This window comes from Mus musculus, chromosome 7, assembly GCF_000001635.26.
Source record: "Mus musculus strain C57BL/6J chromosome 7, GRCm38.p6 C57BL/6J".
NCBI classification, from domain to species: Eukaryota; Metazoa; Chordata; class Mammalia; order Rodentia; family Muridae; genus Mus; species Mus musculus.
Window position 1 is genome coordinate 138,183,237 of NC_000073.6, and position 288,358 is coordinate 138,471,594.

The 288,358-nt window shown below is 45.8% G+C and overlaps 1 protein-coding gene and 1 long non-coding RNA gene across 2 annotated transcripts; one reads left to right on the plus strand and one right to left on the minus strand.

Annotated features, from left to right (window-relative positions):
• Positions 1 to 25,735: 25,735 nt before the first annotated feature.
• Positions 25,736 to 214,494, minus strand: Tcerg1l (transcription elongation regulator 1-like). Its single transcript, NM_183289.3, has 12 exons — positions 214,085 to 214,494; positions 211,791 to 211,937; positions 210,881 to 211,061; positions 178,442 to 178,642; positions 96,766 to 96,860; positions 93,350 to 93,438; positions 76,562 to 76,716; positions 65,136 to 65,205; positions 46,604 to 46,739; positions 34,777 to 34,866; positions 30,097 to 30,215; positions 25,736 to 26,611 (listed from the first exon to the last, which is right to left on the minus strand). The coding sequence occupies exons 1-12, from the start codon at positions 214,415 to 214,417 to the stop codon at positions 26,455 to 26,457; spliced, it is 1,773 nt and encodes a 590-aa protein (NP_899112.2). The 5' UTR covers positions 214,418 to 214,494; the 3' UTR covers positions 25,736 to 26,454.
• On the plus strand, positions 41,331 to 59,073 carry Gm51503. The gene is made up of 3 exons (XR_003946894.1): positions 41,331 to 41,628; positions 42,144 to 42,374; positions 58,856 to 59,073. It is a non-coding gene; the product is annotated as a predicted gene, 51503 (long non-coding RNA).
• Positions 214,495 to 288,358: the final 73,864 nt, after the last annotated feature.

Sequence of the window (288,358 nt, forward strand, 5' to 3'; positions counted from 1 at the left end):
CCTTCCCCAACCATGCTATAAAGCTGGCTTGACCTTGTGCATAGAGACACAGCCACTGTGGGTTCACGTAACCGCCCTGTCACATCTGCAAAACACCACTTCACAGCAATCTCCCTCTAACTCTGCCCTACAGTCTTTCTGACTCCTCGTTAAAGATAATCTCTGAGCCTCAATGGGCAAAAGCTTGATATAGATGTGCTACATAAGACTGAGCACTCCTTAGACTCCTATCCTCTACACTTGGACCAGTTCTGGGTCTCTGTATTAGTCATCGTCTCCTTCAAAAAGAAGCATCTCTGATGAAAGCTAAGAGCTGCGTTCAACTATTGGTGCAAAGATAAGCACCAGAAGAAGTTTGATGCTCTGTATATTTAACAGAATAAAGGTAGTAAGTTCTCCCCTCCACCTTATGCTCTACCCAACCATGGGCTCTTAGCCCTAGGGAACAGTAGCAGGCATGAAATCCATCTTGTGGAGCAGGCCCCAAATTTAATAAAAAAGCAGTTGGTTATCTCAAAATATCTATGCCTCTCTCTTGTACCATTGGTCATCTCTTGCCAGGCCAGTTGTTGCTGTAGTTCATGAGGCTCACAGCTGGGTAAGATTAATGGTGACTTTTCTTCCATGGTAGCATGAGTGAACCAGTAGGGATGAAGCTTGCAGAGCAGTGGCACTTTGATTTCTTCATGACATATGATCAATTATATGGTATCAGGAGCAATAGGATCTTACTGTCATACTCTGAAGAAAACTCAAGAGCAATAGTCTATATTAGTTATATTTTAATTAATTAATTAATGTGGATCTAAGGGGCCTGACAACTCAAAGAAAGGTAACCCACACCAGGCTAAAGTATATGGCATCTGAAGAGACTCTATCCCCTAGTATATCCCCCTTTAAACAAATGAGTATGTTCCAATAAGGCATTTTCAAGCATTATTTAGGGTTGGTTAGCACTGTGGCTTCTCACGTGGGATCGTACAGTCAAATGTGTGTTGTCAAGTTTGGCAGTAATAGTGAAAGGGTTCTGAACATGTAATGATCAACAGTTAATTGAGAATCAAATCAGGTCTTGTTCATCTGTGCTATATCACACATCCTCAGGGCAGCTTTGGCTCCACTGACCACACAACATGTGTACTGCACACCGTGCATGCTGTCACAGCACACAGCACCAAGAAGAACTGGCAGAAACATTCTGGCTCGGATTCAGGGCTATTCCCTGTTATAAGCTGCGGTGTTTTCCTTTCCAGTACATAAAATAAAACAAAACAAAAGTTTTTTGCTCTTTAAAAAATGTGATTGTTTAATTATGAAAAATAAGACAGATTTTTTTCTATTCTCATTCCTCAGCATGTATCAAATTAGCTTATCTTTAGATTGCATTGTGTTAGATTTCTTTTAAAAAATACTGTTTGAGGCACTGACTGGAATTTATGAGAAATCACTAAATGAATTCTGGCTTGGGATTAGGACAGAATTTCCAGCAGTTTCTGAAATGGCCCTAGACATATTTCTACCATTTGTACTGCATATTTATGAGAAGCAGGGTTCTCAGTACTGACAATTATAAAATCAAAATATTGATCATCTCTGAAGAACACCGAAGAAGCTCTGCTTCCTGCACCAGATGTCCAGCCAGGACTGAATTTTTATGTCAAAATAAGCAAGCACATCATCTCATTAAAATACAAGTTTGATTTCCTCCTTAATAAACGGTAAAAGTGTATAGAAACAAAGGTGGTTTTAAAATAAATTTTGTTATGATTGATAATCAGCGAATGTTTAATTTTTATACCTGAAGTCCCATAAAAATTCCTCAGGTGTGAAGGATCTGTGATAGGGAAAGTTTTTAAAACACTGCCTCAGGGAAGCATGGCCATCCATTGATGCTGAGAAGCTGCCATGTGGGTGAAGCTGTTCCTAGGACCTCAGAAGACAATTGTCTCAGGGTTACTGTTGTGATGAAGTCCCATACCCAAGAGCAAGGCATGGAGGAACGGCTTTATTACACATACTCTTCACATCATCTTTGAAGGAAGTCAGGGCAGGAGCTCAAGCAGGGCAGGAACCTGGAGGCAGGAGCTGATGCAGAGGCCATGGAAGAGTGTTGCTTTTTGGCTTACTCCTCATGACTTGCTCAACCTGCTTTCTGATAGAACCCAGAACCACCAGCCCAGGGATGGCCCCATCCACAATGGGCTGGGCCCTCCCCCATCAATTTCTAATTAAGAAAATAATTTACAGGCTACAAGCTTGGTGACAGTCTGACCTATGGAGGCAATTTCTCAATTGAAGTTCCTTCCTCTTAAACCCAAACAGCACAAAAATGATTAAGGAAAAGATGAGGAGCCACTGAAGATCTAAACTTCAAGATGTTTTTAACTTTTACTGATGGATTTCCTAAAAGGATTTTTCATCAAAGAACACATTTATATCTTCTACATAGTATATACTTATTTTAGGGAATGACAACGCAGTTGCTGCTATTCTTTTTTTTTTTAATATTTTTATTAGGTATTTTCCTCATTTACATTTCCAATGCTATCCCAAAAGTCCCCCATACCTTCCCCCCCCCCCCACTGCCCTACCCACCCACTCCCACTTTTTGGCCCTGGCATTCCCCTGTACTGAGGCATATAAAGTTTGCAAGTCCAATGGGCCTCTCTTTCCAGTGATGGCCGACTAGGCCATCTTTTGATACATATGCAGCTAGAGTCAAGAGCTCAGGGGTACTGGTTAGTTCATAATGTTGTTCCACCTATAGGGTTGCAGATCCCTTTAGCTCCTTGGGTACTTTCTCTAGCTCCTCCATTGGGAGCCCTGTGATCCATCCATTAGCTGACTGTGAGCATCCACTTCTGTGTTTGCTAGGCCTCAGCATAGTCTCACAAGAGAGAGCTCTATCTGGGTCCTTTCAGCAAAATCTTGCTAGTGTGTGCAATGGTGTCAGCGTTTGGAAGCTAATTATGGATATGGCAGTCTCTAGATGGTCCATCCTTTCGTCACAGCTCCAAACATTGTCTCTGTAACTCCTTCCATGGGTGTTTTGTTCCCAGTTCTAAGAAGGGGCAAAGTGTCTACACTTTGGTCTTCGTTCTTCTTGAGTTTCATGCGTTTAGCAAATTGTATCATATATCTTGGGTATCCTAAGTTTCTGGGCTAATATCCACTTATCAGTGAGTACATATTGTGTGAGTTCCTTTGTGATTGGGTTACCTCACTCAGGATGATGCCCGCCAGGTCTATCCATTTGCCTAGGAATCTCATAAATTCATTTTTTTTAAAAGCCGAGTAGTACTCCATTGTGTAGATATACCACATTTTCTGCATCCATTCCTCTGTTGAGGGGCATCTGGGTTCTTTCCAGCTTCTGGCTATTATAAATAAGGCTGCTATGAACATAGTGGAGCATGTTTCTTTCTTACCAGTTGGAACATCTTCTGGATATATGCCCAGGAGAGGTATTGTGGAATCCTCTGGTATTACTATGTCCAATTTTCTGAAGAACCGCCAGACTGATTTCCAGAGTGGTTACAAGCTTGCAATCCCACCAACAATGGAGGAGTGTTCCTCTTTCTCCACATCCTCGCCAGCATCTGCTGTCCCCTGAATTTTTGATCTTAGCCATTCTGACTGGTGTGAGGTAGAATCTTAGGGTTGTTTTGATTTGCATTTCCCTGATGATTAAGGATGTTGAACATTTTCTCAGGTGCTTCTCTGCCATTTGGTATTCCTCAGGTGAGAATTCAGCTATGAGCCCCATTTTTAATGGGGTTATTTGATTTTCTGGAGCCCACCTTCTTGAGTTCTTTATATATATTGGATATTAGTCCCCTATCTGATTTAGGATAGGTAAAGATCCTTTCCCAATCTGTAGTTTCTGCTATTCTTAAAAGGGATCCCAGTGTTGGGTTTGGAGTGTGTTCCCTGCTCAGGCTTTAAGTGGCTCAGAGCCTATGCCATTGTCCCTCCCAACACACTTCCCCAGAGTACACTGTATGTCTATTTGAAAATGATCACATATATTTTTAAAGGAGAGCTTTAAATATGAGGCCAGTGCCTCTTGATTGTGAGGGCTGAGGGTGAACAGGCAGTGCAGATCCCCAAATCATGGGCATTCAGAGGTTAGGCATAAGAACTTGGCTCCATGGGAAGACAGAAGTCTCAGTTTCCATGTGTCAGTGACATCACCAGCTTACCAACTAGTCACAGTGCATTTAAAGTGTCTGGGGGATGAGCTTCAGGATTCCCCGTTCAGAAGCTCACCCTGATGTCATGCCTGTACTGCCCACCCACTCAGGGATGGGAATCCCACGTGGCCAGGCCTTGCCTGGAATAGCCCTTGTCTCAGCCCCACCTACAATGTGCAGAGAACTTAGACAATGCAGAGCTGAGACATAGGGACAAGACAGCAGAAAAGTAAGCATTCCCAAAGAAAGGAGGAAAGTCAGACTGTAGGGAACCACAAAGCTCCTGCCCACAATGAACCTCGGTCACCAGGTGACCTTCCTTTCTTTTATGGAGTCTGTCTGACTCCCGCCTCCCACAAGACCCTGTTTATTTACAAACTCGTGGTATGCCTCAGGTCCATTTCAAGGGGAGGAAGGAGGAAAGAGGGAAGAGAAAACATTGATGAAGAAAAGAAGGTAAGCAAGTGAGAAGGGAGAGAGGGAAGGAAGAAGGAAGAAGGAAGATAAAGAGGGCAGTAGGGAGGGAAGACAGAAGAAATGAAGGAAGGAATACCAGTGGTGCAGATGGGGAAGAATGGGAAGAGAGAGAAGAAGGGATGGAGGGGGGGATGAAGGGAAGAAAGGATAGTGGTTGAAGGCCATAGTGCAGATCTAAGGTAAGATACATGGGCATGTTCATCTGTGTGTTCACACACACACACACACACACACACACACACACAAAGTTGAGACCACATTGTCATCACTGAGAAAAGTGTCACCTGTAGCTACTGATACTCACAGATGAAACTAGCTGCAGTAGAGACCATGCATCCCCATGAGCCTGCTCATTGGTTCAAACAGGCTCTGAGGTTTCCTCAGGCTCTGAAGTATCCTGCCTCCCAGACATACAGTGTAGATCACAAAGCCCATGACTGATCCTGGCACCCTTATTCTTGGTTTCTTCCCCATACTAAACCAGAGTAGAGGGCTCCATGAACCCAGAGTAGAGTCAGTCCATGAGCATCTGGTACAGAGGAAGGGTTCAGAAGTAAGGGCAGGTCCCTGGGTGTCACTTTCCCACCTTCCAGCAAGCTAGCTTCTTCTGGCTTTACCAGAGCCTGTCCTTTTCATAGGGATCCAGCTAGCATAATGATAAGACCTGAGGCTTCTAGGTGCTGGCACACAGGGCCTTCCCATGATAAGAGCCCTTCATGAGGTGAAGATCCACTGTCCTTTGAGGGCTTCCTCTTTCATCAAATAGAGAGTGGAATTGAAATGTTTGTGTAGAAGCTAGTGGAGGCTGGGCCTTAGGCAGGTGTGATCCACACAATAATGTCAGCATTTGAGAACAGCTCACGAGTCAACTTGCACTTATCTTATTCAGCCCTTCGTCTTCAAGCAATCTCATTGGTTTTCCTTCCCGTTGCTATTAGTTTTGGAAGTCATACACACTCATGTGAAAGTATAAAGATGAGACATCTTTTAAAGACCACAGTGCCGTAACCCAGGGGTAAGCACTGTGAAATCCATCTGCATTTTCTTCTAGTCTATGCACATATATTTACATAATTGAGATTATACTGCATGTGCAATTTTATATCCTGACTTTTTTTTCACTTAATACTGCATTGTAAAACTTTCTACAAGTCATTGACAATTTTAGAGAAGCATTTTAATAGCTATGTAATTATCTCAGATGGGATACAACACAATTTAATTATTCCCCTATTGTTGGACATAAGACTTTTTTTTCATTTCTTGTTCCATTACTGTGGATAATATTGTTATGAATATCTTCGCAAATAGAATTCTTTGATTGTCAATATGACTATTTCTTAAGATAGATAAAAACAAAAGACATTTTAATCAAATTATGAAATTCACAAGCATATGAGCCAATTAATAGTTCTTCAGTAGCAGGAACACGCTTGCTTCATTGTTCCTTGATGGAATATTCCTAGTACTTTTTAGAAATCTTTCTAATTAATAAAACTGGTATCTTACTTTGCTGCATACCTTCCTTAAATATCAGCAAATTTGAGTTCTTTAATACTAAGTTACGAATAAAACCCTGAAAAATCATGGCTTTCTCTTTCTGTTCAAAAAACCCAAATACTCTTAATTTATCATTGTTTTCTGCAGTTTTTTTTACCCTTCTGAACCACTTTCATTTATGCTCAATAATATGTTTCTTTAAACCTAAGTTGGCTCTAGTATCTGGGGCCCCAGTTTCACCAGTCAGTTAAAAGCTTTGGAAATTGTTAAACATCTATTTAGTTTCATCTAGACTAGAATATGCCTGTTGTTGTTTTTGTTGTTGCTGCTGTTACTCGGCTTACAATTTGAATAAACACACAACAGGCAATGAACTCCTCCCGTCAAGTCAATCACCAATAGCCTGGGTTCCTTGGTTGTTTTACCTTCTAGCTTCTCTGCTTTTTTGAATAGCCTCACGAAATGTCTGGCTAGATTTAATAGTGTGATGTGAGGACCCCTAAGCTCCCCCCTTTTCTAGTTATCCAGTGTCCTCGCTGGCTGTTTTGACTTCTCCTGGTCCCCTGGTAGAGCAGGGAGGCCCTGTGCAGAGTGTGGTTATTTCTTTTCTGCTCCACTGATCTCCCTCTTCTTTCAGCAGCATTATAGGGCTCTGGGTATTATAGGATTATAACATCTTAAGGCTTTCTTCATACTGCCTCAGCTGTTCTGACCTGTTCATTATTCAAATGCTTCTGTATTCTCCAAGTGTCCTCGCTCTAGCTTGAGCAATCTGCTTGGAGACCCCAAGAACAAAATGAGCATCGCTCCTCCACCCTACCTCTTTGATGCAATTGCTACTTTGCAGCGGACTTAACAACCACAGGCAAGTGGAATACAAGCCACAGATGGACTTTCAAGACTGTCCAGGCTAAACTTTAAATCATACACAATACGAGTTAAACGTCCATTGTTAACTGTACCACTGTCTTCCTGCTCAAGGGTCCACTATATCAGAACAGTTCTCACCATTGTGGATCTTCTCTGCTCCCCATTTCCTCTGTCTCCACCACCCACCTTGTGCCTTCTGGGGCTATAGGTAGTAGACACACCTCCGAGGGAAAGTCTCTCCGTTCATAGAACCAAATTTGAAAACCAGAACTTGCAGGACAGGGTCCAGTTAGATGCCAGAACTGTGTGTGCCAGGAACAACCTTTTCTCCTTGAACCACTCTGTAAACAAGTCAAAAGAACTCATAAGAACAGTATCTTTCTTCACCCAGGCTGTACATCTATGTACCAGCAGAAGTAGCTAGCTTGTTATTCCTGATATCAGAAAGCAACAGAGTAAATGGAGTGTGAGCTGAAAACAAGTTTGGCACAGAAAGAAAGAAAGAAAGAAAGAAAGAAAGAAAGAAAGAAAGAAAGAAAGAAAGAAAGAAAGAGAGAGAGAGAGAAGGAGGGAGGGAGGGAGGGGGAGAGAGAGAGAGAGAGAGGGAGAGAGAGAGAGAGAAAGAAAGAAAGAAAGAAAGAAAGAAAGAAAGAAAGAAAGAAAGAAAGAAAGAAAGAAGGAAGGAAGTAGTTGTTTTAAAAAATAAAGAATTACAAGGTAGGTGTGTACAGAATCAGGACAATTGTGAATGCTGTCTGGTAAGGCAAATGCAAAATTTTTGCAATATGCTGATTGACTGGACAAAAATCCGAAGTTACAAATCTTTTCTGAATGAGCTGGGTTACTCCTATTTGAGGGATGTAGAAGACCAGAGTATTGGCTGTTACATGGACGTCATTGAGAGTTGTCTCTTGATGTGCCCAAGAAGGTGTTTCCCGTGGGCATGTGGGGTCAGCTGAGTGTGAACACCTGGCCTGAACAGAGGTGGCATCATCCAATTGTCTGGGGCTTCAGATAAAAATATAAACAAAGGATGCTCCCACACTTGAAAGCATGTTGCTGGACTCGCCACTGCTGCCACCACCCTAATCATTAGAGCCAGCTTTTTTGGCCGGTAGAGCATGAGACTCTTAATCTCAGGGTTGTGGGTTCAAGGCCCACGTTGGGTGCCAGGTATTGCCTGTGCCCTGGACTACTCACTGCCTGATCCTACCTGCCCTTGGGGGATGGAGGTGAGGTGGCTCAGAGTCAATGACACAGACTCAAGCATATGAGAAACACTGCAGCAAGCTCATCTGAGCATTGCCAAAAGCTCCACCCTCCACCCATGCCCCACTAATCCCAAAAAAGCACCTCTTCTAAACAGCAGTTCCTGATTGGCTGGCATTTTCTGCACCAACAATCCTTGGTCTCTCAGGCAGTCCTCAATTAGGTCCTGCTGCAGAAGATGTTTTTGCAGCTGTGAGGCCCCAGCATTTACATAGAGGAGGTCCACCATTCCTGTTACAGGGATGCTTCAGTGCATGGATCTGGTGGTTAGCTTTAGACTGGGGCTGCATCATCAATCCCTTCTTCTGAGGCTTTCAAACTCCTGAACTCAGCAGGTACTGGTTTTCCAAGCTATCTAGCATGTACATAGCCATGGTAGCCCTGCCCAGCCTCAAATCCAGTAGCCCCCTATTTTTATTTATTATAATAATTATTATAAAATACACATACAAAGTTATGCATGCACTACTCTGAGTCTACTTCTCTGGAAAACCTCACTCACGCCATTCTGGATACTGAGTTGAGTTCATGGATCGGCCTTCAGCAGGCCTATGTGTATTCCACATTCAGTCTCTCGGCTTCCCTCAGGAGGCCTTTTCTGTTATCACTTTATCTTCTTTCACCACCACGCACACGAGGAACTAATCATGAGAGACCACCAAGTGCTGTTGTTCTCTGAGAGGCCTAGGGTGCTCCTACAAGAAGCCACAGTAAAGGCATAGTTGATTTGTGTATTGTCATCTTGAAGTTAAAAGGATAGAAATCCCTGGCTGGTGGAAATGCACGAAAATAGATGCTTATTTGCAAAGATAATAGTCAGGAGACTGCACAGCATGTACAGCTTTAGTTCTGTACAAGAAAGGAAAGCCCAAAGCTGACCAGTGAAAACTCCCAGCAATGCACTTTGCTGGGAGTTTTAAATGTAAGCAAACCTTGGAAGGCCCAGAAACAAGGGTTTGATTCCCCACCTTAGGATGTAAAGACAAACCAGAGGAGGCCTTTGAACTTCATCAAGCTGGAACCATGGACTGTAACTCAGCTTGTAAACTCTGGAATCCTGCAGTTGATCTTTCCCTAAAAAATGCTCTGGGGGTGAATATAGAACAGCGTTCCTCCTGTAATAGAGCTTAGCTGTGCACAAATGCTAGAGTCACTACTGTGACTGTACATGTGAAAGGCCGTGTCACCAGCAGACAAATTAGGCTCTGAGGAAGCCACGTCACTATAAACTCTCACTAGGATATGGTAACAGTCAGGTAGTGTACTGTCTGGGTTTGTGTGTCATCTTGACACAAGCTGGAATTATTAGAGAAAAGAGCCTCCCTTGAGAAAATGCCTCCATGAGATCCAGCTGTAAGGCATTTCCTCAATTAGTGATCAAGGGTGAGAGGACCCATTGTGGGTAGTGCCATCCCTGGGTTGGTAGCCCTGGGTTCTTTAAGACAGTAAGCTGAGCAAGCCAGTAAGTAACATCCCTCCATGGCCTCTGCATCAGCTCCTACTTCCTAACTTGCTAGAGTTCCAGTCCTGATTTCCTTTGGTGATGAACAGCAATGTGGAAGTGTAAGATGAATAAACCCTTTCCTTCCCAACTTGCTTCTTGGTCATGATGTTTTGTGCAGGAATAGAAACCCTGACTAAGACAGATGGAGTGCTAGCCTCAAAGAAGAAAATATATCTCACCCCAGGAACTGGTGGTCAAAATCAGTAATGCACCGGACATAGAAACACTTCTCAGTTCCAAGCAGGCCTCTGGGTTGTTGGGGAAACAGGCGTGGCAAGACCACCCACGTCACTGCGGCTAGGAATCAGTCACAGAAGTCAGAGAAGAAAAGTAATAGAAGGTGGGAAGGGAAAAGGTAGGTTATTTCTCTATCGCTGGTGAAATGAGCCAGTTTAAATCAAATTATATTCTATTAAAGGCAGGTTTATTTGGAAGCTGCTCTGGGGTGATCGAGTTCACTGGCCCCAAGGACCAAGGCCAGGGAAGTCTACATGGGGAAAGAAGTGGGGAGTAGAGGAGAGAGAGAAAAAGAGGGAAGGGGGCATGTACAGAGAGAGAAGAGAAGGAAAAGAGGTAGAGACCATTAATGTCTAGATTATATGTCAGAGAAGGGCAGCCCAGCCCATGGGCTAGAAAGTTCAGGGTTGGGGGCAGGGAATGGCTAGGTAAGGACTGAGGGATGCTGAGAGAACCTGAAAGCCAGGTCTGCTTTGGGATGTAAACAATGCACCTGAGTCTCTTGTCCAGGTGGAAATCAAACACCTTTGGCTGCAGAAGGTAAGAGCATCCTGGAAAAGCCAGAGGAAGGCAAAGGGAAAATGAATGTTGCACCAAAGCTGCCTGTGTTGGGTGCTTTTCTGCTGCTGGGATAAGACACATGGCCAGAGATAACTATATCAGGAAGGGTTCTGGGAGTCTGTTCCAGTGTGGAGGCGTGACAACAAGAAGCAGCAGGGACATGGGGACTGAACCTTGAGAGTCCACATCTTCAAATGCAAGCATGAGGCAGAGAGAACAGGAAGTGGGTAGCCTTATAAACCGGTAAAGTCTGCCTGCAATGGCGTACTTCTCATAGCAGGGCTCTACCTCCTGAAAGTTCCACAGCCTTCCCCCCAACAGCATCACCAGCTAGAGATCTCTAAGTCTTCAGTCTTCAAATGTGGGAGCTTGTGAAGGATATTTTTAGTCACACACACACCCCCAACCCCGCCATGAGTAAGTTTTTAAGAGCAAAACAAGGGAACCAGGACGAGAACCAGGTGTAAGATGAGAATGATAATGTGTGTCCACAGCCATCCTGCCCTGAATGTATCCAAAGCTAAGCAGGGTCTGGTCTGGTTGATCTTAGTACTTGATGGAAGAGGATAATGGACCGTCTTTCTATGTGCTCAATTACAAGCAAAGCCTGACATGGCAGATAGGAAGACACCATCTAAATGGCAATTCAGAAGAAAAATATAGACAAGAAAATTAAAGTACTTGAGGAAAACCTGTACTTCTGTTCGGATTGCTTATTTTGTTTTGTTTCCACAGTGATGGGGATGAATTCAGGGTCTAGATTAATCTCAGGGCCTCACACACACTAGGCAAGTGCTGTACCCAGCAAATACCCCTTAAAAATGTGGTGTTCACCAGAATAGAGTCAGATCCCCAACTCCTGAAGTGTTTTATTTAAAACTATACATTAGGTTAACGTGTAAGTTTCATGCAGTATCAACAAAAATGCTAATAAGTTGTTTTCTGAAATCAAATAGGTATTTTCTAAATTTTATATTAAAAACGGAAAATAGCTTTAAAATGTAAAGATGGAACGATGAAGAGAGACTTACTAGATATTAATCGTATCTGGTAAAATATTAAAAATATGATAAAGCCTCTGATTAAAACAGTGTATTGTTGGAACATAATTCAGCAAAACAATGGAAGATATGGAATTCCATATATAAACCTAAGCACAGGTAGAACCAGAGCATACTTCTTAGCCAATGCCTCTCGGGACTCAGAGGGAAACAGGAAGCTTTTGGGGTACCTGAAAAGCTCTAGGCTCCCTGAAACTTGTAGCCACAGCTCACTGTGTTCACAGATCAGAGTTAAAGTGGATCTGAGACCTAAGTGTAAATAGAGGACATGTGCAAACATCAGGAAAAGGAACAGTGGGTTTCTCTAAAACCTGGATATGGCAAGAGAAGATGGTGGATAGGTTCCTCCAACTTACATTCATGTTGTGACCATTTTGATGTCCTTGATGGGAAACCTCATGGAAAGTTACTCAATTCTAATCTAGAAACATGAAGACAAGACCTCTCAGCTAACTTGGCTCCCGCTATATTGCCTGCCTGTGCAAATATCCTCCTCCAGCTAACTCTAATCTTAGTGTCTGTGAAACTGCTTACTATGGAAAACCTCCCCCTGTAGCAACTGGTCAAGGTACCAGGATGTGGTTTTTGCCTTTAAAAAATCTCCTATTCTAGACACTCAGTACTACAATTGAGTCATGAATACCTGAGTGTAGTCCCAGCCAGCTGGAATAAAGACTTTCAGTGGGCTCTAGACTGTATCTGAGTGGTCTTCTAAGGTGGGATTCCCATAACAACAGGGAGCAAGTGTCTGGTTGAGATGCAGGCTAAATAGCAATAAAATAAAAGGTAGGTAGATCAGGGGTGGGACAACCTACTTCTTTAGTTGTGTGGTAGAATTCACTGAGACTATGTAGGTGTGTACATGTGTGCCTGTGTGTGTGTGTGTGTGTGTGTGTGTGTGTGTGTGTGTGTGTGTGTGTTGGGTGGTGTACCTATGTGGATGTATTAGTACATGAACCCATGTGTGTATGTGCAGAAGTTGTGTGGGTTTTGTTTGTGTTTGTTTGTTTTTTGTATTGTGGTCTGCCTTATTGCCTCGAGACAGATTCTCTCACTAAATTGGATGTTTGTGGTTTAGACTGGTCTGGCTTGCCAGCGAGCTCTCATGATCTGCTCTCACCTTGCAATGCTGGGTTTACAAACTCATGAGGCCATGCTATGTTTTCATAACTAGTCCTGAAGGTTTATTTTAATCTCAGGTCCTCACGTTTGTAGAACAAGCACTCAGACCCATCAAGGCATTTACCCAGTGCCATCTTTTGTGGTTTTCTGAATCAGTTTTGTGAAAAGGAAGTAAATATTTACTTTGAAAGACAGAGCCCTCCTCCCACCCCAAAGAGGATCCAGTTCAGGACTGAGCCGCACCCACAGTTCATTAGGAGGACACATTTGGAGGTCAACACAGCTTCCACATGAAGACAGCACTCCAGTCACTTTCAGTCCTGGCTCCACCATCAGAGTCCTTCCTGTCCTGACTGTGGCTGGTTCTCAAATCCTGTTAGAGGTCCTTCAGAACTTCCCCAACCTGAAACACACTTCCTGGAAATGTTGCCATGCTGCTCAGACCACCAAATACTGTTCACACCGCTGAGTACTGCTCACACCACAAATAACACTCACACTACAGAGTAATGCTCACACCGCTGAGTACTGCTCACACCACAAATAACACTCACACTACAGAATAATGCTCACACTGCTGAATACTGCTCACACCACAAATAACGTTCATACTACAGAATACCGCTCACACCACCAAATACTGCTCACACCACTGCACAGTCTCATGGTTCTGTTTATAGAACAGCCCCCAAGATGTTTTTGGTTTATGTGCTCATTTTTAAAAATGCTTTTTATAGTAGAATAAGATAAATATTTCAAAAAGATATTGCATAATTCAAGTTTCTGAGACCTTAATTATCAAACACCTGCATTTTCCAGAGTGGGAAAAATTAGAAAGAGTGTTGGGATAACTGAAAATGTGCCTTCTTTCACACTGGGAAACAGCTGTTATTTGTGAGGCAAACCTGGACTCAGCTCTGGGTAGACCACATGTGACAAACTTGCTCCATCCATGTCAACATGTAAACACTCATACTTCTTACTTGCCTCTTCATCAGTGTTCAGTGTGTTAACTCACGTCATTCACACACATAACCCTTCCCTGTGGCGCCTTTAGAACAGGAGAGTTCAAAGCACACTGACATAGGCACAGGTTTGCACTGAGGCAAGATCCTATATCCCAGATACACATCCACACACTTGCCTCTCTGGACCTCCCGGTGTCCTGCATTGCCCAGCTCCACATGTCCATACATTTCTGGCTAACACTGTCTAGATTACTAAAAAAGGCAGAGCAAAGCCCTGGATTGGGTCTCTACAGGCAGGACCAGATGAGTAGGGTCATCTAGAGATGGAATCAAGGCTATCTGACCAGGTCAGGCTGTGGTGACTCCCACAAGTGAGTGCTGAAATGGCAGCCGATGTCACAAATCTTCTATAGAAGTTCTGGAATGACACTTTAAACCTAGAGCTGTCTACAGAGGACCTACTAGGTTATCATTGTCAAAGCAAAACATGGCTTAGTAGTGACATATTCTAAACTCCCAGACCTGATGGATAGACTTTGCTCAGGTTGCCCTAACTGATGCTACCTTCAAAATAGAACCAAGTATGTCAAAGAAAAGGAATGGGCCAGGGACTAGCAGACCATCATGTCTCCTCCAGTTCCAGGATACTCTTTTTGCTCCAAACCTCATGCATGGTTCAAGATACCTTAAGGAATTCACCTTGCGCCCAGCCTCCTTATGCAACATGTAGCCAAGCAGAACTTTAAATCTTTAGGACGCTTTCCTGTAAATCTGCCTTTAGACGCATATTAAAAACACAAGCATTCCTAGAGGTGAACATGTAGCTAAGAGGCTGATGTTTTTTTTCTGAAGATATTTTCATTATTTGATAAAGATTTAAATGGATTTTAACTACCTCCCTAGATAGTCCCTTTTAAATGTTTTAATTTTAAGGCCTTGCTGGCTTAATACATTATATTGTGCATAATCAGGTTATATATTCTCCATCCTATCTCAGCCTGAAAAATAAGAAGATAGGATTATAGTAATACCTCTGCAGGGGCGATTAAGCTCAGCAATCACAGAGCAGAGCTGAGATCAACCCAAGTCCCAGCAAGGTCTGGTGGATGTTAATTCCCTTGCCTGTCCATACCAGCTCCTTAGCCTTACCTAGCTCATCGCTGGTTCCATAACCAAGGAAGCTGGGGCAGTGACTCCTTCCCTGGGTGCAGATAGCAAGGATGACCTAAGAGGATACTCCTCCGCATCATGTCAGTAGCATTCAATGGGACTAGAGCACATTATGGTCCAGGGGCTTCATATCTGAACCCTCTACCCTGTGGCCTCTATCACATGAGAATGTCTATCTAGTAGGGGAAGAAACCCGAATTGCCAGTGTTTCAAGAGCTTGCCCACCTAACCCTGCACTCTCTGGCCCATAGAAAGATGCACATAGAAAGCCCTTGCAAGATGCTTCTTCTGAGCCTCAAAGGAGCTCGCAAAAAAAAAAAAAATGTTCGTAGGTACTGTGGGTACTGGGAAGCTGATGTCTGTGGGTGGGTGCCTCTTTGCATAGCCAAGAAACGCTCTCTAATTGCTTTTATCTCTTACCAGATGCCCCAGGACAGTGAAGCTGTGCAGGACACCCAAGTCTTCAAGCCATCCTTCCCATGCTCTAGGTCCAGCCTGAGAGCTCACTGCCTCTCTGACTCAATTATAAAGTGGGGCTGTCATTTGATGCTTCTATATCTATGTGAGGGTTGTGTGAGAGACTTTCTTGATACTGTGGGCAGAGGGGTCACCTGAAATGGACAGAGATGTTCTGCAGTTACACAGCTTCCATTGACCCACAGCTTTCTTCTGCAATTAGACATCTAGTTGGGGTAGTCCATGCCCACTTCTCTTTCCTTCTCTGGGAGTTCTCCAAGGGTATGGCAAGACACGTTGCTATCTGCAGTTGGAGTTAAGGTGGGGACATGGAGTTCAAATAACCAAGGAGCCCCACCAAGGACCAGCACTCTTCAGATGTCAGCCCTAGATTTGCTGTCCTGACTTTCCAAGTAGTTGTAAGATTTCAGCCTGGCCAAGAAGCAGAGACTAAATGAATCAGCAAAAGAAACAATTTACTGCTGAGGCTGGTGAGCAAGGGCAGAACTTCATTTGCTTCCATGGGCTTGGTGGAAGCATGCAGAGGAGAGAGGCTGGGGTTTATACAAGCCATTTCTACTCTAAAATACAGGGTAGGCTGCAGGGAGGGGGCAGACTGCAGGAACTATTTATTATGTGTAGGATGGTAATAAATATTTCTTTTATATCCTAAATAAAAATCTAAAAATTCAGAGTGTTTTGTGGGCCTCTTTTATGTCTTCCCATTATGGTCCTGGGCCTGTGATTTAGCTGAAATTTAGTGTAGTGAAAATGTGCTGCCAAGAGTTCTCCCTGACCCCAGGGAAGAGCTGTTTGGGACAACTGTTCCTTCACAGTCCACAGAGCCTGTCCTGAGAGGAGTCCCACCCAAGCAGGTAACAACTGGATGCTATGGCGAGGAGTTGTGACTGGGAGTCCAGCCAGAAGGTGGATCACACAGTGTGCTTGCTTCTCAGCTGGGTGATGAATTATCAAGACCCTTGCTTTTAAGCATAGGTCTGCTAATGGATAAGAAGAGACCTTCTCTTTGCAAGTGCCTTTGAATCAAGAAAGCATTTCAATGCTGTTAGTCCAAGAGAGGGGGTGGTGGTGGTGGTGGTGAGACGGAAGGGGAGGAGGGGTGCAGAGCCCTGACTTTGTTATTAGATGTGAGCATTGGAGAGGCAGAGGACGTCAGAGCGGCAGTAAAAGTGATTCATTCCACAGCACACTTTGCCAGAGGTGATTTATTGTAAAGAACATATGGGACGCCCACATTTTGCGACTTCATGGCAGAATTAGAGGACTAAAATGGAGAGATTCGTCTCCAGTGGACGTGGAGATGAATCAGGGGAAATCCCCACTGGAGTCCACACTGCCTCCGTCAGAATGCTCCAAGGAGCAATCTGTCCTCTCACGGGAGTGATCATCCCATTTGTTCTCATTTCCTTGACTTCTATACACTCCAGGAGACAGGATCCCACCAACGGATGATCACGGGGGCGGGGCCACTTCCCCTGGGAGCTCTGCACCAAAGGGAGGTTAAGGATCTGGGTTGCGGTGCATGAAGGCACAAAGATGTGGGTGCTACAATTTACACACACACACACACACACACACACACACACACACACACACACACACACAATCACCTACTATATTCCAGTTTTAGCTTTAAAGGAGAAAACTTCATCCTCCCAGCACACTGCTGGTTTGTTTAGGACATTGTCATCTTCAGAAACAGCCATCAAGCCTTGGAGGGTCAGAATCACACCTGAGGCTGTACAGTGCAGAAGGGCACCCGTAAGGATTTGGCAGCAGAAATCTTCTAGAATGAATGAAACATTGCACCCTAAATGTCTTCTCCTCTGAGAGGTACACTTCCACCTGCCCCTAACTCCATCTCCATCTCGCACAGTCTTGGTGTTGTGGGAGTGGAATAGAGTCAGGAGGACCCTGCAGAAGTACCTGTGGTCTCCTGTCTCAGGACAAAGAATTAGACCGGGAAGATGTGGTTAGAAATGGAGAGCATTCTTGAGAGCAGGAGTGGGCTAATGAGCTGAGGGAAATGATTTTAAAATGCTGAGCCATTTACACAGTACCACTCTCCCATGTTTGTATGCCACAAACTTTTCTCAAACACTCTCTGCTTTAAGAAACCCAGGTGTTGAAGGGCTTCCAGTCTTTCTCTGTCCGCAGGCTCCTTTAAATGTTGATCTTGATGCTTCTTGTTCCCCCTATTCTCTTGCCACACTGATTTATTAGGGTGACTGGGAAGCAGGTAGACAGATGGGTCTCAGTAAAGGCAGAGAGGGACAGGATGTAGCAGCAGGTGGGAAGGGCAGTGTAGGGTGGCCTCTGGACCTGTGTCTAATGAGCTTCTGGAACCTGGGGCGCGCGCGCGTGTGCACACACACACACACACACACACACACACACACACACACGTAATGTGGTCTGGACTACATTAGGCATCTGCAGTGGAGAGAAGGCATGGGCTTATGTAGTGGCTGTGCTAAGGTATGGCTAATGATGAGCCGCCTCGTGTCTGAAGCCCCAACAGTGATAAGTGTCCTTGTGTATAATACACTGGGTCTGAAGTGCTGCCCATGAGGCTGCTGAGCTCAAGGACAAACCAGAGCCTTGGTTGCCAACTCTCTGGGCCGAAGGCTGGGGAAGCTCAGGGAAGAGGGTATTCAAACTGAGGGGAAGGGATTTGTGCATAAGGTGAACTATTGAACAAGCAAGGCCAGGGTGAAGTCTCTTCTTAATCTAGAAGCTTCCCCAAGTTTCCTCTAGCCTGTCAGGCCTACAGAGTACCTGCAGGTGGGTATCTCCCATCAGGCCCTTCTGAGAGTGTACGTGTCTGGTACCTACCCCCTGCCACGGGAGGAACGAGCATGAAGCTCTGTTATAGTCAAGGTCTAGAAGTCTAGGGAATTGAGAATGTGGGTCTGGTCCTGGGAGAGAAGACGAAGCAGGTGCAAAGACGTTTGCCATGCACTAGAAAACATCTGGCCATAGAGGACAGTCTATTTTCCTTCCCATTCCAGCTATGCTAAAAGTATAAAAGCAGCCAATGGCAAGGTTCCCTCTCCCAAAGTCATCTGGTAACCTGTCTCCAGATGGGCTAGTTTCTGCCAGGTGGCCTGCCAAACCCTATAATTAAGATCTCCCCACAAAGTGGGTCACCTCAGTATTTGGGGACTTTATGAGGACTGCAGGGATCCCCAAGGCAGAGTCCTTCAGAGACTCTCAGGCAGAGTGGGGCAGTCACAGGGCTAGCAAACCCTTATCAATTCTAGCTTACCTATGGGAGCCATGGGAGCCATGGGAGCCATGGGAGCTGTATGAGCATACATCTGCTGACACAAAGCTTCTGGTGGGTGGCTCTAGGTGGTGGTGGGAAAGACATTAGGCTGAAGGAAGGTATTTAGAATATGCATAGTGAGAACTGGTGGCCATGGGATGTACAAAGAAGGAATCTTGTCCCCCAAGACAAAAGCGGGCAGTAAGGGCTAATCCGTACTCATGAGATCTTGCCATTCTTGAGACTGCTTAGTTTTCCTAAGTCATGCCGAAGCCTATAAAAACTGCAAAATGTGACATCTCTGTTGTTGATGCCTAATATGCTAGTGTAAAAAAAATTGGCAGCCTTTCTAACTCTCCCAAGCATCCTTCAGATCCTAGAGAGCAGGAGAAGATTCCCAGCGTTGCAGTTGGCCTTCAAAGGGTAGAGCTGGGAGAGTCAGGATGAAGTGTGGTGGGTGCGGCATGGCAGTGGGTCTGAGCAGGTGGCTTGAGGGTTCGGCAGAAGGCAGATGAAGCTATTATTTGGCTGCTTACTCACAAGAGCATTCCGTTTCCGCACAATCTCTGTTTGTGGGTTATCCCATCAGCGCCCAGAGCAAATTGTCTGCTCGAGGCTCTGACGGCAATGAGTTGGCAAAGTCATTTGATTACAAACTTTTATGTGTGGAGGACCGAAGCCTCTGGAGCAGGACAGCAGCTGTTTTCATTTGTGGTTTGCAAACCGAGGTCAGAGGAGGGTGAGAGCGTTGGATGAGGTGACCAAGATGGAAGTAATTCATCATTTGAGGAAAGTGTCACCAGCATTGCAAACCCACATGCAGCCTGAATAGGCTGTCTCAGAAAACAAGCGCCTAGATGCCAGATAAACAGCGGAGTTATTACCCCACAAACATCTCCCTTCCTGCACCTCCAACGCTTGTCAGAGCAGGAATGGACTTATGTGCCTGCTTCTGGCTGGTGTTTCATGCTGCTAGAGGATCCCCTTGTTCATACTGTGAGTAAATCACAGTCCCACAGGTAGTCATGTTTCCATGCCAGTGGGGGTGGACGAGACATGTGCAAATATCAGCAGAGTGAATCCACTGCTATCTAAATGGTTAAAGGGGCCAGGGGGTATGTCTGACCTCAGCTGCTGTCCATGACTACAGTACAACTACAGAATGTGTCCTCCATTCTATTCTGTCTTGCCTGAGAGACTCTGGGCATCATCATCACCTCATCTCCTTTAGGACCAGAGGGCTGTATAGTCATCGTTAACTCTCTAGCTTTGAGAAACTTCTTCTTCAGAAAGGAAGTTGGAAGGGAGGGGGAAGAAAGGAGAAAGGAAAGAAAACAGAGATAGATGAAGAGAAGAAAGGAGGGAGGAAGGGAGGGATGATGGGAAGAAGAAATAGGGGCAAAGAGGAAGGGAAGAAGAAAGACACAGTTGTGCATCAAGACTAAGAGGGGTGAGCTTATAGGGAGAAGAGTTCCAAGAACCAGGAGCAGCAGGGAACCAGCACGCCTATCACACTGGGACCAGGAATAAGGCCTTCAGCTGAGTCCCTGGCAGGACTCCAGTGCAGGTATGGATGAGGTGGTCAGAGGTCTTCCAGGGGCTCACCTCTGCAGGGCAGTGGGAAAAGTCTCCCTGGAGCTGTTCCTCTCTGCACCCTGGAGGAAGATTAGTACTACAAATGACTGACACATCAGGCAAGATAACATTCAATGCTCACTGTTATCCCAGAAGCCACACAAGATACTGATGGAGAGACAGAGGCTCAGACAAACAGAATCCCTAACCTGGGCTTACTCATCAGGCATCAGAAACCACTGGTTCCTTGCTAGAACTTTTATTCTGTCTGCAATGTGAGTCACCACTCAAGCCAGTTAACATAGAAATTGGCACACTGCAGCCACTTGGACAATCCAATGTTCCTGCCCTCATAAGACAATCCTAAGGGAGGACTGGCCTGGGTAAAGGCTATGCTCTCAGCTCTCTGGGTCTTTGTACTCCCTGCCTTTCTCCTTATTTGTGGTCCTGGGATGCTGAGTCTTTGTCCTTATGTTTGTACATCCTAAGTGTTCCTCAGCTCCTATATTCCATCCAGGAAAGCCCTGAGACTCTTGTCACATAACACAACCCTCTGTGTCACACATACCCACCTCAGCTGTTGGTCTCTCTATGACACTCATTACAAATTGATAGTGACATTTGCTTTGGTCTGAATTTCTGCTTCTCCCAAGTTCATATGTAAATCCACCCCTCATGATGATGGGGTAGAAGGCTCTACCATGGGAAGGTAGAGCCCTCTGAAGTGAGTTGATGCCCTGTTCAAAGAACCCCAGAGGGCTCCGAGGTCCCTCCAGCCACAGGAGATTGCAGCAAGAGGCTGTGGTGGCTAATCTCCATTACCAGTTTGACTAGATTTTAAGTCACCATTGAAACACATCCATGGGTGTGTCTACTAGGATGTTTCCAGAAACATTTAAACTCTATTGAGAATCTCACTCTGCCTGTGGCACTCTGCCTAGGCGGGGGTCCTATACTAAACAAATAGAGAGTGTATTGGGTTCCAGTGTTCACCTTGCTCTGCTTCCTCACTGCAGACTGCAGATATAATGTGAGGACCAGCTCCCCACCCCTGCCACAATGTCTTCCCTTCCACGATAACTGTAACTTCAAATGGTGCACCCAAGCAAGCCCTTTCTTTCTGAAGGTGTTTCTGTCAGGTATTTATTTGATCACAACATTGAGAAAAGCAGCCAATGATGGCTTTCACCACCCCTGCATCTGTATGCTCTACCACAGCTTCATGCTCCTGGGACTGACCTTCCAGATAGCCTTTGAGTTGTATGAAACTCATGAGATCTTTGCCCTGGTGCCTGGTCCAATTGCTGCAGAGAATACAAAAGGGTTTAAGTGGAGGTTCACAGGAAACAAAGGATGGCCAGAAGGAGTCCTCAGAAACTCAAGGGCCTTAGAGACTCTGTTCCCTCAGAGACAAAGGTCAGGAAGGTGGTAGCTTGAAGAGCAATAGTCAAATAGCTTTGTGAGCATATGGTGTATGTGGGGCTCTGGTTTCCAATCCTTAGAGTCTCGTGAAGGGAACTCATTTAAGGTCTGTGGACAGAACTGATTAAGTCATGAGGACAAGAGCACCAAGTATGACACCAGCTTGAGAGTCATTTGCCAGTCAACTGTTGATTGGCACATTGGTCATTTTTGGACCCAGAGTCACATCATTTGAAGCAGGAGTAGCCAGCCACAGTGATGCCAGTCGATATTCTGGGGACATAGCAGCTTACAGTAACTGTAGCTTTTGTTCATCTCTGGGCCTGATCTGGATGGGCCGAGGTCTGCTCCCTGGGTGTCATCTGCCCCTCTCACAGGCTGGTGAGCTGAGTCATCTGAAGGTTCACTTCCTTCCTCATCTACTGAGGTTGCTTATCTGGAACATAACCCATAGTCTTCCCCTAGCAGAGGCTTCCTCTTAACAGATAGTTCTTCAAGAAGACCAAGAGAGGTGTCCTCAAGCCAAGATGACCTGGCTAGTGGGACCACTCACAAATTCTATAGATGGAAGATGTCAAGACCACACCCTGGGTCAAGAGGGTGAGTAACAGGGGACATACCCGACCCTGTGCCTACATATGCTAACCTGGGTGAGAGAAAGGAAGCTGCTTAGTTCTCTCCTTTGAGAAGCCCCATGGTGTGGGAAAGACTGCAGCCTCTTGTCTTACCTGTATCTCCAGAGCTCTCAGCTTACTCTATGACCACAAGGTCATGTTTTACAGGGCAAGTTTTCAATATTGTGTCTCAGAACACGGAGCCAGCAGGTGAGGTGGCTCAACAGGTGACAGCTATTATCATCAATCCTGAGAACCTCGGTTAATTCTCCAGGACCCACGTGATAGAAGGGAAGACTGGAAGTTTCCCTTGACAGCCACACAAGCACCAGATTAAATGGTAAATAAATGACCCACAGATCAACCAATAATTGGCTGGCAAGTGCTCTGCACACAGCTGTCATGCTCCATGCTCCTGTCTCTTGCCTCACTCAGTCCTCAGTGGTGGGTTCCACGCCATACTCACCTCATAGGACTCAAAGACTTGGGAGGCAGAGTCCCAGCAGAGAAGGACTGTATCATATGACACAAACCTGCAAAATTTCAGCAAGCTATTTGTCTCAAATTCAGCTCTCCTAAGGAGTTTGGACACTCTCATTCTTTGGCCCACAACATGGCTATTGTCCACACCTAGCACGGTGTCACTGGGACTGCCTGCCCCAGCTGAGCATCTGCAGAGGGGGTCACTGGGGCAGCCTAGCAAGGCACCAGTTTATTTTCCTGTGATATTTTGTGAATTATCTGGAGTCTCTGACCCAGGTCCTGCTTTACTGCATGGTGAGGAAAAAATAGAAACAAAGCAAAGCTTAAAGGTTTTAAAATAACACAAATGAACAATTTCTTGTCTCAAGGCATTCGAATGAAAGAACAACAGATGCTGATCGAGGCCAGAGCTCTTGGTGGACCAGGCTTAAGGAATATGCCATTACTGCCCACGCAGAGGCTACTGGGACAACAGTCCACCCTAGTTAGTCTACCCTAGCTATATCTGCTAATGGTTCCTAAGCTCCCCTTCTGACCACTGCTACCCAAAGTCAAGGAGTTTCAAGGCCTCTCTTCCTGGGTGGTCACATAAGACATTCGGAATGAGCAGAGTCAGGGGTTGGGTTTCCTAAGAGGCATCTGCACTAGACAGGAAGTTCTAGTGTGGACAGGGAAGGAATAACTTTCACCACCAACTGTTGAGTAGGGATACAAAAAGGGGAGTGTGGGTAGGGAACTCAGCAGCCTGGGCCAGAGCAGTGAGATTAGGAGTGAATGCAGAATCCTTGGGAATGCTTTGGGGGTTGAGGAGGGTGGTCAAAGGCACCCCTATGGAGATCGGGATGGCAGCTATACCACTGACCACAGCTACTTTCTGAAGTTGCATCAGCAGCTGCGGCAGGAAGACTGCCTGGCCTTCCAATGCACTTGTCCTTTGGGAGAATTTGATGTCAGCTGGTGGACTGACTCAGGCAGGGGATGCATTATTTATGATTATTTATTATTTAACACAGGGCGGTGACTACGGAGTTCACCCTTTGTCACGTTACTGGCATTTAGAATTATAGAGACAATGGCAGAACATAAAGGAAGTGGCAAGAGGAGTCTCTGCCACAGTGCGTTGCCTTTTGGGAATGCCTTAAAGATTGCAAAAAGTAAGCCACACCTGCAGCCCTCGAAAGGAGGAAGAAGATTCACTGACATGCACATTCCCGTGGATTTGTAGCGCACCCTTCTCTCCTTGGGCTCATATCTGATTACCGCTGAACTCGTCTGCATCATATACATGCCCAATGATCCACAGATGGGCATGAATATAGAGAAGCTGTTTCTGAGTTTCTTAGAATCATAGTCATGTTTATGTGCACAAAAAATATTAGCTCCCACATATGTAGACGAAGGCCCTAGCTACTTTCTTTACAGGTTGGGGGTGCCTATGAGTTACTACCCCTGGACTGTGTACCTCAGTGAGGCTGGGAACACATGGCGCTCTCCACATCCTGTTGACAGCAATTCAGATGTAGCTGTGTAGTGCCAATCTGTGTGTATGACTGACATACAGACACCCACTCTACTGTCTATGACAATAGCAGTGCTGGTACCAGTGGTGACGGCACAGGTCAGGCCTGACAGCGTGCAGATGGTCCTTAAACAAGCATCATTGAGAAGGCTCAATGGAGCAGTGATTACAGCAGAAACAGAACCAGAGCTAAAGTTGGGGATGGCAGAGTCCTCAGTAGATGAAGTACTGAAGGGACAGAAATAGTAGCCTTCACCTTGTAGGCTCCCGCTATGTGGCAGTTGCTCAGAGTGCTTTAACCTAGAGCCCCCAGGATGACCAAGGAGTGAGATACAACCAACACCAACTCTCTCTTTTCCTCCCATGTCCATTCTGTTTCCACTGTTGCTAGACCTGGAGGCGTCTAGGAGTGAAGGGGCCCAAAGCTTGTACTTTTCCTGCTGTCAGTAGATGACAAGGAGTCCAACTGTAACAGAGGTGTGGGTGTAGAGAGAGTGACCCACATTAGAGGGGCAAGTCCAGAACTGGGAGTGAGTGAACTAATGGTTCCAGAGGTGCTCAGACCCATCCCTATCCCCACTCTTTCCACTTGACAGGGCATACTTACTTACATTACACTATGCCGGGTGGGTAAGAGACATTTAAGAACTCCATTCAGGCTGCAGGTATGGTATTCTGTGTTCAAGTTACCAATCTCACTGGGCAAATGAGTTCTCCGTGGCATTTATGTGGAAATGAGAACTGCTTTTATCCAAATGCAAAGGCCCTGGAGGATCCACCCTCCAAGCACCACCCCCCGCACCCCCCACTAAAGCCTCCAGTATTTCTCTAGCCCCTGTCCCAAAGGCTCAGAAGACAGCATCTCCTAGTGGCAGCAACACCCCCACCTGATACCTTGCCAAGGCAGATTGGAATAGAGTTTTCCCAATGAGACAGAGACACATGAGTGGTTCTCCTAGGCTCTGGGGTGAAATTCCACCAAGTTTTTTTTACCAGCATGCCCATACTTAACTTATCTGCCTCTCACCAAGTCAGGTTGTACCACAGCCATGGTCTAAGGCCTCTGTTCAGATAGGGAATAGCTGTTCTAACCAGATCTGTCATTAGTTTCTGGACCTAGACCTCATAACCTCAGACACCTGTGGCATTACAATTCTTTCTCTAAAACCTCCTGTTAAAGTCACAGGGTGGTCTCCAGGTACGACTGTTCGCTGGCACATTGACTTGGCACCAGTCCCTCCAAAGCCTTACTGGAAAGCTTATCATCTCCGAGGTCGGGGCCAGTTAGGCTATAGATCCGCTGCTATAGGGAGTCAGAGTCTGGTCCAGTACCCTGACATGGCATGGCATGCACTTACCTCCATCTGCCATCTTTTGAAACTGGAAGTCTTTATTTGATTCATTTTTGCTGTCTAAGACAGTGAGGCATGCCTCAGTCAGAAAACATGCTGGTTTAAAATATTTATTGGTTAAAAAAAATGTAAAATTTTTATACAAAGATGATGAGAAAAATCTCATGCAAACTCTGGGCACACAATAAAAATAACTCAAATAGTAATATGATGATTTTGTACAAAATAATTCTTCTTAAGAAGGACCTCTGACAGCCAGCATGGCTCCCTTCTCCTGGTGGGGATACACCTTCAGAGAAGCCAGTCACTCTTAGTCACCTGCAAGTGATCACGATTCACAAGGGTGTCAAATGTCCGGTTGTCACTGTGATGAATAATGGAACCCATTTCTACTACTCAGGAAACAAGGGGCCTTGATCTAGGAACACCACGGGAGGCCTGCACAAAAGGGGGGTGATTCACAAAACTCTAGAAGTTCTAGACAGTCCTGTGGAGTGGAGGCAACACCTCGAGACGATTATCCGCATTTCCTGCTGCTGCTTTGCCACAGACCTGCAGTGGGTTTGTAATTTGTGTATATTACAAGTAATTTGCATAATTAAAACACTTAAAGACTCGACATCTCATGGCAATTAGAAATGCATCAAACGGGGAACAATGTACAAAAGAGGGAGCTTCAATATGAAACAGTAATTCTCTGAGAACACCTGCACCCCTGGCTGCCTGGAATGGGCAGAGCAGCCGGCCACTGCCACCTAAGTTCCTCCAAGCGCACACTCAGCTGCCTGCTGTCATACCGTGTTTGCACGGACTCATCTCATCTTCCGGAGCCTTAGTCTGTTTTCCTTGTCCCGTTTTTTTAGGATAAGTATGAACTGGTTGAAAAAGTGCTCCTGATCCTTTCGCTTCTGAACAAGACGAAACCTCTGATCACGGCCGTGTTTCTCTGCAAACTCTTTAAATGTGGTCCTGAAAGATAAGGACAGTTATTTCTGTGACTTCTTCCCAGAGAATGAGTCCTGTTTTACTTCAGCATGACAAGCAAGCTCCCAGGGACAGAACCTCTACAGGCCAATGGGCTTTGAGGGCCTGGGTTCTGCAGGGCTGCAACCTGACTCCACTTACATATCTCTGGTCTCCGGAGGAGGCCTATCTCTGATGCTGCTGTTGCCACCAAAGCATCTGTTCTCACTGAGCCTCCTCCTGCTACAGGGCTCCACATGTACTGGAGCTGTGCAGCAAAGAAAGCCTTCCCTCTTTTCTTCCCCTAGTTGGTACCCACTCTTTCTTGGGAACCCTTGGCTGTTTTGGGAATCTAGTGTTCTCTAGAGACCCAGAGAGTTCTGAGGCAGTCTTTTGGGTCCCTTAACATGGAATTTAATTAGACCCTCCTGAACTGGGTAAAGACACCACTGTCAGCTTGGCTCTTTACTCTCTGATGACATTGAGAGTCTAATCATGGCTGGCAGGTAGGGAGTTCTTGGTTCTCCCTGCAGAAAACCTCCTGTTGCCAAACCAGGGATCTTCTGGAGGAAACCATAGAGCCCTCCACTACCTGATTGTGGAGACAGTCCTATCAATCCTAGGAGCTTAAGGGGTCATAATAGTGCCAGGTCTTTGGAGCAGTGTCAGAACCTTTAGAAGCAGTGGTCCCAACCTGCCCAGATCCCACACAGAGCTTCCAGGAATGTCAGCTATGGAGTGGCCAAGAGCCCAGGATCTGGCACTAGCCAATCAGCCTTCCTCCCAGACACAGCTTTGCTATGCTTGTCACCTAGAGTCCCCATTGTGGAGGATGGTTGGCTCTGAGACTCAGTGTGCATAGGAAATCACTCTTTGCTCAGGAAACCCTTGCCGTTCTTGCTCATTATCTTTATAAAGAAGTTTACATTTCCTCCACACAGCCAATTACCGTGTTAAATTATTGCAGCTTACAGCCTTTTATGGACAAAAGACAAGCATAGAGAGACATGGTTGTTAAAAGGGTGGCCCTAGGATTTGGTTCCCCATCGTCCCCTTTCTTTCTGCATCCAGCTGCCAGCTGCTTGCTCTGCCTACAGGGGCATTTCCTTGATGGGTCCTCTGAAAGGAACGCTTCTTCCTCAGGTTTCCCTTGTCTTCACTTCTGTCCCTCCTCCTCCATCTCCCCAGCCCTGCTTCTTCCTCTGGTTGTTGCAGCTACAGCTAGCATTGCACTTCTGTTAAGGCCTCTTCAAGGTTGACAGGCAAGGAAAAGGAGGAAAAATGACAGCCCAGTGTGCCTCAGCCACGTAGAGGGGTGGATCTGGCTTTCTGCTGGCTCCAGGGAGCACAAGAAGTCACTGAAGTGACAGGCATTCACCTGTGGCCATGCCCTGATGAACAAAGATGGCACCAGCATTCACTGTGCATCCCTAGGTGACCACATCCAAGCAGAGAGGTATGTGCACTAGGCTATGAGACTGGTCCATGGATACTGTTCTCATGAGGGACCTGAGACAGATCACCAGGGGCAGCTTGAACAATAACCAAGAGTACTAGAGACTGGAGTAGCTACTGCTGAAAACACCCTAAGGAGCCTGAGCTAACTCCATCTTACCCCAAGATTGAGCTGTCTACATATTGGGAGGGCAAGGTGATAGTGAGGGAGGAGAGAAGAAACTTCTAAGGGCAGATCTGTCTACATTGAAGATTATAAACAGCTTTGTAATTATGAAAGTAATACATGCCAAGGATGTTTTTATAATATTTTAATATGTTCCACTGAAGTAAGCATTTTAGTGTCTGCGTGTTTCCTGTAAGTCACATTGTATCCCTTAAACATGCAGTAACATTTACCTACAGCATAGGTGAAGAGGAAATCTAATATTAAATAGGGATGTGTTTAAGCCTATTTGATTTCTCTCATTCATGGTCTGTGGTGTGTGTGTGGTGGGGATGTATGTGTGATGTGTGTATATAATAGAGTATATGTGTAAGGAAGAATAGGTGATGGTATGTATGGTGTGTGTATATGTTTGTTGTGGGATTTGTGAATATGTAATGTGTATGTGGTGGGGTGTGTGTGATAGATCTATGTATGTGTGGTAGATTGTGTGGGTGGTATATGTAATATGGAGGGTGCATGATGGAATGAGATGTGTGTATATATGTGTGTTGTGGGGTTATGGTATGTGTGTCTGTGTTATATGTGTGTGTGTGTGTTGAGATGTATATGTGATGCATATATAATGGGGTTTATGGTATGTGTGTGTAATGAGAAATAAGTGATATATATATATGTTTGTTGAGGGCTGTATGAGTATGTGATGTATGTGGTGGTGGTGGTGTGTGTATGTGTGTGTGCGTGCATGCATGTGTGCTGTGGGGTATGGTGTGTGTATATGATGAGGGATGTGTTTGACATGTGGTGTGTATATAATTTGTGTAATGGGTGTATATTTGTGAGTTCTATGTGAGGTTTTTCTTCAGCTTGCTCAGTTCAATCTATATCCCCCTCTGTCTTCATGACATACTGTGGGACTTCAGGCTTGTCACTAGCATCTTATCAATAAGTGGCAAGGGTGCCCTATGCTTGTCAAGGAGTAAGGGCCATATGGCAGGGCCATGTGCTGTCTCTTCTGTCACTTACTGAGGTCAGTATGATTGCTTCCATTCAGATGAGATCATAAAAACACAAGGATATCCAGCACCTTATCCCTGGGCCAGGCCACGCCAGAACTTAATGTTCCAGAACCAGCTCCTAACTCCTCACTTCATCCCTGTCTCCCCCTCATGACCACGCCTGGGTAGATGAGGAGGTCAGAACTGGGCCCAGTACTCAAGGCTCTTTGACTGGAAGCCACTTTTTCAGATGACCAGACACCCGTTTTCTTCTTCCTTAGCATTTCCTGAGGTCCAAGCTGCACACACTTGTTCTAATTCAGAAAGTCCTGCAGACAGGAAGAGTGATTTGTGGCGTGTCATGCAGCCAGTATTAGCTGGGCACTACAGAAACCCAAGTCTTCACAGAAAGGACCGACTAATATACACTCTGAGTATAATACTGCTAGCTATCATTTAAAATAAAAATATTTAGGCTGGAGAGTTGTCACCACAGTTAAGAGTGCTTACTAACCAAGCATAAGGACTTGTGTTTGGTCCTAGGTAGTAAACCAGATGTGGTCCTGCTCACTCCTATAATCTGCCCCTGAGAAGACAGAGGCAGGAGGATCATTAGATTGCAGAGTCAGGCTTCTGCTGACCTGTTGAACTTTGTAGCAGAAACACAATCACTATGGTGGATTTACTTAGTCTATCAAACTGCATGACGGACTGAGAAGTACCGGGTTCCCAAAGGGTCTCCGTTGATAACGGGTCTTTCCCGTAAATATTTCAATGTCTTTGAAATGTTGTTATATATACATGAAGTAAGCTCTGCAAAAATGACACATTTCTGGACCCAGAAAACACCTGACATATGTCTCCCTTCATACCTGGGCGATACTTTAGATTCTTCTAGAAGTTTCTTGAATTCTTCTTTGGCTAGCAGCAATTTACTTTTCCTTTCCTTGTATTCTTCTTTGATTCTTGTCTTGACAAACTGCTCGAATATCTTAAAACAAATGCACGGAAGAAAAATCATCATGAAACTGAATATTAGAAATTAAATCTTGTTGGCCAAAGACAGCACAGAAGCCCAGCATCTGAGGAAGGTGGTTCTTTGTCATAGCTACAGGATCTGTAAGCAAAGCTCCCCTGCCCACAAAACCAAGACCTCTCAGTAACACAGCCTTGGACGGCCCAGCGTGCTCCCTCCACATGGGTGGCACTTCCAGAACAATCCTCAATCAGCCTAGCTCAGGGTCTTGAAGTGGATTTGGAAAGCTCTGTTGTGCTCTGGAAGCTGGGAGCCCCTTTGTCTGCACTCCCCCCACCCCCGAACCCCTGCAGCTTGAACTCTGAATGATGTTTGCAGGACACATGACCTACCTGCACTCACATCATTGTTAAAGTGGCTTAATCTGCTAAACTGACATCTATGGTTCTGCAATCAGCCTCTGAATCTCTAAAAATGGCATGAACTTGGAGATATAAAGAACTCTGGCATCTCTGAGTCCCGCACTCTAGTTTCCAGGAAGCCTCATGTCTACATGTGGGACCCAGGGACATGAAGAAGGTTCGGGATGCATGAGGGGCCTCTCTCAAGGATGTCAAGTGGTATCTAGATGGTACCAGCGATCAGGGTAGAGATTACAAAGGAGGAAACCTGACCCAAAGTGTATTTTGAATAACCAAATAGTAAACCCTGTTCCAAGTCTAGGGCATGAAAATATTGTCTGGTGTGCATTGAGTATCCAGCACTCCAGAACAGGCTGTTTTCTCTTGGAAACCAGGTACCGCACAGGACTATGGAACCTCTCTCTGCTCCTTCCCATAGAATGCTCTCTCTCATTGCTGTTGCTTGTTTGTTTCCCTTGTTTCAGACAGGGTGTCATGCATTCTAGGCTGACTTTGAACATGATGCCATGAGCTTCTGATCCTCCTGCCTCCACCTCCTGAGTGTGAGGATTGCAAGTGTATGCCACTGTGTCTGGCTTATGCAGTGCTAGGGATGTCATCCAATTCATGTTTTCTGGGCAAGCAATCTGTCAACTGAGTTACATGCACAGCCTCAATGCTCTCCCTTTGTCAGAGGGAGGAAGGCTACTCATTGCTCTACCATTAGAAAACTTGTGCCTTGCAGACCATAAAGTCAAGGAAGAAGGACAAAGCTGATGCTATCCAAGCATCCAGAACACTAAAAAAATAAACAGAAGATCATTTAAATATTTATGTAAGCATAAACAAAACCATCAATAAAAACCCACATGCTATTTCACCGATATAGACCATAACGGCTCTGTATCAATCCACACAGATCTGAGAGGTATTGACTGGTCCCCAGCAGCCCTGCCAGAGAATGTGGGGGAAGGGGAAGTGATGGCTCATTCAAAACGACCATTGTCTCTATCCAGTGCTATCTTACTGTTTCATAACTTTCTGCTTTGTTTCTGATCTTTGAAGAGGGGGAAACAAGTGTCGTAATATGTTGTCCTTGGTGGCCTGGAACTCTTGGTCCCCTTGCTTCAGCTTCCTGATGCCCTTGTCTCTGATCTATTCTTTAATAGTGAACCTCTTACAGGATGTTATGCAGGAACGAGTACTTGCCTCCAGAGGCCTCTGCAGCGCTAACGTGAAATATTCACGAGTACAACTTAAATTTTGACCGTGTGCACACACATTTAAGTAAGAATATGATTGGGTTATTTTACCTTCAAGGCAAATAGCGAAGTGTGCTCTCCAGCCGTCCTCTAATTTAAACAGAGAGAAGAAGCAAATGCAGGGCTGTTAGCCAAATAAAGGCGAGTGGTTCCATCATCAGCTAAGTTTTGCTCTATTAATTTTAAATGTGGGCAGGAAGGCTGGCTGGCTTTGGGGTCAGAGCGTATGAGAAATGCCCGTCTACCTCCCTGCCTAGGACCGTTTATCCACCTAATCAAATGGTTCCTCTTTCTCTCTCCTTTTCCTGCACTGCTTTATGTAAGCTGTCATAACTCAACGTAGCAGGTATATTTCCCCTCTAACAAATTACACCAGTTTTACCCAAATTGGAGCACGACTTTTTAAAAGAGAGCACTGGCCGTTATCTCGTTTTCTGTGGACTCTGGTGTAATAAAATGAAACACTTCTCGTTACCATAGAAACTGGACTGATTAGCGCTCTCCGGGCCTGGCTCTCTGTTTAGGTTCACTCCATCTCCTTTGCAGCCTGGATAACTTCACACCAGGAGCCTTAGCTTTCCCCTGTGAAAAGGCTGCCGTGGGAGGGCTCTGCAGATTCTATCAGATGCTTGCTCTCCACTCCATTTGTAATCTGGACTGTGCTTTCTGAAAGAGGCCCCAGGCACTGTTCCTTCTCTCATGCTGTTGCCGTGCCACTGGTCATACAACCGCAGCAGGGACGAGCATTGGACCAGGATGTTCTCTGGAGGGCCTGGTTCATGAAGACCACGAGGCTGGCTCCCTTTCCATGGCAGCACGTTAAGATAGAACTGACATCTCCCTTGGTGATTTCACAGGGACATCTGAAATTTTTTGCCTAACAGTGAACTCTTGGTGTAAGATGTTTTAAGATGTAGAAGAATATGCCTAGGCAAGTGTTGACTACCCAACCAAGGACAATCACAACAGTCCTCTCAGGCTGGCATCTGCTCCCTCTAACCAGGGTCGCTGGCAGCCCAGTCTCTCCAGTTTCCTGGACTGATCTGATATAGTAGGTTCTGCCCTTAGACACCAGGAAGTGGACGATGGTTAGTAATGTCCAGCCCATGAACCAGCTCCTTCCTACCTGGGTCCTTGCTCTCCTCGACCTGTTAAGAGCTGTAACTTAAGCATCAAACTGAAGTTGTTGGAAGACCTTGTACTAAACATGGCTTTCCTTTTAGCTTCTTCTGAAATGATGCTAGTCTCTAAACCGTAACAGTGGCATGCAGAAAACAACTGGTCACATACCACAGAGAAAGCGAAAACACCTCCCAAGCAAAAATGACTATTTGCTAAAGTACAGCCTATTTATATATAGGATGGCTTAACACACTAACTGTTTCTAATGACTTCACACACAAGGCGAGCCTGCCTTAGGAGCTCACAGCCTCTTATGCTGTAGATGAGCTCTCTTTCCTACAAAGAACAATTGAACTTTTCGCTTTTTAATAATGCAACAAAATGGTGAAATCGTATCAATTATTAAAATCTACAGTTTTCTTTAGGTATAGAAGAATGCACATGGAGCCCAAACTCAGCTCACTGCCGTGTGGGCTTAGTGTCCTCACAGAAGCTCCATGAAAAGAATCCGTTTCACGTTTATGAAAGACAAAGTTGGAGATTCTAGGTGGCTTAGTTCAAGATACTCCTTGGCTCTCCAGCCCCATACCCAGCCTGACAGAGGAAGAGATTTTACTTAAGGAGTAGGAGAGATAAAGTGTCCCTAGCTGGCTGAGACCGCTTGGGGGCTGCAGGCCAGGTCACAGAGGTGTAGGAAGCCCTGCATTAGGCTGGTCTTAGCAGACTTTCAGCTGCCATTTAAAAATTAATAGCTAACAGATCTCTTTCTATTCTTTAGGTAGGTTATCTGTTATGGCACTTTACAGATTTATAGAAAATGTCGAAGAATATTGCGGAAAGGTCTCATATCCATTTCCACGTGTCTTTTTTAAATGTATTTTATTTATTTACATTCCAAATGTTGCCTCCCTCCTGGTCCCCCCTCCCAGAGTTCGTTACCCCGTCCCTCATCCCTGTCTCAGTGTCTGCTTATAGCCAGCGACAGAGTCAATCTAAAACTGCGCTCTCTTATGACTTCTCCTGATATCGGTGAGATTCCGCGGCTCACACATCAGTAGGTTCCTGGACATCCCTGGAGACAACCCCTCCTCTCTGCTAACTCTGAAGCTCCTCCCATCTTTGCAGTTACTTCCTGGCTGAGCATACATGAGGTCAGGGGCAGGGGAGTGACAGGGCCACAAGAAGAGTCTGGACAGCTCAGTAATCACAAGTATAGCACTCTGACCTTAAAACTCCTCCTGCCTGCATTGTGCTCCACAGCCCCAGCTAAGGGGTAGTGTCCTCAGCCTCTCCCAGGCTACCTCCAGCATACCCTCCTGCCTCCCTGTCATCCCTCTGTCTACATAACCTGGAAAGGCAGAGCTGGCTCTGTGAACTTCTTCACAAATAAGCCTGAGCAGATCCCTGGCAAGCCATTCCTCTGGAGAGCCGGGTAGAAGCCACTCCAGCCCAGCCCTGACCTTGTCTGGCACCTGTTTTCTAGAACAGTATCATTTACTTCCTTTAACTCTGATCTCTGGCCACTCCTGGCTTTCCTATGACATCATAGCACTTTAGGTGGAGTGCTGTGTTCAACACACTGAGTGCAGCATTTCGAATGGGGTTGATGCTCCAAGCTTTGCAATTTGATCTTAGAGCCCTTCCCTGCAGGGGTCACAACCAGACAGCAGGACAGAACAGGTCCAGGCATGAGACTCTCCTGTACCTCCAAGCTCTCAGACTGGCAGCAGACCAAACTGGCAGCCTTTCAGCTCTGTCTCTAGTTGCCGTCTTACCTGCCTCCAGCATTACCTGTTTTCGTTCCTCAGAGTTTAGCAGGAGATATCGTGGGTCAAACACAATTTTATGCAATTCTTTCTCCCAAGTAGAAAACGCTGACACCTGGAGAAAGATATTCAATAGAGCTGCTGTTAGCATCCGATTCTGAGGCTGGAGTGCGCTGAAATGATCAACAGGGCGTTTTGGGTTTGGGTTTTGTCTTTTTAAGGCAGCATTAAGGTACAGTGGATTCAGGGAGGTGCCTTGTATAAGTATGTGGGATACATCAAACACACCATGAAAGTTAATATGAAAAATATGAGGAAATTCAATTTCCAGATGTACGGTACTACTACTTCTTCTGTCATCTTCCAGAGCCCTCACACAATCCATGCTGCCTGCAGGATGGGAAGGAGGCATTTCAACATTGTATTTTGAATGCTGAGTAGATTCTTCTAGATGTTCTCAGAGCCCTGCAGGCCAGGCCACAGAGGTGTAGGAAGCCCTGCAATAGGCTGGTTTTAGCAGACTTTCAGCTGATATTTTAAAATTAATAGCTAACAGTCTTCTTTCTATTCTTTAGGTAGGTTATGTGTTATGGCACTTTATAGATTTATAGAAAATGTTGAAGAATATTGCAGAAAGGTCTCATACCCTCTTCCATGTGTCTTTTTAAAAATTAATTATTTTATTTATTTACATTTGAAATGTTGCCTCTCTCCTGGTCCCTTCCACACTTCCAGAGTTCTTCACTCTATCCTTTTTGCCTCTTAAGAGGGTGTTCCTTCCCCATACCCCCACATCTCCCCAACTGTCTTTTATCATTGAAATCCAATATCAGTGAGCTTTGTGTGGTACCATAAAAAATTACCCCACTATTTTGAATGAAACCCCCTGATTATTTGGATTTTTTAATTGCTTAATTACTTTATTTCTTTATATCCCAAATATTGCCCCCTCCCACTACCCCCTCAAAGAGTTCTTCCCCCATCTTCACTCCCCTTTACCTCTGAGAGGGTAGCCTTCTAGATATTTCCCCCCACCCCCCCACATCAAGTCTCTGCAGGATTAGTCATATCCTATCCCACTGAGGCCAGACAAGGAATGTGCCTGGGCCTCAGACCAGCCTGTGTATTCTCTTTGGTAAGTGGCTCAGCCTTTGGAGGCCCCAGGAGTCCAGGTTAGTCTATGCTGTTGGTCTTCCCATGGGGTTGCTATCACCTTTAGTTCGTTTAATCCTTCCCTTAATTCTTTCATAGGGGTCTCAGACCTCCATGCAGTGCTTGGCTGTGAGTATCTGCATCTGTCTCAGGCAGCTGCTGAGTAGAGCCTGTCCAGCCATGCTAGGCTCCTGCCATGCATGTCCTTTTGGGTCTAAGTTATCTCACTCAGGATGATATTTTCTAGTCCCATCCATCTATCTCAATTTTTTTTCTGATCTAGAATTTCATGGTACATGGAGTCTCATGTGTGCTCAGGTCCCTCTACACTGGGTCATTTTCTCAGATTCTCCTTGTTTCTGATTACCTTGGTCCTTGGCAGATGTGTTGCTCTGGCTTTTTATAGAACTCCTTCAGCCTGGAGGATGACCACAGAGCCAACATGCCACTTCAGTACATCATATCCTGAGTGTACACCATCCTTGTGGTTCACTAATGATGGGGACTCAGGGCCCAGGCTGAGGTGCATGCCCATTGTTCCTTGGATAGGTAGGTCATTTCTATATACTTTGCACACTACATTTTGGCAGGAGCCGTGTGTACCTCCCATATAGGAGGTCATATTCTGCCTCTATGGGTGATTTGGAATCCTTCTGGTAGAATATCCTTCCATCTCTCACAGTCACTTCTTTATTTTGCCCTTTTTTATAGCTGTGAGGACACATCAATGTACACTCATCTCCTCAGTAAGTATCCTGCACTACTTCATTTTTGTTGTTGCCCAGCTATCTCAAATCCAGTTCTCTAGAGGTCTGTGGTTGGGCTCCAGTCTCTACATCTCTGCTGAGTTCATATCCTGCCTTGAAGGCACTACCTCACTTGCTGGCTTTTCCAGGGCTCCAGGTTCCTCTGTACACTGTGGGCCTTAGCCCTCCAATCAGCTGACTTTTCAGAAGCCCTGGTTTTCTTAATGAGAGGACAGAAATAGAAGCCAACACCTCGTCGTCTGCACATCACCACTGTGAAGCTCTTGCCTCCAGATTCTCAGCTGATAAACAAGGGAACGTTTAAGTCATTTAAAAATAATTTGTTCATTTAAAAACATTGACTTAATATCGACTCTGCCTTGGCCCCATGCTGTGTGCTAAGAATGGAGAGAGAATAAATCAAGACCCTGGTATGAAAAAGTCCCCGATCTTGTGTAACACAGGTGATGGGAACTAAGAGGTTCTCAAGGACCATTCTGATATAAGGATACTTACCCAGGCTTAGGGAGGGACTTAGAAGGATGCTCTAGGATGGGCTGTGCATTGTGGTAAAGGTTAACATTTATGAGCTCTAGAGAAGGCAGGGATTAAAGGGACTGTTCAGGCCTGGGGTGAAAGAGCTCAGGAGAGGCTGGGAAGAAGTAGACACACAGGTTCATGCAGGCAACTCTGACATGGTTAGAGCCAGGATGTTATCCTGAGAGCAAAGATCAGATCTGATACATATTTGGAAAAGTCATTGGGATATAAAAGGGGATGGAACCTTGGGCAGGAAAGGAGGGAATCTAACCAAGTTAACAAAACAAAATTCACTCATGTTTCAATTCAGGTCTCATGTTTGAGCACGTGTTCCACAGTTCATGGAGCTTGTTTGGGGTGCTGTGGAAGCTTCCAGAGATACTGCCTAGTTGGAGGAAGTAGGTGACCAGGGGAATCCTTTAAATGGCATATACAACCTGCTTCCTGCTTTGTTTACAGCTCCATAGTAATATGAATGGCTATAGAATCCTGTCACTGTGGACTCAGCTGCTCTGTCATGGACTCCCCACTGGAATGGACTAAAGCGCTCTGAAGCCATAAGCCAGGGTAAACTGTTCTCCTGTAAGGACTGTGATCACATCGACATAAAGGTTGCTAATCCACACTCTTAAGATATTCCTGGGTGAGGACCTGCGTCAACCAACACAAGTGTGATGTACATCATACCAGAGAGGTTTTCTTAATAACTAATTCTATCTTTAATAATCAGAAGTCTTGTTGTATATCCCACAAACTCTTTCACGGGTGAGGTGGTCTATATCACATTTTTGGTGCCACACGGAGCAGAGGTTCTCTAGGAGAGTGGCTCCCATAGGTGTATCTAGAGCAGTGATAGACAGAGCTATGGCCAGACTCACCCAGCTGAGCCAGACAGGCACATTCTACTGTGTCGAGCACCTGTGAAGGGTCCTTCAGAGAGGTCAGAGGGTGGCTATCAAGTAGGTCCCACCCCCAACTGTGACAGACTGGGTAGATTTTGGAAGATATAAGGGGTGTAAGAAGGGGGTATAAAAGCACATGTATACAGCTTCTCAGAGGAGCTTGTCAACCATTAAGGAGGCAACAAAGTCACTCATATCCTGGCTACAATTTACAGTGATAAACAAACCCAGTCATCTCACCCATGTCCATGACGGGTCCCATGTGCAGGGCCACGCTGGCATGCTGCCCACTCTGTGGGTCCAGAGACCCATGCCACTCACTGCTGCTTTTCCTGACAGTGTCACCACCCTCTGTCACCTGATGCTTTTTTTGATTATCTAGCATTTTATTTGATTTGATCTCAGATGATTGAATTCTTCCGTAATGTTCAGGCTACCTCCTGCACTCTTTCCCCTGCATCTGTCTGTGACAAGTGTTCTCAGTCCTCTCTGTAGCCACACTCTGTGACGACTATCACATGTCCTAACCTCCATAGGACAAGAGCATGTCCATCTGCTATCTAGGTGACCTGCCGTTGCCCATGTCAGTGGGACCGTCTCAGTGCTTCTACCCCAGCCCCCATTCTTTACTTAATCCAATGTTCAGGGTCATTTGCCATCATCAGAATCCTGAGAGTGTAGACAGTGTTCTTCAAGAACCAGTTAGTGGTTCCTTTTCTACTTTTAGCATCTCTTCCTAGAGTTGCCAGTTGGGTTCCCTGCACTTCATCTCTGCTGACTGAGTTCTACGCTATCTCATCACTTCCATATTGGGGGAAACTGGGGTTGTTTGTCCTGAACCCAGGCTCTGAGAGGGAGCCACAAGGCTAGAAGTGACTGGAGAGGGACTGTGTATCCTGACAAATACATATTGAAGCCTGTATTGAGGAGTAATCTCCCAGGCAATGGCTGGCTAGTGTGAGGGTTCTGAGGCTGCAGAGCCCATGTAGTACTGTGTCTTGAGAAGCTAGCATTGAATAGGATGTAGGTATAGGAAAATCCCCCATGCAGTAGAAACATGTGGCCTATTTGGAGCTCCAGGAACTTGGATTTTCATATTATTGATATCTCCATGAGTCAACATGTGAAAATAACCCTATAGACAAATCCAGAAATATTTCGCAGATGGAGTGGCAAGCCAGCAGCCTTGGCTTGCAGCGTGTGGTGATGGTCACCTGCTGTGTCTGGGTGAAAAATGTCATCTCCAAGTAGTTCCCCATCCCCATCATCATTGGCACCACCCACAGCCTAAACCTTTATCAGTAGCTCTCCATATGAACGTCAAGTTCATCTCTTCAGCTGGGTACCCAGCAACCTCCTGGTCTGATCCTACACCCCTACACCCCTTCTCAGTTCTAATGTGGCTGCTCTCTAGACAGCCTGGCTGTGACCTGCTTCTTCTGTGAGCCCCATGTACCCCTGAGCATCATCTATAGAGGACAAGTTCCCTTCATAGTATGCCAAATCGTGGTGGCTGCCTAGCTCCCCATTCTGTAGATGTTTAGGGAAGCCCCATCAGACCTTGAGGGCAGTGATGGGGGAGCTGTGCATGGAAAAGGACTGCCATCTGGGAGGGGTGCATTTACCCCACCGCCAGAATAAATTCCACTTCAGTCCCAGCACTGACCAAGCCTCTCCAGAAACTGAGGAAATCAGATTTTGTGCCTCTCCTGGGGATGATTCGGCTCTGAGACAAATGGCTTTCATTTAAACAAAATGATCAGGCATGTTCAAAGACGGCCAAAAGTGCAAGGACATGGGTTCTGTCAGGCACTGACAGGCCCTGGCCATCTGGGGTTATTATTGTGGGTCAGACCTGAGCAGGCGTGTGGGAGTGACCAAAGCTGTTATTAGCCACCCTGTCATAGCAAGCTGAATATTCCCTTCATCCTCCTAGCTAAAAGGCCTTGTAGTTTCTGATCCTTGAATCACATAGAATCTGGGGATCCCAGATGCTCTTAGGGGAAGGGGGAGAGGAAGTGCTGGTACTCAGGTGGAGGCTGTATGGTAAAGAGGCTGGATGTTGGCAGGGTGCAGAATCCAGGCACTAATAGTCACGATGCCTCCACTGGGGTGCTGTCATTCATTTCTGCAGTGCTGATCTACAGCATCTATCCACGTAATCACACTGGCCCTCTGGCATACTCAGGCTTCAAGCCTGTGATCTTTGATATCACTGACTGCAACTGACAGCTGGCCTGGCAGTCAGGAGCTGGGGTCTCCTCATATAGTTGATTGCCATCTCCGACACAAACCCAGTTACTTCTGACACTAATGTTCTTCTCCAAATTTGATTACCAAGCACTGTATTGTCTCTCTTGATTCCCTGGTATATTGAAATGACTGCCTTAAACCTGGACTTCTACTTAGCCAATTAGAAATGACTTCTCCTTCATTAGCTACGAAGTGCCCTTGGAGGAAGTGATCTGACTCTAGGACCCTCAACTCCTGACAGCACCATGGACCTCCAAAACAAGGCCAGCCTGGGTCATAGTCTCCAGAAGAGTCCATCCCTTCCTTCAGCTCCATGAACACAGGTAAAGACAGATGTTCAATGCCCCTTCCTAGACTCTAATGCAGTGAATAAAGTTTCTTTTCAATGTAATAATATGGTCAAAATTATTCTGTGTTGGTTAAAACACACAGGAAAAACAGACAGGTATGTAGAGTGGCTGGTTGCTATAGCTGCTGAGAGACCCTTGGATCTATTGGTCATGGGTGAGTCCCTCAACCCTCCAAGTCTTTTCTCAGCGCATGTAAGCACACTACCCTCCCAACCTTTCCCTTCCATCCCCTCTCGGCTCTCATGCAAGGATACAGAGTCCTTCCTCCCTAAGTACAGAGGCCAGAAAGACCCTGAGGTAAAACAGAGACCACTGGAAACTTGGCCATGCTCGAGAAGGGCTCACAGACATGTCTACCATTAGCTCTGTTGGAATTTGAATGTGAAGTGTTCCCACACGTTTCATGTGTATGTGGTCATCAGCTGATGGTGCTGTTTTGGAACACTGTGAAGCTTTTAGGAGGTAGAGCCTTGCTGGGGGAAGTGAGTCACAGGAGATGGGGTGTGACATTTTATAGCCCAGCCCTACTTCCTGTCTACTCTTTGCTTCATGATTGAGAAGGTGGTGCAATCAGAGGCCTCAAGCTCCTCCTGCCTCTTTACTTCCCCATCGTGATAGACTCTATCCTCAAACCCTTTGCCCAAATAGCCTTTTCCTTCTTTCTTGAGTTGCCTTATTCAGGTATTTTGTTACAGCAATGAGGAAGACAATGAATATAAGTTGTAAAGATTCCAATTCCACAGGAAAAGGCTTCAGTTTGGAGGAGCATTCGTTGCCTTCCTGGGCCTTCTCAATGTCCCTTTCCTGTGGCCTGTCACCTTAACATTCTGCAGGCTCTGTAGGGACAGAATCTTGTTTCTTTTGAATGATGCTTTTTTTTACTGGACTCTCCGAGCATGTTTGAAGGACTGCTGTGTATGGCCCTATGTCCCTGGTAAGTATATGTGGTTGTAGATGGCACAAAAGAATCAGGCCTAGTATGGGAAGGCCACCTTCTGCTGAAGGTGAAGTTATGGTCTCTGTTTGAGGTCTCTTAAGCACAGTGCTTGCCCAAGGGCTTGCCACAGACTATGTATCCAAGAAGGGAGTGCAGAATGCACAGCTGAGTCAGTAACCTGTGGTCCTCAGAGCATTGGAGACTCCTAGAGTTTTCACAAGACTCCTCCCTTAACTTCAGGGAAGTGTGTTTTTTTTTTTCCTTGGGTGGGAGTGGGCCTCAGGGAGTATAAACAGGGGTGGACCTGAGCCCAGATAAGTCCAGATGAACTATAGGTAAATGTGGAAGTAAAGGTTGGGCCACAAGACAGAGCTGCCACCAGTAAGGATGTGCAGTCCTCACACTGGAGCATACCACTCTGAGCCCCGCCTCTGATGCTTGCTGTCTTGCCAAATAATAGCTTTGGCAATTATTTGTATTTTTATTAATAAAATTATACCCGTTTATTTCAGACCCAGCTGACTTCGTTCGATCTGAGGATTATTTTCACATTAGGGAAATGATCTGGAAACATCTGGAAACCAGAACAGGTGACCATGGTTCCCCATGGGTTACAGCTTTATCCAATTGCTTCTAGAAAGAAGGCCCTGGCACACCTGAGGCTCTGTGTGGTCAAATCCAGAGAGAGGAATGAGAGCACAGAGGCCAAGAGAAATGAATGGACCAAAGGATTTTAAACAACAGTGAGTGGCAAATATTTAACCTTCTTGCTATTCAGTGCTGGTCGAGTGTGCTGGCAAAATGAACTCTTGGGAGTTCTCAGACATTGCTAGTGGGAGACTAGACTGAATTAAAATAGCCTCTTCAAAAATGATGTTGTAACAGAAGTCAAATGTTTATATTCAGAAGGAAATAAATCATGGACACATGCACGGGCATACGTTTGCACACATACATTTATATATGTGTAGATAAAATGTATATTATTTAAAGAGCAAAGTTGGAAAATACACCACACGAATTGAAACCCAGGCTTTCTAAATTGACCATAAATAGTATTCCATAAAATAGTCCATTATTTACCAAGAATATTTTCCAGGTTTAGGTAGGTAGCTCAATGCTTAGTTTTATGAAGTTCTCCTCTCTCTTTCTCTCTCTCTCCCTCTCTCTCTCTCTCTCTCTCTCACACACACACACACACACACACACACACATACGCACACACTCAGAGAGGGAGAGATAGAGAGAGAGATTTCATAAAAGTTCATACTAATTTAATTGTGAGCTACTTACAAGAACAGATAGTATGTACATACATTTGTAAACATTGAATCATATGGGATTGACTAAGAAGAAATTGGTTCAAGTGTGTCCAATTGTAACTCAGTATCAGATATACTATAAAAGTCTTCACTCTTGATTTTTTTAAAAAGTCTCTTTAAATCTTATTTTATATTTTTGAGGTTCTGGGCATAGAAACCCAGGGCCATGCACATACTATACGCATGTCCCATCACCTAAAAATCATTTCTAGGGAAAAAAAGTCTGAAATTAAGTATATTCCACTGGTGAATAATCCCCTTTTAGGGAAAGATTTATGTTGGCTTTCTGATCTTAGTACAGTTATGCAAAATTGGTTAATTTACTAAAAACAGTTTGGTATGTTCACCTCTTATTTTGCGTGGTAAGCATGGGTTATACCATTTATTTTACTAGCAAAAGGTTCCATGCTCACGATACTCAAGACCCGCCCCAAGAACATGGAGTAGGAGAGCTTCCCCCTAAAAGTCAAGGGCCATTGCATAGCACATGCACCTGCCCTTAGAATCACTTACGCACGGCGTCTTCTCCTGTGACCATGATAATAACCCCCTCCTTTCAGCACCATCCTAGCCCATGGCCTGCTGAATCTCTCCAGGGATGATAGGCATATGCTGTGTGTCTTAGAAAGGACACACAGACATGCAACAGGCTGAGGGCTGATGCCAATATGCAGACACTTGGGGTGGGTAGCATGTGCCCTCTGTCTTTAAACTGAAGGACTAACTATGGAGCCTCTGTCTGCTCCACACTGTCCACAGCGGCTTCAGAAGGACTCCATAGCGATCCTGCCTGTTGGTGATCAATAGCCACTATATGATGAGCGTGCCTATTAATCAATCTTTTCTGTATTTCAACATAATTGTGAACTCAAATTCCAGGGCCTCTCCTGGAGCTGGCTGTGTTGTCAGCCAGTGTCTGTGACATTCACTTCTTCAGAAAGGCTGATTCTGGGAGTACCCAGAGGCAGCTCTGAGCCCCTACTTTTGTTTAGGTCCAGCACTCTGAAAAGGACATCTCTCTTCAGCCCAGGCACTGAGCACCAAGATTGCTATAGAAAGAGACACTCCCAACACCCTCCTCCCATGGACTCAGCTAAACAGGCAGGAGAAAACCAGCAACCTGCTACTCAATTAAATAGAGCTTTAAAAAAAAGTCCCCTTGTGATTTGTGCTTGTACAAGAACTAAATAAATAAAACAGAAACCTTTATTGAGCCATCTCCTGCCGGCTACGAAAGCCCATAACTAGAGCCCCTCCCCAGCCCATAATCCCCTGGGAAAACCCAAGACCTGTCTTTTGAAAGTATTAGAAATCCTCCATGCCTGGCTTCATCATTCCACAAGCACACAGGTTTCTGAACTAAGTACTCAGCAAATGCAATATAAAAATCTTGTTAATCACTCAGTCCATAAAGCGTGACCTTTCTACGGCTCATTCTTTAAGCAGCTAGAAGTCTCCTGGGCTCAGCTATCAAATTCTCATGAGCACGAGTGACTTATGAAATTGGCTGGCATATTTTATAAAGTCTGAGTATTGTGGGTGGTAGCCTTACTTTATGACGGGGCAGTAAACTTAGATTGGCCTGTTCTGCTCGAGAACTGAAGGGGTTCGTGGGCCTTTTTGGAGTCAGTGCAGCACCAAGACACCGATTCTCACGCATCTATTGTTCTTGCTGATTTTCATACGAGCTTCTCAAAGTCAGACACTGTGCTGAATCGCCCACCCTGGTGAGCTAAGCATGCACTGAAATATCATTAGTAAAGTCTCTCCTGCAAAGCTCTTTGGAAGCCTTGAGGGTCCTGTGATCTTACCCCAACTAGCCCTTGCCCAGGAAGGCAATGCCAGCCCTACTGCTATCCCTGCAAGTTGTTGGGAGACTGCATTTAAGAACTTGGACTCCATGGTTTCCAAAATTAAAAGTTGAAGTTTAGACAAAAGGATCGAGTGACATTTCCCCTTGTATTTCTCAAAAGTTCATGACCAGAGAGATGGCTTAAGGGTTCTTGCTATGGTGCCGCAAGACCTGAGTCCAATTCCCAGGGTCCACAAGGTAGAAAGAGAGAACAGACATTATCAAGTTGTCCTATAACTTCAACGTGTGTCCTGTGTCCCGTGTGTGTGTGTGCATGCACACACACACTCACTAAATAAATAAATAAATAAATAAATAAATAAATTTTAAAAATAGTTCATGGTACCATGCTGATCCCGCTGGCTCAGACCCTGTAGAAATGATCAGATAGAGTCTTCATGGCTGGAAGCTGTTCAGAGTAGTGGGTGGGAGGTTGAGAGAGTTCAATAGCATGAGAGTATCTCAAGGTATCTTGGAGGTCACAGAGCTAAACTCAGGCACTCGGCCCTGGGGGAGATGGATGCATGGTTTATTCTCCTAATGGTTCCTACACTATTCTGGGTCTGTTCTGTGGGGCAAGAGTGCAGTTTCTGGAAAACCAACAACAGCCCTTTCAGGGAACAAATATTTCCTCACACAATCCATGGGCTCCTCTGACGCTTGCAGGAGTCAGTTGCATGCACATGAGTAAGATGCCAGTGACAGCTTAAACAGCCTCCACAGGACACCCAGGAAATCCCAGGGAAACGGGGTCCAGTGTATCTGTTGTGCCCTGGGGTCTGTCATGGCAAAAGCAGCTGTACCATGACAGGGACGGGAGCCCACATGGAGTGTCCCAGGGCAGACTGAGGAGGATGCTTGAGTGAAGGAAACGGCTGAAGTCTTGCACAATCAAGTTACCACTGGGCTCCGCTGTTAAGGCTAGACATGAGTGAGTGACCTGAACCCATTCATACCCTGTCACCTTTGGCCCTTCCGGTTTTTGAAGCCAAAAACTGAGGTTTAATTTCACATGACAGGTACATAAAGAGGTACACATGTTCCTGTTCACAATGCCAAAAGAAAACTACCTGATGGGTAGGTGGGGGTGAATACACTGTTCTGCTAGCGTCCTGAGGAGCCGTCCCTGCCTCTGGTCCTCCTTTCTTTGGCCGGCACCCAGTGTCCAGCTGAGCCCCGCCTGCTGTGGGAGTGATGGTCCAGCCTTTGCCCTCTCCCCACATTCCTCCTTTGTGCCCTCTCTGTATCTGCTGCAGAGAAGGCAAAGGTGTCTCCAGGAGACAACCTGGCAGGGAGAAGCATGCCACTGCAGAGTTTAGGAATTTGCTTTGGATTCACAAGGCCATTACCATAGTCATTACAATTACCCTCACACAGACTTCATTACTGCCTTCTGTGTTCAGCTGCACTCGGTGAAGAAATCCAACTGGGCTACAATATTGTATTGGCTCATTTTGTGCCCGAAAGCCAATGTAAGAAATAAAAGTCCTTGTAAGGGGGTTCACATGCAGTTCCTTCCACTCAAAATGAGATTCAGAAATCGCTTTACTTAAAAACTGTCTAATTAATTCAGAGGTGTGAGATTCCCTGTGGGGTTAAGATACCCATAGGGAGTCATCCATGAGATTTGAGCCCTGAAACCTAGCCTGGGGATGGCAGGAATCTTTCACACACTGGCTACTACCTCTATGTCATCCCAGCAGCCCATGCCTTGTAAACCAGGCCTTCCCAAACTCCCTCCCCCTCCCAGAGCCCTGCTCTTCCCCACTATCCCCTCATGATCGTTCTGTGTTCTTACCCCTCTCTCTAGCAGCATGTCTCGGAAATGGGTCACACGCTCTTCCAGGGGCAGGAGAATCTGTGGGGGTGGTGTCTGCGGTCCCTTGTCCACTTGATGGGTGTCTTCTGGTCCAGGGCCCTCGCAGCTTTCAGTCCTTCAGGGGCACAAACCACAGAGTTATACCGTGCCCAAGGAGATCCAAATGGTTCCCATAGAAACCTTAAATCCTCCTGAGAGAACTCTTCATGGAACAAAGAACCTCGAGTCAGATCTGGTGGCTCAAGTCTACAGTCTCAGCTCACGAGAGGCTGAGGTAGCAGGATTGCCATGAGGGTGAGGCCTAAACTACAGAGTGAGCCATTGTCTCAAACAAACAAAACAAGGAGAGAGAGAGAGAGAGAGAGAGAGAGAGAGAGAGAGAGAGAGAGAGAGAGAGAGAGAGATATGAAGAAAGACTTGCCTTAAAAGGCAACTGGCTTTGCTGTGTTGTGAGAGGAGACTGAGACTGAAGGCCTGGCCCACAGCTCCAAGTCCCAAGAAGGTGAAGGCAGGGGCAGACTCACAGACCTGTCTCTGAAATGCCTGGAGGACAGGTGGACGATCGAAAAGGGAGGTCCACTCTTTTGAAGTACCACTTTGGGTGTGCTTGTCAAGGCAGCAGGGCCCCAGATAGGTCTTTTCATAGCACGCGCCTTATTCTAGAAACCCCTGGGTTCCTTTTCATAGGCTCATAGGGCTAGTGTCTACATTGGAAGAAAATATTTGACCAAAGTTGGTACTATAATTCCACACAGTGGCTTCTCCTCCCAGATAAGCTACAGTGACACCCTCATCATGTAGGATGCAGTTGGCTCGTGCCCTGTTCTGCAATCCTGACTTCAGCCTTACCCTGACCACCCTGGTTCCTCTTAGGGTCCATTCCCCAGCTCAAGTTCCATATCTGTCTCTAGTCAGGTCCATGGCAGTGGTTGTTCAAAATGACTAGCGGAGTTGTTTTGTTGCTGGGACAGCCCCAACACCAGGCACCCCTCTCAGCAGCACACTTGTCCTTGCTGCTCCCAGGTCAAGCTGGCCAGTGATGGTAAGTTGAGGTCACATAGACAACACTGAAGACAGACTGCCCACACCATCAGAAGTACACATGTGGTAGACACATGGAGCTACGCTTTATGGAGCTAAGTTTGTTGTTGCATCTAGCATGTGCAGAGAGCATTCAGTACTCTGTGCCTAACAAGGGTCTTGGCTCATAGGGCTGCAGTGTAGATTATTCCAAACTAGTGGAAAATTTGTGAAGGGACAACAAGGGGTGCTGAACGTATGAGGGGTTTTATTTATAGATCAGCTGTTTCAGGGAAATGTACAGTCTTTGCTGCTTCTATGACGGCACGGCAAAGATATAATTAGGATTTCTTTGTAGTAAGTTTTCATTAGCCCAAAATAGAAGTGTGGAAACAAGGCTTATATTGTTGTACCTTGAGCACATCATGATCTTCTGCTATTGCTTATCCTACAAAATATTTTGTTCAGAGCTACTGGATGCCTTCCAGAGTATGGGGCTCTCGGTTTGCCTGGATTGGTCAGAGGCAAATACCAAGACCTGAGCGTATGTCTGTGTTCACGCTTTGGAATGGGCTTTGTACCTCTAATAAAAGGTAAGGCTGACTGCTTTCTGTGGATGATAATGCTTGCTCATTCTGAGTTTTGCCCAGAAAGAAAGTCACCCGAGCACACAACTTGGTACCTAGCATGGCATGTTGTTCTGGTGTCAGGTAAATGGCTGGACAGAAATTGCACTTGTTCCATATTTTGCTTTGAAAAATGTCCTAGCTCAACCCCTCTCAAACTGTGGACTTAAGAGGGGCTGGTTTTGTTCAACCTTTCACCCACAGAGATGTTTCCCTAACTCCAGGTACCAGCAACCCATAGTCTCCCAACTCCAAGGAAGAAAATACTACTCCCTCCTGTTTCCTCTTAGGCAGAAAGATACTGAGGTGACCATCTCTATCCCTGCAGGCTCTGTGTACCCATGGCTGTTTCTCAGCCCAGCACTCTGGGTACATCAAGATTACCCACAACCTTTCAGATGCCTCCTTCACCCAGGTTCTCCCTGTGGGGCCATCCAAAGGCTAAACTAGTTGCCTAGGCAACCAAATGGCAACACCCAAACTGCTGTCTGTTATAGTCTGGGAGGGCTCAGTTCACTCTGTAAGCCTGAGTCACTAGCCCATCTCATCAATGTCCTCTGTCATACAACCTACATGGAAAAATGTATAGACTAGAGATAGAGAGTCAGTCAGGCAAAGCCATGGGGCCTATTCTCAAATGTGGGGTGACCCATCTCATGAGCTCCTGGAGGGTAAAGGTCACTCCCTCATTGTTAACTAAACCTGCCACCTCCTCACATCCATGTGTTCTCAATGTGACCTGAACTGCATCATATACAGAGAATTTGGGGCAAGCCAGGTGGCTCACTCACCCAAGCCATGTACTCTGGTGAGCCTGGATTGAGGAGAGGTGCATACACGCAAGCCACAGTGGGAGTCACAGCTGAAGTTCCAGTGTAGTATGACCTAGTATAGGTGTTCTTGGACTGGGCCTCTGGATGACATCCCAACTACCCTATTATACCAGCAGCTTTTTGGGAATGAAACCTTAGGATTGAACTTGCGAGAAATGATGGTTGCCTTGAGCCACTGCAACGGTGAGGTCACCGCCTTGTGTAGAGAGAGCTGCTCTCTGGGAAAATGCTAACTCTAGTGGAGAGTTCCATGGATGTGATAGGCTCAGGGGAAAGCACCGATATGAACATGTCATGTTCAGTGTGCCCTGCATCTCACAGTGAGGCTGCCTCATGAACACCCCTGGCCAAGCTGTAGAAATCTCTGGGTCTTCTTATTTTCAGTGAGATATGAAGTTCTAGCAAGATGATCTTGGCATTTCTACAGTATGACTCTGTGATGCAGTGGGGTCCTGTTAACTCCATCCCATAGAGACAGTAAACATCAGGGCAGCCACTGTCTTGGCAGCACTGTCAAGCAGACACTAGCTCTTCTCTTTACAAGGTGATAACCCTTGGCTGCAGTAGCCTGAGACAACAACAGTTTCTCTCCTCTCTTGCCCCACCCTGGATAATGGCCACCCAAAGGTCTCATGTTTCTGCAAAGTTGTTGGAATGACACAGGGTTGGGAATGTCAGCCAGAGGCCCACCCCAGGCACATTTCACTACATCCTGCTACTAGAGGGCTTCAGCTCTGACCCCTCACTATGTGTATACATGTATGTCATTTTTGGTGAGTCCTGTAATGTTTTGGAAAATTAGTAAACCTAAGGGATGGTCAAGGAGCTGCCACATGTGTGGACAGATGTGGATATGTGAGCAGATAGCCTCATCACATTGCTGTTGATATGTGAACAGACAGTGGGTCAAGCAGGCCCTTCCATGGGTGGTTACAGTTAGATGAAGTCAAGTAATGGTGTAAGCAGCTGGCTTTATTATGAAGATTCCTGGAGTAGCAAGTGTACTCTGTGTCCCCTCGTGCTGCCCTGTGACATCACAGAATTCAGAGTTTCCACAGTTTGTCAAAAGTCAGTCTAATCAGGAATCAGGTCTTAAACCTGATTGTGACCAAAATTAATCTCCAATTCCTTACAAGTGGCCTAGTTTCTGATACTCAGTTATAGCAACAGATGTGGATAATGACATCTAAGGCCACTTGCAATTGGTGTCTGCTGTAGGAGCCACCATGCTGGGACAGATTGTTTGATCTGGGGGCTTGAGCTATCTTATGAAAGTTGATATGGATATTGGACAAATGTGTAAAACACCCAGGTGTGGGTCAGAAAGGTGTGACCACAATTAGGCCCAGTGACCCCTGTTCTACAATGCAGGACTTTGGGAGGCTTGTCACAGCCTTTCCAGTCCACCTGTGTGTGGCAGGATCTAGACACCACAGAGTCCTCTGACTCCCGCATAGCCATCATGAGGCTAGACCGGAATTACTAACTGAAAGGCTACATCCAATAGCACATGAGTCCTAGTTTTCACAGTCTCCTGGGTCTGCAGTGAATCCTGCTCCCAGCACCAAGCTAATGGTCCTCCCCACTAAGGCACTTTTTCTATGGACAGGACACAGAAGAGCAAGCTCCTTATGAGAAACTGGTGTACTTCGAGACACTAAACATTAAAGAAGTTAAACAGTAAAGAAACCTAGAGTGGGGGAGGGGTCTGGGGCTGCTGCCAGAACAAATGCTGCAAAGAGGAGTCCCGTGGGTACCCAGAAGAACATTTCAGACCCAAGAGAATGGCATGTAAGAATGTTCCAAAGGGTACAAGAGATACCTGGGTGGGAGGGCTCATAAGAGGGCAGGGCTAAGGTTAACAGGAATCACTTCTCTACAGCCTCCTTGGTCAACCAGAAGGAATTTGACTTTTCATTCTCATAGATATGAGGATCCCAAGGAAATAGGCTGCTGTAAGCTTCCCTAGTCCTGAAAGCCTTCTTTGCTTGGTCTGGTTAGCCTTGACGCATGGCGTCCAGGGAAAGGCCTCAGTAATAGCTCTGGAAACCTTAGTTGATCTGCCCTGGGACACAAACATATTTACTGTCCAGATTTTGCAGAACTTGGGCCCACCTATGTCTCTTCAAATGAATTTCAGATATGATTTTCTAGATATAAAATAATTCCTGAATGGCTCTTTCCTTGGTGGATATTTAAAACCATTCACCACCCCGAGTGGTGACGGATCCATCAACACAAGGATGTGCAATCTGATCAGGAGGTGTGGACAAACAGGAATCCCACTAGAAGCCCTCCTGCAAGGTGAATGGCATGGTTCTGCTACTATAGCCAGACCCAGACACTTGGTTTTCTCTGTCATGTGGACACTAGGTCGATGTGAATTTGCCTGGGATGCCTTCCCCTCCTCCCAGTGTTTGTGCTCTGTTTATGCTTTGATTGGATGTATTTAAGGGCTTACTGTTGGATGCTGAGCTGTAAAAGGCCACCTAGGATGTACTAACATCATATTTGTTACCCTTCCTCTTTCTCAACACAGCAGTAGAACACAGCAAGGCCGGTCTTCACTGGGTGAGACACTAGGGCTTTTTGAGATTAGCACAGCTCCTTTCTGTGGTCAGCTTGAGAGAATCTGGGCTGGAAATCAGCATTCCAGTGACTTGGGGTATGGCGTACAGGGCAGACATTTCCAGACATCACCACCACCACTTTATGCCACCAGAAGTGAGCACCCAGGCTCTCTGGTCATTGGTACTGAGTTCACTTTTAGCTGTGCTGGTTTCAGCTTCTCCTGATGTGTCTCTGCTCAACTGTAGGATCCCCAGTGTTTCTCAGTTTCCCTGGTGTCTTCTAGCTTCTATCATTACAGGGTCAGTGTGCCCTTCATTCTAGGCCTCATGGCCCATGTCTGTAACTCTCATGTGTGTCTTCTGCGCATAACCTTGAGCCAGGAGCCACAAGCCTCTCTTGTCCGCATCACTCACAAACTTCTCCATACAGTCCATGTACTCTGCTCCTGCTTCCCTTGAACATCTTTGTCACATGCTCTTTCTTCTCAGATGTCATCCTGTCCATCCAGCTCTAACTCAGCTTTTGCATGTCACCTGGCTGTCTCTATGATACATGGGACCTGTCTTGAGAAGCTGAACTCTTTTGTCCCAGTAATGAAGTCTCTCTGCAAGATGGTGACACATCTTGTTTTTCTTAAAAAGCCATTTCCACATCTATAGTCTACAACTGCAGACAGAACACAGTCCCTGGGTGCCAGTGGGCAGTGAAGGTATTGTTGTATCTCATTAGTGACAGTTAGTGAGTAAATTCTTGTGGGATTTGACTTTGTGATTGCAACTTCCTTGAAGACACTGAATGAAGCACAATTCCAGGTCCACTTCTTAAAGAGTACATTTTGGTGTCTTCAGCTTTCCTTCCCGTGACATCTATAAGTCCCAGTCCTCACTACTCAACCCTATCCCAGCTTTTGTCTTAGCACTGTAGACTGGTGAATGAAGAAGCTGGGCAGTGTGCAATGACTGTTGCAGTGTGTAAGTCTTCTGAATGTGTGGCCATGGGGTTCTACTGTCACCAATGAGAGTAATCAAAGGAGTTTATGAGATGAAATTATCTTTGCAAATGTACCCTAGTTCTGAGTTTTCACTGTTGCATATAAGGCAGGAACCAAGAGAGAAGCATCAGGGCTCAAGGCTGGAAATCCCAGTGTGGTCCACGAGAGATCTCTGCCAAGATGCACATTTAATTCTCCATTCCTACTGTCTTTATGCCCCCACTAGCAATAACACAGGACTCACCTTGTGGGGTGAGAGGAAGAATATTGGGCACTAATTAGTAGTTTGCTCTCTGCCATCTCACACACCTTACACCCCGCCCTAAAATGTAGTAAGATCTCAGGCAAGTCTCCCCCTGAACTCTGTTTCTTCATTGTGTTCATCTTATTTATAAAGCTTTAATACTGATAGTATCTGCCACTTGAGATTTTGGAAAATTAAATAAAACAAAAATGTCTGGTGTTTATTTACAACTCTCTGTATAACACCCTCTTTAAATTAATATCATATAGTTAAATGGTTTAGTCCAGTGGGTAGTCTGTGAATGGTGTTGATCTGGAATTTGATAACAATGGTGATGCTGGTAATGATGATGGTGATGCTTCTGGTAATTTGGCAATGGTGGTAATGGTGATGATAATGGTAATGATAATGGTAACTATGGTGATGCTGTTAGTAATGGTTGCAATGATGTTGAAATTAATGGTGGCATGATGTTGATGGTGGTGACAATGATGGAGATGATGGTGACAACAATGGTGATGATGATCACAGTGATGGTGAGAGGATGACAATGATGATGATACTGACAATGATGTTGATGATGGTAACAACGATGTTGATGATGGTGATGATATTGATAATGGTGATAATGATGGTGATGATGGTGACCATGATGATGGAGATGGTGATAATGACAATGATAGGAATGATGAACAGGGATAATGGTGAATGAGGATAAGCCCCAGTCCTCACTGTTCCACTCTATCCATAGGCATATATAAATATAATCACAATAGTGATTATGATGGGGGCACTGGTGATAATTCTTTGCCCTCATTAGCTATGATGGCTTCTGGCTATCCACATTAGCTCTTCCTCAAATGAGTTCCAGCCTCTGTCCTTCTGGGAACACATCCCCTTTTATTTGACTTAATAAATGGGGAGAATTATTCTGTCTTCCAGCAAAGATACCTGGGAATTTATCATCAAAATATCATCAGCCTGTAACTCCGGTGTTAGACACAATATAAAATTCTGCAGGAATCAAAGTTTCCGTGAATCTTTTTGCCTTATGGGGCCTCAGACATCGTATCGTGTGCAGCGTAACAAATGATCTTCAGATGTAGCGCACTTTGAGCGATCTCTGTGTCAGGCATTTAGCCTCCACACTGCGCTGTGCAGGGGAAGGCTTCTGGCAGCTGTAAAGCAGGTCTGCGCATCAATCTGTGGCTCTGGGGCTCTGGAAAAGACCAGAGCAAGGGAACCTCAGTTCCGCCCAACTACGCATATCGCACCGTTCAGGTAGGGACTCAAAGCCGATGCCTCTTTCGGGTGGATCATGGCCATAGGCAAAATTTACACTTGTGGGGCCCGGGCACAGTTATAATCTGGAAAAGTGCCAAGGGACTGAGCAGAGCCACTCCTCCTATGCTGTTATATAAAGGAAATTCTGCCTAGCATAGACACAAACTCCTGGGTAAGAGGAACTCAAGGTGCTCCTGGAGAAGCAGAAATGGGGCCAATCCAGGGCCTTAACTTCTCTGATTGCTGGTCTTGCTTGATTGACAACCACACATCCCCATCCCCCTTTGCTGTGTTCTTTTGAGCCCTCCTGATGGTCCCTAATGAAGAACTGTCCCCTGATGCTTTACAAAGAAGGTTCTCAGTGTTCCCCAAACCCTGTATCTACTGTGCCTCAGGCTAGGCAGGCTTCCCATGGCTGGGCAGCTGTCCTGTGTGTCACGGTGGTCACATCTCTTCCTGCATCTGCTGACTTGTGGTTATGAATGTCAGTATGCATCAGGTGTCACACTAGACAAGAGGACAGAATGAAGAATGATGGGAGCATGAGGTCAGGACACAGCTGTGCTGGGTCTGCAACACACTGGAGGCCCCGTAGGCAAGGACATTTGTCATTCAGAGGCCACGAACTATCTGCTGAAAAGTGTTTTGCTTACAATTCTCTGCGTTTCAAGCCCTCTAAGTTGAGATAAGGCATTCAAATTGCTTTGGACAGTGGCTGATCTGCAAATGGTACTGATTTGATTGATGGCAGTGGTGACCTCTTCTGACTTTCGGTGGAATCCTTGAGAACCTGCAGCTCTAACTCCTGGCACTACCAGAAGCAAGACATCTTTATAGCTGACCAAACAGCAGGCACTGGCTGGTACACCTACTTCTTGAGTGGCTCTGCCAGGTCCTGTGCCCCTCCTGTCCTTCTCTTGTGCTTGCATTAGCTTAATCTGGAAGATTTTCCCAGTGTTTCTCAACTGTGACCCTACAGCATCTTATTGGGAACACATGAAGGTGGGTTTGGGCAGCTGACATCTATTGCAGCCTAAACAAAACACAGCACAGACTCCCTAGGCAAGCCTGCTTGGGAGCTTATATGCACCTCCAAGGAAGTTTTCAATCAATCAGGTCTTGACCAGGGGAAACCAGTAGGTGCTTGGAGCATTACTGATAGTGACTGATCAACCACTCACAGAGCATGTAACAATAAAAAAAAAACTCTGCTTCCCTGACTCTGTCTACTGCCTCCAGGAAGCATAATAGTGATGATGACGATGGTGATGATGATGATCACGATGGTGGTGGTGGTATTGGTAGTGATGATTGTGGTTATTTTGTTGTATACCTTTTGGGGACTATTGGAGAAAAGAAGCAGACTGTGGGCACATGCATCTCAAAATACAAGGATCATAGGAAATCTAAGTTAAAATGGAAAGAAACCTCCACGAATGGCAGAGACCACTTTTTAAAACCTTATATCCATAGCCAAAAGCAGACAGAGTTGCAAGGAAAACAAAAATCCATCAAAAAGACATCTTGACACACTGAGTTGTGACTGGGTACCACCTGGTCATACCCCCCAGGTCTTCAGTATCAGCAGTTGTCTGAGAAAAAGGCAGATGGAGCCTCCACACCCTAAGGCTCTGAGCACCATCCAGTCCAAAGCCCATAGTGAGCCAAGTCCCAAGTTTAGAGATGGCCTGGCTTACCCTAAGAAGCTCTTCAAATTGTAGCTGATGTAACAGGGCTTCCAGTGTCTAAACTGCAGGAATGTCCATGGGATATTTGGGGAGCTGGAGTAGCAGGGCTGTGACACCCCTTTTCCAGGTAAAACATCTGCTGAAGAGAGATTAGGACACACAGAAGCACAGGGGGGCAGCAAAGGGAGACGTGGGGAAGAGAGCGCAGAGCCAGGACACAGGACCTCACTGTGCCTTACTCAGGAGAGGTGCTGGGCTGAGGTCAGGTGCACAACCCCCACCTTACCCCATCACAACACAGCTTCAACATGGGCAGCCAAATGGAAGCCACTCACACCCAGGACACCAATGAGAATACAGACAAAATAGTGTAAGGAAGCAAGGATGGCATAGCCAGGAGTCCAGGGAAGCACAACTACAAAGAATGAGCTGAAAATTTTAGAAAGAGTGTAATAGACGCTACTTAATAGTAGCACAAGAAAGAACAGGACACACGAGGGAGGAGGCACCTGGAAAAATATAGATCTGGAAAGGGGATCTAAGAAAACCCAAGAAATGTTTAAAACTAGAAGGGAAACAGAACAGAAAAACACGGTAGTCAGAACGCAAGGTGATGGTGTCTTAACAGAAAGAGAAGTTGAGGGGCCGGTGAGATAACCTGTGAGTGGGTAAAGATGGCTTGGCTGCCCAATGGCACATGCCTGAGTTCAATCCCTGATGAACGAAGATAAAGGCGAAGAGAGAGAACCTTCCACAAAGTTGTCCTCTGACTTCCTCATCTCTGTCTCTGTCGGTCCATCTCTCTCTGTATCTCTTCTTCCCTCTCTCTTTCCCTTTGTCTCTCTGTCTCTGTCTCTTTCTCACACACAGGGGTGGGGCAGGGGGACCATGTACACGCATATACACCATAGTAATAAACAAATAGATATTTTTGAAATAGTTAAATTCAAAAAGGGAAAGGACCAGGATACAGAGAAACTGGCATAGTGAAGGGTAAAGAAGACCCAAAGAGAAGGCTGGGAGTCTCCAACAAGTGAACAGTGTTGCAACAGAACACAAAGAAATACAGGTAAGAAAGGATCCAGATTAAAAAAAAAAACAAAGAACAAAAACCCAACACCTCCATATTTGGGTAGTGTAACCTGCAACAAAGAACAATAATGCTATGGAGCTTCTCTTTCCATCATTTTAAACACATCACCATGTTAAACCCAGGAGGTCAAACAAGCAGATCAGCTGTAGAGGACACCAGGGGTCACACAGGCTGCTTTGGAAACTAACATTGAGGGGAGGCACCAAGCACTTAGCATCTACAATCACTTGAGGAGAGAGTCTCAATAAAGGGTTCTCTTTATTGATTTGGCCTGTGGGCATATACAGGGATGGTCTTAATTCATTTAATCGATGTGGGGAGACCCAGCCCCAGGAGGGTGGCATTTTACCTTGGCAGAGGATCCTACCACTATGTGATGGAAAAGCGTAGCTGGGAACAGTGAGCAAGCAAGAGGGCATATAGACATTCATTCTTTCTCTGCTCTTGACTTCCCAATAATTGTGGACTGATACCTCGAACTGTAAGCCAAAGTAAGTCCTTCCTTCCTTCAGAGGTTTGTGGTTAGGATAGTTCATCACAGCAACAGAAAGTAGGCCAGTGGGTAAAGTCACTTGCCACACAAGCCTGACGATTTGAGCTTGATCCCCGAAACCCATATAAAGGAGAGAACCCACTCAACAGACATGCCTTTGACCTCCACATATATATCATACCATGCATGTATCTCCCCACATCCATCACAAACTCATACAATAATCAATAAAAGCAAAACAATATTAAGAGCAATAGTCAAACTATTACGTGCAGAATTCAGACACCAGTGTTTGACAGTCTGGGCAAAAAGTATGAACAAATCAGATCCCCACTGCATCCCAGAATGGCATGGCCAGGTGTGGCCAGCTGCTGGTGAAAGGATCTCTTCAGCATCACCAGGTGATATTCCTGCCCACCATAAACCAAACTGAAGTTGGGTCTTTGTGATTCCAGGTACACAGTCTACACAGTACCTTGCTTTATAAAGAAATTGTAATGTGACAATGAAGTGACAGATGGAGAGTTGGATGGCATGAGTCCATAGGTTAAAAGAAACTTATGCAAGATATCAACCGTATGCTGGATCTGAACTTGGTTGAGACCCTTGTTCAAAACATGAGCTTGCAAGAGAAAAAAATACAAATCAAGGAAACCTGAACCCTCTGGGACTGGAGACCACGCACTAATGTCAGAAGATTATTAATTAATGCTTACATTAAGCCATTATCCTAAATTATTTACAAATGAAATTTACACAGTATTTGTGGAGGTCATGAATTAAAGATTCCCCCATACCCAGACATGCCTACAGGCCAACTGAATGTACACAGTTCACCACTGAGACTCTTCCTTGGATGATTGGAGGTTGTGAGAGCAAGAAAATTGCACTGTGAGGGTTAGGTGTATTTTCTTTACTATGTTGAACTCTTCTGTAATTAAAGTTAAGATAGTCACGGCTTTGAAATTGGAAGTAGTCATTTGCCTTCCTCACTGTGGGATCTGATCCAGCAGTGTTAGCAGGAGAGTCGCTTGGTTTCTCTTTCCCATCATCTCCAGGGCTGTGTGCTCTGCTAGAATGGCTCTGCCTAACCGGTGTGTTACAAATGCACCTCACACTGCCCTCTCCTTGGTGCTATCCTGACTTTGAGCAAGGCCCTCGAACAGCTTGCCTCTTCAGGAGCACATACTGGCTCTCTTGCCCTGCTGGCTGGTGATCACCTAGAGTTCTCATTGCACCTCTTCCTTAAACAGAGTGGTCTCTCACATGGCAAGCACAGTGCCCTTCACGGAAGATGAGAAGAGAGGGCCTGCATAGCTATAGTGCCTTTGAAGGGTTTGCACTGGGCTGAGCTGTTGATAATCTGTTTTACTTTTTTTTTCTTTAAGGTGGATATCCTTGCCCACTGGACAGTACCCTTCTGTATTCCTGTGGTGATGTATGTAGAACTCAATAACCTGGCAGACCATAATCACACAATAAACATTGACTAGTTAGTTGAAGTCTGCAAGAAGATTACTGAATGAAGGGACTTTGGAAAGGAACCACACCCCAGCCCTCCCGTGAGCACTGGCCATCGAACTTTGTCGTATTCCATTTCACATACCTCACAAACTTCCTGCTCACTTAAGAAACTGTCTAGCAATTTTTAAAAAAAGTTGTAGCAATTTCAAAAAGCCTAACTGTCCTTTGGGTCTGTGGGCTGCTGGTCTTGATGGAGGAAGTTGCTAAACAACGGAAATTTTCCCTCTCCATGTAGGCAGCTAAACTGGGCCTTGGAGCCTGATAATTGGTGGGAGGGAAGGAGTTCTACGGGTGGGGAGTGCTTTGGATCACAGACAGAAGGAAGAATGCAAAAGACAGGATCAGAGTAGAGTTGGAAATTGCTCTGCTGAAGTAGGGGATACATAGTACCCCAGAACTAGAAACACAGTACAACACAACCCTGAGACCCCAGACCATGGACTGTTCTCTATGCTTCTGCCTATGCACCCTAAACACTAGGTGGTGATGGTTATTTGTTCAGCACATGACAAATGAGGAGGACTGGATTCGTGTCATCTGGAGATGTCCCTTCACCTATTCACTTTGCCTGCCTTCCTGAGTTGTGGTGAGTTCTACAGACCATAGTGGGACTGAGACTGTGGTCATCTGGCAGCATTATCTCAGAATTTTGCATCCTGCTAGCAAGATGGGGATGCAATCAGATCAGAACCAGACTGGGACCCAGTATATAAGTTACTGCACATAGATTGACAAACCAGTCAGATAGAACCTTGGGGGTGGCAAAGAAGTGGTTTCCTTTCTTTATGTAAGAGTGGCTTGCTGGTGTTCCACAGCCTTGGGGAAGGGTCTACATGTGCATAGGGTTATGCTGCAGAGTCCAGGAAGGCCCAGAGTCCTCTAACAACCACCTGAAGAGAAGAACAGAGACCCTCGGAGGAGATTCTATAATGGGCTATCCTCTTCATGAGATGGAAGATCAGAAGTAACGTGATTTTATCTCCACGTTCTTTGCCAGCCTGGATCATCCTGAGGATGCCTGTCAGCTCCCTGCCCAGGCAGGATGGAGATCATGGGGACAACAAAGGTCAAGTGCTCACTACACAGTGGGTAGAGTGAGATGGATGGCAGCTAAGCAGGGAACAGATAGGAACCAATAAAGAACAAGGAGAGGCCAAGCACTCTGGACCTCATTCTACACTGGCTTCATCCCATCCGGATTTCAGACTCCTCATAGTTTAAGTGAAAAGCTTGATAGAAAATGAAAACTTCACCTGACCCCACCCACAAGATAATAACCCTACATCCAGTCATGGCACCAAAGGCTGTAACACAGCGGTCTCCTGGCTAATGCCCCTCTCCATCTACAGAACACATAAATCTCTTTATCACTTCCAGAAAGCAAATAAATTCAGGGGACTGTTCATGTTGTAGCTTTAAAAAGACAAATTGAAATCCATGACAAACGCCTGCTTCTGCACTCAGTCTTCTCATAGGCAGATGTCAATGAAGGGTCCTGCGTGGACCACCTAGTGACATGGCACAGGACCAACACCATTTGTAAAGCCACAGATTTCTAGGTTGAGTCAATTGTCCACTTAAAAGAATGGATTAAGTGAAAGAGACTGCTTAAAACATAAGTGGAGGTGAATAATTTGTTCATCATTACACATGCCGAAGACTACAAAGGATCTCACATTTTCTCTTCTCCCACAAGGTCTCCAGGGAATTAGGCAGATCTCTAGGGCTGGCACAGAGAGGCATCGAATTCTATTGTCATCCAGGAGAACCTTAAGAGATGTTATTTCAGAGCACCATCTTACAGCATTTTCAAACAGTTCCCACACTCAACAGTTGATATTCAGAATGGCCCCCATAGGCTCGTATGTCAGTTGGTGGAACTGTTTGGGAAGGATTAGGGGGTATGGTTGTGCTGAAGGAGGTGGATCACTAGGGGATTTGATTATTTATTACCATGACTTCTCTCTGCCTTCTACTTGTAGATCAAGATGTGAGTTTTCAGCTCTTCCTGCCACCATGCTTTTGCTCAGCATCGTGGCCTCTAATCATCAGGAACTGTATAAACACTTTCTATTATAAGTTACTGTGGTCACGGTGTTTTGTCACAGCATTTAGAAAATTAACTAAGAGACTGAGGTAGGACGAAGGGCTCAGCGTACACTGTGAGGACAGAGGCTCTGTATGCTGGCCTCCTTCTTACTGATAGGGAGACGCCCATTCTCTGATTGTGCAGAAAGCACCTCCCAAGAACTCCAGACAACACTCTCCAGGGATGGACTTAGCTTGAGGATTGTCCAGGGACTGGGAGCTTCAAAACCTCCCATCTTGGCCTGGCTGGCCCAGGATTGAAAGTTACCATTAAATTCTTGTGTTTGTCTTTTGGATGATGACATTCGTTTGTTTTGAATGGACTCCCCTTGCCCTAGGGTCATGTCCGGAATAAAAACCTACAAGAGGATGAATCATAGTCATACATTTCCTGGAAGAGAATCTCATGATCTTTGTAGGACCCATCTCTTCCTAAGTGGTCTGAAATTACTTTACACTCTAATTCTATCTGGGAAATCTTGGTCTCCGGGAGTCAATCAATAGTGGCAGATTTGGAGAAAGCAACAAGATACCGGTAGGCCACTTCTTACTCATTCTAGCATCTTAGGTCTTCAGATAGAGTTGTCCATGACATCAAAAGGTACCTATATTAGTCATTTTCCTTACAGCTGTGACAAAACACCCAACAAAATCAGGGGACGGAAGACTTGATCTTGACTCATAGCTTTGGGGCACGGTCCATCATGGCAGGGGACGCTTGATGGCAGAGGATGAGGCGCTCCTCACATCGTGTCTATAGTCGGGAGGTGAGCAGAGGTGAATGCTGGAGCTCCCTTGGCTTCCTCCATTCTAATCAGATCTGGGATCTCAGCCAGTGGGATGCTGCTGTCCATGTTCAGGGTGGATCTTACCCCTACAGTTAAACATTTCCGGACATGCCCTTGTGGATACATGCAAAGGTGCGTCTCCTAGGTAATTCTAAATCCTGCAAAGTTGATCATCAAGATTCACCACCAAAACACTCTACTTGATCTGACACTTTTATGGCAGGAGACAGTCAGCTTTGTACATCCAAAGCCACTAACTGCACCCCAAAATGTTAGAGGCAACATGACCTGTCATTTAGTCAACCTAGTGGAAGAAATCTATACCAGTGTGATGGAAATATCAAAACTATATCAAAGCCACAGTGCTAATGGTAACTAAAGGACAAAGTTCATCTATTCAGTGGGGACTGCTATTCCTGCCTGACAAAACCTGGCTTCTCAGGATGGGGTAAGCTGCCATTTATGCCAATGACAACTTCCCTATAATGTTTCATGGTTACTTCCATTTTGATTTCTAAACTAGATGACATCTTTTTGCTGAGTTCCCTCAAGTGATTCCATTTGAATTTGAAGTCAAGTCTCAACTCCCTAAAATAGATAGCACTCTCAAAGCAGGTCCAAACGGTAAAAAGACCCACTCCTCAGAAGGTAGGAAGTGGCAGGGCTGCCAAGCACCATACGTGAAGAGGACACACAGCAGTAAGTCAATTTTCTGGTCCTGGGGAAGATGGATGAGTTTGCATCAGGAACACATTCTACTAAATAGTAAATAACAAGCTTTCGGAAATGGCACTCACCAGGTAGTTTAAAATACTTTTGTGTTTTGAAAGCTTGTCATTGTGACATATTTCTCCTCCAAGGGAATTTTAGGAGAAGTATCATTTGCGCCTACATTATCGGCACAATCAATTTAATTCCATCTGTGTTTGAATGCCCCAAGTGGGTATCAGCTGTGCCAGAGCTCATCAAAAATGCAGGGGTGGAGAAGAATCTAGAATCACCACCATCATCATTTAGCCCCTGTTTCTATATATCATGACACATTGGGCCAGCAGTTACCCCTTGCAAGAGGGTTTTCAGTGCTCTTGAAAGTAGAAAAAAATGTTATTTATACTAAAGGGGCAGGTCAAGATTATATTCTGTAATATCAAATGCATATAGTGCCAAGATCTCTGAGGTGCCACTTGTAAAATGCAGTGGGGCATGAAGTGTCATGGGCACTGCAGAAAACTGTGTAGTAAGAAACTGCACCACGGTGGGGCTGCAGACACAACAGGGCTGCCTTCTACAAGGCACAGGCAGACAAACGAACCAGATCCTCTTTCAACACACACGGCAGGCCCACCCTCTGCACATACAGGGGAAGACTCAACTTCTGTGAACACAGGGTGGGTGGCCTACCCTCTGCACATCAAGGAACGCTTGCCTTTGCTTGTACAGAGCAAACCCACCTTCTGCAAACACAGGAGAGACCCAGCCTCTTTCTATACACCAGCTCAGAAATGAATGGTTTCCAGAGCTTCCTAGAATATGCTAGGTTCTCAGTCTGGCTGCTTCATGGCTACAGAACATTTTCCTGCCTGAGTTTGTTAGGCAGACACAGTCTCACCAAGGCAGCCCTGGTGAGGACCTGGTGGGCCTGAAGGCTCACCAGCATGTGACAGGCACCAGCCCCTCCCCTAGCTGCAGTGGATAGACATGTGCACAACTGCAGACATTGGAGCAGCTCCACAGGAAACATCTGTGCTTGCTTCAAAGTCAGTCTTTCATTCTGGAAGTCATTCAGATGATTAAAACCAGAATTAATGTGTTGATGTTATTTAAATGCCAACTGCTCAGAATCCGAGGCCAGTCCATGTCCCCTGCACCACGGGGAGCTTGTCTTGTGTTTCAAATGTAGGGTATGGGTACACAGACCAGCTGGAACAGCTTGGCTGACAACCATGGTGTGAGCATAGTAGCCCAAAAGCTGCCCTTCCTCCCAATTCCTAGAAGTCTTGAACCATCAAAGGCCCTGCATAAAAATCTCCTGTGGCCAAGTGGGTATTCTTGGACCCTCCTACAAAGTACAAGTGGCCTTTTAAGGGCAAGAGTTGAGGCAGTCAGAAAACAGAGGACTCCAAGATTTGGATGACAGGTTTGGTCCCAGGGTCACACAGAGACCTATCTCTGCTTCATGGAAGCTCACCCTTCACACATCCAGCGCCACCCCAGACTGGGATACAGCATGTAGAAGCCCAGGGATGAGAAAAACAGTGTTCGGACTTTTACCTGCATAATGGTTTTGTTTGCTTAAAATTTAGTGCATACTTCTGTAAAGCCCTGTGGGTTTCCTCTTGGTTCTGAACTCCCCTTGTTCTCCCTCCGATCTAACTGGTGCGTTCATTAGAAAGAGGAATCCACTCTAAGTTTCAGCTCTCTGGGAATGCTGGCCCAGCATCTATTTCCCACACCATTCCTTTGTTTACTGAAATATCTCAGGATGAAGGAGCAAAGAAGTGAAAATGGAAGCAAGATCTTATCCTTTGTTATGCCAAATGTCTGCGTCTTCTAAGGACAATTTTTGAGGAGGAAATGTTGCCAACATGCCTGACCAACACCTTTAACTTTTTGGTCCATAGCCTTCGAAGTACTGCTTGGCACTCCAGACTCAACCCCACTGTTCTCAGTCCACAAAGGTGCCTATCGCTCCATCCTTCCTCCCATCTGTCCTGTTCTGAGGACTCAAGATGCCTATATTGTTTAGAGTAGCCCCCTATATAAGATGTTAGGTATACAGAAGACAAACCAGTGGCCTTGTGAGAGACCATTAGAAGAGAAAGGACAAGTTTTCATCCCACCCTTGCAGCCAGGCAATGACAAGCAAACTTGATAGATTCCTCCGTGTCACTAAGTGTCATATGCGATTCTGCAGACAGGTCCAGAGTTTTACTTGCAGAGGAACGAACTTCTTAGACACGGGTTGAATTGGTTGCAAGCAAGACCCAGAGATGCAATGTCCAGCCAGAACTGCCTGCCTTGATTTAGTATCTTACAAAGCACAGGTCTGCCCTGAGCAGTGGGCCACATGGCCACTTCCACATGGCTCTGGAAGCTGAGCATGTGACCCTGAACTTCAGCAGAACAGGTGCCAAGAGATAATGAAGCTATATGCTTCCCAGTTAAACTATTTTTTTTTTTGCTCAGATTCAATGCAGTCAAAGTACTTTCTCTTCACAGCACCAAAGCATCAAGGGAAGACACAGTGGGAGAGAACAGTGCCACCTACCTGTTCCTCTTGGTTTTCACACTTTGGTCCTCACTGCCATCATCTGAGCTGGAACCATCACTGCTTTCAGCTGAAAGAAACATCACATTAACACAGCTGAAGGGTCAGCCTCGGTGCTCTGGAAGGCAGCAGGCAGCTGAGGCGCTCAAGCCAGCCCATCTGAAAACTGACTGGATTTCTCTTAGACACCTACATTCGTTGCATGAATTTGCTTTATTTGATGCATATTCCTCTCTAATGAGATGCACATTAGAAAAGATACCTGACTGTTGACGTCACAGAGGCCAGCCCCAGCCCCTGTGCCTCCAGACATCACCATCCCTTCAGATGGGCCTAATGAGTAAATAAGAGAAAAACCAACCACTGTTCCACCCTCAGGATCAGCCCTCCCCAAGCTGTACGAGCACCACCTGCCTCTCTGCCAGCTGGCTGCTGAAGTGCTAGCCTCTCCATATCGGTCTCCTGGTACCCAGAGCCTCCCTCCATCCATTGCAATTGTCACAGGCCCGTGCAGCATACCATATGATCTTCACTACAGACTGGGCCTCTGTTTCCAAAGCCTAAGTGTTTGGGCGCTGCATTACTGTTTACAAGCTGCATGGTACAGCCCTGGAAATACTGCATGACATGGCAGAATGGCAAACATGTATCGGTGCCCTAGGATTTCCTGTATCAAGAGCGCAAGAATGAGGGAGGGATGGTTCCAGAGCCTTGCCATTTCTGACCCATGGCACAGATTGGAACTTCAGTATAACAAGAAGTGGCCTAGATTGTTTCCTGCTTCTGTGTCTATACTCTCAAATCCACCATCTTTGTAAGCCAGTCATAATGTTGACAGCAGGGGTGGGCGGAAGTGGTGGAGTTGGCTTGGTAGATTTTGCCTCCAGGTTCCTACTCCTCTACCTGGATCTTATCCTCCCCTTTGCTGTATATTGCCGTGTCCTTCCTAGAAGGCCTAGTGTCCCTGCTCTTAACAAGTGTGAAAACCACAGGATAGTAATTTCAGTGTATGTTGTGCTCTCTCTCCCCACCGCCCCCTCTCTGCGTGTGTGTGTGTGTGTGTGTGTGTGGTAGAATTTTATGTAGTCAAGTCTGTCTTTGAACTCCTGATCTTCCTTCTTCCATTTCCCTATATTTTATTTTAAAATACTACACTTACCATTGGGTGCTGACCTGGAAACCTCATCTGTACTAGGATTAGGGTCCATAGTGCTGAGTTTGCTATGCATACGAGGGGGAAAGGTGATCAGTTTGTGAACCCTTGCATATGCAGTAATAAATAACGTGGCAACATAAGCCCATTGGTGCAATAATGTCACGTCATGGAAGCAATCAGCCACTTTCAGAAAGGATTTAAGACTCACTCCACAAGACAGGATTTGTTCTTGGCACCATTAATGGGGCCCAGAACCCTGGGTTACTTAGGTCCTAGGACTTAGGGGAAAACTAATTGGTATTATTCTCCCATTATTGTTATTCCCATAGAATAATGCATCTCTCCACCTTCACAGAGAAGCTTCCTTTTACAGTAAATGGCAATTAACACAGAGACCCACACTGGTCAAAATGCAAAGAATAACATTGCAGATCATTGAGCCTTAAATGGGACAGAATATTAAATACCCAAAGCCCTGCAATCATCATAGAAAGGTGCAGTGTGTGGAAAGGTTGTAAAGCCCAGAGGTGGTGGATCTCTACATGAAACTGTAGAAAATTCTAAAGAAAATGTGCCAATTGCTCATAAGGACTAACAGAGGGTGTGACGATATCCACAAGACCTGTACCAGATCAAGCCAGACAGAAAGCTATCATAGAGTGGGGAGGTCAGAAAGCCCTGCCCCCAGCTGAAGAACTATTGGCAACATTGTAAATAAACTGAATGCCACTAAATGTACATTTTAAAGTGGCTACCTGGTAAGCTGCATGCTACATATATTTTTTTCAGGATTAAAAAAAATCATCATCAAATTGTTTTATGGAAAAGATCAGAGCTCAAGAAAAATAGTGGAAAACATTATAGTCAAACACATTAATCCCTCAATTTACAGGAGTCCCTATAATTCAACGAGAAAGACACACGTGAATGTATTCCCAGAAACACAAAACAAATGGCCGACAGACCCCTGAGAATCACTCAAAATTAAAGAAATGCCAACTGAAATAAAGAATGGCTTACATTAAGTTCTGGTGATGTACAAGGCTGGCACAGAATACATCAGTGCGAGTATGCATTGATTGATCCCTTCAGAGGAAGATTTCACAATATTAGAAATTCAAGATGTATGTATATGATGATATACATTCCAATAATATGAAATTACACAATAGATGTTCTCGTGAAAATGTGGATATATAAACAAACACACATTAAGTTATAGAATTCATGAAATGACACTCATCAGCCAGCATAAAATCCCCTGTATCTCTGAAACAATGCTCTTTTGTGGGAGTGCAGGGGTCACTCTGGCAATTTCAGCATGCATCAGGAATAATCTGTGGTTGAAACTTACTAGGGAATCATAGAGTTCAATAGTGAGATCCTGGGTGTGATTTGCACCTGAGTTACAGGCAGTCACAACCTATAGAGGCAGAGGTGGTCACTCCTCCCTGTCATGCCAAGCAAGGTATGTCTATGAGAATAACAGTGGCACAGATGTTATAGGAACAACTAACTACTTTCTGGTTGAATTTAAGGTCTCCACAGGAGGGAACCCATGTTTGGTACTATCATCCAGGAAGAAATGCCTGAGACTTCAGCAAATACAAACCTCAGAGGGGAGGCTTCTGCTATTGTTATGCTAAATAGACGTGATCTGTCCGTTAAATTCTTCCAAACATTTTGCTTATGCATGCAGATTCTGCTGTTTCCAGCTTAGAGTCAAATGGGGCCTTATTTTGACAGTGGGCAGCAGTTATTGCAGAGGTTTCATTTTCTCTCTCTCTCTCTCTCTCTCTCTCTCTGTGTGTGTGTGTGCGCGCGCGCACACGTGTGTGTGTGTGTGTGTGTGTGTGTGTGTGTGTGTGTGTCTGTGTCTGTGTCTGTGTCTGTGTCTCTGCCTCTGTCTCTCTTTCTGTGTGTGTGTGTGTGTGTGTGTGTGTGTGTGTGTGTGTGTAATCCCTCTCCAAGGCTTCAGGGATATCAAGGAACATGATAAAAGACGGTGTAGAAAAAATTAAAGAGTTAGAAGGGAGTAGTTTCCTACACACTGGCCACTCCCACCACTATCATGAAGCAGAGTAGCTGTGAGCATGCTCATGAGCCAGCCTCAGTCTATTCAAATTCTCCTGTGGAGGGAAAGCCTTATAAGGCTCATGGGACCCTCAGCAGACCTTTATAAGATCTTCATGGGGTCATTCCTTTATGAGATCAAATAAGAGATAAACAATTAACTGGAGTAGGACTTTCATCAGTGTACCTGCCCTTAAGTGGCCCAGAGGACTGGCTGCTGGTCTGGTTGCCTTTTGAGTTAACCATGTAAGTTAACCAACCACAGTAAATGCATTGCCTCACAAGCTGGCTTGGACAGTCTTCTTTTGTCTGACGGCACCTTATCTGATACAAGTACATTTTCTTTATGGCTCTCCAGGAAAAGTCAGGGTTCTTTAGTAACAGAGGCCATCATGGAATTAGATGACTACCAGCAGAGTGGAAAACTAGCTTTCAGCATAGACAAAGCCACGGAGGACACAGTCATACTAAGTCCACTGCACAGCAGCTCCATCTGCACGTCCTCTGCAGGTCCAGTCAGACACCCACAGGTACTGGCACTGTCTTCTCCGTACTCCTAGGGCACATTTGAATTATGGGCTCAACGCAATGGCAAAGAAGCTCATGCTAAGAAAGAGCATGGGCTGAGTGGGGACTGAGACTGAAGCCTGCTCACCCAGGAGACGGATTCTACGGAATGCTTTGTTTGGTTGACCTACGTTCCCTGCTGGAACTTGTGGAGGAAACTCAGCATTCTTGAAAGATCTTTGAAGACACAGCTCCAAGATCATTGCCAAAGGTTTCAGTAAGTGTGTGCTATCCCTATATCCTATATCACCACACTGAACCTTCTAGGCTTCCTCTTCTTAGCCCAGAAATGGGTGGCTGGTCTTGCAAATTGGTCCGCTCCTCTTACTTCAGGGCCTACAACATACCATATGCTTGTACCCCATTGGTGAGGTCAATGCCATCAGCTTTATCTTAGGGTAGACCAAAGCCCCTGACCTGGATCTTCATTATGCTCGGATTCTACAGCCTTAGAAGACACACAGCTTCCTGATTGGCCTGTTCTCAGTATTTGAGGCAGTACCAAGTGTCAAACCTGGGCTTGATTAGCTCCAACTTTTAAAAACTTAATGGTTTAGAGAAGAACTAAGTTCCCGTCTTCCCTCCTTCTCTCTTATGCTAAGTGAGAAATGGGTAGAAGTTTGGCTTTGGGAAAGCATGCTAATGAGGGTTGTACAGTTCCATATAATGGGCAGGGGCTGAAGGGAACAACAGAAGGTCACACAGCTTCCTTCTTGTATTGAGGAAGAGGGCTAACACTGGCTTACCCCTCAGCTGCACATTAGCCTTTCCTGATGGATGGAGGCCAAATGCAGCTGTGACGAAAGTGCTATGACAGCATCCTAAGGCCACCCACTCTGGGGTCAGGTCCTCCTGACTTGACTTGTTCCTTTCATAGCTAGTGACTCCTATCAAGCTCTACCTACATTCTTCTGTCCTCTGTCACCTGCTAAAGTCCATGTGGGACTCCCCCAAGAGACCATGGCTTTCTCCCCATGCTTAGGTGGTGTCATGTAGATTGACCAATATAGCCATTGGAACTGACCTTAGAAAACAAGGTCCTGTTGCCTTTGTTGTAAAACTATCGGGCAGAGGCCTGGATGATTGGAAGGTACACCAGGCTCAGCTCATGTGTAAGCATCAGGCCCTCAGACACAGCTAAGCATAACGTCTCCCACATCTACCCGATTCTTCTTGGGCTAATGAAACACATCCTTGTTATTTGGGGAGGGTTCCAGCATGTGCCTTTCAGTGGCCACCTGGTCCCTTTGTGATGTGGAGTCCCAGTACACACTGTCTTGGCCACACAATGCCTAGGAAGTAGCCCCTTCACCAGCTGCAGCTGTGTTTACCCTCAGGATGATTTTTATCCTACTTAGTGAAATGCATGTCACTGTGAATCCACATTTGTCCTGAATATAAATGACTAAAATATTTGCACAGCAATTGAAGCTGAGTGAGCTCTTGCTTGTCTTTATTACCAGGTAGGGAACAAGATATTGTTAGCCAAGGCTACCTGTACCCGAATTCTCTCTCCTGTGCGGCCCGATCAGGTAGCTTTTCTTCAGCCTCAGGTCAGACCCACCAGCTTTTAAGTCCTAATCCCATATCCGTTAGACCTGTGAACTGAGTAAGATCCCCTGCTCTGTGGTCCCTTCCTCTGAAAAGTAGGTACAGAGATCATGGAAGCAGAGATGTAGCCAACCTCTCAGCGATGTCGCCAACCTCATCTGAAGACTGGGAAACACTTAGGATCGCTCAGAGAGGAGACTCCCAGTTTCCTTGCAGTTCACCTAGTGATGGGGGATTGTTCTGTAGCAACCATGTGGCCCTGGATAATGAAAAGTGCCGAAAGAAGAAGGGAGGGGGGATGTTGAAAGACTGGAGATGCCTCCCATGTGCTTTGAAGATGGAGGAAGACACAATGTACAAGGAAGTCAGAGGGCCACCGAAGTTGGAAAAGAGGAGGACTGAGCCTTGGAAAGGACATGCCTTGTCAGCACCCGGGATACTCACATTGGACTTCTGCTCTACTTAAACCCGGTATTTTGTTCTGTTATAAGATAGCTTTTGGTAGCTTGTTACATTGACAACAGCAACTCGTGCTCAAAACCTGTGGCACCACCCTGCAGGGCTGTTTGATTTTCCAGAAACAGATAAGGGAGCCCCTTGATGCATGTATCTCTCTAGCCTCTGCCAAGAGGATGCCTGCTGCCTCTGTCCCATCCGCAGGCCTCATGTTCTCTTCTGCCATTGAGGGGAGAGAGAACAGCAGGAGAGAGGGTTGAGCGACCACTGCCTGGCTCTTCCATCCTTTTCTCTACCTCACGAAGGGCTCAGTGGCCAGGTTTTTAATGCATTTTGATATTGAATGCTGCATTGTACTAGACCTCCCAGTGGAAAGGACCTCCCAGTGCAGGACCAGAATGCATTCTGTGGACAGAGCAGGTGGGCTGCCAGTCCATTAGCCAGATGGCAAAGAGGTTCCTACCACTCCCAGGAAGAGTAGACACTGCCGCTGCTGATTATCACAGAAAGGATTGCACCTCTGCTAGGCTTGATGGGCAGTCTGATGGAGACACGATAGTGAGTGCCTCTGATGGGAGGACTTTACCCTAGAATGTAGCAATGGGTTCTAGTGAAGCCTGTGCTTCTCATTTCACAGTTACTTCAACAGCAAAACTACAGAGCCATAAAACATCTGGATGCATTACAAGGTAATTAGCGGGTAATTTAGATCTTCTCCTGAATCCCTCTGCAAGGCCAGGTGAATGAAAAGGTGGATTCCCTTCTTTAAAAAAAAAAAAAAAATTAAATATTTTCTTTATTTACATTTCAAATGTTATCTCCTTTCCTGCTTTCCCCTCCGAAGACCCCCTACCCTCCTCCCCCCTCCACCTGCTCACCAACCCACCCACTTCTGCTTCCTGGCCCTGGCATTCCCCTATACTGGTGCATAGAGCCTTCATAGGACCAAGGGCCTCTCTTTCCACTGATGGCTGACTAGGCCATCCTCTGCCACATGTGCAGCTGGAGCCATGGGTGGATTCCCTTCTTACATGCTGAATGACAAAGGATAAGAACTTGGGCCATGCCCAGTAAACTGATGCTGAAATCTCCCACTCCCTTGGTTTATATCATGAGTACTCACCATGCGCGCGCACACACACACACACACACACACACTCATGCGTTTATACACATACTCATATACACATGTACATTCATATACATACACACTTGTACAGACATAAATATGTACATTCACATACACAGCCACATATACACACACATATATACACATATTACGCACATATACATACATGCATATATACTTAGACACACATATTGACATAATCACACATAAACATACCTCTCATATGCACACAGAAACAACAGATATACATATGCATACTCATATATACACAAAGCACACACATGCTTACATATATGCATATCATACACACACATACACTCACATACATACATGAATACTTATATAAACATGTACACTCATATATTCATATACACTTCAACACTCATATATACTCTCATATAATCATACCATATACATATACTCACATAAACATAATACACATTCACACACACTTTCCATATATACAAATACATATATGAATATTCAAATGCACATACTATATATTAACACACATATACATTCACACACATAAACATGTACGCTCATATACACACATGTATATTTATGCACATTTATATACTCATACATATAAACACATGCAGGCTCATGTACATTTATACACACTCATATACACTCACAAACATGCACACTTAAACATATACATTCCTCTCATATATACATATTCTCCTTTTCTCCTTTGTCTCTTACACACTCATACTTACACACATAAACATTTCCATACTCACATGCCAAACTCAAACTCTATAATATACACATATTCTTACATCCACATGTACTAACATCTATGTGTTCTCCTCTCTCTCTCTCTCTCTCTCTCTCTCTCTCTCTCTCTCTCCTCTCCCTCTCTCTCTCTCACACACACACACACACACACACACACACCCAGCATGATGCTGGTCAATGTGCCAGACATCGTATGCAGTCCATCCATTCATTTCATTTGCCTCTTGGAAAGAGTGTGGAGCAACAGACCAACTGGAGCACTAGATTGTTCTGTTTAGAATAGAAAGAAGCAATGTATCAATACATTTGAATACTGACTGGGTCACAACCGAAGATAATATAAAATAAAATTTGCTGCTGAACACCACCGCCCTGGAGCCTGTTATACTAGCAAGGTCACATCATCTGTGAACCACAGAGAACCAGCAGCCAGCGAAGATACCACAGTGCTGCTGTGGGCTGGAGACCATTAGCTCTCCTCTCTTGTCATTAATTAATCCTCCAGAATTAATCCTACCTGCTTGTCAGATCTCACAGAGTTAGAGGTCCTTAACTATTTGTCTACTAGAAACTGAAAATGGAAGCCATTTTCATGCCCATAAGAAATCTGTGAAAAGTTGGGCTGGTGAGATGGCTCATGGTTAAGAGCACTGACTGCTCTTCCAAAGGTCCTGAGTTCAAATCCGAGCAACCACATGGTAACTCACAACCATCCGTAATAAGATCTGATGCCCTCTTCTGGTGTGTCTTATATATAATAATAAATAAATCTTTGGGCCAGAGTGAGCAGAGGTCCTGAGTTAAATTCCCAGCAACCACATGAAGGCTCACAACTATCTGTACAGTCGTATACATAAAATAAGTAGATCTTTTTTTTTTTAAAGAAATCTGTGGAAAGTCATGTTTGGTTCTATCCCAGGTCTCTGGGATTTCCAGCCACTGGGTCCTGGCCCTCCAGCAGTGTCAGTGGTGGGTTCCCTCTCATGGCATGGTCTTGGGGTGGTCCAATCATTGGGTGGCCACTCCCATAATTCTGTGCTACCTTTACCCACATCTTGTAGGCAATGCAAACTGCATGGTGAAGGTTATGTGGATAGCTTGGTGTCCTAATCCCTCCACTGGAAGTCTATCAGACACAACTGGCAAAAAGAAAAAAAAAAAAAAACAGGCAATGAAATGATTCCTAATGATATTCTGCTGTACTCGTGGACTGGTGCCTTGCCCAGCTGTCACCAGAGAGGTTTCCTCTAGCAACTTGTAGAAACAGAGACCCAGAGCCAAACATTAGACAGAGCTCAGGGAATCCATTGAAAGAGGGGGTAGGGGAAGGACTGTAAGAGCCAGAGGGGTCAAGGACACCACAAGAAACCCCACAGAATAAACTAACGTGGGTTCATAGGGATTCACAGAGACTTAAACAAAAACCAGAGAGCCTTATCTAGGCCCTCTGCAGATATATTACAGTTGTGTAGCTTGGTCTTCTTGTGGAACTCCTAACAGTGAGAGCAGGAGCTGTCTCTGACTCTTTTGCCTGCTTTTGGGACCCTTTTCCTCCTACTAGGTTGGCTCTCCAGCCTTAGTGCAAGGGGAGGAGCCTCTTCTTACTGCAAAGTGATATGCCATGTTTGGTTAATATCCATAGGAGGACTGCCCTTTCTGAAGAGGAATGGAGGAGAAGTGGCTGGGAGAGGGCAGAAGAGCAGTTCTGGAGGGACTGTGAGGAAAAGAGGGAGTGGAAACTATGGTCAGAATGTAAAATCAAAACAAACAAACAAACAAACAAACAAAAACAAAACAAAAAGAATTATGCGAAAAAAAAAATGCCCACTGCCTGTGATTGACTCTTAAATGTAAGAATGACCTTGTGGGTTCATGCTTTAAAACTGTCTCAGAGGTATACTGTCCCTAGATTGTGGTCTCATGCTAAGTTATTCTGGGGCACATCTGTGAGACAAGAGACTCAACTCTGCATTTGCACCTAGGACGTGTAATTCCTGTTGGAGTGAAACACAGCATCACTGATAGACATGACCTGGGTGACTCAGGTTCCTTTCCTCTGCCCATGGCCCCCCGCCACAGATGACCCTGTAGAGGCTTTGGAGACCCATCCCTGACTCTTCAGATCTGGCCCAATTTGGTCCACACCAACTTTGATCAATTTTCAATAACTTCATTTCCTTCTCTTCCCTGCCAATCCTTTGGGGGAAACGAGGAAAGCACATGTAAGATTCTGGAAGAGCATCTTTTAAAAGGTGCAAAGAGCACTGTCACCATCCAGGGTAAGTGAAGTCACTGCCAGGGTACTCGGTGACAACTGCTTCTCGAAGGATTTGAAATCCTGCTGCTCTTTCTGACCCATACACCTTCTCTCGTCTAAGAGCTAGAAGCAACTGATCTGCGGGGTTTATAAAGCCTCGTTGGAGATGAAAATGTTCCCTCTAGTTCAAACATTGCTTCATCAAAAAGGAAAAGCACTCACGAGCCCAGTCTCATCATCCCTGCACACAGAAACACTTTAACAGGTTCTTTTTTTTTTTCCCAGTAAAATATACACCTAGGACATCTTTATTTTCCCAACATCAGCTGGAAAAACTCTCCAGAAAATGGTCTGCTTAAGTGAAGTAGACATGCTACATTTGTTGTTTCTCATTTATTCAAGACGAACTCTGGCTTCCATGTCCCTTAGTACTGTGAAGAGAGTAAAAGGGCTTGAATGGGCAGCCTTCTAAATGGCTCTGATTTAACCATTAGTGGGAGCTGATGGCATCTTGTTCAGCTCTTGATAATGTGAAATCAAAACTCACTACAAGCCCTATAAAATACCTCCTGAGACAGAACAACAATTTCCTTAAAACGAGTCATGATTCCATGCCCAGCATTCCGGCTTTCTTCAGAGTGTATAATGACTCTTGGCATGGAGATGAGACCTAGTGTGGATTCTAATTCCATCCAGTTTTGGACAACTGAGGCAGGGGAAGTGGAAATCCAAAACCTTTGAGGCTACATTATAATTTCAAGGACTGCCCAGGCAACGTAATGAGACCCTGTATACAAATAACAAGCAAAAAGAGGTCTGGGCTACAGCTCAGCGGTCAGTACGTTTGTTTAGCATGTGTAAGACATGTTCAATCCCTAGCATACCTCTGGAATGATGCTATTTTAATCCATGGTCTTTCATATATCACTCATAAAACATGTATCTGCTTTCTTGAAAAGGAGCCTCTCAGAAGGTGCTGGGTGCCTACTCTTGGTGAGATAGGATTACAAGGCTGGTCAGAAACAGCTGCTTCCTTGCCTAACAGCCCCTCTATAGGACAGAAGGCTGCTTACCTCACCCTCATGTGTGGGCCTTTGTTAATAACTAACAGTGACCTCCATGATCAGGGGCTAGAGTGAGCCATGGGGTTGAAGGAAACTCTTTCATTTGCCCACATCTGTTCCCCAGAGCAGATCAACAGATCAGCACATGCCTGGAATGAGAGCCACAGGACAGCTAGTGGCTATCTGCACTGTCCCTGCACTAATGACCTCATGGGATGCACCGAGAAGCCCAAACCCACCACTTGAATGGGTCAAGCTTTCAGTGGGAAGTGTCACGGAAACTTAATTTGTGAGTCTGCAGTCCTGAACACGACTCCATCAGAACTATTTCCCCTCGTGACCAGGAGCAGCAGCTCTGGCTCCTGTCCCCAGACAGAGCGTGGCCCTTCCGGCAGCAACAGCAGCACCACCGCATTCCCTCCTAATTACTTGCTGAGGCCTCCAGCTTGCGTTTGTGGGGTGGGTCCTCGATGATTCTCTTGAGGTCCCCACGGTTCTGTAGGTCCACTGGCTTCTCCCAGACTGACAGCTGCATGGTCGGGTTGAAGAAGAAAACCCGGTCATCACCCGTCCAGACCACACACCTGTGAAAGTCCAAAACTTGCCTTAGTCACTTTCAGAGACACATGGTGAAGAGCAATACCCATCCCCCCTCTCAGCATGCCCTTCTGGACTGTGAAGACATTCTAGGGGGCATCAGGTAATGATGGCAGAGCCTTTCCTTAGAAATGTTCTGTGCTTCTTCCCACACTCTCTTATTTGGTTAGCAGGTTTGGTTCCCGTCCCCTTTTACCAGCAAGGATTCCAACCAAGGTTCCAAGAGCTGGGAAACTTTGCAAGGCCATAGAAAGCCAGGACCTCCCCAGCTCAGTTTAGTGGCATTTTCCCTCAGTCCTCCTAGGCACTTGGGTTCCAAGGTGACTATTTCACTGCCTTCCCCATTCCACCCTACCCACCCATCAAGGAGCGCCATGAAGCAGAGATGATACATGGACCAGTTGACCCAGCAACTGAGCATCCTGCTCACTTTCATAAGGGCCTCCTTTCAGATATGGATACCTAAAGTTTAGAGAAGGAAGGTTTATTGTTTTGAAATACTATGAGAGAATGAAAAACAGGGATAGACACAGAAAATAAGATCCCTTCTACAAGGTTGGCCACTGACCTTGGTGTGTGTCCCCTGTTCTTAGGATGCTACAGAGGGTAAGTGTGACTATGTGACTAGGGCCATTTTTTATCCAGACATCCCTTAAAATTTACCCTGGGTAACGTACTCCTTCCTGGACTCAGCTTATCATAGTAGCCTCTAAGAGGGCCCTGGCTCATCTCCATGCTTATCTGTGCTACAGGAAAGGGAAGTGTAGGCTATGCATAGAAAAATCTCATCCAAGAGAGGACCATTGGCCACCTGTATGGTACAGTTAGACATTGCTGACCCCTCAATGTCTTACTCACACATCATCCTAGAAGACTAGCCTGGATGTTTTCGTAGAGGGACTCACTCCACGTTGAGGCCAATTAGCTTTGTTCCATGAGCTGTGCTGAGGGCCCAGGTTTGGTTCCCATGTGCCAGCAACTGGATGGATTAGGACCTTAATGACTTGAGAGGGCCCGCCAGGTATTTTATTTGACTAGGTCAGATTCCATGGTGGAGCAAATAGAATGATGGGCCTCAAAAATGTCTGCATTCAGACCTGAGAACCTACAAATAGGTTGCTTCATGTGACAAAAGTCTTAGATGAAGATCTTGTGGTAGGGAAATATCCTGAGTCATATATGGGTCCCTAATGCCTTCATAGAGTCAATATAAGGAAGGATGAAATACACACACAATCACATGTGTACATACTCACATGTATATTCATGTGCATTGGCACACACATGTACTGACACACACACATGTATACATGCACATTCTCTCTGAGAGAGACAGAGAGAGACAGAGAGAGGGAGACACACACACACACACACACACACAGAGAGAGAGAGAGAGAGAGAGGGAGAGGGAGAGAGAGAGAGAGAGAGAGAGAGAGAGAGAGAGAGAGAGAGAGCATGTCCTGTGCCCAGGGCCTTGCCTTAATACTTCCTGGGCTGTAGCAGGGTCAGTGAGCTAAGCATCCTGACTTCCTCATACGAGTTTGGAAGGAAGCTGTTTGCCTGTACAGTACAGAAGTTGGGGCATTCGAGGTTTGACTGTGTGCAAAGTGAAAAATGGTTATAATTCATACACATTGTAGTTGCTTAGTGGACTTCCCAAACAAGGTGCCAGCAGGAGCATAAACTATTACTAAATAGGAGCCATGACCCTTCCTTCTGGGTAGGGTTTCTCCTAGGAGCTGTGCAACTTGTCACATAGTAAGCTGTTTCTTAGCCCCTACTTGTTGGGAGCCGCGCCCACATTCGCCGTTACAAGATGGCGCTGACAGCTGTGTTCTAAGTGGTAAACAAATAATCTGCGCATGTGCCAAGGGTATCTTATGACTACTTGTGCTCTGCCTTCCCCGTGACGTCAACTCGGCCGATGGGCTGCAGCCAATCAGGGAGTGACACGTCCGAGGCGAAGGAGAATGCTCCTTAAGAGGGACGGGGTTTCGTTCTCTCTCTCTCTTGCTTTTCTCTCTCTCTTGCTTTTCTCTCTCTCTTGCTTTTTCGCTCTCTTGCTTCTCGCTCTCTCTTGCTTCTTGCTCTCTTGCTTCTTGCACTCTGTTCCTGAAGATGTAAGAATAAAGCTTTGCCGCAGAAGATTCTGGTCTGTGGTGTTCTTCCTGGCCGGTCGTGAGAACGCGTCTAATAACAATTGGTGCCGAATTCCGGGACGAGAAAAAAACTCGGGACTGGCGCAAGGAGGATCCCTCATTCCGGAACCAGAACTGCGGATCACGTTTATAAAGGTTCCCGTAACACAGACTGTTGAGAAGGATTCAACTGCCGAATTCAGAACTCATCAGCTGGGGAACGACGGTGATAAAGGTTCCCGTAAAGCAGACTGTTAAGAAGGATTCAACTGTATGAATTCAGAACTTTTCAGCTGGGGAACGAGGTAAGTCTGATCTTGAACTTTCTAACGAAATTCAAGACAGTCTATCAGAAGTAAAGTGGAATATGTTTGGCCTTGAATTTTTTCTGGTGTTAGGAGCCCTTTTGTTCCTTTTCACATGTTATCAAGTGGTTAAGATAGGGCTGAAAATTCTAGAGGAAATTCAGGACAAGCTATCAGAAGTAAAGCGGGGAGAGAGAGTAGGAACAAAAAGGAAATATGGTACACAAAATAAGTATACAGGCCTTTCCAAGGGTCTTGAACCCGAGGAAAAGTTTAGGTCAGGTAAGAATACCTGGAGAGAGATTAGAAGAAAAAGAGGAAAAAGGGAAAAGAAGAAAGATCAATTAGCGGAGGTCTCTAGGAAAAGGAGCCTGTGCTCATCGCTGGATGGGCTCGGGGAGCCAGCTCTTAGTAGCTCTGAAGCAGGTGAAGAATTCTCCTCTGAGGAAACAGACTGGGAGAAAAAAGCGGCTCATTATGAAAGAAAAGGATACCAGCCGCCAAGTAAAGTGCTAACTAGTCATTTAAGGAAAAAGCCAAAAGCGGCTGGCGAAGGCCAGTTTGCTAATTGGCCTCAGGGCAATCGGCTACCAGGTGCACTCCCGCCCTATGCGGAGTCCCCGCCCTGCGTAGTGCGTCAGCCCGTAGTGCGTCAGCAATGCGCAGAGAGGCAGTGCGCAGAGAGGCAGTGCGCAGACTCATTCATTCCCCGAGAGGAACAAAGGAAAATACAACAGGCATTTCCAGTCTTTGAAGGAGCCGAGGGTGGGCGTGTCCACGCTCCGGTAGAATATGTGCAGATTAAAGAAATTGCTGAGTCGGTTCGTAAATACGGAACCAATGCTAATTTTACCTTGGTGCAGTTAGACAGGCTTGCCGGCATGGCACTAACTCCTGCCGACTGGCAAATGATTGCAAAAGCCGCTCTCCCTAATATGGGCAAATATTTGGAATGGAGATCTCTGTGGCGAGAGGCTGCACAGGCGCAGGACCGAGCAAACGCTGCTGCTTTAACTCCAGAGCAGAGAGATTGGACTTTTGACTTGTTAACGGGTCAGAGAGCTTATTCTGCTAAACCTGATAAGAGGTATCAATGGAAGGTCTTACCACAGGGAATGTCCAATAGTCCTACTATGTGTCAACTTTATGTACAAGAAGCTCTTTTGCCAGTGAGGGAACAATTCCCCTCTTTAATTTTGCTCCTTTACATGGATGACATCCTCCTGTGCCATAAAGACCTTACCATGCTACAAAAGGCATATCCTTTTCTACTTAAAACTTTAAGTCAGTGGGGTTTACAGATAGCCACAGAAAAGGTCCAAATTTCTGATACAGGACAATTCTTGGGCTCTGTGGTGTCCCCAGATAAGATTGTGCCCCAAAAGGTAGAGATAAGAAGAGATCACCTCCATACCTTAAATGATTTTCAAAAGCTGTTGGGAGATATTAATTGGCTCAGACCTTTTTTAAAGATTCCTTCCGCTGAGTTAAGGCCTTTGTTTAGTATTTTAGAAGGAGATCCTCATATCTCCTCCCCTAGGACTCTTACTCTAGCTGCTAACCAGGCCTTACAAAAGGTGGAAAAAGCCTTACAGAATGCACAATTACAACGTATTGAGGATTCGCAGCCTTTCAGTTTGTGTGTCTTTAAGACAGCACAATTGCCAACTGCAGTTTTGTGGCAGAATGGGCCATTGTTGTGGATCCATCCAAACGTATCCCCAGCTAAAATAATAGATTGGTATCCTGATGCAATTGCACAGCTTGCCCTTAAAGGTCTAAAAGCAGCAATCACCCACTTTGGGCAAAGTCCATATCTTTTAATTGTACCTTATACCGCTGCACAGGTTCAAACCTTGGCAGCCGCATCTAATGATTGGGCAGTTTTAGTTACCTCCTTTTCAGGAAAAATAGATAACCATTATCCAAAGCATCCAATCTTACAGTTTGCCCAAAATCAATCTGTTGTGTTTCCACAAATAACAGTAAGAAACCCACTTAAAAATGGGATTGTGGTATATACTGATGGATCAAAAACTGGCATAGGTGCCTATGTGGCTAATGGTAAAGTGGTATCCAAACAGTATAATGAAAATTCACCTCAAGTGGTAGAATGTTTAGTGGTCTTAGAAGTTTTAAAAACCTTTTTAAAACCCCTTAATATTGTGTCAGATTCCTGTTATGTGGTAAATGCAGTAAATCTTTTAGAAGTGGCTGGAGTGATTAAGCCTTCCAGTAGAGTTGCCAATATTTTTCAGCAGATACAATTAGTTTTGTTATCTAGAAGATCTCCTGTTTATATTACTCATGTTAGAGCCCACTCAGGCCTACCTGGCCCCATGGCTCTGGGAAATGATTTGGCAGATAAGGCCACTAAAGTGGTGGCTGCTGCCCTATCATCCCCGGTAGAGGCTGCAAGAAATTTTCATAACAATTTTCATGTGACGGCTGAAACATTACGCAGTCGTTTCTCCTTGACAAGAAAAGAAGCCCGTGACATTGTTACTCAATGTCAAAGCTGCTGTGAGTTCTTGCCAGTTCCTCATGTGGGAATTAACCCACGCGGTATTCGACCTCTACAGGTCTGGCAAATGGATGTTACACATGTTTCTTCCTTTGGAAAACTTCAATATCTCCATGTGTCCATTGACACATGTTCTGGCATCATGTTTGCTTCTCCGTTAACCGGAGAAAAAGCCTCACATGTGATTCAACATTGTCTTGAGGCATGGAGTGCCTGGGGGAAACCCAGACTCCTTAAGACTGATAATGGACCAGCTTATACGTCTCAAAAATTCCAACAGTTCTGCCGTCAGATGGACGTAACCCACCTGACTGGACTTCCATACAACCCTCAAGGACAGGGTATTGTTGAGCGTGCGCATCGCACCCTCAAAGCCTATCTTATAAAACAGAAGAGGGGAACTTTTGAGGAGACTGTACCCCGAGCACCAAGAGTGTCTGTGTCTATGGCACTCTTTACACTCAATTTTTTAAATATTGATGCTCATGGCCATACTGCGGCTGAACGTCATTGTTCAGAGCCAGATAGGCCCAATGAGATGGTTAAATGGAAAAATGTCCTTGATAATAAATGGTATGGCCCGGATCCTATCTTGATAAGATCCAGGGGAGCTATCTGTGTTTTCCCACAGAATGAAGACAACCCATTTTGGGTACCAGAAAGACTCACCCGAAAAATCCAGACTGACCAAGGAAATACTAATGTCCCTCGTCTTGGTGATGTCCAGGGCGTCAATAATAAAGAGAGAGCAGCGTTGGGGGATAATGTCGACATTTCCACTCCCAATGACGGTGATGTATAATGCTCAAGTATTCTCCTGCTTTTTTACCACTAACTAGGAACTGGGTTTGGCCTTAATTCAGACAGCCTTGGCTCTGTCTGGACAGGTCCAGATACAACTAGATGTATTATGACAAATAACTCAGCAGGGATGTGAACAAAAGTTTCCGGGATTGTGTGTTACTTCCATTCAGTATGTTAAATTTACTAGGACAGCTAATTTGTCAAAAAGTCTTTTTCAGTATATGTTACAGAATTGGATGGCTGAATTTGAACAGATCCTTCGGGAATTGAGACTTCAGGTCAACTCCACGCGCTTGGACCTGTCCCTGACCAAAGGATTACCCAATTGGATCTCCTCAGCATTTTCTTTCTTTAAAAAATGGGTGGGATTAATATTATTTGGAGATACACTTTGCTGTGGATTAGTGTTGCTTCTTTGATTGGTCTGTAAGCTTAAGGCCCAAACTAGGAGAGACAAGGTGGTTATTGCCCAGGCGCTTGCAGGACTAGAACATGGAGCTCCCCCTGATATATGGTTATCTATGCTTAGGCAATAGGTCGCTGGCCACTCAGCTCTTATATCCCACGAGGCTAGACTCATTGCACGGGATGGAGTGAGTGTGCTTCAGCAGCCCGAGAGAGTTGCACGGCTAAGCACTGCAATGGAAAGGCTCTGCGGCATATATGAGCCTATTCTAGGGAGACATGTCATCTTTCATGAAGGTTCAGTGTCCTAGTTCCCTTCCCCCAGGCAAAACGACACGGGAGCAGGTCAGGGTTGCTCTGGGTAAAAGCCTGTGAGCCTAAGAGCTAATCCTGTACATGGCTCCTTTACCTACACACTGGGGATTTGACCTCTATCTCCACTCTCATTAATATGGGTGGCCTATTTGCTCTTATTAAAAGGATAGGGGGAGATGTTGGGAGCCGCGCCCACATTCGCCGTTACAAGATGGCGCTGACAGCTGTGTTCTAAGTGGTAAACAAATAATCTGCGCATGTGCCAAGGGTATCTTATGACTACTTGTGCTCTGCCTTCCCCGTGACGTCAACTCGGCCGATGGGCTGCAGCCAATCAGGGAGTGACACGTCCGAGGCGAAGGAGAATGCTCCTTAAGAGGGACGGGGTTTCGTTCTCTCTCTCTCTTGCTTTTCTCTCTCTCTTGCTTTTCTCTCTCTCTTGCTTTTTCGCTCTCTTGCTTCTCGCTCTCTCTTGCTTCTTGCTCTCTTGCTTCTTGCACTCTGTTCCTGAAGATGTAAGAATAAAGCTTTGCCGCAGAAGATTCTGGTCTGTGGTGTTCTTCCTGGCCGGTCGTGAGAACGCGTCTAATAACACCTACTAGGTCCCATAAGTCTGTGCTCTTTGGGGACTTGAGGACCTTAATCAAAATTACTGTTGAGATTCAAGATGGATAGGTGAGTGGTGGAAGCAAGATTAAACCTACACTCTTCTCCCAGTTGCAGCCAGCTTCTGGTGCCTTGCTGTGACTACAAAAGCAGACCAAACTGAAGCTCCTAGCAGCTAGTTAGCTATTTGCAAGTCTTAATTGGATTATCTTTTTGTCCTGAAGCTTGACTGAACTTGGCCTGAGTGGAAATCTGGAGAAGCATCCAATGTTTTCTGTACCCTGGTCTGTCTCCTTAAGACTTGAACTGTTTTATGGTGTCTCCAGGAGACCAGGGTCTATTCCCATGGTTCCATCTCAGCAGTCAGGCAAGGGACGTCATCCTCACAGGAGGTTAATGGATCCCATGATTCCATAGGCACTTGGGACCTGACATCATACTTTAGCCTTGTACTCCTACCCAGAGCTAAGCAAGTGACTCTGAAGAGAGAGGTCCCTGGTCTGAGATATGGCCTTGGAGACCTGTATATAGTGAGCTTAGCCTCTCCGTTTGCAACAGTTGATGGACATAGGGACCTACCAATGAGTCCTACCATGAACCCATTTATTAAGCAATTCCCTTCTAGAAGAGAACTTTTTCCTCAGCCACATGTCTACCTTCTAGTTCTTACTCTTATTTAAGTTGGTTCCAGGACTCTCTAACCATGGTCACTGTCATGGTCCCTCCCTGCCGACTTATTTTCCTGGGAGGGATGCACAGGAATCTGGATGTTTTGGCTTGCCTTTCTGAAGCCCTTCATTGTCTGAGGAGGGTTTAGGGGGACAGTTCATGGTCCAGGACACAGCTAGGCTCCTCAGATTCTCCATGTCTGAGACCCTGGTCTCTTTCCTCTTCTTCCTTGGAGATCCCTTAGGTAACAAGTAGTAGTTACACCTGTGTCCCATGCACTGTGCCTGGGGAGCCCCACTCAAGATGATCCCAATAGTCGGGGAGAGATAAGCTTCCAGGGGACTTTGGTGGTAGCAGCTGAGATGGCAATAGCCTAGGTGGGCCCTTGTCTTCCCAACACCTGCTGCCGGGTTTTCAGGTCCAAGGCCCAGGCTTTCCCAGTAGGGCCTGCCACAGACGGATGACGAGAAAAGCTCACTGAGAAGTGTCCAGCCAACCCCCATTGCTGATCTGAGGAGGTACTGGCCTGTTAAAGGAAAGCCACAATGTATTGGTATTTGCATGAGAATTACTGGGGAATTGGGCTTGAGAGAAGGGCCAGGGGTTCCAAAGGAGGAAGCACAAAGAGAGTTGCAGGTCAACCCTTAGGGACAGAGATCAAGGTGGTGGGGAGGGGACAACACTCAGTAGCCTCAGCTAATCCCAGTTTCCTGGCAGGGCTCCAGCATTCTCTCCTAATGTGGAACAGATGGATCTCTGCAGGTGGTCTGTGGAAAAACCCTAGCTGTTCAGAAGGTTGCAGGTCACACACTGCGTTCTGGTAGAATTCTTGTCAGAGAGACAGCTTGGGGATTGAGAGGACTAGAGGATGAGAAGAGAGGACTAGAGGATAAGAAGCTGACACCAGACTAGTAAAGACAATCAATGTCTCTGGGTTGAGGTGAACAGGTGTCCTGTCCCGTAGTGCTGGAATTGAATAGTGTCAGGCTGTCAGCTGTGGAACCTGAGCTGCCACATAGAGGTCTCCCATCAACTGGAAACTTGGTTCAGAGCAAGTGAATAGAGCTGGAAAAGGTGGGCACCTGGCTTGGACAGGTTGCTTCCACAGCTGGGTGTAGACAGATGCATCTAGGCAGGTGGATCTATGTAGGTTGTCCAGGAAGTTATGTGGTGAAGGGCTAGGGCTCCCTACCCTGCTGTAGCCTCCCTAGACTTTAGGCAGAGGAGAGGGCTGCTGGCCACATGGTCTCCAGTGGAGGGAACACAGAACAGGTTAGAAGGATCTCTGGAAGGGGCCACTGAATCTCACCATTGACCAGAGCAATGCAAGAGGACCTGGCTCATAGCCTTCTGCAGTTTGTTCCTTTCCCTGAAGTCAAAGATGGAAGGCTCCTTGAGGACATGTACCTCAAAGTCTTTCTGCTGGGAGGCTCAGAGAGGTTCTCTGGGTTCTCAGATGTCTCCTCTCCATGTCTCAGGCTCTCTCATGCATTAAAGAAATAAGGTGTCACACCTCAAAATTTATATTTATTTGGCTAAATCATCCCAGGCCTCAGTTTCACAAAGAGGAATCTTTGTCGCCTATTCAGAGTTCTGTGGGAGGCGGTGGCTGTAGTATGTGCTGCTCGAGTTTAAGGGCGCACAAGAGCATCCCACCCAAGGAAGAGCTGGCTCTTCAATGCCTCGAGGTAGAGGAAACATCTCCTGCTCCCCACCCTGCCACCACTGAACTTCTAAAGCTGGGGAGGAATGGGGCTAATTAGAGACTTAATGGAGCATTAGCGTCTGGTGGGGGTGGTGACAATTAACGCAGTACACAGTTATATCTAGGCTGCGAGGAACCCATTCCTGTGCCCAGGGGAAGCATGTGGAATTGAACTGCAGAGCAGGCGACAGGTAAATAGATGGGGTTCCCAAGAGGAAATCTGCCCGTCCACTTGTTCCGGTTGGTTTCAACTAGACGGAGCTGGCTATGACATGCAAAATTAATTTTATGTTTCATTTTATGCCCATTTTAAGTACATGGATAGCTCCCCTTTTCTAATCATGCCACATAATTTCTGGATGGCAGCCATATCTCTCTTCTCTCAAAATGTCCCTAGATCCCGGCAGATGTAATTAGTGCACTGGAGTTATTTAAGTCTGATACAGGATCGCCACAGTGAGAAGCCCCGTGAGTAGAGATCTGGTGGTGGTTGGTTTGTTCTAGAAAAGGGTTTTTAGTCGTAAAATCACCCTTTGAACAGCAAGTCCTGAAGTGTGGGAGAACCACGGTCATTCAGCCCACTGGAGTGCGAAATCAAGTCTGGCCTGCTGCCTCCATGACTCCATGAACCCAGGACAAACATACCTGCGGCTTCTTGCTCTCCCGACTCAGCCCTGCATGCTCTGTCCAGGGCAGGGGATCCTCTCTGTTGGATGAAGCTCACTGTATCGGGTTTGGCATCAATGGACAAACAGCTCTCCTGTCCCCTTTGCTATCTGGGGCTTCCTGACCTGGACAGGGCTTTGGGTCCTCTGTGTTCCAGTTGCAAAAGAGGAGGACCATGGGCCTTGTGGAGTCTGGTCACCAAGGTGAGAGAGACATGCTTTTCAACGCAACTACTTTGGTCAGGCCTCCCCCTCGCCCTCCTATTTTTCAGAGTGAGTCCATGGGGAAGAGAAACTTTGTATCTGGTACTCAGGACAGGGACAGCAAGCACTGTGCTTGAGTATGTATATAGATGGCTTTATAGCATGACTGTCACATCCCCCCATACTGAGGCACGCCAGAGGGATGTCTCTCAGGGAACTGGAGAGGTATAACATGGAACCGAGGCTCAGCTCCTGAAAGCAATGCTTCAGCCCCCTTCATGTGCTTCTGTCTCTACTACTTACTTTCTGAGGTGAGAGCAGGCAGGGGCAGCGAGAAGGGGCTATGGAAGTGCTGACACAATCCTGCCTGTTGTTCACATGCTCTCCCACTGTGGCACCCAGAGAGGATACAGGAATGGCTCCTCAAGGTGTGGCCAACCTGGGTTCCTACACTGCGTACCCAGGGCTGGTCCTTTTCGCTCCCTTGTGTGCCTTGACGATGTTGCAGCTAGCTATCTTTAGCTGTTTCATAGATTCATATTTCCTCATTCTGTGAGTGACCAATCAGCAGCAGCAGACCAGCCTGTTAAGTTTCCTGCCACTCCACATCCAGCCTTTCAGGACACGGGTTCAAACCCTCCCTCTCTAAGAAACCAGGTAAACTAACCTGGCAGGGGTCCAGGCTATCTAAAGAATCTATCGTGTGAGTGCATAAAAACCACCCTTCTTTGCCCTTGTCTACTACCAGGGTCCCAGCTTTACACAAACTACAGACTTGTATTATTTTTAAGATCTACCCTGCCCTTTGACCTCATTACTCAGTCTAAGACAGTCAAAATCACAGGTGAGGAGCCACAGGAGATCCTTCTGGCTTAGCCCTGTTTCAGAACTCAAGTATACCTTCATGGAGATGGATAAAGAACACCCAGAGCTTGGAGCTACTCACCCACCCACGAGGCAATCTCCAGAGGCCTCTTCAGCCTGGGTCTAAGTGGTAGCTTCCTCCTGCCTCCTCCTCCATCTGCCATAACTAAGCACTTTGACATTTAATTCAGCATTCAGCTCCCCTCCCCAGCAGTAACACCTTACCTGTCCCTTTTCTGACATAATAAAAGGCTCAATTATGCAAAGGGGACAAAGTGACATTTGGTTTCCCTTCAGCGGTATGTACTCAAAGAAGAGTGATGCTTGCTCGCAGCTGAGCGAGCGCGATCACATGTCACATCTGAAATTGACACTGCACTGATGTGGCCCAGCCTGCTTCTCCCTTAATAACTGTGATTCCTAATCACCTCTCTCTCCAGTCAAACATCCATATTCGTCACGCCTGGGGAACTCCTCATCTCTCTCTCTCTCTCTCTGTCTGAAGTGGTTCTGCCAACTTCATCCAAGAATATGCTTTTATGCACAGTCTTTTAAAGTCAAATAAATGCAACACTTGCAGTGTCACACATCCAGAGATTCTATTATTTTAAAGCTGTATGCAATAATTGATAGTTATGATAGTCTTAAAATAGCAAATATTTTAAGTCAGGATAAAAGCCATGCTATTAACACGAAACCAGGGACAGAGAGTGTGCCTAGGATGGCTAACTACACCCAGCTGTTTGAAAAATCACTTTAGAAGCCACACCTGCAGAGGTTCTACCCAAACCTGTCTCTTAACCAGCATAGCCTGCCTGCCTGCTCAGCATTGGCCTCTCTGTGGAACAAGAAGCACCAGACTCATGGCAAAACCATGTTCCTTTGGGCAAGTACTTTAACTGCATTGGCATCCTGGGACTAGAAAGAAGTATGAGAGACCTAGCTTTTGTAGGAGGCGATGCTTGTGATAGCCCCATGTCCCCTGACTCCTTGACAGGACACACCTTTCTCTTTCCGCAGCACTCACGGAGAACTTTATTGGTAAGTCGCTGACCAAGTTTGAACTGCATCAATCAGGACTTTCTTAGAAAAGCAAACTGATGGGAAATGTTCAGTACACGTCGTTTAAATTTCATGAAAATAGCTAATTATTTATAAATCCATAATCTCTAAAATGACTCTCAGATGCTAATTAATCATTGATGCTGACATTTACTGCCCTTTGAGCCAAAGCCTCATGGATTTTACACTTTGTTTAGCCATTACCTTTGAAATGTCCCCATGTCATCAATAACTGCAAGAAAAGCATTTCAATGCTAAGCAGGAAAAAGTTTCCGAGGTTCATGTTCAGCCTCTTCAGTGGGGAGGCCTCACTTTGTGTGGAAGTGGATACACACACTTCCCTCCTCAATGTCTTAAAAACTGTGTCCAGAACCTGGGTCTCTTCAAACTACCCAACAGAGCTGAGCTCTGTGTCCCTTTGTAATGAAGAATTGGCTGAAGATGTTATTCTGGAACCTGGAAACACCTTTAATGGTTAAACTGGCACCACCTTGAGAGGAGAATGCACAGAATTCTGGATCCCCTCTTATTTGGGCATTGACTTTGTGTTTCTAAGGTTGCACTAATGAGTCTGAAGAGGCCATCTGTCTGGCCATCTTGGTAACTAGACTATAGGAGAGGATCCTCCATGGTTGGGGATGCCTCGGGATGCTCCAGCTGACTTTTGCCTTACTTAGTTCTTCAGCATAGAGAGTCCCCGTGAGCAGACAAGAGTCTCCTGTTTCCTTATCATGCTTTTAAAGCTATTTCTTCAGCCTAAGCAGTCTGGCAGGTATATTGCATAGGGTGGACACAAACAACGAACACAATGGATGGTTTTAACCTTCTGTCTTTGTTCAATAGTCTACCCCTGTGTGCATGAGACTCGAAGTCTTGCTTACTGGAAGTCCTATCAAACATGTTTCTGTTTGCTAAAGTATGCAGACAGAATACAAACATCAGCAGTTGGCTTGTACTTTTCAACTTCCTGCTTGCCCTGGTTCCATTTTCCCAGGCAGCTCTGAGGCTCAGGGTAATGATGCCTCTTGTAGCCATGTCATCTCTGTCTGTATGGACCCCCACCCCCCACCCCCCAGCCATGGGTCCTCAGGGGAGTTCTGTTCCAAATTTCTGTCCTTCTGCTAAGGTGTCTCCTTCCAGTCACTCTGCTGTGCCCTGAGCCCAGGTTTGCCATTGAGCACAGAAACTTCTGGGCCTTAGAGCACCAAAGGGCTAGAGTCTTGAGGGGCTAACAGAAAGCCACAGCTTGGCCACATGCACATGAGTGTTACCTCCAGGAAATGCTGTCAGGCTGACTGTGGTCGAAGCCTCCATTGCTGAGACAGAGATCCCAGAGTTCCCTGGGTATAGACAGTGATGTGTATCCACACCTACAGAAGCTGGTGATGGAGCATCCCCACCCCCCAGGCTACACTCGTCCTGGCCCTGCCCATGTCCACCAAGAAGCTTCTGTACTCGGACTTGAATAGAATTGCTTGTTAGCAGTTAGTTTAAGAAAGCACTACTTTCTGAGTGAGGGTGCTATTATGTCTGTCACTGTTGCAGATGGAACATGTCAACAGAGATGGGTAAAGGAGATGTATCATTGTTCCTGTACCTCCAGGGATTCCCAGAGTACCTGGCTGACCAGGGACAAGCAGACAATAGTAAGCTCCAGGGGTTTTAGTGTCATTGTGACGGCAACAATGACTTGAGATCATTGAGATGGGTTGTCAAGGCTCTTCATATGGAGTAGCTCCATCCCTGAAACAGATGGTCACAATTCCACATGTGAAGGAGCTCTGTTCCTGGGGAAGACAGCCATGGCTCCCCAGGAATGGAGAAGCTCCATCCTTGAGCAGATGGTGCTGTCAGGAAGAGTCTGGCCTCTAAGACTCCATACATGTGATGCCAGGCTTAATGAGGCTGTCATTCCCGGTACCTACAACGTCCCCCTCAACCATATTAGCAGATGAAGTAAGAACAGGAAGCTGTTATTCTTAATGGGGAATTCTGGTCCTGCTACTTGTCAGAGCAAGTATGAATCCCCTCTTAGGGGGATCTTCTTAGTGAGATCTTCCAACAAACACACACACACACACACACACACACACACACACACACACCCTTAGCTAAAGGGCCACTCTACACTGTAGCTTAAGCAGAGCTGAAGTTAGGAACACACAAAGCAAAGGATGCAAGGGGGGGCAGCATCACCCTCTTCACCCTCTGTAGCACTGCACAGGTCCCAGTGAGGAGACCCAGTTCTGACTGGTTCATGGAATGGAGCCCTTCTATCTGTCTATTTGTCTGTAGGGGTTTGGCGCTTCTCCTATGATATGAAGCCTGCCCAGACAGGCTCTGCTGCAGAGTCCCTGCTACTCTCTGCTTGTCAATCGGAAAGGAGAGGGCCAGGAGCAGCCCTCCAGCACCCTGAGGCAACAGGACATCATAGATTTGGGGTACTCGGTGGGGCCTCTGTGGTTCTGTCCCTCCTTTCAGGTCTGAACCCTCTCCAGCTGCAGCCACAGCTCTGTCCTACAGCACTGCTCCTGGTTGTCCTCAGAAAACTGCTCATCAATTCCATCTTCTAGAAGAACCATGAACTTGGCCCCATTCTCAGAAGCCTACAACAGTGCCATGTGGTTCTTTTCCTGGGAGAGGATGTTTCATTCCACAGGGACCAAGTCCTCACTCTGTGATTCCCAAACACCTCCTGTAGTAAGAATGAGATTCATTTATACCGTGCTCATGTGATACTCAAGGGACCCCTGATACTCAAGGCAAGAAGACTTACATTCTGACTTAACAATTGGGAGGCCAAGGTCTTCACAGAGGGAATGGGAAATCTACAACCCATGAGCCTTGCTGACCATCAGCCAGGCCCATTTCCCGTTAGGGTCTAGTATTCAAGGTCACATCTACAGGGACTGATTTAAATTGCTTGACCAAAGACATATCCAAATATGTTTCCATAGGGACCCTGCCACTGAAATGAGACAAGAAGCTGGGGATCTTCCGGGTATGAAACTATGTTCAGTTGCCAGGTCATAGAAGCATTAGGCCATGTCCCAACCCCAGGGTCTTGTGTTTCTTTTCCATCTCATAGTTCCTGAGTCATATCCTTTATAATAAAACTGCAATCATAGCTAATCACAGTTAAGCACTTTTCTGTGAGTCACTCTAGAGAATTATCACCAAAATCAAGGGGAGGCAGTGGGAGGCCCTGTCTTTATAGTCAGCTATACAGAGCGTGGGTAGCCTGCTGAGGCTGCCTGTGGGCTAGCATTTTTATGAAGTAGCCTCCTGGGACTAAGCCTTTAGCCCAGAGGTGTGATGTCAACTCATAGTTTAGTATCTAGAGTCAGAAATGAGCACTGGGAGCCATGTGCTTGGGGAAACTGTGCCCAGAGGCAGAGCTGAAGGTGGGGAGCAGGAGGTCACTAATGTCACAATATGGTCATTACCCTGCATAGAGGGAAGGGACACTCTCTGAGTAGGGTAAATAGCCAGCACATGGCCACAGGCCCAATAAGCCCTGCATGGTGGATACAAGGCCCTGAAACAATGTGTAAGTCACTCTTTCAGATATAGCATTGCTATTCTTAGAGAATGTTATATCCTGATACCCCCTTTGTGGCTCCCTGAGGGCACATTACTCCAGTACCCCCATTGCTGTTCCTGGAGGGCACATTACCCTGATAACCCCATTCCATCTCCCAGAGGGCACATTACTCCAGTACCCCCATTGCTGTTCCTGGAGGGCATGTTACCCTAATGCCATCGTTGCTATTTCTCTTGGTTGAATTGAGCATTTCCTCCCAGCTGTATATTGCACTCCAATTGTCAGGTTTTAAAACTAATTTTTACTATAATAACCTTTTTATCCTGGTTCCAAATTACTCCATTAGTAAAGGGCACTTTTAAAAACCAAAGACTGTGGCTCCCTCGTGGAAGGTGCTTTGGAGTGAGGCATACTCAGAGATCAGGAATCCCCTCATGGCAGCCGGAGAGAACAAGACACGACTTTAATTAACAGTTACCTCCCGATGCTCCTTCTCGCAGGAGACGGTAGACAATCCTTAGCCGCCCATGGCCTGCTACATTTACCTTGAGCCGCTGACTCTTGCTGATCTATATGCAACAGTGTTGCTGTTTTAATACATACAAATACACCAGGACCAAGGAACTCATCATTTAAGTGCCATTTTCCTTTCTATAGATGTGACAAAAATGGAGAATTATACCTGCCCTGGGGTGCAGGTTGTGTTTTTTAAGCATAATGCACCGAAGGAGAACGCGCTTTCTCTCTGATGACATTAAGCAGACTCTGGGGCATGAGGTTGTTATGGCCTTGACTTTAGGGGAGTCTTACCAGGGGGATCCAGGCACAGGCGTGGAGGCCACTGGTTTATTGCCTTTCGCTGCAGTTTCCTCCCCTCTTACCAATATGGGTGGAGGCTCCTTTAAATGAAAGAGAAGATGAGAGGTGATTGTGATTGCTTTCATTCTGAACTTGCTGTCTCAGTTCCAGTAAAAAAGTGGAAAGCAACCATGTCCCCAGCAGAATCAGCTGTCTCCAGAAGTGACTACAGAGTAAAACATCCCAGAGAGGAGACTCTTAGACTGAGCAATCCCAAGAAGCCTTGGGTTGACAATGGCCTACACTATGCACACAGGTAGGGTGATCCACAAGAAGCAGTCTCTAGGGTCCCCATTTGTCTGCTCTCAGATCCAGAGACATGGGCAGGGGTCATAATAGTGCTACAGGTCTGGGGTGCAGGGAAGGGGTAGAAAAACATCACGGAGCTTATATCAGGGATTCATGGGCTGGAGTCACTGGCTCTGCCCTGAAATCCCTATGTACGGTGACAGAGAACCTCCATGCTACTAGGTATCCTAGACACCGCCAAGGCTGACACATTTGGGTTTATTATGACAGGGGAAGTGACAAGCCCCCAAGTCTGATCTGGAACTCATTATATACTCTAGGCTGGACTCAAACTTGCAGTGATCCTCATATCTCAACCTTCCCAGTGTCAGCCACCACACCTGACTCAAGCTGTCATCATCCTTAAGGGCGAACAGAGTCCTAAACAGGTTTGGATGCTCTGGAGGCTGGGGTATCCCCCATCTCTCTGGATCACGTTGCTCAGACAGTACTCAAGGGGTCACTTTTCAAGGTATATGTGATTCTCGTGCCCAGCTAGGTTTGAAAGTGTCACTTTTTTCCCATTTAGAAAATAAGAGCTGTTTGAAATTTGTATCTCTTAGAAAAAATTAAAAATAAGATTTATTCTCTCCAGTTCAGAACAGCAGCAAACATGCCTTTCTCTGTGTTCTTCTCAAATGGAACTGGGGCAGGGGAGGCAAGCTTGTTGGAAATCTAAAACTCTGGATGAAGACAAGTCCAATAGGGACAGCCAGGCTCAGGCTGTCATACTAAGCTGTCCTACTTAAGACAGTCATGGATTCTTGGATCAATAATGGGCTGATGCCTAATTCCCACCATGGAAAAGCCACAGCAGGAGAAGAGATTCTTCAAAAGTAAACAAGCAGTCTTACAATTTCGCCATGGTTGTAGGAAAGAAAGGAATTCAGAAAGCATAAATTCTAGGGATAGGGACCGTTTGAAGCCACCCCCACACCCCCAGAAATTAGCATGGCTTTAATCTCAAAACTAAGACCACATCAAAGATGACAGCCTCTCTTTCTATCTGGAAATTCAGGTGAGATTAAAGGGCAGATGGACTGTTTTCAAAAGACAACTTGTTCTGAACTGAGCGTTACAAAATTGAATATCACCTTGACATTTTAGTACCTGAGTTTACCAGCAATAATGCCAATGAATTTTAAGTCATGTATGGGGAACGATGACTGACCATGTGCCCAACCAAATCTACATGAAGTTAGTACCCATCCTTATAGCAGGAACACCCAACAGTGGGAGAGGCAGCGGTGGCACCAATGCCTGGCACTAGTGACCAAAGTTCAGGACAATGTGGCAGCCACAGCTTGTTTTCCTTGTCACTCTTCTGAGCATGGGGACAGGAATGCATTGATTTATGGATACCTTAGGCACAAATTTCTAATGTAGTGATACAGAACTGTGAGTTACTATCAGAGCCAAGGGCAGTGATCCCCAACCTTCCTAATCCTGCAGCTCTTTAATGCAGTTCTTCATGCTATGGTGAACCCCAGCCATAAAATTATCTCATTGCTACTTCATAGCTTTGCTGGTATTTTTTATTGTAATGCAAATATCTGATATTTGACCTCCAAAGGTGTCATGACCAACAGATTGAGAACCATTGGCCAAAAGGACTAAAGTTGGAACTAGAACAATGGCTCAGAAGTTAAGAGCATATACTTTTCCTGCAGAAAACCTGAGTGTAATTCCTAGTGATCACTGTGGGCCATTCACTACCTGTAACTTCAGCTCCAGGGAATCCAACATCCTTTCTAGCCTTCCTGGGCACCCACACCCACTGCATATATCCCCACACAGAACATAATATTTTCTAAATCTTTTTTTTTTTTTCTAAAAAGAAGTAAATCTGCTGAGTGTAGCTCTTTGGTAAAATCATTGATGAACAACAAAGCTGCTTTGTGTTATCAAAAGGGCCAGGTCGCCCCTCCCAATAGGGAGCAGATGGCCATAAAACCGTCTGCCCTGTTATCATGTTTACATGAATCTGAGAAGACAGTGACTGAAGCACTCTACCCACAATGCACCTGTGCATGTGCATCCCATATCTGGCTGGGATCTCTTGCAGCCTCTGTTCTTTGTGGTTGATACCTGCATTTAATAAATGGTTTTAATTTATACTGCTATCCCTTACATTCATAAATATAAAAACAAAGATATTTTTGCTTCCTGTGAGAAAAAAAGGTCAGGATGAATAATTAGCTTAATGGGAAGTATTAAGAAGCACTTGTTTTCACAAGATATATATATATATATATATATATATATGAATATGTATTTGTATATATGTGTATACACACACACACACACACACACAAATAAGACCAGGGTTTATATTGCTAATCCAATTAGGGAAACTGGAGGGGGTTTTCATTTGGAAGTTAATTGAACAATAGAACACAACACACAGCCTCCAAGCACCAAATTATTCAAGTAAATATGGTAGAGTGTAATTTGTGATGGTACCAACTTCTAAATTTGGCACTGCTAGGTTTCTCTACAGCTAATTACCAAGATCTTCTTCACGAGGCACATGCTGGTTATGATTTCCTGTTGGTGATAAAAATGGCTAATCACGATGTAAAACTCCTGCTTGACGAGGAAGTAATAAAAGTGAATCAGACTGGCAGAAACCAGTAATCAAGCCAGTATTTACGGATGGCAGCATTGAAGCTAGCTGTGTAATTAATATGTAATTCTGGCAGAGATGTGCTAATCTTTCCTGGAAAACTTATCTTCTGGGGCAGATTTTAATTCGCACCAACACACACTTGTGATTGGTGTTCACCATCCAATACTGATACTAGAGGTGGGTATGGAGAGGTGAGCTTCCCAATGATTAAGTCCTGGGATGAAGGTAACTGGGGAATGTGGGCCAGGAAGAACAGAGCAATCCCAATGGGCATGAGGTGCTCCGCCAGACCCTGTCTAGGATTTTCCCTCCCTCAGGGTATGAAGTTGCCAGCCTGTAGTTCAGAGAAGACTGGCAAAGCCATTTTATAAATCCCTTGTGAGAAATATGTGTGGAAGTGTCCCAGCCCTAGATCTTCCAAACCTGGGGACTGTGTCTCTGTGACACTCACCTTATCCTCCTTGTCTCCCACCAAGCTTTTCCTCTCTGGGGCACGTAGCATCAGGGCAGGGGAACGGGGTGCACGGCTGTGCTCTTTGCCTTTATCTGTGGGTCCAAAACAATAGCCATTAGTACTCCATTTGTCATGTCCATCATGACTTGAAATATTAAACAAAGACAAAATGTGGCTTTGAAAAGCCAAATTGATTCCCAACATTGCAGAGAACAGAGGCAGACTGTAGTCTTGGCTTTTCATAGTCTAATGACAATGTAACCCTGATGCTGAGTCTTAGAAACATGGGTCTCTCACCTGGCTCTCTCCTGAACCAGCCAAAGACCACCCATAAGATGTGTGTATATGACAACCCTACTTTGAGCCTGTCCTTGAAGATGCTGGCTGGTCCCGCTCTGGCTCCCATAGTCTTGTAGATGGAGAATCCCAGGAAAAAAGAGTACATATTCAAGTGTCCCCAACAAAAACCACCCAGGACTGGAGCAGTCCTGCTAGTGAGTCAGCACATGGGGAGAGGTGATAAGAATACTACCAGCAAATGGTTAGCCACCACCATGGCTCAGCCTGTATGTTTCCAGGTCCATGTGCAAATTGGGCTGTCATTGTTTCCCCATGCTCCTCATGCCTGGGGAGTTAGGAGCTTCTTCCATTTCATCAAACTTCATTTGGGCCTGTGCTCAGCACAGTCTAAATCACCTTTGGTAATGCTGTGTGGCCAGAGTTCTTGGGTTGGGAAGGTATAAGACTCAGACCTTTACCAGAAAGAACACAGAACAATGTGGGACACAGAGCCAGCCTCAATAAACCTTTGATGACTGATGGTCATCATGGCCATCACGGGTCATTTCTGCCAGGTGTGGAGAGGACTCCAAGGTGACCATATCTCTAGCTGTCCCTTCCTCATCATCAAATGGGTAAGGGCTGGAGAGCATGACATTTGAACAAGAAGTGCATGAGCAAAGCAATAGAGAAAAAGGCAAGTTCTGGCAAGCCCCAAATAAAAATCAAGTTGAAGTTTTACATTTCTTTTCCAAACTATATCTATTCAATGCCTTTAGACCACAGCAAATGCTTTCAGTAAAAGATAATAGACTCATAACTATTTTAAAACTCAAGATGAGAAAGGGAAGACAAACCATCGAACCACACAGCAGCCCAACAGAAAGCAAAACCACCTGCGAAGCAAGCGCCAGCTTCTCTTGGCTTGAGAGACATTAGGACTTTTCTGTGTCCCAAGATGGATCCAGAGCTCTTGACATCAACCTCTGCTGGGAAGCCATAGAAAAGGTAGGAGATGGCAGAAATAGCTTTCTCTCTCTCTCTCTCTCTCTCTCTCTCTCTCTCTCTGTGTGTGTGTGTGTGTGTGTGTGTGTGTGTGTGTGTGTGTTTGTGCATATGTAGGTAAGCATGCACATATGTGTCTCTGTGTGTGTGTGTGTGTGTGTGTGTGTGTGTGTGTGTGTGCCACATAAATATGCACATATGTGCACACTTGTACAAACATGCACATTCAAAAGTGGTCACCTGGGAATGGCTTCCTCTAGGAAAACATTTAAGCCTGGAGGATGGGGCAGGCAGGGCAAAGTAGGTTTTACCTGCAATCTTTCTTGATCTCCCACTGATCTCCCACCATGCCCACTGTCAACACCCTCTACCCCCCATTCTGTGCTGGCTGATGGTTGAGGCCATGCCAATCAGATTCCCACACTGGACTTGAGGTTTATCATCGTGTTCACTGTTTCTACTCTAAAGGCTGTGGCTGCAGAGTCAGGCAGCTGCAGCGTATCCCATCCCTGAGCCGTGAGGAGGAGAACTCTCACTGCAGCAACTGTGCTTCCGACAGCAGCTTGGGAAGCTCTGACTATGGACAGAGTAGCCCTGTAGTGCAGAGGCACAGCATCTGGACCAGGCAGAAACAAGAATCTTCCATCCCTGGCTTTTTCTCTCCATGAGATTAGGTGTGGGTGCCTATGGGATGTCCTAAGTATGAGGCCCCTTGTCAACCAACCACTGTCACTCTGCAGAAATCCTGACTGAGATTTTCTCCAGAGGACTGAGGACTGGCACTTGCATCTGAAGGAGCAGCCACAGTTAGCTCAAGCTGTAGGCAAGCAAGCCAAGCATGGAATCTGGTGTCATGGTGTTCCCTCCTGTCATTGTACGTCATTGTATGTCATTGTATGTGCTTCTGCCCACACCCTTAATTTTACACAGAAGTCAGACATGCTAACCAGATGAGCTCCAGCATAACCAGCCACAGCCACAACCAAGACACATCCCTAGGCCTAGCCAAACCATCTACCTATCCGTTTCATGATTGGCTGGGAAGGTAGAAGGATGGGACTCAGGAGAAGAGCACTTGCCCAGCATGTGTGAAGTTGGAGCTGGACTTCCAGTACTGACAAAATAGGGAGGGAGGGAGGGAGGGAGGGAGGGAGGGAGGGAGGGAGGGAGGGAGATATAGAAAAGGAGGGAGGAAGGGATGTAGGAAGGGAGAGGAACAAGAGAAGGAGAGAGGGAAGGGAGGAAGGAGAGAGGGAGGGAAGAAAGGAGAGAGGGAGGGAAGAAGAGAGAGAGGGAAGGAGGGAGGGAGGGAGGGAGGGAGGGAGGGAGGGAGGGAGGGAGGGAGGGAGGATCAACTTGGGAGGATCTGTCAGCTTTCCCTTCAGCTAGATAAACAAATCTAGCCAAGAGACTAATCAAGGGCACAGGAGAATGACCTAGGATGCCAGCCTTCCTGCTGAATGCATCACACAATCTAGAGCTTGTGCCTTTGAGATTTCTCAGTGGTAAAAGCTGACCTCTAGGAACACAGAATGCTACACACAAAGAATGTTACACATAGGGAATGCTACACAAACACGCGTGCACACACACGATAGATAGATAGATAGATAGATAGATAGATAGATAGATAGATAGATAGATAGATGTGATGTGATGTGATGTGATGTGATGTGATGTGATGTGATGTGATGTGATGTGATGTGATGTGATGTGATTTGGAAAAGACTCTTAACTCTGGGGTCATGCCTGAAGCTCATTCCTTGTCAAAGTGTGAAGTAGGCCTGGGCACAGGCCTCTGTCCTGATTCCACACTGAGCAATCATATTTCTGCCTTTCACAGAGCAAGTTCAGTAAGCCACTACATCACTGTCCCACAGATCAGGAAAGAAAGGGCACACAGATGAGAGAAACCGCCATTTGTTTTGTGACCCTCCCCCAAGGTCAAAAACCTCATTTAAAAATGCACATAAATAGATGAGCCTTGACATCAGCCTTGAGCCAGGTTGTCTGCTTCTCCACCCGGTCACCTGCTCACTCCTGCCCAAAACGGAGATTTAATGCTCTAACGAGTAAAGTCAACAGAGCTTTGGTGCTCAGAGCCCTAAGGCAGGTGCAAGGCCATTCAGTTAATAGTAGCAGTAGTCCTTGCTTCTTTGCTTTCCTGACTGTCATTGACACCGGGACTGGGACTGCACAAAGTCTGATGCTTCTGCACCTTCTCTAGGCAACTGAACATATCTGTTATCCAGTAAGATAAGCTTGTTTTCCAATGTCAGTGGCGGTCTCACTGTGGAGACATGTTGGTGAGAGCATTGGCCAAGCTACTGAACTCAGCCCTGTCTCCCAGAGAGATCAGGTGGGGTATTGTAAGATTTGGGTGTGGTCAGAGGGGCAAAACACTTTCCTGGCATTGATAGCACCTTATAAAAAACTCTAGTTCTAGGTTCAGTGTAGCTACTCAAGGTATAGGAGAGCAAAGAAGAGTTTATTCAGAGGCTTATAGACAGATATGGGACTCTTATTTTGCCTCACCTGCACCCTAAAAGGGGTATGGGTAAAGGTTTGGACTAAGGTGTGTGTGGTTGTGAATAACTATAACCAAGCAGGAGGCTTAGTTAGCCACAGCAGTACATGAACCGGTGTCCAGGGGATTATGATGGCAGAGCTATAAAGACATGTAGAGATGGGGCAGCCACAGGTAGCACTTATGGAAAAGAGAGGGTGCCCCAAGAATTCCCCACCAAAGCTGGCCAGCCAGGGCCTCTGGGCCCCTGTCCTTCTGGCTTGCATGCAACCCTCATACGCAGAATGAGAAGAAGTGAAATAAACATAAGCCGAACTGATCCTTGCCCACGGTGACCCAGCCCAGAGCAGACCCAGGTACGGGAAGAGAAAAGCCAAATTGAAGGGAAGCTGTATGCTCTGATTGCTGCCTGGACTCCACATATTTAATTGTTGAACTGAGAGCTATTTGGTGACTGGAAGTGAGTGGATGGGTTTTTACTACCCAAGAATGAGCCACGAGCCATTTGGTTTGGACTTTATCCAAATGTCATAAAGAGCAAGCTGTATAGAGCAGGACAGGGCAGACTTTGCAAGGAAGGCGCAAGGCTGGGTTTGCCTTTCCACTGCATACTCTATGATCACAATACTGCGGCCATGGTAAAAGACATGCATGCATGTAAATTAATATTCATGGCCAAACAAGTCAGTAGAACTGACAGCAAAGGCCGGGTGCCTGTAATGCTATTCTTCAGCAAAGGAAGCATGGCTTATGTTTATTCTCCCATTATCTTAAGAAGGTATACTGAAGTCTTATTTTACTGGAAACAGTTGGTCTTTGGAAAGATGTGGTTTTAAAGCCTAGCCTTTGAGATTCATGGTTTTATATCAGTCCTCTTGAGTGCTTCTTGGAGAAAATATTTTTGATGATCATTTTAAAGCCCTTCATAGCAGACACATATCCCCTGAATACCTGTGACAAATGTCTGCACCTTGCTCTCCGTGGTTTCCTTAATCACCAACTCTTTTTAACAGCCATTGATTTTGCAGACCCTACGGAGGGGCACGAGGGGAGCTCCTCGGGCCCCCAGACATAATTGGGTCTGTGCCTCAGCCATTCCACTGTGGAAATGCTTACTCTACAGCTCTCCATGGGCCACTTCCAGGGTCCACTCTGACATGCTTAAGTACTCTTTGCTTTGGGCCTCTCCACAGACTCCAATGATGCCATCGTAAAGGACTCCCTGAAGTGGCAGAGAGAGCTGGTTTATGAAGCAAAATCAACAAGTTGTAAGACTTCAGGCCCCCATGTACCTGGGGGAGTGCAGGATATATTTCCACCTAGGAGCAAGGCATGATGGTAATGCCTTCCCTGCCATCCATCTATTGATCAAGCTCAGTTCTGATTTGAAGGCTCCCCAGGGGCATCCCCTTTGATTTTTCTTCTTGGCAATCTTGAGGGCCAGGAGAAATAGGATGATGACAGGCCAGTCTGGGAGGACAGGAGCCAGAGCTTCGGACTGGTAGGTGTCAGCTTACTGTTCTCAGGATCCTATACAGTGCCCCCTTGTCAGTGGAGAGGTGATAAGGGACGTGATGCTATCATTCAGTGCTCCCTGAGGACCACAACACAGGCTAGTGAACAGGGGGTTCCTCAGAACCCTTCAGGTTGCAGCCACAAAACCAAAGCAGGAGTTCAGGATCCAGTGGCATGGCAGGAGACAGAACTGTCCTGATGCACAGCTCCAGAGGCAGGGCAAGAACTTCACTGCCTGATTGAGAAGCCCGTCCCAGGATGCTTAGCCCCCAAATCAGCCCTGCCAGCAAGGCCAAGACCACAATGATAGCCACGCCAGCACATTCTTAGAGACCTCCTCCCAGAAAGCAAATGGCAGCATAATAGAGAGAGGACTCTGTGAAAGTCCCGCTAAGCTCTGCTCAAGCCCTCCAGCTAGCTAGAGGACACCGGGTCTTGTCAGTGCAGGCTCCTGGGCACTAGTGTTCATCTGTGAGACATCTGAAGCCTTACCAGCTTCCAGCTGCAGCACGGCCGCGGGGACCTCCCGAAGCTCCACCAAACTGAAGATCATTTTCATGGCGACGCAAATCACTTCTGAGTCCTCCTAAATTTTTCACAGGTTGTGATTTCAGAGTTGACAAGTGACAGAGAGAATTGATTTTCCACCCATTTTTATTTTCTTGGAACTTCCTATGCCAATGAGGTGGTAAAACACTCAGACAGGAGGGCAGGGATGAGCTTCCTCAAGGTGTGGGGATCCTGAAATGTAAGATGATCCATCCTAGCCCTGAAGGTGACCCACCCTGTAATGTGACTCTACCTTGTAACAGATACCAGTTTCTCCATTTCTCCATTGTTTACTTGACTGTAGGGGACTCCTATGTTGCCACTGGACAGACTAACCTGCGAAGTAATAGGCCAGTTTCCCTAGAACATTCCAGAACCTGCAACAATCGGGCTGCCTGATGCAGACAGACCACATGAGGTTATGGATACAGAAACACTACCCATTACAGTGCCAACCATATGAAGGAGGGTATAGCATAGCTGTCCTGTGGGACCACGGGAAGAAAGGAGGACCAGAGATACACTTAAGGCTTTTTGATGATGTTTGTGGCAAATATGTTTCAGTCTCTATGAAAGTACTAGACAGTGTCATATAGTTCCCAGAGAGCTGTTCCCAGGCCACCAGGGCACTGTTGCCACCCACCCCAGATACAGTCTATGTCTTGCTATGACCAGAGGAAGTTCACATCATGTACATTCTGGATCCAGGAAGTGAGCACAGAACCAGCTCCCAGCCTACCTTTCTGGCCTCCATAATCATGTGTTCTGAGGAGAATTAATGGGCAGTAAGTGACCCTGCACAATTTCAAGAGTAACACAGTTCTAATCTCCAGCCTCAAGTGGAAAATTTAAAGGCAACATTAGATTATACCCTTCCTATAAGAAAGCACACGTCTTGTAAGCACACAGGGGTCAGCACGTGGCAGCAGTGGGACCTGGCCACAGGCTTGGAGCAAGGGAGAGGATGAACAAATGGGCTAGGGCTAGAGAAGAGGCAGGCACAAAGAAGAGACAGAGGCATAGGCTAGGATAGGAGGGTGCAGGAAGAGAGATTCTCGTGACCTTGAAATGTGTAGCAGTTTCTCCAAAAAGCAGAAATCCACTGCAGTAGCAAGATGTTCAAGCAATGTCCACCATTCAAGGCAATGTGGCATCACAACTGTGGGAGAGGGGAAGCTGAGACTTACCGCCCCGCCCACCTACACACACACACATCTGAAGAGGCTCCTCCACACTGCAGGAAGATGGTGCTCTGGGAAGCTCAGGATCCTCATGGTTGTTTGTACCTTAGGACTTGGCCTGGTCCATGTGGGACAAGCTCTCCAACTCTCTAAGATGTCGATGTGGTCCACAGGCAGATGTGCACACAAGTGCACACAAAGAGATTTGTGTGCCTATAACACACCAACAGACATACAGGCACAAAGTGCCAACATGTGTACACACAAGTTCACACAGACACAAAAGTTCATGAACTCAGAGATGTGTGTACACAACATGTCCATAAGCTGAAACAGCATGCACACATGGGAGTACATAAAAAGACAAGTGTAAGCCGGGCAGTGGTGGCGCACGCCTTTAATCCCAGCACTTGGGAGGCAGAGGCAGGCGGATTTCTGAGTTCAAGGCCAGCCTGGTCTACAAAGTGAGTTCCAGGACAGCCAGGGCTACACAGAGAAACCCTGTCTTGGAAAACCAAAAAAGAAAAAAAAAGACAAGTGTAAGATACGTAAGTACAGAGATATATGTGTATACACAGGTATACACTCCTTCAGACACATGTACACACATACATACTCTCAGATATAATTGTTGGTTTTCAGCATCACAGATACGTGTGCCTTTTCCATTTATCATCCAGACAAGGGCAATACAATAAATCCTCCGGCCCCGCTGTCCCCTTCAATGATTTAGGATCAGTTCCTACTTATTTTTCATCTGTTGCTGTGTCCCCCAGTTTGTGGCCATCTTTTAAAAGCTCTAGCAGCCTCTACATTCTTGGACAGCTATGAAGCCTTTCCTTATCTCTTGGTTCAGGTATTTTCAAGCTTTCTGTGTCCGCCCTGGACCTGTAATAGCAGCTGCTTCACAGGGGCCACAGATCACTGGAGGGTGTTTACTCAGGTGCCTGAAGGGTGAGCTCCACAGCTCATACTCACAGTCTACCACAAGATCACAGACCAAGAGACTCGGAGGACTGTGTGGATGGTGTCTTCTCAGGGCGGGAAGCTTGTGGCCTGTGGCGGGTGATTTGAACCTTGGCACTTTCAGGTTTGTAAAAGATGGTATACTTAAAGCAAATGGTGGCCCAGTTGAAGTTCCCAGGAGCTTAGTGGAGACAAGCACACAGCCAAGGGCCCCACCACACAGCACCAAAACATACCACACAAGCATCCACCATCCACTCTCCCCAGGGCAGCGCATCAGCTCCCGTTCCCACAGCACTCTGCTGTCCTCTCCTGTGAGCACATCCCAATCTACCAATCCTCCAGCTGTCTGACAACCACTCAGAACCAGGCGTGAGATGCCTGAGACGCTACTCATCAAAGCTCAGCTAGGGAGAACGAAAGCCATTCAAGTCAGAATGTATGCTACCTTCTCCTAAGCCTATCTCAAGGGCCCCTGGGATTCCCCAGGCCCCATCAGAAGTACCCATCATATTACAAATGCTCTGGGGAGGCCGATCCTCACTCGCTGGTTCTTGCCTTCATTAAGTCAAATCAGAGTCAACAGATGGGATTATGGCACTACACTCTAGAGAGTCACAGTTAATCGTGTAACAAGAAAACAAAGCACTGCTGGTAGCTGTGTGGTACCTACTTCATGGATGCGAGTCTGTGATGACAACTGCACACTTGCAAGAAGGCTACACCTGGGCTGCTGTCCCCAAAATTCCTACTCATATGGCTTTAGCTCTGTCTTTCAGCCTGTGCTGATGGCAGTGGCTGGTAACCCTGTCACTGTCAAGATTTTCTACAAATACCCACCCTTTCCTCTCTCTATGGTGGGAGCACACTGTCACACTGAGGACTGTGAGAGCTAGAAACATGAGCCAGGTGCTGCCAGAGCATGAGTCATATCACTGTATATTATATAGTATATTACAAGTATAAGGAAATAGGAACAAGCTTTATTGCCATAGTGAAGGCTTTTTTATTTTTAAAGATGATAAAGTATATTATTTCCCCTTCCTCCCTTCAAACATGTCATTTTCTTTTCCTTTTTTATTAGATATTTTCTTTATTTACATTTCAAATGTTATCTCCTTTCCTAGTTTCACCTGCACAAACAACCTCCCCCCCTCCCCCCTTCCCCACTCACCAACCCACCCACTCCTGCTTCCTGGCCCTGGAAGTCCCCTATACTGGGGCACATAACTATCACAGGACCAAGGGCCTCTCTTCCCATTGATGACTGACTAGGCCATCCTCTGCTACATATGCAGCTAGAGCCATGAGTCCCAACATGTGTTTTCTTTGGTTGGTGGTTTAGTCCCAGGGATCTCTGAAGATACTGGTTGGTTCATATTGTTGTTCCTCCTATGGGGCTGCAAACCCCTTCAGCTCCCTGGGTCCTTTCTCTAGCTCCATCATTGGGGACCTTATGCTCAGTCCAATGGATGACTGTAAGCATCCACTTCTGTATTTGTCAGGCACTGGCAGAGCCCCTCAGGAGACAGCTATATCAGGCTCCTGTCAGCAGGATCTTGCTGGCATCCACAATACTGTCTGGTTTTGGTGGTTGTCTATGGGATGCATCCCCAGGTGGGACAGTCTCTTTTTCACTAGTATGTTCTCTCTCTCTCTCTCTCTCTCTCTCTCTCTCTCTCTCTCTCTCTCTCTCACACACACACACACACACACACACACACACACACACACACCATACATACATATATACACACTACACACTCGTAAAATCACCTAAGGATTGCCAAGAGTAGAAGTAATCTTCTCTAGGGAAGAGCACACCTGTACCAATTGTGTATCTAATACCAAATGGCCAGCACCAGAAAACACTGAAGACTTTTTAAGTCCCCTATCTGCTGCCCACTATGAGTTTACAGAAGAAATGGGACTTTAGGAGTGGTTAGTGCTTGTCTAAGGTGCACTTTGACAAGGTTGAAATTAAGTATGGCTGTCCTAACATTCAAATCTTGGCAGAGGCATCCATCACTTCATATTTTAAAACTTCCTCAAAGTACCTTTTTATATAACCTTCAGTTAAATATAGAAGAGAAAGGCATGATTAAATATATTAATTTCTTAAATTGCATCATTAAATTATATCAAATAGGAACATTTTGTAAAAATGGGATTCAATATTAAAGCAACTGTAACACAAGAGAGAGATTTGTTACAGCAGCATCTCAAGAATGGGGTAATTATAACCACAGAGTGGATCCTACTTTAAGCTGTGTCATTACTCCCAGAATGACAGTGCTGAGGCCGTCTAGGGTATATGCTGTATTCACAAAGACCCCCCCCCCCCCGTATTCTTTGATTCTTTGGCTCTCTGGGAAGGGTATAGCCTCCGGCACTGCCCACTAGAGTTCACAACCCTGGGGCCAAGGGATCTTCAGTTGTCTGATCACCAGGGAAGATTGTCCTACAGTTCTCCGCCAGAACATGGAAGAAGGATACCGGGACAAGGGGAAGGAAGGAGAGAGCTGCAGCTGGCTCAGATGAGGGAAGCCTGTTTCCCTCTATCTGATCTGAGAAGTCTGCAGGCAGGCTGGGATACTGCCTACCACTGAGAAGGGGTTTGGGGGGGGGGTGGAATCTGGGCTCCACCCAGAGGCTACAGGTTGAAGTCAGATGGGCAAAGTGTCAAAACCCAATTCAGCCACTCAGCAGCTATGAAAGATTGGTTTTCTTCTCTGGATTTCAATGTCTCCAACCACAAAACAGTATGAATGGACTGGACTGGCTCTGGACTAAGATGCATTCACGATGCCATATGATACACAGCACAGTGCCTGGTCCTGATACAGGATCTCAGTGCCTACTGGGCAAAATAAATCCACTCAAGCTAGTCTTAAGCACCCCAGGGCGAGTATCTTCATGGCCTGGCTGTTTCTGGGGCCCTCACACTGGGAAAACTTCAAAGGGGTTGATAAAGTAGAAGCAAGCACCGAAACACAACTGAGCCATAAGTCAGGGCTTATGATTAATTCATCCTAGGGCACTGTGTTGCATGATTTAAATGAGCAGATACTTAGGCAGCCTGAGCACAATGCACAAGAGTACTTACGTGCTGGCAGTCCCACATCACGGAAGCAAAAGGGTGATTTCAGAAGACCACTGGGCACCCTCTGCCAGTGCAGCGAGCGGCTCTTGATTTACATGCTTGCTGCTGGAGCCGGATTGAGTCAGTGCTGACTTCTGCAGACTAATCTACATGGAAATGCAATCCTCACCTAACTGATTTATTCTCACATTTAGATGTAATAAAATTAATAGCGCAGTTCTCAGCTCAGTTGATGAAATTAACTCAGACTTTCTTAACCAACTTCTTCAGTTATTTTCTCTATTTTCAAAAGGCAAGCTATCCCAGTCATTTGATACAAATGGCTTTAATTAGCTTAAGGCAAACATAACCTTTAAGGAATGCAGGCTTGGGATCGTGGGCCCTGCACTGGAGGATGGGAACGGTTCTGTGCACACAGATTTCATTTGTCACATCAGGCCATACCATCTGATACAGGCTGGCACCAAAGCAGACCAATCACCCATTATTTGGAAGAAAGATATTCTGCCAAAGCAACGAGATGCCACCTTGTCACCAAAGCCAGGCAAAGTACATTCGGATGACAAGGAGCAGTACTTTCCGAAGGATGGGGAGAAAGAGGCCTAAAGTGACTGTGTTCTAACACCGTGAGCCACAGGCAGAGATTTGATTGCTTTAGAGGCCTTAGGCATTTTCTAGGGAACTTGCAACTTTAATGCCTATTTCATTTAGTGATATTAAAAATTTAAAGTGATCAATCCTAACTTACTATGAAGCATCTGGTAAAATAAGACCCTCTGGTTGGAAAACACGGCACCTCTCCAGGGTCCATCTTTTTAATATTCCATTGCACAGTACCCCAGGGATTCATCACTCCCTGTTAAACTTGAAGCAGGATTTCTGGCTCACAAACTAACACTTCTGTTTGCACACCTGACCCTGAGACTTAGTTTGCCCTCCACTGGCTCTCCCTGCCCTCTGCAGGTTAGAAGGCAATCCCATTCTTTCCTTACCAGGTTTCAGTCTCAGGTATTCACAGCCCTCCCCATGATACTTTGTGACCACGTTTCTCCAGAGTGACACTAGCCCCATCTCTACTACTCATAGCCCCCATCGCTCCCTAGGTCTCTGGACCACATGGAGGAGAGGGTGTCAACTACAGAGCAGAATGTATGTTCTCCTTTCTTGGAAGGCAGAAACCTTGACCTCAACATTTCTTCCCATAATCCTTGTTTACAGGTAAGGCTCAGCCAGCTTCCTTGGGCTGGGCTCCATCCCTATTTCTTGTACGTCAAATGACAGGAAGAGTAGGCTGTTCCTGTGACCCACCACACAGCTCCTTTGGCCTCTGTGGCTCAGATCCTGGGGACTCCCCTTTCTGCCTGGTAAAAGTCACCGCTTCTAAGTCCCACTCTCAAACCGTCAAAGCCTGGACCCTGGCTGCCTCACTAAGCAGGGTTCTCACTGCCTGTGTGACTTTCAATATGGTTTGCATATTTCCATTCTTGTGCATCACACATAATGAACCCATCTCATGTCTGTGAGCCCTGAAACTAGAGGCATGTCTCTTAATCTTAAATCAATTATAAATCAGCTGTGTGATTGACACACATTAGTTGCCCGATCAATAATGCGTAGCTCATAGACGAATATAACAGCAAATGCCCCGTTGTCCATAGGAAGAGACAATTGGACTTGTCACCTGCCCTTCCCACTTCTCATGTGGAGAACAATCAAATGAAAGAAAAACAAGCAAGAAATTAAACAAGCAGAGAGATGCAGCAGTGTCCATCACGAGCCAGGACAGCAGGTATGGGAATTCCACCACCAGTACAAAGCCACAGTCATGTAGAGGTCTCAGCAGTAAATGGCAGACAGGGGTGCACCACTTTGAAATGAGAACGGGCTGCCACAGCTTTCACAGCAAGGGACAGTTGTCACCCATTCTGAGGTGTGAATGGGCAGCCATGCCAGCAGCAGAAATAAGGATAGCTGTAGGAGACAGATCAACAGGGTTACTGGCCATCATATAAGAGGGAAGAAATCAGGCCTGTTCAGAGCCTGCATATTATCCTCTAAGAGTCTAGAGAGGCCGTTCTTCTAACAGTCAAGAGTGCAATGTTAGCACCAAGGAACACGGGGACCATAGGTTCTCAGCTACTTTTTGGATGTGTGCACTGGGATATTCACATATACTTGTATTTACATCTTCCAAGGTCCCAGCTAATCTAGAATGAAGAGATTGGTCCTACTTCAAGTCTGACATCTGTATTCTGTTATTCTAAACCTCACAATGCATGCCACTGGCTCAGCAGGAAACATTCTGTCCGATGGCCCACTCCTAACTTCGAAGAGCTGGCCTCACTTAGAACTGAGTCCCTGCCTTGAGGTCAGAGGAGCATTAGCAAGGACATCCCTGCCATTCGGTGCTAAGCATCATCTTTCCTGGCTCCATCATGGGAAACCAAGACTTAGGATATTTGCTGCATCTGGAAGAAGGATCTTCCTGGGTCTTCTTGTGGACTTGAGTTTGCAACACCTTCATGCCTCCTCCACTATCCTTCAGCCATAGCCTGTTCTAAATGAAGAGTCAGACCTTTGCGTCCTGCAAAGATTCTGTGCCAGCCCAATGTATCTGTTGCCCACCAAGCTCTGAGTCCAGCAGCTTTGGAAGGACTCAACTCCACACAACAATCAAGAAAATAGAAAGAACCAGTGTCAGACCTTTGCATCCTGTGAAGATCCTGTGCCAGCCCAATGTATCTGTTGCCCACCAAGCTCTGAGTCCAGCAGCTTTGGAAGGACTCAACTCCACGCAACAATCAAGAAAAGAGAAGGAACCAGTGTTCTCAAAGGTATGTGTTCTGTGTTCTTCCTTGGACCTTGCTTTTGTGCTCTTGGGCCTGATTCCAGCTGTCAAGGGGTCCCTTTGAACACAAGTAAAATAAATGTCCTCCATCCTACGTTGCTCTTTTCCTCCTAAAGAGCAGGCTCCTACTTTGGTCCCCAGCATATTCCTCGGTGAGGGGTGGCAGGGACTTTGCCATTCCTTGCCTCCTCGTGTGCAATTAGAGCAAAGCATGTTTCAGCTTTTGACAAGAAGATGGAGAGCTTCAGCACCATGGTGGCTAATTGGTGGCGTTATTTATGTGTTTCAAATGCTTGTGAAGTTCCCTGGCTGTTTCTGAAGCAATTAGTCTCATCGATGGCAAGGTTTATGAGTTGAAATAGCAGGGATTAAAGCACTGCCTAACAGAAGGGAACACAATAAGGGTGAGCTTGCCCTGCTGGTCTCCAACACAGAGTGCCTAGGAAATGGGTGTCCAAGCTTTACCAGGAGGTCATGGCTCCCTCTTTCCGGGAGGTGCCATTACCAAATCCATGCCAAAAACCACTCAGATCCAAGGTCCACAGTGGGCAGAAGGAAACTGGAGAAGTCCAAGGCAGGTAATCCACAGAGGCAATTTTCCTTTTGACCATCCCAAATGTCTAATGAGTACCCAGAAACAAAGATGAAATTCTCTATTTCATTTGTTCCTAGTCTCAATAACAGGCACTATGTCAATAGCATGAATTCACGGCTATTCTAGGGAAACATTGAAAGGTGGTTTATATGAGTGACTCAATAGTTTTGACTTTTTTTTTAAACATGTGCAAACATTAATCTTCTTGACTATACACGTTAAAAAACATAAACAGGTGTCATCTTGTATTCACAATTTAAATTTCAAAGTGCAGAGATAGATCAGAAGGGCCCATCACCCTCCCCTCACACCCAGCCACACAACTCTCACGTGACAAAATGGACTTTGCTACCTGTCATATAGGTTTCTAGATGTTTCGTGGTTTGCAGCAATACCACATTTGTATTTGCCTTTTGCCTTCTCCTGTTTGCTAACGCACCATGACATATATTTGCTTTGAATCTTCTTTTTAAAATACAGTGTCTCTGATATCCAGGTAGATAAATACTTCATCCTCTTTTTTTCTTAATCATCTTGAGTGTGTGTTTGTGTGTGTGTGTGTGTTTGTGTGTTTGTGTGTGTGTGTGTGTGTGTAGTGCAGCCAATCTAGCCCTCAAGTCTCCATGGTTCTTCCTATCTCTACCTCCCATATCACGTAAGAGTCCTGCCATTAGCAACCTGTGCTACTGCATCTGAATGTTTATGGGTCAGGGCCTTGTGCTTGTATGGCAAGTACATTTCCCCCTGAGCCATCTTTCCAGTCCTGACGTTACCATCTTTAATGACTCAATATGCACCATGTTACGTGTTAGTCTGTACAAATATACATGAAAGTTGTTTCCCTCTGACTAAGCATTCCAGAGCACTGCTGGGAGGATGACTCCCCAGAAGAGACAGAGCCAGACCAGATGATATACTAGGCTAATTTCTGAGATACCTCTCACTGAGAAGCTCTGTCCTTTGTTCCAGAGATGTTAAGGGACAAACAGTGTGAGTCCCATCCATGTAGGCAGACAATGGCATTGAGAGTACCTCCGAGCACTCACAGACCAACTGCTCATGTGCTTTTGGGAGCTCTCTATTCTCCTTTCATGCCTATCTTATAGTCTCGTGGATTCTGGACTGTCTGACTCATGGATCTTACCCAGCTATAGACTCTATGACCTACATTACTGACAGATATGGCAATGATTACATCATTGGTGTAATGGTGGCATGAACATCATGGGTGTAACCAAATGTTTTCTAATTGGATTTAATGGTCCCTGCCCTCTACAGATGAAACCAACATCTAGCACCATTATCAGGCCAAGAAACTGTGGCTAGAGAGGCCACCGGCCGTAGGAGAGACCTACTACTGTCATTGTGCTAAATAGACATAGTATGACACTGAATCTTAATGACTTACCACTATATCCATAGATGAACGCATCTCTTAACCCTCATCTGAGAAGCTTCTGTTTGTAGTAGGTGGTGATTAACACAGATAGCCACAGTACAGAGTATAAGTGACTGGGATGTTCTGCCCTAAATGGGACATCTATATTGTACCTGCTCCTTCCAAGGCTAAGGGACCCTTACAGAAGAGCAGGTGGGAAGAATGTAACAGCTAGAGGCAGTGGATGACTACAAGGGAACCGTATTCTGAAACACACCAGGGCAGATGCCGATATGAACTCACAGCAACTGTGACAGCGTGCACAAGTTTCATGCAAGCTCAAATGAGACCAGGTCCTAACACGGAGAGAGGAGGTGGGTATGAAATTCTACCCCTACCTAAGGAACTGATGGCTGTTGATAGCTGTTGGGAGAGGATCAGTTTTCCTTAGGAGTGTTGCCTCTGGCAAGCTGGCCATGCTCCAGTGGAAGGCCGCACATCTAAGAATATGGGAGGAACACAAATTGGACTCGATTGGCAAGAACAATAGGGAAAGGGGATGGATCCGGATCTATGAGGAGTTGGTAGAAGATTGAAAAGGATCCGAACACATCATACAAAATTCTCAAGAAAAACCAATAAAGAAAGAAAAATAATAATGAAATGCCACAGATGGCAGAAAATGCAGATACAAGTAACAGACTTGTGTTTATGTCCAAGTCATTTTGCTTCCATTTTCCTGTGCTGCATACTACTTAGACAGGTCTGCATCTGAAACCATTTTTGAAGCATCATTTTCTGTGAATGGAAACATAGGCTTCTGCTGAGGCATCAGGAGTGAAGTCACCCATTATCCTTCACACCCAACGTAATGATGTCCCACATAGACATACTCAGGCAATGTTGCTGCAGGCCATGGAGCTCTGTTCATCCCATCTACAGATCATCATGGGAACCAAGCATGTGCATGGCTGTGATCTTGTAGATGCTAAACTTCCCAGTGTGTTCCCACATATGAGAGCTCAAATTTGGCTATTTTGAGTTATCAACATAAGGGTATCTCAGCTAAAAGTAGAAATCCAATTCTCGGTGTACTGGAGATTTCCTGAAATGACATTGGAGCCTGAGTTCAGAAAGAAAATGGGGAAACCAGAAGAAAGGATGGAAGGAGAGAGAGGAGATAGAAAAAAGGAAGGCCAAAGATAAAGGTAACATATGGAACCATTGCTTAAACATGCCATGTCTATTGAGGAAGAAGTTCCCATGAGCCACCTTCCACCTCTGCACAGGTTACCTGGTCCCTACATGGCCCTGTGCCCACAGTGTCAACTGCTCCAGGGTCATCCACAACAGAACATGCAGCCTACCCTGTACCTTCCTGGTGTGTATAAGGGACCCTGGGACGTCATGCCTGGCTTGGTAGGCTATGCTTTACTGAAAATTGGCAAGTGAGTTCCTTACCCCTCCCATAGCAGTAAAACTAGAAGACTCCCCAAATCATGTCCCCTTAGCTGGACCCTGACATACCCTCACACAGCCTACCCAGGCAGGATGGGGACTGTGATAGAGATAGAATGGAAGGACATGCAGCTTCAGCCAGACAGTGGAGCAACCTGGCCGGCTCTGCAGGAACTTGGAAGCACGAGAAAGCAATACTGGGAGCACTATAGTGCCTTGGCAGAGCCTAAAGGGAGAATCTTTCAGTTAAGGCCTCCTAGTGTTTCTGAGAACCCATCTCTGACAAACACACACATTCTCCATGTCAGTGGGCTGTTTTATGAGCACAATGCTAATGTAGCCTAATGCCTCGCAGAGACACACGCTACAATTTGTTCGGCCCTGCTGTCTGGTACACACACTCTTTCCATCCTTTGTTCTCTGTTCCAAGCTCTATCCCTTGAATATCTTTACCAGTCATCCTCTGGGGACCTGTAATTATCTTTTACACATCCAGTTGTCATTAAGTGTAAGATCTACTGGCTACTCTGCCAAGTCTCACGGCCTTTGTCTCATTTGCAGGGTTCACAAGGGCCTGGGCTGACAGAATACCATCAGCATTCCCCTGGGGATGAGGAAAGAGCACATGGGAAATGTTAGAAAGGACCCCCAAGTACCAGGCTATGTGAACTGGGCTGGGGGAGACAAGGGCAGCCCACTCCAAGTCTAGTGGATGGAGGCCTGAAGATAGACCTACTGACAATGTTTCTAGGATAGAAACAGGGTCTGGTACCACAAGGGTAAAATGAGATTACTACTTCAAATATATAGTCTGTGTTCTACTATTGCCAGCTGCACAAAGGAGTTTAAAAAGTCTCAGCCACTGCCTACGAGTGTCCACACTGGGAGCAGAATACCCCCACCACAAATCAAGAATGTGTCTGCCTACATCAAAACCATCACAGACTGGAGACTGGAGGTGTCACCGTAGGGGACAATTCCATTCCCGTTGTTAAGTAAAAGACTCATCTGGCTGAAATCAGTGGACTAACAATCTCAATCTTACAACACCCCAGGAGTGCAGGGCCACGGGCATGACCCCAAGCTTTGCAGAGCAGACAACAAGACAACAGAACAAAATCTTGGCTAGAATCAGGGATGTGTGTTCTTAGTTTTCAGGTGCAAGGTGCTGGATTCAGTCCCTAATAGGAAGAAGAGAGAGAGAGAGAGAGAGAGAGAGAGAGAGAGAGAGAGAGAGAGACAGAGACAGAGACAGAGAGAGACAGAGACAGAGAGAGACAGAGACAGAGACACAGAGACAGAGACACAGAGAGAGAGGAGACAGAGATAGAGGAGAGAAGAGAGAGAAAAGAGAGGAGACAGGAGAGAGAGAGGAGAGAGAGAGAAGAGAGAAGAGAGAGAAAAGAGAGAGAAGAGAAAGGAGAGAGAGAGAGAGAGAGAGAGAGAGAGAGAGAGAGAGAGAGAGAGAGAGAGAGAATCTTCACTACTATTGTGGACATTTACAGCATATGCTCAAAATTTATTGCTGAGAACAAACTGTTTCTAGAAGTTTCTTCCATGTTAAGGATAGAGAAGGACTCTCTGTGTTTCTAAACCAGGACGGATACATTTTAAGTTCTGCTTTCCGTTTTTAAAGGGGCATGCTTGTCCTTTGTAACTTAACGAGAAAAAAAATTGAAATAGTTAAGAATTGATACATATGGGCTGAGCAGGTTGTAGTTATGTATCTATGCATGAACATGTGTGTGTGTGTTTATGTTTGGGTAACAACAATTTAAAAGGGAGGTCATGAATTTGCAAGAGGGCAATGGAAGAGGTGTACATGGGAGGGTTGGGAGGAAGGAAAGAGAAGGAAATGATGCAACTATTATAATCTCAAAAAAATAAAAGGATTAAGAGACAAAAGAGTGGATAGGCATGAATGCCACAGTGGTCTATTATCTTGAGACATTCTGGATAAGCACTTCCCACGAGGAAATCTAGAGTAGAGGGATTTATTCTAGTCTGAAGATTCAATGGCAAGAGGGCCAAAGCTACAGTGAGTCTGGTTCACTGGATTCGTCCCACATTTGCTGGGAACAACAGTCATAATTGCTGAACCTAAAACTATGTCCTGCAGGCCTTTCTGTTTCGCAAGGCCATGCCAGGGAGTTGGGGTATCCTATGGTCACCCCATGAGAGGTGAAACCACCCACTCTGGAGGCCAAGCCTTGGATTCTCTGGGGCTTGGGGGGAATTGGAGGGTACGATTGTGCTGTCATGCTCCAGGTCTCTTTCCAGCTACAGCCCTACAGCTCAAGAGGGGCAGAGCATCTGAGTAGACAGACATCTGCATCTGTCTCCACTGTGGCATGGTGGGGACAGGGTATACCTCACTGAGCAAACAACAGTATGATGGTAGAACTAAGGAAGAGAGACAGTATGACTGAAGCCACCTGTCAGGCAGTTTTCATCCCTGGAACTCATGTCTCAGCAGCTCTAAAAACTCCCAAACTCCTGAACTGAAGCCCTAGATGGCCTCTTGGACACCATTGGGCTCAACTGATAGATTGTTATCTCTTAGAATTGCCCCAAGGAGGAGCAGGATTCTCAGCTGGTCTGTAGAATCCTCTCAGGGTTGGTGATTTTGCTAGTGAAATATAGCTTCCCCTCTTAATTATAGTCATGGCGACAGGATCACGTGGCTCTTCTATTGCCAACCTAGATGGGTTCCAGAACACTTCAGTGAGAAGTAAGTCCTAATTCTTGGCCTGATGGTATCTAGGATAGGAACCTACTCAGCATTTGGATGCAGAAGTGGGAAGCCACACTGACAGTTGTTATAGGACAATTGTCTTAGTCAGTGTCCTATTGCTGTGAAGACACACCATGACCACTGCAACTCCTTATAAAGGGAGGCACTTAAATGGGGTTGGCTTACAGTTCAGAGGTTTAGTCCATTGTCATCATGGTGGGAACTATGGCTATCCACAGGGAGATACGGTGCTGGAGAGGTAGCATGGAGTTTTACATATGGGTCAGCAGGAAGCAGAGAGAGAGAGAGAGAGAGAGAGAGAGAGAGAGAGAGAGAGAGAGAGAGAGAGAGAGAGAGACTGGGCCTGGCTTGAGCTTCTAAAAACTCAAAGCCCACCCCCCAGTGATACACTTCCTCCAACAAAGTCACACCTCCTAATGGTGCAATTCTCTAGGAGCCTATTGGAAGCCATTTTCATTCAAACCACCACAATCTACTTAGAGCTCCCAAATGTACATGTCCTTGAATCTAAGGGTATTTGCCTAAGCATTTGCCTCTGGTGTCTGTAGAAGCCAGAGAACTTATAATAAGATTTATTCTTCAGGGCACAGAATTCCTCAAGAGAGCTCACCCTGCCTCCTGTATTGGTAGAGGACACTAGAACCCTCCCATCTCCCATCAGGCCCCAGAGAGTGTGAGTCAGCAGTCAGACTATCATGCCGTAAACAGGAACCCCAATGCATAGACACTAGATGGTTATTCTATCCCCAGAATAACTCCTTGGCCCGTGGCACTCACTTGCATGAGCTTATCAAAGCATCCACAAGCTTCTCAAAGCAGTTATCACAAAGCTGAGATCTTAGAACTGTAAAACTCACATTCCTGTAGCATAGAAGTTCAAGGTGTAACGCCCAGGCTCAGGCAAGGTAACCTTCCTGTGAGGGCCCAAGGGTGAATATCTGCCTCTTCTGGCTTTTATGGTTCTTCCCATTTCCTGGCGTATGGCAGCATGGCTGCAGTCTCTACCTCCATCATCGCAGAGCTATGGCTCCATAGGTTTTTGTCCTCTCATCTTATATAAATGCCAGACACCTATCTAATGACATCTGCAAAGACCCCCATTTCTATCTAAGATGACAGTCTGAGGCTTTGTGTAGAGTGACTTTGGGGACACTTTATCCAAGCATTAATTATTGCAAAATGGATCTATGTTTGAAAGTTGAAAAGTCTGACTCTTGCTTCCAGGTCAGGAAAGCTGATACCATCAGGGAGTGGTATAGCAGTGAAGTCACAGAGGGACACACCAAGAGACAGTGTTCAGATGATTGCTAACCACTGGTTCTGTGAAGGAGCCTGACCTCACCTCCTCATTCTGTCTGCATGTGGAGAGAGAGCTTGTCCACCAAGGCTTGCATGGCATTAGGTCCCAGAACAGAGATGCTCCTGCCTCAAGTCCAGGGTCCTCCCCAGCTGGGTGCTCTGCCTCCTTCCCAGAATGGGACTCACTCCTATCTTCTGATTCTGGGTCTCAAATTGATCTCTGTTCATTCTGGTCTGCTCTGAGAATCTAGCCACGCCAGACCAAGTGAGCCATATTATAACATCAAGCCCATCTCTTCTCCGTCCAATTCCACCATACCTACTTTTACTGTCTTTACTGACTGATAACTGATTCCCTTTAAAGGGGAGAGAAAATGTTAATCTTAGCAATTTATTCTTTTATCCCTACAGCTCTCCTGTGTGGAATGCCATATAATTAAAATTCGAAGCGAAGGTCCATTGTGAAGCAAGAATTAGACGCACCGGGCTATTGGCCATGTCACTTGCTTCTGAAATAGGGAGCTATGAAATCTAACCAGGTTTCAATTTCTCCTAATGTCAAAAAAATGGCAATAAAATCAAAAAGTGAGAGAAAAGGGGAGGCCCTGGAAACAGCATCCAGACAACTGTGTTAAACGTGAGTCCTTCGGACAGTGATTTCTCTAGGAAATTGTCTTATTCCAGCCCATATTTCACACCACCGAAGTCATGGATCCCACTGCACCTTCACTAAGAAAAAAATTCTTCCTAAGTAGCCTGGGAAGCCAGGTCAGGGCTGGGGTGCATGCTACTTTCTGTGGCTTCTCTGGCAGAGTGATGTCACTGGCAAGCTTCATCCTTCTCCCTAGAAAGGCTGTGGCTCCCCTTCACCTGAGTCATTTTTCTGAAGATTACAGCTTTGCAGGTTGAGACCCACAGAGAATTTGCCCTTCTAAAGGAGTGGTACATGGGAGATGAGAGGCAGCAGGACCACCAGTGTGGACACAGCATTCAGGATATGATTAGTGACCTACAGCAAAGCAGGAAGGTCCCACCCACCCCATCTCTCCACAGTCTCTGCAGAATCTTTGTAGATAGCAATGGAGGCACAGGCACAGCCTTCCTGAGCAACAGAGTGCGCTCTGGGAGGAAAAAGGCTTAAAGGGTACCTCCCAGCACATAAAAACAAACAAACAAACAAACAAACAAAACCAGGCAGCAAATGAACTGTGCATCTAGAAGAAGGGTAGCAGAGAAGAAGGTTCAACAGAGAACCCTGAGGAAAGGTGTGAGGGGCACCAGGAGTGACCACTATGGCTTTGAAGTCCAAGGATGGTCAGCACTACTGGGGCCGTGTACAGTACAGCAAGTCACAAAGAGAACGGCAGATCCAGAGCAAGGTGGTCATGGGAAGGCAGCATTGTGGACAGTCCATCTGTTTCCCTAGAGGTTTTCCAGCTCAACCATGGGCCAAGTATAGCACAGACCCTAGGAGCAGAGCCCACACAGTCAAGGTGTCCTGGTTCAGCTCAGTGAATGACATATGAAGAAGGGCCAGTGGCAGCCACATTCTCTGTAAAGTGACTGCAATGATAAGAGAGAACATGGGGGTTCAGAAGACCCAAAGAGAAATGAACTCAGTGAAGGGGTAGGGACACTGAAGCCATGGGCAAGCCAATGTCCCAGGCTTAAGATCCAAGATTACCATAGAGATCACAGAGTACCAGGGTAGAGGGGGAGTCTGTCCAGGTAGATCTGAAGGCCTTCAAATCTGTCCATCCCTATATCCTAAGCAATTCTTTGTGGTGCCACTCTATAGGTGACCATTATCCATGAGCCTCTCCTTAAATCTGATTCAGAAATATCACACACACGTACACACACACACACACACACACACACACCACCACCACCGCACCACACCACAGCACACCACAGCACACCACACCACAGCACACCACACCACACCACACCACACCACACCACACCACACCACACCACATCACATCACATCACATCACATCACATCACATCACATCACATCACATCACATCACATCACATCACATCACATCACAGGTAGAAGCTAGAGAAAGATGTACCATTGCCTGCAATGATGTGCCAAGTCTCCATCATCTTCCCTGCCCACTTAAGCCTCCAGCTCCAACACAGCTAGGTTTCCTGCCCTCCAAACAAGCCTGTATCCTTAGAGACATGGGCCCTCACAGCTGCTTTTCAGATGAGCAAAGTGTCTATGTAATGTTGAATGTGTTCACACTCAGTGCTAGTGGAGAGGTGTCTGCTGTGTACGGGGATAGTCCTTTAGGGCAGGCACAGCGCAGAATTCAAGCCCACTGTCTGCCTGTCCCACATCTTCAGACTCCTTCTCAACCTATAATTTCAACAGTCTCATCATCAAAGCCCAGCTAGAGCACAGAGCCAGCTTACCAGTGCTTTTGCCCTGTCTTTGGTCAACTTTTCTAGGGAAGAGGTAGAGACATCTTAGAGTTCAAGATCCTTTCTCAGCCCAGCTTAAGCAAATAATCTAGACTCTGGAAAGCCATGAATTACTTGAACAGAAACATGGATTAGGTTTACTGATAATCTCTAGTTAATGTGAAGAATAAAGTGGATTCTCGCCTACTGTAATTACAATTTAAATAGGAATTTTTGTTTCAAAAAGCATTAAGAGAGCAATTAGAATGTTAATGAACATTTTTACACACCCATGGTATAACCAGTGAAATAGTTCTATCATTACAAGTGTGAATATTCTAGATAAATGTCCTTATAAATATAGAACGAATCGCCTTTGCCCCTTGGAGCTAGCCACCTCCTCTGCGTAATCACCCTGACTCTCATTCCACAGGACCCGGCAGCTGAGGACCCATCTGTCTTCCCACTACAGCCACATACACTGCCTCAGAGCTGGGCAGCAATTACACTTCACAGTTATTTAAGGAGCCATTAAAATAAGTTCTGAAATAAACCATTGTGTAATTGTCTAAATGCATGTAATTATTTAAATAACTTTCAACGTAAAGAAGTTTGTATGTTTTTAATATTAATCTTCAAATATAAACACTTCTTAAATATTGCCTGTTCAGATACCAAAATTCTAATTAGACCACCCTCAGAACAGCAGCATGACAGCCATTTTTCACCTGGAAACACAGCCTTCCTTGATCAGACCACATCCTGTCCCTGTAAATTCACAAGAGGAGCCATTCCACTGGAAGTGAGAATTAGAATCTAGAAGATACATTTCTGAGTCTGTTAAATATATATATATATATATTTTTTTTTTCCTGCAGAAGGAGCATCATGAGAAAATTATTATTACCTGGAGGAAATAAAAGTCCTACCCAAGACTCAAAGCCTTCCCCTGCTCTCCTCATCCCTACAGCATTAAGTAGAACACTGGGAGATTTCGTTGGCTCTTTCTGCAGCTGGCTGGGAGAGAGGAGCATGGCTTGTCCTGCCTGCAGCAGCTCAGCAACCAAGATAGCAGTTCCTGGCCCCTCCCCTCCTGTGCTGCCCTCTGCTAGGTCACCCTGTATTCCTTGCTGCTATGCCCTCTGTAGATAGAGTCACCTGTGATTGACCACTCTCTCCATAACCTTCCATCACAGACATCCCAAGCCAACACTTATGGTTGGCTTCAAGGAGGAACAAGGCACAGGGAGTATTTGAGGAAAGCAGCAGCAGTGAGACACTGGCCATGCCACTAATGGGGTATGACCCAGCTCTGCCAAGTTTTCCAGCCTTCCAGCCTGCAAAACAGCAAGGGGGCCAAGAAAAACCAACCACTGTGGGTGATACAAGGCCATGACAATGCCAAGAGGTGCCCAGCAGGTCTCCTAATTCATTCTCTCTCTCTCTCTCTCTCTCTCTCTCTCTCTCTCTCCCCCACCCCTTCTCCTCCCCCCTTATCTTCTCATTTTTTTCCTCTCTTTCATTCTCCGTATCTTCCTTGCCCTCCTTTCTCCTCCTCTCCTTTCCCCTTTCCTCTCCCTCTTTATAATTCTGTCTTCCAGCTTTGCTCACTACTCCGTCATGCCCAGGCTGCAAGCATATTTTGCTTATTAGTAATAAATTATATCTGCAGTCAATAACTCATTTTCCAAAAATTAATTTGGGAGTGACAGCGCACAGCCTCCCACATGAAATCAAGTAGGCCTTGCAAACTGCCAAAGCACCAGGTCGTTATTCCATGACGGGACCATTTTCTCATTTTCCTCCAGGCAAGATTTATAGTTTCACAGGAGGCACTGCCATGCACCTTCATGTCTGAATCAAAATCATACCTCCAAGACATTGTTCCATCTCGGCTGTGCACAGAGAACCACCTCTGAGTAAGTGTCCAGGCACTGGCATCCTGCACATCTAGGGATGCTGGTGGGGCAGGGAAAAGCTAGAAGACAGCAAGCCTCTACCCTCAGTTACAACTAGGAGGTTGCCTCAGCCTCCAAAGACCAGGAGCCACTTTGGTCCTCAGAAGCTCGAGGTAGAGCTCACGTTGCAGTAGATACTTCAGATCAGAAATATACATGCCGAGCCTCAGTCCTACTGAGACTGCTTCCCGTTATAACTTCTGCCTGGTATCCTGAGTCCAGGTTATAGCAGGAACTAGATTAGCTAGAACTTTTACTGTTTCATAAGTCCCCATGACAGATAATGTCACCCTGCTCAGGACCTCTTTAGTCAACCTTCGACAATGAGTTCAATGGATGCCACATCTGAGCCTGGAGAACTGGAGGTCTAGGCAAAGAAGGATGGTGAAGATGTAGAGGCTCCCTCTACAGAGCGCCTCATCTGCTACCATGGAGAGTAGGATAGAGACCAAGAAGCAGACACACCCCAGAGCATGAGAGGCACAGCCTACGGCTCTGATGGCAGAGCTATGTGTCAGAGCCATAAACCTTCCAGTCACCAGAACAATGGGCTCCTAAGCAAAGTCCTTTCTTCACTATTGCTGAGAAGTCCAGTGGGCCCCTAGACATCTCTACTTACTCCAAATTGTAAAATGAGGCAAGTCTAAGGTTTGTGCAATACACCCCTGTGGGTTCACACAGGGAAGCATCAGAAAAAACTTTTCTCTTCCTTCAGCTATGCCGAGTCTCTGGGTACCTCAGCTGCCCCTGGAGACACCATGACCAGAGTGCCCCACAATCCTTTCTCTATAGGGTTGCCCCGAACACAAGATGATCCTGATCTCTAGTTTTGCTACTCTTAGCTTCAGTTCACCTATGTCCAACTTGAGTCTGAAAATATTCAATGGAAAATTCCAGACTCAAAGAATTCATATGTTTCTCTCTTTGTGCTCTTCTGCGGGGCAGGATGATGTCCTAAGCTTCCAGCCCAGAATTCATTGCTTTCTCCAGAATAAATGCACTGCCTGCTCTCTAGGCTCTTTTACCACATGGTAGCTCACTTAGTTGTCAGAGGGACCACCAGAAAAGAGTGGCACTTGTGCATAGTCCAATTTTACTTAGCAAGAGCCCTCCTATACCCCCAGCCCAATTCATGATGCTGGCTGTTTGGGTGTGACAAAGAGAAATAGTTAAGTGTTTCCTTTAAGAAAAGGGAAGAATATTCTCTATTTTTAAAAAAATTGCCAAACTGAGGCTGCTGGGATTGGTGATAGGAACACGGTTTCGTTCTCGAAAATAGAATTCATTCTGGTTTTTACTGTTGCACCTCAAGCTGCAAGTTAGAGTCGCAGTGCACTGAGCTTCGTTAAGAGGGGAAAGACCTTTCTTCCCTTCTACCACCAGCGTTCTGCTCTCTTCTTTCCTATCACATGGGATGAGGGTGAGGGTAGAGGAGAAGAGAGTGTGGGTGATGGTGATTCAAAGCTAGGGGTGTATAGGAAAGCCATTCCTTAGTAAGCTAATTAAAATGTAATTAAGGGGCTAGGGAGATGGTTCAGTGGGTATAGAACCTACCACACAAGCATTAATACTGGAGTTCTTGTCCCTAGGACTCACGTAAATTCTGAAAGGGCTGGAGGGATATCTATCATCTCAGTGTGCAGAAAACAGAAATGGGGGATCCCTGGAGCAAACTGGTTACTTAGTGTTCCTAAAGGTTAGGTATTCAAAAAAATGGAAACAGCATTGAAAATTAGATTTGTGTATATACATAGGGATGGGTGAAATCATGTTGTGAACTAGAAGAATTGTTTTTCCAGGCTGGACCCTCATCATCAGCCCTGCTAAAATCCCCAGATGAACTAACATCTTGCTTTCATCTCCAGTCCAGAAAAGCTCCAAGATTCAAACCTCAGGGACTTTATGTCACACACATGAAGTACAGGGACTGTGTCCACTCATCCTCGTCTCTTAGCAGATGAGAATGGCTGTCCCATACCTGGGCTTGGGTATCAGACCCCACTTTACAGTAATGGGGAGGATGAGCTTGTGTCTGCTTCTTCTTCTCACCCTTCATCACTAAATGATTGAGACACAAGGTTCACATTCAATCTGCAAGACAGGGACAAGAAGGTGATGAAAGAAATGGCCTTTTCCTTCATTCAAGTCCACCATTGGCCTGAAGTTAAGTGGTTCTCAAAGGCATGATAGGAAATTCCATTCATCTAGTCACAAAAAGATGGGAAACTTCATTCACCTTTCCCACATAAATGATGGAAAACTTGATACATCTAGCCCAAATACCTGATGGGAAACTTCATCCATTTTCAACAAATATATAATGGGAAACTTGATTCATCTTAGTCCACATGCATATTGGGGTGCTTCATTCATCCACCCAGCTTATATGCATTGTGGGAAACTTCATTTCTTGGCCCAAATGCATAATGGGATATAATTTATCTAGTTCACATGCATGATAGGGCACTTCATCTAGTACAAGGGAATGAGGGGAACCTTCATTCATCTAGACATCATAGACTGAGACATTTCAGTCAAATTTATATGTTTGGCTTTGCCCAGCCAGTCTGTAACTAAGTGTGTCTTTCAAAGTAGAACAGCTGACCAAAGCCATGAGAGTCCAGACTATCAGAAACGTGTGCAGTTGCCTTTTCAAATGTCCCTACCCTGCTTTGTACATCCACAAAACTACTGACAACACCTCTGTCAATGTCAGGAAAAGACCACATATATAAGTACATGTACATTTTATCAGAGGAGGGCGTGAACACCTCAGTCCTGGATGGTTTGGATGGTAAGAATGGGCCATGGGTGCTGGCCTATAGAATGTAGGGTAGGCTGTAAGAGGAAGTGCATCACATCCCCTACCTACCCTGATGTATAAATGTACTTTGGACCTCAAGATCGTAATCATTCATTTGCCCAAAAAAACCCTGTCCTCCCATGTGAAACAGACAAGCAAGCAAGATGTACCCTAATCAACTTCAATCAGGCCACATTAGCAATAAGAACCCCATGCTGGTCACAAGTCTATAGTGTCCCAGAGATGAGAGAGGTCCTCTTGAGGCCGTGCTGGAGACCAGAGGAAAGAGACTCTACCAGTTCTCAACTCCTGGAACTGGACAAATGCACAGGACATAGAAGAAAGGCAGATGTTACCTCTGTACAGATTCACCCTTGAATGTAAAGCATTTGGCTTCCAGGGGCTGGGAATTTCTGCAGAAAGTAGATATAATCTGGACCATAACTTATAATACATATCTGAATATAATTTTTTTCTTTTCTGATTGGGCCAAGATACTTGTAAATTCCAAAAAGCCATTTAAAGATGATTCTAGGAAGCTAAGCTCTTGGGGACAGAAAGATGCAGCCACAGTTGAGACTCCAGTCAACTGTATACCTCAGGGTCCACTCCTATGTCCCCAGGAAAATGTGATGAGTTAATTTATAAGACAGGTCTGGTTTCATGGTCCCAGGAACCTCTGTGTTTCCTGCTTCCAAACTCCCTCATCTAGTGTGTCTGTGAAAAAGATTCCTGGGATATACCTACATGAGAATTCATTTCCACAAAACCATAGAGTCATGTGCTGGCTCTGCTCTGGGAATTGGCTTAGAAAAGGAAGGGAACAGAGACACTGTCCTGGGTGACCATGCTCAGTATGAAATCCTGTAGCTTCCCAGGCCCTTCTTGATTTCACTGGTGTCCCCGTGTCCTGAAGGAAGGGCAGCTCTGTTGTGGAAAAACCTAGCCAGTAAACATTACAGGTTCCTTCCTCAGCTGAGCATGAGGGCATTTCTTCTTCAAAAGAAGCAGATACAAGGTGACACATTATTGACTCTATAGCTCCTAGTAAAGTTCTCAAGAAGACACTGACACAGACAATCAGCTATACGAACCCATACTAGACAGTTAACACTTCAGACCACAGAAGTAAGGAGAGCATTTGGTAGCAAAAGTCATCAAGGACATGCTGGTAGTCAGATTGAAAGCTCAGGCTAGACAAGCACTCCTCTGCAGCCTTTATACAGACCACCTTCTTGAATTTCCATTGTAGCCTGATGCAGCCTGGGTATCATCCCATTTATAGACAGGAAATCTGGAGCTCAGAGCAGATACAGACAGGCTGCCCAAGGTTACAGGGTAAGGAAAGAGGTGAACTGGCATTGATCATTGCCTAGTTTGACACATTTAAGATCCTGTATCTCCATACACCACCACTTAGTCTAAGGATATTGCTGGTACTGACCCCCAGATGCACCACCACTTTCTATGATCTGAAACCCCACCCCAACTATAAATTACCCATGGATACTTCTAAGCCCCTTATCTAGGAGGATGCTCATATTGAATTTACTAAGCCCCACAGAGAGCTGGAAATGCATGACTAATGATAGAAGAGTGTTTCTAAGTTGAAGGTAGCATTTTAAATTGGGAGCACACTACCAGAGAAGTATCAACCACTGGGAGAAAATCACCCCAAATTCTATATTCCACCAGAAGTGGAAATGCTTACTTGAAGATTCAACAGCACAGCTGGCAAAAGCCTAGCTCCTTGTGAAGGTTCTGTGTCCATGGTCAGCAGTGATGCTAACCAGAATGCCACGTAGGCTCCACAGTCAGTACTAGAAAACTTGATCCAGCCTGGGATAGCATCCACCTTCCAGAGTTGCATGTGGAGAATTGCATTCTAACTCAGCTCTCAGAAAGATACTTATAACAGTGGCTTTCCTAATTGTTATTCCAAAATACCTGCACAGAACAATGTAAGCTGAAGAATTTGTTCTGGCTCTTGATTTGAAAGTGCAGTCGATGACTGTGGTGAAGGCATGACACCAGGATCAACTAGCAGCTGTGACTACAGCAGGGTGAGGCTGCCTTTCCACATCTAGGTGGATTCAGTAACAGAGAATGGACGGGAATCAGGACTGGGCTGTGTATGAAGCCTAAGGCTGGCCCCCAGAAATCCTCTTCCTCTTTCTAAGTCTCACCTCTCAGTGTTTCAAAACAGAAGCTGCAGCTGGGCACCATGTTTTCAAACACATGAGCCCGAACGGGACAAATCACACAAATCACAATAGTGTTCTCTAGTCAGAGAGAATGGCTATACAAAGGATCTGAGCGCACACACACACACACACACACACACACACACACACACACCACAGGGGCCTTACAGAAAACTACTAATAACAATAAAATAAGTTATCTTGGACCAAAGGTTTATCCTGCCCCGACCCTGGTGGACCAGAAACAGGAAAAGCATCTAAAGAAAAGAATAAGCTGAAATGGTTGCAGGGAAACACGAAATTATTTTCCATGGATGACCACACCTTCAAGAAAAGCAGTGACCAAGCTTGAGCTCAGACTAGCATGTGGCCTACTTGTATAGAAGCATGGGTCTGTAGCCACACTATATGTACCTCTGGCTAGAAGGTTCTCCCTGATACATGACCTGTTCCAGGGAGGTACTGGGCAAGTGAACAAATAGGCTTGATCTCAGAACAGTTTGGAGTGAAGGTTCCACGTGTTCAAATCAAGCCAGGGCCATCAGCTATCAGCAAGACACATGTTGCTCGCTCTATCCAAGTTTAGCATGGAAAAATAAAACAGGACCACACCTACTAACAAAGCCAGCCAAGCCAAGCTCCAGGTCCAGGGAAACCTCTTGATTGAAAAATCTAAGGTGGAGATCAATTGGAGAAGATACCCAACATCAACCTCTGGCCTCCATACACAAACATATTGCATATATGAACACACACATGCACATGTGCAGATGTGCACACACATGCACACACACAGCAGAATGTATGTGACCACAGCCTGGACAGAAAATGATACCATAAATTTCCGGAATGTTCTAAGCAGAGAGGAAGAGCAAGTAAGACCAGAGCTAGAGGAGGAAGCTGTAGTAGTCTACTACTAGCCAGTATGTGTGCCGGGCACCAAATGAATGCCACAGCTGCTCTTGGGTGTCTACATTCTAACTGCCCCCACCTTCTAGAGACAGATCCACTCTTCCTGAGTGTCCCGGATGGGGCTGAGTGATCACACAAATTTTACATTGCACCAATGGCCCTGATGTGTTCCATCTATGGACAGACAGTATGACATAACAAGAGTAGCATGAAAAATAAACACTGAAGACATTGAGTGTGGACCCAAAGCAGTCATAAATGAGTTGAACAAGTTGCCTACAGAGAAAGACATTTAAATCAGGAATCCATGAAGGCTGGTAAGAGATGATTGGGTCCTGAATGTGGGCTGTAATACAACCATAACCTCCATGTCTCCAGGACACATGAGTGAAATAGAGAAGAAGTGGGTGGTATAGTCTGTGAGCTCCTCTTAGGATGTATTCCAGAGCTGCGTGGGAATTTTTAAAAGCATCTTAACAATGCCCCCTGATGTCAGGAAAGCTTTTAGGCAAGGTTTTCATTTCTGATTTTCTCACTGGGAAAATTGGCTTCTGAAATGGCCCCCCAATAAGGCCATGATTCCAGTGTGTGTGGGTGTCTGTGTGCATGTGTGTGAGTGAACAGACACATATATGTATGTATGCTGTAAGTATAGTCATGTTCCAATGTGTGAGCTTGGCCTGTAGCTCCCAGCCAGCTTCCAGCACCACTGGGAGGTAGGGCTGCTTGGTTACACAGGGATCTTGGTGTTGTGGGCTGTGTTAGGTGTGTCCTGGTGCTTTTATCCAACCTCGCTGATCCACAGAACTTTAGGGAAGGCCTTACCTTTCACCCTTGAGTATGGAGTTGGAGGCTTTAGGAGGCTGAGTACCTGGAGGCAAGGTGCCCGTGTACTGATTGCTGGAGATAAAATGGAGACTCTACCAGCTGGTTGCCAACCACAGCCCCTATTGAGTCTGTGCCTTATGTGGGTGCAGTTGGCATCCAAACCTCCACAAAGCCTTGTCACACCATCTTTCCATAGGGCCCTACAGCAAACATGTCAGCATCTGCCACAAAGCAGTCCTTCTGACAGTAGACTAGAGTCAGGTGGTTTTTCAGAAAAACGTCAAGAGAAACACTTCCCTTCACAGGATCCTTAGCAAAATGGCAATGGAAGATTCTATATTTATCTCTAGATCTGTTGTCGCTATCAAGCCACTGGGGGACAGAGGCCTACAGTAATAGCAGAAGCCCCATGAGATCTGTCTCAGGCAGCCTTGCTATGTGGAGCCAGGGAGAAAATATCCATTCTAAAACAGTTGTTTTCCAAATGGATATCGCCCGATGTGAATGGATGTTCTGGGCCAAGGATAAGCTTTGTTACAAGTGTTCTCATGGAAGGGATAATTCACAAAGCCAGCCTTTCTGTCCACCACTGTTGTAGCCAGGATCACTGGTGTTCCTGGGAGAAGCAAGCATGTAGCTGCCTCTAGGACTCTCCTTTTACCCACGATCCTACACTTTCCGTCCTCCATCTAAGGACCTCTCCCTTCACCCACAACCTCTTCCTCTCTTATATAGGACCCCCCTCCTTCATATCTCTCTCCACTCTTCCAGAATTCTAGAATCCTTACTTTCACCCACATTTCCTCCCCTTCTTCCAGGACTCTTGGACATTTCCCTCCATCCATAACTCCCGCCTCTTCCAGGACTCTTGTCTTCTCTATATCCCTCTCCTTTCCTTCAGCTTCTTTCCTCTTTCCCTCCACTGACCCCCACCATGTCCATCCCAGGTCCTGTATTCCATCCTATCTGTTCCATAGACCCTCTGCTTCCAGACTTTCCCTCTCACGCCATCCACTCATAGTCTGCAGTAAGCTACAGGAGAGACCCAAGGGCTAGGATTACTTTGGCTTTCTCCCTGCCCCTCTGCCCTCTCCCAACCTCACCCCTTGTCTACTTTGGCTGGGGCTGTAGAAAATGGCACTTTCCAGACCTGGAAAAGCAGAAACAAGACTGGCCTCTGAGTGAGGATCTCAGAGGTCAGATCATGAAGAACATTCCGGACCTTGGACTTGCCAGGCAACCTGTGGGAAAGATAGTCACATCCTATCCAAAAGGCAGTGGCTGTTCTCTGCAGGCCCTGGCACTCTGAGTGAAGGGTTAATTACCTACAGGCCTCAGGTGCACTGAGAGGCTCTGGGCAGGAAAGTTGTCTTTACTGATAACACCCAAGGAAACTCCTGATAAGGAGCTATAGGACAAACCACTGCTATGTACCCCACCTAGAGTGCAGGAAATTGGCCTGTAGGTGGACTCATTGTAAAGTTTTTCCTTTTCAATTCTAAAAAACCCTAAGGTCCCCAAGCCACATGCATACAGTACTCCCATGGAGAGACTCCAGCAGTTTAGTTGTTCTGATTAAAGAATGTTTGCTCTGGAGAAGTCTATTTTATTATTTTATTTTACTTTGTTTTGTTTTATTCTTATTGTTTTATTTCAAGGACTCCTCTACCAATCCCAATCTAAGATTTTGGTGTTGAAAACCTGTAGGGGTTTTGGGGTCATATACCCCAACCCTTCCCTCTGGGTGACCTTTCCTCTCTCCCCTTACCTGTCTACCTCTCTCTTCTATGACCTACACCATGGCTATTCACAAGCTTACTAGGACTTAACATCTACCAGCCATAACTTGAAACTCCTGGAGTTTTGGTGTGCCATGTAAAGTCAGCTTGGCTCTCCTATGACCTGCCCTCACCTCTCTTTCACTGTCTTCTGATCTCCATAACAGAGGCTTTTTGCCATTTGGCTACAGCACATTCAACATGCACACACCAAGGCAAGGTTTGCGTTCACTGTAACGGTGCCCTAGACTGATATCCTTGCCCAGACCCTGAAAGTTTTGGTTTAAATAGGTTTGGTCCCCAAAGATTCTTATGTCTGAATACTTGTCCCATAGGTAATGGCCTTATCAGGAGGTGTGGCCTTGTTGCAGTAGATGTGGTCTTGTTGGAGGAAGTGTGTCACTTTGAGATCTCATATATAGTCAAGTCTGGCTAGTGTGATACAATATAGTGCTGCCTGTGAATCAAGATGTAGAACTCTTGACTCCAACACCAAATTTGCCTGTACATTGCCATGCTTCCTGCCATAATGACAATGGACTAAACCTCTGAAACTGTAAGCCAGCCCCAATTAAATGTTTGCCTTTAAGAGTTGGCTTGGTTACAGTAGTGTCTCTTCACAGGAATAAAACCCAAACTAAGACAGTCTTCTGGTTTTGCCTGCCAGACTGCTGGAATTGGGGACACCAGTTCAAGTCCCCATTTTCAGTCACTTTCTGGTTATAGGTGATGGCTTTTTACCAGAAACTAGCCTTATCCTTATCCTGCCCAAGGTGACTCCTCTTTTCTGTTTTATTCCTCCATTTTAGGTTTTACCATTGCAACTTGTAAGGCTAATTTCTTAAACTCTCTCTTTCTCAAATGCTAACCTGACTAAAAACTCACTTCTGTATCAGTAGAGCATCTTACATAATGGGCCTCATTCATTCCTACACACCTCTGGTTTGTCTTACAACCCTGCCTACCAACCAGGGTCTGCAACCAACACAAATTGCATAATGCTTTTGACTTGACAAATCTCGCTGACTCATTCTATCAGACAGAATAACAAAAGGTCTGACATGCCACCTTCAAATCTCTTTTCTTTCTTCACTTCTGTCCTATTGATTCCTCCACTTTAGGTTTTATAAGCTCAAATGTCTAAACCTATTTCCCTAAACTCTCTCTCTCAGATGCTAAACTGGCTAGTAACTCCTCTCCCTTTCAATACCAAAGCATATTAAGTAATGTTAGTAAACTATCCCATACTGTTTAAGCCAAGATGGCTCTAAATGGGTTTTGCCTTCCCACTGTAGACTCACACGTTGGTCCTCTAAACCCATGCTGGGTCAGGCTACTCCCTGACTCTGGCTGGGAAAGGAGAGCAAGATAGCACAGTTCTTACCACAACTTGGAACTGGAGAGCTAACATCGTTTAGCAGTTACTCTTGGCAACGCTGAGAGATGATGCTACTCTGCCAGCCACTTACAGACTCAGCTTCCCAGAGTGGGGACATGGGATTCCTTCCCCTGCTTCCTCATCTTACTACCTGCCTAGGCTGTAGGTACCATTTCCTTCTATGTCCATATTAATCTAACTGGTCTCTTTTTTAAGGAATTAATGATCCATATCTGATTGTCAAAATTGTAGATTCTGCTGGGACTTCGAATGCCCCAGTGGGGAATGGGCTTACTTTACCATGTGATAGAATTGACCTTCAGCAGAAAATACCCATGCGGTTTGATACCCTGAGGCTGATTGGCCTCAACAAGATGGAAGCAACCATGTGACTTGGCCACCATCTTTCTAATAATATCATTAAAAAAGGCAAATGCACAGGAAAAATTCCTGAATAGAACAGCAATGGCTTGTGCTGTAAGATCGAGGATTGACAAATGGGACCTCATGAAACTGCAAAGCTTCTGCAAGGCAAAAGACACCGTCAATAAGACAAAAAGACCACCAACAGATTGGGAAAGGATCTTTACCTATCTTAAATCAGATAGGGGACTAATATCCAATATATATAAAGAACTCAAGAGGTTGGACTCCAGAAAATCAAATAACCCCCTTAAAAGATGGGGCTTAGAGCTGAACAAAGAATTCTCACCCGAGGAATACCGAAAGGCTGAGAAGCACCTGAGAAAATGTTCAACATCCTTAATCATCAGGGAAATGCAAATCAAAACAACCCTGAGATTCCATCTCACACCAGTCAGAATGGCTAAGATCAAAAACTCAGGTGACAGCAGATGCTGGCAAGGATGTGGAGAAAGGGGAACACTCCTCCATTGTTGGTGGGATTGCAAGCTTGTACAACCACTCTGGAAATCAGACTGGCGGTTCCTCAGAAAATTGGACATAGTACTACCGGAGGATCCCACAATACCTCTCCTGGGTATATATCCAGAAGATGTCCCAACCGGTAAGAAGGACACATGCTCCACTATGTTCATAGAAGCCTTCTTTATAATAGCCAGAAGCTGGAAAGAACCCAGATGCCCCTCAACAGAGAAATGGATACAAAAAATGTGGTACATTTACACAATGGAGTACTACTCAGCTATTAAAAAAATGAATTTATGAAATTCCTAGGCAAATGGTTGGAACTGGAGGGCATCATCCTGAGTGAGGTAACCCAATCACAAAAGAACTCAAATGAAATGTACTCGCTGATAAGTGGGTATTAGCCCAGAAACTTAGTATAGCGAGATATAAGGTACAATATGCAAAACACATGAAACTGAAGAAGAACGAAGACCAAAGTGTGGACACTTTGCTCCTTCTTAGAATTGGAAACAATCACCCATGGAAGAAGTTACAGAGACAAAGTTTAGAGCTGAGACAAAAGGATGGACCATCTAGAGACTGCCATATCCAGGGATCCATCCCATAATTAGCCTCCAAATGATGACACCATTGCATACACTAGCAAGATTTTATCGAAAGGACCCAGATGTAGCTGTCTCTTGTGAGACTATGCCGGGGCCTAGCAAACACAGAAGTGGATGCTCACAGTCAGCTATTGGATGGATCACAGGGCTCCCAATGGAGGAGCTAGAGAAAGTACCCAAGGAGCTAAAGGGATCTGCAACCCTATCGGTGGAACAACATTATGAACTAACCAGTACCCCGGAGCTCTTGACTCTAGCTGCATATGTATCAAAAGATGGCCTAGTCGGCCATCACTGGAAAGAGAGGCCCATTGGTCAGGCAAACTTTATATGCCCCAGTACAGGGGAACGCCAGGGCCAAAAAATGAGAATGGGTGGGTAGGGGAGTGGGCGGGGGAGGGGGGAGACTTTTGGGATAGCATTGGAAGTGTAATTGAGGGAAATACATAATAAAAAAAAAAAAGAAAAGAAAAAAAAAAACCAAAACAAAACAAAACAAAAAAGGCAAAAAAGGTAACTTCATCACCATCTTGACTAAGGAGAAAACACCACACCTCCAAGGCATTCTTGGTTATTTTAGTGTTTGTTTGTTTTTTGATACAGTTTTATCCATGATATATTTACTGCCTTCTAATGAAAACCTAAGAGATTTCTTGGCCACGTTCCTCCGAAACTGGCATAGTTACAAAGGTAGCCAATGCTGTGAGATTCACAGTTCCCTACAGAGAATCAAAAGATAAATTGTCAACGGGTAGACAAGCTACTAGTAGTGAGCTGCTTTGGTAGGCTCTGCTGGGTCTGGTATCTCCAGGCCCACTTTCCTTTCAGATAAAATGCTCCCACACCCCTTTCACCACAGATTTCTGCCTTTGTTTCTGCTCACTCTTAGTATGCTTGCTAAAGATCTGTTATGTTTCTGTTTCACAATAAGGATTATAAAAGCACAATTGAAACAAACAATGTTTAAAATCTTGGCTTATTAAAATTGTCTCACATATGATTATGTATGTAGACTACATGTGATTAGGGTTTGCTTTTTATAACATGTACTACATGTACAGCATGTAATATATAAAACTGACTTGTCAGTAAATGCTTATGTAAACTAAAGCTTTTAACTTGGCTCAACTTCATTTTGTTTACAATAAAACTAAAATTAAGGGAGGGAAGCAAAATAAAATAAAATAATAGTAAAAGACATATATATAATAAAATAAATAATAAATAATAAAAGACATATATAAATGTGACCACATAGATGTTAGGTCCAAACACACACACACACACACACACACACACACACAGACACACACAAGCAACACAAGTGATAGTGCTAATGACATTGTCCAGAAGGACTTTGGTCAAGTAAACAAGTCTAAAGGCAGGTTCCCCAAATCCTTAAGGAACCTCCCTTAACCTCCTAAAGGTCCCCTACCTTGGCTAAGAGCACCTATTTCCCTATCAATTCTGACAGTCTGCATCAACTAAGATCCCCCACTCTGCTGACTGACATATAAACTCAGCTTGCTTTCCCACTATTTTGCTCCTCTCTGCCCAGAAACCCCCAAAATGTCCTTGTCAGCTTGATCCACAGTAATTGTTTCTTTCTAGAGCAGTGTAGTTCAGTGGTTTCTCCAAACCATTGCTATAATAGGTAAAATAGAGATGGCTAAATATTAGAAATGGCCCTAAATCCTTCTTTGGAACAATTAACATGAAGTTTTAATTGTAAATTCTAAAATTTGCTTTTAAGGAAAAGATATATGTAATCATACAGTTCTTGTCAAGATGGTTATAACCATGGCTGCACTGGCCTGAAATGATTTTAGCAGGATTTGTTAAACGTGAATACTCCACCACAAAGATGAGGTGAAAACAGGCCATCGCAGCCAGTTTTATATAGACAGAAGGAAAAATGGGGGGTGTGGTCTGTCTGTGTGACTATACAGTGACCTCACACATACTGAGGAAACACTTTTCAGTGTGACTACTTCAGTCACCCACACTCTGTTACACCTTACCAACTTTCTTTAAGCCCAGAAAACCCACTGGTTCCCCAGGGTGAACTTAGATGAAATGGAGCTTTGGTTTTTCATTACAATCTGACTAAAAGGGGAATAGAAATTCCTTAGCCCCCTTACCCAGGAAGAAAATTCTCATGGTAGACAGTAAATTCATTTGTTAATGCTATTGTGTCTCATGGTATTAAGCAAATACAAAATGTTATAAGTATGAAAACAGAAATTCTTTTCGTAAAGAAGGACCTGTGTGTGTGAAGATTAAAATGGATAGATATTTCAGAGTAAAAAAAAAATGTAGAAATCTTTTGAAAGTTATAAACGTCTGAGTAAGTTATTTAAGGCATGTACAGGATAAGACTAAGAGATGATGTATGTGGCATTAAAGTTTCTAAGGTCAAGGATCAATAATTATCAGAACTGGCGAAAATGTATTTCTTGTACAAGTTTATTTAATGTCTGATTTTTAAAATATTATACAGCATTTGAAAGTACCAAACTAGTACAACTGATCTTCTGGGTGTTCAATGACCATGCCAATGTGGTTAGAGGGATTAACAAGAGAATAATTTCCTCCTTGCCTTCCAAGATCACTGAAGTCCCAGGGGACTGTGGTCCATCTCAAAATGTTCTGCAAGTGCCAACAGTCGCCTATTCTCTTGTTTAGGGAGGCCACAGAGGACCACTCTGTGAGTTCTAACCAGCATCTAACCATCCTACAAAGGAGGTCAATACAGAGGGGAGATTTCCTCAGTGCTTCCGAGGGAGGCCACAGGCAGGCCACACAAGGCCTTTGACTATCTCACAGATACAGGCAGCTGGTCAAGAAGAGCTCAGGAAGTCAGAGGCTCCTCTCAAGCCCAAGTAACCCCTGAGGACCACACCCTCAACTGACCTTGACAGTGCAGAGACAGAAATTAATCTTGACCACCTGCATGGTCTTAAACCCCCTGCAGGAAAGTATAACCGAGATTAAAATCCATATGCTTCTTTAACAGTTCAAGGGACTGCAGTCTATAGATGTTATGCTTAGCGGTATGACATGTTACTTGGACAGCTATTTCTCACTGATTCCAGATATAGTGCAAGACCCCAGCATCAGCAGCTGTAGCATCTATCCACAGCTGACAAAACAAAACAAGCCCAACAGGCTTTATGGCCAAATCTTAAGACTGTGTTTATCAACTGTGGAATACATCACTTTCTGGAAGAGGTCTTCACACAGGTATAATGTGCCTTTCCAAACCCATGTTCCCTGATTTAAAGAGGCTGCCAGATACTCTATAATCAAACTCAATGTATTTTGGAAATTATTCATGATACCAAAGTGATGTCCTAGGAACAGTGCTAACAATTATATGAAAGGACCCAGTGGGGTTCTATTCATCCTTTAGATGCTGACATTAGCTGTCTTTTCTTCCAGGTGCTCCTTCCTCATGCAGGCGTCTGATGGAACAAACAGCTGATTGTAGTAACCTTATCCTGCTCCATGGCTCCGGTACATGTCCAGCCAGTTGTGTAATCACATTCCAACTCCATAAACAAAACTTAGGTTAAAACTTTTTCTCCTTCCCTGTGTTTCTTACTGTTTCCCACAAGGTTGTCCTGACACGACCTCCTTCACGTAGCTCAATCCAAGCATACATGTGATCACCAGATGAATGTGTTATGTTCTGCATCTCTGTCATCTGTTAAGTTTTTATCAGACTCTTCGATGGGCCCTCCTGGGACACATTCTAACTGAAGCTCAAAGTAGTTAAGAGATATTTGCACCCCACAGACTTCTAAAGGCAGTTCAGGTAACCTCTGAAAATGGGAGCAATGGGCATCCAACTCAATACCATCCAACTCAGCCCTCTTCTTGCCACTCTGAATGGAGTTTTGTTTTGTTTTGTTTTGTTTTGTTTTGTTTTTGTTTTTTTAAGGGCACATAAGGAAACAGATAGACCAACGCTTCTCTCTGCCTCACCACCTTCAAGACCAACTGGATTCTTTGGCTGTGGCATTACTTCTCAGTTAAAGAAGAGTGGATCTGATCCCTGCTAAGGATGGGATCTGTGCCCTCCTTCAAGAACAATGCTCCTTCTGTACCAACAAACCCAAACTGGTTTGAAATGGAGCTCAAAGATGAGGTACCAGTTAAAAAAATTCAGTTTCAGTCTGAAACCAAATCATCTATTTTCAGCCCTCTAGTGATTATTTTTTAAGTTTCTTTAGAAGTATATAATGACAATGCCACAATATACTGCAGCAGATCAAGTTAAAACTCTCTTCCTGCTATATAAAATTAACCCAATGTATGTCTGCTTAGATTCTGGAGAGAGTCTAGTCCTTTCCTCCATCATCCTCCTTCCACAGGAAGTAGCCAATGAGAGAATATGTCTCCCCCTTCTTCTTAAGTGTCCTTGGGGTCTGAAATGAAGGGTTGATGAACTAAGGGACTAAGAGGCTCTGGAAGGAAAGTTGAATTAACTGACATTACCTGTGGAAACTTCTGATCAGGGGCTCCACAAACCAACCCTGCTGGGATCTACAACTTCCAGACTGCAGGGCCACGGGTCTTTCCCATCCTATAAAACCCTGAGGTCCACCCTACCCCCTGCCATGTGATCATAGTGTCACTTCCACGGAGAAACTGTGGCACTTTAAATGTTCTGATTAAAGAACAATTTTATTTCTGGAGGTTTCTGTCTGCTTTCTTTTAGTTCCACATCATCTCCATCAACACTGACCTAATACTAAGGACCTACAGAGGTCCAGGTCATACCTGGCTGGGTGACCACCTCCCCAAAGTCCTCTTGCAGGGAACTATAGAGACCAAGGGTTAAAAATTATAAGAAAAATTACCAGGCTTGAACAATCAGGTCATGATTCCAATGACTCATGGTGCCTTGTGCAGACATCAGGAGTGACCTTAATGAGCCATGACACCTTACACAAATGGACAGTCTTAGGAAAAACAACTCAGCTTTAAAACTTTCTACTTAACAAGAGAACATAATAAGTAGATTCTGCCTCACAAGGCTTTGGTTGGTCTGGGAGCTCTCTGTTTCCCTCTGGGTGGTTCAATAAACATTATTTGCCCATTCCTTCATGCCTTGGGAAATTCTCTTACCACCAACAGCACCAGCCTTCTACATACCCTTCTGCATAGCCCTAGCCAGTATCCCAGCCAGAGCTGGCTTCTCTCCATTCTTATTCCTTCCTTATCCTTCTGAGCACAGGGCAAGCTGATCCTGAGATCCTCAGAGCCAGAGCTCCCTGTTGTTTCCCCAAAGTGGCTCACTCTGCACCCATGCAAATTCACCTAAAAGAGGCCAGCAAATAAGATACAACCTGAGAAAGCTGAACGAGTCCAAGAGCCAGCTAGAGGAGACTCTCACATGATTATCCTGAGGAGTTGTAAAGAAATGCTACTCAGCCTACAGAGAGCAGCAAAGACCAACGATGGGATGCTAATCATGTCCAACTTGACTCAGAGACAGCTACATTACTAGAAAGTCTTACCTCGGTATGAATATCAAACAACTCTCCTTCATGGTGGCCAATGGTCCTATCATGTCCTGAGAAAATATTCCCATTACAACAGTAGCCAAAAGCTGTGGCCCTGCAATGTGCACATTTCTTGTGTGTGTGTGTGTACAGGTCCCAGCCAGAAAGCAGAGACATGAGAGGCAGCAGCAGCATCAATACCTGGGTTTGGCTGGGATGGAAGTGATTTGAACAGAGGCTTTAGTATCAGGAACCAAGTCACCAGAACATTAACAGAGAAAGAAACCACTGTTATTTCCCAATTCCCCACCTTTGACAGGGTAGGCTAAGTGGATACTTCATCACCAGGTGCCTGTGTTTTCCTGAGATCAGTGTAGAACAGGAGTTCACAGTTATGACAGCTACTAAGAAGAGAGTGGCCATCTTGTGCTTTCTGATAATCTCCATTGCCAGGCAGAGTCCTCCCTCAGATGCCACCTTTGGTCACCCCTACCTCCTGTTATCAGAACTGTCTAGAAGAACAGTGATCACCAGCCTCTGTCCTTTCTCCCTGGGAGCAGACATGCCCATTCATACTATAGGAGCCTTGTCTAGGGTTCTTTTACTTCTAATCATCAGTTGCCTCCAAAACTGTACGTGTTGCCAATAGATGGGCCTAAGCAAACATTCACTGAGGTAGAGAGGGCTGAGTACTGTGGACAATGATCAGTGAAGTAGCAACCCTAGGCAGGAAGGTGCTACAGGCTACAGACTGCAGAGTGAATGGGTTGATGAGCACAGTGAGTGAGTCAAGGAGAAGTGAGCAGTACTGAACTGTAGCTAAGAGGCAAGTGGGTGGAGCAGCCTGCTTACAAATGCCTGCTTTCCCCTCCCCCGCCTTCTCTGCCTTCCCCTCTCTCCTCTTCACAATCTACACAGTCTGCTCTCCTGTGTGACGTGCTCCTGCTTTCTGGGAAATAAATATATAAATGCATCTAGTCTACTTATTGGTAAAACACCTCAAGCCCCATCCAGGTGAGCTTGTCTTCCGGCCTTCAGTGCCCTTTGCTCTCATCTCCCTTCATACCAAGCCTCCCTTTTCACATTGAATGTGACAGTTGAGTGACTGGCTCATTATCCAGACAATCCAGCTTTCAGACCCAGCTCTTTCCACTTCCAAGAAACTCCACACCAGTGTACTGACCAGGATATCTCATGGCTCCAAAGGCCTTGGGCAGTCCCAATCCTCTGGTTTTGCCATTCACAATATATATAACTTGTCTCACAGGGTAAGGCCAGCTCTACATCACATCTGACACTGCCCTTGGTCCATTCCATTGTCATGGCATCTTTAAAACCATGGTGTCTCCACTGCAACAGAGACCTCACCTTTTTAAATGGCCTTTCAGTGCCTCTCCATAAAGACTTCTACCCTACCACAAAGTGCCACGCCTCAGCTTCTTTCCACAACACTCTCAACATTAAAGGTTTCATGCTTTCAAAACTAGTACCTTGCGGGCAACCCTTACACATTTGTAAGTTTAGACGTCAGCTTTAGATGTAGCCTCATGTTATGTAACTCTTATTCACCTGATGTGATTGTTGTCTCCAAGGCTTACTGCCTCTGTCTGCTAACCCAGGTCTAGTCCTGGAAGCTTCTAGCCTCCATTCAATCTTATCTAGGCCTAGAATTTTTTAGCATCTAGACTTACTGCTGAATAAGCTCACCTCTTCCTAGTTCTTTCAGATCTCTGGCTGGCTGATTCTACCTCAAACTCCTCTCCAAGCTGATTGATTCCATTTTGCTTCATTCTTGGCCTCTCCTGAATTGCTCTATTTGACCTCAAGCTAACTCTAGCAACCTCTTCTAATCTTCTGTCTCCTTATCATTCTATGGCTCATTCTGTCTTTACCTGTGTCTAGCTTGTTCTCTCTTCAACCTGTCTCTGTAAAAATCTCCTGCCAAAACTACTTCCTCCTCCTCCCCTTTCTCTGCACTGCCCCTTAAGTATCTTTCCTTTCCTCTCTCTTCTTGTGAGAGTTGTGCATATCCTATTCTGTCAAATCTTTCTGTGATTCATCACTTTGTCTGCCACGCAATTAGACAACACTTTCAAACATAGGTGCTTCCTTCTACAAACTAATTTACCTTCATTGTTTGAGATTAAAGGTGTGTGCTAAGGGCATGTCTGTATTACATTCCAGGGAGATTAAAGGTATGTGCTATGGGCTGAGTCACACCACAACTAGAAACAGTTTTTTGATGTTGTTGTTTTTACTAAATTATACAATCTTGAGCTTCACAATGTGACCAAATATCCTGCAACAGCCTTAGTCCTCTTCAGCTACAGATTCTATGTGCTAACCCTGAGAAAACATGTTCCTATTCACATATCTTAACTCAGTGATGCTAAGCTCTTATTAATCATAGCTAATCATCACATTCAGATTCTTACTCCAAAATATCACACGAAGAGCATAGAATCTTTGCTTCGCAAGTCAGGCCTCCATTGTCTGGATTTATTTCCATATTTTTATCTTTCAAGTTCCCACGGTGCAGCCCAGTCAGTTCTACCACTCAGTGGCTTTTTCAGTTAGTTACAAGTGTTCCAGTTCAAAGTTCCAAATGCTTCCACAAAGCAGTGTGGCCAGGTTCATCAGAGCAACGCTCCACTCCAGGTGCCTCTTTATTTTCTAGTTCCCTTTCAGTTGCTATGAGAAAGCATTCTGGCCAGAGAAGTTTTGGGAGAAAATAATTTATGTGTCTTATACATTCAGGTCACAGCCATTCCCAGGAGGAGCTGAAGCACAATGCGGAGCAGACTGGGGCTCCCTACAGCAATCGTCAGTGAAGACGCTTCTCCACGATCCCGTCTGATGCGGCAATTGCTCAGCTGAGATCCCTTCTTCCTAAGTGACTCTGCTTTGTGTCACGTTGAAAATACTGACTAACCAGGACAAAGGGGTCTGGGATTCAGAGTCGTAGCTCCTACCTCTTTCTTATCTACATTCAGGAAGACAGTGGTTGAAGAGTGTATTTTCTCCCATGTCTTAAATCTAAATACCCCACTGGTCTGCCTAGAATTTACAGCAGGAAGAACGTGCAGTTTCTGGTATTCATTGCTTGAGTTTAAAGCAAGCATGCTGTCATTTCCAATCCTAGGGAGTTTAGAGTCAGTTTGAGCAGAATGCATATGAAATTTTTATCAGAGAAATCATCTCTCTTTCAGAGGCAAATTTCACTGGTGTTACTAACTCTACATTTATAGGTCTTTAATTTATAAAGATCCCTAAAGGATTCTTTCCTGCTAATTTTTAAATTTTCACCATAGGTTCCTCTTTGATATGTAGTCGGTGGAGTCATGACTATGCAGAGGCCGTTCTTATTCTGACAAGAGTACATGGTTGGGTCACGGCAGAGCCCACTGCAAAGACAGCCAGGAAGGCCAGTACCACCAGCAAACAGAACCCAGGACTGTGTGTGTTCCTAACATTAGCTAACGAACACTACAAGGGAGCCCTGAGGGTGGGCTCAGGGAGGAAGGAAAACAGTGGGGAAAAACCCAAGAAACAAGGAGACAGCAGCCTGACCTTGGCATAAAGAAGCCAGAAGCTAAAGGCAGTCTAGGTTCTGCAACAATGGTGTGAGGCTGTAGGAAGAACTGCTCTGAGAACTGCTATGTAGCTAGGGCTGGCATTGGTACATTTAAAACACTTGAGCTTGTGCTCAAGACTCTATTTGTTATTACAGCTCATTACACACAGACTTCACTTCCTCTGAAATGGTGTGTCAACTCCCATCTCTCGCAGGGACACTTCCAGGAATCCAGTGCTCACTGACCAGATCCTGCATCCATCTAAGACAACTGAATACTCTAAAAACCCAGTCACATTGTGAGCTCCTGCAAAAAACTGCTGTCCTGCCTGGGCACTATGAGTGTCATAGATTCCGTGTGGATGTCCCAGCTAAGGGCCTCACCAATCATGCCAGAAGTGACCAAAGCCAGCTGTCGTCCTGGGGGGCTTTCCCACTTCCTATAGTTCCCAGGGAACTCCACCTTGTTCCTATGGAGAGAGTGGTAAGCTAACTTCACAGCCCACGCAGTGACCACATCCCTCCTTCCAGAAAGTGGCCTGTGACATATTACACCATCAATACAGACTCCTTTACAAGTTCCAGGCCATTAGAATGGCTGTGTCACCACAGCGTGCAAGCATTAGCACATCAAAAACAGCCATCCATCAGAACAATGAGCCAATGATGCATGCCTGGGCACCCTAAGGCCCCACTGTGACAAATGCTGCAAAAATTATCCACAGATATTTCCATTCAGACAGTGACAGCTGCACTTTGGGCCATGTGTGATTCCAATGGGCCTGAGTCTGAAAATTGCTATCCCTCTTGCTCAGCGTGTTTGTCCTCAGAACAGTACATCCTCACCAGGCAGATGTGAAACTCAAGAGCAATCCAATCGCACCACTGCTGTGAGGTGCAAAAGGCTAGCAGGGCTTTGATTCATAAGGGGAGCATTCTGCATAGGTCCTCAGCCTGCAGTGCCTCCCCCACATGAGCCTCACTGAGAGCTGTCTGGGTGAACACTTAGGGCAACACTGAGTCCCTGCAGCCATGGACATGACTATTCCCACGGACATGACCTTGATGTCCTCCTGGCCTTTCTCACTGAAGGTTTCAATGCAGAGAAGATCTCCCCTTTCCTTGACAGAGCCCTCTGGAGGTCAGAGGAGATATACTGAGGTTCATGTCAACTATAGAGAGTGGCTGCCTTGCCACCCCAATCCCAAATTCTCCAGCCAGCTGCTTTATTCTATTGACAGGAGTGACCTGGACTAGGCCCTTGTAAGCTGCAAAATCCTGTGCCCAGGCCTCTCCCTAAACCCAAGTTCTTACTTCTTCCTAAATTACCAGGATGGAAGGACTCGCCATCAAAGACTAGTAAACCTTCAAACAGAACTAGAGATAGACCTGGGATGCCACTGGGGTAATTCCCGTGCTTCCAGTCAGTGAGTCTGACCACAGGGACAATGCACACCATAGACATCACAAGCATCACTCTGGGCCACACATCTGCTTTGGGAATTGCTTTGCAATGCACAAACACACCAACTTGGAAAGCTCATTTTGCCAGTAAGTTCAGAGGTCCTACATGAAACAGCCCCTGACCCAGGACCCACAGAACCATGAGTCTAACACACTCCTATTGGATTCTTGTTGGCAGGTTTAAGAAGAGAAAACCAAATGGCTCCAGCATGTTAGATTTGCCTCTTCATGGTTCAGTAAGACATGGCTCATAGCAAAGTCCACAGAAGAGATAGGACATATGTTACATCTAGAGTCACCAGCTAGGGCTGCAGACCAGAACCTAAAGAAGACAAATGCACCAGTCTTGCAGGCACATCATTCCACTACAGTGCAGAGATAGGGTGGGCACTGGCACTCCCCATGTATCAGAACCAGTGGTTTCTAGATCAGCATCTGACAACACAGGGGCTCATGCTTTGCTTCAGACCAAGGGTGCTTTTAACTCGTTATACAATCTCGTCACCATCTCATTCCAAAAAGCCAAGAAGCACACTGAGGGGTACCCCCACCACTGGCACAACAGCGCAAAGGTGCTTGCCCCAGCATGCCCATGCCCTGCTGGCTAGGGTGTAAAAGGAGAAATTCATATCAATGCACAGCCATGAACACTGTCCAGTGCCTCCATGACCTTGCATCAAAAGATCCTTAGGTTAGCTCTGAGATGAACCTCAGTGCTCTTGGCCTTGCGATGTGTTTCACCATTTGTGTCTTTGCTTTACATCGTCTTAATGAGATGAAGTGTCTTGAGGAATACATGTCTCAGTGAGGTGCATCCCTGGATCCCACGGGAAGCTTCCTTTAAGACTCACTGGCCCCATCATGGCTCAGTGGACCTCTAGACATGTCAGACACAGGTGCCCACCTTCCAGAATGATGGCAGGACCCAGAAAGTGAAGGCTTTTCTGAGCCTTCCCTCAGAACCACTGAAACTGGATAGAAATCTGCATGCAGAACGAACAGGCTCTCTGCTCTGCAGAGCACCGAAGCCCGTTCTCATTAGGCCGCCAACTGAAGGAGGTAGAAATCATCAGTGCAGCAGCTGGTGTATGCGAGAGGGTGGGGGCAGCCCACGAATGCAATTCCAAGCTATTCAAGGTAAATTAGCCACATAGTAAATATATGTAATCAAAAATAATTATAGTTTAGAAGTTTAAAAGCACAGGCAACAGAAACTAGGTTCATTTTAAACAAAGAGGTATCCTGAGTTTGCCTGGGGCAGATGGACAGATAAAGAGCTGTATTTTCATGTTTGTCTAAAACTTACGAGGGAACAAAGCCTCCAGCTTCCAAATCAGGACATGGAAGCCAAACGGGACAGAGAGATTTTGTCATCTGCTGGTGTCCATCAGCAGAGAGGGAGGAGGCCTGCTGCCAAGTTAGGTGGATTCTGGGCAGAGACGATGGCCCACTTAGTACTCACCTTGCCACGTACATCTGTCCTGTCTCTGGACAAGCTCTCTGGCCCTCACTGGCCACAGGTGGGCACTTCATTCAAAGATGGCATTATTTTCCATAGGGAGTGGCCAATGGCCAAAGCCAAGAGCCTTTCTGTAGCAAGGGGTTTACTGCTGCAACTAGAAATAACCAGGCTCAGTCTAACCCTATCCCTGGGACTGCTCTCTCTCTCTCTCTCTCTCTCTCTCTCTCTCTCTCTCTCTCTCCCTCTCCCTCTCCCTCTCCCTCTCTCTCTCCTGAGCCTGAGAAGGAGGAGGTCTAGCCATCACGCTCCTGTGAAGCTGCAAGCAGGAAGAACAGAGGACTCTAGGGCTGCCATGAGGTAGGCAGAGGTGGAAGGACTCTGTGCCTCCAGAGGCTTCATGTTGTGAGGGCGCACCCACCCACCCACCCACCCATCCAGGCAATGATCCCTCCCAGGACTGCCCCCTCTAGAGCCATGGTGGGGGGGAAGCTTGTGCACATTGAGGCCACTTATCCATCCAGCATATGGCCTCAACCAAAACATCAGGTAAAGTGCAGTGTTTCCATTAGACAAGCTGCTGTCTGCATGAACTGACCATCTAAAGCTGAAAACAATGGCCATGAGATAGATGTGAGGATGACGGTCACAGTTTTATGATCACAGAAAATACTACCCACCACATTCATTAACATATCCATCACTTATGAGTGATATCACCTTTTCTTGTTTGTTTTTAAATAGATGATAAAAAAAAACTTTCTCAGTTTCCATTGACTATTTAAATTTTAATTTGAGTGATTATCTTCTGGATGGATGATTTGACACGGCCTGGAAGCAACTGTTGAAGGCTGCTCTTATTAAAAGCTTCCAGGCTTGCCTAACCAGCTCCTATCCTACCCACCCTCAGGAATCCTTCCTCTTCCTCCTCTTCTTCCTCCCCCTCCCCTCCTCCTTTTCCTCTCCCTCCTCCTTTTCTTCCTCCTCCTCTTCTCCTTCTTCTCTCCCTCCTCCTCCTCTCCCTCCTCCTCCTCTCCCTCCTCCTCCTCTCACTCCTCCTCCTCTCCCTCCTCCTCCTCTCCCTCCTCCTTTTCTTCCTCCTCCTCCTCTTCTCCTTCTTCTCTCCCTCCTCCTCCTCTCCCTCCTCCTCCTCTCCCTCCTCCTCCTCTCCCTCCTCCTTTTCTTCCTCCTCCTCCTCTTCTCCTTCTCCTCTCCCTCCTCCTCCTCTCCCTCCTCCTTTTCTTCCTCCTCCTCCTCTTCTCCTTCTCCTCCTCCTCCTCTTCTCCTCTCCCTCCTCTCCCTCCTCCTCCTCTCCCTCCTCCTTCTCTTCCTCCTCCTCTTTCTAGCACCTGACTAGCTCTGTCCCCTTCACCATGTCTACAGGATGACTCCAAGACAGGTGATATGGGTTTGCTATGGCTCTCCTTCCTGTTAGTACAATTTATGAGTACAACTGAAGACATCCGCAGAGCCACTTCTGAGCCCCAAGATTTCTTCGAAGCACAAGAGGAGCAGCCATCCTGGGCAGTCCCTGAGCTGAGTGATTTTGAGCAGTATTTGCTATGATGATTAATGTTTACAGTCAACTAGAACTGGATTTGGAATCACCTAGGAGACACTTCTGGGCATGTCTGTTAGGAAATCCCCATAGAGGTTTACTGAAGAGGGAAGACTTATTCTGAATGTGGGCAGCACTATCCTATGGGGTGGGGATCAAGATAATAAAATGGGATGAAAGGCAAAAGCCATCTGAGCAGCATGAATCATTTCTGTCAGCTTACTGACTATGCATCTAGACTCACTGTGACTCCCTCCTGCTATGGTGACTTTCCCTTCCCTGTGGCCTGTACCTTCAAAGTGTGAGGTGAAATAAACCTTTCTGTAAGTTGTTTCTGTCAGGTATTCTGTAAGACAAATGAGGAAAGTAACCAACACTTGTCTGTCTCCTACTGATAACATTCTAGGGTGTCCGGCAAGATCCCAGGCACCTGCCAAAGAGCCCGACAGCAGAGTGAATGGAAACTGATACAGACACTCCTAGACAACCATGAGGCCTCTGCTGGCCACCATCATCCCAGCCACTATCTGGGAAGTCTCTGATTGTTTGCAAGAAGTGTTGCCATCTGTGTTCAGGGGGTCTCATCTTCTGTGACCCGTAACACAACAGAGCGAAATGCTGGGGACAGTTGGGATCCAGAGAAAGCAATGTCTGTTTTAATCAGAGCATGCAAACCTAAAATATAAGTTCAAATACTTCAGTTGTGACCCCATTTAACCTGGCTGGGGTTAAATGCATTTCACTACTTAAAAACAGCTTTATAATTAAACCATTTTGTAAAGAGGACAAGCCTCTCCTTGCTTAATTAAGCATCTGGTGTTAAGCACGCCTGTTTTGTGCTTGCCTGAGTCTGTTTGTGTCTGCATCTGCAGATGAGGTGGACATATGTGTGCATCCTGGGCCACACTTTTAAATACTGACCTTCATTTTCATTGGCACTTCTAAAATTGTGATTGTGCATGTTTAAACATATGATGGAGGAGAATTCCACTCACAAAGTACCTAGCTATCATTTATGGATTCAGCCACTAACCCCGAAGCAACTCCCATGTGGTCTGTGTGGCCAAGGGTGGCCAGAGATCAACAATACTGACACCCCTGAAAGTAAGCCGGGGCACAGCCCAGGGCTAATGTGGGAAACTTCACCTTAATTACAGTGTGACATTTTGGACAGTAATGAGCAATTGGGTCAGGTAAGGAAACCAGATCACAAAAGATAAGCATAGGAAACCCAGGCAACAGAGCCAGGCTTCTCACCCTGGAGAAGAATGGCCAAGATGGGAAGCGGCCCAACAGACCCAAGATGGAGGGTCATGACTCTGCTCTCGGCCATCCCATTTGGGAAGCCGTCACAGATCACCTGTGCATCTGAGGCCAGTGCCAGCACCTGCCACTCCACCACTGGACAATCAGCAATTCTTTGCTCCACAGCCAAAACATGATCAAGAGTTTAGGGTACAGGTCCGTCACCCTAAGAATTTAGTAGACTATGGCCAGAGGATCCTAAGTTTGAGGCCTGTTTGGGCTACTGAGGGAGTTCAAGGCCAGCCTTGGAAACAAAGTGAAACCATGACTGAAAACATAGTTAAGAAGAGCTGGGGATGTTGCTCAGTTGCCCAACAAGCACAAGCCCTTGGTACAATCCCCAGGACAGGAAAATTCAAAACAAAACAGATAAACAACAACAACAATAACAGAAACACAATTCCCACCACCGCCACCAAAACCACGACAGCTGAGGAGTCCTGACAGAAGCTTCTCATGAGGGCTTTTCATTTTGCTTAAACTGAAGTATGTAGAAGAATCAATCTTCAAAGAGAAGCTGTCAGATTCCAACAGGGCCTGAACTTGGGGGTATACCAGCCACTGAGTCTGTTGGCAGAAGCTGCTACCAAGAGAATGATTGTGCAAGGTATCTTCCTGTCGTTGTGCAAAAAGACCACACCAAGGAGATCTTAAAAAGATGAAAGATTTGTTTTGGCTGATGGTTTCATTCCATGGTTTCTTAGGGTTGGTGGTTTTCAGGCTGCTGGTGAGGTAGAACACCAAGCAGAAATCTGCAGGAGACTGCTTCTCATCTTCTGGTGGCTAAATGGGAGAAGGGTGGGAGGGGCAGACAAAGATAGGCTATCCCCTTCAAGGACTCACAGTCATTGCCCTAGTTCCTCCAAGCAGGTCCACTCCTAGTTTCTATCACTTCCTCCAAATGCCCTCAATTGCAGTTCTATCAGAGCTTTGTCAACAGCAGAGAACCCATGTGATCCACTCAGCTCCCGAAGGCAACCCATGAAAACCCATGCCCTGGGGTTTATGCTTCCAAATCAAACATCCTTAGGAACATCTCAGGTCCAAATCCCAGCAAGCAGAAAAAGCCCCCTACCCCTATCCCACCTCTCTCCTCCCTTCCCTTCATTCACAAAGACAAGGCAGGGCAGCAGCAGACCCTTGTGTGTAATGTTCCCACTACATTACTTAAGCATAAGGTAGGTACCTCTGTGTGCTATCACGTGCCACAGCACTGTGCAGCCTGGGGAGTTGCTTTTTCAAAGGCTTCACAGAGCAAAGGCTTGTAAGAATCTCTCTCTTCTCTAATCCTGGAGAAGCAAATTGATGGTGGCTTTAGCCTCCGAAAACTGCCCAGAGGAAACGCTCTGTGCCTTCAGTTCTCTGAAGGAGAATCACAATTGGGGACACCAAGTATCCCCATGGCCAGGGATTCAGACTCCCCGAGGGTTTTGATAGCCTCCCCCCCCCCCCCCCCCCCCGCTGTCAGCAGTGTCTGTCACTCAGTTGTGTCACAGCTTCTCCAGCATGGAGTCATGAAATGGCAGGGAGGAGGGGGCGATTGTACTGGGGGAGGGATGGAATGATGGAGAAACGGGGAGGGTGGAGGAGAAATTTAAGATGAAGGGAGTTTGCATAGTGAAGGCTTGAGGTTTTAGTTACTGTTTCTATTGTTTGATTTTACTCTCATGTTTTTAACTCCAGAATTGCCTTTTACTTGAGGCCCTTTATTCACAGTCATTACATACACATATGTACATACATATACCTACACATATATAATTGTATTGTGTGTGTGTGATACTCATGCATATATTGCATGTGGAAGCCAGAGACTGTGTCAGGCGTCCTTTTCATTCCATCTCCATGCTATTAAGACAGGATGTCTCAGTGAACCCAGGAAGCCAACCAGGGCCAGCAAGCTCCAAGAATGCTGCTGTGTCTCTACCTTTCCAGCTCTGGGACTAAAAGCAAAGAGTGTGCTGCATGGTTGGCTTTTACATGGTTGCTGGGGACTTGAACTTGAGTCTTCATGCTTAAGTAGCAAACATTTTTCTGAATAAGCCATCTCTGCAACTCTCCACAACAGATACAATTTAATAAATTATACACACACACACACACACACACACACACACACACACACACAATTTGTTTTTGCATTTCTTAGTCCTGGCTTTTGTGACTCTTTTCTTTCATTTCATCCATTTCCTTAGTTAGCTCTGCTCTTTATAGATAAGTTTATAATCCATTTAATATTACATTAAACATAAATTGTGAAACTAACAACAATACGTTGGCCAGCATTTGCCATTTTCATATGCATTAAACTTTTAGGGGATTGTTTCACCCCTTAAATGCTCCTGGCCAATGACCATCACATCCCTTTATTCATGTGTTTCCTGTCCCCATCAGCCCTGGCCTCTGCACCCAGGACCCCACGCTGACTGAAGCATACATCTGGATAGCTTTGTAGTTTGTTTGGCTACATATAGTCACATAATTTCGTGGATCCTTGCTGTTACAAATGATAATTTTGCTATTCACTAGGTCTGAGGCACACCAGTCTGAGCATGGTGAACTGGGATACATCACTATGTCCTTTCTTGGCCTAAGGTTCCCTCGAGAGGACAGGGAACCAAGACTGCTACCTTGCCTTCACTGTCTTTGTAACATGAGAATCCACTCTGGCTTTCTTGATCAAAGCTAAAGAAAGACCAAGGATGGGGAGGAAACCGCTGGGAAGCTCTGCAGCTCCCTTGACCTGCCACTGTCACACTAATAGAAGAAGATGCTAAGCAAGATGTGGGGGTTGGGGGTGGGGTGGGGGTGTTCCTTAGAGGCTAGCATGGTTCACCATAGCAAGGGACCTGGCATGCCACACAGAGTGCTTGTGTTTGCATAGGTCAAGCAGGTAGTGGCCAAGATCAGTTATATCTAAACCATCTCCAGGGAAGCCCAGTGCCTAGAGAAGTGCCAACAAAGTTATTTTCTAAGATAATTTCAATGCTAACCACATGACCAAACCATAGATACTAAACCCCAGAGAAAATGCTACAGACTGTTTTAGAAACAGACCAGCAGAGAAGTGGCTCTCTTATTCTCAGATTGTAAGGCAAGGAGACAGAATCTTTTCATAGGCCCCCTTTAAATATGTAAAGACATAGCATACCATTTGAAGAGGCTTCATTTTGCACCTAATGAAACCCATGCTTGCAATGTGTCCTGAAAATCCACAAACAAGGACAAAGTTGTGCACGTAGCATTTGCTTTGTCAAAATGTTAAAGTGGTGCTGTTAGACCAGGGGTTTAGCAATGGACATTTGAGAATTCTCACTTGAACAGAATTGGGTGAATTTCTATGCACCAATAAGGGAGACCCTCGAGAGATGGGTAAGTTTCAAAAGCCATCAAATGCAACATGACCTTGCAGAGGCCAGCCAGCAGTGCATGTATCTGTAGCACAGAAAGGGTCTATCTGTCTGGGCCACCAAAGGCTGAAGAAGAGGTATAGCTGTCAGGGCTAGATGTGATCAGCTTGCAAGTCTTTCTCTGGGTCCTCCTGCTGCGTGTGAAACTCAAATCAATTGAAAACACATTCACTTATCACTTTAAAGCAGCAGATATAGGCTGGGGAGATAGCTACATCGGTAAAGTGTTTGCCAGGCAAGCGTGAGAATGTGAGTTTGATCCTTAGAACCCACATAAGAAAGTGTTCTGTGGTAGCACATGTCTGTGATCCCAGAATGAGGAAAGTGGAAAAAGGCAGATCCCCAGGGCCAGCTGGGCCAGCCTCACCAAATCAGGAAGTTCCAGGCCGGTGAGAGACCTTGTCCCAAAGGAATATGGACAGTATTCTTAAGAAAGGAACACCTGAGGTTGACCTCTGGTCTCTATACACATAAACAAGGCATATATGAACCCCCACATATAAACATATGTGCACACATATAAAAACAGAGAGAGAGAGAGAGAGAGAGAGAGAGAGAGAGAGAGAGAGGAGAAGCAGCAGCAACAGCTACATGCATACGAAGTACTGTCCTTTAATTAAAGAGCTGTGCAGTAACTGTACTAAGAACACTTCACATTATGTCCCAGGGTAATTAGACACTCTGCCATGCAGGAAAGCTCATCAGAACACACGTGATCTGGGATTCCAGAACAAACTCCAGTACCCCTGCCTCCCAAGATACCAATGTCCTGCTTATGGGCAAACTGAGCTTGTGTTTTGTGGTATCTCATCCATAGACAACAGCCCTCAAAGCCTGTGTGCATCAGGCCCACATTCCTCCATCCAGACATATGGCCTAATAAAGCCAACCAGGACCAATGTTCAGTGGTTCTCAGTAAATAAGTTACTATGCTACATTCTTAGCAATTTAATTAAAACAATTATGTAGTCATTAGCCATATAATGCAGCCTTCGAACAACAGTGGGACACCCTGGGAGGTCACGTTAGCGTTGCAGGCTCTCCAGAATCACACTTGAGAAAGTGCCACGCCCATGCATCAATGGACCCTTCCGCACATCCTCAACTTGTTGGGAGTTTTAAAGCGGCATCTACTCGGTGACAGCCATCCCCACTGTGCTAAGAGCTGCAAAGCTCTTCATCAGCTCTTGCCCGCCCGTTCTAAAGCACAGCTGCTGACGTTCCAGGAGTGGGGATGCCGAATGGAGGTAATTGTGTCTATAATGAGACTCCGCCAGGAGCTTATACTCGGAGAAGACGGGTATTAAGGTGGATAAGTGAGAGCATATACACATGTCCCTGCAGGCTGGCGCACAGAAAAAGTCTGTCTAATCCATTTGCTTTGTGGGTCTCGGCAATCCACTGTTTCTGCGTGCTTCATCCTATTAACATCTGTCTACATGCCTTGCCCTCACTCCCATGGTCTGTTCTGGGAGGTGACATACCTTCTGTGTTATCCTCTATCCTGATCTCTGCCTGGCCTAAACAGCTGTCTGATAAATCTCTCTGTAACCCAGCCTTTAACCACCAGATCTACCTCCTTTCCTTCCTTCCTGAGCATCTCGCTGGTCTGCAGATGTGCAGTGTGGGCTGATCGGCCCTCGTATGAACCATCCCATCTTCCTTGCAGAACACACTGCCCAGAGAGACACACGGTAAACTCTAAAATGTGGTCAAAAGGGCATGCTACCATGAGCCACCTAGACCCCAGCAGCACAGCCTTGCTGCACCCTGGCTATCTCCCTCTTTGCTACAGAGCCCACTTTCTAGAATACGTGTCAGCTTCTAGTATACTAGCATCAAACCCTGACTTCAGTGTATGCCTCTCCTCCTGGGTTAAGGCCCAGGGAGACAGAAGTCTTTTTTGTGTCCCAACTTTTTCTAAGGACCAAGAACAGTTCTTTGCATTATTTATCATAGAGTTAAGAAGTAACCATTGAAATGAACGAATGAGTAAATGAATTAAGATAAATAAGTATACTCCACATTTAATGACTTAGCTTCATCATATGTGAAGGTGTAAACCTATAGAAGGGTGATCTCATGGATACACATGAGGCTCCATCATTGCATATAGCACATGTGTGCTTACTAATACCTCCCAAAGGGGCAGTCCTCCACTGGAGCGCTTGGAGTGGATCCCAACGCTGGGTCTTTTTTAGGTAGAGCTCAGCATGGCCCTCAAGCAGGTGCATCTGCTCAGCATGCTTTCCTGGGTTATTGGAGGCAGAAGGGAGCAGATGCCATGGAGGAAGAAGGTGTTTGGATGTGCTGTGTGTTGCTGATGACAGAGCCCAAGAGCTTATTGAATGACCGCCCATCAGGGATTTTGCAGAAGGGTAGGAGCTCTGAAAACAGAGGACATCTACCTAAAATCTCTTCCTAGCTTTGCAACCAGGGTAGATTGGTGGAACGGTCCCAGAGATCTGTTCTGGGGCATTAAAGAAAAATAAATGCAAGCCAGGATAGAAGCTGGCATGGTTCTGTGTGGTCACCTCTCTGCAACTTTAATAGCTTTCCATTAGTAAGAAAGAAAGAAGAAAAAGAAACTGCTGGAGTGGGGTCAAGGGTCAGAAGGTCAGAAGGGTCAGGGAGAGTCGATGAGGCCAGTTGTCAAAGGGCTACAAAAGTCAGCTCCGCAGCTGAGCTAAACCCAGCTGCTTCTCTTCTTGATGTGTGGGCTAGCAGAAGGGTCTTCACCTGATGACCCCCACAGTTTGCAGGTATCGGAGCACCTCCCTTCATTCTCTCTGAGTGCACGATGTTTGCTCATGATCTGTGCTTGCCTTGTTAGCTATTCTATTGATTTACCACTGGGCATCGACTCAATGGCCTTGCCCTCTGCCAACCAGCACATCCTCCTGGAGACCTGGCCTCACCAAGCATGCTGCAAAAAAAAAGTCTTATCTTTACCAAAACAAACAAACAAACAAACAAACAAAAACAAACAAAAGGGTCCTTGTGTTTTGGACAAGTCATGTAACCATTAAGCATAGCAATAGCTGATTCTGCTCAATTCTCTCGCTGCTCACAGCACTGGCATCCTGGCCCATGATTGCCTTCCATGCCTTGCAGGGTGTTTTTTCCCTCCCACCTGGCTCCACCGAGACAGGGGACAGCAGATGGCCACGGGCACTTTAGTTAGCATGGCTGCCTTAGTAAGAAATCCATGCCCACACTAGAGTGTAATTGAGAAGTCTTCCTTCCCTAGGAATGTCATCCTGGGGTGAGTCTAGAAAATGCTAAGCGAAGCTTTTCCCTAGACTGCAGGGAAGGCTAGTCCTCCAAGCTAGTGCAGTGATATGGGGTAGAGCCCCAGTGCACACCCAGGGGCCAGCTTCCCATTGTCTACATACTAGCTACACACTAGGAGCGGGATGATGGCAGTTCAACAAGGGAGGCCAGCAGCCAGGGAGAGACTTTACCATGGACACAGGAAGCATGGAAGAAATTCTCTCCAAGTCAGGGTTTTTAGAAAACTGTACCCATGCCTATGAAATCCCCATACCTTCCCATCCTCTGTGTGTGCCCTCTGTGTGCCTTGAGTCTGTGAAGCAGGAGAACTTCTATTTGCAACCTTGGTAAAGATCCTTCCAGAAATGCTATCTTAGGGTTTTATTGCTGTGAAGAAACACCATGACCAAGGCAAGTTTTATAAAGGTCACTATTTAATTGGGACCAGCTTACCATTTCAGAGCTTCAGTCATTATTATCATTTCCGGAAACATGGCAGCAGCATCCAGCCAGACATGGTGCTGGAGAAGAAACTGACAATTCTAAATCTTTATCCCCAGAGAGCCAGAAGCAGCCAGCGGGAGGAGGATCCCTTCCACACTGGATGGAGCTTGAGCAGAAGACTTCAAAGCCCACCCCCACAGTGAAACAATTCCTCCAACAAGGCCACACATATTCTAACAAGGACACACATCCTAATAGTGTCACTCCCTGTGGGCCATGCATTCAAACACGTGAGTCTATGGGAGCCAAACCTATTCAAGCCACTACAAATGCTGAGGGTCTTAGGCAAGAAACAACTTCACAGCTACCCCAGTTAGAAGCAAGACCATCTCTCTGCCTTTCTGCCCTCATACACCACACAGACAAGTACATACTCCAGCCCAGTACTGTGATGTCTGCCCACCCCCACCTCCAGAGAGAATCATCCTCCTGCCTCACACAAACAGGTATATGCTCAGAACTGTGGCGTTTGGTCCAGACAAGCTCATCCTCCTGCCCTCACACGGGTGGGTTCATGCTAACCCAGCACCTTGCTGTCTGGGGTTCTTTTCCACCTAGTGTAGAGCAGAATCTCTCATTCTGGTCACTGCTGTTTTCTGAGCAGCATAGCTACATGTTGATCTCCCTGCCCACCTAGGAGACCACCTCATTTCTGTGCCTCTCTGTCATCTATACTTGGACTGTAAGACACTTACCCACCCAAGGGCCAGGACTATGCATGCTTTTCCACCAATGACCAGCAACACACTACTTTCCCAGAGACCCAGACTCACAACACAGACCTCCCAGAGCAGAGACAGGATGAAGCCCATAGATCAAGTCCGAAAGGGACCTTTCCTTCCCACTGGAACAGAAGGAAGGTTACAGTTGCCTTTCTGAAATGTAATTCCATGCCTTCAGTTATCTGCAGCCTTTATCAGATATTAAAAATAATCAACAGCCTATAAATTGTTTGCTGATGTGGGACCAAAGATACGCACATAGCAAAGAGCATCCTGTGAAAGTTGTCTATAGTGATACTCAGAATAAAATGAGAATTAAATGCCAGCATGCATCTTATCTCCTAAAATAAAGGACTCCTCCCCCTTGCTATCCATTCGTTTGTTTGCTGCCTTTAAAGAAAGCTCTTTGTGACTTTGACAGGTGGTCTAACACTGGAGACAAGTGTGGTGCTTCCAAGACCTTTCATGAAAAGCAAACTCAACCCTAGATGGGTTTTGGCTGCCAGGCAGGCTGGCCATTTCCATTTCAGAACAGCAGAGCTGACCTCAGGAATGATGGGTAGAGGACACGAGAGACTGGCAGCCATATCTACAGAGGAGTTTCCGTGGGTTTCACAGTGGGGACTGCAGACACTGGGGATGCTGGCAGGTATCATTTCTGGGGAGGTGGAAAAGCTTGTCACCTGAATTCTTGCCCAGGCTCCTGCACAGGAAGAATGACAGCCTCCCCATTGTGTTTTGAGATACCAGCACCAGCCTCTAGCCAAAGACAAGACTCTCTAGGACCCTAGTACCTAGAATAGGGGGAACTACTCAAAGTGCCCCACAAAAGAAAAGAGAATTCCCCCAGCAAACAGGTGCACAGCAATGGTGTCAGGAACTAGGTATATGAACTGAGTCGATGGTCCTCTTCTCGGACTGCCACGGATACACTGGTACCTAGAATGGCACTAAGTCCTACTCATCCCAGAAGCTCAGCTGTTATTGGCTTGACCCTGTGTCCCTAACTCTATGGAGAATTTCACAACATTGTTTCAGAACACATTCCAAGCCTAATGCTTTCCTTGCTATGCCCACTCTACACATGGACGTTGTTGGAAGCAGCACTGGAAGCCCAGCATAGAGGCCAGGGCAAGCTCAGACCACATAACTATATCCCACAGCCTCCTCTAGTCAAACAGAGGCTGGCTTGTCTATGAATAACAGTCAGATATGGAATCAAGTCAAGCTGCTTGATCTTATTATCTATCTCTTTCTGCTCCCCAAACCTTCTTGAGAGCAGTTTCTTAGGGTTTTTATACTGAGTGCCCAGCACAGGGCCTGTCACAGACAAGCCCTCATCAAGTTCTTGGTGAGGGCAGGAATAAGTATGTCTGGGAAGAAGAAAGGGAAGAGAGGGGATATAGAAAGGACACACTGGTGGACAGACAAATGAAGTGTCTAGAGAACTAAGCCATTCATCTTTGCACAGCCTAGAGGATGGCACGGTCTCAGACACATAAGAGACGAGTAGGTGTGTCTATATGGCTTGGATGCAAACCTAGTCTCAGGACTTGTGGCTCCCAGTGGAATGACATCTACCTAGTCCTATTACCAAAATGTGCCTATTTGTTAACTTGTAGGATTAGTCTGGGAACAAAACCATAAAACTTGTTGGCATGTCTAAGGCAGAATGTAGTTATTAACATACTTGAAAATATGGAAGCAAAGCCGAGCAGCAGAAATTAGACCTCAGAAAGCTGGAATAAAGATTCATACTAGAAAATGCAGATTTATAATAGAAAATAGTGATTTGCAACAGAGCCTCGGGTTATAGTCAAGAGACTCGCCACTTCACAGAAGATTCTCATCGCTTTATGGAAGGAGAACGTGAAGTTTAAGTGTTTTTATTTTCATTACAATTTATTTAAAGGACACTCAGTCAGAAGGATCTGAAACTAAGGATGGTTAGGTAGAATGCTGTGCAGGGCTGCCTTCTGGAGGCCAAGTCTCTAGTGATGCCCCTCCCTCCCTGACTCTGGGTGTGGCCAGCATGCCTGCACTTGCCAATTAGACAATAGCTAGTGGAGAGCTGAAAGCACTTGTGTCTTGGGTCTGCCCCCTCTTGTTCTTATAGCCACCTCTCAAAAGAGACAGGTGCCAAGGGGGCAATCAGTAACAAATGGACCCTGGTGCACTGAGGATTCTGGAATTTTGTAGTTTTGGGTTTTTTTTTTAAATACACAGAAATATTATAAGAATGTGTTTTCATTTTAATCCCAAGTGTAGGACATGAGGCCACTTTGGACTACCCACAGAAGATGACTCTGATTTGCTTCGTGCTCTAGCAGAGACATGGTTTTGCCAGTTGCACATAGTTTCTGCGATGGTGTAACATTTGGAATTCTCGAACTTTTTTGGAAGGTACATTCATGCGAGGCCCTCAAGAGATTGTGTCGGTGGTTGTTGGTTGTTCGGGGAGGTTGGCTGCAGTTTGTCAGTAGCCATGGTCAGAAAAGAAACAAAAGGAAAGTAATTAGATTCAGGAACTTTCCTAATTCCTCTCTCCCCTCTATTCTTGTTTCTCTCATATCTAGGGTTAGAGGGTGAAACTGGGGGGATAAAGGGTAGGAAAAAGAAGAACCCACATTCTACCTACAGGCAAAACATCACAGTTTACCAAGAGGCAATGCAGTATAGCCAGTAAGCAGAGTGCCCTGCTGAGCCCACCCTGGGTATATGTGGACAGAAAAGGTAAGTCACCAAGGTTGTCTCAAACCACTGTGTTTTGGAGGTGTCCGCTGTGCAACTGCGGGTGCCTGGCTCAGAAACAGATACAGGAAAGGGCTGCAGTTCAGGCTAAACATGAAAAGTTACCTAAGGTGTTTTCTTCAGGACTAGGTAGGGAATAAATGTGAGAGGATTCATTAAGAAACAACTGGCAAGGTTAAAAGTGAGCAAGGAAGATCCCGAAGCAGAAAACGAGCTCCACGGGAGGTGGAAGAATCAGCCGTGCTACTTCTGGGACATGTTGGAGGACCCAGTGTAATGACACTGAAGCCCTTGGTAAATGGCTTCTGGGAAATCCTGAGCTGTCGGCTGGCTTCCATAGATTGCCTAGAATAAGATGTCAGATGACAAACTGAGCAAAGGACTGGTCAGTTCACAAGTAGAATGGAGAGGGGCTGAGTCTTGCTGAATTAGAAGAACTGGGCTGTTGTTGTTGTTGTTGTTGCTGCTGTTGCTGCTGCTGCTGCTGTTGTTCTCAGACTTCCTGTCTTAGTGTATTTTACATTTTTGTAACAAATTGCCCAAGGCTGGGTACTTGTCTTAGTTAGGGTTTTTATTGTTGTAACAAACCTTCATGATGAAAAAGCAAATTGGGGATGAAAGGGTTTATTTAGCTTACAATTCCACATCTCTGTCACCAAAGGAAGTCAGGACAGGAACTCAGTCAGGGCAGGATCCTGGGAGCAGAAGCTTATGACAAATCCATGGAGGGATGCTGCTTACTGGCTTGCTTCCCTTGTCTTGCTTATAACCTGTTATAAAACTCGGGACCACCAGCTCTGGGATGGCACCACCCATAATGGGCTGGGTCCTCCCCACTGATCACTGATTGGGAAAATGCCTTACATACAGTTGGATCTCATGAGGCATTTCCTCAACGGAGGCTCCTTCCTCTCTGATGGCTCTAGGTTGGGTCAAGTTGATACCCAGTCAGCCAGTACAGTACTTTGTGGTACTCTAAGTCCTAGAGCATTGTATAGGCTCTGGTAAAGGTCTCTGGCTTTATCCCATCGTGGTAAAGGGCATCATGGTGGGAGTGCGTGGAAGAGGAAGCTCCCGCTTAGAGAAAGACAGCAAGTCAGAGCAGAGAGCCTGTCTTGTTTTGTGTCTGGCTTTTGTTTTTGTTTGTTTTTCTAACTGTCATCCCATGAGATCTAACCAGAGAAGAACCCATTTCTCCTGAGGGCAGTGCCCCAGGGACATAGTGACTTCACGCTAGCCTCAGTTGCTTAAGGGTTCTGTCACCTCTCAGGCTGCAGGTCTGTTGGCCATGTTTCTCACACAGCATCTTTGGGAGACATACTGGAACACACTGAAGCTATAGAAACCTCACTTGGTGAGTGGTTTTCAAAGCGGAATGAGTTCTGAACCAAAGGCCAGATTATAAGACCTTGTAAAATAAAAATTGATTCTAGAATCTGGCAGGCCCTTCAGCTAGAGGCAACGGTGTCTAAGAAGCTTGCATGCACAGCCCCACAGAGGTCTAAGCTTACGATTGCTCTGATTCTGAGAGAGGCGCATCTCAAACTGGCATGTGGATTTCCCCGTTGTTGAGTCTAATGTGCACCACACCCAGGAGCTTGTGACTTCTATCAGCAGAAGAACAGCCTCCCTAAGACCAGCCAACTCCCTTTGACCCATTCAATTGGCTCTAATCATGGGTCATTCTGCTTTGGATGCCTTGGTGCCTAGAAGGTGATGGCTCTCCTATGGCAACAGTCAATATGAACTTCATCTCTCAGTGAGCGCCAATGGCTAGTGTTCAAAGGTGACAAGCCAACTGGCGAAGATTTGAACACTCTAGTTAGTACTTAAGGATAAAGTAAAAGCAGCACTGCCCAAGAGAATAAGGACCAGGGAGTGCATGAGGCAGAGATGCTCAGACTTCAGCCCTGTGCATCTGAATAAGATAAATATGAAGAATCTATTAAGAAAAGCCAAGAAAAGGTCTGGGGCGGGGGCAGGGGGTGGGAATAAGAGATGAGTGTATCCTACTATGTCAAAGGCTTGGGCCTCAGGGGTTTCATGCATTTGAGAGGAAGGGAGAAAGAGACAGACAGACAGAGAGACAGAGGCAGAGAGAGACAGAAATAGTGACAGGAAGAGAAAAAGGCAGAGACAGAGGTTTCCCTGCAATGTGGGAACCTGGGTGAGTGGCCATGCGTAGTGAACCTGAGGGCAGGATTCTGCTCTCTGCAGTCTGGAAAGGTGGTCAATCAGGCTTCAGGTGTTCTGGGGAGAGCAGCAACAGGAAGTTTAGCAGGCTTAGCCACTCTGCCGCAGTTCTCACTGGCCATGCCCAGACTGTGGTCTCAGAAGTGTCAGAGTGCAGTGCACATGCTCTTATACAGGTTAAGATCAGGGTAAAGTCAGATTAAGGTGCTGGCTGAAGAAGACTCCCAAATACTGTTGATCCTGAGGTCACAGCGCAGAAGGGACATGATAACAGGGCCTTTTTAAGTTTAGGATCCAGGTGCCCCAGACTACAGAGGAGTTTGGTTATAGCCTGGTGCCCTGAACGTATCCTCCAGTGAGGACTGCAGCTTGCTCTACATCTACTGCCCAGAGGTGGCCCAATATCACCCTGCCCTAGACACTTTGAGTAATAAAAACATGACAACCGGAAGAGACAAGTGTAGAGAAGAGTCCAGGTGGGGCCCAGAGGACAAAGAAGGTGATGAGCCTGTGCTACAAGGACAAGCTTTGAAAGCTCTCACCATGGACACAGCCACACTATGGGACCATCGGTGTCAATTACAACCACAGAAACTAATCCTTCTGCTAAAGGAGGACTCGGGAACTTCTTGGTAAAGGACCCGAGCTGATGGAAGCCTGCCAGGCCTGAGCTCCTCTGGAGGGGCTCATTGGTATGACTGCCACCAGCCTGGGGTGCAGGAACCGTGACTCTGCCACAGGCCGGAAAATAGGCTGCAGAATGTAATTAAAGAGTCCAATGAGAGGAGGCACCAGAGCGATATTAATTACAGTATTTAATCCATTAGGTGGGGTTGCCTAGCCTAACCTCTTTGGAATTCTGAGTTTGTCTATGATTAATTATTTTGGGGAGTAACAGCCAACATTATAGCTTGTTAATAGGCTTAAAATAATAAATTAAAAAAATAAAACCCAAGAGGTTGAAACCAGCTTTAGTTTCTGAAAAGTGCCTGGCTATCTCATGAGTTCCTTCCATTCTCAATGCCCTTTTCCCATTAAAGCATCTCACACCATCCATCCACATAGCTGTCCATGGTGGGCATATGGAGCTCAGCAGAGCCATCAGCTCTTGCTCCCAAGACAACCACCAACCATACCATGTGTACACCAATCCTCCCCAGAAATCTACAGCCCAGGACTGGAGTGGGCCCTTCTGAAGAGGCTGGCGTGATGGATTCCAGTCAGCTAATAGTTAAATATTTAATTCATATACAGGGTTATCCAGTGCTAAACTGAAAACAAGAAATGGAGAGCTGTGAGTAATGGGGCCTGTGAGACACTTCCCTCAGTCCAGGGAGGCAGGGCTGAGTGGGCTATAGAGGGACATACTGAATTCTATAAATGACCTGAACAGGAAGTCCCCATTGGATGGGCAAGTGGATGGCTCTGGACATCATGTTCCAGTGCCTTGGTTACTCAGCTTCTTCTAAGCATACAGGCTATACCTCTCCTCCTGGGGACATGCTGGGGACACAATGTCATCTTCACTCCACTGTTCTGTGTCCCTGGCATGACTAAAGATCGGAATCACAACAGAGTGTGAATCCAGTCCCAGGGATGCTGGCTGGTCTGAAAGAAAACAATGGACTCTTCCAGTAAATTGAGTCTGAGGAGTCTTCAAGACCCAAAAGAACTGAGAATGGAGGATAGGCAGGCAGTACCCTCCCTCTCCTGGTTTACCTGGCAACGTGAAAGAGCCTGACTTTACTGGTTTCTAAGGCAGCAGCAGGCTGGCTAGTGTATCCAAGTGCTGGCCCTATAGGGCCTTTTTTACCCTCAGAAGGGATGTTTAAATTTTGGGATCTGGAGTGGTTTCCCTCACTTTTTTTCTAGACAATTCTAAACAGGAAGTTCTCTCTGTACATGTGCATGTGTGTGTGTGTGTGCGTGTACTCTGAGACCAGCGTAACTACATATGTGGACCTCACTATAGACAGGTAATTAAGGTGTAAGTCACATACCTCACCACACACCCATTTACAGCACACAGTGAGTGATTGACACTAAAGTAAGGGTCATGTGTCCATCACCGCGAGCAGAGTCAGAAATTCCATGCCTGAAAAGGAGCCCTAGGTCTTCCTTTGTCCACTTCCTCCCTTGTCACCTAGATGCAATCTTTTTAAAACAACAACAACATCTCACCTGTAGGGTCTGGTCTATTAAACATCTATTGTAGATGTTTACGGAAACAGTCCTAGGACACATGATTTGTGACAACTTGCTTTCAGTTCTTCCCATTGCCTGTCTATGTTGAAGCATGCATGGACCTTCATTTTTATTTTTTTAGACTGCTGAATAGTATCCAGACCACATGTACTATATCCACACATGAGTTGATGGCCGTTGGGTTGTTCTTGTGATCCTCTTCTCCTGCGAGTAAATGTGAAATGCACATGGCTTTGCACATCTCTTGGGTTTGTACCTAGGAATGGACCTCCTGAATCACAAGGTCACCCTGTATCAACTGTAGAGGAGCTGCTCTGCTCCCTCCAGAGGGCTCTGCTAGCTTGCAATCCCACTGTGATGGGTGGGACAGCTTTGATCTCTCTAGATTTCGACCAATGATATATCACTATGCACTTTTCCCTCTCGATGCCTACAGGGTATGGTGATTTATATGAGAAATGCCCCCCGCCCCATGGTCTTTGGGCATCTGAGCACTTGAATCCTGGTCGGTGGCTGTTTGGGGAGGTTTATGTGGTTTAGGTTTAGCCTTGATGAAGCCTATGTCACTGGGGATAGGTTTTGAGGTTAAAAGCCTTGTGTCCCTTCCAGTTTGCGCTCTCTGCTTTGTGCTTATATTTGAAGGTATGAGCTCTCAGCGTCCTGCTCCTGCCCCATGCCTGCTGGTTGCTGCCATGGCTTCCTGACACAATGGACTCCTATCCGCTGAAAACACAAGCGCAGTAAGCTCTTTCTTCTATAAGTTGCCTTAGTCATGGTATTTTATCACAACAGCAGAAAAGTAACAAATCCAAAGGTGAGTGAGAATGGAGTCTTACTCTCGTGTCATTGTCACTTTCCTGATGGCTAATAATGTAAGATTTCTGTGCCCACCAGCCATTGAATTCCTTGGCCATTTTTTAAGCTGTTCTGTTTTGTTTTGTTTTGTTGGTTTTTTGTTTTTGCTTTTGTTTTTTGTTTGTTTGTTTGTCTTTTTAAAAGCTGGTTGCTTGTCTTGCATGGGCATGCTTACAAGCGCACATGAATCTTTCATAAACTTCCTGACATATTATTGATGGGTAATAGCAGCCATATCAGGTCCACAGTACAGAACCGACCGTGTAGATACCACCTGCTCTTCCAGGTTCTAAGCAAGCTTCTATGAGAATCCTGGCATGAGCTTCCAGGAATCCTCACCCTGCCCTGCCCTGCCTTGCCCTGCCCTGCCCTGCCCTGCCCTGCCCTGCCCTGCCCTGCCCTGCCTTGCCTTGCTTTGCCCAATAGCTGCTCTGCATAGCATGACCATCTTTACTCTCCATGCCAGAGATCCTCTTTCTGTTACTTCTTTTCCCAGATGTCACCTGAGAAAAATGAGTACAATAAAAATATATAGCTTACTCGATAAAATTATAAAGACATTTTGAATGTAGTTTGAGATCCATTTGATGCAATGGTGGCATTAAATATGCAAGTCGAATGTCACAGAGACATCTTAGCCTGTGAATCTGGAGTCAGGGAAGTGGTCAGACTGAACAGAATTCATGGCACAGTGACTGGGTCTGTGGGACTGGGTAGCTTTGGCAGCTGAGTTGTAGTAGGAGATAGCATGTAGACTTTGAAAGGAGATTCCAGGGCTGAGCCTGGTCAGCTCATTTAGAGACAAGAGAAGAAACAGCTCAGGACATGGGTTAATCCATATAACAATATGAGGTTAACCTGGCCGGGCATGGTGAAGCGGAAGGGTATGGAGAAAGTGATGAACACTGTCAAACACTGACAAAGGTTCAGTAATAGCAACATAAGAGATATATACTTCTCAGATACAGAAAAGCACAGTTGCTGGTGACCTTGACAGGAGCAGTATCAAGGCTGAGGACATGCCCAGGTTTGACAGAATTGAGTCCAAAAGGAACGAGGAGAGGGAATTTTATTGGCATATACATACATCTTATTGGGAGGAATCTAGTTTAAGGAAGGGAGAGAACATGGTCATCCACAGGAAGAATCCACAGGGGTCAGAAACGCCACTCAGCTTCGTGTGAGCAGAGTCCAGCTTGCTCAGGAATCAATGCATTCTTCCTGGCTGAGTGACACCTCAGAGATCACCTTTGACTCCACACTGCACTTCCCTCACACCCCAGCACTCTGCTAACAAGCCTGCTGCTGCCTGTACCTTTAAATGAGGTTGGTCCAGATCCAGCTTCTACACAGCATCCTCCACCATCTGCTTTGTCCAAGCCTTTAGCATCTCTCTCCCACCTGCATAGTCTCAATGGTGCTGCCCTGCTCAGGTGGCTGGCCAAGAACTAACAAATTCACACCTAAATGTCTTCATATGGCCTGGTCATATATTGCAAAGTTCTCACAGAGATAATACAAGAAAAGACTCTCTTCCTACAGCCACCCTGCCTCCATTCAACATCTGGCTGACCAAGAGTCTTGATCCGTATGTATTGCAGAGGTACAACAGCTGCCCTTACAAGACACATGCAAGAGAAAAGATGGTGTCTCCTGGCTCTCAGAGTAGGGTGCTTTCAGCACAGACATTAAGACTTGCCCAAGTCCCGAGCTGGGCTAAGCCCAAAGTGTCCTGCCCTGTAAAGTCTTTATTTGCTATGAGCCCCTAATGACACCCCAGGCGAGCTTTGGACAGGGCTGACTCTCTCTAGGGAAGGTCAGAGCTAGTGATCTGGTCCACTGACGAAGGTAATTGTCTCCTCTTGGGGACAGGTGGCCTCCCTACACTCACTTCAGATTGTGCAGAATCTTATCCACAAAGGGCTCACGAGGAGGGAGAGGTTGACTGACTTACTGAGCAGGCAAGGTAGGAAACCACTTAGCAAAGAAAAGCCAGATCTTCTCTCTCTATTTCCTGCAGGAAAGCCCATTATCTTACACAGACGTAAAAGCACTTGCTCTGCCACATTGGCAGACAGCACTCAGTTGGAGGAAGGAGCAGAAGGGAAGCCAGGGGCTTGGGAAAGGCACTGCTGGATTCACCATTGAGGCTATCTAGACGCCAGAAATCAAACACACCAGATCCTGGCAGTAGAAGTGTATTCCTTCTTTTGGTGATCGTTACAATCTCTTCTCTTTGTAGGAAAGTCTCAGATGCTTTCCTTATGCCTGTACACACTACCGTATGGCGCAGGGCTCCAGTTAAAGCAGAATATGGTTCCATCCGGCTGCCTCCCCTGGCTCAGCTTGGCTCAGAGCTGTACCTGCATGCCTGTGTGCACACATGGGCTCTGCACATGAACAGCTTGTGGACACAAAGCCTCAAATCCTGGCCCCTCTTTCCCAACCCATCACAGGAAGCAAAACCATCAACTTATCAACCTGGCAGATAAAAATGGAGGGAGCAGAAAACAATGCTCAGCACTTACTCCGAGAATGGGTCAAACAGAGGCCTCTCTGCTTACATAAACTGTCCACACCTACTGACCACCCAGAAACAGGGAGCAGACACCAGTTAGACCAGGCTGGGTTTCTGGGAAAGGAACCATACTGTGGAGGGTTGAACGAAGTCCCCCACAGTCTCAGGCATTTGAATACTTGCTCCCCAGTGGATGGCTGTTTAGGCAGGATTATAAGGTGTGGCCTTAATGAGGAACTATGTCTCTGGGGCAGACATAGAGGTTTCAAACGCCATTTTGAGTCAGCTCTCTCTGCTTTCTGTGTTCAGGTGAAGATGTGAGCTTTCTGCTATTGTTCCTGCCACCTGCTGCCATGTGAGCCTGCCAGGAAAGTGATGAACACGCATCCCTCTAGAACCCGAAGCCCAAACAAATCCTTCTTTCTTAAGTTGCCTTAGTATGGCAGTTTGTATAACAATGGTCTCCACAGGCTCACAGGCCTGAATGCTTGGTCTTTCAAGGTGGTACTACTTGACAGGGATTAGGAGGTAAGGCCTTGTTGGAGGAAGCGTGTCCCTGGGGTTTCAAATGCTCAAGTCAGGTCCAGTGTCTCTCTTTCCTCCTGCTACCTACTGATCCAAAGTGTAGAACTCTCAGCTACCTCTTCAGTACCATGTCTTCCTGCATGTGGCCATGTTCCCCACCATGGCAATAATGGACTAAACCCCAGAAACTGTAAGCCAGTCTCAATTAAATCTTTTTCTTTATAAGAGATGCTGTGGTCATGTTGCGTCTTCACAGCAATAGAACACTGACTAAGACACTCGCCATGTTTCATTAAAGCAACAGAAAAAGAACTAATATGAGGGTATAAAAGTAACTAAAACATTGACCATGTATTAGTTATGCTAATAGGATAGATGAGGGATGGGAAAAGCAGAGACAGCCCACCAGAGTCCACCTGCCCCTGTGTGCCACCGTATTCTACAGACATCCAGGAGGACCACCATGCTGGCTGACTGGGCTTCTCGATGGAGTCTCCAGCCCATTATTTTAAAGGGGTTATGTTTGTTTCTCTGTTGCTGTGGGAAAATATTCCAACAAAGCAATTGAAGAGAGAAAGGGTTCATTTTCAACTCACAGGCCAGGACACAATCCATCTTGATGGGGAAGTCAAGCCAATAAGGTTTGAATCACCTGCTCACTTTACATCCACAATCAGGAAGCAGAAGACCTAAATACCATTCACCTCAATTAACCTAATCGCCATAAGCCCTCTCAGACAGTGTAGCCATAGACTCAGCAACTCCTCAAGGCATGGGAGAGTCTTGTCTCTTAGGAAAATCCGGAACCTGTCAAGCTGATGATTAGCCATTACAAGGATGAAATACACGTACAGAATCTAGCAGAACATACCCTCCCCATTACTCACATGCTGCCTGTACACCTGAACTCACCTAAGGCTAATGGAGTTGAGGCTACTTTCATTGCTAATCTGTGCTGTCATTCCACTGTGTCCAAGTGAAAGCTCACCATATCAATGCCTGGGGAATTAATGACATAATAAAAAGGAAATCAGCAGCCAGAAAAAGATGCTGATAGTTTGCCAACTACTGACTTAGAGGCCATCCTCACCAGGAACCTGTCACAGCTGTGACAGGACAGGTGGTACAAACTGTCCCCAAATTAATATGACACTGCATATATTCCTGGCTCTTCCTTGATTCAGACACAGATTGGGGCTTCAGCTGGGGAGAAGCAGAGGGAAGTGTCAACTTAAAGACTACAGGAGAATGAAAAGCTAGCCTCAGGTCCCTTGTCACCACCCCAATGAGAGAGAGAGAGAGAGAGAGAGAGAGAGAGAGAGAGAGAGAGGGAGGGAGAGGGAGAGGGAGAGGGAAGGAGGGGGAGGGAGGGAGAGAGAGAGAGAGAGAGAGAAAGAGAGAGAGAGAGAGAGAGAGAGAGAGAGAGAGAGAGAGAGAGAGAGAGAGAAGAAAGTGTGTGTATATGTGCACTTACGAGTCCCAGGAACTTATGCTGTAGTGCTCTGAGCTCACGACCTCAGGTGTCAAAGTGACACCCCATCCTTACTGAACCACCCTTGGTTCTTAGGACTAAGACAATGAAAACTTGAAACTGCCAGCTGAGTAGCCCGAGCCACAATCTGAGTCCGTTTACTTATAGGAAGCTGCAGACTCTCAAGTACATTCCATTTCCCACTCTTTCTTCTCAGTTCCCATGTAAGTCCCATGTGACTTTCAGGGAAATCGAGACCCTACTCTGGACAGACAAGAGCCCTAAGGTGAGCTCCCTTCCGTCTCCTGGCTCAGATACAAACCTGACCACAAGATAAAGAGTCTATAGGAAAGATTCATGCCTGCACAGCTTTCCAGTCCTGCAGAAGGGTTAAGAACTTCCTCTTCAAGGCCCTGCTTAACATCCCCTAAAACATTTTGTCACAGCATCCACCCCTAGCACCCAGCAGCTCACTCCTCTTTTGAGTGAAGATAGAGCCATCAATCCTTGGACCACTACACTGAGTGCTGCTTCTCACTAAAACCCTGTTATCTCCCCCTCCTCCACTTCCAACAAAGTCAACTAATTAAAACAACAGCCCATGGATTAGAGGAAAATCTGTGAAAATTGGATTTGTAGTAGGCACTAACAAAAAAAAAGATTTAAGTACTCATAAGCTAATTCCAAGAAAATGTACATAACAATTAACAAAAGGATGGGCGTGAAGGAACTACTCATCATTGGAGAGACTTAGAGTGGTCAGAAATAGGGGCAAAGGCAGGCAGCATCTCCCACCATCGGGGAGTGGATATCAAGACTACTGTGAGACAGAGGAGCCTGCTACGGTGGCACTGGTAGCGAAGAGAGAACACAGGCTCCATGATGGTTGGAGCAAGGGGAACTCTTGCTCACTGATGGCAGGAATAGAAGTCTGTGTGGCCATCCAGACAACAGCATGTAGGATTCAAAAGAAGATAAGGAAGAACTGCCATACGGTCCAGACTTCCCTTTTCTGGCTGTACACCCAAAGGAGTAAAGTGGTCACCTTTTAAAGAAATCCCTGTTCCTTGTAGCACTGTGACGAGGTAATCAATGAATAACTGAAGATGCTGATGTCTACACAGAAGTCATTATACTGGATGAAATAAGCCAGGCACAGAGAGAACACAGTTGTGTGATATTATCACATGAGAAATATAGAAAGAAAATATATCAAAAAATTAGTCATAGAGGGGGGAGCATTAACAGTAGCTTTATGCAGGATGAAGTTTAAAGATCAAACATGGGGCTAAAGAGATGGCTCAGTGGTTAAGAGTGCTTATTGTTCTTGCAGAGGACCTGGCTTTGGTTCACAGCACCTAATAATGGCTCATGTATGCTTGCAACTGAAGTTCTGGGGGAATCTAATGTCCTCTTCTAGTCTCTGAGGGCTCCTGCACATGTAATATATATATAAACTTACATAGGTTCATACGCATACAGGTAAGTAACATAGATAGATAGATAGATAGATAGATAGATAGATAGATAGATAATAAATCTTCAAATACCAAATATATAATATGACCTTACCATTAAAATAGATGAAAGCTGGTCTTGAGATTGGAAAACAAATCAGGTATCCATATGAGAGATGGATGACTCTTTGATTAGCTACCATTCCACTATCTACATATCTCATAATGCATGTCACATGGTTTAAACACAGACATAAAGCAGAACCTTTGAGTGAGTGAGTCTGTGTTAAGCATCAGAGATTAGGATGCAGGAAGTGCAGGTCTCCATCAGCAGCCTTAGACAGACAGAGCAAGAAATCCAATGGAATGGGTTGGCTGCTAGATCAGAGGGCTGAGGTGTCCTGAACAGCCCTGGACACAGAAGGTGGGGTTGAGTCCTGCTATATAGTAAGACCTGCTCGTTTAAGAACATCTGCATAGCACAGCTAGGCATTAAAGGAAGGAAGAGCCCAGGAATAGCCTCCTACCACTAAATTTTAGACCTGCAAAAAACACACACATGCCACAGGAAGAAGAAACCTCTGGAAACGGACTCAGCAAAGTACAGAAACCTTGACGCCTGAGTTGGTGATAAACTCTATGTAATTGCTGAGAATTTTCAACAAATTAAAAAAATCTAAGTAAACGGACAAAAGAACTCTGACTTCAAGACACAGATCCTCGGTACTAAGAATCTTCCAAAGTAAAATGAATGACACCTGCGGCTGCCTGAGAGACACTGGACACAGGCATCATGGTACACTGCAGCCCCATTAGAAGGCACTTCCAGCAGAGGCAAGGCCCTAGAAGCATCCTTGGTTGCCTCTGAGCAGAAGCAGACAAGTTTTCCTTTCAGGGAGGAAATGGTGATGGGATATGGTGGCTGGATGCTCACAGCACAGCAGACTTACCAAATGCCAGAACTGCACAACACAAGATGAAAGAGAGCTTCATTTTACATTTTGAGTTTTTTTTTTTTAAATCAAATCATGAGTACATTTATTTCCTTCAGAGACTAGGGTAGACACATTTGGAATCTACAAGGGATGAACATCTGCATGTCTATGAGAGAGGTTCCTTTTCACAGAACCCACTCAAGGCCTCATCCCTCAGGTGACTATCACCTTTCCCTGCAGATGGCCATTACCAGCCTCCAGGGGCTTTGACACCTCATAGCATGCTTGAACTGCCGCCAAGACCAGCACCCCCTCGTGAAGTCAGCAAGGCCATCAGGTTAGCACAATGATCTTGACATCGGGTGTGAATTATGGTTGGTGTGGAACATTGGATGCTATAGAAAGGACCCAGAGATCCTTGAAAGGCTTTTGAGTGTTGGCCATCCTACCCTCCATGTCCAAGGCACTTAGGGCTTGGTCTCCACTGGTCTCAGCATAATGGTTCAGGCTACATGAGACCCTTGAACTTTCAGCTGAAAATTTTGGATTTCAGAAATGCAGAGGCCATGAAAACAGGGGAGGGATCATGCCCTGCTTCAAAGGCCCTTGCTGATCAGTCTTGCTCTTCTCCTGACCTGATCAGAATTGTCCTGAATCCATCTCTGTGGTGAGAGCTTGCTTGGCCCCTACCAAGCCCAGGAAGACTACGGCTCAAAGCTAGTGGCCCCTGCTTCTAGCATGACCCATTCCAGGAGCAGGCTCGGGTGGGAATAGGCATCTTCAGAGGAGGGTACCCTGCATTTCCGTCCTATAGGAAATGGATAGCAATGCTGGCTTTCACTCCAGGGTCTCTCTGCTGAACACTCAATGTATGCACCGGCTACTAGGTGGTGATAGGCCTTAGCTGTGTCCATTCAGCGGAGAGCTATTGGCAGACAGATCTTCAAGCTTGGTTATATGTAGTGGAAAGAAACATGTGAACCTGACATTCTGGGGACGGGGAAGGGAGGAGAGGGGGAGAAAACTAAGCAAATGTCAACACCTAAGACCATTCCTGGCCATGATAATTGTTGCAAAGTCAGCGTACAAGAAAGAGAAGGCAGTTATCCCAGAATGCACTGTGGAACGAGGTTTTCAGGCCACCTCTCTGACCACCACTGTCAACCAGCCATATGTGGCACTAAGAGGGTGACAGACGAGCACTCACAACAGACGTGGCCTGTGCGATGGTCCTGAGGCAGCCAGGGGCTTGCTGTGCTTGGGGTAAGAAGAGTACAAGAGGGACAACATCCCAAGATGGCCACAGACAGAGTACTCTAAGATTGGGGTAGGGGTCCAGCCTAAGCTATTGAGTCAGCTGCTTGGCATATGGAGGTATATTTACTGCTCTGAGGCACCCTGCAATCAGTTTACTAACTAGAAGACTAAGGAAGGAAAGGGGCTCTGCCTTCTGTATAATACATAGCATATTGAGATCTATTATGAAAAACTCAGGAGCCTATGGAAACACAGGACATCAGGTTGAGAGTTACTTCCAGAATGAGGCCATGGGAATATTGAAGGTGGATGGGTCATTTCTAGGGACCTGGCAAAGGCCCTTGGGAGGGGCACCAGCAGAGTGGGGTCAGAAACAAAGAAGGAAAGAAAGCGTTTCTCAAAAGGAAGGTGCGGTGTTCTGTGGCATTTCTGAAAGTGTCCCCAATGTCCCCCCAAGCATAAGGCATCTCTGCAACCTGTGTAAAGAGGTGATCTGCTAGCATGAGATTTAGGGACACACTAAAGACCACATACAAAAACAGTCACAGAAGAATGTATAAATGTGGCTTGTTTCTGTTCAATTCAGCAGAGCCCCACAAGGTAGCATGCAGCCTGGCCAGGGCTGACACATCTGCAAGAGGAGAAGGCATTGCACAAGCTGCAGAGGAAATGACTGTGGAGGGTTCATTACTTCTGGAATGGAAGGGGCCAGGTGGGGAGAGAGAGATCAATGGCCGTGTCTTGCCAGCCCCCTTTAAGAGAGGCAGCAGATGTCTTCAGCACTAAAGTCCTTTGGGGTGAGGATATTTTTCCAATTTCCTCTTCAAAGACAGAGTGGATAGGATATCATGGTAGAGATGGCAAATATAGCCCCAAAGTGTATAAATTCATGGAGAAGGTGGTGGGGATGGGAGGTTCTGGGGTGCTGGTGAAAGGTGGCAATGTGGTGTGGAAGACTCCAAGTGTGCATGCAGTCCTCACTTTGAGATCCCAGCAGCAGGATTCCCCACAGAGGAAGTTCTGCCCCTCCCCCACAGCAGAATGTGTAGGAATGCAGGCTCAGGGCATTCTTATAGAGCTCCCTATCAGAGACTAAATAAATACTGGGAGCCTTCTGCTTGCTTGTTTACATTCAATCATGATCCCCTCTAGGCAGGGCGACCTCCAGGTGCCAGGCACTTGGGAGTATCAGTAATTATATTGCTACAGGGTCTATAAATTTTTGTCTCTGGAAATCTCTAAAACCATAATATGTATTATGACACTTTTTATTATAGTAGAGGAAGGAATAATCCATGTAGTTAAAAATAATAATAAAATAAAAGTGGGGCCAACTTTACCCCAAGCGGCTGGCTCTCCGTAGTCAGAAGTAGCCTGGCAGCTGTGGACTTCCCTAATGAGAGAGCTGCCATCACTTGAAAGGCCATGGGCGACCCTGATGCCCTGGGAGTTCTTGGACTTGGTATGTGGCTTAGCTGGCAAGTCACTGGGAGACAAAGAAAATCGTCACTGCCCAGCTGTTCTGTGGCAAGGCAGCATGCTAAATTTAAACCAATAAATAGTTCTGGAAGAGAGAGAACAGGTGGCAAATGGTCTCTGCGGCAGATGGTACTTTCTAATATTTGTATCTGATCGTAATTGGCGATACTGGAGACAGTGTCTCCGTGCTCCCATATCACCTTCCTCACTTGAGAGCCTTGGAAGGGGTGGGTCTCACTTTAAAAGTGAACTCTATCATTCTTTGGAGAAAAGTCATTTCAGACACTTCATCTGATGGGGAGGGCATCAGGTACCCGGCTCGCTTTTCTTAGCAAAGGGCTGAGCAGAACTTGGTCCAGTGACTGCAGGCCAGGCAACACCAGAAAGGCATGCCTGTTCTACTCCACATCCTCTGTCTCTCTTCTTACCCTCAACACCCAGACTGTCTTGCCACTGACACATGGGTATGATGCCCAAGACCTCTGTTCCCCTGCATGTTTCTTTTATAATCTGAAACCCTGAGGAACCGTGAAAAGTGAGCTAAAATCTGTTTGCTGGTGGCAGGAAGGTCCCTGCTCTGTTCTCCTTTCCTGGTGGCTCCTCCAGCCACCAGCCTGCACTGTCAGCTGAATAGACAATTCACCAAATGAGCCTGCTCCTACTCCAAACTGCCCTCTGCCCCAAGTGGGATTGAGGGACAGGTGAGCAACCAATAGCATTTAGATTCCACAGATGGCCAGAGCAGCTCTTCTCAACCCAACATGGACCCAACAAGGACCCAACAGGATGCTGGATCAGGGATGTCACTGAGTCCACAGATCCACATCCATATCCTAGACTTCACTGAGGAGTACAGGAAAGACATTCAGTTCAGAAGAGGGACAAGTTCCACAGGTGTCTGGCCTGTGGAGAGCAGCCACAGGCTTTGGCTGTGCACATTACACATCAAAGGAGACAGCCTCATTATAACTGAGCTAGGAGCTGGCCCCTGGCTCTTTCAGTGTAGATTTAGAACTCCACACACACCAGGGCTGCAGACTTAGTGTAACTTGTCTGGCTCACTACTCTTCACAGAGATATTTCCTTCCAGTGCTAATGGAACACACACACACACACACACACACACACACACACACACACACCACTGTCTTCCCTGCCCAGCAGAGTTTATCCATGTTGCCCCAGTACAAGGTCTCACAGTTTCTTAAATGATATTCTAATTTAAACCAGGGGTTCTATATGGAGGTAGGACATGGGGCTGTCATAAGGATTGCAGGACCCAGCTCCTACACACATGCTGACATAATTAAATTCCGTCTCCAGTGGTTGTGTGATATCCCCAAGAGGCAAAACTGTCCTCAGTTGAGCCTCATTAACCCAAACTGTATGAAGCCTCTGGGGCATCTGGCTTTTTACATCAAGCAATAGGCAGACTCATCATCTTAAATGGGAATTACCCTTCCATCATGCACAGTTTGCTCACTGCAGATATATACCAAAGACCACAGACTGCAGATAACGCTTGCATGGGCAATATGATACATCAGACCTGCCTTCCCTGTCCATCTAAGCCTGTCTTCTCCACCTCACTCCATACTGCACCCATTTAGGGCTTTGTCTTCCTCCTGATCCCAGCCTGGCTCATCATTTGCAGGGGTTTCATGAATTTCCTGGCAAGCTGCTCCTCTGAAAAGTCTGTCCCTGTACTTCATTCATTTCATGGACTCGTGAAAGTAGCTTAGAAACAGGCCTATATCTCAATGGGAGTCTTGGTTAGGGGTGTATTGCTGTCAAATATATCAAAAATAAGTAAGTTGGAGAGGAAAAGGGTTATTTCAGGGTTATTTCATCTTACAGCTCCCAGATTACAGTCTATCATTGAAGGAGTCAGGGCAGGAACTGACGCAGAAACCATGAAGGGGTGCTGCATCCAGTCTTGCTCCCCATAGCTTGCCCAGGCTGCTTTCTTATAGCACCCAGTACTACCAGCCCATGTGTGGCACTGCCCACAGTGAACTGAGACCCCTATATACCAATCATGAATCAAAGAAATGCACCACAGGCTTGTGCACAGGCCAATCTGGTGAGGACATTTTCTCAGTTGAGGTTCCATCTTCCAAAATGACTTGAGCTTCTGTCAAGTTTACATAAAAGTAAGGAGAGTGATGGGCAAGTTATGCATTCTTCCAGCTCGTTTTAGAAGCTCAAAGGACATTTGATATGGCTTTTTTTCACAAGAACTATACCCAGAACCCTTCAATGGCCTTCTGTGCCCCTTAGACAAGAGACTCAGGCCGACACAACCAGGTGGCCACACCTCCCAGAGAAGCCCTGGCTTGGAGACCACTGAATTTCCCTAGAGCTGGAAAGGAAAGCCAGCAGACATAACAGTGGATGGTTTTAGGATAAAATTTCATAAGCATCAGTGGATTGAGGGGTTTTAGCCCACAGCTTCACACAGCAGGAATGTGGGCTTCAAACACAGATTGCCCAAGGGCTTGTTCCCATCACATCTAAATGAGGGTTCACTAGCACACTGGAATGAAATACAGATTTCATTCTGGGTAGTAAGTGTGCTACTGGTCAGCTAGTCTATGAGGCTGGTAGAGGAACACAGAGGCCAAAGGTCCAGTTGAAAAAGACCATGTTAGATTCACCAGAAAGAAGATCAATAACTGAAGGCACACTATAAACCTGGAACATGGGTAATTTACCCTTGCCTTGTATGCATGTGAAAGAATGTGCATATATTCTTTCATGTGTGTGCATATATGCATATGCTTACATGTTCACATATGTGCATGCATGTGTCTCATCTAGTGATACGTTTCCTGTTGTTGAGAGTTTAGCAAGTCATGACATGGTTAAACATCCCTTATCCAAAGTGCTTGGCGTGTGAACTGTATTGTCTTTGGAATATTTCCAGGTCTTAGAATATTAACATATACACAATAAGACATAAACACAAATTTATTCATTTTCTATAATATGTCCACAGGCTTGGGTTTATTTTATCTAATGCTTTAAACAGTTGTATGCATAAATAAAATTTTCTAAAGTGGAATTTTTCTGACCTCTGGCCTCAAATCAGTGCTGAGAATTTCTGGCTTTGGGTTTATTGATACAGAATTCTCAACCTGCCTCCTGCAGACTTACTATGCAAGCTCTACCACAGCACACGATCAACTCTCAAAAGCAACTAAGATTCGGGGAGGGAAGATTCACTCTCTGGCATTCCAAGTTGACACTGCTATCACGTTTGAAGAAACCAGCATTGCACAGGACACAGGGCACCCTGATTCCAGTCAACAAATACAACACAGACAGCAGCATGCACATCACATGGACACAGCAGATAATGTGGCCAGTCTGGGACCCATTCCACGACTCAAGAGCCCACACCTCTCAAACTCAGTACTCCAGGATGCTGGGATACCTCAAGATCATCCTCTCCGATTCTCCAAAAAGGCTCAGTACTCTGAGGACCAATGGCTCAGGAGCCATCATGCCTCTTGTCCCCTGCCCCCTGCCAGATGGGCAGGACTTCCCATAGGCCCACATAGCTATCTCAAATCCCAAGCAAGGCAAAGGCTATCGGTGTGCAGCTCAGCAGTGGGACCTGGTGCATCACTGGCAACATCAGTTGCTCTTCTTGGGTGAGCCACCCTAGCTCTGTGACATGTGTCACACAAGGAAATGGCTGAGATCTTAGGGTCTTGAAGTATCTACATGAGCTGTAAAGGGGTCTTATCTCTTCACACAGGCACATACAAGAAGCCATATGGGCACAGTCAAGCCGTGCTCCACAGAGTCCATGTGTATTTGTATAGTCTGACACTGAGCAAGCCCCATACAAGCCCAACTGAATGCCCCCCACACTGGATCTGGCCTCCAATAACCCGCAGCATGTGTCCAGAGGCTGTTACCAAGACATTGAGCCCCTCGGCCCAGCTGGCCCTGCTTTTTCATCTCAATTCTGGGAGCAATTATGACCTTTCCTGGTGGCACAATGTTCCTACCTGAGAATGGGGCAGTCCGGAAGGGGATTCTGATGGGGGTCAATGTCAGGAAGTGGCACGGCTGCATGATGGAGGGGCTCAGGCCCCGGAGTTCCTCGGGGTCTACAGAGACCATGGCAGTAGCTGCAGCAGCAGCTGTGGCAGCAGTGATGGTGATGGTGGGACCCCTGCTGATTGGCTTAAGACTGTCATGACAACCACCTGTGGGAGAGAGACCAAGGTCAGCAGATGTAACACACACATCCATCTCAGGTAACAGTATCCTCAAAGCTCATGAAGGTGACACTGCCCCCTTCAATGACATCCCCTACTGGTTGGCATTGTCCCCAGAGAGAATCTTATCCTTCAACACATACACTTCACCATGTGATGCCCAGAGTGGCACACACCTGAAATCACCAAGGAAAAGCCAGGACATGAGCACCATAAAGGGAAATAGAGGCACTGTGGTACACAGGTGTGATGAGAGTCATCTGAAGTGACCTTGAGGATGATACTAAGAGAATCAAGGTGGGGAGGCTCTGGAGAAAGAAGTGATTGTGGGCCAGGGTGGCAGGAGCTCCAAAGCACTGGGAGTCAGGATGCTGACGACCTATGCCAATATAACGGAGAAACCAGAACCCACTCAGGTTCTCCCAGATGATCCTAATACAGAACCCAGGGACAATACCAAAGCTACTGACTGTAAATGATTCAGGCTGTGAACTCACTCTTAAACATTATCCTTATGGCCTTACAACCAATCATCTTTGGCAGCTAATAAGGTGCTAAGCAATGACCAAATGGAATGCTTGCTTTCCTGAGAACTTTCCAAAAGGGAGCGTACAGTGAGCACACTTCTCCAAAGTTGGTTTTATGATATAGGTTGATAGGTATAAATCAAAGGAGATGAATCAATGAGTGGGTCATTATTGAGGGACGATCATTATTGAGATGAGGACTCATGGCACAGTTATTTTGGAATAGGAGAATGAGGCATTCTGGGCCCTGGGAAGAAGTACCAGAAAGTGTTAAAGTTCTGGGATAGATAGAATGTTGGGGAGGCTCAGATGGGAGAAAGATCTGATTTCCTATCATGGTCCCACCCTGGCTGCCTTTTGTATATGAACAATCAGGGGACAGGGCTGAGTTCTGAACAGACTCAAGACAGGGTGTCAAATGTGAACCTCAAGGGAGGCAACCACAAGGGAGAGAAAGATCTGAAGGTGACTGAGAAAGTATTGAATATTGTGAAATCAGATTTTTTTTAAAAAAAAAATAGTCATAGGAGGGGAAAAAATCATAATTGATTTCCTCTCCCTGTCTTTCCACATTTACAAATTCCCTAAGAGGGACACAGACCATCTTTTAAAATTACACTTACAGAGCAACCAAGCAGGAGCTACTGTGTTCCCCCAGAGCCCTTCGAAGTTCCCTCGTCATTACCACCGTCCCCAGGGGCTGCATGTCAACAGCCATCAGCTCAGACTGACACACTGTTAACTAAAGGCCAGCTTCCCTTTCACGGGTTCTTTTCTGCTATACAGCCTGTGGATTGTGACAGGTGTAAGATGTATCCACATAGCATCACATACAAGAGTTTAACAACAGGCAGCTGTTCCACCCCACCCCAACTCCCATCCCCACCCCAACACACACACACCAACACACTCAGCCACTGAGCCCAGAGCAACGAAGTCTGGCCTTTTGCAGAGCATCATGCAACTTCAGGCCTCGTTGTGCAGCCCTTTCAGTGGCTTTGCCTCCACTCAGTGAGCTGCATTGCAGTTCCCTTCCTATCTTTCTTATGACTCAATAGCACATTTCTTTTTTATCATGGAGTAATATTTCATTATAAAGAAGTACCACCGTTAATTTCCCCCCTCGCCTGCTGAAGGGCGTTTTGGCTGCTTCCAGGTTTTGACAATTATGCTCAAGGCTGCTATAAGCATCTGCACACAAGGCTTTCTCGTGGGCATGCTTTTCAGTTCCTTTGGGTAAACAACACAGGGTGATTGATGGGTCACGTGGCACAGGGGGGGTAGCACTGGGGACCATACACTTGTGTATGATATGTGTGCACAGTCATGTGTGCACGTACAGGCAGGCATGTGACAGGGCACACAAGTAGAGGACGCAAGACAGCCCCAGGTATCATCTTCCCATCTTCCTCCTAGTCTCTTGGTTGCTATTGTGTATGCCAGACTGCTGGCTCGGAAGAGTCCAGAGTTTCTCCTGCCTCCATCTCCCATCTCACTGCAGGAGTTCTGTGACGACAGACACATGTTTCCACGTCCAGCCTCACAGGAATTGGAGGGATCCTAACTCTGTTCCTCCGCGTGCAGGGTAAGGAATGCACGGAGGCTCCTCTCCAGCCCATGTGGGGTAAGGAATGCACGGAGGCTCCTCTCCAGCCCATGTGGGGTAAGGAATGCACGGAGGCTCCAGCCCGTGCTCAGCTTTTAAGGAAACCCCCAGGTCTTCTTCCTATTACATCCCCCACCCAGTAAGTGAGCATCCTGGCTGCCCACCACCTTGCATATGCTCTGTGTCATCTGTGTTCTGGGTCCTGTCCTTTCTTCCCTCTGCGTCATAGGCTACCAGTGTTGCCATACACACAGTGGAAGTCAGTGCTATCAAGAATGTACGACCTTCACGATAGAAGCACACCGTGGACAACTGGTGAAATGGAGCAAGGGTCCTGTTCCTCATTGAGGTCTGTGCCCTTCTCTCTGCTGGAAGTCTGAATGATATGGGAATGGGTCACTAAGCCCCTGTGTCTTTGCCTTTATCATATTGAGTTACAGAATCAACAACTTCATCCTCACATAGCTTCCAGTAGCCAATGAATCAGGACACACAGAGAACAGAGTACTGCATCTGTGTGCCATTTTGCATCCTCACCCTGGTCATAGGTGCTCCCTGTTAGAAGTAGCCATGTGTAAACAGCTGAGCCAACAAATTTTATTCCAGCCACCATAAAACAGTGCTGGGGGCCAAAACACTGTCAGCACTTTGGGAATGTAAGGTCAGCTAACAAGGACAGTTTGAATGTTCTGATGGCTCACCATAAGTCGGGAACCTCGCAGAGCATAGGGACGCCATACTTAGGGGGCCATGCCATCGTGTCTCCACTTTATAAGACAGAGTCAGACCTCACGATCTCAGCCATGTGCCACCCGGTGAAGTTTCTGAAATAAACTTGCTCTACTCTTTGAAATGAAAGTGACCTTGACTAATGGAAGAGAAAGTTACCATTATAAAAGAAACAGATGTTAGCGCAGGTGAAAGCATTTTGCAGCTAGAAATATGAAAACGTTTTTAATCACCACGTGATTTCTGTTGCCAAAAATCATCTGTCAACTTAAAAGCAAAATAACTATGACTCATTAATCTTCCCTTTAAAAACTGTAAAGACTTAAAAAAAAACCAAAAAACAAAAAGCAAAACGCATGTTGAATTCATTTCGCTTCTTACAAAATTGCACCTCCTGCCAATGTGTTCATGATATCTGTCAAGTTCCAGTGGTAACAGAAAGTTAACAAACAGCATGGACAGCTCCTGGCATAACACCATAATGGAGGGCAATATCTTTTGCCCACAGCCCCAGAGGGTTTGGTCCATTCACATCAGGGAGGGCGTGGTAAAGTAGTTTGCATCAGCACTGACAGGAGGCAGAAGGAAGACTGTACAGAACTAGGCCATGCCAGGCATGGGCCCCTAGCTCCTCCAAGTAGACTCTGCCTTCCCCATTCACTACTTACCAGTAATGTGGTCCCACGGTGAGCCCATCCAGAAATTCATCTATGCATCTATCTGAGCTTTTACGACCTAATCACCTGTAGAAGGCCTCTCAGACATTCCCCCTCCCCGCAACAGGAGATCCTTTATTACCACCCACAATAGTTTTCAATCTAAGCAAGTTCACAATCAGACTCCACACACACATACTGGTGCTCTGTGACAGGGAGATCCACAGTTTACAATGCGTGGGAGAAAGGATGAAGCTGCTGTTGGCTTCTCCTCCTATCTCATCTCCCAGCCCTGGATCACAGCAGAGCATCTCTGTGCCAAGCTGCACACAGCTATGGGACTGAAAGACGGTATGATGGATGCAAGGCATGAGGCATCACTGGATACAAATAGATAAATGCTGCTGGGTGCCTGCTGCTTGAGAACACCAGCCAGGAAATGTGTGGAGCCGAGAGAACCCGGACGCCAACCGCACCCCCATGAGATCTGCCTCTCGGCTGAGTTTGGAGTATAAGCAAGCAAGGGCTCAATTACCTGTGTCAACTGATAAATAATGACAGGAACTTCCTTTCCCCAAAGGACTTTAGAAAATCCCTTAGTGGAGTAAATAAATAGTAAGATAAGATAGGTGCAGCCAGAAAAACCTGCTAAGCCAGCGAAGAGATAAGCCAGCAAAGCCATCCCATAAGGATTACTTATAAAAGTCAATGTTTTAAGCAAACCAGTAATTAACTAGGTGCTTCCTTGAAAGCAAGAGCCTCATCTGTATAGGCTCAACTTCAGCTGCTGCCACCCTTGTTCTTGTGAGGCATTCGAGCATAGGAGACAGTTTGCATCCTGGGACTCCCCCCCACTTGGACAGCTGCACTCTTTTTAACAATGCCCTTAGTAGCCTCCTTCCTTCAACTGTATGTTCTGTACATACAACCCCTCTCCAAACACAGCACCTAGAAACCTCAGAACCCCTCCATCCCTCACTCGCAACAGGATACATGTGTTCTCATCTTTGAACAAAGGTGTAAGTTTCCCCACTCCTGGTAACAGTCAAATTTAGACAGTTTCTATTCAAGTGCATTCCCGATGTATCCAGGTATAAAGAAGGGCTAATCTGGCCTGAACTGGTTTTGAGTGCATATGTAGTAAGGTGAGACTTTGTCCTTTAGTAACCTTGAAGAGAGGCCCATTTCTACCATCTTATGCATATGCATAATTGGTATGGCTATGATTATTAGCCATCGGCTGCATTATGGAATGGGGCATGGGTAGTACATACATGATTAAATAACTCAATCCATAAATCAAAGTAGATAATTCCGCTTAGAAACCAGCCCATCCTTCCCCTTAGACCAATAACACGGACCCTAGACTCAAGACCCAGACCTCTTGAGTATTCTTTCTCATGTGATCCACTGCCAATCTTAACAGTGCATCTTTCTATATTTTAACTATCCTTTTTCTCCACATAAATTCATCTTGCTACTTTTGCAAAGCTGTGTGAGCATTATTTTCAGTTATTTGGCAAAGAAGCCAAAACATCTGGCCCAGACCCTGACCACTGGTAACACTCTCTGTTGCTGGAGTTTTCAAGGTCACCCCACTTATCCTTGCTATCAAACTACAAAGGAGCTGTTCGCATGTTCTCTTTGAAGGCAGTCCTCAGACTGACATGCAGAGGAGATCTCTAAGTGCCTTGCCGTGGCAGAGAAAAGCTGGGCTTTGTGATGTACCTCCCCTAAAAAACACATCTGAGACTGAAGTGCCCAGACTTTTCAGGGACATGGACACAGGAGACATCTGGTTGCTAACAGCCCCAGCTTACTAAGACACCACCGGCTTCAGAAGTGAAGGCAGGCAGTGGGTTCTACATATACCCTACAGGGCAACTGATGTGTTGTTACTGTCCTCTTGGAACCTGCCTCCAAACTCTGAAACTATTTGGGCTACAGTTTTCTTTCTTGGGACAAGATAAAAATAAGAAGAATGTATGTGAGATCTGAGACAGTGCCCAAGCAGGAGCTCCAAAGCCATAGACATCAGGCTGATGAGCTGAGCTGGCACAGCATAGAACCAGGATGTCCCCCAGCTGGCTGGACCATCCCATATCTTTGAGCATGTGCTACTGCAAGCAAACCCTCAGCCCCTAGTGTCTCCTTATGCTTTAAAATGGAGAATGCTGGCAAAAGGGCTCTAGCATCCACCCTTAGATATTACTGTTAGTGGTCATGAATAGCAGTAGCTACAGAGTATGTGAAATATTAACATCCAATTTTTATGGAAGAGAGGTCCTCTACTATGACATGCCACATCTGTCAAGGAGGACACCCATATTGGGGCAAACTTTAGGCCTCAAGGCTGTGGAGTGTTGGGTAAACAGCAGAACGGTGAGAGCCTCTGCTGAGCAGAGTCTGATGAGCACCAGCTGTCATCCTCTCCGCTGAGTGAAACATTCAAAGAAATAACCATTCGTTAGCGATGTCTGCTTAGCAAATGGCTTCAGCTCTGGTGGAAATCCTTCAAGCGCTGCGCTACTGGCCGGTACTCATTTCTGCAGAAAGGGTTGAGTGATGAGGATGGTAGGCTCTCGAGGAGGTTTAGTGTGTGTTGGGTGAGGTGGGGGAGGCATAGTGGAGAGACCATGAGACTCGACAGGGGCAATGAGGAAGGCATAAACAGTCTCTTCCTTCCCATTCTGTGTGAGCACTGGTTTCCTGTGATCCAAGGAATAAGAAGATCTATTAGGATTCAACCATGGTTTTCTGGAAGAGGAGCGACAGGTTTCATGGGTCTATGAGACGAGCTGATACAAACCCAGCCTCCTTGTGTTTGAACTGTGGCTTAATGATGCGGCCAATATTTGCTTGTTTTGATGTTTGTTCTGCTTGTTTTCTGAAAGAGACATCTAATTCCTGGTCTCGTTACAAGTGCTGAAGGTGCCAAGGAAGTAAACCTGCAAGTTGCGCTGGACCATCTGCTAAACTCCATAGGCAACGCTCATCTCACACGCCCAGTGAGAGCTTGCTGGCTTTCCAAGGACTCACTGCACTTATCCCACCTATGTTCCCAGGGCTGGGAGCAGCATAGGACCCTGATGCTCAGATTGTCATTTGCATAGAATACCCATGACTGGCAAGAAGGACAACCCTAGGTCACCACTTCTTTTCCTGGTCTGGTTCTATGTCCCAGTCACAGATAATGACCTTCAAGAATGAGGGAGGCCACACTCTCAGGCAAACTCCCATCAGTGGAGCATCACAGAGAGGCACAAGGATGGTGTTGATGCCATTTTGGACTTCAGTGGCCTTAGCCACCTTGCATGGCTTAGAGGTTCAAATGTGTCACCTTAAAGACTTGACTGGCTCACTGAGTCTTAGTGTTCTCATTTTCTGAGACTGTCTTCTTGATCCTCCAAACATGGGGAAGTCTCAAGAGGACTGTGTGGGATGTCCTGCTGTCCCAGTCTGCACCCCTATGAGACACCAAGGCTATAGAATGCCCTTCAGTGTTGACTACTGTCAACTAACAGCTTGTCCAGGTAGGGTATCCTTTCAAAACATACATGTGTGGAAGAAGCCCTTTGCTAGCACGTCACTGGAATTTACACACTGGGAATCATCCTAGACATGAATCTGGAACAAGGAGAAGACAAAGAGACCTGGAATGGCAATGCCCAGCTAAACAAACACAGGTACCCAAAGCCAGATGGGTGGATGGGGACAAAGACCACACCCTTCCTAGGGTCCACTACACTCTCTATCTAGTCAGCGCTCAGCTCCTTTCAGACACCAGGCAGCATCTCAGGCTTCCAAAGCTGCTGCTTCTTTCAGTCTCTCCTTGTAGGGCCTAGCCAAGAGCTGTATAAGCAGAGAGTCCCTGCCAACCAGTGGCAGGCTAGGAGGCTTCAGAAAAGAGTGACAGGGGTGGTGACCAGGTCCTGGCCTGACCCTCCCATGGCAGCTCTACGAGCTACTCCCGTGTTTGCCTTCCTTGAAGCCTCAGCCTAGGAAGAATATTTTCCTTATGACAATGATGTCACTAGACTGCATTCCTGGGAGCCACCACCGGGACACCATGCCTGGGCTCCCATGTATGTCATGCTGGGCAGGGGCTTGGAGGCCCTGGAAGTGGTGGAGAACAGTTTCTGCTCTGGGCTTCAGTCTGTTCTGTTGGTTTCTCTGCTGAGTTTGATGAACCCCTTTGACCAAACTCTTGCACCAATTTGCCCGACTCCAGGGAACCTGATGCCAAAGCCTTGGGGTTTGCTTTCTCAGCCTCAGTACCAGAACTGTGAAGGAACCTTGTCGTGAAGGGAGGGTTCCTCCCCAGGGTACCTGAACACGTGGTGCTGGCCGTATTCAGTCCATGGTATTCCTTTGTACCCTTCATCCCTATAGCCACACTAGGCTTGGATATAGCAGGTACTGGGTGAGGGATGATTAACTCATGCGTAGCCCTTATTGCCCTCTCCCCTGGACGTTCCCCTTTCTACCAGACGACATGCTTGGGGCCTCCTCACTTCGTACACTTGTCCCTAGCTATGTCCCCTCTTCCTTCCAGCTCTCTGGCCACACTTTTCAGTCTCCTCCAGTCTCCTCCCTGGATCCCTCAGGGCCACATGGATCTCAAAAATGTCTGACTGGATAAGCCATGGCCCTAAGGAAAACCAAATACCACTGTCCTACTAAAGGGATATTAACAATAAAATGTCAAGCCGGGCGTGGTGGTGCACACCTTTAATCCCAGCACTCCGGAGGCAGAGGCAGGAGGATTTCTGAGTTCAAAGCCAGCCTGGTCTACAGCGTGAGTTCCAGGACAGCCAGAGCTACACAGAGAAACCCGGTCTCAAAAAACCAAAAACCAAAACAAAACAAAAAACAAACAAACAAAAACCAATAAGATGTCTCCTAAGGGCATTCTGCTATACCCTTAGAACCATGCCCTGCTCAGCCACAATCAGAGAAGCTTCCTCTTGCAGTAGACAGGAACTAACACAAAGATCCACAACTGGACAATGTTCCTTGCTTGGCTTCAAATACCTGGTCCTACATGATCCTGCTGCCTCAGCATCCTGAGGAGCTGGGTGCGGGTGGCTCATTCACAGTGTCTAGCCCCAGGATCAGGTCCACAAAATATCTCAGATTTTGTCAGCTTTCCTGGTGGACCTAAGCATCAGCTGGGTGAGAGTCTCTCCAGTGCTGTCACCACTCAGCCCTGGCGGGAAAGATGGAAGTGCCTCAGGCTGCCATCCCTTTAATCCCATCTGAGTTGTTAGCTTGGGTGGCACCTGGCAGGCTCAGGTGGTTGGGGGGGGGGGTGGTGGTAGGGCGCCTAGGGAATGCCTTTCCCAGTTCAGTACTGAAGGACCAAAGCCAGGACTAATCCTGACATTCCACCCCACCCCCAGGGCATCAAGACCATCTTACATGGGTCTCCTTCTAGAGGCTGAAAGCTAAAAGTAATAGCTTTGTTAAGAATATTAGGGAGAAAGCTGAAGGCCTGAGTTCAAAAGGCCCACAGGCTCCTGGTTTTACAAACTATCCTACCTCCACCTTCCCCACTGGATAGATACCAAGATGTCTAATCACCAAGTCACCACACCACACAGGCACACACAGGCACACACATGAACACACACACACACACTTGTACACATACACACACATGCAAACACAGGCACACACACACACACACACACACACACACACACTGCTCCCACAGTCCTAGCAATGCTGACACTAAAAGACCCAGGGAGGTGGAGGATTCATTTAGCTCTTTTTGTCACTTTACAAATCCTAATTTATTGTTTTATGATTTCATGTAACTTGGTACACAATAATTTGAATATTCAGTTTTATTAAAACTAGAGATTAATTACAGTACTCCAAAGAACAAATTGCTGCTAAAACTAAGTAGTCTGAACAGCCTCAGCTTGGGAATGAGTTGAGTCAGGGAAGGGAAGAAGCCAGGGGTAGCAATGCTCTTTGTAAGTAATGGTGGTGGCTTCATGGTTACTTGGTCAGTTGTTGTCCCAGTGTCCACCTGACCAATACCTGTGGTGGTGACAGCCTTTCTAGAATGTGGAAGGGAACCCATCCCAGGAAGGAGTTTGGAGAGCAGCAGCCGAGGCTCAGGTACCTTGTAGAAGGAGAACAGTAACAACACCCACTAGAGTCTGGGGCTGGTTTATGAGAACCCCTTGTCTCCCCCATATTCACTGTCCATCAGAGCCCCAGCCTCACTCACCTCCACCACACACATGAACAGGTTCCTGAGTGGTACCATGCTCAGGAGACGCCCACTGTGCCATGTCAGCCTTGAGCACTTAAAATGTGTGTCAAGAGGAGACATTTATCTTCTGAACAAGCCGTTCAGTACCCACTTCTGCAGAGTCCCATCAGTACCCACCCTGCAGAGTCCCATCAGTACCCACCCTGCAGAGTCCCATCAGTACCTATCCCATCAGTACCCACCCTGCAGAGTCCCATCAGTACCCACCCTGCAGAGTCCCATCAGTACCCACCCTGCGGAGTCCCATCAGTACCCACCCTGCAGAGTCCCATCAGTACCCATCCCATCAGTACCCACCCTGCAGAGTCCCATCAGTACCCACCCTGCGGAGTCCCATCAGTACCCACCCTGCAGAGTCCCATCAGTACCCATCCCATCAGTACCCACCCTGCAGAGTCCCATCAGTACCCACCCTGCAGAGTCCCATCAGTACCCACCCTGCAGAGTCCCATCAGTACCCATCCCATCAGTACCCACCCTGCAGAGTCCCATCAGTACCCACCCTGCAGAGTCCCATCAGTACCCACCCTGCAGAGTCCCATCAGTACCCACCCTGCAGAGTCCCATCAGTACCCACCCTGCAGAGTCCCATCAGTACCTATCCCATCAGTACCCACCCTGCAGAGTCCCATCAGTACCCACCCTGCAGAGTCCCATCAGTACCCACCCTGCAGAGTCCCATCAGTACTCACCCTGCAGAGTCCCATCTATTACCCACCTTGCAGAGTCCCAAGAGAGTACATATCTATGGACTAAGAGAATGTCTTCTATGGACTGTGATGGTTCTGACCAAAGAAGGATCTGCCATACTAGAGAATGGATGTATATGTAGAGGTAGAGTGGGCCAGCTTTATTCTTAGCACACAGAGGGCTCCTCCAACCTTGGGTGCAAGATAGAATCCTATTTGTTTGCAGCACGGAAGTTTGGTGCAGGATTCTTTCTGGGCTCAGGGACTGGCTGTTCATCACCAGGCAGCTGTTTGTTCAAATTCCATGTGCACACAATTGACGCTCACCTCTTACCTGCCTCATAATACCCCATGGTGGTAATAAACACCGGAAATCATTCGGAGCCACGACTTTCTCTTCAGAGACACATTTAGACAGCAATGCAATCAACCAGCCTATGGTTTTTAGGAACTTTCCTGCCTTGCGGTACTGATCTTCGTTATGAAATTAAGGTGATTGAGTGCTTCATAATTGAGATACCAAATATGCTTTTCTCTCCAGCACCTGCCTGAGCGGCTCCTGCTCCAGAGCCTCCCTGGGTGAATGCGGGCGGCTGTTTGCATTCAAGACTTGAGAACTTGGAGCTAGATGAACATGTCCATTGTGATAGATGACTGTATACCTAAAAACCCCAAACACTTTTACAGGAAATCAGCCTCTAGACCAGAACTCCATACACACCCCTATAAGTGACTACATGGACACTCCAAGGCAGAAATCATCAGAAGACCTTTCTCATCCTCACCGCTGCTGTGAAGGGTCCTGCTGGTTTTCATGGCAGTTGCTATGTACTGATATTCTGAGTGAGCAGAAGCTCTTGAGAACAGAAATCGGGGCATTAGTGGGACTGAGGACACCCATGGCCTTGCTGAGCCGGGAGCTGTGAGTTCCTGGAGGGCCCTCCTCCCTCAGATTCACCTGGTCTAGATGGGTTGGATCCCTTGGTCCTCTGTTGGCTCCTCCCTCCAGAGAGTGAATTGCAGTCAATGAAAATAGGGCATAGTCCCAGGAGACACTTGGAGCCTCTGGAGGCCTGGTGATGTGATAGTCCCTCCCAGGGAACCCAGCAGCAAGTAAGGAGCAGGTTTTGAGGCAGTGTGGCAGGCTTGCTGCATTAGTTGCTCCTGCTACTTCAGCCACACAGACAGATAGCAGAAAAACCTCCTGCAGGCCAGTGAGGCTTTTCCCTAACCTGAGGCACTCAAGAGGCTCTCACCTCTTGCCTGTGTTCATACCAGCTAACTTGGGTACACACACATACACACACACACACACACACACACACACACTTGTTCTCCGTGTACTTTTCATGTGTACACAGGCTACACTTGTGTCCCAGCTCTCCACACTTCAACATCCAGAGGCGCTTTGAGTCAGGTCCTTCTGGGAGCCAGAGCCACCAGTCTGCTCGTGCTCTGGTGGAAAGCAAAGAGGCTCCGCTAGCAGGCCTGCCACCTCACCTTCCTCTCCCTGCTCTCTATTCGTCCATATTCATATCTTGACCTTTCAGAGGCAGTCACAAATGTCATTTGAAAAGTAACCGTTGTGGTCCTCTGCACGAATTTGCTTCTCTCGCCTGCATTGCTGCCGGATGTCTCTTCCTCAAGATCATAGCATTCTATCCCCACAGCTCACCAGCCCTTGCTCTCTCAGTGAGCATGAGAAATTCTAGAATCTATTTCCAACTGAATTCAGTCCTCCTTTCAGGGAACCAACAGACAACTCACAAGGATCCATCTCATGCAGATCTCCCATCAGGGAATGAATGCCCTCTGCCCCTGGTATCTGAGGTGATCCACACACAGCTAAGAGTCTGCCTCAGTCCTAAACAATGAAGGTACAGACTCACCCAAACAAAGGGCATTCGGGGTTCATTTACAGTTTGGAAAAAGCCTTACTGTGCTGAGACAGTGCACTGCATGGGAAAGGAGAGACTACCCATTGTTTATATGGAGGTACTTGCATTTGAGTAGGGAAAACCTAAGGTCACCAGACGATTACTGTAAACCCTGTGCTTTAAAGGTAGATGCGCCTTGAGGGTAAGGAGGGTTAGTATAATCTCCACGGCATCTCCCAACACTGGTTAGGGCTCTACAGTATTCTTACCCCTAAAGCCACTCTGAGGAAATTCTCCCAACTCCGTGTCCCTGGAGCACACAGCCAAGACAAATATTTGGTTCACCAGCTTTGGAATTCCTCGGGCTTCTACTTTGAAGTACATTCTCGGGAATTCAAAGAATATAATTAAAGAGACCAGGACTGTGGCACTAAGGTGTTTTAGAATCTGACACTGTTTCTGAGGATTTTTGATTCAGTTCTTTCTGCAAATGTGCTATAGTTCGTAATGCCTGGTAGGAAAAAGGAAGCGAACTTCCAACACAGAAGCCAACGAAAGCAACCTGAGCAAAACACCATGAAGACTGGACCTCCCCACCTCCAAAATCCCACTGAGTCTGTGCATTCACTATTACAAACTAACATCAAGCAGTTCTCATGGGATAAACTTAGGGGTGAGATACAAGGATGCAGACAGCTGTGCTTGCTTTGTCACCCCATCATCCTCAGCAGGGTTGCCAAGTAGGCCACACTGAGGGTGCTCAGCCTGGATCTTGCCTTTGGTTATTGATTTGCCCCCCCCCAAGTGCTTCCCAGGCTCCAAAGAGTTAGCAATAAATCAGACCTCCCTTCTGCCACCAAGCCCTCACCTCCACCCCTTACCCATGTGACACTCAAAGAAGACAATAATGGGATGGGATGGAATACTGTTTCCATGAGCTAGCTCTCTTCTCGGGCCTTTATTGCATGCAGGTCTCAGAGCCCCCTCTCTGACACATGAAAGCTGTGGTGATCACTGCTGTCCAGAGGCATCTATGCACCTGTGTGCCTGGCTGTGTGCCAGGCTGTCCGCACTTTATAATCTGAGGGTATATAATTTGAGATGAAAATGTATTCTCTATTGGAAGAATATTTCTTACTATACAATTTAGAGATAAGTTCACGAAGACCACCAAAATAATTGTTCTTTCAGGAAGGAAAAAAAACCTACCACCAACACCAACACCAACACCAAAAACCCAATTCAGCTGAACCAGAACATTCTATGGGACTCTGAGCTAGACTCCCTCCGGGGTGTCTCTGTAGCTGCAGTGGAAAGTTACTCTGAATGGGAGGCAGGGTCAGGGCACCAAAAGTGAGCGTAAGCAGGGCGAGGTTGGCTTCTTTCCAGTTCCCATGGGTCCACAGGTGGCAGAGAGAAGAGGCAGGTCTACCTTGAGGGCAAAGGTAGAGCCATCTGGAAGCTATAGGGCCTTAGAAGCTACCTGGAGCTGCTCCTTGCAGGAGGGCTGTCTGCCCGCCCGGGGCTGGTGCTGCCCTGCAGTTCTGCAAGTGAAGATCTCTAGATGAAGGAATAAGTAACCAGTCAGCGAGAGTTCCAGACCAAGCAGAGAAGGGAGAGAGCTACAATGAGTCAGCAAAACAATAGGCAGTAAACCAGCGCCCAGCTCTACGGGGAGGTCAGAAGTTCACAGAATACAAAGTAACTATGTATGAAGTGGTTTTGAAGAGTGCAAGGAAGGAAGTGGGCTTTTTAAAGATCATAGAATGGCTAGAGATGAAAAATGTAATCTTTGGAACCGAAAGCTCCTGGGTAATTGAAACAGGAGATGCACTGTAGATGAAGAGAGACTTAGTAACTGGAAAATACCCTCTAAGAAATTACCTAAATCAGCCCAGAAAAAGACAAGTGACCCAAAAGGAAGATGAAGGGAGTGAGAATTTAGAATAACAAAGTTTAAATTCCTTACCAAAATTTTAGAGGGCAAAAGTGAGGATAAATGAGGAGGTCGGGGTGGGGGTGGGGGTGGGGGGGAGTAGCATCTGAATGAAGTCCCAGAAATGACCAAAGACAAAAACACATCCTCAAAAGAACAACGTGTATGAAGCCATAAAGTTAGGGGCAAATTTTCTGAAACACTGTGAACATAGATGGATGACCTACACACTGTATCAATCAGACTGACAGAAAGCCTCAGCGCTAATATATTCATGTCACAAAAGACGGAGAGAATAGATTCTCGGAGTAAGAGAAAAACAATTTCCAGCCCCCCCCCCCCAAAAAAATCTTTGGCAATAAGGGAAAACAAATCTGTTCTTTTCAGAAGAGGCAGGATTGAGAGATTTTACCACAACCAAGGCAGGATTGAGAGATTTTACCATAACCAAGCCTCAGCAGAAGTGTTTTAAGTAGGTCTTTTAGCAAATGCTCTTGGAAGCATCAGCTGGGAAAACGAAATATTTAGCCAGCACAGACTACCAGGAATGATCATTTCTACAAAAATATGTTAATGATCGACATGACCCTTAAAGTCGGGTCCTCAGTAAAAAGGAACGCCACAATCAAATAGTTACAGTGTCTACTGTTCACCAACGGTGGGCTAAGCAATGTGGTACTCAACACTAGACTTCCTAAGTTAAGCATTTATGATATAAATTACAGACAATAGAAGATAATAAAAGGTTAAAATGACCGCAAAGTTAAATTAACGGAAAAATGTAAGATATGAAAAGAAAGAATAGAAAATTGAGAAGAAACCGCAGTGAAAAAGCAGTAAGGTCATAACGAGCTTCAAAGATCGATATTCATTATAAATGTTAATTGGCTAACTCACTAGCTAGAAGATAGATTGCTAATTAAGGGGGGAAAAAACCAGCCATTTAATGTCAAAAATACTCATTTTGGTTCTGAGAACACATGAAGTTGACACCAATCATAGAAAGGAATTCTGGTCTATTTAAGAAGAGAGTCTGTAAGGGCAGAGGGTCTACCCTATTGTCCATGTAGGAAGTGACTCTACGATGCAAAGAATAGGAAGGAAATTTCAAAATAAAACTATCATCACCAAATACACTTGGAATACTCGCAAATATGCTAAGCCATGAGAGATGCTTAATAAGCCACCTCCGTGCTACCACACTTGGCTGCCTTTTGCAAACATTTTCTTTCTTCTTTTATTTTTTCATGATTCTTTTACTCACTTTACATCCTGCTCACGGCCCCCTGACCCTGATCACCACCTTTCACAATCCTCCTCCCCTCCCCCTCCTCTTCTGAGTGGCTGGGGTTCCCCTGGGTAGCCCCCAACCCTGGCACATCAAGTCTCTGCCAGGCTAGGTGCATCCTGTTCCACTGAGGCCAGACAAGGCAGTCCAGCTAAAAGAACATATCCCATGGACACGTAACAGCTTTGGGGATAGCTTCCCCCATCCAGTTGTTCGGGACTCATCGCAAACATTTCCAAAAAGGAAAATATAGTTGAAGCATAATGATCAAGCCTGTCTAGACAGACCTACATAAAAGCACAGACTGTGCTCCCAGACAGATCTACATAAAAACACTATGCTCCCAATGCTGAAAAATGTACACTACAGTGAACCACGAAGGGCAGTGTTGAAAAACAAGAATGATCTCCGGGTGGCACAGAGAAACACATGGATAGTCTTTCATAGTTGTTCAGTTTAAAAAGGACCAGGGCAAAGGAAATAAGGAGGTCAGGGGTCACTGCTCCAAGTCACCAAGTTCCAGGAATTGAGGGGTGGGTGGGGACATAGAAACAAAAATTTTACCAGATGGAGGAAATAAAATATTTACAGAAAAGTACTACAAGGTGAGGGAGGTTACAGGTGTAAGTGATTTGTGGACTACTCGCCCGTGGATGGCTAGAAAACGAGTACTACCTGTGATAGGAAAAAAAAGTTCTCTCAGGCTTTCTGACAAGCGGTACTCCAGCATAAGGAAGCTCTCCACAGATGTTAAATGAATGCTTATTACACAGCTCAAGAACATGACCGGAACCTTTAAAATGACGAAGAAACAGGAACAAAACATTTATCAACAAGTCTCCACAAATAGGAAATTGCTCCAGCAAATTTCTCTATGAAGGCTGTTGTTTGCACCACTATATGGCCAAATGCTTTAACAGAACTTTCTAAAGAAAAAAAAAATCCACAGGAAGCCTGATAGAGTGACTGACTGAGCAGGTAAGGTACTTGCCAGGAAGGCCTGGAGACCTGAGTACAGTACCCAGAAACCATGCCTCTTGGCTAGGTTTCTGTTGCAGTACACCATGACCAAAAGCTGCTGGAGAGGATATTGGGCTGCTCCATCTTACAGCTCACAGCCCATCATGGAGGCAGGAAGTGACGCAGAGGCCTTACTGGCTGGCTCTTCATGCCTTCTCTCCTGCTTTTTTATACACTCCAGGACCAGCAGCCCAGGGGTGGCCCTGCCCAAGTGTTCTATGTCCCTCCCCACCAATCATCAGTCAAAAAAAAAAAAAAGAAGTTTCCTTCAGACCCACCCACAGGCCGATCTGACTTGGATGTTTCTCAGTTTCTCAGTTGAGTTCTCCTCTTCACAGGTGACCCAAGCCTGTGTGAAGCTGACATAAAGCTAGGCAGCAATATGTATAGACAGCCTACTCCGTAAGGTCACCTTCTAACCTTCACGTGTGTGCTGTAGGGTGCGAACCTACCACTACATATAATAAATATCAAATGATTTTTTAATCCACAGGATATAAAATTACAATTTAAAAATCAATAAAACTGGGTAATGACAAAAATAGCACCTTTTAAGTTTTCCCACACAGAGAAACACAATTTAAAAGTAAAATAAGTCTTTTTTAAAAAAATATTCTCGAAAGTAATGTAACAATGTGTGGAGCTAAGGTGCAAATATGTCTTAACAACTCAGGAAATATATAAACAAGAGAAACAAGCAAACACGGATTAACCACCCATACCCCAGCCCCAAACACAAGCAACAAAACAGAAAAGCACACATGTCCACAAGGCTGTAAAATGTGTGGGGAAATATCTTAGAATCTGACTGTTGCTTTCTGGAGGAACCAGTGAGCTAAGCAACTGCTAATAGTGTTGTCTGAGTAATTTCTAGAGTAGCAAGGTGCCAACACATGCAAATAATACTTCACATGCAAAGTGTGACAACGGTCAACAGGGGTTAGGAAAGTTACTCTCTATAGAACCATGGAAGATGACCACAGGAAGATGTCCTCCAGAGCTCAGTGCAAGGATGGATTCCCAAGGGCACCCCCTATTCATTTGTCAGCCCTACCAGAGTGAGGAACAAGATGGAGTAGTCAACCGGAAAGAAACGCATTAGATCAATAGCTAAAAAATCTTACTACAAAGGAAGGACTGAGTTCTATTTTAACAGGCGAGCCCTACATTTTAACAAATATTGTATTCTGATATTGTAATATAAAGCTTCCAAAGAATTCAAGTGGAGTGTTGCAGTTTCTCAGTGAGCTTTCACGCCAAACATAATAGAAGATCACAAGACACAGTGCGCTTTCACGCACAACATAGATCAAACACACTAGACAAAGAAATGTCAGTAACTCCAGGACAGCCCACAAGACTCCCCAGGAGGTGCTTGGTCTCATCAGAGGAAAGCATGCGTTTAACATTTACATAATGCAGGCAAAACAACCACTTGTTCCAGCCAGCCTCTCTGATGCTGTGATAACCACTCTGACCAAAAACAAACTGGGGGAGGGGGGAAAGTTTAGTTGGCTTTCAGGTCCCAGTCCACCATTGACAGATGCAAAGTCAGGAGCTCAGGTAAGAACCTGGAGGCAGTAACTGCAGCAGAGATCAAGGAGAATTCTATCCTGCTCACTGGCTTGCTCCCACTGCCTCGCTCAGCTCAGCTCGCTTTCTTACACAGAAGGGGACAGGACAGGCACTCTTACATCAACCATTAATCAAGCAAATGCCTTACAGATATGTCCACAGATCAATCTGATGGAGGCAATTCCTCAGTGGAGATTCCCTCTTCCCTGCTACGTTTCAACTTGACAACAACTAACCAACACACCAGTTTTAAAAAAAGAAAAATTCTGTCTACCCTAATAGAAAAAAGAGAAAATTGCATAAAAATGTCAACATTGCATCATGGGGAGAAAACTGACCACTGGCGAATTAACATGGGAGGGGACTTTCCCAAGTTACTATCATTTATGCTATGATATTATCATTAGGCTTGATAACAGAAGCCATTAGAGCCATAATAACTGCATAATACTGCACATTCTCTCTGGTATGCAGATCCTAGCTGGTTCTCTCTCTTAGCGCTCTCTCAATCTCTCTCTCTCCCTCTCTCTCTCTCTCTCTCTCTCTCTCTGTGTGTGTGTGTGTGTGTGTGTATGCGTGCGTGCGCTCATGTGCACACAACAAGTATATGTAGCCATGAGTGAATATAGGTCATTAAACTAGAAAGGAGACCCTGAAAGGAGAAAGAAGAGGCTTGGAAGAAGCAGCTCAATGGGGTAAAAGAATAAATATTCCATGAAAATGGAAGGAGGCGGCTGGGGCAGAGGAGGAGAGGAGGAACAAGGCAAAGCAAAGTGGGTGGGCGTTGCAAATGTCAGTCCTTTCACTTAGTATGCCCACACCTACGTCATTACTATTTCAACATTGCATTCAAAGTCCTAGATAATGAAAGAAAAAAATTAAAGTTTGAAAGTGTAAAATCCCAGCATGAATTGGGAGGGATCACGAAGTCCTAAGGGTACTGAGGAGTTTTTGGCAGGTGATGGCTACTAAGGAGAAGGAGAGTGAGTTTACTTCATGGGCGTGGTCTCTGTACACTGCCCATGTTCTGAATGTGATGGGCTCACACCCACAGGAAGTGGGCAGCACTAACTAGACTCAGTGGGTAGATAAATGAATGAATGAATGAATGAATGAATAAATAAATAAAAGAGGACATGATGTTGACAGGGGTGTGTGGTGAGGTGACTCTTGGAGGACTTGGAGGAAGGAAGTGGGAGTGTGGATGTAATTAAAACACATTGCATGTGTGTGCAAAATTCTCCAAGAGCAAATTAAAATACATATGAAAATGTAAACAAAGGAAACAGGAGAACAGGAAGAGAGGAAGAAACAAGTCTTTTTCCCTGCATGTCAGCCTCTCAGTGGCTTCTACCAGCTGTTCTCCATTGTCCTTTAAAAGCCTGCAAAGTTACTATAAAGAAATGATACTTAATCTCCAAAGTGTCCCTGTGCCGTGCATGTCTACCTGTGGACATTTCCTGGCCCTGCGGATGATGCTCTCCTTGTCTTCCACAAGTTAATAATCTCCAACGTTTTGTTTGGAGAGAGCTGATTCTCTGCATACTGAGAAAACAGAATAAATCAAAAATGAAAAGGAAGAGCTTTGCACAGGTAAGCAGCACCCAGATCAGTTGCGCCTCGATTCTTTCTTTTCATCGGCTACTAGACTGGATGGGTGGCATCGGGGTTAGTTGATTATTTGATCACAGAATGCATGGGAAGAAAACGCCTCTGAGCAGCAGACATTAAAACCTCCTGCAATTCTGTCAAGATGTACATGCCGTTAGCTCTCCAAGACCATTACAAACAAATGCGGTCCTGAGTCTGCCACAGCCATGTCTACAAAGCTGTTGACGTAAAGTGTATATATCTCTCATCAATCAATTTTACTGAGCTGTCTTTTTAATTTGTTCAGAGAGTTTTAATGTTGACTTTGATGAGATTCTGAGATTCCCCAGGTGGTCTTCCGCGTGGATACGTTTCTTGGCTAGAGCTGTGGGGAGACAAAGTGGGGAGGGTAGGTAGGACTCTGATGGTCTGGGAGCTTTGACCACTGCTGAAGGCAAAGCTCTTAGCTCAGTGTTGTGGATCGGGCACCACATTATGTTCCAGCTTTGAGATTGTTACAGATGGCTGTTGCCTTTATACATACCCCACGATGCATCTTCATGTAGTTTACTGACATGAGTATGTGTTTTTTCTTTAGTAAGCCAGTGGGCTTGATGCCATGGTCAAAGCCTGACTTGCCAAGACACGGCTCCATGATTGTGAAACATGTTCCTCTTGATCCCAGCAGATGTTAGCAACACTCAAATTGATACCTTCCGTGTTTCAGATTCTTACAACTATCTAGATAATTGAGATTTATCTGCATAATTAAAGTTTCTTTCTTTCTTTTTTTTTTTTTTTTTTGCGAACATTGGCAACCACTTTCATAGTAGATCTTACAATTTCAGCATTTCTGGTGTTCCAAAATACACATCATAGGAAGTAACACACATGTCAGGTGTAGAAGGGACCCACAGGCAAGGGAAAGAACCAACATGTGGTTACCAAGCACCTGCCCATTTAGGGACGTCTGGAAGCCTACCGGGATCCCAGTAGCTGTGCCATACTGGTTCAAGCTACATAGCTTCTGGGTCCCAGTGAGAAGTTCAACCCACGCCAGAAAGTAAATGTGTCTCTTTATCTTGTAGTTAGTTTCGTGTCCACAGGGTGGAGGGAAACATTCTCAATCAACCTTATTTATTTATGATCGTTTAAGCTATGAATATCTGCCTTTCTTTTTGTCGTTGGCTTTTTCATAATTCATTTTACTTCCTCTAACCCTCTGTGCATAGATCTGGAAGCCAGTCCACACTGCCTGTTCAGCCATCTCTGAGACTTTCCATTTCACCTTCCAATCCATGTCCAAGAAAGAAAGGCTTACAAGTTACTCCATGTGCATTTCAGATTCGGTTATTTTTACAAAAGATTTATTTCTGTAATTCTGACTTGTTTCGTTCCTTTTTTCCCCCTGCAGTCTTCAAGGTTGCTGGGCATTTCTTTAATGCTTGTCATTAACTTCCAGGCTGTATATTAGTTGTCTGAGATGTGTTTTAGCTTCCTTTCCAGCTGTTCATGGTAACACTGGGACTCAGTTGAATTTGTACATTGACCTTGTACCCTGAAATCCTGCTAAACCCTGAGAAACCCTGTACTGGGAGCCTTGGGCTAATGGTATGAGGTGGTTTACACTGGCAATGCCCTGTCTGCATTCAAGTAGAGATAGCTTTGGACATGGTCCTTCTTCCTCTTCCTCCGTGCCTTCTCTCCTGTTTCCTATGTGTCTGCTTGAACCACCTGCAGCTTCCAGAACAGTTTCGCAAGGAAGTGATGCAAGCACAAGCCCCTGCCTACTTCTTCACCTGGAGGAAACGATATTGAGTTGAAAATGGTTTGTACTGGTTTTGTTTTATAATAACGCAGATACTATCTAACTTTGTACCCCAAACTTGAGATTCTTCTGCTTCAGCCTCGGTGCTCCGATTACAGGCACCCCCCACCCCCCACCATGTCCATGGAACACATTTTCTAAATCTACTGAAATGATCTTACTACTTTCCTTCTTTCATTTTTTGATAAATAAAATTTCTTGGTCTCCTAATGTTGGATTAGCATTTCATTCCCAGAAAGCAACGACTTAGTCACAAGGCATCGCCTACTGTCTACACTGCTGGGCACAGTACCTTCTCTTAGACAGCGTTAAATCTGTGCTGGTGGAGCACCTCTGATAGCAGGCTTCCTATAATATCCATGTGACTTCTGTAAGAGAAGAGGACTGATCTCAGGGAAAGAAGTTGGGGACACATTTTTCTCTACCCTCTTGTCCGGAAAAGTTTGCGGACATGTGTCTAGCACTTCTTCCGGAAACAGCTGATGGAACTCACCAGAGAACTCTTCTGATCTTGGAGATTTTTCCTGTTGGGAAAACGTTACCCCGCACTGAAAGGCTTCTAAGTGGATCCGCTGCTCGTGTTCACTTCGTTCTAGTCACATCCCGTTGCCTCTTTGACTCAGCTTGTTCTGTACAAAGAGTTCATCTGTTTTGTTAACGCTTTGAGTACACTCCATGAGGGAGTGACTCACATTTTCTCACTGCATTTTGTATAAAGCCTGGACTGATAATTGATTTTGTTCTTGATATTGCTCATCATCATTGGCTTCCTTTTTACCTAAGATCCACCCAGGAGATGACCAACTGTACTGATCTTGCTAAAACTTCAGCTTTGCTTTCATCAATTTTCTTAAGACTACTCTTTTTAAATTCTTTGACATCTCTTCTTATAATTCTGTGTTAATTTTAATTGTCAACTTCACACAGTCTAAAATCACCTAGGAAGGACGTCTCAATGAGAGACTCTCTAGACCAGGTTGGTCTGTGGGCAATGCCTATGGCGGTTATCATGGTTATGATAGTTGAGTTATGAAGACCCACTTACAGTGGGTGGTGCCATTCCCTAGGCTGGGGGTCTTGAACTTGATTATGCCAGAGAAAGTGGGTTGAGCCCTAGCACGCATACATTAATGCATTGCTATGGTTGCGATGTGGCTATGGATACGATGTGACTGGTTCTCTCGTGCTTCTGACACTGTGCCTTCCCTGCTTTGAATAACTGTAACTAGCAACTGTGAGCTCTTTCTCCCCTAAGTTGGAGAGTTTTATCATAGCAACAGAAAACAAAGCTGAGTCGTCATTTTTTCTGTTCTTTTGACTTGTTTTGATGAGGAAGCTCTCTCTTTTCTAGTTGCTTAAGGGTAAGCATTGATTTAAATTTTCCTTACCAATACAGACATTTTCATGTTATAAATTTCTGTCTGTGTCCTGCTTTGGCTATGCCCCACAAGATTTCTTATAATGATTTTCATTTTCATTTAAATCAAAATATTTTATGACTCTCTCTACCTCTGTGACCCATGTGTTACTTGAGTGCATTATTCTATTTTCGGGTATTTAGAAACTTTTCAGATTTTTTTTTCCTGTTCCATTACTGGTTTCTAAATTAATGTTATTTTTTTTCCAGAAGGAAACGCGTATAGATTTTAACCGCTCAGTATCTGTAAGGTTATTTTGCAGCCTCAAATGTGGGCATGATAGATGCCCTGCATTTGCACAAAAACACATGGTGTCTGCCATGGGGTGTCTGTAGCTGTCTCTGACCAGACTGGAGGGCAGTCTTCCGTCAGCTTTCCAAAGATGAAAACATGTCACCTTCTTGCTGTTGCGGGAGGTGCTGCTGCAGCCTCAGCTGTGCCTGAAACCTAACTGCACAGACTTCTGTTCTGTCCATATTCATCCTGTGTAGACGCCCCTGGTTGGAACTGTTCTGTCCATGTTCGTCCGGTTGGATGCCTCTGGTTGGAACTGTTCGTCCTTCCGGACACTTATTCTGTATTTCTATTTATGCAAGCTCCTTTTCATCTCTGAATTCTTTCTTGCCTATTAGTTATGCCCCTCCTCCTAGTCCTCTGGTCTCACACTGAGGCAGGTATCACCCCCCTCCTTTTAACTTTCACCTAGTTCTTGGCATTGGATCAAATAGATATCACATATTTGTGCAAAAAATCAGAAAACCTCTGCCTGTCAACAGGGAGTTAAGCGTCACGTTTCAATATCCACTTTATAGTTTGTTTTACATGTTATGTAAAACAGCAAGACGGTGACACGGTTTCAGCTTTGGAAAACTGGCAAGAGTCTGCCCTCCACTCTGGCCAGAGGGACAGCTACAGACACCCTGTGACAGACAGCATGTGTTCATGTGCAGGTGCAGAGCATCTATCATGCACGTCTACCTTGTTCTCCTATGATATGATCCGTCTCTTTCTTTTTATACCTGATTTTGTGTTGAATAACTATATAGTGTTTTCCATATTTGTTTTGTTGGGGTGGTAAGCACACTGAGACTGCTGCAGCAGACTCTCTCGGTGCCTTTTTATTTGCTCATATGGATTTTTCCTTTTTTCCCCCTTTTATTGAAAATAGATTTTTTTCTCATATAATATATCCTGATTACTCCTTCAGTTCTTCTCTACTTCTCCTCTCATCCAGATCGACCCCCTTCTGTCTCTTATGAGAAACAAGAAGGCTTCTAAAGGAAAAGATATAATAAACATGATCTATAATGTAATAATATGAGATAAAACAAAAACTAACACATTGGAATAGGATAATTAATACAAACAAATGGAAGGAAAAGAGCCCAAGAAAAGGCACAAAAATCAGATATAGATTCAGAAGCTCACTTGTTCACACCCTCAGGAATCCCATGAAAATGCAACAATACATGGAAGAGGGGGAGGGGGAGGGGGAGAGGGAGGAGAGAGAATAAATAAACAGAAAATTTTGAAGCCTTGACACAACATTATAAGACAAGGAACCTCCAAAGATGTGACTGAGTTTATTTCCTGTTGGTCACCCACTGTTGGGCACATAACCCACCCTTATGAGTAGTTTGTTTCCCCAGTGAGTCTCCTTTGGAGAAAATTAAATTTTCATTTCAAATGGTTATCAACTGGAGATAGCTTTAAGGATGGAGCATTTGTCCACTTCTCCTTTCAGCTCCAGGACCCCTTCTGGTGCAGACCCATGTAGGTCCTGTGCGTGCCTCCTCAGTCTCGGCCAGTTCAGATGAGCTCTGGTTGTGTTGATTTAGAAGATCTTGTTTCCTTGGTGTCCTCTGTCCCCTCTGGCTGTTGCACACTTTCTGCATCCTTCTCCATAGGGATTCCTGAGCCCTGAGGAGAGGGATTTGATGGCCACATCTCTTTAGGGCCGAGTGTTCCAAGGTCTCTCACTCTTCTGCATACTGTCTGGCTGTGGGGTTCTGTATCTGTTTTTATCTGTGGCCAAGGATGCTTCTCTGATGATGCCCGAGCAAGGCACTGATCACATTTGTCTTTCTGGGTCTGGGTTACTTCACTCAGGATGATTTTTTTTTTTTGGTAGTTCCATCCACTTGCTCGCTTCTCTGGCAGGCGTGGCTTGAGGGTTACCAGAGGGTGCTTGTTGGAGGGGGCTGGGAGAACAGGATGTGAATAGAAGAAGGTTGGAGGAGAAGATCTGGGTGTTCTGTTGGAGATGGAGGCAAAAAAGGGGGAGTCTGGAGCAGGTGGTCTGTTGCAGAGCTGGGGCTGAGACTGGGGATTGAATTTGGATGAGAGGAGAGAGAGGTGAAAATCTGCAGTTAGCCTACTTGCTTCCCTGGCCAGAGTGGTCTTTGGGTCCCCAGAGAATGTTGGGTTTAGATTTTTAGAAAGGGTCCCACTGTGTAGACCTGGGTAGCCTAGAATTTGCTATACAGGCCAGAGTGGACTTGAACTCACAGAGACCTACCTGCCTCAGTATCCCAATGCTGGATTGAAAGTGTACATCACCACACTTGGCTTTTGTTTTATTGCTTTTGTTTTTGGTTTTGTTGTTGTCTGTCTGTCTGTCTGTCTGTCTGTCTGTCTGTCTTTAAGGAAGAGTCTCACTATGTATCCCTGAGTGGCTGGATTGACTATTTATTATGAATCGATTATGTCTACAATTATTTTGTCATACATAAAGGTAGCAGGTCTATCTTTAAGTCTACAGAGTGTCCTCTCAGATATCATTGTGTCATACAGTGGATGGTGCAAAGGCACCTTGACTTCACACTTCCCGTTCCTCCTCTGAGACCCCTGTGGAAGCCAGCATGCGTCTCGCATGTGGCAAATGTTGTAAACCGTCCAGGCATGCTCTGTCACTAGTCATTGCTCCTTTATGCCATCAGCTACGATCAGAGCAGTTGAGAGAGAACCATGCGACCCTTATCATCTCCATCGAGTTACTTTCATGTCTAAGGGAGGTAAATTTCTCTCTGATGCTACATTATTTGTTCTTTACAATTTCTTGAGCTGACACTATCCAGACAAGGAATTCTTTTCCGTTCTAGTTTATCTGGGATGGTACTTCACCTCAGGTTCTGCTTGTTTTTTATTGGTTTTTAAGTTGTAGATGGAGAGATCTTTACCGATATGGAGTCCTTCAAATGTATCACTTCCTCAGGGCAATAAAACTCATGAGATTTTTATCTTTGTTCTTGTCTGTGTAATGTGTCTTTTCTCTCTCTTCGAGACCTGCTTCGAGACCTGTCTGTTCCTTACAAGTTTGACTCTGACTTGTTGAGTGCTCAGTCAGTTTCTGTCTCTTTTTCCTTTGCTCTTTTCCAGTTCGGTTGGCTGAGAGTCTTGAATCTACAGTTTGACAACAGAGTTTATTTTTGTATCACCTTTGCTCATTATCTCTCCAAATGCTTTCCCTGCCATGTGTTCTTCTAGGACTTCAATCACACATATGTTAACCATCTGATGTTACCTCTCAGCTCGGAGGATGCGGGCTCCATTTCACCACTCGCTTGCTCTCTGAAATGCAATCGCCAGAGTTTCTATCCTTTAACCCCTTCCTTGACTTCTCCACATCTACTCATGAGCCCATCAAAGCCCCTTTCCATCTCAGATGTTATAGTCTTCTTAATATTTCCATGACTTCATTTGCACATCTCTGATGAAATCCTACACCTGTTCCTCCATCAGGTGATTAACCTGCTTGTCAGTGGGGTACTGAGAGTTTCAGTCTGCAGGTCTCTGGCTCTCCTGATCGTTTCTTGATAGATGAACTGCTTGCTTGATTTGCAAGCCCTGTAATGCTCTTAGCAAAGGCTAGCACTTATAAGGAGAAAATGCCACGCATGGGGCTTCCTTCTGGGGATCACTGCAGCCCTTCTTGTGTCAGGCTGTCAGCATGGGAGGCAGTGTCAGTATATTCAGGAGCTGACCTGGACTTGGCCCCTGTTGTCATTTTTGCCTGCATAGGCTTCAAATTCCCTTAACAGTGACTTTTCCACAGGGATTTGAGTTCTGGGGTACCTGGTCATCTCGTTCAGCATTTGTGTCCCCACCCATGGCCATTTATATGCCTATACCACAGAGAGGGCTCATCACCCTTTCCTGTGCTACCTAGAGGGTGGGGCCCTGGTCCACCTTCAGTCTTAGGGAACCTCGTGATTAGTTGTGTGTTTAGGGAGTTCTGACGGCAAAATTTGAGATTCTGCATTTCAGTATAGCTTCTAGCTTTTTGCTCACTCCAGTGACCAAACTACAAACATTCATATCTATCCACTGTTATTAACCACAAATGCTGATGCTTGCAAATATTCTGAAGCCTGACTTCCTCATTCTGAGCTCTTGTTATAGATTCACTTCTTAGTAGAGGAAGTTAAAAAGAAAATAACAAAAATATGCAATATGAATGTTTTCAAATGTCTCATGTTTCACAGAAGGCGTCTAACATAGTGGTGGTCTCATAATTTGAAATTAGAAAAAAACCATAAGCTTGTCAGATTTCTTAAACATCTCATTTGGTAATTGCTGGGGGGTGGGGGGACAGAATCCGTATGACATACTCCTCCTAGTCACCTTACACTCAAAAGTAAACAAAGCATAAATGACACCAGACTAGAAACAGCAAAGCAGAGAGTAATAAGAAAATAGAAATCAAAGTGCCAAAATCATATAGAAAAATATAAAGTAATGAACTAAGCTTCATTTTGAAAGGCAGATATTATACGTTGAAACAACCCGAGTATAAACAAAAAAGAACAACAACAAAACAAACAAACAAAAAAAATAAACCAGAAATTGTGGGCAGAATGACAGCAGCCGCCTTGCCAGGGAAGCCGCTTTCATACAGACCGGCCCCTTGCAGCTCTGAAAGAATCCTTCCCCACCTGAGTACCAGCATGACTCTCTTAATGTTTCTCGACAGGAAGAGCAGATTGAGTGATGTGGGACCCACTTTCTCAGCTCTCCTATGTGGTGATTTAACTGTGGTTTGAGTGTGGAATGACCCCCAGAGGCTCAGGCATTTGCCTCCATAATGGAATGGATGCCCCCTCAAACTGTGAGCCCAGATACATGCTCTCTCTCCCCTTAAGTAGCTTCTTCTCAGGTATTAGGTCACAGCAATGAGAAAAGCGATGACTGCACCAGGCTTTGGGGAGCAGAGGTGCCCTGCCTCAGCCCATTCCCTTTGTTTACGGGAGGTCGGGGCATCGGGATCTGTGCCCATCACCTCTGAACAGGGGCTACTTTACAGAGTCACCGTGGCACAGTGGCCATGTTTGCAGACTGTCTTCAATGGGCCTTCTCCTTGGTGGTTATAATCACCATGTTTCAGAACTGCCCTTGTGCCTCTTTCTCATTTCGTCTGATGGTCTTTCACTGTGGCCACTCATTTTTTATTACAACCCTTTCTGATCTTCTGTGGTTACTTATTTATTTATGCATGTTAAATTATACTAAAATTTGCCCTACCCGCAAGGGTGACCAGGTTCTGTGCAAAGCCTTTCTTCTCCATCTTCAGGATCAAAGGATTCTGAGCAGAATGTTCTATGCTCCACTCCTGGGTTTTTTTTCTTCTTCCCCATCTGCCGCTCACACTAGTTGGGATGGAATTTGTAGAGACTCGGGCTTTCTGATCTCAGGCTAACGGCCAGAATCTTCAGTTTCCCTCAAGACACTATTTTGTGTCTCTACTGGACAACGAGTGAGATTATAGCCTTTCCCCACTGCTTGATGCTTCCAGCCTCAGCTATTTTATTTGTGAATAGTGTCCTGACATGCTACCACATTCCCAGGAATGACCTGCTCCATGGAGGAAGAGGACTGATGCAGAGATGAAGTGGGTACCTCCTGCAGCTTGATCAGGAGGACCGTCCTGGCTCCTGACATTCTCTTGCCTGCCTGCTTCCTACCCGAGTCAGCTGCTGAGGGCTGGGAATGAAGGAGGCTTGAATCACTTCTCAGTTCGGCCCATTAACACCATCATTAGGGACAATTTCCACTTAATGATTATCACAGCCCTTGCTTTCTACAGCTGTGACTCTGTGCCTTCGCATGCTGGACCTACTGGCCAGTGAGAAGCAACTCGGCCTCCTGACGCTCTCCACCTTCCCCGGATGAATCCCTGCTTTCCTAGAGGAGGTGTGGATCCATCAGAGTGGGAAGACCATGCGGAATCTCATGACATTTATGAAGCTTGAGCTCTCAGGGATGTCTCTGGCTAAAGAGGGCCTGAGCCTAGTCCCTTCTGTCCATCTAGGTTCCCCATTGACCCCCTAAGTCCAATATCACTTAATTGCCTGTAGTTACTTGCACATCATATCTACTGCTTGGCTTAGCAATCTACTCTGCCTGCCCTGAGGTAGCACCTTAGGCTTCCCTCGAGGCTCCATCATTTATAACTATGTCACATGATCTTGACCTGTTTTCCATTTCCTCAGTAGACTGCATAGCCCAGCTCTCATGGCTACCCCCTCTTACCAGCATCAATCATAATTCCCACATTGGAGGCGGCCGAGGCTGCTTCTAGCTCAGAGCAGAAGAGCAATCATGCATGAACACAGTTTGTCTAAACAGTGGGAGCCTCTGTAGTAAGTCACACTTCAGATAGTTTTCCAAGCTCAGTCAAGTTGCGCTCATATGAACTGAACCTCTGAACTTACACTTAACTCTTAACCAGTATACATGAGGGAGATGTGACATTAATCTAAGCCTCAGCTTTCTTCCACAGTGACCTCTAGCAAGGCAGCCAATAGCACAGTTATTCAAACTGCTCGCTAGGCGTGCATCAGTTGAGTCCCTGGCATGTAACCTTCCACTGTCCCTCAAATGCTGATGCAAGAACAAACAGCACTTAGAGAATAATATTACATGAAAACCACTCTCCAGCCAAGAAAAGTAAAGTCTTAGTTCAGTAGCACTGTCTAAAATGTGAGCTTAAGACTCACTTCTCCTGTTGTCTGGAAATTCTAATTATGTTTCTTTGACTAATTTGAAAGAAATCAATAAAATATATCGGATTCTATGGCCACTGAGTTCTGGATAGAAAACATATATAATAAAGTTGGTCAATATGATATGTCAATCATATACTATATTTATAATGATATACTTTATATTATGTGCTTGTATAAAAATGTACGTGGTCATAATCATGTATATTTGCATAATATAAATTGCAATGTGCATTAAATACAATATGCAAAATTATCCACTTATAAGGTGTAAAATATAATTGTTTTACTAGCAATATATCTGGTAATTTACATACATATGCTTTAATAAAAGTACAGTTTCTAGCTTTCATGGTAAAATTGAAGTGATATATTTTAAATTTTAACTGACTTGGGAATTAACTCTGTCTTTCACCTTTTCTTGCTCCCTCCTTAGTGCTTGGATAGACAATTAATAACACTTAAATAACTTCTTACATATATATTCATCAGGCATTCAATTTATTCTTTTCAAAGGTGAATAATTTCTGAGAATTCTAAAACTTATCAAAAAGTCAAATTTAGTGGTGCAATTTAGAAACTCCCATCTCAAGCAGACATATGTGGTTGTTAGTCACTTTGGAAGACGGGTCAATATTTTCCTCAAGATAAGTCAAGCCTCAAGTGTCGGATTCAAAAAACAAGAGAGAGAACCCTGGGATGATTAAAAGCAAAAATTTGACTAATTGTGGGTAAGATTAGAGTGAAAGATTACTATAACTTTATGTTTGTAATAAATAGTATGTCATCCTTTAAGAGTTACTAGTCCCCAAATCAGAAAGTGAAATTAATAAATGCTTATTGAATAGCATGTAAGATATGGGCCACATCATAATAAGTAAGCAATCTGAGAAGTGATCGGTTCCTCAATGTTCCCTGGGAAGACGGAGGCATTCTGAGTAATGTCTATATGGTCTTGTGCCATGAGTGGAAAAGAGGAACTCCACAGATGGACTGGGTGACTTTACCCATGCATGGAGAAGTATCATTCTTCCAAGAGTCATTGAGAGTCATGGCACGCTCATATCATATGAATGTGTCATCAAGCTATCTTTCATGATTATTACTGCAGATCGAAACCATGAAAACCTCATGCTATGAGATGCTACAAACACGTGCGCACCTGTTGTTCGGTCAGATCTCAATCAATCAGCACTGCAGAATGACAGGCAATGATGGGGCACTTTTCAGTCAAGAATCACAAAGGCCTGCAGGGCCCACTGCCTTGTTCTTCCTGAGTTATTGCTAAACAGGAGTCCTTGCAAATTGGAATAAATACGCAGCCAAAGAGAGAAAGGAGTAGATGCATCCCCCACCCTGGTGCTGGCATCCACAGGAGCAGCTTCTTATTACTAAATTTTAGAGACACATATTGAGATAAGCTTGGTAGGTAGGAAATTACAGGAAGATAATGTAATTCTGCAGTCATAAAATATTCCATAATGGAAGGGGCTGCGAGACAATTTTGGCACTGGCAACATTTGCTTTTGTAATATGATCGTATGTTAAGGTGATTTTTAAAAAAATCAATTTAAAAATTCATAAGACGATTTTATTCTCCTGTTACAATACAGGTTTATTATGCAATATTTCACCTAGGGATTGTTTTGGGGTTGGGGGTGGAGGGGCTGTGTTACAGGACAAATGGTCTATCTGGTCACTTGGTTCCAAAGATAGAACAAAGCTCGACTTCCAAGTGTTTCATAATACGTCACCACTATCACCTTCGTTGACAATGCAAAACGCACGGCGGACTCTATGCATGTACCTGTCCCCTGCAGATCCACAAGCATCCTTGCATGCAGCACTCCAGACAATCAACACTGTTAAAGATGATTTGTTCATCTGGTGTCCTTGTTCACAGTAGCAGAAAACATAGCCCAGTCACGAAAGCAGAACATAGCCAATATTATCTGTTATCCTGCACAAATCCCTCAGCTACCTCCTCATCTTCAAAACTGACCCCGGAGAGCTAAAGCATAGCAACAGCTGGCTGACTGGATTCAACCTTTAAACAATACTCACACTGTGCAATGCATCCATCATAAGAGAATTTGCTAAGAGAATTGCGTCCTGAAAGTGACACTTCGTTTTCAAGCTGACTTATGATTAACACAGACAGGCACGAAAGTCACATTATCATTGCTAGTTAGGCACTGACCTGGTATGGGTTGAGCTGCTAATACCACAGTGGGGAGAGGCCTGGAGGCAGGAGTGGGCCTGGACAGAGATGGAGTTACTTGGTTTGCCAGAAAATGAGTTTTTTCATGGCTGTGGAAGAGTACCGATTCCTCCGGGTACATCCAGGTTGAGTCCAGAGCAAAGGGGTTGTTAAAAAAAATCTGTCCAAAACAAAGGCAAGCAAACATTGAAAACAAAGCACTTAGAGAAAGTACAGATGTATGCTATTGCTCACTGGTCAAAAGGTGGGCGTTACACTACGGGGCATGTCGTACAAGTGTGGATCTAAACCTTAAAGGAAAGGGTTGCTGTGAGAAGCCAGAGAAAGGCTTCTAGCTGACACTGGGCTAATCTTTAACTGTCAGCCTAGCCAGTTGAGCCCAACAGCCAAGTGACACACTGAAGAATCACACACCGAGACCACCACTTTGTGGTGTGTGTAACAAATTAATGTGTTACTCCATCGTTCATAGGCAAGTAAGTAAAGGATACTCAGAAAACTTGAATTCATAACCATCAGGAAGAAGAAGAAAAAAACAAAATGAGAATCATGAGGAAAATGCCTTCCCAAATGTAAAAGTTGTGCTATATAATGTGTAAGAGTGGGGTTTGGTCCATAGTTATACATTTTAAGTTGGAAAAAAATCTGATTCAGAGATTTGGTGCTTTTATCAACAGAACCCAACCCACTCATTCGAGTTATATCAAAATTATCCCTATCTGCTGATGTCTTTGAACAGGTCAGTCTGGTCCTGAAATGAGCCCTCTTTGTACTCAAATAGCCAATCTATTACAATTAGAAAATGCATAATGTTTCTGTTAACATGGTGATACCCAGCAACTTATCAATTAAAAATCCACTTATCCAATTAAATCCCTTGCACTTTTACCTTGTAATTAGGCATCCTCTTATCTATCCAGTTTTTCCCAACAGGAGGTGACAGAGTAGAAGGACAGACATGTGGGAAAAGGGGCACCAACTCCACAGCAGAGGAGGGGGCTAGTCCTATGGATGGAGAATGACCACCAAACAGCCACTAGAATGCAAAAATTTAAAAGAGAGAAAGAAATAAAGAAACATCAGCATGTTTTGTACCAAAAGATGCTGGGATTTTAAAGTATAGAAATTTGATGAGAAAATTGTCTCATTTCTAATCAAGAAATACCATGACCATTTATAAATTGCAAAGAAACTTGTGAAAATCGTATATATGGATCATCATAAAAATATCATTTCAGTCTCTTTGATTATAGGGAAAGAACTTCCAAGATAAGACCATGAGAGACTCAAAGGTACTTCCACAGTCCCTGGTTACACAGATACCTAGGTGAGCTAAGTAGGTCAGGAGGCAAGCCCTAAGGTCAGAAATCCTGGAGAGGGATTGGTGAGGAAAAAGCAGATGATGAGAGAGGAGAGAAAACAAAAGAGGGTGGGGAAGGAACCAGAAAGGTTTCAATGCATTCAGGACCTGTCAAAGGACTAACTTAAAAAAGAAAGGAAGGAAGGAAGGAAGGAAGGAAGGGAGGGAGGGAGGGAGGGAGGGAGGGAGGGAAGGAGGGAGGGAGGGAGGGAGAAGGGGAATGAAAAAAGAAAATGAAAAGATAAGGAGTTTCTGCCTTGGGCTGATGGGAAACCATGATGGGAGGGGCAAAGGCTGACTTTGGGGCCTTTTCTTTTGAATTCTCAGCCTCCAGTCATGGAGAGCACAGAGCTGTATCTCTGGCATCTCCTTCAGTGTGCTACTTTGCATCATTTCATTTGTCATTTTGAAACTATTTTAAGGAGTTAAGATTGTAACTTTTTGAAGGTTCGTTAAAACAGATTCTAGAGAAAAGAAAATTGGTGGAAGATCTCAGTGCAGAAAATAATACAGCCAGCACAGGAAGGGCACACAACCAAGTATGGGTCACCCACTAAACCACCCCAGTAATGCTGAGGTGGGGGAACACTCAGTGGCTACTGTTTCAAAGTCACATTTTTTGTTTGTTTGTTTGTTATATGTAAAAATAGCTTTCTGATTCTCCCTATCCTTATTTGGATAGTGAATAGCAGCAATATTCAAAAGACTAATGCTAAGATTTTTTTTCTGAAATTTTTTTTAAAAAAATTATTTATACAGGGTGTTTTTGGGGGATTTCTTGACATTATGTACCTCTAGTGGTAACACTCTGAAATGGCAACCCTCCTAAACATGGCAAAAGCTAGCAGAGCTTATCCAATAAAGCTGACTACTATGTGTATCACACATCAAGATAGGATGCCCAGTACAGCATGTATCTGCATCGTTAAGTCTAAGGAATAGCTTACGGGGAGTTTCATGACGTCTTGTAAAAAAAAGTCACAAGGTGGTACCGGGCTAAAATAATGAAAAGGTATATTGTGACAAAATGCTCATTTGAATGTGCTAATGGTATCCGTTTCGGCGTGAAATGCAAGCTATTCCTGCATTCAAACTCACTCGCACAGATAGTGAACGAGGAATTTGGCCGAAGCCAGGAGAAAGGTTGCACCACGACACCATCAATCAAAGGTGCAGTCACTTTTCTTTGCTGTTCCAGTCTCTGCATGCCAAACTCTTCTAAAGTAGGATCTGGCTTGAGGGAATTCAGAGGGCAGGAGAGGAATTCCCCACACAAGACGCTTTCATGGCAGGATTTCCAGGCTGCCTTCCGTGGCTGGAATTCTCTTAAGCACTGCCCTGAATCTATGTGAAGGAGTAGGGGGACCAGATCAGAATCAGAAATAGCTATTGATCTGCAGCTTGCTTTCAAGTCTGGTGGAGACTGTAAAAGTATTAACTTCGAGGCGATGGCAGCCACGGTTGTTGGCTGCAGCGCTCTGCTTGGAGGCAGCGACTTCAGGACCGCGTTCTGGACAGCGCCCGGCGCCGGGGAAAGTTGGGTCCAGGCTGTTTGGCTTCAGCCAGGGATGCGGGATCTAGGGCGGTCTAATGAGAGCCAGGGGAAAATATTGGGGAAAAAAAAAAAGACTGCCAAAGCAAAACCGGACGTCGAAGCATGAACTTTCTTGCCAATGTATGAATGCGCGGCTGCGTCCTGATGGTATGGAGAACCCAGGACAACCCAGGAACGGAGAAGAGCCAACCCGAGGGTCAGGGCAGCCCCAGGATAGGAAGGGACCCGCAATACCGAGCCTGGGTGGGATCAGGGCTGGAGCCGTTACCTGTCCGTGGAGCAGGGGATAATGGTGCACGGCGGCGTGGTCTGGCGCAGAGGACAGCGGCAGCAGGGGCAGCAGGGGCTCTCCCGGGGCTGGCCAGCCCGGCAGCCGCGGGAGCAACGGGGCGGAGGCAGGCTGCGCCGAGGCCAACAGCACCGGCGGGGGCGCGACCCCGGCGCCAAGCCGGAGCAGCCCGGCGGTGCCGGGGACCATCCAAACCCAGGGCGGTGGCGGTGGGTCTGCATTCATCGGCCACGGGAGAGGCTGCCGCCACCGGGGCTGCTGGGGCTGCTGTAGCTGCCGCCGCCGCCGCTGGAGCCTGGCGCCCGCCAGCATCCTACACCCCCGCGCGGGCGGCGGCGGGGGCGGCGGGCGCCCGAGGTGCGGGCCGGCGGCGGCGCGGGCTTCGGAGCGAACTCACTTGGTTGCGCGACGCGGCCGCTCGCTCCGCCCCTGGCCCGCTCTGGAGCCCCTCCTCCTGCCCGCGCCAGCCCCGGGCCTGGCGGGGCCCCAGTCCCCGCCCACAGATCCGGACCCCCGAGGCGGGGACACAGCGCGGCACGATGGGGTGCTCCCAACCCAGCCGGCTGATTTTTTTTCTACTGTGATCCCTAGCCCACTCCGTTGTCGCTACTGGTGGCCAATTGCTCTAGCTGACGGTGCGCACGGAGGGTCCAGGGGCTCCAGACCCCGCTTGCGATCCTAATGGCAAGCTGAAGCCGAGGTGGCTGCGCTGGAACCGGGCAGGTCCCGCCACTCGCGGAGCTGGCGGCCCCGGCGTGATCTACCTGATTTAAAGTGAGTCTAGGGCCCAGGGCCCAGAGGGAATACTAGACTGCAGACGTTGACGCCAGCTGAGTCCCGGACCCTTCTAGGCATGGGTCGATTTCTCTCTTGGATAAATATGCAAAATATTTTCCCAAGTCTCTAGAGGTTCACTGTGCCAGGAAACCCGAATTTTTAGTACTGGGTCTAAAGTCCTTTCTGGCTATCTGCTGGCTTCAGCGCCCTCCTTTGCCTCTGCTTTAACCCACAGACTCCCAACCTCTACCCTCTCTCTGATGCAAGGCACAACACAAGTGACTTCTTCTAGAGGGCTTGGCCTCGGTGAACTTGTTTTTAATCCCTCCGGGCACAGGACTGAGTTCCTTCATGCCTCGCCATAAGCTGCTGTGCCGCAAGAAGTGTCTGGGTCAAAGAATCTCTTGCTCCACTCGTTCCACGCGGAGCTTCCTTTCTCTAAGCCGGCGGAGCCAGGCTTCGCTCTGATCACAAGCAGTTTCCGCCAGGCGGCGCTGGTCCCAGCCCCTGTGCTGACCTAGCTTGCGCAGAACACTGGGTAGACTGGTCCAATGCCAGGTCTTCTCCATCAGATCCTCTGACATCAACTGGTAACGGCTTCCAGCCCCAGTCCAGTCCTAGACAGTTTGTGCCGGCGGCAGGGCACAGACTGTCACGTGCTAAAGAACCTGAAACCCTAGGCATCCAACTTCTGGTACCAAGCAGGAGCTTGCCAATGAAGCCTGCCTGACGGCGGGAAAGTGCAGTCCGCACAGCTACATCCAAAGACACACCTAGGTCAGGCACATACTCACCACCCTTCACCCCGTTCGCAGCCCCTCCTGGTAGAAATAGAAGCACCCACTTGGCTCCAATCAGTTTCTAGGTAGGGTTGCTTCCTCGTTTTCCTGGTTTGCCTACCTTTCTAACTTCCTCCTGACCTGTCACAATTTCTTTTTGTCTCAACATATGCTGATTTACATAGCTGGCACATCGCTACTTCTCTCCACCCAAACCACTTACAATTTGTGAGGTTTTCCCTTTCTTGGATGCCAAAGTACTGACAAGATTATTTCCCATGTAAAGCCCCAAAGCTTCGCAGATTGGAGCAGTGGTATCATCCACTGGAGGCTGCACTTCTGTATGTACACAGGTGATGTTATGTGGCCATCTTGCTCTCTAGGCTCCCACTCAAACTGGGATGTTGTGCCAGTTGCTAGGTAGACTAATTCCCCCCATCCCCCCTCGAGAGCTTGCGCGTGCAAAGCTGTATTCTTAGAGAAGTAGAACAGGGTCCATTCATTCCTTCATGGTGTGACCTGGGGGCATAGAAGATTCCCAGTGGCCTTGTCTGGGTTGTGTGTACTCTCAGCAAAGCAAAGTTTTAGGCCTGCAGCACCTCTAGCTCCTGGAGTGAAGGAAGGGAGTCACCCCAAATCTGTGGGTACTTACCATCCTGGGGGGCTTCTACACCGGTTCTCACTCAAGGCCTCTGCTAGGCAACTTGGCTAAAGGTTAAGTTCCTGTCTGGGCTGGTGTTCAAAGGCCTTGACACCTTGGGCACTTCCTGACTCAAAAGAGAGAGCAGGCTCAAAGAGCCTCCAATGGTCACACTCCTCTTTTTCTGTCAACTGTCAGAGGCTCAACACTATCCAAGGATCTCAATATTGGAGTCACTTTTCTACATCATGCTCTGTGCTGGAGTCTGAGTAACAGAAAAAAGGAAAAAAAAAAAAAACAGCTCCCACTAGTTAATTGCTATGAGGAGGCTCAAGGGAGTTTAAATCCTCCTTCAGGTTCTCATTTCATCGACTCCCCAGCCTTTGCCTCAGCCCCCATATAATCCAGGAACAACTTTATACCCTGGAGGATGTGAGTTCTCCTCTTGGGCACCTGGGCTTCCTGGTTATTTAAGAGGATTCTCCATGATCACTCCTGTGAAGATTACTTGTGTGTCATGAGGATGGCTTAAGGGTCAAAGAGATAAGAACTATAAGGGTGGTACAGGCGGATACTACCATCAAGTCAGGCAGCATTAGCTGAAGGTCAGAAGCCAGCAGACCAGCCCTCTTTGATCTTAAGCTACCCACTTAGGAGATGTGGGGTGCAGTGGACTTATCTGTATCTGCTTACTGGTCAGCACTTTAGGGGATTTGCCTACGTGGGGCAGAAAATGGCACCTCATTAAATGCATGTGTGCTATGCATCTTCCAACAAAAGTCAGTGGGGAGTTTGCTTTATAGAGGGTTTATGTCCAACTATCCTGACAGCCAAAAGCTGTCCTTTATATTTAGACCAAACCAACAATCATTTCAGTGAAGGTGAAACAGAACACTGTGTAAGCGGGCCATCCACAGAAGGAGGAAAACAGGCTAATTATCCTCGGATACTAATGAGTTCTGAGTTGTGTATCATCTTTCAGGGAGAAATAATAGAGGATGCTAGGGAGAGGCTGATGGAATGAGATATCGCAACCTGGAGAAGGTAGTCTTTTATTTTGTTTTCCTAAGTAAGATTGGAATGATTTTTTTTAAAGGAAAGTGCAAATGCCCCCATGCAGCCTGCAAAGTTAAAATGCTGTCAGGGGAAGCCGGGGGAGGTTCAGAGCCCAGGCTTCCCTCCACAGTTCCCTGCCCACCTGCAAGCTGCCTCTCCAAGGACCCCATCAGGTCCTCTGCTGCTGGAAACCCATCGTGGTGACACAATGGAGTCCTGGATAAAAGCCAAGCAAGCAAGCCACCACCTTGGGTGCTGGCATATGCTGGAGGGAGGAGGGTTGACAGTGTGACACCAGGTCCCTGAAGCATGATATGAAAGGTCTCCCCAGCTTTGTCCTTTCAGAACCGATTCTGAAGGTTCCTGGGCCACCTAGAAGATCTGTCTTTGTCACTGTTGGAAACTTCAAGCTAGAGTTCAGGAGCAAGGTCCTGGATGGAACTGGAATTGAGAGTGACAGCTGTCAGTAGTCATGGATGTCGCCGACGCACTCCGATGCACAGACCCAGTGTGGTGGAGAGAGGGCAGCAATTTGGGGGTTAAGAGGAGGTGCCTGATGCTCTGAAACACAGAGGGAAGCAAGATGCACCTGTGCAGGCCAGGATGTGTTTTAGAGGGGGAGGGATATAATTGTTGTTTTCTGTGTTTTGGTACAGACATCTTGACAATATAGAAAAGCTGAGTCAACGCATACAAGGAAAAACGGTGCTGACATTTGACGACCTCCCCTCTACAAGTTTTTCTTGATTTTTAGATTTTTTTAAAAATTATATCTTTAGCATATGTGTGTGTTTGTGTGTGTGAGAGACAGACAGACAGACAGACACACGTGGGGTAGGGGAGAGAGAGATATAGAGATCAGAAGACAACTTACAAGAGTTGGTTTTCTCCTTCTATCATGTTGGTCCAAAGAATTGAACTTAGGCTTCGTGGCAGACACCCTTAAGTACCTAGCACAACAACTCTCTACTAGCATCTTTCTACCTATAATGTGGAAACAGACGAATAGACTGTGTATCTAGTATGTTTCATCTGGTCATAGTGCATTTTATACGGTTTCTTTTTAAACAACGAACACTGGCTCAGCTCCTACTATGCATGGTTGCAAATCTTACTAGCACACAGTGCAGCGACCTGGGAGCTTTGCACACCACCGCAAAGTCTGCTCAGTTACATCGAGCACACACCTCAGTGAGGGCTGGGCACCATGGGTAAGTCTGCCCAAAGCTGGCAAGGAGAACAGAAACCCAAACACTGTGGATCTCTGCCTGTGACACCTGTTGCTTACAGGCCTGCTCCCCAGACAGTTGTGCATCTGCTAGCCTCCAGGGTTCCAGCCTGCTCAGCAAGGCAGCCAAGTCCTGGTGACATTTGGGGTACATTTCCCCCATAGTGCATTTCTGGAAAAAGCCCCAGAACATCCTCTTTTGTGCTACCAAAGACCTAGGCTACCTTTGTTCCTTAGCATGCCTCCACCTTATGCTCCAACTCAGTGGCCTCCCTCCCTAAACATCCGCCCCCACAGCCTCAACCACCAAGGTTGTCCTGAAATCTCTTCCCCGTGAAAGCCCCAACAAAGCTCTGCTACATGGCTTAGTCTAAAAAGAAGACTACAGACTTGCTCTTCTGGGATGACTTGCATCTCAAAAGGCATAGCTACCTTAACATTATCTGATGGTTACAGCCTTGCCCAGTGAAAGGGCCCCTAGAGATGCAATGACAATAGGCTATAGGATCTGTACTTGATCCAGTGTTAAGATTTTAGTTCCAAATATACAGAATATTATATAATGTAAAAAAAAAATTAACCATTGACAATCAAAGACTAGTGATAGAAATAATAAAATATCCATTCTGTGCTTAAAATGATGTTACAGAAGTATTGAAAAGGAACTATGTAAATATGTACTACATTTTAAGGAAAATAATCTCAAAAGAGAGAGAGAGACACACACACACCCCACATAATGGCTCTAAACCTAGAATGTGTGGGAGTTCTGGGCCACACTGCCCTTTTCAGCTTTCCCATCTGTGTATGGAACATCTATATGCTGAACTCCACTTATTCTCCTGTTTGTGTACCTGGGCGGATCATGTGGTTTATGGGCTGTTTTGTCTCAAATGATCTTTGTGTCTGAAGTCACCCTAAGTGCTCCTTTGCCCACACTGCACAGTCTCCTGCATTATATCCAGAATGGGGACCCTGTGGCCTCTCCCCTCTCTGCTCTTCTCTCTCTTGACGTTTTTACCTTTTGTGTCATGGGTAACAAGAAGTTGGATTAAGCAAACAAACTGAAAGCCCTTCGATAATCCTAACAGATATGAACTGTGACCCTGTGTGAGGGATCCACACTGGATGGAACCAAGGTTGACTTGAGAAGGAAATTGAGGCTCCTGACACCTAGGTTTCAAGCAGGGACTTCTATTCTGGCTCCACTGTGTGTCTCAGTTTTAACTTCTTTGTTGGCTTATCCTTTGGCCAAGGACGGGAAGTGCCCCTGCCTGGGTATCCACACTGTGTCACATGCACACTTAGCCCTCCAGCAACCCTGGAGAACATGTAGAAGCCCATGGCAGGAAAGCATTCCTAGCTGCCCCTACCTCTTTGTGACAGTCTCTTTTCAAGAGTATGATATCAAATCAAAGCTACAGACCCAATGCCTGACAGCTGTCCTATCCACACTGGGAGGCTCCCTTACAGAGACGTTGGTGGTGTGTGTGGTCTGAGGTAAAATGGCGTAGAGGAGAAGCCCATCTTCCTCCACGGGCAGGTGAAGTGGACAGCAATGGAGCTGCTTCATAGGGAATGTCTGCCCTAGTACCCACCATCTCTTTACCCAGTAGCAAACTCGGTAGCAAACACAGAAGGCACCCCACCTACCAGATGCTCAGGCGTGTGCACGCCGACACACAAACACATATGGAATCGAGGGTAAAGGAAATCTCTCTCTTATCTATCCACCATCTGTGGGCATATCTGCCATGGTTGATGCTGGGCCTGAGCTGTGTTCCTTGCACAAGACTCCCAGAGCGGTTAACTTGAAATCTGGTCAGGATCTGTATAGATGGCCAGCAACATAGGGTTGGATCATTGGACAAGCACTAGAACCGCATTATCGAGCTAATACACAGATCAATTCATTAAACCCACCCACAATGTTACAGAAAAGATCTATGGCCTGTTTAAATGACAAGAAATTAAGGCAAATGGGCCAGCAGATGAGATGGCTCAGTGAGCGAATGAATCAGAGCGCTTGCGCCAAAGCCCAGCCACCTGTGTTCAATTCCCAGGACCTTGCACGGTGGAAGGGAAAACTCTCCAAAGAACGCAGACATTAACATGCATAACTTCTCTTGACCCTGTGCACACACAAAATAAATAAAAAGGTTTCGTAATTATTAAAATTAAGAAACTGAGGCAAAGTAAAATCTGCAGTGTGACCCAGCCCCTGGAGCTGATCATTTGCAAGATTGGAATTTAGATCCAGAGAACCAGAAGAAAGCCAAAGCTCTGAGGCATCCCGGGGCGATAGAAATAGCTGGGAACTGAGAAAGAATGGGAAAAAGAATGGGAACATTCTTTCTAGATCCGTTCTCTTTGAAAGAGTCCCACCAACAGCGATGCTCTCCCCAAGAATGATTTCAGAGCAGTGTGCATTCCAGAGAGAGAGAGAGAGAGAGAGAGAGAGAGAGAGAGCACCTCTGAATCAGCCATCACAATCCTCCAGTCTCCGCTCTCAATTCTTCCTAGCAAGAAATGCTTGAGGAAATGCTTGATGCTACACCATTAGAAACGAATGAGGAAACTAAGTGTGGTCTCATGGTCTCAGCACCATTGATTGTCTTAATATTTTTCACCTTGATAAAACGGTCTTACAAGGAAAAAAAAATTCACTGAAAAGTCAGTGTTTTTCTTCCCTGGGCTTTCACTTTCATAACTCTGCGCATTCAGCAGCTTCTATCATCTATCCTTCGTCTTTCAGCCTTCAGCTCATTAATAAATACACTGAAATAATCTCACCTTAGTACCAGCACCTGCGGCACCTGGCTTCCGACTGTTCCCCCCGTCAGAATTAGACAGGGCAAGAATTTCCACTCTCTAAGGAGCTATGTCGATTCACACATGAAACTGTGGTCCATAGAGTAGTGAGGTTGTCATGCTGACCTTGTTGGGAGAGCTAAGCCATCAGAACAGGCAGTTTAGTGACTGCCAGGAAATCAGAAAGAGCCTAGATGATGAGCAAAGAGGCAGGCTCTCCCCAGTTGTCTGAGAAAGTGTTTTCACATGGTTGGGTAATGCTTCACGGCTCACCTCTAAGGCCATCAGCTCAGTATAGGGCTCTGCCTCTGTAGGACACCCCACCTGCAACCTTCCCCCATCCTCCTGGTCCCGGACATTGCTGGCTCTCCCGGGACTCACTTCTATGTGAGAGGCCCCATCAGTCATTGATCATCACATCTAGCACAGTGTCTGGGGGAGGTGTATTCTGGACCCTGCTTTGCTGTGGGCTTCCAGGTAATTCTGGGCTAGTTCTGTGATCTCTGTAGACTCAGCTTCCCCAGATGGAAGCTGAGTCTACAGTGTAAGGAAAATGAGGAGTATTTATAGGAGTCCTTTCCGGGGGTTGAGAAAGTTTCCTGAAATGTGGGGTGGATTGAAAGATGGCATTCCATTTTAATAGCTTCCCTGTCCAGTGACACTGTCTGGCTCTGTGGCTCCTTTGTTCATGTCTGTGCCCCCAGCCTGGTTATGATTCCTGGAATACAGGGGCCCGTAGTCTGTTGTGAGCATCACACACAAACATACAAGCGTTTCTCCTATTTGAAAATAAAACAAACTATGTCAAGCATCCCCTGGTTTGAGAGCTGTCAGAGGGCAGACTTGCCAGTGGCTGAAGAGTAGTGTCCTTCTGTACTCTTGACCACATCAGACCCACACAGAGTGTCCCTGTCCCTGCCCACATACAGATGCTAGTCCTACCAGAAGCCTGAAGCCCATTGAAAAGTAGGTAGTAGGTCAACCATGGCTACTGGGAGTGGCAATGCTTTGTCATGAGGACCATTTGATAGCCTGGCACTCAGAGCATGGGATCCTCAGGGAACCTGGCCACTGTTGGGAAGGCCCTCAAAGGGGGCAGCTTTCCTCATGTGAGTCAAAGATAGATGATAGATAGATAGATAGATAGATAGATAGAGTATAAGTAAATAGATAAATGTATACGTGAGTAAGTAAATAAATAAATGTATAGATTAAATAAATAAAAAGTAACTCCCGAAGAAGAAAGTGTCCCCAAACAGGAGAGAGCAAAGTGTGCTAAGACAGAGGTCCTCATTTATAAAGAGAAATTCCTTTCTCAAAACCACAATAGATCCATACTACAGAGCTAAACCCTTCTAGGACTCAGGATCTCCTGCATGCTGCTCTGGGCCTGACCTGAAGACATGAAGAACCACACAGGGGCTTCAGGGATATAGGAGCTGCAAGAGCCCCTGCTGCCCTGTGAGACAGACCTGGGCATCAGATGCATCTCCAGTGTCCAGTGTCAGGGCTCTATCCGCTGTCTTCTTCATCAGCAAGGCAAAGACCAAGTAGAGATGGTAGTCTCTGATTTTGGAAAGGAAAAGCATAGTTTCAGGAAAGTCCCAGGAAAGGCTTCAGCCACCACAATCAGCCAAAGTGCTGGAAGACACTTGGTGGAGGCTGGTCTCACGGCAAAGGCTTCCATTCTCCTTTCCTTCCCTCCACCTTCTCCACCACTGCAGGAATGAATGAGATCCTGAACTGCTCCTGAAAAGTGACAGCCTCACCCAGTCAGCAAATCTGGTGACAAAGGAGCAGGTGCTTATGGACCCGGTGACCCAAGCTTCTCTCTAGACCTCTAAGCACAGGAAATCGATAGTGAAAGGCCCTCCCGACCAACCAGAAGTAGCCTTCTACATGACACAGAAGTGATCATGTTCCTTGAGTAATGTGACTCTGGTGTCAAGCCCAGTGTCTTCCTGATTCATCTGCAACTGTCACTGAGTTCTCCCACCAGGAGACAAGACAATGTGGCAAGAGGACATAGGGAGATTAAGGGAGTTGTCGGAGGATCGGGGTTGTACTTTGACACGAAGAGTCCCTCAGAGGCTTGTGAGTTGAAGGCCTGGTTACAGATGAGATGGGATCATGAAGATACTAAGGTCATAAGTGGGTTAATCTATTGATGAGTTCACACTGAGTGAACAAGGTTACCCCCAGCTTTGGGGGGGGGGCGAGTCTGTGGAGGGCAGTTTCATGGGGGCACTATGAAGTGCTTCTGCAAGGTCTTTCTAGTTCTCTGATGTCCCCTTAGTTCTTGTTTATAGCTGTTCCACAGGTCAGAGTGCCTCCTTCTCCCCTGACCTCCTTAGGATGATGAAAGGGATAAGGCTTTATCGAAGGCACTTCCTCCAACACTGTCCCCAGATCCACTTCTCCATGCACTTTAGACTCAGCCTGGCCATTTCATACTCCTTGTTGGATGACCTGTCATCCTCCCCATTCCAGTTGTAGAAGGTGTGCTACAGGGATGGTAACTCACCTGTGTGGTGACACTGAAGGCAAGGGAAGGCTGGGGACAATTCTGCTAGACTTGGAACTGGGGTGAGATCATGGATGTGATGGCCTGGGTGCACATGAACCCCTAACTGAGGGGACGTCTTATTGACTCTGTGTCTTAACAAAAATCCTCCTAGTGTGGAATATGTATAGTCTTCATGTTATGGCTACTATTTTGGAAGATGTACGGCTGAATTGTCCTCAAAGATGGGGAGACTCCAAATGTTTGAAAACGGCAAGGACACCCCAAATAGAGAAAAATGGGTAAGCTGAACTCCTTGTTTTGTGAGGACTATCATCGGCTCATGGAGAAGTGGCCAAAGCCGTTGATTTTTTGTGGAATCAAGACTGATGCCTGAGAGAATCCCGGGTAGAGTTGGCGGCGTGCCTATAAAGTGACAGGGCTCTGTTGCTGAGGACCATCTGAAACCGGGCACTCAAACCACAGGATCCTCAGGGAACCGGACCTCCATGCCCTGAAGTCTCTTGGGATGCCTGCTCATTCTGCCCTGAGGATCCTTGGAACACCTGTCCACTTTCCTCTACCATGCTGTGGAGACCCCACCAGCTCAACCCTCCAGTTCAGAAGAAAGCATCTTGCCAAGAGTTCGGCCCTAAACATACACAGGGGCCCTGGATTCAGCCCCATCATATGATAGAAAGACCTCTGGAGGATACAGCCTAAATCCAGTCCCCAAAGAGCTGCCACACAGAAGGGTCCCAGGTGTAACTCAAAAGAAGGTACCGGAAGTGGAGACACTTTATGACTGAGATGTGAGGGAAAATAAAGGATCAAATCCCCCAAAGACAGCTCGTATAGGAATTATAGGGCACTGACTATGAAATTTGTGTGCGGGATTCATTTGAATAAAATTTAAATGTGTTACAAGGCTCTGCCATGAATGTTTTAAAAATATTCTAAAATAGCATCATGAACTTGAGGCTGAAAATGAAAAATTATTTTAAAAATTTCTAGGTGAATTTGTCAAATTAATTTAATAAGCTTTCTGTGAAAAGTGGGGTTTGAAACAGAATGTGTGTGGATTGAAAACCAGAAGAGAGAGCTGGGGAGACAGCTCAGTAGGTAAAGTGCCTGTTGGGCAAGCATGAAGAGCAGAATTCAAATCCCCAGCACCCGCATTAAAGCCAGACATGTAGACTCGTGTGTGTAACCCCAGTTCTGGGAAGATAGAGATAAGCAGATCCTAGGGGCTCGCTGGCCAGTCGTTCCAGCTAAAACTCTAGGTTTAATGAAAGGTTCCATCTCAAAACACATAGAAAGTAATAGAAGACACTCAACATTGACCTCTGGCCTATGTGTGCACACATGTACGCAGACATACATGACACACACACACTTGCAAAGTATAACAATAAAATAAAAATAGAAAATAGAAACATGAGTCAGATCATATGTATATATATATATTATATATATATGCATGAAAATATACAAAGTTTATAAGTTTATCATTATATTTAATGAATACATGCTAATAAAACCACAAGTAAACAAAAAGCGCCAACTAAGCTGACAAGCTGAGGGAGTTGAAAATTATACAAGTATTTACCCAAAATCCCCTCCTTCCCAGGCAGCTCTCACGATCTTGGAAGTGAGGGTGAGCAGTTAGAGTATAAAGTAAGCAGTGTGAGCCTGCAGCTAGGGAGAGCAAAGACGGAGGAGTGATGGAGAAGAGACCGTGGACACAGTGGTCAGTGAGTGCATTGGATGTGAGATGCCCTCTAGGCTTGGGTGTGTGAACACTCGGTCCCTAGCTGCTTCTGCTACTTCTTCTTAAAGAGGTGGGGCTTTGAGGTAAGAAGGAAGTCACCGAATGTGGGCCTTGAGATTTTTGGCCTGGCCCCACTTCCTTCCTGCTCTCTGTCTCTTGTTCCTCCAAGATGGGAGATGAGGAGTCCCAGATGCAAACCCCTGCCATGACAGAGCTACCTGCTGCCACGCCTTCCCTCCTCAAGGGACTGTAACCTCCAACCTCGAGCTAAGGTAAACCCTTGCTCCCTTTGGTTGCTTCTTGTGCTGTATATTGTCAAAGCAATGAGAAAAGTACCCAATAAAAGAAGTAAGGGACAAATAATGGCATCAGGAAAAATAACAGACCTCAGAAGTCAGACACAGTGAGGTCCAGGAAGCAAGGAGAGTCCCCTCTGGAGGAAGGTTAGAAACACTGGCCCAAAGAGGGATCAGAGAAAGAATTTCCATCAACCCATCCAGCCCTGGGAGGCAGCAATAATGAAGAAACACTTTGCAGGGTTACAAATTAATCTAAAACCAAAGTACTTGACCAAAATAGCATGTAAATTTGGAGGGAAAGTAAAGATACTTATTAAAATTTAACTTTGCCAAATTAAATATTCATGTTGGGATTTCTACAGTGGATGCTGAAAGAATAAAAATAGGATTTGGCAAGTTTTTTTAAAATCAATATATAAATGGTATTTGCATTTCCACAATGTATGCAATAAATGGAGGACATAATTTAAAAATGTGTAGTATTTACAATAGCCACCAAAACGATGAGGTCCATAAGAGTAAACCAGCAAAGGAAATATGTAATTTCATCACAGAGAAAATTGTATAACTTTATTGAGACATTTAGAAAGCACTTAGAAGTAGAGAAATGGACCACTTTTATAGATAGGAATATAATGTGTTAAATTTACCAACTCTTCACATATGTATGCAGAATTTCAATGCAATTAAAATAATCAAGAGATTGTTTTTAATAGGCCATGATAAGTTAACTATCAAATACACACTGTAAGGGCAAAGGGAAAGAATAGCTGGGTCAGGACTGACCTTCTGAAAGAGGACACTGTCAACAAACAGAACAAGCCTCCCTGGATAACAGGGCACTGTGACAATATGCCTGCGAGTCCAGCCCTTGGGAGACAGAGGCAAAACTGTGGCAAGTTCAAGGCCAGCTTGGGCTAAAGAGTATGAAATCACTCCCAAACAAAACAAAGCACTCACACAAAAGTATTAGGCGGAGCTAAAGAGATAGCACAGCAGTTAACAGCATTTACTGATCCCCCTAAAGAAGCTGAATTCAGTTCCCAACAGCCAATCAGGTAGCTCACAGGGATCTGTGGCTCAAGCTCTAGGAGATCCGATGCCTTTGGCTTTCGAGTGCACCTGCATCCATAGGCACATAGCCCTCCCATAGTCCACACACACACACACACACACACACACGCACACGCACACGCACACGCATACGCACACACACAGAGGCGCTTATACACACACACACACACACAAAGGCGCTTATACACACACATACACACAAAACTAAAAATAATAAGATGAGTCTTAAAATAGTGTTGGATAAAAATGCAAAAGAACATGAAGACAGAATAAATCTTGAATCCTTCCCTCATTCAATATGTATCATAGAACTAAAAGTAACAGATAAAACTATTAAGCCTTTGGGTAGATAAAAAATTCATAGGGTACAGAAAGCATAGTATTTTAAAAGAACAATGAGAAGTTGGTACCCATCAATACTGTATTTGAAATGTTGCCCTTCAGAAAACATCACTCTGAATTTGAAAAGGAAATTCTTAGCCTAAGAAAAAAGGTCATAAAGCATACAGCCCAGGATCCCCGATCCCAATAGATATAAAGAATTAACAAACAACTAACAGCCCAATAAGAAAATACTAGACCAGACATTTTATAAACTATATCAACAGATGGCTGGAGTCTCCATGAGGACTACAATGCTTAGAGTCTCCATTCCAAGTCTTAAGTTCAACTTCTTGTCTGCTGATTCTAGGCACCAAGACAACCTACTGCTGCTGAGCTCTGCATTTGTTTAACTCCTCCTGATAGCAGCAAGATTCACCCGCTAGGTCTGCTCTAGGGCCTTCATGGTTGCTGTGGAGCCCAGTGTGCTCAGAATCTGTGATGTCAGAGAGACCGGGGTACTGCTCTACTCAGATACTGGCTGCTGAGAAGTAAGGGACGATCCTGCCTGAAAGGACTTAGGTGAAGGCACCAGGGATGGTATTTGACTGAGCTACTCCATAACTATATCTAAGTGTTGCCAGATGCCTGCTAAGAGGACCACATACACTCACTGAAAACAGTATCACAGAGCACAGCAGAGGTCCCAACAGTGACCCTGCCTGCACCTCTGGATCTGGGCTACTTGGATCATGTTGGTATCCTTGCCCTGAACAGATGTGTGCATGCCTCCATCACTCCATTCGAAGTTCAGTATCCACACAGCTACACATCACTGAGAGCTTAGCACACAGATCGCCAAGTCCATTGGTCACCAGTTTTAAAGTCTGGACGCTTTGTGTTTGCACTGAAGCAAGTATTCCCCTCTCCCAGTGACTGTCTTCTTCTATCCACTTTATCTGGAGGGCTCTACATGGTAAGAACAACCTCCTACCTCTGTCAAAGCACAAAATCTGACAAAGACCCAACTATGTATTTCTGGAAGTTCTCCACCTCAAGGGATGTGAGAGGCTATTCCTGCAACCATCGAAGTGTTGGTTTATGAGCAGTCAAGTTTATTTTTCATGATGCATGCTAGCCAAGCACCACCCTACCACTGAGCTCCATACCCAGCCCTTCAATGTGTTCAGTGGGAGAATTCCTGATTGGGAATCTTCATACATGAGCATCAAGGAAAGCAGCAACCAGCTCTCAACAAATCCACTGATGTTAGTACCTTCCAGTATGACCTTGGTTCTAGATCCATGGGCCACACTGTGAGAATAATACCAGTCTTACAATCATGAGCAAGATGTTTTAAGGTCACAAGGCTCCCCCTTCTGCTACTGCAGCTGCTGTACAATGGGAGGACCCTGGCTCAGAAAAGCCAAGTGAAAGATGTCAGCACTCCCACTGCTCTGCAGATGCTAGGAAGGGCTACATAATAAAGTGGAAGGTCACACAGGGAGCCCGCATGCCTCAAAATACCAGAAATGACCCTGCCAACACAGGACCAAACCTAGAGGTATGTCTTCTGCTGTGACGGTGGCTAAAGCCATCGCTGGCTATTGAAGAACAAGTTGCTTTGATATCCGTGGTACTTCACCCCAGACACTCTTAACAGATTCAGCTGCTGAAACAGGACCATGAAGTTATCAGGAAGATAACGGTGGAGAGGTAGGTGTTCCCATGATTTCAGAGACACCCTGCAGGTTATAAAGAAGAACATGAGTTTGCAGGCAGTGCTGAGTCTGTACTTGGTGGTTTCTGGAGGCCACGTTCCTGCCTCTGTTCACTGAGTTCTATTAGTGTTCCTTAGTGCATGATACGAACCCTCTGTGTGAGGAAGGCTGGAGGGGAGGCCACCAGGTAAGAGTCATAAGTCCTATGGTAGGACTAGTATCCCTACAGGAAGAGAGGAGTATTTTCTACATCAAGTGGAGAGAGAAGCAGGTGGCCACCTTCAAGCTAGGGAAGTGTGAGAAATGGATGCCTCCTGCTTAAGCCATGGGTCATTGGTGGTACTGTGATATTTCTTGTTTATTATCCAGAGCTGAGCAACTCAAGCTGCTGCCACAGGATGGGGGGTTCTCCCTCCAAGAATCACTGGACTGCGGGTAACACAGGGAACTCAAAGAATCAGCAAGCAAAGAATGAGCTTCTATAGAGAAGCTGACACAGCCTCATAGACAGACTAACTAGGGACATGGGGACATGGCTGAGCAAGGTGTCACCTGGGTCACCCTCCACCTCATTCAGGCTATCCCAGAAAGTAACATCTTACCCAGTTCATTGGCATGCCTCCCTCCCTAACCGAGAGGACGTGTTAGGCTGTTTCATCTTCCTCAACCAAGCACTTTATCTGCCACATACTTTCTCTGTCACCATCTTCTCTTCATTTCCTCCAAGTTCCAACCCAGAAGTCAAGTCCTGTGCACCTGACCTGACCATGCTCTTCAATGTAGCATGAGCATTCGTGACCGTGACATCACCACAACGGGGAGATCTTTTTGTCCCTCCACCTGAGTTAGAGAGCAAAGAGAGCAACTCAGGGCTATCAGTGTGGCCTCTGTGAGTGGTAATGAGCAGGTCAGGTATGCAGACACCACCTCACCCACTGCTCTAAAATGAAACAAAAGGGAAATTTCAGGATGGTTACACACAACCCTTCAAAAGATAAAGGATACATAGTTGCCCTGTTCTTTTCTGAAACTGACCAATCTATTTGCAAAACCCGTTAGTAAACCTAAGATGGTAAGCCATTGAGATCATAAACCCCAGAGGGGTTTAACTTCAATAGCAAAAGCTGCCCCCTTGGGCTTTAAGTATGAGGAGAGGGGGTTCACAGCCTGTCAGGCCCCACCCACCCTCCCAGAAAGCCAGAGTCAAGCAAAGCTTGTGCTTGCTCTGCGGTGAGGAAGGAGTCCTCCCCTTTGCCAAGGACAGACTTCTCCTGAGGCACTAATTACCATCAGCCCACACACAGCTTCATCACTCCACACACTGCCAGGAAGGGCTGCTGTGAGAAGCCTCTACATTAAAGGACAGTTGGTACGTGGACCGTGAGGAGTTATTTAGAATATTGTATGGGGGTGGAGGTGGGATGGAAGCATTGTGTGTACCTGCTTGCTCTATCATTTTATAGCCACTTCTGTGTGCCCGCTGACCAGTTCCATCTCAGCAGAGCGTACACAAGCTTGCCTGCAGCACAGCAAGGGCTCTGCCCCCTTTACTACAAGCAGGCAATCTCCCCTGTGCTTTCTTTTCTCCATTCTTTCCACAGAGAAGAAGCTGGTCACGCTTCCATCACCTCCACTCATTTTATTTCAAGAAGAGAAAAACTGGAGGTATGTATGCAAAAGAGGCCCTTCTGTATCACATGGCGGCACTGCCTTGCATCCCACCCAAAGTTTAGAATCCCAGATGCTGTACATCTTTGTGCTTTTGGTGACTTTCTGTATAGTTTTATGACTGCCATCCTCAAGAGTTTGGGGAGACACCAATTCATTAAGACTCTGATCCCATTCCCTATTATGAGTAACAGCAATCCTCTCTTTATGCGTGTGTTGGTCACTGGCCTTTTGTATGTCTTTTTTGTTTCAGTGTGTGAGTGTGTGTCTGTGTGTCTGTGTGAATATCCCTATGTTGGAGTGTGGGTGAAAGTCAAAGGACAAACTCATATGTCGGTCATTGCCCTCAGCCTGCTAAGGTTTAGATAGGATCTCTGGTCTATTGATGTCCGTGCCCTACTGAGTTTCTAGGGATTCTATCTCTGCCTCTCATTTGACTGTGGGAGTGCAGAATTACAGATGTGTACTGAGGTCCTAGTTCAAGCACTCATACATGCAAAGCAAATGCTTTACCCACTGAGCCATCTCTCTGGCCCTTATATGCCTTTTTTATGTAGTGTCTGTTGCATATATGAAAATATGGTCATTTGTCCTCTTACTGGTGAGTAAAAGTTGCCTATATCTCCTGAAATTCACCTTTTAAAAGATGTAGCATCTGAGGTGTCTCTCTTATTGGAAAGCAGGGAAGCCTGTTTTCTTCTTCCTCTGAGCATTTCCTCTGGTGCCTTGTCTTATGTCGACATGGCCCCGTTTGCCTGTGCTTAGTCTCTTTGCTCCTTCCAACTCTTTGAACATTCTTTGCTCCTCTGTGTTATTGTGTTGTCTTTAGCTTTCTGTGGCTGTGATAAATACTACTACCAAAACCAACTTGTGAGCAAAGGGTTTATTTGGCTTCCATGTCTCCTTTATAGTATATCTACAAGGGAAGTCAGGGCAGGAACTCCAGCGAGAGCCCCAGAGGAAGCTTCGTAGTGGCTTGCTTCTCTGCCCTGCTCAGGTATTTCCCAAGCCCATCTGCTCAAAAGGATGGCATCACCCGCAACAGGCTGGGTCCTCCCACAGCAATTATCTATTAAGAAAATGCCCTCCAGACATGCCCACCAGCCTATCTGATTAAGACAATTCCCCAAGTGAGATTTCTCCCACCCGGATATGCCTGTGTTTGAGCTAAGTCGACAAAAACTAGAAAAAGCTCCCAGATGCATCAGGCTTTATGAACGATGTGGTTTTGAATCAAAGTTCCAGGTCAAATTCTAGTTCGTCTTCTTTCTCCTCTGGGGTGCAGAATGGACACCCCAGCACCTCCTTCAGTGCTTCAGGACTGCATTAGAGTCATGATGCACACATATGTATCACACACACACACACACACACACACACACACACAAAGAGTGGATTTACTGGAATTGCTTACGAGTTGGGCCTGTGTAGTTGACAGGCTGAGAGAACAGTAGGTCTTCAGTTCACATAACTGGATGCCTGTATAGTCTGAAACTGTCCCAGAAGAATGGAAGGTTCCTGGAGAGCTGCTGGTCTTTGGGGTGCGCATGAAGGCCAAGAATCTGGGCTCTCATGACAGTAGAGGATGGCAGGGCCAGCAACACTGCGAAACAGATGCACTTACCAGCAAGATGTATAGACAGGCAGGCAGTGCAACTTCTGCCCACTCTGGGGAGGGACTTCTTCCTGCTAATACTCCTGGACATGCCCTCATAGGTTGTCCTCCAGGCCTGTCTCTTAGATGATTCCAGATCCTCTCTGGTTGACCATCAAAGTTGTCCATCACAATGACACTGGCTGACCCAGGGCAGCAACCAATCACCCCCAGGAATCCTTAGAACCCTGCTTTTGAAACTACAGGACCCTGCTTCATAAATACAGTGCACAATCCACACAACCTGGAGAACAGAGACTTCCACTCTGACCCTGACTCCCTGACAGGTTCTTCAGAGATGGCTTGGGCTTTTTTGCTGTCCTGTACTTTTGCTGGCTAACGTTGGCTGCTTCAAGTTTGTCACCTTCTCAGTTGTACCATTCTGAAAGAGATCCTTTGCTGGGTAGCTTCTCTGTGCACACTGGCAGCTGCCTCTGGGAGCATCCCAGAGACTGTCACATAAGACACCACCACAGAAGAGACGGCGACACTGCACTCAATAGTCCCACAACATACTATTTGGAAAAGTCCTTGGCATTTTGTCTACTGAATTGTGAGATAGAATTTACTGGAAGGAACATGATTTTGGTTTTGCCTTTCGTAAGTTTAGTATTTGTTTTAAATCACCTTCTTAAGTAAATTTTATTTAAATGTCCATTATGTACAATAAAATGTATCCATTTAAAATGTTTTTACAAATGCCAGCACTAGAGTAACAGGACAGTCACTATGTAGATATTCCCACATCCCATGAGAGAGTCCTAAACACTGTCCCACCTTAATGTTGCATAGCTCATGGGGGCTTTAATCTGCCTTTGGACAGCCACTAAAGACATCGAGCAACTTTTCAGGTGCCTGTGTTCTCCCTCACCAAATGTTGTTTCAGATATGTTGCTGAGCTTTTAATATTAAAATTTGAAATCACTTGCACCTAGATTTGATTTGCATGGGATAAAATGCATTTATTTAAAGTGTGTAGTTTGTATATGTAGTATAATATTTTATTGAAGTGCCTTTCCAAATATTTTTACCATTTTTATTAGATTGTTTATCTTCTAAAGTTATATGAGTCATCCGTATATTATGATACAACTTCAAGATTCAACCATTTTTCTTAAACAAGTGCTCCTAAGATTGTTGTGAACTCGTAGTTAATTTTAAGAATTCTGAATTTGACAGTTCTTTACAGTGTTCTCACTGCCTGCCTAGAATGACAGATTTCCAGAAGCCCTGGCCATTTGCAAATATTCCCTGTAACTCTTCCTTTCCACCAGTGCCTGCACGTTACATCCAGTCTGTGTGGCCCAAGTGGTTGTCCCTGTGCACCCAGCATGGTGTATTGTTTGGTTTATTGTAAGTCTTAAGATCAAATGGTATAGTCACATAAAAATTGTAAGGTCCTCAAAGAGCCAAAAAAAGAAGAAAGGAAAGAACAAAAGAAGCAAATAAATAAACAAATAAAAAACTGACTACAGGATAGCATTAGAGAATTCAAAAGTTGATTCAGAGAGGTCTGAGATGCCAAGGTCACGTGAAGGTCACTCCCCCTTTGGGGCAGTGCTGAAGCTGGGGCAGGGGGCACTTTTCTATTTACAGCTGGACACAATTTCAGGGTAGACACTGGGGTCCTGTCAAAGGAATTTTCTGCCCAGATTTAAGTCATGATATTTCCCCCTATTGTTTCAATACGGTGAAGTGAATTGATTGATTTTTAATGTAAACCATTCTTGTATTCTGGGAACAATCACCTCTTGATAATAATATATTATTCTTTATAGGAATCATGCATAATTAAAATGCCACCACCGACCTTCAGCTGCTGCACCTTGGCTACAGAAACTCACAGCAGCTCTCTTCAATCTTCACTCCCCGCTGTGTGTGTCACTGTCACCCGTTTTTCTCGGGTGCGGGTTATAAATGCCATGGTGCATTGTTTTTCAAAATTGCATTCTCTTAGGTCTTCAGAGAATGGCCTGGTGCTAAGCCAGGGCCTTGCCCCCATCTGGCCGATTGGAACCCAGACACCCTCAGCACCGCTTACTCCCTAAGCCCTGGGGATGATGTGCTCTGCACCTCTGTGGCAGGTGTTCACTGCAAATGTTATAACATCCTATGTGATGCAATGCAGTTTACTCTCCAGGCAAATATGCAATGGGGCCATGGCCCTACCTGGAGTTTTCTCCCACTGCTTCCTCCTTCTGCTCTGCAATTGCAGCCTCACGTGGGAGGGAGTGGAACTCACCTATGGTTCCACAATGAACAGAAAAGATCACTGTAAAAAATCGGCAATGTTTTTCTTAACTTCATGTCTATTGTGGAAGATTGCACACCATTGACTCAACTGCAATGTCTCTCTACTTAATCCTTTTTGGAAGAGCCTCTTGCTTTTCCAGTTAGTGGAATTGTGTTCCCCTCTGTTTGATTTGAGTTAGAGCCCTCACCTGTGAGGTTACTGCACACGAAAGAGGACATATAGGTTGTACACACAGCAGAAAATTGGGGCCCTAACCCTGTTTGATGGGTGCCCTCATTAACAGACATTAGGATTCATTCTGAGGGTAGAAATCTACAAGCCTTTGACCTTGGACTTTCAGAACTTTAAGACAATTACAGCTCATTATTTAAGCTGCTTTGGGTGGTATTTGTTTATGACAGGCCAAGCAGACCAACAGAAATCCAGTGGGTAGTAAGTGCTGCTGCATTCTTGGAACATAGTGTCTTGTCCCATCTTACATTGTTATAGCATTATAAGGAAGATTAAGGAACATGAAGAGCTTGATTGGGCTCATAGTTCTGAAGGCTGCACATCCACACTCAGGGTACCAGCACCTGCTGAGGCTCTGATGGAACGCTTATACACCACATCTCAGTGGGGAGCCTCACACGTCCTGACAAACCAAAGGTACTAGAGACATCTCTCTTTTCAAACTTCTTCCATAAACTGTCATTCTATCACTCCAGCTGTCTATCATCTTGGGAATGGATAAAGCCATAGATAGGAGTATGCCCTCCAGGGTCCCCTTCAGATCATCCCTGTTCACACAGCTACAATAGGAAATGCTTTTCCAACAGGTGAGATATGAGGGGCATATTCAAACCACAGCATACAGCTACACCCTCTTCTGGAGAAAGTATTATCTTATCCAGAAGTAGCACTGGCATAGCCATGTATCATCACAGTCAATGAGCTATGAGACTTGTCAGTCAGTGAACTCATTAAGAGTTTTGTATGAGAAAGGCAAGGAGAAAATGAACAGCTGTTGTATGGTTAGTCCTGATGGAGATGTATACCAGCAGGAGGGACGAGGCCAGGGGATGGTGGGAGAAAAGAGGTCAAAGAGAGCCACTTGTCCCTGGGTCATGTGCCCATTCTGAGCCACCCCTGCACACAGCACGATGGTTATGGCAGACCCCATCGTATCAGGCAACATCATTCTTTATCCAAAGGTGTGCGACCAAGCATGCCACGATTCTGTAGTGACAATAATATTATGCACTTTGTAACATACATATGTATTTATACATCATGATTTTCCATGTCATTAAACATTTCTTATAAATATGATTCCTCACAACCACAGAATGCCTGAGTTTTCCATCTTCCTGTGGTGAGGACTTAGAGCTTCTAGCTTTATGTGCTTGGTACAGAGGAGCTGTCAGAGACACCTTTGTCTTCCCTTCAGATGATATCGGGACCAGGGGAGCAGCCCACTTCCGACTCCCACTGCGTGTGCCTAGGGGGAATCACAGGAGGCAGGCCAGCCCCTCCCCCACAGCTTCACAGGATGTTATCATTTGAAAAATCCCTCTGACCTGCTTGCCAACAAATGATCTCTGTTTCCCTACCAAGGTTTGGTTTGCAGGGAGGCAGGCTGTGGGGCTGAACCCAGGGCCTTGTGCATCTGGACACTCTACCACTGAGAAGCAAGCCCAACCTGGTTCATTTCATTAAAATTTTCCTTAGTTTGCTGTCCAGACTTGCATTTCTTACCACAAGTCCCCCTGCTCGCTGCTCTGTGACACAGTGCCTCTTCTAGACAGAAGCCCTTCCTAGGGCCACTACATTATTTCCTTTCTCCGCTGTCAGACTTAAAAACCTAAGTCACCAATCTTCTTCTATGAAGAACACTTCATTACGCTTGTCCTTGACCATCCCATACCTACTACATCCCCATAGCACACTGTACAACCTCATTGTACTGTGCAATGTCATTCCATCCTTGAAAACTAGACACTCAGGAAACACATGGTGCATGAATAAATGAGTGAATGAACAAACTACTGGTGCTGAGCACACTACCTTGGTCCTTGCAGGCCTGTGGCAGGACATGACTAGGAGGTCCTCAGATAGGGATCCTGTTCTACATCTATCACAACCGATAAATGTCAAATGGGAAGACCCCTTATTCAGGACTGAGGCAGAAATCTGGACCAGGCAGAAGAAGGCAACAACTCCTCTGGGCTGCTTGTTCATGCTAGCTTAGTTGTCAACGTGTCATTGTCACTAAAGCAAAGCCATCGTAGTACAGTCAAGGGAAAGATACCCACACACATGGGTGTGATGTCCCTCCTTGTCTGTGTGCAGGGCTCCAGAGTGCTTCATTGTGGTCCACTGTGATCCAGTTGACACCAGAGCCACCCATAGTCACCCAGCCTTCATTCACTGGGATGCACAGTCATCTTTAAACTGTTCATGAAAGTCCCCATCTCTGAAGCTTTGTTTGTGTCTGTTAGGTCTTCATCTATAACCACAGGTCTATAGAAATTAGGTTTTCTTAAAAGCTTCATCAGGGAGAAACTCACTTTTGCTCATTCTTTCCCTCTCCTCTAAGAATCACCAGAAAGTAAGACCCAGGTGGTACCTTTTTGTTCCTAAGCTGTACTTTAAAGTATTCTCCAACTCTATGAAAGGTAAGCACAGCCCAGATGCTGCAGCTGAGGCCGTTCACAGGAACCAAGCCTTTGAAGGTCAGCAGTGAAAGTCCATCTTTCTTGTTTTGGTAGACTCATCTTCATGCTTTCCTTTGGCATTGGAGAGTTAAAGGAAAGCTGCTTTAAATGACCAGTTGTCTCATCTCCAAGAATAATGGAGATCCTGAAGCAACCAGATGAAATCTTTTTTAAAAAAATGTTTATAGAAATGCATTTCTCTACAGTTGGAATAACGGAAGATTGGTGTCTTGTTGGTTTCCAGGACGTTTGCATAATTCCATTCCACCAATCCTGCTTCTGTGGTGCCTCGTCAGTGACCAAATGCATCGCTTCATCTCCTCAGTGCTGATCATTACACCTCTGCGCTGCCAGGCCACATCAAGCAGCAGGGCTGCCTTCCACTACAACACCAACTCCAGAAAGAATGTGATTACATTGACCTTGCCCCTCCTCAAAACAATGCTCTGTTCTCTCCCTGGGAGCCCAGGAAGGGACCACACTCAACTCATCTCTTAAAAGAAGATAGGTCAACCTCTCTAGTAACGCCCACCACCACCCCTCAGTGTTTAATGCTAACCACTCAAATTGTAAAGGGGGCACTAGCTTTCTAACAAGCCCCCAGACAAGGCTGTGTGTCTGCAGTTCCTCCTGTGCCTCTGATAAGCACAACTGCTCAGAGTCTAGTCAGGGAACGCTCATACCAGAGAAGACTGGATCCCCACAGGGACCCAATGGTAGATGCTCCAGCCCACCTGAGTTAATAACTTGTCTCCCTGGTGTGCCGCTTATAGAAACAACTGAGAGAGGAAGAGTTTGTTTTGACTTACAGTTTGGAAGATGTAATCCCTAATAGCAAACAAATGGAACAGACCCTGTCCATGACATGTGGAGCTTGAGGCTGGTCATCTCCTAAAGATCCTATACCTTTCCCGATCCGTTCTACCAACTGGGTGGCAAACATTTAAGCACGTGAGTCTGTGGAAGACATTTTACATTCAAACATGACCCAAGTTTCCCCAGGTTCTAGTCATCAGCCAGTCTCCAAGAAGAGAAACATAGGGGGTGTGGCTGCAACTGTCTGTTCGAGGGAACCCTACAGTGAACAATGAACTGCTACAGTCACAAGGTGTGCCGTGTAGCAAACACCTGCATGCTCAGAGGCTTAAAGAACGGATGCTGGTCTAGCTCATATGGCCCTGGGTTGGCTAAATGGTTCTTTGGTTTAGCTGGACATTGGAGAGCCATCAGTGGGTCCTAAACATCTGGAGTGACTGGTCCTCTTATAAGCAACTGGAAGATGCTACCCGTCTTCATAGAACAAGATGCTTAGCCTGTGGCCCCAGACTTGTTCCCAGTACCTTTTGCACCTGAGTCTTAAGTCTGAGGAAGGGACAAAGGCCAAAAGCATTTGGGGGTTGAACTCAGATCATCAGTCTTGGTGGCAAGGGTCTTGATGGGCCATCACAGTAGCCCATCTTTTCTTTTCTGGAAGTGACTTTTGTCATTATGGCTTCCAACTTGTAAAACACTTCCTGACTGTATGTCAGATGAGCAAAGCATTCCTGTAGAACCATATTTCTGCTCATTGTAGCTGGTTTAACATTTGAGTCACTGGAATCTAATCTCCTCTGGATGAAAACTCTGAGATGCACACACGAAACTCTCCCCTGGGTGGATGAAATGCGGAGATGCTGAGAAGGTGGAGAGTGTACATTCTGCTTTCTGTACTGTGACCCAGCTCTGTGTGTCTTGGTATAAAGAGCTCACTATAACAGACAGACTTCTGGTCATTCTTGCCCATGGGCTACCAGAATGCACAGCACAGTGACATGCATGGGTTTGCACTGGCCTAGCGTAGCACTACAGGAAAACTGTGAAAGATCTGCTGGCCACAGAGCTGGAGCCATGGCAGCAGGCTCCACAGACAACAGTGGTTCATGGGTATTCTTCCTGCTAGCCATAGCCCGTAGACATCCAGGACAGAGGTGTCCAGTGTGGGCTCTGTGCTCAGTAGTAGCAGCTGTGAAATTGCTGGAAATGTCTGTTCTCAAGCATCCCCATAGGTTGGGTCTCTAAAACCTGGAAAGGTTGGCTTCTACAGCTGAGGTCAGAGGCCAAAAACCCAGTATCAGGCCTTCTCTGAGGGTCTCAGAGGGAGAAAATGTGCCTGGATCACGTTTCTCTTCAGGAGGACACAAGGACGTAGGGATTTTTTGCCCTATAGGTTTCCTGCAGTCTTGAGTTTTTCCCAAGAGAATTCCTTCCTCCTAAAACTTTCCTGAACCACATTTTAGGAAGTTGTTCAGGCCCAGCTCACATCAGAAAGCAACTGGTAGAAATCACCAGGAAAGAGGGGCTATTGATCAGCTAGCTCCGTTCAAAAATTGACAAGGCGAGGACAAAGCCAGTACATAATGTCACTGTGCTGTGCTCCCAGGTCTCGGTGGACGATGGACGTGTGAGCAAACGAGCAAGCTTGTTACTCTTCACACAGGCTGGTGACGCTTTCCTCGCCCTCAGGAGCTGGAGATTTCATGGAAGATAGGTGTTTGATCAGCTGTAGGAAAACAAACCCACTTCAAGCAGGGGAGCTGGGATTCCAGTCTCCAGGTCTAGGGTAGAGTGTCTGAAGAGCTACACGGGCTTGTTGCATCTTGGGCTCTCCGGCACTCTGAAGAGAGCACTCGAGTCTCCCGGACCTGACCCTTGGAGGTGGTGCTGAGATTATCATACTTTGCTGAGGTTGAAATGAAAACGAAACACCAGGAAGCTCACCAGGCCCCCATGGTTTGTGGAGATGGATCTTGAAGAAGTCAGATTTGGGGTGCCTGCACCTAAACTGTCAGAGCTCTTAGTGTCCTCACTGTGTATACCTGAGTGCAAAATAGCAGCAGTCTCCCACATGGAGAGGGGACACTTCAGCTCTGTGGGTCTGTGTCAGAGCCTAGTCCAAAATAAAAGAGCCCTAAAAATATGAAGGAGCACTACAGTCAGGAGCAATCCGTACTGGCCACTGTGGTCTTCTTCAGAGTATCCTTCCACTGGAAAGTCTGAGATTCCCCATCCCCACCCTGATCCCAGGTCTCAGGTGAGCAATGCTCGGGTTGCTTTGATCAACTGTGGCTCAGTAAACAATGTGAAGAGGACTGCCTGGACAGAGCACTCTGGTGCCAGCCTCCCTTGCCGGGCTCAGGAAGTATGCACTTCATGAAGGGAGCCAAGCAGCAGTGGCACAGAGCCCTTGGCCCAAAGCTGTCTAGGTCACTGTGCCCTCCCTCTTTGCACCCTTGACCTTCCACCTCTCTTCTCTCAGAAGGTACACTTAGACTTTAAGAGTGAGTGCACGTGTCTCCCTCATGCCATTTCCCCCAGGCTGTCTGCAGCCGCTGCACCAATGCTACCCACTAAAAAGTTCATTGAAGGCATACTTCCATGCCAGCCCTACCTATTGCGCAATCTCCAGAAGGCATGCCATCAGACTAGCCTGTCTCAAAGGCAGGATCCAGATCCTGGGAATGCACTGTGTATGGCTCAGCCTATGATGGGTGCTGAGTTCTCATCTCTTCTGAGAAAGGAAGGGGCAGTCACTAGGCTATGTTTTCAGTCTATGATCACTGTAGGACATCCTTAGCACTTTCCCTCCTGGTACTCCATTTCATATGCAAGGTGTGAGTGAACATAAATGCAGTTAGCAAAGCCCCTTGTCTGGAGTGGTTTTGCAAAGGAAAATTCTACTTGATATCAATACAAGTTGCACAGTCACCTTTTCAAAAAATAATTTACTATTTGTGTGGATGTATACATATGTAGGCAAGTGTGTGAGTACATGTACACGTGGAAGCTGGAGCCTAACCTCGGAGGCCATTCGCCATCATTTTGAGACAGTCTCTCACTGGCTTGGAGCTGACCAGCGAGCTTCAGGAATCCTCTTATCTCTTTCTTTCTGGGGCAGGAATTACATGCATGCACCATCCTGCCTGGCATCTTTCCATGTGCGTTTTGGGATTTGAACTCAGGTACTCAGGTTTGCAAGCCATTTGCCCTCTGAGCTGTCTCCCCAGGCTCCAAGTCATTTCTGAGGGAAACATTTGGGCTTAGTCTTCTTTATTACCCAAGGATCACTCGCCCCCTGCTGCTGTTTGCCTTGGTTTTTAGCCACACACACTCCCAGCTATTGCTTTGTCCTGAGGGCTCCTCCCCAGAGTGCTCTGCTTGTCCTCCAGCTGGGGTGAAGACTAAATCAGGACTCATTGAGATTCCGCACCACTAATGCAAACAGCTCTCAGTGCCAGAAGATCCCATCCTGGAACCTCTCCCCTGCTCTGCAGGCTATGCCTGGCCCTTCATGCGGCCATCATAAGCACTTCTTTCTCTGTGTGAAGGCTTTTATTGTCCATAAATCATGAAGAGCCAAGCTGCAGTTGTCCTTGCTGGAAGGTGGCAATCTCTCTATGAAATCTTAGGTTCTCCATTGTGAGGAAGCACAGTTTGGACAGGATGGGGAAGAGCTGGAAGCTGTGGGGTGGATAAGAAGCCATCCTGGCCTCACAAGGGAACTAGGTTGAGGTCCATCCACTGTCAGGCATCCACAAACGAGGTGACAGAGGTGCTCTGTACCTGTAGAGGAGAGAGGTAAAGAAGAGAAGCCCAGCAGAGCCAAGCCTGGCTTCTGCATGCAGAGGGTACAAGCTTTCTATCGGACCCCTGAGTCCTGGGGTAGAGCCACAGTCACACAACAGAGCCCACCTCTTACCTGTGCAGAGTTCTAATGGGGGTCATGTGCTGATTCACAACTTGGTTTCCATCAGTCCCTTGTCCTCTTTCGAGCCTTCCTTTCTCCTTCTTCCTTTCTCCCTCTCAGAGCCTTGGGACACTTAAGGACCAGTGACTGGTAAGAGCTGAGTGAATGGGCAGGCTTCCTGGAACATGGTGTCCGTGGACAGACATTCCATAACTGGAGTATGACACAGTTGATAGCAGGCAATTCTCCTGAAGTGGCAGGGAACATAATGGGCTCCCCCAATACTCCCTTCTCTCATTCTCAATCCCCATTCTGCAGGAAGGAAGAGCCTTGCAGGATGAGCATTTCTTTCTGCTGTTCCTACAACTGACTTTGGCCCCACTTCCTTGAGACATATTACTTGAAAGAGAAAACACAAATACCAACTTTTTCTTGGGTTTCCCTGGAGGGTGGACCTACATCAGATCAGAGCCTTAGTTCCCACTTGACACACTCCACAATCATTCACTTCCTGAGACCTGAGCCAAAGGTACCAACTTACCATCATTACCAGCCCGCCCTCAGGAAAGTGTTGTGGAGGATAAGTTGATGAGAACTGAACTGTAATGGGTCTTGGAGCAACAAAGAGTCCAGATGCTCAGCTGCCCAGCACTGTCCCAGTCACTTTCATAGTAACTCCTTTAACCGGCTCATAGGCTGACCTTGAGGTCAGTGTCTCTATTAGCATCATCCTCAATTGCAGTGAAGGAACCCAAGGCACAGGGGTGAAGTAATTCATGACAGATCTAGGAGGGGCAGAGCTAGGACTTAGAGCCAGGCTTAGCATCTGTGTTTTACCCTTCACGTTACAATTTCCAAACACTTCTAGAAAAGCATGCAAGGTCGTCATGGTGGGTTTGGATGAGGGCACTGCTCAGGGTCTGGGCTGAACGGGGAAACACATCGATTTGCCTCTCTGTGGGTTTTCAGGATGGAGAACATTGAAAAATCCTCTCAGCTCAATGTCACAGTAGTAGGTCTAATCCAGCTACAGCAGAGACCTACTTTCCGAAAAAAATAATAGCCTTACTGAGTACATGGGAAGTTTATTGTCAGACGAAGATAGTCTAGCTTCAAAAGCACTTCCTTTCCATCGAGAGAGCTTGTTCTAAGGAGGAAGGCACTACTTGGGACTTGGAATCCACTCATCTGTGGACTCCACAGATAACTGGATGCAGCAGAAGACCTATGAGGAACATGATGCAGGGATGAGAGGCCTGGAAAAAGGGGGAAAGGACACCCTACCGGGCAGGCAAAGGACACAGAGGGGTGAGCAGGGTCAGCCTGTGGAGTTGGCGAAACCATCTTGGCATCATCTCCTCAGGGGACTGCCTGGCACTGGGAATCTGCACCTGGAAAGACTCTGGAGCCAAGTCCCCTGGCCTAGGAGGATCTGAGTCCAGTGGCTGTCCTTTCTTTAAAGCAAGCCTGGTTGTACCATTCTCTGGACCCCTGTATCTCCCAGGCAGACAGCCCCACCATTACCTGTGAGGATTGGAGTAAGTGAATAGTCAACTCTGTTGGTCTGACCTTCATCACTGTTCCTCACCTCAGCTTTAAAAGCATCATCAACAGGGTGCTTGCTGTTGCTGCTTCCTAACTATGAAAGGAAAAAAATAGCCTGGAGCAGCAGAGAGGGCACGATTTTGGGTGGCTCTGTTTTTTTCTGCCTTTCCTTTCTTTTTATGTTTCTCAGACACAGGGTATGCAGCTATGGATTCCCTGAGAGCTCAGCTTGAAGCTTCTAGAAGAAAAATTGTTCCCACCTGAGTAGAGGATGCCTCTCATCCTGGCACTAGCAGAAATGACTTTACTTACCTGTTAATTGGATCTTTATGAAAAAGAACACACATAAATTAAGAGTGGAGCCACCTAACATAAATTCAGGATGCGGTGGGAAAAGCAAATTGTTGGAGTCCCAATGCAGTGAAATCCCCCAGAGTGGCTTCCAGGGAATGAATCCAGTGAGGAGTGTGTGGTTCAGGGTGATGTGGAGGATCAGGAGCTCTTGTGTGAGACACAGAGAGTTGGATGGACACAGTCAGATAAGAAGGAATCTGAAAGACAGTGAAGCCAGGGAAGTCTAATGTCTGTGGGGAGGCAGGAGTTTATGTTGTGGCTTGGAACAGAATCCTCTCCTGGGAACCAAGTTTTTTGCTGACATTAAACTCCATCCATGTCCTTGGTCAAAGAAGAATTTCTAAGATGCTAACTGCAGACACCAGGCAATGTGGAGCTCCAGCTCTGCTCCGAGGCCCAGCTGGGTAAACACTCAGGGCTGACGTCATGCACATAATGTTTCTGAGCTCGTTTTAAGAACAGACACATCTGTGTTTCCTTTATGCAGAGGTAGAGACAGGTTTACCCTGCCAGGTGCCATGTCCCTTGGAGACCCAGGGGGAAATTGTGGCTGGTGAACTTTGGCCCTAGCATCCTGCTTTCCCAAGGATCATGGTCAGGGACAGGGCAGTACAGAGACACCTGGGTTTCGTTCAGAGTGCTGTCCTCTTTGCTTCTGAGGCAGCCCAGAGACTGCTGGAGGCATGGGCTTGATGACAGGAAACAGAATAGTGACTCTGAAAATACTTTAACAGTGTCCTCTCAGTGGATCAGGGTAGGTGATATATAGCTCAGACACAATCCAGGAATACTGTCAGACCCTCACTCTAGCCATGCTGACCCACAGCTCTGACTGATCACAGGACTGTGGCTAAGATCACCTCTGTCAGCTAACAACCTTCATCCATGACGGCCAGGCCTCCTCTTAAACCCTCGGAGGCAACCTTTCACCAGGTGACTCTGTCAGTATGATGGAAGGAAACCAGTGTGAACGGAGAATCTGGCAATCGGAGTTCTAGCTCCTTCATACAGAGGCTGCCTGTCAATGTTCCGAGCTTCAAATTCTTTATTTGAAAACAGACTTAAGATTGGTGCAACCTGCCAAACAGCAAGGGCTGGATAAAAAACATCATCAGGCTGCTGGCTCTTTCCTGGCAGCTAGAATATGAGCGGATGCCTGACACTCCCTGCCTTCTTTCTTTTCACACATCAGCCAACAATATGTGGCGACCAAGCCGTGCCCTCTTCCAGCAGTACAGCAAGCTGAGAGTGGCTGGGACAGCAAACACAGAAGGCTCTTCACCTGTCATGGCCCACTGTCACGTAAGATCTGACTCACAAAGCATGCACTCACTAAAAGACACAACCCCCAGCTAATTTACACACCCCCTGCACCTTATCCTCATCACAGGACTCCAGTTAGAAATAGACTCCTAGGTTTGGCTTTCTGTTTTCTCATTCCAGACTGGAATTTTCCAAGGCATTCCGAAATACCCTGTATCTTCCAAACTATTTCTAGATGGGGGCCTTGACCCATTTACTTTCTTGGGTGTCACTTCCACCCTTTTCTGATTGTTTCATTTAACCTTAAGTAAATCCTTCAGTGTGCAGAGTTTTTGATACTATTCTTTTGGGCCCTTCTGCCCTGCCCTGCCCTGCCCTGCCCTGCCCTGCCCTGCCCTGCCCTGCCCTGCCCTGCCCTGCCCTGCCCTGCCCTGCCCTGCCCTGCCCTGTCCTGCCTAATCCACTACCTGGAAAGTTCATGATCCAAAGATAGAGAGCTCTTAAGACTTACCACCAAATGACTTGGTCCCCAGCGCCACCTGCTGTCTGGGCAGCTCTCTGCTCTGACTACCCTTTCACAAGATGTCCCTGGTCATCCAGGGTCCCCTAAACTCCAGTGTTCCAGCATCCCTTCATGCTGTAGATTCCTCTCTGTAGCTTCTTCTCTGCCCATCTTTCTTGGGAAAAAAAATCAATCAACTGGCTACAGTTTGTATTGCCCCACTCCCCTGGGACCAGCCTGGCTATCTTCTGTCCAGAGCAGTCATCTCTCAGGCTTGCCTCAAGGCTTATGCCTCCTTCAAATCATTTGAGTTTCTCCCAAAGTGTCTACCACCCAATTTACCACATTTTCATTTTATTTTCCATTCATTAATTATTATCTCTGCATTAGAATGCAACTTATGAACTCTAGGGATACAAGGATTTCCTTTTTGTTGTTATTGCTTTGTCTGTTTGTTTTTGGAGTTTGGTGAGGTTTCTTTTTTTTCCTGAGGGGAGAGGTTCAGGACGTTCTGAATTTGTTATGATCTGTGTGCTCAAGGTTTGGCAAAGGCTTTGTAACCTGGCCAGGTGCTGCTGGTTTTTATGAGTGTGTAAGACCCCTTTACACGACTGTGACCAAAACACATGTCAGAAGCAACTTTTAAAAATGAAGAAAGGTTTATTTGGTCTCATGGTCTCAGAAGGCTCAGCTCATATACTTGACTCGCACAACGTCATGGTGTCAGTGGCGTATGGTAGAAATCTGCTCATTTCATAGTAGGCAGGATTCAAAGATAAAAAAGGAAGAAATCACACCAAGATACAGCCCCAAAGACATGCTTCTAGAAGACATGCTTCCAGGGAGCTACTTCATATACCTAGGCCCCATGTCCTGCCGTTCACCACCACCTCTCAATGCCATCATATTTTGAATCTATCAGGGAATTAATCTATTGGTTAGATCAGAGTCTTAGTGATCTAATCTCTAGAAATAACCTCACAGACACACCCAAAGGTGTGCTGTATAAATCTCTTAGCACTTATCAATCAAATCCAGTTGACAATCAATATTAACGACCACAGCTGAATTCCTCCAAGTCTCAGAATGGGAGAGGGGCTTGTTTGAGGCACACTAAGCCTGTGTTTTCAGCACCTCGGACAGTGCAAGATTTCTCTTTGTTCAGTGACCCTCACCTATGAAAGTCATTCATTACCGAGAGGTGAGTTTCCTTTATTTTATCCCACTTTGGTAGCATCCCTGAAATTTGGGTCGGTAGCTTCCATTTTTCCTTCTTACCATTTGATGATACAGAAATCAAAGGAACATGCTGAACGTGAGCCATTTCTCCGCGCTTCCCTCCTGTGCTTGACAGAAAATAATGATCACATTCGCTACATCAATTTAGGGTTTAAAGTCATGGGGCAACCCAACGAGCACCTGGTTTATAATTTAGCTTTCCCTCACCTAACATTTGGACTTAGTTTTATGGCAGGGAATATCTGAAGAGATTTTTCATTTTTTCTGAGTTTGAAAGGAAATTTAGGGTCATTTTCAATGTCACCTTATTAAAATAGAAGCTGAAGAGGCTTTGAAGCACTGCCAGATACAGTGAGTCCCCAAGTATTGAGGCTTTTTCTTCCACCAGGAACCAATAGCTTATCCTCTCCCCTTTGCCACACACGGCATGGAAGCTTTCTTTCTACCCTGGCTTGTCTCGGAACTCATAAGAACTCATAGCAGAGAAACAGGCAGGAACGCTTGGGTCTGCAGCTGGTCTTTGCGTCTCTTCCTATTCCATACACTTGTGTAGGAATGGAAGAGGGTTGAAAGGGACATGAGAATCACAGCCCTCATGCCACCCCCAAGTGCAGCTTCCACATGGTGTCCACAGCCAGAATTCCCTTCTCCCCTCTTATCTGGACTCACAGTTGTTCTGGAGCTGTGAACTGAATACTTCTAAGTGGCTAGTCCACAGTACCACAGAGCCTCTCCTCTCCCTGACCTGCCATTTCTGCTTGCTTTTAACACTAAGATTCTAACTATCCAGAAGTTGATAGAAGTCAAGAGCGAGGAGAAAGGACCACAGAGCTCAGGGACAACTCGTCAACCAGAGCCTGAAGTCTGTAACTGGCCCAGAATTTTATCCATGTTAATGCTGCTGGCACCATGACAAGAGTCAACCAGAGAGGGTTCAAGACCACTGTGGGGCCATGCTACCTCTGTGGAGATGGCTTCTACATGACAGCTAGCAAAGCTCCATCATGGATGAAGGTACATCCATTTGGTTTTCATTTCTACAGTCTGCAGCCTCACTTTGATTGACATTGACCCAGTGTGATGCTTCTCATGAGTGACACAAACACACAGCAGACACTGTGTGGGCTTCCATGTGCTGGGTGATAGCCTGATGCTAGACCCAGAACTCATCATGATTATCACAAGTGACAGACAGTGCTGCCACTGCTGCTGAACCCTTGCATTTAGAGAAATCATGGCTGCCCTTGCCTTGATAACAGAAAACCACAGAATCACCCTGTCACACATATAGCTCATTAAAACCACAAGGAGTTAATGTGGAATCCTGACACCTCTTGGGACTAACCAGACCTTTATGAGTTCAAGCTGCCAAGTGGCTGTTGTGTGATCTGACCTCTTGTGCTTTGTAAAGACACTGAGCAAACAGAAGCCATCCCCCTTATTAATTATGTGTCAGTCATTTAAAACCAGTCAACCATTCACAAGGCTTGCTTCTCTGTCATTTTGAGAGAACAGCTTCTGGCTTCTTCCTTCCAGCTCTGCAGGTGGCCTAGGCTGCTTTCAAATGACAAGGAAGAAGGAATTTGAATGCCCACCCTGGCAAAAGGACTTGATACAACTGTTAGTTATTGAATAAAAATGGGGGGGGCGATAGTTATTGGAACACACTCTCACAAAGCTACTTTAACAACAGAAGGGTGAGTGGGAATGGTATTTCTTCTAGCATCAGTGAAACTCTACCTCTGTCAGATATGCGCGCAGTCAGCACAACCACTTTCCTCTTCCACACTAAGAAAGATTTTTCCCCATTTTCTGACCATCCAGCTCTCAGCCAAACATGCCCAGCTCTGAGGACAGTTTGTTTTCCCCACAAAAGGAAGAAGGTGGTGGTGGGCTTTCCCCACTGGTGTTTGAATTCAATGTTGGTGACTGTCTACTGCTGTCTAATTTAGTTTGTCTGCCGCCTTGTTTCTACAAGGTAAAATGCTCCACTCCTGATGATGTGACCGAAAGACAGGACTAGGCAGATGCTGCCGATGTCTTTGTGAGTCTTTCTCTCTTTCTTTCTTTCTTTCTTTCTTTCTTTCTTTCTTTCTTTCTTTCTTTCTTTCTTTTTTCTTTCTCTCTCTCTCTCTCTCTCTCTCTCTCTCTCTCTCTCTCTCTCTCTCTCTCTCTCTTTTTCTTTTTTTCTTTTTTTTTGGTTATTTTGAGACAGGGTTTCTCTGTAAAGCCCCGGCTGTTCTGGAACTCACTCTGTAGACCAGGCTGGCCTCAAACTCAGAAATCCGCCTGCCTCCCAAGTGCTGGGATTAAAGGCATGCGCCACCATCATCATTTATCTGTGGCACATGGAGAAAGAGGGGTTTTGACCTTCCCCTGGAGCTTGCCTGTAGCTCTTGGACCCGAGCAAGCATGGAGGGGCCACATGACTCACTCGGCCCCAGAGGATGGCTGTGCAAGGCAGAACTGATGCCCCAAGATATGATAGAAACATTTAGTAAACATACCTTGTACCACAAGGGGGCCCCAAATTTTGAGGGTTCTTTTCTTTTGTGTTCTCTGTCACGTGATGATTTCAATGTCTCATGACAGAATTGCTTCAGGTAGTACACACTGGAAATTTCCAAACAAATGAATCAAGGAACAGCTTCCTTCACTTCAAAGGAACTTTTCTGCACTGTGTGGATAGGCACCCGCCCAGGCTTCACAGCTACCTGTGATCTGAGTGTCCCCCACAGCACAAAAACCTCTAGCAGTCAGGCTGGACACACTGGTGTTTGTGGCTTGGCCAGATGCACAGCCTTCCCCTCTGAGGCTTCCAGCACATTCTCCTGCCTCAGCACTTTTATGTCCCAGGGTATGTGATTGCCTCTTCACAAGGTTTGCACACAGAGTAGATTTTCTTTTGAAATTGAGATGGAAAAACACTTAGAGAAATCCCCCAAAGCACATAAAGTTCTCTTTGTTAAGTAGTGATCATATAACGGTGCACAGCAATCTTGTCAACACATCAGATGACAAAAATGCCCATGGCCACAGTGGCTTCTCCAGTGTAATCACAGAAAATGTGTCAGACTGAGCTTGCACCAATGGATTTTCTGGTTATCACACCAAGGAGACTCTCTGACCTAGCTGAAGCTGATGGTGTATGCATGTGCGCATGTGGGAGCATGCAGCAATATAGTATACTCTGTGTTCATGTATGTGCACATACTTTTTCTCATGTATGCATGTATCTGTAGATGGGTGTGTACATCTATGTGTATACATTGGCATGCTTGTGTATATTTATTTGTGGGTTCACACAAGTATGTGCATATGCATGTATGCCTGTTGTGTTGTACATATGTTTGTGTACGTGTGGCTCTGTGTATATAGTTTTGTGCTGTGTGTGTATATCCATGCACAAGCCTGTATGTGTGGCATGTTCCAGTGGAGGTTGTTGCAGGGTATCTAGTTCAGTACAGCATACCCCTTCAGTTTATAACATATCAATGAGAGAAGATTCCAACTGGGTTGAGCAGCAAGACCAGGCAGAAGCTCAGCATGAAGGAATGAGAAGAAGAGAAACTATTTACAGCAGATATATCTGTCTCCATGGCTGTGGTTATCCCACTGTAGCTAGAGGTCCCCAAAGCTTAATCCCAAGAGGGAAGTTCTTCTCCACACCACCTTAACCCACGGTGACTGAGTAGCTGTGGAAATACGCTTGGGTTCCTGGGGGCAGAGGAGTCCGTCCATCTTGCACTGGGTGAAATCACACTCATCATATATAGGAAAAGCAGAAACAGTCCGACTCTTTAAGCTCTGTCTTGTCTGTTCAGTAATGCTCACGCAAGATATGGTTCTGAGAGACTTGGTTGGACTTCAGCATCCTTGCAGATGAGCAGAGTTGGTTAAAGGAAGGCCTGTCACCAAGTGGCAAGTTTAATTTAAGGGAAAAGATCCCAAAGATCACCAGTATTTCAAGATGGGCCTTTAAACCTCATGTGTAATTGGCTCAGCCAAGACTCAAATATCCACAGTCTTGGAGGTGTGGTAGCAGCGCCTTTAGATCAAAGAACTGGCTATGGTTAAACCTGTTTCTTCAGATCCTGTTTCTTCAGATAGGAGGATATAGCTCTTTTAAAGGGCAATGATGGGTACTTCACATTGAGACTCAAACACTACCCATGAGCTCTGGTGTAGAGGGCAGTAATGGCACCTCAAGGATGTGGGCAGGAGAATAGCTGGGAGCTGAGGGTGGCAGGCTGGGTATCCTCATTAGAACATCCTCAGCCTTGTCTCTCTCTGCGTTGCTTGAACCCTGGTCAGTGGAACTAGAGGCTCAATGCAGTGTTCACTCTCAGTTAATCCCTTAGGACTGAGCCACTAGAATCTAATGAGGACTGAGGATTGCGAGTTATGGATTTGTACTGGGCATGTGTTAAGAATTTTGTAGGACGTGCTCCTCGATCATTCAGGGAAGGGGAGTGATTTTGAAGACCGATTCATTTTGAATGCTCGATTCGAACATAAGCACACACAGACAGGGATAGTGGAATGATCCAGACCTTGGTGGTCACTGTTCACAGCCAGGAGCAGGAATAGGGTGAGCTTTATCCCAGCACGATGAGTGACAACAGCCAGATCTCTCCCTGTTTGTTTCTACTTCCACATCTGCCTCAGCCAACCTTCTTCTTCTACCTTGGAATCCATGTTTCTGAGTCTTCTCTTTAGCCAACGTCTAGCACCTTCTGGCTTCTCTTAAGTCCAGCCTGGCCAACCAAGGCTCCTCTGATTAATTCACCTTCTAACACCTCTCCCTCAGCTGCCCTCCCTAAAGGGCCTCATCCAGTTCTGGGATAACTCTCCTGACCCTTCAGCCCACAGTCTGCTAAGGTTGCAATTGTATAGCTGACTCCTCATAATCAAAATGCCCTCAGCTCACTCTGGTCTCCCCAGACTCTGAAAAAGTTGCCCCCCACCCAGTCCCTACTTAGACTCAGGTGGCCAGTGTTCACTCAAGACATCCTGGCCCATCCTTCACCCTCGTGCCCTCACTACCTAGCTCTAGTCAGGCCAGTCAGCCTCTCAATTTATGTCCTCCAATATCTCCCCTTCCTCTCCCATCATGCTGCTGGAGAATCCAAGAAGGATGTAACCACAAACTCCCCTGTCTCTCTCCATTTCAGAGAACCCCTCCATGTGCTTGTTTTTCCAGTGACTCCTGTGAAATGTAGCAGGGTTTTATGGTGTAGAACCTGATACCTGGCATGTCCCTTTCCCTGAGGCACATGCAGATTCCCATCTATATGCTGCAGGTAGCCATTCATCAGTGCATCACTCTCTTCAACAGGCCTTATGCCCTTTCCAGCTGTCCAGCCATCCACTCCTCTGAGACCAGAATGGTTCTTTATACAGGTGATGTCCGTCTGCACAAAGAAGGTCAACTGGCCCACACAATGCTCCTCTAAGTTGCATTATCTATCTAACATGGTTTATCTATCCCATATGTACCATATTATCCCATATGTACCACCTCCCCTCTCTAAATCAGGACCTTGCTGAGATAGAATGTGGACCATGGTATCATTGAACTAGGGATGTATGGAGCTCAGCATACCCTGGGAGTTTGGGTCATTTGTGAGCACATGGAACCAAGATCCTACCTGGGGGAGAAACATCATGTAATGTAGATAGTCTGTGCAGAAGCCTCCCCGGTGCTTGGCTCTCCCTACCTCTGGTCTCCGGGACACATGAAGTATTACTCTGATGCCTCTTCTCTTGGGCTCTGGTTTTTGTCATAAGGGCCAAACACTAGAAAGAAGAGACTTCGGTTCCAGGTGTAAGGCAGAGCCATGGCTCTGTCTCCTACTGGGAGTGTGACTGTGACCAGGTTACTTCCCCACTGAGGATACCAAATCCAGATTTCTGTCCTGAAGATTCAGAATCCCAGCAAGTGCCCTAGGCAGAAGGCACTACTGCCTGTGGGTATCACAGGCTCATTTTGTTTTTGCTGCAATGAACATGCATATGAGACTCACTCAGTCAATCCATGATATTTGTAGATGTAGTCTATGTGTGGGGACCTGAGAATGTGCCAGGCATGGTTCCAGCTCTCATGAGCCCTGTAGGAGTTTCACTCTGTCCTCTGACCTCTCCTCTTAGCATTAGTTGTGAACCAAGGTGTTCTCTCTCTCTCTCTCTCTCTCTCTCTCTCTCTCTCTCTCTTTCTCTCCCTCCCTCCCTCCCTCCCTCCCTCCCTTTCCCTCCCTTCCTCTCTACCCCTCTCTCCCTCTTTCTTTCTTTTGTCCTTCCTTTCTCTCTTCCCTCCTTCCTTCCTCCCTCCCTCCTTCCTTCCTTCCTTTCTTCCCTCCTTTCTTCCTCCCTCCCTCCTTCCTTCCTTCCTTCCTTCCTTTTTTCCTTCCTTCATGCCTTTCAATTTTTTTGACAGCATGTCATATAGCCCAGGCTGGCCTATAACTCACTATGTAGTTAAAGATGACCTTGAACTCTGTTTTTTCTTTCCTTACCTTCCAAGTGCTTTGACTACAGGCATGTGTCATCACACCAGTTTACACAGTGCTGGGTATTGAGCCCAAGGCTCTGTGCTTGGTGAGAGGCAAGTGTTCTACTGATTGAGCCACATCTCTAATCCAGAACCTATTTCTTCAGTGTCACTGTGGCATCTCTCAACTTCACTGTAGTGTTGGCTGACAAAGCAATCTTCCCTCTCCAGCCTCAGGATCACACACAGCAAATGTCAATCACAGGAAAGATTTTAAATATGACCCAGTCCCAATTCTCCCTTCCCTCAGGACAGTGGTCACCTGGATGTCTGATAAACAACTGTTAAGGTGTTTTGCACCTTTGCAGGTGAAATAAGATACCAGGATGTCAGCGTGGCCACTTCTAGTAGCCCTGGAGTCCCCAGGACTGTCTTCTATGCTCTGTAGAAGTGGGAAAGAACTATTTTCCTTGCAGAGTGGAGTTGAATTTGAGTCCCGTTACTTGGCAGCACTGTATCCTCAAGCTGCTCTGTGTTTTCTTGGATGCTTTGCTGATGTGTAAATTAAACCATTTCTGCCCTAACTATCTTTTCCCTGTGGGTTCACAGGGAATGTTTTATAAAAACTAGTTCTACAGAAGAACTTAAAATGCCTTAAGTACTTTACTCATTGGCTGTTGGAACAATAATGTTTCCGAAGTCATTGACCCATGTCTCGGCTCTGAGTACGGCCTCAAGACACTTTAACCCTTTACCACCTTCAGTGCCAGTAAGAACCACTCACTATGGTATTAATGGATGGGGATATGTGTAAGAGGGGAGAGGTACAAGCTTTCTCATGCTCCTACATCCTGAGGAATGGGAGGTCTCCAAGGCAACTTGGTGGCTCTCAGGTGCTCAGTGACCCTGGCATAAGCAAGACATACAACAGGAGCAAGTGACCCAGGTGGTCTGCCCTGCCAGGAAATTGAGACATTTGAAAAGTAAAAAACAAAATGTTTTCAAAGATACCACAAGGTGGATGTTAAGCATGGGCCTGGGACTTGGGAGTTAGGTTCAGTCATGTCTGGGTGAGCTGCTGCACCCCACATCTTTGAGCCCTTTTCTTCATTCAGAAAGCCAGTGAGGAATGAAGCTATTTAGAGGGTGGCATGGAAGGCCTTCAACAAGCAAAAACACTCTCTTCGACCTCTTCATATTACACATTCTGTCGTGATAAATGAAAAAGCTGAATATAAGCGAGGTGGCAACTACGCCAAACGGACGTGCCCAGCTTTGCCATGCTTCTGAGCGCTGGGCACTGGAGCTTAACCTTCAGATTTCCCTGCCCCCACTCCAGATCTCTGCCAAAATACAGACAGCACACACATAGCTCAGAATCAGGTTCTCAGACTGGTTTTTGACTTATATACAGACAAGGGCATATGTGTTTTTCTGCTATGCAGTACCAGGTGTCATTAAACTTAAGCAAATGACATGTGAAAAAGAAGGGACCTATCCAACCAACTTCTAATGTTTCCCTGGAATGGCTTGAAACCATTGCTTCTCTTAGCTTGGACTAAGTAAGAGGCCTGGGGAGATGGGAGGACAGAAGAGATGGCTCAGTCAGTGAAGTGCTTGTGGTACGAGTTTAAGGACCTTAGTTCAGACACCTAGCATGCACATAAAAAGCCTATAACCCCAGCCTTGGAGGCACAGAGATAGGTAGGTCTCTCAAGCTTATTGGACAGCCTGCCCAGCTGAATCAGTGGGAGTCCCTGTCTCCAAAAGCAAAGATGGAGAACCCTCAAGGAAAGGCACCTAACGTCAAACTGGGGCCTCCATACACATGTGTAGATATCACATACAGAACATCAAATACACACACACACACACACACACACACACACACACACACAGCTGCAGAGCTCAATGCTATTTTTTTTTAAAGTGTACCTCTCGGAGAACATGGTGAGGCAGGATAAGCCTGTTCTTTGAGGCTTTCCCTGCTTCTGACAGCAGAGCAGGCCACTACCAGGCGCCTGTCTAGATTTGCTTATTCTCCGTAGGCTCTGTCTTCCTATCACACTCCCTAATTGACATCAAACAGAGCTATTGATTTCAGTGGGTGATGATGTCGCCTTGCTGAGCTGACTTGGTTCATTATGAACATACAGATAAATGGCTGGTGAATGTGGTAGTGAGGGATCTACAGAGCTTATTTCACCCCACACAAACTAGTGTGTCCTCGGGAGCCACTGAAGCTTAAGTTTCTAAGCTTCTGCATACACAAACATACTTGTAAGCCAACACCCATATTCTGGCTCTACCAGAAAGAATGTCAACAACCACACCCAGGGTTCCATGAGTGACTGCCTCCTGAGTCCCCAGTCTTGTCAATGCATCTTCAATCTTGACTGTCTCTCTGTGTCCTGTTAAATTTCTGCCCATATTCTACCAGGACATTTATGGTTTGGTTTTTTGTTTTTTGTTTTTTTTCATTTTTGACCTTCGACAATCCTTTTAAATAGATCCATTGTGCAAAATGGTGCACGAATAATAAATGCCTAACTTGAACTTCTATTAAGTGTGAAGGTCTGTGTAGACGAGTGACAGCCAGCCCTCGTCAAGCTCCCTAAGTCCAGGCTGGATTAGTATGGCCTCCAATGTGAGACGCCACACTGCCACCGTGCCACCCTGGAGGGTGTGTCCTTAAAGTCTGATCTAGAATCACTCAGACCTTGCTGTGTTTGTTTTCTGACAGTGAGAGCTCAGGTGCTGATGATAACCCCCATGGTGCACATGGTTGTGAGCCATCCCAGTTAGTGTCCATCGAGTGTCCCACAGAGGGTCATCACTGTCTGCAGCATGTGTGTGGCTTTTCTTTGGAAAACACACCCAGTGGCAGGTGGATGCCATGACAGCAGGTGTTTGTTGGCACACACCTGAAATGGAAATTTCTGGTTCCTTTGGAGACTCGGTTGTGTCATGTGATATTTTTCTGGAAACCGTCTTAGATGTTTTTGCTGAAGCAGGCATGTGGGAGGATGTTTTGCAAAGAACAGACACCTGGTGTTTTTCTGGAGGCAGCCTAGAAAAGGGGCATATGACGTTTTGCTAGAGTGGATGCTTAAGAGAATATAGGATGTTTAAAAAGATGTAAATGTAGCCCAAAGGATAGTGGATGATGCTAGATGATATTGCTACGCCTTACCATTCTTTGTTGGTGATCATTTGTCGTGACTTCATAGAAAGAAACACACTAAAAATCGTCTGGTGGTGTTCCAGCTACTTCCTGCTGCACTTCCATGGACTCCGGCAGATTGGCAGAGCCTTATGCTTTCTTCTGGATTGACCTGCCTTTGTTGATTGGTAAATGGTGTTTGTAAGTCCTGCAGTTGCTGATTCTTGAATAATGTTTATGGATGGACGAAGCTGCCTCTACTGGTTCATGTGAACTAAACTGCTGATATCCTGACAACAGTGCAGATTGGCTTTGTTCCGAATAAATATTTCTAACCCGGTCCACACCCTCCTTTGTTCCATTAACCTTTTCTTTCCACTCCCCCTGGTGGGTGGTGGACAAAAGGAGACAGTAAAGCATTTTAAACCCCTTATTAAAAGTAGGTTTTTTAAAACTCTAAGCCTATCCACACCTGTGCCTGTATTGGGTCCTTCCTCAGCATCTTCCTAGACTGCACATTGCTGCTCTTTAGTGTAACTGCCATGAAGAAATTAAGAGTCACCTGACCTTTACTCCTACTAACAGTGTAGAGTGGCCCAGGTCCCTCAATATTCCTTCAGACTCTCAGTATCACCTAATGTGGGTATAACCATTCCTCTGCCCAGTGCTACCTCATGCTGCAGGGCAAATCTGTCAAAGAGCAGTTTACCCATCCTCCAGCAATCCATTCTCAGGAAATAAGAAGTTACAGTTGGAAAACAGATCTCTATCACTTTAGAAAGGTCCCTTATTCCATTTTGGACAGTCCTCCTATACACCCTCAGGCTCAGTTGCTTGTCCTTGAGTTAACTCTGCTCTGGGATCCCATAGTTCATGAGTGGAAGATGCAGGGTAACTTCCTTGTAACTGGCTTCCTTCTTTGTTGGTGGTGGTAGTGGTTTATTGTTTTGTTTTATTGTTTGTATTTTAGATCCACCTCGGCAGACACATGAAGCAGAATTACCTGATTGATTTACTGACTTTGCTGAGCAGCATTTGGCCATTTGGATACTTCAATGTATGTTTATCCATTGTCCTGCTAAAAAAGTTGATATCTGTTTTGAAGGGTGTGCCCTTAGGTGTGGGACAACTATAGATGTTCATATGTATGTCTTGTTTAAACACATGTTTTCATTGTTCTTGGGTAAAAATGCCAGGACCGGCTCACATGTTCGTCCCCTGGCAAATGTGAGTCTAACTTTATAAACAGTTGATGGGTAGTTGTTGAAATGTTTTTTTTCCTTTATTTTTCCAAGGGGATTAGAACCAGTAACCTACTCAAAATGCATTAGTGATCTTTGATGGGAATCACTGTACAGTGATTACTGGAAAAAGTTGGCAATACTAAATTGTAAACAATTCAAACAAAATTTCGATTTTCAACTTGCTGGAAAAATATAGAAAGAAAATTTTTTAAATTTTTAGGCAGCTATGAAATGCAATATTTAATGCCCTTGGTATTAATAACACATTGTGGATATTTCTCACATATACACTGCCTCATGGTTCCCTGATCTGTGTTTTACACTGGAAAGTGAGCTGCAGCAGAGGGTGCCAGGCTGTACTGCCCACTCCCCTCCTAAACGGCACCTCTGTGCTAACCAACTTCCATCTCTTTATAAGATACCAGAAATATGAGCTACAGAGAAGATTAGCAGAGAAGATTTGTTTGGGTGCAAAGCATTACAGGTTCCAGGTCATGATCAGGCACACACACTGTTCCATCGGCCTATGGGCAGGGTTGCCAAATCATAGTGAGTATGCATGCATGGAAGAGCAAAAGCATTCACTTCATTGTTGAGAAAGTGATGAGACTGGGGTGATAGAACACACACATGCACGTGCGTGTACACACATATACATCATAAATAAATAAATTAAAATGAAAAAAGATCTCCTACTAACCCTAACCCTTGAAGCTCTACTAGAACCACACTGGGAACCAAGACTTTAACAACTGAAGTCCTACAGGACATTCTGCATGAAAAGTATGGCATGCTTTCCCCAGGAGCAGTGTCAGATGCCTCCACAGGTGCTGGGCTTGACTATGGAGCCCTTTGGCTGGGTCAAGACATTTCCCTGGGGAGAGTTGGTCCACATGCATTGCAGAGACACCAGCTGCTGCCACGTACCAAAATATACTAGATTGCATCTCACTTTTTCTCCCCATTGGTTTCACCTGCCCTGGTTCTCCTGGGTACTCTCTAGTCAACTCTTTCAACCAAGTCTCCTTGTTTTCTAAGAAAAATCTACCCAGAGAAAAGTTGGCTCTGAGATGGGATGCGGATGGCAGGTAAGGGACAAGATGATTGGTGGTCTATGAAGCAAGGGTAGCTCCTGGCACACAATCAGAATAGAGCAGGTATCTCCAGGCAGCCCTGTGAGCAGCCAACCCCACCCCACCCCCGACTTGGAAGGGTCACCCCATCTCTAAGCCATCTGGAATCATCTAGTTGTTCTTGCTAGATGATCATCTTCATGCAGAGCCCGTCTCTGAGAGCTTGCTTCTCAGGAATCAGACATAAACTCAACGCTTTACAGTGTGGTTATTATTTGCATAGAATAATACCTCATTCTATTTCTTTTTGCATTGCAGCTAAAATTGATATGAAGCTGTTTTTTTCCAAAGCGTATTTTCTGCAACAATAGACCCAAGGGATGCATTAAAGGAAGGAAGTACTCTGTGGTCACCTAAATCTGGGGAATGTGTATAGACTCGTCCTTTCCCTCAGGAATCCAGCATGCCTGTTAGTCATTACAAGCTCCCAAGAATTTTGCCATGGAGGAAGTTATTTATTATTTATTTTTACACAGTGTTTCCAAAGTTTAATTAAATCTGCCACATGCATGGCTTAGTACCCTCGGACTGTGGTACAGTGGGGATACCTCAAAGCCCTTGCAAGATCTGGCTGTAGCCACATGGGCAGTGTACAAGGATGAAAGAATTAGCCCTATGCTGCAAACACGCTGTCCTAGGACTGCGATCTCCCTGGGGCTTCATGATAACATCTACAGCATTATTATATGACCATGCCTTGCCTGAGATGATGCCAAGCAGCAGAGATCTAACCCCCCCACCCCCACCCCCCGCTTCAGCAGAAATGAGTTCAGACAGGCCATCACAACAGGCACAGGGGTACCACAATAGAGTTTTGCAGGGTGTGTGTGAGTGTGTGTGTGTGTGTGTGTGTGTGTGTGTGTGTGTATGTTATTGTGCTTGACATCTGACAGGGAGTAAGGATTATAGCAGAAAGCAGGCTGAGGGTAAGTGGCCAGATAGTTAAAAGGGAAACACCTGAAGAGATCCCAGGGCCTAATGGGGATTCTGGGTGATTCAGGTGACAAGACCTTACCTGGTAACCATGGAGGATGAGGATTCTGATTAGGGCGGATAGACTGCTAAATTGACTCAGGTTTCTTATAGATGACTGAATTTTACATGTGTACAGATAGATGTAGAAGATTTAGGAATGCTTCTAAGGGCCAGCTAAACACAGCTTTCTTAGTTTTCCTTTGAGGGAAAAAAATCATAGCCTTACAGTTGGCTGTGATGTGAAGATAATAGTCACCTGGACTATAGATGACCGCCCCCGCCTCTAGAGACCAGCATTGTCCCTTCTGTACCAATCCTGATTTCAGACATTAAAGAGCTGGGCTCCTGACTTTCTTCAATACTAGTCTTCCATGGTGGCAAGTCATTAGAAGAGAGAGGAGTCCCCTGGAACTACTTCCTAGCCAAAAAGATGGTGCAAATCCACCACCTTTCCCCCATTAATTTATATTTATTCACTTTACATCCCACATTGCAGCACCCCCACGTCCCCTTTTCATATAGTCTCTCCTCCATTCCCCTCTCCTTCATCTCTGAGAAGGGGGAGGCCCCTCATGAGTACCAACATATCCTGGCAAATCAGGTCACTTCAGGAGTAAGCATATTCTCTCCTACTGAGGCCAGACAAAGCAATCCATTTAGGGAAACAGGATCCACAGGCAGGCAACAGAGTCAGGGACAGACTCTGCTCCAGTTGTTGGAAGACCTTTGTGAAGACCAAACTGCACATCTGCAACATGTATGTGGGGGCTTAGGTCCAGCCCATGTATGTCCTGGTTGGTGGTTCAGTCTCTGTGAGGCCAACAAGGATACAGGTTAGTTGACCTGTTGGTTCTCTTGTGGAGTCCCTATCTCCTCTGGCTTGCTCAGTCCTTTCTCCAGCTCTTCCAGAAGACTGCCCAAGCTCCATCCAATGTTTGGCTGTGGGTCTCTGTGTCTGTTTAAGTCAGCTCTTGGGTGAAGTCTCTCAAAGAACAGTTATGTTAGACTCCAGTCTGCAAACATAACTGTATCATTTATAGTGTCAGGAATTAGTTCTTGCTCATGGGATGGGTCTCAGGTTTGGCCCATCCATTGGTCATTAGTTGGTCATTCTCTGAGATGCTGCTCCATCTTTGTCCTTGCACATCTGGGAGGCAGGACTAATTATGGGTCAAAGGTGTTGTCAGTGAGTTGGTGTCCTTTTCCCTTTACTGGGAGTCTTGCCTGGCTACAGGAAGTGGCCCCTTCAGGATCCATCTCCCCACTATTAGGAATCTCAGTTAGAATCATCCTCATAGACTCCCTGGAACCTCCCCCATCCCAGGTTTCTGGAATGTCCTAGAGATGGCCCCTGCCCACCACCAATTTCCATTTCTGGCCTTCTCTTTCTGATTCTTCCTGTGCCTGACCCACCCCCACCTCGTTCCCGTCCCAGTTGTCTCTCCCACTCAATTCATTCCCCCTGTCCATCCCCAATGTCTATTTTTTTATTTCCCTTCTGAGTAAGATTCTACCATCCTCCCTTGGAACTCCCTTTTTATTTAGCTTCTTTGGGACTGTGGATTGTAGTATGTGTATCCTGCACTTTAGGGCTAACTTCTAAGTGAGTACATATATGCACTTCATTTTGGGTCTGAGTTACCTCACTCAGGATGATATTTTCTAGTTCCATCCATTTGCCTGCAAGTTTCATGATGTCCTTGTTTTTAATAGCTGAATAGTATTCTGTTGTGTAAATGAACCACATTTTCTATATCTATTCTTCAGTGGAGGGACATCTGGGTTGTTCCCAGATTTTAGCTATTATGAATAAAGCTGCTATGAGCATAGTTGGGCAGATGTCCTTGTGGTATGATGGAGCATCTTTTAGGTGTATGCCCAGGGGTGGTATAGCTGGGTCTTGAGGTAAAACTACTCCCAATTTTCTGAGAAACCACCACATTGATTTCAAAAGTGGTTGTACAAATTTGTACTCCCACCAGCAATGGAGGAGTGTTCCCCTTGCTCCACATCCTTGCCAGCATGTGCTGTCACTTGAGTTTTTGATCTGAGCCATTCTGGCAGATGTAAGATAGACTTCAGAGTCATTTTGAGTAAATCCACCACTTTTGCTAAACCCCATTGGAAGCCCATTTCAAATTTCTATTTTTTTTTTCTACTCAGAAATATATGCTAAAATTCTCCAAGAAGCCCGGGAGCCACAAGTATCTGTTTGCAGTTGCTTGTGCTCCTTAGTTGTCTAGAAGCTTGGGTTCCTCTATGCCAGGAAGGATATGGGTGGGTTTCCAGGGAGTCTCTGTGTCCAGTGAGCAGGCCTTGCTCCAGAATCCAAGACATTTTGGGGTGGCATCTGGGATCCAGATGTGGTACCTGTGGGCTCTGTAGATTTTCCCTGGAGCTGGTCACACCTGGAATCTGAGACAAGGCAGTCAAGAGGACCTAGTCCAAGGTGGCTGCAGCACTGAACTATCTCCCACAAAAAGAACTTGGCTGAGGTCAATACACCTAGGAAGGGACAACAGGCTGCATAGGGCCCTAGAAAACCTTACAAATTATGCTTCTGTAATTCCTCTAGCATTGAGCCAGTAACACCTTAGGGTCCTGTCATCAGTGCATAGCAGAGTCACCCAGGGGTCCTACAAAGCTTATGCCTGGTCCCCCATCACAAGATTCTGTCTTGATTATTTAAGGCTGCAAACATCTGGAATGTCAAAGGTTTTCAAGAAATTCTACTGTGTAGCCAAAGATGAGGACCTATGTCCTATGTGAACTCTTCTTAATTCTCCATGTTTGCTGGCATCAGGCTCTGTACTACCATGGCCCAGTTTCATTGGCCAATCCACCCTGAAGGCTGAGTTCTGACACTGGTGGGTTGGCCCACCTATCTGACTCAGACAATGTCAAAGCTCATGAGGGGGACAGTAGACAGCATTAGGGAGGGGGAGTCTCAAGGACCTGGATGGGCATCTTTTCCACTACACATGGTTCGTTCTACACATTTTAAAACTTCAAAGTAAGAGGATATAGAGAGTACTCAGCAGTTAAGAGAGCTTACTACCCTTGCATAGGACCGGGATTTGGTTTCTAGAACCAACATCAGGTCTTATAATTGTCTGTGACTACAGCCCTAGGGCATTTGATGTCCTCTTCTGGCTTTTATTGGCACTTGCAAATGTGGTATATATAAACTCACCCACATAAGATTAAAATAAGTAAATACATCTGCATACATACATACATACATACATACATACATATTTTTTGGTGCAGGCATGCATGTCTTATATATTTTTAATGCTGTTTTTCCTTTTGAGATTATAATATAGTTACAATATTTCTCCCGTCTCTTTCCTACCTCCAAAATCTCCCATATAGCCCCCTCAGCTCCCTTTCAAATTTGTGGCCTTTTTTTCCTCACTAATTGTTATTGCATATGTATGTGTAACTGTATATATAATATATTCCTAGATATAAGCTGTTTAGACTACATGTTACTTGTATGTCAGTTTTCAGGACTGACAACTGGGCAGTGGGCAACCAAATGGTTCATGCTTCCCAAGGAAAGGCCACTTCTCCCACACCCAGCTTTCAGCTGCCCATGGCTCTTTAGTAGGGTTGAGGCCCGTGTGCTTTTTCCTGCTCACTTTGGCATGCTCATTGGTGTCATTCTTGTTCAGCTTATGCTTAGGCAGCTGTGTTGGTGAGACAGTGCGGGTGTAGCTTCTGATCCAACCTCACAGAAAACTCCTGGCTCCTCCACAAAGATTTCAAATTGAAATGAAGTTTCAAGTACAGGTTTGTTTTGTTTTATTGGTTTCTTTTCTTTTCTTTTCATTTTTGTTTGTTTGTTTTGTTTTTCATTTACTTGTTTTTATGGAATGAATGGTCAATTTTTTGTTTGCTTATACTTGTGAAATGTTCTGCATGGCATTAGCTCATTTTTCTGTCTTGGAAACTGACCCAGGTTAAGGTCATAGACAGCCACAGAAAAGGAAAAGGTGCTCTCCTGATGGTCACTTACCCCAAGTCAGTCATGGACAACAAATCAGGGACAGCTCAGATAGTTAGCGAAACATTTTCATGTTCTCTAACAAGCTCTCTCTGAGCATAATAAATGGAGAAAAATACATTTTACTCAATGAAAAATTAACATACACCAGAACACTTGCTAAATATGACTTCTGTAATTACTGGAATATTCTTGTTTTATGTGATTAAATTTGGGTATTTTAAATGATTTTCTATCCCCCCCTCAGCAATCCCCAATACAGGTTTTTTTTTAAAAAAAAAATAATTGAATTCTACATTTTGATTAAACTCTTAACCAACATTACCATGTATGAAATTACTTTTAAAACAATTGTTGATTCAATGTTCCCGTAGAAAACTTGGCTTTCCATACAATTTATTTATGCAAAATCTCAGGATGTTGCTATCATCCCCTTATAGCCTTCTGGAGAGGCCTTCTCCAAACTCAGCCATCTAGCCTTAGCTTGGTCTCTAAGCTCCATCTTGTCAACTTTGAGGTGACAAACTACTTGCCCTCGAGCCACAAACTCCTATCACATACTGTCCTGCCTGCATGCTCCAACAAACCACCCCATGTGCCCTCTCTTGCTTATCCTGATGGAGACGTCACCTCTGTGCCCTAGAAGAGACTTCCCGAGCCTCCCCAGATCCTGAACCAGCTTTGCAGCGCTGGGACCCTTCCCCACAATATTTAGAGGCTGGGAACCTGGCATGCATTTGTCTGGTGATTTGATTCCTGAGCTGGTATCTTTCCCTACTTCCACACACTAACTTCTGAGGCTATCTCCAGGGTACACCCAGACCAACAACTGCCCAACAAGATCATAAACATGACAGTGATGACAGGCTCACGATGAGTCCTGGCCTGATCCAGAGTCCAGGTATGGTCTGTCTCAGTCCCACCATAAGCCAGGGTCTCTTGTTGCTGTCTTGTTGCAGTGTTCTCTCTGCAGGCAGGAAGGCTAGGTGGGGTTTATTTTTATGAAATAGTCTCCCAGAGTAATGGCATTTTGTCTAAAGAAACCTTTAGACCTTGAAAAGCCAAGCTGTAATATGTAATAGCATCTCTACAGAGGTCAGCATGCAATCTTGACTCTCGGGCTCTGAAGATGGTTTTGCCATAGCTTCATTTAAACCATATCTCTAGTGACAGGTCTGGAGTCATGTCTTAGAGAGATTTCTCCCATGTTTTCAGGATTATTTCAGCTAAATGACAATTAAAATATAGACTTTTCACTCAGCCTGCACAAGTCCCTCTTGCTCTAAGCCTCAAAACTGTGGGAAGAGATGCTCCCAGAAGCCCTTGGAGGGCACATTGTCTATGCAGGCTTATCAATCCTGCACAGCTCCCCACCCCCAGGGAAGCTTGGCTTTATTCTGTTTAAATCAGGTCAGAGCAATCCGGTGGCCGTAGCAAACACAGGAGGAAGAATCGTGCTCCCGAAAGACTAGCAGAGAACTCAATGGGCCGGGCAAATGGGAGTAGACAGTGAGCTGGAGTGAAGCCCGTGATGCCCACCAGGGACCAGTCTCTGTGGTGATTAGCCTAGGGAGGCCTAATGGGCCAGGGAGCTTTTGCAAAGTTTGATTGGCAGGACATCGATCACTCTATTTGTGGTTCTGCTTGTCTCTTTGAGGTAGTAAATGGAAACTTAGCTTGTAAAACCTCCTATTAGCTACTTTATGGGATCTGTTCTCAAGAGGCGGCTGTGTGTTCCACGCTGGGGAGGCACTGAAACACAGGCTGTGTTTGATGCTGCGAGCACAGATATATGCTTATCTCCCTCTGCAGACAGCAAGCCTGAGCCTTCATCTGCTCTCCCTTGGGAGTATGTCATTTGAAACATCATGCAAACCTGAGCTGTGCTTTGGACTCTGGTGGACCCATGGCTCTGGGTTCTGACACCATCACCAGGGTGGAGTTTGTATTCTCCTCCGAGGCTTGTGGTTTCGAGGATAAGTCAGGAGCATCTCTTCTGGAGCTCTGGGCTTAGTAGCTGGGAAGGCTCCTGAGTTCAAAAGAAGGTGGATGTTTTTACAGAGACCTAGATGTTAAGTTTGAATAAGAACACAGCCAGAGAATGACCCAAAGGCTAAAAGATAACTCACAAAGATGTACCAATACATGTACACTTGTGGACAAGTCTGTGTATTGGCACTTCTCTGTGTGTGTGCATATGGCTGCATGGGTGCTATTCTGGACTGGGTCTCTTCCATGGAGTTTGATATGATAGTTATGACCACAGTGAAGGTCACCGAGGACAACCCTGTTGTCAAGAGTTTATGTGTAGAGCTGAGATGAACCCATCGGGAGTTAAAACTCTCAAACAGCAGAAAGTGGCCTGTGTTCTAATTTAGAGGAGAATTGGTTGCGTTTCAAGCCTGAAGTAACCCAACTTCTAGGCAGTGCTGTGCTGTGCTGTGCCGAGGCCATCAATGCTCCTCCATGGCTGATGGTCAAAAAGGTCCTCACCGAGAATTCCACCAAGATGATCCATAGCCTCTGGCTGCACACACCCATGTCGATAGCTTCCAGGCAATCCATAGAAGTCAGCATTTTTCTTTCAGATAAAGTTATTTTAACCTGGAAAACAAATTCTATAGGATCTTTTTCCCCCAGTCAATCAATGCTCTGTTTAAGCCATCAGCCACAGGTCAGGACCTGACTTGTAATCAAAATACATGTTGGTAGAGTGTTGAGACTTGCCTGCTCTGGCTTCAGAGGGAGGTCTCTACGCTAGCCCCTGGACAGCAGCAGCAAGAGCCTCAGATGATACAGAAGGTGGAGACCCAGGAGATGGCAGGGGCTTTTGAACAGCCAGAGATGGAAGGACACATTCCACCCTATCCTCAACCTTGAAGACAAATGCTGCCAAACTGTTATTGCACACGTCTTCCCTGAGACTGGAACAATGACACTGATGTGCTGAATGCAGACATAGGTCATACTAGAACTGCAGGGAAGTTCAAAGGCACAGTAACAGAAATACGAAAGCTTCCCTTCTGCTTCTTAAGAACCTACTCCCAACCAGCAAGGGATAGAGGTGTCAGCAAGGAGCTCAGGTGCAGCCTGGGCTGCTGGATCAGCTGGCTAGGGATCATGGGATCAGAGCGACCAGGAAGACAGGAATGGCCTAGTTTGTAGAAAGTCCCCACTCCTGGAAGTTCAGGAGATAGCCTGCTGAGAGAAGCACAGGGGTGAGGGACTTCTGAATTTGCTTCCAGAGGCACGTGACAGCTGACTCGGAGACTGCGCAGATACAAGTCTGGGGAAGAGTCTAGAGCAAACACGAATAGCAAGCAGGTTAAGCAACTTGACACCTTGTTCCTAAGCAGGGCCTCAGATGTTGGTCATGGGCCTCAGGCAGCTTCAATATACAGAATTGCTTCTCCATGTGAGAAGAAAAATATCAGGTGAAGTCCCTTTATCAACGCCCACACTGCAGGGCTGGGTCTACTGCATTCCAGGATAACTGAGATGGGAGCAGAGGTCATGGCCATAGTAATTGACTTTGCCTGAAAATACAGACTTAGGGATATGTCATCCCAGACACTATGTGCATTCAGTTTTCAGTTGAATATTGGCCATTCCCCCAGCAGGCTGTGCATGTCTCAAATGGCACTCTCTATCCTTTTGCAGATCTCTCATGTGAGTGACCAAGACTGTCCTCATGAGGCAATGAATATCCTGGGGTCCAAAGTATAGATTCCAACATGGGTCATTCAGAGAACACCAAGAAGGTAAGACAGGGAACCAATAAAGAGCTGGATATGGACCAGGGGTCAGGAAGAAGTGGACAGCTGCACCCAAGAAGTGGCGGCATAAGGCTATGTCGGGTTCCCCAAGTCTACAGAGAGACAATGAGTGCTCCTGGGCAGCAGTAGAAGAACAATAGTCAGCAGTGGGTAAAGAGGACCCCTGGAGGAGGTCAGCACCCACACTGAGTTTCTTGTTTGCCTCAGAGCAGGGCACACTGTGTCCTCAGATCCCTTGTGCTTTCTACCATCATAGATGTGGATGTTGGAGTCCTTTAGGACTCTTTACAACAACTCTTTAGAAGCATCAGAAACAGTAAAAAGTTCTTTAGAACTTTTTTTTAGAACTGTTCTTTAGAAGCCCCAGGGACAAATACCAGCAGCTGTATCTTTTGATAAACCATCTCCTGGAAAAGTCCATTGTTGAGACTCAGCCCAAATCAGCAGCCTTAGTTGGGTGGGGCTATGAGCTTCTAGATACCTTACAGATGGCTGGGAATGTGGAGGAGAGCCAAGCCTGTTGGGCTGCCCAGATGTCTCCTTGGCAAGCTCTGACTCCTTAGAGTTCTGTATGAGGAGAGCAGACATGGCTCTTGCTGACTGGATCAAGACAGGGTTTTTAGTAAAAGTGTGTTTAGTCTGTCATGGGGCCCTCACAGGGTGCTTGAAGCATGAGGACACAGATCATTGTTCATACTTGCAGTGGCCTGGTGGTCCTCAGTGGGAACAAGCTGTAACTTCACCGAGAGTCAGGTTCTTCATCAGTCTCAGCCTCAGGCTCCTGTATATGTGGTTCTGGAATCTTTGGCTTTGAACTTCAGTGCTGTCAGCAGAGAATTCTCTATACTCCACTCACTGAATCCCTCGCTCCTGATGAGGAGTTAGTACAGAGCCTTAGACTGATGGAGTCCAGGATAGAAGCTCACTCAGCGCTGGGATGCAAAAGCGGGAAACCACACTGACAATTATTACATAGCAATTGTCTTAGTCAGTGTACTTAGGCAGTTGCTGTGAAAAGTCACCATGACCCTGGCAGCTCTCATAAAGGAAAACATTTAACTGGGGCTGGCTTACAGATTCAGAGGTTCAGTCCATTATCGTCATGGTGGGAAACATGGCAGCATGCGGGCAGACATAGTGCTGGAGAGGTGGCTGAGAGTTCTACATCTGAGTCGGCAGTCAGCAGGAAAGAATATCATTAGCTACGCCGGACTCAAGCTTCTAAGTCATCAAAATCCTCCCCCTAGTGATGCGCTTCCTTCAACAAGGCCAGGCTTCCTACTAGTGCCACTCCCTATGGACCCTATGGAGGCCATTTTTATTCAGGCCAACACAGAGATGTTCCTGACACCAACCCCAAATCAAAGATGGTAGACTCCCTAGATACATAAAAAGCCTTTATGCTAGCTAATTTCTTTTTATGTCACTGTCGTCTTCTTCCTCTTCCTCTTCCTCTTCCTCCTCCTCCTCCTCCTCCTCCTCTTCCTCTTCCTCTTCCTCTTCCTCTTCCTCTTCCTCTTCCTCTTCCTCTTCTTCTTCTTCTTCTTCTTCTTCTTCTTCTTCTTCTTCTCTTCTCTTGGTGATGGGACAAACATTAAAAAGTTTATTTTTGGTGTAACAAAGCTTACATGATCCACAAAATAACCTTTCATAATTATAATGTTATTATGAAATTTCTTATCTAAAAGTAATTCATTTTCTCTCATGCTTGAATGTTCTCCATTTTTTTCCTGACATGCATGATATGTACTCAATTATAAGTGGATATTAGCCATAAAGTACAGGATATACCCACACTACAATCCACAGGCCCAAATAAATGAAATAACAAGGAGGACCCAAGCAAGAATCCTTAAAACTCACTCAGACAGGGAAACACAATTGTCATCGCTAGCTGGTTTCTTGTTTCAGACTCATTCACTGGGCTCCAGGGATATTTCTCTGAAGATAGGAAATATCTACACAGAGATTTCAGTTTAGCTGATCGAGTTGATGCCGCTCCAGTTGGGGTGGCTTTATCCTGGGCACCGAGGGCCTTAGGAGAGGAAGTCTGCAGGAATCACCCACATTACTCTCCCCTGGTCCCTCAAGGTGGGGCTGACACTGTCTTCTCTTACCCTTGGCTCAGCATGGAGCTCTGTCCACCTCTCTCGGATCTGCCAGCTGCCCACTGTGGACCCCAGACTTTTCTCTGTCTCAGGCCACATAACAACAACAAAAAGAAAACCCTACAGTAAATCTTTCTACACAGACAGGGAGAAGGTGTGTGCAGAAAGTTAGGTATACAAAGGAATTTCTTTAAAATCCACTCTCAATAGTCACTCCTCTTACTGATGAAATCAACAATGCCCCTAATTCACTGTATTTAAATGTTATCTCCAAATATTCATATTTTGAAAATAAAGCATTTTACTCATGTTCCCACCTTCTACACACAGAGTCAACAGAAATGGTTTCAATCTCAAAATTACAGTTCTGTTTTTATAAACACTGAAAGTCATTACTCTGTAAAACACAAAATCTGTCAAGAGTTTTAAAATGATTTTTAAAGGTAATGAAACGGGCTCTGCTCATTCCCAGGCAAATCAGATAGCCTTGTCCAAATAGAGTCTCGTGGTTGACATCTAATTACCCTTGCTGGTTGGCTCACACTGAGGAAAATGACTGTTGCTACCTTTTCCATTGCTGGTGTAACATTTCGGAAACCTTCCAGTTAACTGTCAGATATTCAAAGATTGCAGTAAAGTGGTTACCAGGAGCTGTGGTATGAGTATTTGCATGGAATTCCCAGATATCCAGACACAAGGCGGTTCCCTGGTCAGTTGGGATGACTCCCAGATGGAGAGTTTAGTTTAGTTTAGTTTAGTTTAGTTTAGTTTTGTTTTGTTTTACAGGACTGACTTTACAGGGCTCAGCCATAGCCCTTTCACCAGAGGCTCTTTCACACTCCACTCACCTCCCATCAAAAGAGATTCTATTTGTAGCAAATGGAGACGACCACTGAGACCTATAGCTGGTAAAAATGTAGACAATAAATGTCTGCGGGATTCCTAAGCTCAATTGTTACATTTACAATACAGCCTGTGCACCTAAGGCTCAGGGAAGATCATGGGAAAGGAGATATAAATATTGTTAAGAACCAGAGAACCAGGATATCTGCTGAAGGTAGTGTCTTCTATACATGACAAGGACACCCATAAAACCTCGACACTGTGGTTGCCTAGCAAAGACCCACATAACGATCACAACCAGTTGACATACCAACACAGATAGGGGAATCTCACAAGGTCCTCCTTCTAGATGAAGAACTACTAGCAAACAATAGCGGTGGAGAAAGGGAGAGGCCGTTTTTCTCCAGGAAAAATTCCCCTAACAAGTTATCCAGTTCTGAATGGTCAGCTCTAAGCACATATACTAAACAGCAGTGTGTGCACCAGTAATTATTAAAGAATAGTGTTGTGTCTGGCCAGCAGATTACAGGTTTGGGTTTTAGCCTGGAAAGGCATTTTGGAAACCGGGAAGAGAAGAGGGGCTGGGCTGCGTGAGATAAGGAAGGAACCAAGACAAAGGTCTCTGCTTAAGGTTTAATTTTTACGATTCCGGCACTCTGATTCCGGCACTCCGTTATGAAGGAAGGGGGAGGGGCCTGATTCCCGCCAAATAATCTTGGAGTCCAGTAGCAGGGTGACCACATGTACGGCTCCGAACAGCAAAGCGGCAGATTCCAGCAGTGGGCATGGCAGAACAATTGAGCCGCCAAGCTCCATCCAGGTGTAAACAGTGGAACCATTAAGGCTGGGGGAGGGGAGGCTACATCTCCTCCCTGTTGTTAATAAAAAGAAAAAGAAAAAAGAAAAGGCTGGCCTGAGGTAAATTTATCTATGCTCAATAGTTTTGCCTGAATTCTTAGGGCTAAAGAAAAAGCCTGTCTCCGTGGGATTCCCTAACTTTTCTTATGGTAAACCGTGTCTGGATAAGACTGTCCTTTCTATCCTAGTAAACAACTAACAGAAAAGCCCTGAGTTGTAGGCTCTGACTTTATAATGCTAATTAGTGATGAATAGGTAACTTCCTAGTTGAATTTTAAGTAGGGCGTTGGATCCCTGGCAAAGTTTGACTGAACAAATTTGAAATGCACTCTATTAAGAATAACACTGAGTTGATATTCCTCTGCATAGGAGGTTATGGTGGAATAACAAAGATAATACACATGTCCACTGTCTCTCCTGACTCTCGCTTGCTGAATACTGCTTTATGCTGCTGGGAAGGGAACATGAAGAAAAGTTAGGAGAGCAATGGAGGGTGTCCATAGATCCAGGCTGCTGGAGATGCTGGAGCCCAAATGTCTTACAAGTGAGGTGATAACATAATGAAGAGAATGCCCATTTGTCTCACTGACCATGACTCAAAGAATGCCCTTTACCAGGATCTGCTGGTGAGAGCAGGCAAAGGAAGCAACAGACACAGTGTTGGGAGGTGGTACAGAGTCAAGTCATCTACACACACAGAGGTGAAAGCCTGGCTCCACAGGAAAGGGCGTGGCCTGCTTGGAGTCAGGGTGTCCACTCTGTACTGTTGCATACCATGTCTATGCTCCCATTCATGTTACAGGGGTCACAGCCTTGAGCCAGGCCAAGCGGTGCCAGCCCGTCATCTCAGCATCTCAGGAGGCTGATAGAAGAAGATCACAAGTCCAAGACCTGGCTCAACAATTTAACAAGACCCTTTTTCAAAATCAAAGTAAAAGAGGATGAAGAAGGTCAAAGACATTCTCTGTGACAGAATGGGATGCCACAGGTTAATCTCCAGCATCACAAAAAGAAAAAAGGAAAAAAAAAAAAAAAGAAAGAAAAAAATAGTTTCCCCCAGTTCAGAAGAGACTGGACTTTTGAACAACTTTGGGACTATTAAAACTATGGGGACTTTTGAAGCAAGAGTGACTGTTCTACGTCTTGAGGTGGCTGGCTGTGAGCTTTGGGGAACAATGAGTGGAATATTATGGTTTGTATCTGAAATGTATATCTCGGGTTCATGATTTCATCACTTAGTCCCCAGCTTACAGAGCTATTTAGAAAGCTGTAAAGGCCTTTGAGGGTCACAGGCATCTGTATTTCCAGCCTGATTGATTTATCTGCTTCTTGCCCATTGCCCATCTCTGCCGTACAATCCCTGAGAAATGAATGAAGAGGCTCCTGCCATGCCTTTCCTGGCACAATGGGAAAAAACCCTTCTCCCTCTGTCTCCTAGTTTGCTTTTTATTGCTGTGATAAACACCATGACAAATCCAGGCTCAGGGAGGAAAGGGCTTATTTGCCTTGCACGTCTGTGCCACAGCCCATCATGGAGGGAAGTCTGGATCTGAACTCAAAGCAGACACCTGGAGGTGGGAACTGAAACAGAGGCCATAGAGAAACACTGCTTATTGGCTTGTTCCTTGGCTCAAGGTTGGTCAGCCATCTTTCTAAAACCTTTCAGCACCATCCAGAGATAACATTTCTCACAGTAGCCTGGGCCCTCTCGTATCAAATCATTAATTAGGAAAAAGCCACCAAAGACTTGCCTACAGGCCAATCTGATGGAGGCATTTTCTTAACAGATATCTGGTTACATCGCAGTGACAAAAACCCAACCAAGACACTTTCTTTTATTTTGCTTTTATTTAGGTACTTTGGTCACCATAACACTATGGCGACTGAGAAGATAACAGTCGTACAAATGCCTCAGGGTTGGAGGGCCTTTAAGACTAGAGAAGCTCCATGTACCCTGGGTCAGTCCCACTTAGACTAAGAGTCCATGTCCAGGTGTGAAGAAGCAGAGGGTGTAGAGGGTTTAGATGTTTTGTCCCTCTCAGGAGTGTAGATTTACTAACTGCACAAACCATCCTTTCCTGTGGGTCATCCATGGTTACCTCTGAACTTCTCCAAGCTCATTTCATAAGTAGGTGCAGGGTCACAGGTTAGGCCCATAGCAGACCTGTCTGACTCAGAGTATTCATGCTCTATCTCCTCAGGCAGCCTGTTATCCTGTCCACCCAATCCCACTGTGGTAACCACCATTTGAAAGGACTCAACGCTGTGTGTCTGTGGGTTAGTTCTGTGAATGCACTTATATGTGTGTGCTGGACAGTATTTAACTTCTTAAGGACCCCCATTACTCTCTATCTTTTTAAATTGTATTTTATTTATTTACATTCCAGACATTGTCCCCCTCTCCTGGTCCCCACTCCCACAGTTTTTCATCCTCCCTCCGCCCACTTGCCTCCAAGAGGGTGCTTTCCCACCAACAGGCCTCCCCTTCCGTGGGGCCTCAAGTTCTCCAGGACTAAGTACATCCCACTGAAGCCAGACCAGGCAGTCCTCTGCTGTACATGTGCCAGGGGCCTTGGACCAGCCTATGTATGCTGCCTGGTTGGTGGCTCTGTCTCTGGGAGCTCACAGGGGTCCAGGTAAGTTGAGACTGCTGGTCTTCCTTTGAAGTCAACCCCCCTTCTGCTTCTTCAGTCCTTCCCCTAATTCAGCCATAGGGGTCCTCAACTTCAGTCCCATGGTTGAGTGTAAGCATCTGCGTCTGTCTCAGTCAGCTGCTGATAGGGCCTCTCAGAGGACAGCTGTGCTAGGCTCCTGTCTTCAGCCTCTCCAGACTTTTCTGACCTGGTTTTCCACCACCAAAAAACAAAGGCAAACTGCTTCCCTCCAGAAATCATTTGCATCGTGTGTATTTTATGTCTAGACCAGAGGCCAGATCCGTCAATTACGCAGCTCTGCGGGCTTGAGTTTGGGCTGCCTGGACACATCTCATTAGGTCTCCCTGGAACATCTAAAACGGCTAACACTGAGACCCCGTGCCCATGGCACCAACAGGATCCTTCTGTGGCAGAGAAGGCAATTTGACTATGAGGCATACAGGATATGTGGGGAAATAGATACAAATGAACACACAGAGAAGAAAGGATGCATACATCGAAAGCTTAGAGAAATGTATGGCTGTTAGGAGCGTTTGGAAAAATTGGTTGTATCTGTTTAATAATCTCTGGGGTAGCTGCAGAGAGGGATGCAGCTCTAGCACCCTGCAGCTAATGTTATTCATTGCAGCCTTTATCAGCCCCCAGCCAGCACGCATCCATTACTCTTCTGTGCTAACCTGAGAAAGGAGATTCCTAATCCCAAGGGGGGCCACATGGAAGAGGAGAGTAGAAGGCTTTAATTGACGAGAGAAGAGCTGGGAGCTTTACTGAGGCCGTGTCATCCTGGATCCTAATTGGGAGACTGTCTGAAAGAAGTAATCCATGCTAGCGGCAACTAGCACAAAATATTTTAAGTGAGAAACTTTGCATAACAACCTGTTTTGGCAGCCGGGTTTCTGGCCAGACGCCTTGCAGTGACACTCTACTCCCTATAGGAGCTCTGTGCCCTAGGGCAGACTGCAGCTGACTGAAACTCCCTTCCTGGGTGGCCAGCCTTAGCCTAGGAGGGTCCATGGGGCAAGTCCATTTACCTCGCTGATACTTTAAATAGCCCATGTAGCCAAATAGAACACACATAGGTATTAATTTAAATAACCATACATATACAAGCAACCATGTATATACATGTAGACATAGCATGTACATGTACACAAGTGGATACACCAACCATACATACTCACCTATATACACACATACACATACTACATCTATACCCACTTGTGTATATGTGTACATATGTGTGTACATGTTTTAGTTAGGGTTTGCGTTACTGTGACCAAGGCAGCTCTTACAAGGACAACATTTTAATTAGGACTGGCTTACAGGTTCAGAGGTTCAGTCCATTATCATCAAGGTGAGAGCATGGCAGAGTCCAGGTAGGCAGGATGCAGGAGGAGCTGAGAGTTCTATTCTACATCTTCATCTGAAGTCTGCTAGTAGAAAACTGGCTTCCAGGCAGCTATGATGAGGGTCTTAAAGCCTATAACCACAGTGACACACTTCCTCCAACAAGGCCACATCTTCTAATAATAGTGCCACTCCCTGGGCCAAGTATATTCAAACCACCACAATAAATATACATAAACACGTATTTACATTTTAAAATTCAGCCACTTACACAACCATAAACACTTTATTTACACAATTACACACAGAGACATGCATATACATATAAACACAAATGAACACACCCATACATATAGATACACATACTAAAATACACACACACACACACCCATTCATGTGCATGTAAACACATGAGCATGCCTGTGCACATACACACATATAATATCTTTTCAAGGTTATAAGTCCCAGTGACACAGATTGCATCTTATGAACTAGGATTTTTTTGGAGCCATAAATAACAATAAATTCTTATCTCATTGTTACCTTTCAACAATGAGTGATAAAAAGTACCACACTCTCTTCTACAGCTTAAAGTAAACCTTGGAGCCTCTGTTTCTCGAGTTGGAAACTGTCTGCCTGCCTAAGGTCCTGAGGATATTGGTGGCTAATTGGCTCAGCTCTGCATGTTCCTGGCTGGATTTATCATGGTTTTCTTCACTCTGAGTGTAGTGAGAAAAAAATTAGGAAATGCTGTCAAATCCATGATGACCTAGTCAAGCCGAGTTAAAGCCCCTTCTTTTACTTTGGGAGAGAAGCCCGGTGCAGGGATGTTGTAGCCCCTTACACTGGCAGTACCCCCACTGTCCCTTGCACTGGCAGTGCCCCACTGTCTCTTGCACTGGCAGTGCCCCACTGTCCCTTGCACTGGCAGTGCCTCACAGTCCCTTGAACTGTCAATGCCCCACAGTCCCTTGTACTGGCAGTGCCCCACTGTCCCTTGCACTGGCAGTGCCCCACTGTCCCTTGCACTGGCAGTGCCTCACAGTCCCTTGAACTGTCAATGCCCCACAGTCCCTTGTACTGGCAGTGCCCCACTGTCCCTTGCACTGGCATTGCCCCACAGTCCCTTGCACTGGCAGTGCCCCCACTGCCTCTTGCCATTCTTCACATCTTCCTGGAAGGCTGATCTGCAGTTTCTGCTGCTCCTCTCCTTCTGCATCCTGCCATTCAGTCTCAGCACCTCCCTTAGAACAATCTTATTTGTGTGTGTGCCCTTCTGCTCCCCCATGTCCTCTCCTGGGGGAACGCCCTGGCTGACATGCTCTCTCCCCCTGATTCTCTCTAGCTGTATCGCTTATAACCAGACAGTGACCCTGTGCCCTGTGCCAGCCGGCTCCCAAGCTCTTCACCTCATGCAGCAGTACTGCGGCTGTCTGTGTTCAATGGCGCTTTCACCATTGACAAAAACTCTAATGCTCTAGAGGCTTTGTTTAGTGACAAAAAAATATACCAGTATTAGATTCACAGCAAAATTGAGAGAAATGGACATAGATTAGATTTCCAACGCATATCCTGGCTGCACACCCCCATCATCATCATCATCATTATCATCATCATCATCACCACCACCACCACCACCATAACCATCATCATCATTACCATCGTTACCATCATGATCATTATCCTCATCATAAATACACACATTGCAGCTGTGCATCTGTTACTGCATCACCCCAAGTCCCTAATCTGCACTGAGTTTTGGTCTTGGTGTACATGCAGTCCACAGGTTTTGTACAATGTACAATGGCCCAGGCTGCCTTTAAGAGATCTTATGGAAGAGTGTCATGCCAGAAAGTCCTCTACCCTTCCTGTTCTCCCTGCCTTTTTAGTCCCCAGAATTCATGGCTCTTCCGGCCACTGCTCTGGCCATGACTTCCTTAGGGCTTCTTGGCTTTGGAATCACAGTGTGCAGGCAGCCTGTTTGCAATGGCTGTGCTTGTAAGTTTCCCCCACGTCTCTCTATCCCTTACCAGCTCACTCCCAACTTTCAGCATGCGTGTTCTGTCTGGATGTCTGCAGCTTACTCACCTATCAGCTACTGAAAAGCACCCTGGAGACTGCAGGTTTGAGCAGGTATAGATAAAGTTGTGCGGGGTACTATGTGGATGTCAGTATGAACTTGCCCTAAACTTCCAATAGCCAGAAGTCGATGCTGTAGGAAGTGGGCACTGTGCTTTTGTAAGGATGAGAACATGAGGTAGGAGGAGCGTCCTCAGTTCTGCTACACATGTGCGTGAGGGCAGAACTGACCGGTGCCCTCACTAAGCTAACAGAACACCTACCTGTGTGCTTTAGACTATTGATCATGGAAAGGCTGGCGTGCAAAAGCTTGGAGAGTGGGTCCTAGCAATCTGGAGATAAGTGAGGGCCACCTGGGCACATGACAAAGCCAGAAACCCTGCAGGACTCTCCTGCTCCAAGTCCCACATAAATTTTCTCACTAGCAACTATGAATTCTACTACTTTAGACCACTTGATGAGTCTATTAAGGGTTTGTGGAAAGTTCTAGAAGCTTCAATAGCAATGACATTTTGGTTGGGTTATGAAACACCTCCAACTTCTCTCATAATGCCCATCTTTTACCTAATTTCCTATGCCCTCTCAGACCATGAGGGACTTGCTTGGGACATGGTAAATTAAGCATCTGTGGACATGGGGGGCCTGGGTCACTATGCAGCCTTTGAGGTTAGATCTCCACAACTGCTAGAGTCCTTTGATTCCCTTGGCCTCTTAAAGGACTCTCAGGCATGATGATATCTCTGGTTTCTCAACTTATCATGTCTTAATGACATCGGTGACATATCAACAATGAGAGGTACTTGGCATGTTGTGAGACCAGCAGCAAAATAGCATTTAACCCATTGGTAATAGCACAGGAGCAAGGAGTTGGCAGGCTAAGCCACCTGCTCTCTTGGTGTCACCAAGATCTCCAGGTGCAAAGGCAGCAGACAGGATCAATTAGGAATGGTGATTGGAGCTGAATGTGATTAATTATATAATTTGAGTGTTTGGGATTTTAATTACACAAAAATCACATCATATACCCAGGGCCTTGGAAGGATCGCCAACAAAAGGTTTCCAAGGAGAACGCAGTCACTCAGAACCTGCTCCCCTCTGTATCATCTCCCTTATAGCACGCTGTATACACTGCACCCTAGTCACACAAGTCCTTATGACCTGAAGGGGCAGAGGCCACACTCCCCTACTTCTGAGAACATATGGGCTCCTGATCCCAAAATGGAGTGGAAAGCAGAAAGTGCAACTCTTGGCCTAGGAAGTCTCCCTATGTGCTCTGTGTTAGCCTTGCTGTTGCTGTCAGGACAGTGGTGGCATCCCCATCACCATGGATATGGAGTTTGGTTGGTGTCAGTAATATACCACTGCCTTCTCACTGGTCTCACGTTACTAACCTAACCGTCACCTAAGCCCAGCCATCCTACAAAGTGAGCAAGGTTGACTCTCATATGATAAGTGGTTGGCACATTTTTTTGAAATGTTGAGGAAGTAGGACGTTTGTCTGTCAATAGTACTTTATTCGTTTGTGCGTCCCAACAAGTACCCCTGAATAGGATCATTGCATAGCCTAGGTTTGATCCATCATCACAGAAGAGCAAGTGTGCCCAGCAATGAGTTCCTTGAGGACTATCTGGGGTCTCCATTATTGGATTCTTACTCAGTGCAATGAATCAGAAACAGGCCAGTACTAGAAGCCATTGAGCCATCCTCCCCTCCTCACCACTGCTCCAACACCTAAGCAGCCTTTTCAACCCACTGACACTAGAATGGTGATCTGTAGCCATGAAAAGGTTGGGTCAGCATTAGCAGAGGGCAGAATTGAGATTAGTCACCATGTCCAGAGCAAAAGATCACAGTATGCAGTGCGGAGAGAAAATCATGATGCCCAGTGCAGAAAGTCATAGCACCTAGCACAGAGGTTCATAGTCTACAGACCAGCAGGTTCTCAGGTCTCAGAGCAATCTGTGATAGTGCTCAGGTAGTCCCTACTGAAGGAAGTCCAGGGTCCTGGTGCTAGGCTGTGCCTCATGCAGAAAGAGAACTCAGGTGGGCAGCGCACTTACCCTCTCAAGCACAGAAAGTGATAGTCTCAGTTCCTGCCCCCTACCTGAGTGTGCCCATCCCCCATCCCACCATTGTCTTCTGAGCCTCAGCCTGAGGGACTCTCACAAGTCTCATCTTGATCTCACATGGCGTTGTCTCCCTTAGTCCTCCCTTGTCAGCTCTTTTCTATCCACCCACTCTCCTAACCACCTGTTTTGCTGGGCTTCCTCTGTCCTTAACTCCCAGCCCTGGGTGCCATTGATGGCCTATTTGCAGCAGATATTATCTTGGGTCTCATGACTCTGGGTGGCCACCTTGGCTCCAGAGTTCAGTACTCTGTGCCGTAGAGTAAGTGACTAAACTTGGTGCCCATAGCCAGCATTCACATGTGGGACTTGGGTGTGGAAACCTCTATCATATTTTCAGAAAACTTAGGCATCAATATTTTCACATTTCTATTATATTTTCACCACCCTTACAGTACCTGCCAAAAGTTTCACCAGTAGCTAGCAAAGCATGCTGCTTCTATCTTAAAGTGACAAAACTCTCAGATATAAAACCTGAAGGAGCAAACACAGAAGTGGATGCCCACAGTCAGCTAATGGATGGATCACAGGGCTCCCAATGGAGGAGCTAGAGAAAGTACCCAAGGAGCTAAAGGGATCTGCAACCCTATAGGTGGATCAACATTATGAACTAACCAGTACCCCAGAGCTCTTGACTCTAGCTGCATATGTATCAAAAGATGGCCTAGTCGGCCATCACTGCAAAGAGAGGCCCATTGGACACACAAACTTTATATGCCCCAGAACAGGGGAATGCCAGGGCCAAAAAGGGGGAGTGGGCGGGTAGGGGAGTGGGGGTGGGTGGGTATGGGGGACTTTTGGTATAGCATTGGAAATGTAAATGAGCTAAATACCTAATAAAAAATGGAAAGAAAAAAAAACCTGAAGGTTTTTCTGATGTCTGTAGTCATGGCTCAGGGGTCTTAGATTTCAATCTTTCATAAAGGCATAAAGACCACTATTAGCAAGACCTTGAAGCATTGTCTAAATGTGCAGATTAGAGGAACCTGGAGAAAATCTCTGAACTGCATTTGGAATTCTCAACATCCACAAGAGCTTCCTAGATATGGATGGAACAAGTTCAGAGGCTTTTTATCAACATAGTATGTAATTCTGTGTGTACATTGCTCTTTCAAATATGATGCTCAGCTTGCTATAGGGGACATGGGGCTGCTATCTCAATGGTGTTTGCTGATGTGGCTTTAAAGGAAAATGGCATTCATAAATAATAATCACCAACTTTGTTGATTTTGTTGCATCCCAATAAATTAAAGGAAGCAATTGACAGCCCCATCGATTTGTACTTCAAGCCGTATTTTCAAGATAGCAGGCTAGAGCCAATACCATCCCTGCTTCTGGGTTCACCCCAGACTGTAGCAGTGTCTATTCACTCTGCTATTCTTACAGGAAGAAATGAAGCCATTAGCTCCCTATGATCATAGCCGTGATTCACATCCTGCAAATTGCACTATACAACAAGCAGAGACGTGAGTATCACTATCCAAAGATTTGAGACGATGGCATTTATAGACATGTGTACCTTTAAGATAATATAAAGATGCATAGCACTCTTTACATCTCAGAACACTCTCTAAATATGATGAGTCTTGCAACCTTACCAATAATAACCCTCCTTGCAAATTGCCTGTTATTCCTCAGAGTTCATTTTTAGGAACTAGGCATCCAAGACCTGATGGGATTTCTTCTGCAATAAAGCAGTACACTGGCAATTATAGACTGTACATCTGATTGAATCACTATTATTCATAAGCACACTGAGTGATAAAGAAAAAGGTGTTAAATGCTAATTGCTGGCTCTGTCACTGTGTGCCTGGTAGTTTGCTGAACACAGCACTGTAGATGTTGGCTAGACATTGAGAATACATGGGTTGTGACACCATGAGTCCCCTGTTGGCTGCTGCAGAATCAACTCTCCTCCCCCACCCCCAACATCATGGTGAGGTCTCTACCCCCCTGCCTGACAGGACCAGGCATGTGGAATCTGCTGCAAGCTGGCCAAGTCTACTCATTGAATATCTACCTGGCCAGATTCCATTTTCACCCATTCTGTTTGCAGCCATGTATATCTCCAAATTTCTTATTGTAATGTAGGGCTTTGAATTTGTCATATAGCCTCCTCCACTTTCATTCCGAAGGAGAACATTCTTGGGGAGGGTGTGTAATCTCCTACATGAATACAGAAAGTCTCTGTGCTCATACACATGCTCAGCCATTCTGCATTGCCAGGTACATATGAGTTGTCAAAACCTGTTATGGGCTCAATTTCAAAGAACATGTAAAATCCAAATCAGAGTCTGAGACAGCCTTAAGGGCATCCATGCTCTGTTACTGTTCCCAGCCTCCGCAGCAGCATCCTCAGTTTCTACCTTTTGTGACCATCTGAGCTGTTTTGCCTTCTCTAAGGGTATTACTCTCTCTCCTTGGTTAGCATCTCATATGCTGATTCAGCCCTGTGGGGCCACCGACTGTCTTAAGTTAGGGCTTTCTCTTCCTCTTTGCCAAACAAAACCATGGCTTCCGGAGGAATTGCCAGGATCCACTTGCATAATGGGATGTGTACTGGCTTAAGGAAGGAGAGGCTTGCAGGAAAGAGAGAACTGGGGTACCTGGAAGCACTTCTGCTTGCTTGTTTTATAAACCGGTTTCACAGGTTTGAAATTGAAAATTACTAATCCACAGATACATACAGAAGTTGACTTCCACATTGCAGTGATGACAGTTGCCGTGAAATGTAGAACATCCTTCAACCAACTTCCTTCCCTATTCGGTCAGCTATTGGAGACCCACAATTTGGACACAAAGGGAAAGAGGAGCCATATTCAAGGCCATGCCCATGTGTTTCTGTGGAGTTTGGGTGTTTCAAGTCCAATTCTTCCAATGGTTGGAACCAAAATAATCCTTTTTAAAAATGTAAACACAAGCCTAGATTAACGCATAGTCCAGCATGTAAATTCCAGGTCACAGCCTATAATCAAGACCATAAAGGTTCACTGTTGCTTATTTTGCATTTTCAGAAAACCTAGAACAATTTCCACGACTCAAGATTCTTAACATAACTATGGTCTCTTTCACCACTTGAGGTACCATGTTCTAGGGTTCTATTCATTTAAGACATGGAGAACTTGGAGTGTGTGTTCAGGTGGGATGTTTATAAAAACAAAACCACAGTGTGTCTCATCCCAGGTTAAACTCTAGAGTCCAAGGACAGCATCTGAAGAGCTCATTTTTCCAAGCTCAGCAGCTGGCCTTGTCAATGAGGTATCCAAAGATGTAGCTGAATTAAATTAATGTGTGGGAAGATGAGGAAACGGATGCTCAGTGGATAGTTGGATGAGTACATGGGTGGATGTGTGAGTGTTCAGTTAAATAGATGGAAGAGCTTCTGCCATATTAAATTTTCACTCAGGAACCTCAAACGTCATCTAATTACATCTCAGTTGAGTGGGAACTATTTTGGGCTCAAAGTTATCAAGTAAGTTATTTCATCTTACAGGCTAAACAGGATTGGAGTGCTGGCCCCTTTCCACTCTCACCTTCCTCCCCTGACAAATACTCATTTTCTATATTCCTTTTAATATGGAAAGATGTAATATTGTAAGGAATGGGGGGTGGTTAGGTTTCTGTTACTGTGACAAAATACCACGACTAAAGCAAGTTGGGTAGAAAAGTGTTTATTTGGCTTACACTTCCATAGTGCTGTTCATTGGTGAAGAACATCAGAACAGGCACTCAAACAGTCCAGGATCCTGGAGGAAGGGCCTGATGCAGAAGCCATGGATGGGTGTGGCTTACTGGCTTGTTCATCTGCCCTCTTATAGAACCCAGGACTACCAGCCCAGGGACGGTACCACTCACCATAGGCTGCCCCACACCCCCACTGATCACTGAATGAGAAAATGCCTTACAGCTGGATCTCATGGAGGCATTTCCTCAATTGAGTCCCCATCCTCTCTGATGACCCTGATGACACTTGCTTGTGTCAGGTTGACACACAAGACCAGCCGGTACAGGAGGAATGAGCTCTGAGCCTGGTGCTCTAGAGGATACAATTAGCTCTTCACTCAGACACCTGCAGCACAGAGACCAGCCTGGTTCTTGGGGAATTTTACTAATAGGCAGTCTCTATGTGGACGAAAAAAATGTGGTAGTTCCATTTGCCAGCTTTTTGGGTTGTTGCTGCTTTTGTTTTTGTTTTTTTGTTTCATTTTGAGGAAGAACTCAGAATACACACCCATGGAATTGTGCCTGTTGCCAGCACCCATCTGTAAAATATCCCCTCTTGGCAGTCTCTGCAAGACAGTAAAGAAACCGTTCTGGGTTGCTTGATTATTTTTACATGAACTGTCCTCACTTTGAAATTGAAAATTAATAACCCAGTGATGCATGCAGAAGTTGACTTTCTGTCTGAATGTGAGGAACCAGCAATCTGAGACATCTCCTTCTCTGGCAGGCTGATAGCCAATATTGCTCTAGATCTGCAGCTAAACCTCAGGAAGTCCATCCTTGTGCTCAAATGTCATGATGTGAATGACTGGGATTGCAACCCCATAGGAAGAACAACATCAGCAGGCCAGACCACCCAGTGCTCTCATGGCTAGACCACCAACCAAGAGTGTATGGGGGTGGGGGGGTAGGGGGAACCTTGCCTCCAGATACATATGTAGCAGAGGATGGCCTTGTCCTACATCAATGGGAGGGTAGGCCCTTTATCCTGTGGAGGTTTGATGCCCCAGCGTAGGGAGATGCTGGAGCTGTGGGGCAGGAGAGGGTGGGTGGGAGGGGAAGCACCTCATAGAGACAAAAGGGAGGGAGGAGAGGGTGAATGTGGGTTGGGGGAGGTTGTGGAGGTACCAGGAAGTGGGATATCATTTGAGATGTAAACAAATGGAATGATTAATAAAAAAGAGGGGTGGGGAAGAACCACTCCTTTGATACTCATGGCAGATCCTATACAAAGAGAATTTATAAATTCCAAACTGAGTTTTTTTAAGGTCAAGTTTGAACTTTTTGAGTTTGAGACACATAGCAAGTACGTGTGATCTAGAAGCTAACTGACAATAAAATGCTGTTAAGCCCACAAAGGACTTTAGTTCTGTGTCTGTTGACTTCTTAGAATAGTGTTCTATTTGAATGGGCTTTGTCACCCTGTTAAACATTACTTCAGGTACATTTGCTCTCATAAGTGTGTCTGGCCCTGCAGACAACACTGGGGGATGAATCCACCTGTGGATTCACACCACCTTGTCTCCACTGTGAAAACTGGCAAGTATCATCTCAATTTTGACGGGGCAGCAGAGGTTGCCTTAGTATACATTGTTTCATCTTCCAAACTAATATAATGAACCAAAAGCACAGAAAAGCTTTTCCACACAGTCCCTGGGGGAGGGAGCAGATACCATCTTCACAGATCATGAGATTGGGGGGCAGGGGGCAGTTCCTTATAATAGGAGTCACCTCTTCAATTAACACTCACACATAAACAACCTCATATTAGCCCAAATATCTAATGGGAATCCTAGTTTTCACTGTGAAGTAGCATCAGAGGAGGCCAGTTGAAGACCTTGAGAACTGAGCCCTGGGACAGACACCCACCGACTTCAGGCACCTGCTGGAAATGGGGCCATTAGAAGCCAGGCAAGCTAGCGAACTCATTAACAATGACATTTGAGGGAAGCCAGCTTCAACCCAAGCTAAGAGCAGTCTAGAAGGTGACATTTTCTTGGCCTCAGGAGGAAAAGGGGCCTCAGGAGTGAAAACAGAAACATGACTTTTAGAGACCCCTAGCTAATGAGGCCTTGTAACTCTTTGAGCTTGGATTTCCCTGCAGTGTTCCCTGAGAGAAGGGCCCTCACCCATCTCCTAACGTGGAGCCAAGATTTCGCCGAATGGCTGCCTGGTTAGTTTTGTTTGGTTTTGTTTTAGCTTCTGCATGTACACTTTTCATGTATTGGGATGACTTTTCAAGGAAAAGGGAATCTGAAGCTTGATGACATTGTCAGATGTGTCACATAATTAGGAAAAACCCAGCATTGAATTTTGTCTTTCCTGCCCTACCCTCTGTTTCCATGACTCTGTTCCATGCCCTGTAGTCAACGTTTTGGAAGGCTATGTTAAGGTCAGAGCAGAGAAACAAAAGGGTCTCCTAGGGGTGTCTGCTGAGGCAGGTTGGCTGGGCCATCCCACATTTTATGCTGACATTCTAATGCACAGGCATAACATCTCTAAAAGTTAACAGGAAATGCTGATGAAAGTGGGTATAAAGATGAGGCTGTCATTTCCATGGAAAGCACTAACTACTCCAGGCAGCACATCCTTTCCAGGAGATCAAGTGTGTAACGTATGCTCCTGATGAGCTCATGATTAGGCCCTCAGTCAATGCTGCCCCGCCTTTCCCAGGACCCAGTTCCACTGCTTCTTGATCATGTCCACTCACCAGCCTACAGACGTTTTAATCAGCAGAATGATATGGATAGAGCCTCATGGCTTATCATGGTCCCAGCACTCCAGTCTCCACACAGCCAGGGGATCAATAGTTCAGTGTCTTCTGTCATGTAAAGGAGAGTGGTACTTGTCTCGGCAAAGTACAGTGACAGAGGTACCTGGCTATGTATTCCTCATGCCTCACCTCACTTAATCCTTTCAACACTGTGAGAGCTACAGGCTATTCTTGGCCTCAGTTTACAGGCTGGAAGATAGAGGCCAAAAACCAGACCTTACTCTCCCATGTCTCCAGTACATGGCAGGTGTCCTCCTTTATGTTGGACAACTTGAGCCAAGATAGACACTGTATATGTCCTATATGCAATCTCTGGACCCCTGCAGGGGCCTCTGGCAACCTCTGCCTTGCTTGCTATGATTCCTATTGACAATGGATCTTTCCCAGACAACCACGTGGTGGCTGCTGAGCTTAGAGGCTTGCCCAAATGGAATCCAAACTCTGTTACTGAAGCCTTCTTTGACAGATAAGAATACACTCTGTCTCTATCTGGTGTCTTTCTTTAGAAGGCCTCAAGGGACACTTAGCTTAATGTGCTAATACTCATTGTCAGAGGAGGGAAGTAGAGTGGCTGTCACGCATGTCTTTCTCATGGCTCCCATCTCTCATGTGCAATGTGACCTTCAGCACAGTGCTTTCTATTTCCCCTTCTCTCCAGCAAGCTCAAGGTGCTTCCCAGTCCAGGCCTAGCTCTTCTATTACATCACTGCCTCTTGTACATACAAGAATAAAGAAGAAGAAGTAGATCTTGGGGGACTCTCTGCTGATTGGCACAATTGATGGTGCTTTGATAGGTCAATTGTCACTAACTGGGCTTCATCCCATGATATCTTAGGCAGCTCAGTCACACTGCAAAGAGGACTAGACAATGATGCTTGCAAGATATGTCAAGGATATATCTAGGATATACCTAGGCCACCTGACTAAATATCAAACAGGGGTACTTATTATGGTGGGATGAGGGAAAAGAAGTGTGGTGCTAGTGAGTTTAGGACACTTAGTGAGACAGTCAAGGAGACATCCCACACCATGGCAGAGAGTCCTAATGTTCATTGAGTAGAGTGGAGAATCTGTATACAGCTTGACTAGGTAGGCATCAGGTGTGAAGACATAGTCAACTGTTCCTCTGAATGTGTCTCCAAAGAGTTTCTGGGTAAATGATATCAGAATTAATTAATTCATTCAGTCATATACTAAGTTAAGATATCCTCCATAGTAAGGGTGAGTCTCATCTAATTCATTGAGGGTCTGCGTAGAACTAAAAGGTTAACATCCAGAGTAAGGGAAAGCCCCTCCTGCCTACTGCTTCTGAGTTGGGATGTAGAGTTTATACTGAGCTTGTGATCTCTATGTAATGAAGGATGCAGCAGCCTCAGCATCTTCGCCCAGCCCTGATCATAAAATATGTATATGTGTGTTTACATACACACATATGCCTGTTGTGTACTATGTGCCTCAAAACGTTCTTGTGAAAACTGTGTAAGTGCTCTGCTTGCATAACCAGAGCTTACTGTAATGTTTTCTGAGTACAGGACTCAAAGCTGAAAAGCTTTCCTATAGAAAATCTGTCTGTGTCTTAAAGGGATGGTCAGAATCCTGAAAGCCTTTGGAGAGGGCCTCAATGGGAGCCTTCAGGAAGGGGTCATGATTTTTCAGGGCCAAGGTTCTAAAACACATGATGATCTGCGACTGTACCACCTAGGGGCTGGAGCTGCCTCCTGGCCAGTCTTGGGTCCTTTGCACTCGGGGTTGCATGAGTTCTAGCCTTTGCCATCTTACTGAGGCTCTGATGTAGGTATGTCCTCTTCCTCACACACACCCCCTGCAGGTATGTAGGCTGGGGTGGTGTCCTCGCACTCGGTGTCAACTCTCTGAAGCTTCTCAGCTTGTGTTGTGTTTGCTGATCTCTATAAGTCTGGGACAGCTCAGCCACAGATAATTCCTGAATATTGAGTCACTCTTAATATTGATCCCGGCTTACTAATGACTCTCTAAATCCATATCAAACACTCCTGGTGAGGAGCGGGCAGGCTATGAAAGAGATGGCTTGTTCTAATTCCAGGCAGTGTGGAGA

Coding starts and splice junctions, on each gene's coding strand:
- Tcerg1l (NM_183289.3), bottom strand. CDS start 214,417: ATGCTGGCGGGCGCCAGGCTCCAGCGGCGGCGGCGGCAGCTACAGCAG. Junction 93,439..96,765: donor TGGGAGACAAGGAGGATAAG/GTGAGTGTCACA, acceptor TTTCATTTAAAG/GAGCCTCCACCCATATTGGT. Junction 46,740..65,135: donor GTGAAAACCAAGAGGAACAG/GTAGGTGGCACT, acceptor GTGCCCCTGAAG/GACTGAAAGCTGCGAGGGCC.